Source organism: Rattus norvegicus, chromosome 3 (assembly GCF_036323735.1).
Source record: "Rattus norvegicus strain BN/NHsdMcwi chromosome 3, GRCr8, whole genome shotgun sequence".
NCBI classification, from domain to species: domain Eukaryota; kingdom Metazoa; phylum Chordata; class Mammalia; order Rodentia; family Muridae; genus Rattus; species Rattus norvegicus.
Genome location: NC_086021.1, coordinates 100,022,539 through 100,308,869, shown reverse-complemented (window position 1 = coordinate 100,308,869; position 286,331 = coordinate 100,022,539). Strand labels below are relative to the sequence as shown.

The 286,331-nt window shown below is 47.9% G+C and overlaps 4 protein-coding genes and 1 long non-coding RNA gene across 12 annotated transcripts; 3 read left to right on the top strand and 2 right to left on the bottom strand.

Moving 5' to 3' along the window:
• Positions 1-12,355: 12,355 nt before the first annotated feature.
• On the top strand, positions 12,356-27,053 carry Accsl (1-aminocyclopropane-1-carboxylate synthase-like). 2 transcript variants are annotated; one of them, NM_001109594.1, is made up of 15 exons: positions 12,356-12,416; positions 15,499-16,052; positions 17,237-17,296; positions 17,709-17,779; positions 18,527-18,596; positions 18,831-18,897; positions 19,820-19,917; positions 20,146-20,223; positions 20,575-20,675; positions 22,106-22,195; positions 23,268-23,313; positions 23,408-23,549; positions 25,327-25,469; positions 25,557-25,710; positions 26,622-27,053. In NM_001109594.1, exons 1-15 carry the CDS (start codon positions 12,395-12,397, stop codon positions 26,777-26,779), a joined length of 1,854 nt encoding a protein of 617 aa, NP_001103064.1. In that variant the 5' UTR covers positions 12,356-12,394; the 3' UTR covers positions 26,780-27,053. The 2 variants fall into 2 exon arrangements, with proteins under 2 accessions (NP_001103064.1, XP_063140655.1); XM_063284585.1 differs by lacking the exon at positions 12,356-12,416 and having other exon boundaries at positions 15,103-16,052; positions 26,622-27,034.
• Positions 27,054-32,469: 5,416 nt separating this feature from the next.
• On the top strand, positions 32,470-46,930 carry Accs (1-aminocyclopropane-1-carboxylate synthase). Of its 6 annotated transcripts, none has more exons than XM_008762028.4 (15): positions 32,470-32,927; positions 34,574-34,864; positions 36,990-37,049; positions 38,357-38,427; positions 39,400-39,469; positions 39,769-39,835; positions 40,420-40,517; positions 40,992-41,069; positions 42,193-42,293; positions 43,035-43,124; positions 43,961-44,006; positions 44,095-44,236; positions 46,011-46,153; positions 46,258-46,411; positions 46,511-46,930. In XM_008762028.4, the coding sequence occupies exons 2-15, from the start codon at positions 34,643-34,645 to the stop codon at positions 46,594-46,596; spliced, it is 1,428 nt and encodes a 475-aa protein (XP_008760250.2). In that variant the 5' UTR covers positions 32,470-32,927; positions 34,574-34,642; the 3' UTR covers positions 46,597-46,930. The 6 variants fall into 6 exon arrangements, with proteins under 6 accessions (XP_008760250.2, XP_063139746.1, XP_006234639.2 ...); XM_006234577.4 differs by having other exon boundaries at positions 32,881-32,967; NM_001267534.1 differs by lacking the exon at positions 32,470-32,927 and adding an exon at positions 33,031-33,107.
• Positions 46,931-55,445: 8,515 nt separating this feature from the next.
• Ext2 (exostosin glycosyltransferase 2) lies at positions 55,446-188,094 on the top strand. 2 transcript variants are annotated; one of them, NM_001399506.1, is made up of 14 exons: positions 55,446-55,628; positions 64,505-65,070; positions 66,557-66,646; positions 73,743-73,859; positions 82,638-82,833; positions 84,940-85,079; positions 90,115-90,208; positions 121,782-121,913; positions 144,346-144,535; positions 152,381-152,547; positions 175,749-175,892; positions 179,081-179,209; positions 180,461-180,543; positions 187,439-188,094. In NM_001399506.1, exons 2-14 carry the CDS (start codon positions 64,535-64,537, stop codon positions 187,575-187,577), a joined length of 2,157 nt encoding a protein of 718 aa, NP_001386435.1. In that variant the 5' UTR covers positions 55,446-55,628; positions 64,505-64,534; the 3' UTR covers positions 187,578-188,094. The 2 variants fall into 2 exon arrangements, with proteins under 2 accessions (NP_001386435.1, NP_001101221.1); NM_001107751.2 differs by lacking the exon at positions 175,749-175,892.
• Positions 111,784-123,827, bottom strand: LOC120101603 (uncharacterized). The gene is made up of 3 exons (XR_005502293.2): positions 123,491-123,827; positions 112,537-112,701; positions 111,784-112,346 (listed from the first exon to the last, which is right to left on the bottom strand). It is a non-coding gene; the product is annotated as an uncharacterized LOC120101603 (long non-coding RNA).
• Positions 188,095-205,245: 17,151 nt separating the features above from the next.
• Positions 205,246-241,818, bottom strand: Alx4 (ALX homeobox 4). Its single transcript, NM_001106553.2, has 4 exons — positions 241,216-241,818; positions 214,587-214,897; positions 207,778-207,906; positions 205,246-205,949 (listed from the first exon to the last, which is right to left on the bottom strand). Exons 1-4 carry the CDS (start codon positions 241,643-241,645, stop codon positions 205,620-205,622), a joined length of 1,200 nt encoding a protein of 399 aa, NP_001100023.1. The 5' UTR covers positions 241,646-241,818; the 3' UTR covers positions 205,246-205,619.
• Between the last annotated feature and the right edge of the window lie 44,513 nt (positions 241,819-286,331).

The window sequence follows — 286,331 nt, the reverse complement described above, 5'->3', positions numbered from 1 at the left end:
CAGGCAACTAGACAGATGTGACCAATGGTGCCACCGGGAGCCACTCAACTCTTCAGGTTCAAAGAGCTAGGGTAGAACTTGACCTGGACCTTGCACTCCAGGTGAGATTCACAGATTAGGGGAGCTCTTGTGAGGCCCAATGAGGAGTCAGAGGTCATGCATGTCATGTGCAAGTTTGCACTGTACAACCTCAGGGGACACCAGTCACATGTGGGGACGTGTGGGGCAGTTGATATAACACCCCGTGCCTCAGTTTTCTCCCTGAATCATGAACGTTCCTGTCCCGTTGTGCGGGGAAAGAGCTGAAAGCTGATGTGGAGAGAGGGCTTAGCTCCTGCCCGGGTAAATGACGCATGTTGTGATGGCTGACGAGATGGATGGAGGAGTTCCTGGAATATTCTCTGTTCTAGGACAGTACAGCACGTGGACAGTCTTGGGATTAGCCACTGTCAGATGGTAATGATTTTCCCGTAAACTGTATGGTGAGGTAGTTCTGGCACACCAGCAGGGTCTCCTGGGATAACTGTTTTAGAAAAATATTTTGACACTGGAACAAGAGCCCCAGGAGACCAGAGTAGTCTTTCTCACCCGGCAGGGATCTTGGACCGTTCCCTGTATGTGGTGTGTCTATTCTCTGTACTTCCTACACCCCCGTCCCAGGTCCCCACTGGGGAACGAGCTTCACAGTGGCTGGGCCCCTTGGCTCCACCCAGGAGGTTGAAGGTGTGGTGTTCAGGAGAGGTTTGACTTCTCAGGGAACAGTATGACCCCAGGCAGGCAGCTCAGCCACAATGGGATGGGTGTGGGATAGGGGGTCTGACCAGTCTTAAGCTCCCCACGCCCAGTCTAGCTGTGCCAATATTGAGCTGACCAGCAGGGGCCTCTACTTACCACCCACTGCTAACGCTACTCACTGGTGTGGGACATCTCAGCCTGAGCGACCTGGCTGCAGCCAACATTCGGGGCTTGAATCAGCCAGGGTTCTTCTACTTCCTCCTCCTTTGGCATGTGCAACCAGAAGCTGAGGGCCCTTTGCCTTGGGCCTAGACCCAGCATCCTTAGTGTCAATGTTACAAGGGTTGTTAAAGAAACATGGGAGTCTTGCTATGTAGCTCAGTTGGCCTCAGACTTGAAATCCTCCTGCCTCAGTCTCTGGAGTAGCTGGAATTACAAGCACAGCCCTCAAGACCAGCTTGTCTATCACTTCCATTCCAGCTGTCCCAGCTGAGTGAAATGCTGTCTCTGGTGGCTTTGTGAGGGTTTTTGTCTGTTTGGGTTTTGTTTTGTTTTGTTTTGTTTTTTACCTTAAAAACATTTGTTTTGTTTGTGGGTAGAGTGGAACACATATAGTTATGGTTCGCCTGTAGAGATCAGAGGACAACGTGCATCGAGGGAGTCACTTTGTTCTACTATACAGGGATCAGGGATCAAACCAAGGCCCCCTGACTTTAGCAGGAAACTCCTTTGTCCATTGAGCCATTTCACTCACCTGTGTGGTTTTGATTTGCATTTCCTAAGTAGTGTTTAGCTTTTGTTTTGTTTTTTGGGTTTTTTTTTTTTCATCTTTGCCGGTGTATTCCAGTTATAAAGAAATGCTTATTCAAGTCAACTGCCCATTTTAAAAGATTGAGCTGTCGTTTTATTGTTGGGTCCTTTATATGTTCTTAGTGCTAGCTCTTCATCAGTTGTGTGACTTGCAAACTCTTTTCTTCTCTTCGGAGGTTCTTTATACCTTTTTGACAATGTCCTCTGTGGTACTGAAGTTGATGGTTATACCAAAGTGCATTTTAGATGTCTTTTTAACACCTGGCCTTTTGTCACTATGTCTGAGAATCTGTTTCCAAACCTTAACTCCTGGAGGCTGGCCAGTGCCCAACTATACACGATTTCTGTGTGTGTCATTGAGGCTGCCTCTAGGTGAGACCAGCATTTGAGTCAATGGACACAGTAAAGTCCCAGGCAGAAGGAGGAATCTACCTGTTGGCCCATCATCTTTTTGAACTGGGGCATCTGTATTTTCCTGGTCTGATGTGGGCCTCTTCACCACAGTATGGAACCAGCCTCTGTCTCTCCTGTATCTCAGGCTGCAGATCACGGACTCCTCAGCCTGTGAACTATGTCAGCCAGTGTCATTCCCTCACAGAAATCCCCTTCATACAAACAGACAATATCCTTTCTCACAAATGCTGTTAGTTCTGCTGCTCTGTAGAGGATCGATGCATTTCTACACTGATTCCTTTGTGGGCAGAGGCAATTCTTTATGATTCCAGTGTTTTTAAACCTTCCAAGCCTGGACTCCATCCATATGTGCTTGTGAAGAATGTGCACTGGGGAGCTGAGTGATGGCTTGTGATTAAGAACATTTTTGTTCTTGCAGAGGACCTGAGTTTGGTCCATGCGCCCACTCTGGGCAGTTCATGACTGCTGTAACTCTGTCTCCAGGGGATCCAATGCCCTCTTCTGGCCCCTGCAGGCACAGACACGGCACATAAGCTTAAAGAGAATGTGTTACTCTGCTGCCGTTGAGTGGAAAGTTCGGTCAATGTCCACTAGACCTAGTTGGCTTTTGATTTGTTCAAGTCTTCTGTCCCAGGGCTGCTGGTCAGCCACCTATATTTATCCATTAGTTTAAAAAAAAGTCTACAATCATTACAGCTGAATTTATTTCTGTCCTCTAACACTGCTTCTTGCTGTCTCTTAACATGCTAAGCTCAGGGGCTGGGCCTTTGCTAGTCTGACAACCTGTACCGCCTTTTTGTCTGTGCGTGCATGTGTGTGTGTGTGTGTGTGTGTGTGTGTGTGTGTGTGTGTGATATGTCCACATATGTTTACCTATATGTTTTCCTGTGTGTGTGTGTGTGTGTGTGTGTGTGTGTGTGTGTGCTGGGGAGGATGCTAGAAGACATCTTTGGGTGTCATTTGTTGACTTCTTCCCTGGTTTTTAAAGTTTTTGGTTTTTGGTAGCATATACTTTCAATCCCAGCACTCAGGAGAGAGGAGAACAGGTAAATTACTATGAATTCAAGGCTAACCTGATCTACATGCCAAATTCCAAGCCAGCCATGACTATATAATAAGATGCTGTCTGAAAAGGATTTAGTGTGTGTGTGTGTGTGCATGTGTGTGTGTGTGTGTGTGTGTGTGTGTGTGTGCGTACTCCTGCCTGTGCCGTGACACATGTAGAGTGGTCAGAGGACAGCTCATTTGGTATGAGGGTTGCTTATCTTCTTCCACCATGGGGATTCAATCCATCATAAGATCTGGTGGCAAAGCAACTGTACCTGCTGAGTCATCGTGCCTGCCCCACCCCCTTTAATCTAAAAGACTGTCTCTCATCAGCCAGAGCTTGCCCAGTAGACTGGACGGACTGCTTGCCTGACCAACGGTCCCCATGGATCCGTTTGTTTCTGCCTCCTCCGCACGGTCTGCCATCACGGTCTACTTTTTAACAAAGAATCTGGGGGATTGAACTTGGATCTTCATATTACATGGCAAGTACTTCATAGACACCATCTCTCTGACCTGCCAGGATTCACGGCTCACCCTCCATTGCCTTCAGACCTCTGCTTACATGTTGCCTCCTCACCTGAGAGTTTTCTCTGTACGCCCAACATGACATACACACCCATACACCTCAACCTCGCCCAGCAGAAATGTGTGCACAGCAGGTGTGTATGCGTGGCCATCACTGATGAACCAGAAAGACCCTGGCTAGACTCATTGGCAGCGTCCCTGGCTGGGGGTCCAGAACCCTTGCTATGAAACCTGGACTCAGTTCTCCCTCTTTGGTCCTAGATGCTTCACCTGCACATAGGCCTTGGAGGGGACAGGACAATCTTGAAGGTTCCTTTTCACTTTAGATCCCAGACCCCAAGTTCCTTAGATGTCCTGATTTTGCTAGTATAATTGTCCAAGCTCAGGTAGCCCTCCAGATGAGCAATTTGATCTTGAAGCTGGCCAGGAGATCACTTAGGAAAGAGAAGGGTGAAGGTTAAACTGGATCTCCTGGACAGCAGGACAGTCCCCATAAAAGAAAGGCTTCCTAGAAATGACTGCTTTGGCTTCAATTCATTTCAGCAGTCAGACTACTGTTCCCTGGCCCTGTCTCTTGTCTTCAAGCTTCTTTCCTTTCTGGTCACAACGAGAACATTAACAGTATTTTCTCTGATTCATTGAATGTGAACAATCCTAACCTTAATTTTTTTATTTTATTTTTTTTTTGAGACAGGGTCTTACTACATTGTCCTGGCTAGCCTGGAACTTACATGTACACCAGGCTGGACTCAAACCTTCTTAGTGTTGAGATTAAAGCAGTGTGCTACCACGCCCAGCTGCACCAAGCTCTGAGCTTTCATTTATTCATCTTTTGAGGCAGGGTTTGAGACGACCTAGGCTAGTCTCAAGTGTGGCCAACGATAGCCTTGAACTTTTGATCCTTCTGTTCCTCTGCCTGAGTGTGTGCACAAACACACACGGTTTAGTGAGTGCTGGGGCTTGAACCCAACACCTCCTGCATGCTAGGCAAGTACTCCTCAGCCATATCCTTAGTACATTTCTCTCTTCTCTCTGGGATGGCCTCTACCCTCTCAGGAGACAGACACTCTCAGACACTAGGATATGAACCCTGCTCTGGTTCCTGTTTCTCAGAGACAGAGCTATGGAGAGAGCCAAGGCCCCCTCCCCTCACTTCTCCCAGCCCCAGAAGGGCCGCCTGCTGCCTGGCTATTTTTATCCCAGGAGCTTTCTCAAGGAGCAGGCACATGAGTCCCAGCCAAGGCTGGTCCCTGTGGAAAACCTCCCCTCATGGGGAAGGAATCTGGGGGATTTTTTTTTTTTGGGTCCTGGATTAGAGCCTTCAGTTTTTGTTTCTCGCTGATTTGTGAGGGTTTTAGTTGTTGACATGTTTTGTTGGAATAAAGGCAGTATGGAATTATGGATCTGCTCTGCTTATCGTGGTCAGCCTAGGCTCTGGTATATCTGTAGTGGGATGGAAACAACTCCATGTGGGGATAGAGGTCAGGGCTACTGTGGATCGAGCTGGGTAGAGGGCTCAGACCCTCGTGCCTGTTGTGAGCACAAGGATGAGAACCTGAGTTCAGATTCCTAGCACATGCATGAAAAGCCGAGTGTAGTAGCAGTGTGTGCACACACATCCCAGTGCTGGGAGGCAGAGATAAGAGGATCCCAGGGCTCCTAAGAGATGGGGGCGATGGAGAGGGAGAAAGAGAACTACCATGAATTCAGTGGCTCCTCACAAGGTCTTTACTCACTCTTGCAAGGTCCCTAGAAGGCGACAGAGTAAGGGTCCCAGTTTTACATGTGGCAAAATTAAGACTGAGGGGCTACCCAGGCATGTAACCAGGGTCTCCAAGGGAACCATGTTTTGCAAGAATTTTCTCCCTATGTGTGTGTGGAGGTGGGGACCCACGCAACATCTATACCCTTCTCACAAGGTTTCAGTGACAAACTAGAGCTTGATCCTTCCAGAGTTCACCCTGGGGAACCAATGACTTTATTGGGGTTACTTAAAGAGCATGGGCAAGGGGTTATGGGCAGGAGTGTGGGTGAAAGCAGACATACTAGAAAGTCTACACTGAGCCTGGATGATGGCATTCCTGTGGGGAGAGCCCTCCCCAGCCGCTACAGTAGCCCAAAGCTGTGGGTAATTAGGATAGGATTGCAAGCGCATGGTTGGGAGGAGTGGCTTGGATACTCAAGTGAGGGTTCCATGACCCTTCCTCCACCCTTCCTCTACAAGGGACCAATAGCCCTGTGTGATGGTCTCTGGTTTCATGAAGATGGCAAGCATTTTGCTAAGGGGGCAGTGCTATGTAACACGGTGAAGGGCAGGCATCTACACCCAGGGTTCAGAACACCCCACTGGCTGGCCCATTCCCCTTTGAGGTTAAGTCTCAGCTCTGCCGCATAGCCATGGCACAGAGCCAGCTGCTTCCCTGCACTAAGACTGGATCCCTGACATGAGATTGTAGTCCTTGGCTCCCTGGGTAGGAGAGGATCCTGTGAATGGTGTGTGCGTGGTCTGGAGTCAGCCATGGCTTCCTTGGCTCTCTTGGATGGCATCCATTCCTGAGAGCCAGGTGTCCTGTGCAGTCCCTGCCCCCTCTCACCTCCACAAGTCTGTGAGGTCCAGGACCTGATTTTCTTGAGCTGAGAGCTTTCCTTTTTGTTTGTCTGCCTAAGGACAAGGTCTAAGGGGAGAGATAATGTCTGAAGATGTCAATTCTTCCTGAAAGGAAAAACTGAAGAGAACTGCAGGCCTGGCCCAGCCTTTCCTGCCTGCCATGGTGTTAGAAATGAAAGATCTTTATTGGAGGAACCAGCTGTGGAGGAAGAAGGCGGTGGGGCAGAGGAGATGGTGAGCTGAGCGTCATTATACTGGGGTTCTTGAAGAGAAGAGAAGCTTGGGCAGCTGAGGCTTCCACCTCCACACACTACCCCCGGTTCAGTCCAGCTGGGGAGTCCAGACTTTGCTGTTCATGAACCAAAGCTGGTCGTTGTGGCAGGGTCACACAGAAGTATGGGGGCAGCAATGGTGAACCTGGGACAGTAACTGGGCTGTGAGTCAGTCAACCTGTCTGTCACAGGAAGTCTGTAGCTACCACATGGGCCTACTGGGCAACCTTGGGACATGTACCCCAGCTCTTTGAACCTCAGTCTTAACGTCTGAGAATGGAGGTGATGAAAATAATACTGTGTCTAGGTTGAGGAGCTTGTTTCCGTGTCTACAGCTGCGCGGCAGAGCACCCCCAGGCATGGTTCAGTTCTGTGGGCTGATGAGTCTCAGCAGGCTGGCTCTTCTCCTTCTTTGGGTACTGCCAGGATTACCCGTGATGTGGCCAAGAGGGGCTCCCTCAGGGCTAGTATCTGACAGATGCCTCTACCCTCTCAGTAGAGTCATGTGTGTTGTCACACTCTATAGGATGTCACTTCTCCAAGGCTGAGCCTTCTTCCACCCAACGAGAGCCAACATTCAAGAAGGCATTCCTGCACTGTGCGGCTTCTCCTTCTATGTTTTCTAATGTGCTATTGTCCATGGCAGGACCCTTGGCCAAGTCCAGAGCCATTGTACAAGGGCACAAATTTAGCATATTCATTGTGGGTCGTTGGTGTTACAGGCTAAGAGGATGAAACTGCTACATAGGTAGTTAGGTGTCTGACAAGGCTGTCCAGAAAGTGCTTCATGACCAGGGCTCTGGGGATTGAAGGAGTGCCCTCCATCTGGCTCTGAAAAGCTGGAGAAAGGAGCAGGGACACCGGGGCCCAGAAAGAAGGGGTAAATGGAGACAGTTTCAGAGTCTGAGTCTGAGGCAGATCCTGGTCAACAGAAGCCATCAGCCAGAGGAGGTGTCTCTGGGGAAAGAGCAGACTTTCTGCCAGGAAAGCACTGGGAAGCCACTCACAGGCATAGGGGCAGAAAAGGCCCCATGGAAAGTCACAAGTCCTTTACAGAAAGAGGCCCCTTGGGGGAGAGGGGAGGTGGTGGCTTCTCTGCAGAGATGGAGGTGGGGGGTGGGATGTGACAGTAAGAGCAGTCAGCAGGGTTCCCTCTGGAACATTTCTTGTAACAGCTTCAATCTCTGGAGAGGGCAAGCCCGGCAGTTAAGTAGCAGCTCAAAGAGAAATGACAAAAGCAACAGAAGCTTAAGCTATCCGGTGGGGGATGAGTGGCTGGGGGATGGGCAGGTGGCAGGGCACACTGTGGCAGGTCAAAGGTCAACTCACACTTCTCTCAGCCCCTCCTCCTGACCTGCCTTTGTAATTGAGAAGATACTGGGCAGGGATGTCTAGCCACACAGTATCTGTGTGAAAGTCTGTGCTGAGAATTGAACATAGATCTTGCCAATTCCCTATTAGACCTCAGCACTCCATACCATACCCCATAGACAAGTAACTCCAGAAGCCCTGACTAGGAGCCTGAGAGGGCCTAGACAATTACCCAGTTTCAGTGTCTGCTACAGCCAGACATCCTCCTGACCTCCCCTCCCAGGGAACCAGGGCACAGAGTCTCCCACAGTCTGCTGCTGGCTCCTGTCCCCTCTAGCACACTCCCAAGGGCTGAGGGTCACTTGACCTCCCAGGGGAAGAGGCTTGGCTTTGAGGGGTGGGCTCCCAGTAGATAGATAATATCTATGAAAACTAGAACATCTCTGTGCCCAAGCAGGGTGCCCAGTCCCAGGGGTTGGGGGTGGGGGAATTTGCTAGCCAGGCTAGCTAGGGTAGAAGACCTTGGGGAAGCAAATGGAAAGAGCCCAGGGAAGACCTATCACAGCTCGGCGGCGGAGAACAGCCTTATTCATATTTGAAGAGGAACTGGATACCAGGTCATGCTAAGAGCTGGGAGAGAGAGGGGCCTGCTATCAGAACCACTCTCAGAAAAAGCTCCAGAGAAAAGCCAGGGGGTGGGGGAGGGAGCAGAGGAGGGAGGAGAGGCAGGAAGCACTCAGAGGCTCCCCTGTACCTGTTGGCAGAAAACCCCCTGAGTATACCTTGGAATATGATTCTCAGCCTCTGGGCCGTCTGAGGAAAGGATGGCTTCTCACACACCATGAAGATAAGGGTAGGGGTGGGGTGAGAGGCCACTGAGACCCATCCATTATTTCTCTAGCCAAGGGCCTACCAGGGGTTGGGGCATTAAGCCTGGATGAGGCATGGCATTGTTTAGCAGGACCCTGCCTGCTACGCTGTGGCTCACAGAAACCCAGGTGATAACCTCACAGTAAAGACATTTCCTAAGAGGTTCCAAGCAGAGGTATAGCTCACATGTCCACAGGCTGCCTGCCCCATCCCCTCTGCACTGAGTAAGCCATGACTGTTGGGTCCAGAAAAATCTGAGTCCCCACTCCCCCCATTTAGAATACAAAAGTCCTCGCTTGGCTTATAAATTCAGAAATCCATTTTTCATATATAGCAGCCGTGGGGCCATTCCTACCCCAGGGACTTTGCAGTCGCTGCTCTGCCTGTAGGACCACTCCACGGAGACGCATGCTCCTTAGGTCCTGCAGGTCTTTGTCCAGCTCCCTACTGAATAGCATCCTCTCTAGCTTTCAGTCCGTTCTGGGGTGCGTGTGGTCCACTGGCTGCTTGGCAGTCACTAATGAGTGTGTCTATGACTGAGCAAGGCTAATTTGCTCCTGCTGCTCTCCAACAGGGCCAGATGTCGTTGTTTGCAAATTGGGTTTTCAGAATTCTCTGGAAAGACAGAACAGCTTTTTTGGGTCTGACTTCCCATGCAAATACTAGACAATAAACAAAAACGGTGACTTGGTACCGACTGTGTGCTTGGTTCCTACTGTGTTCATGGTCCCCACTGGTTAAGGGGAGGGACATGCAATATGACGGAACCAGTGGGGGGGGGGGGTCTGAGTGCTCTGAGAACCATGGAGGAAGAGCTGAAGTCTGGGGGCACAGGGAGGCTGCAGGCAGCAGGGACTTTCTGGAGAGAAGGGGTCATTCTGAAGGACAGGCCCTGTAGGGTAAGTGGTTTGAAGAAGCTGGATGGAGCCACTTGGCACCCAACTGGCCAAGACCCTTTCTAGCCTATGTCCTCTTCAGCCTCTCACTCTGGGTCATTTCTGACAGCCCAAAGACAAGCATGCTACAGGAGGATTCTTCAGGGACAGTCTCTGTGGCCCAGGAAGAGGCTAGATTTCACTCAACCTAATGCAAGTAGCTTGATCTTGGATGAGGTTGAAGAACCTTGCTGGGGACAGTGTGGTCACCCATAGATTAGACCCTTTGTTTATCAAACGGTCAGGAAGTCTCTTATGCGAGACTCTAGCCCTGGGACACAAAGCAGAGTCATGGTATAGACTCCAGGTAGCAGCCACAGCTCGGGTAAGCCGGTCCTTTTAGGGAGGCCCCCTGTTTCTCTCTGGGCTTCTGATCATCAAGACCAACCTTTCTTCGAGATGTTCCTGGCAGGCTTTAGCCCGAACCTCTGTCTCCAGACCTACCATGTTGCTCTCTGAAGGATGCTGGGAGTGGGAGCAGCTGGGAGGAGGAGTCTCCCCTCCTCAGCTACTGTAGCCTACCTCTGCTGTCCCCACCTTCAAATGCAGGGCCTTCTAAAGCTAGCCAAGTCAGATGCTGCTCATGGAATCTTGTTTGGTTTTGGAGCAGAACTCTGAGGAAAGGGGTGGGGTACGCAGTGGTTGGTGAGTCTGGTTTCTAATCGCACTAGGGATGTGTTCTATGTATAAGACTAGCCAAGGTACTGTGTTCCACCTTGAAAATCCAGACTCTGAGCCATCAGGGGATGCAGGAAGTTAGAAGCTGGGGTGGCCTGGCAGCACCTCTAAATTCTAGCCCTTCTGCTGTCACCTACCATACACTGGGGGCTGAAGGGTGATGGCTTGCACCTGGCCTTTCTTCATTCCTACTGCAGCCTTTTGGGACCTACACTGACTGCCACAAATTCCATGAATAGCAAAAAAATAAGGATTTAGCGCCCCCTGTTGGCAAATTCGGGTTATGTCTGAATGGCTGGAAATGATGTCCCAAAGAGGCAGCTCCAAGACAGCCATTTGTGGCAGGTTATAAACAAGGGATTTTTCTCTAGGAAACTCTTCCTTCTGCTGCCAACATTCACCAAGGGCATACAATCGTTTAATTTTAAAGTTATCATCTTCACATATTAATCAATATAATGTGGGCTGGAGAGATGGCTCAATGGTTAATAGCACTGGCTGCTCTTCCAGAGGTCCTGAGTTCAATTCCCAGCAACCATGGGTGGTTCATGACCTATAGAAGGATCTGATGCCCTTTTCTGCCATGCAGGTATACATACAGCAGAGCATTCATACATAAAATAAATAAATAAACAAAAAAATTAAAACTCAATATACTGTAGTATAAACAAGTGATAATCAAGATCCCTCTCTGTTTGTCTTGGAACCAGAGAGCAGAGAAGCCTACATACAGCCAGACCTTAGTTGATGCCTTAGGGTATCCACTCACCCACCCACCCACCCACCCAGCCGGCCATTCACCCACCCACCCAGCCAGCTACTCACCCACTCACCCACCCAGCCATTCACCCACCCACCCAGCCATTCACCCACCCACCTACCCACCCAGCTACTCACCCACTCATCCACCCACCTACCCACTCATCCATTTACTTACAAGGTATTAACATCCATTAATATTTTGAAACTTTAGGCAAACAACTTTGGAAAGACAGAAGGTTTATCTCCATGCATGGTTTTGAAGGCTTTATTTAATTCACAGTTGCTTGGCTCTGTTTTAAAAATGAAAGGCCTGGGGTTGGGGATTTAGCTCAGTGGTAGAGCGCTTGCCTAGCAAGCGCAAGGCCCTGGGTTCGGTCCTCAGCTCTGAAAAAAAGAAAAAAAAAAAAAGGAAGGCCTAATGAGGGGGGAAAGCTGTCATGTGGTGAAAGGAGGAGTGGGCGGTAGCAGCCCAGAGTCCTGGGGCCCCCTAGACCTACTACACCAGCACCTGGCTGTGGGCCAGACATATTTTTTGAGACAGGGTCTCACTATGTAAACCAGGCTGTACTTGAACTCAGGGAGGCCCTCCTGTCTCTGCTTCCCAAGTTCTGGGATTAAATGCATGTGCCACCTCCTCACCTGGATCACTTTTCTTTTAAAGTCTGAGAACAGGGCGTGGGTATTCTGGAAGGATAGGCTACTTTGGGTCCTCATCTGTTCCTGAACAGTCACAGAAAGCTCAGGCACAGTTGAGACGTTTCACATAACCCCACCTGCCCATCATATCAGCACATGCCCATCCCCCATTTAGTCTTCGCACCACCTGGGGTATGGATTTACTGGCCTCTGTCTTTAGTAAGGAGAAAGGGGACACTTGCCAAAACCTCACAGGCAGGAGGCCCTAAGTCCTGGGCTCTAGGGGATGGTGCCTGGGATCCTGGAGCTCTGCCCCAGGTCTCTTTATGCAGTAGTCCCTCCTGTCCTGATTAAACCCCACTTCAGCCTACTTTCAAACATGGCCTCCTCAGAAATGGGGAGGCACCAAAGGCTTTGAGCAGGCCCCTCTCCCTCTGGTGGCTCTCCATTGTCGGTGAGGACTTGCCTGTGCACACAGGCCCTGGCTTTAGGCTCCTTCGAAGAGCAGGGGCCCTCACAGCTCGTGAACACTTCAGCTGATGCCAATACACTTCAGATTTGCTTCAGCAGGAAACGCCATGGAGCCAGCTCTCTGTAATGATGCCAAGGCCATTTTAGGTAACAGGGAGCTGCTGGGCAGATGGCTCCAGAAGGGAGAAAGATGGAACTCATTACCCTGAGAGCCACCTTGTGCTTAAAAGGGAGAGGAGGGGGGCGGTGGAACAAGCTTCTGCTCTCTGAATGATGAGGACACTCCAGGGGGGCATAAGGATTTAGACTTTATAGACATGAGTGAAAATGGAAAAGAAGGTGAGCTTGGTGGGGTGACACAAGGTGAGGATGGAGGGAGGTAGGAACTTTGGACCACAGCGTCCTGGAGCTTAAAGCAAAGTGGAGGTTTATTGTCAACTGGCTTAGACCTAACGTTGTAATACAACATTCTCTATAAAGTTGGTGCTTGAGAACTGGGCAATGGAGTTACGGAAGGAAAGCAACAGGAACCTCGATGTTTTACGTTTTGACTTTGTGTTGGGTTGAATCATGTCTGTGCTGGGGCACATTAGGCACAGCAACTATAGGCTGATGTGCCCGGAACCTTCCCTGATAAACACTTCCTATGTCTGTGTCTAGTAGACTTGATTCATTCCTTTGGGCCTCTGGTTTCTCGTCCATCAAGCAAGACTTGTGGAGCTAAGTGGAAAGATAGACCAGGTGAAGCTGAGAGGAACCTGACACTAGCCGTGAGCTGAGCCCTGCCTGGCTCCATCCCCCTTCCACAGCTCATGGCAGCAGCCACTTCTCTCATCCTGACACTGATTTTAACCAACATGGAGGATGAGTAGACATTGGAAGGTAGATGAGGGCCGGCTTGGGGACACTAAAGTCAAGGTATAGCTGAGGGGTTTGAAGGATAGGATTGATGAACCCCAATTCTAACAGTTAGGGCTCAGATTTAGGGGAAACGTTTCTTTGTGCTACAACATCATTTATGATAGACATTTCCTATATAAGAAGTCTTGGCAGAGTCCCCAATTTCTAAGTTCCCTAATGACCTTAACCCATGTTCACTTCCTTCTTAAAGTCTTCCAGGAGAATGCGTTGCTGTGTGCATGCATATAGAGAGGGGAGAGGTCCATGTTGAGTGTCTTGATCAGTCTCTCCACCTTGTGTTTTAGATAAAAATCTTACAGATGCTCTCTTAGCTAGATTGGCTGGCCACCGAACCTCCTAGATGTTGCAGAGTGTGTTTAATACTTTGCAGTGTGGATACTATACATGTGCAGAAGAAGCAATGCGGCTTTAGACATGTGTGTGGTGTTGCTGTTGTTGCTTGGAAGAAGCTGGGGATCACAGCATATGGTGGAAAAGGCATAAGCCTAGTTTTTGGGGTGGAGGTTGTCTTAAAGAATGAGAGGCAGTTGCCAGCCCCATCACCTAGAGTTTGCTTCTTGGTTTGTTTTGCTGGTTCACTGAGGCATTAAGAAGGTACTTCTTGGTCGTCTCTGGTATTCCTACCTGATTTTAGAAACATTGGTAGCACGTTCATTGAGTACAGTCTGGGAGCTTGAAATATTAGAAAGAAATATTTTTGGCTCTTACCCCAACCCTTATCCAACCAAAGTCCAGGGACTTGGCTTCACTATCTGAGGCTTATGTCACACTGCTAGGTGATTCAGATGGACCAAACCTGAGGCTGCACCCTGAGCTAGAGAGACTAGAAGTGAAAGCCCATAACAGCTGTCATGGCATAATAGGAATCGTGTGAGGTCAGGATGGGAGGGGCTAGGTATCTGGTATTGACAATCTTGGTGGAGGATGGGGAAACAAACAAAAAGAAAGGTTTATATTCTAAAACGGATTTGGCAACCCTTTTCAATAAGGTCCAGATAATAACTAGCTGAAGCTTTGGGGGCTGAAGGACTGGCTCAGCAGTTGTGCTTGCTGCTCTTCTAGCGGACCAGGTGTGATTTTTACCACTTGCACGTGTGCTCAACAATCTGTAGCTTCAGTTCTAGCATATCTAGCACTCCCTCTGATCTCCATGGACACTGCATGCATGTGGTGTACAAACATAGTACAGGTCAAATACACACACACATACACACACAAGCATACACACACAAGCATACACACACAAGCATACACACACAAGCATACACACACATGCATACACACACATGCATACACACATGCATACACACACATGCATACACACACACGCATACACACACACACGCTCACAGACACACGCGCTCACACATTCTCACACTCACACACTCTCACACACTCTCACACACTCTCTCACACTCTCTCACTCTCACACTCACTCTCACTCACTCTCACACTCACTCTCACACTCACTCTCACACTCACTCTCACACACACTCACTCACACACACTCACACACACTCACTCACACACACTCACTCACACACACTCACTCACACACACTCACACACACTCACTCACACACACTCACTCACACACACTCACTCACACACACTCTCACACACACACACTCACACACACACACTCACACACACACGCATGCACGTACCCCTCCTCCAGCTTGGTTTTTCTAGACAGGATTTCTCAGTATAGCCTTGGCTCTCCTGAAACTCGTTCTGTAGACCAAGTCAGCCTCAAACTCATAGTTGTGCCTGCTTCTGTCCCCACCAAGTGTTGAGATGAAAGATGTACACCACCACCACCCAGCATAAATAAATATTTTTCAAAAGCACTTGACTAGTTGAAGCTCCAAGGGCCACATGGCCTCCATCACAACTGTTCAACTCTATCTCATCTTGCCTCTGCCTCCCAAGTGCTAGAATGACCCATACCTGCTGCCTCATCCAGCTTTTTAACATGGGTGCTGGCGAGTGAGCTCAGGTCCTCCTATTTGTGCAGCAAGCATTTTACCAACTGAGCCATCTTCCCAGTCCCTGATTGCCTGTTACCCATAAAAACGGGTGAGAGGCCAAATGCGACCCTCCAGGCAATCATATACTGACCTGTTTCAGTAGGATGGTTTGCTTTGTACTGGGATTGGACAACAAAAGCCCCGCCCTTCTCATTTAGAACCTGATGAAGCTGGCTCTGGTTAGAGCACAGGAAGAACCTAGAAAAGGCCAGCTCCCTCTTTTCCCTTAGAGGGCCTTACTGTTTGTTCCCAGGCCACATTCTAACAGCATCTTGGTAGAATGCACCAGAAACTGAGCCAGGGATGCTTACCCCTGCTCTTGAGCTTTCTGAGTCATTTAGAGCCTAAGCCCAGACCATAGAGGTGGGAGAAACCGGTGATGGGTCTGAGAATCCGTGCTGTTCACACCAATGCCAGCATCCTCAGGGAAAGCGGTCTTGTGTTTCCTGTACTCAATCTCTTTCTCTGTAGTCTCCAGCCAGGCTGCCAAGACTGAAAGCAGCACTCAGACTCCAAGTCACTGGGAAAGCATCCACTCCAAACCCCGGGATCAGCTAAAGAAGAGGTCCTCCAGAAAGAAGGCCTTCAAAATACTGCAGGAGAAGATGTTGAAATTGCAGTGTGTCTTCATGGACCACTTCTTGCAGCGGACAAGCCAGCAGATGCAGTGCCTCCCACCAGGAGATCAGCAATGCACACGAGCCTCCAGGAAGCAGGAAAAGAAGATGGGCTTCTTACTGTCTCAGATCATCAACCACATATGGTCTAACACTGTAAAGAAACTGAAGTTCAAAGTGCCTCCTCTCCCTTGCTCGGACTCTAGATGTGGCATCAAAGCTGGGCACCAGGCCTTGTCATCTTGGCAGACTGGCCAACCCAGGCCTAGGCTGGGTGACTTTGAGGATGCCTTTGCCGACCGCACCCTATCCAAGCGTGGGACTGGCATCTATGAGTTTTACCACTTAAGCTTTCAGGGCTATGAGGCCTATCAGACAGACAAATACCACCAAGATAAGAACCCTTCGGTAAGATGGGATGTCTTTGAAAGCCCCGACCACTAGGATGTACTGAGTCCTGTACCACGCACCTCTCTTATGCTTACCTCTCCTTATGATGCTCTGACATGATTCTCTTAGAATAGTGATATAATTATAGACAATACACTGACAATGTCCCAGAAGATGGAGACCTGAGGGAGGGGAATGTCTTGAGTCCCTTCATTCCTACCACCTTTTCTTTAGCTTCAGCAGTCAGGCACTGTGCTCACGTTGGGAAATGAGTGTGCCTTCATAAAATAAAGCACAGTGCGGGTGTAGGAAGCCGTGAGAGAAACAGAGTTTATACTGTTTTCCAGAGCACCAAAGGGATCTGAACCAGTCAGCCTATGTGATGGTGGCTGTGATGTCCCTAGAGGGGTGAGAGCCGTGCATGGAAGGTGGAAGAGCTGGTCTGATCAGGAGGAAGACCCGTGTGCCAGAGTCGAGACAATGAGTGACGTGATTAGGGTACAGGCGGACAGGTGTTCAAATGTCCCCCAAGGGCAGCAAGCAGCCAACAATGGGTTTTTAGCCGAGGAGATAAACAGAGCTCTCCAGTCAAAGGGTAGAGTCATCTGTGGCTGTGGTCATGCCTTCCCCTTCTGTTCCTCGCCTAAGCGGTGTACAGGCATCACGTGGCTTTTCTAGGAACTGAATCTGTTACCTCTATTGTACGCAAGGGCTGCATCTCCTCCAGTAACTTGGAGGCCCCTTCCATGAGATAGCAGGATGGGTACAGGCATCCCATTGCTGTTGATAAGGCTTCAGGATCTGGCTAGAGCTAGAGAGGTTCTGCCTGCCACCCAGTGTGTTTTTCTGGTAGATTTCCAACTTTCCTTCTCCTCCTCCTTTTGACCAAATGGAATGCTTTTCTTGAGACCTAAGGTCACTCACAGGAAACAGTGAGTCTAAGGCCTGCCACCAAGGAGTTCAGTGGCTAGAACAGACCAACTACTCTGATATGTCTGTTGGACTGGGGAGGGGACTTGATAGCTGCAAAACTTTAGGTTCCTGAGATGTTTTCTATCACTTAACATCGCTAGACACCCGTTGAACTATGCTGTGGCGTGGTAAAATCTTCCCTTGACTAATCTACAATGGCGGTTTCTTGCATGCCCAAAGGTCTCCTAGGATGGACTGAGAGGGCTAATCTAGATTCCTTTTACTTCCAGGGCTACATCAACCTTAGTACCAGCGAGAACAAGCTTTGCCTTGACCTGATAACAGCAAGGGTAAACAACACTCTAGGCTTAGTTGAGACTTATCTCCTCTGGGCTCAGTTCCCTGGCCTATTCCTCAGCGTGTGGGAGGTCCAGGGGGAAAACATAAGACAGCATGGGGAGAGCTAAGACATCGCTTCTAGAATATCATACCCTAAGCTCCTGGCCTGGCCTGACCTGTCCAAGGGTATTCTGCCGATTATGCAGTGAGCAGTCCAAAAGCCTTGGCCTAAGAAGACTGTCCGATACTTCTGTTAAAGCATATGTGTGTCTGACAAGGCTAGCCTCCATTCATGAAGGAGCACATGTCCTTGTTCCCCTCCTGGGAGACTTGTAACTTCCAAGGGCAGAGACTTATGCATGAACATGGAACAAAATAAGGCCCGCTTGACCTTCCTGTCTTCATGCTCTTATTTGCCAACAGTTGACTCAGTGCGACATGAACTTCCTTGATGAGGCCCAGCTGCAGTACTCCGACTGGAAAGGAGAACCGTCGTAAGTGCCTTTCAGACCTAGGGTCTCTTGTCCACAGGCACCTTTCATCATCCATTGGCTGTATAAAAAATCAGCAACAGAATCTTGTGTAGCACAGGCTGGCCTCATCCTCCCTATCTAGTTGAGGATAACCTTGAATTTCTGGCCCTCCCAGCCTTACCTCCTGAGTGTGGCATTGCAGGTGGATACCATCATGCTTGCTTTTGTCGTGGTGCTGAAGATGGAACCCAGGGTTCTGTTCATGCATTCTAGGGAAGTATCTATCCCTGCCCGAGCCATGTCCCCTTCCCCCAAATGCACCGTATTTAAGACTGACTGCCTTCCTGGATCTTTGACTAATAACTTCCAGGAAGTGCCTAACAGACATGTCCGGCTAGAGGCATGATGGTTAATGAATGCAGCCCAACACAAATCCGTTAACTTCTTTAAAACATTGAGAACTGTTGGCTGAGTTTTAAATATGAACTGTGTAGGTGACAATGTTGCATTCAGTATCAAAAGAGAATAAAACCTCTCAGGAGGCAGACTAATCTGGCAGAAACATCTGTCTATAATTCTCCCACCTCAATAGCCACATGACCCTGGAGAGGTAACTTTCGTCTATTGTTCTTTATGATGAGGTTGGCTTAGATAGCAAAGATCTCCTTAAGGTTGGATACTATGTTTTAAAAAAAAAAGTGTGTCCTCTAGATTCTGGATGAGGAAGGGCGCCTGGGATCTATAGGGTTTCTCTGGGTCTGTCCGCAGCCTTCGGGAAGAGCTGGCTAGTTTCTTGACCCACTACTGCAAGGCACCTACACCCCTTGATCCAGAAAATGTGAGTGAGTGCAATGGAGAGTTGTCATGGGTTCCTTCTGCATCATCTATAGACCACAGGGAGAAACCTCTCAGAGGGGCAGGACACAGAAAAAGTCAGCTCCAGAGGTCCCTGGAGGAAGTCCAACTGAGGCGGGCCCTGGACCTGCCCTTTGGGAGGAGGGGGGGATGACCTGTGCATACCCTCGTTACACAGATACTGATTTTGACTCTCTCTCTTGGACCTTGTCCTCAGGTGGTAGTTCTAAATGGCTGCTCCTCGGTCTTTTCTTCGCTGGTCATGGTTCTGTGTGACCCAGGTGGTAAGTTAGCAGGCTGTGCTTGCCTGTTTTGGCATGTGGGCAGGGACACCTAGGCACTGAACTTTGGAAGAGAAGACCGTTGAGGTCTTTTCCTATTCTGTCCTGCCAGTCCTATCATTTCTGGGAACTCAAGGGAGTTAGAGTCTTCATTAAACATGGAAGAAGCATGTGGCAGTTCTCAAAGAGGTGATTTAAATGATGAGGCCCAGAAGACCAAGAGAATGGGAAAGAAAAGAGAAAAATGAAATCCACCAGGTCCACCACTAGGAAACTTTACCTTAGGCACGACCTATGACCTTTAGTGTCAAGCCTGGTACGGACAAGAATTTTTAGTTTGCTGGTAAGGACAACTGCCCAGTAAGGAAAGTGCTTGTCACCCAAGCACAGGACCTGAATTAGATTCCTGAAGCCCAGGTTAAAAGGCTGGGCATGGTAGCATGTGCATGTGGTGCATGTGTTTCCAAGGCCATGGAAGCTGAGACAGGCAGATCCCTAAAGATTGCTCGCCAGTCAGCCTAGATACACCAATAAAGAGATACTATCTTAATAAACAAGGTGTATTGCTCCAAAGTAAGGAGTCAGGAGTTGACCTCTGATCTTCACATGTGCATGCATATGGGTGCCCATGTAGCCACACAGACACTGGCGTATCGACACAAAGACTTTTCTAATGGGAATGGCCCCCTTTGTTTCATACCTTGGACTCTGAGCTGCTCCCTGTGACCACCCCTCTATGCCCCCTTAAGTGTGCTTGCAAACTGGGAACTAGAGTTTTCTTCCCAAATAAATATGTGTAAAAATGTACCATTTTTTAATGAAATGGACTCAAGGACTGGAAAGAGATTGCTACACAGGGCTCTTGTGTTGGGAGCCTTGCTGCTTATGATGACTGGAAGACAGCTTTGTTTCCTTGTGTTCCTAGATGCCCTTCTGATCCCCACACCGTGCTATAGTGGCTTCACCTTCAGCTCCTACCTCTATTCGAAAGTCGAGCTTATTCCTGTCTACTTGGAGAGCCAGGTCAGAATGTGGCCCCTTCCCTGCTCACCCATCCGGTGATTGTTCTAGGGGCCCCAAAGGTACAGAAGAGCCTTGTTCTTTAACTGATGGTGGGAGTGGGGCAGATACCAGGGTGAAGAAGCCATGTAGGACCAACATACTGACATGAAAGCCAAGGACTGTATGGTGTTTGGGAGCTGAGAAACCAGGCTCAGGTACAAGCCTCTCTCAGCAGCATGTGTCTCCCAGGTCACCGAGACCAACAAGTATTCTTTCCAACTCACTGTGGACAAGCTCAAGCTTACCCTGACCCAGGCTAAGAAGAAGGTAAGGGCGGTGAATGGGGGGAGCCTCAATTTCAGGGTTGCCATTGTTGGCCTTGACAAGGCTGAATAACAAGACTTAAATACAAGATGTGGGGGCTTTCTCTAGATAGGAAAGACAGCAAGTAGTTCTAAGTACCTGACTTCACTGTAGAGGTGAGTTCCATCTATGGAAACTTCCAGAACACTTCCTCTTCTCCTTTGCTCACAGCATGGAGTTGCATCCATGAGATCCTACCTAGGCTTTATCAAGGTGTCCTAAGTTAGATGTCTCGAGCTGTAAAGGATGCTTGGTGGGATTTGGGGGGAGATGCAAAGGACTTATATTCACTCTTGTGTTTGGGTTTCTTCTCAGGGAAAAAAGGTCAAAGGCCTTGTGCTTATCAACCCCCAGAATCCTCTGGGTGATGTCTACACTCAAGGGTCACTGCAAGAGTACCTGGTCTTTGCCAAGAAGTATGTGTTCCACCCTGTGTAGTCATGTGTAGGCAAGAAGTTAGAAACAGAAGTAACTTACCCAAGATTACCCATCCTGCTTTGCAGGGCTCTAGAAAGGCTACTGACTGGAGGGAAAGGGCCACCATTCTCACAATTTCTGTCTTTCCATTTCCTGTCCAGCTTCTTCCCACACAGACACTGACCCTAGGCATCAGAGCATGGTTCCGTTGCTTTCCCACTCGTGGTTGCAGAAATGCTTTATCCCAGTGTCTGTTTCCAGACCACCTGGGCTGTAGAGCCAAGGATGACAAATGGTCAGAAGCTCTCACAGCTCCCTGCTAGGAACAGGTTAGCAACAGTTGCCTCTGGAGTCCTGCCGTGAGCCCTTCTAGGACAGACTATTTGTTTTCTAGAAACAGCACTCAAACTTTATGACTAAACCAGATTGACCAGCAATACAAACAAACAAGGAATGCCATCAAGAACCCAGTGTAAATTCTGGCTGCCTGGGTTGCTTTCCTGTTGCTCTCATAATACCCTGCAAAAGGAAGGATTGCCTGGCCTTGTGACTCATGGGTACAGCTCATCATGACAGGAGAGGAGACTCAGGGTAATAAGAGATTTAAGCAGCTGGTCACGCTGGGGTCCATGGGAAAGAGAACAAGACTATTCTACTCAGTTAGCTTCTGTGTTAACCTAAATGGGGTAATTCCTCCCAAGTGTGTCCAGAGGCTGCTCTCCTAGGTGATTCTAGATCCTGTGACATTCACAGTTGGTGTTAGCCATCACCTGAGTTCTGGGACCTTACTAGGTTGAATGAACTGTCTCAGGACCTTACTTTGCATCTGTGACATGGGGTGATGGTGCTGTGTCCGAGGGTTGTGGGGAACTGAGGACACCAGTGTGTTCAAAGCCCACCTGATGCTGTGACTCAGTTTAGACCCTGAGTGGCAGCTGCTGCCTGTCACTGACTTAAACACTCTGGGAAGCTTTGCCTCCTCTTCTTTGTACTGGTGTTTAAAGGGTATCTCATGGGTATCTTTTGGGTTTGTACCGCCAGTCAGAGCAAAGTTTCCTTCTTATGTGCCTCCCCCTTGAATATTATAATGCCTCTTAGGGAGGTGTAGAGTGAGCTCCTGGGATGATAGGCATCCATGACCTGTATCCAAGAGCAGGAAAGAGAGTGAGTGAAGATTATGAAGACAGCTGGCCAGATGGCTGAGTGAGTGAAGGTGCCTGCCACCAAGCCTGACAAACTGAGCGACATGATTCTAACAAATTGTTCTTTGCCTTCCAACCATAGTACATGCTGAGAGTGCAAGCATAGGGTTGGGCTCACACACACACACACACACACACACACACACACACACACACACACTAAAATGTAATAATTTTTAAAATTGTTGATAGAAACTAGATGTGTTTTTTTCCTTTCCCGACTGCAGGCACAAGCTGCATGTGATCATGGACGAGATTTACATGCTGTCCGTGTTTGAGCCAACTGTCACATTTCACAGCATCCTGAGCATAGAAAAGTAAGTTTGTCCGCACTGGTGTTGGGAGCAAGAACTATGAGCCTCCTGCTTTGTAGGTGCTTTCATGAAGCAGGAACTTCTATGTGCCTGTGGGGATGTGAATATGAACCAAGTGTCCACTGCCCTCATGAGCGTCAAGTCCTAATGCCATTCTGTGCATCAGTGAATGCTGAGCAAGGCAGCAAGTGTGGTCAAGGGGTGGCGGGCCAGTCAGGAAAGCGTGAGGATCTGAGTTTGAGTTCCCAGAACCTATGTGAAAATAGCATGGCAACAAGTGAACCTAGAGGTAGGGGAGGAGCTAAGCAAAGCAGATCCCTGGAGTTCATTGGCCACACAACCTGGCTGAATTGAAGAACTTCAGGTTCATTGAGAGACCTTGTCTGAGGTAGTGGCACTGGGGAGGTAGAAAGTGATCTAAAAAGACAACCAGTTTTAACCTGGGTCTTTCACACCTATATGTAGACACACACACACACACACACACACACACACACACACACACACACACACACGTATGTATCAAGGAAAGATAGGGACTTCTTCACAAAGCATCCTGAGTGCTGCACAGTATGTTCTACTATGCCCAACTCAGACTTTTGGGAGATGTAGAATTTGTCTGAGGGAGATAAGACTTCATCAAAGTAAGACACAGCATGCCTGCAGAAGGGACAGATTCAATAAAGGTGGGGCAGTAAGAGACGGGTATATTCTAGAATGGATAGGTGAGCAGGCGAGCATGTTCTAGAAATGGTAGGCAGCTGACTCCTGAAAGGACAGCTGCTAAGGAGGGATTTTTGGACCAGATCTACAGTCAGACCCACAGTAGCAGAGTCAGTCAGGCTGACGGCCCTGGACTTCCCTCAGTGGGCACATGTTTACTGTTCCGTGTGTGCTGTTCAGGGACACCTTGTGTTGACTTCTAGCTTAGCTGCCACCATTATCTTGAGCCTGGGCATGTTAGACCCTGTCTAGGAAGAACCTAATATCCATTTTCTCCTTTCCATCAGAGAGGCCATGTATCCATCTTTCAATCACTCCCCCTAACTTTGAATTTTTTATATTTCCTTTCCAGCTTGCCTGATCCTAACATGATCCACATGATCTGGGGCACAAGTAAGGTAAACCCCAGCACCTGTCTTTGGGTCTGGAAGGAAGGGGATCGAGGAACCAAAGGCAAGAAAAACTACATGTTCCTCTTTCGACTTCCTCCAGGATTTCGGCATGTCTGGCATCCGCTTTGGTGTTCTCTATACACACAACAAGGAGGTAGCCTCTGCCATGAAAGCTTTCGGCTACCACCATAGTGTCTCTGGCATCATTCAATACAAGCTACGCCAACTGCTCCAGGACAAAGGTACTAAGCGGGACCTTAGGATAGCATCTTGACGACTTTATGGCTATGGGGGATTGCTGGGTTTTCTTTACCTTCAGGGTTAAGCTCAGTGAGTGCATGGGTGTGGCTAGAAGATGGAGGGCCTGTTGGAACCAGGCTGGGTTTTAATTCTGAAAGCCTAATAGTTTCTGCTCTGCTTAGAAAACTGCTTATGAATGGTTCCCTAAGACGTGAAGGTAAGATTCTCAAACACCAGTCAATCTTCCTTTTTTATCTTTGAGACAGGGTCTCAATGTGTGGCCCTGGCCTGGAACTCAACATGTAGATCTGCCTCTCTTGCCTCTGCTTCCCTAGTGATTAAAGCATGTGCCATCACACCTAGCAGAGATCAGTGAGTGTCTCTTTCTCCTGGACATACTTGACCCAGGCAGTTTCTTTTGCCAACAATGGGTCATTTTCATTGACTTTTCCAATGTGGATTAAAATAAATTTCCAGGGGGTAAAAAGGAGAAAGATGTTTTGGGGGAGAGTTGGCATGGCTAGATCTATGGCCCCTAGATTCTTCAGGAACCTCAAAAGAATGCTGGGCCTGAGAGGAGACTTTCCTCTTTAATGCTATGGCTAAAACATAGAGAGTCTTTCCCTTTAATTTCTTGTAATTGATGCCAGACTGGAAGGTTCAAACCAATAGATGGGACTATATCGAGACAAACCATGGTATTTAAAGAAACAAACTAATGTAGCTAGATAGCTTGCTTTTAGTTTTGGGTGGGGAAAGAAGTAGGAAGGAGAAATCTGACTGGCTACCAACCTCCATGGTGCCAGCTTCCTTTATATGTGGCAGAAACTGGACCTCAGCCCCTTCAATACTGGTTCTCAACCTTAGATGTACTTAAGATTTACCTAGAAACTGCATCCTCAAGAGATTTTTGTTTAGATGCTCTGGGAATATAACATAGCCATGGGACTGGAGAAGTGGCTCAGTGGTTAAAAGTATGTGCTGCTCTTCCAGGGGACCTTAGTTCTGTTCCCAGCACCCACAGCAGTCAACTTACAACCTCCTATAACTCCCATTTCCAGGAGATCCAACTCCCCAACCACCTACGTATACATGCACAGACTGGCCCATACACACATAATTAAAGCCTTGTTTGTTTAGGGTTTTGTTGATGTTGTTGAGATAAGAGTTTCTCCATGTAGCCCTGGCTGTCCTAGAACTTGCTATGTAGACCAGGATGGCTTTGAACTCAGATCTGACTCTGCTTTCCACATGCTGGGATTAAATGCCTATACCACCACCATCCAGCATAATTAAAATTTTTAACAGTATAAGGTAGGTTTCTACAGCCTCCTTGTGTCACTCTTTCCCTGTTATTAGCTCTGAGAACAGTGGTGCTGAATTCATCCCAGAGAGTAGACAGGCTCTCCGAATCCAGTGTGTGGGGTTCAAGAGCCCAAGCGAAAGCTTTGAAAATCTACTAACTCACTCAGTTGACAACAGTGGCATCGGTCCTCTTTGTGGGCTGCCTTGGCTACAGGCCTTGATTACTACTCAAAGGGAACTTCTAGTAGAGCATTAAGATGCTCACTGTCCCCTCTACAGTCTTATAAAAGAGATGTGTGCCAGGATATTATCAGTTCAGATGCAACAAGACAGACTCCATCTTGTATTGAAGTGGCTCATGGCTCACAGGAAGCCCAGCTAAGGTACACGTTGGAAGAACCCCTCTCCTTAACCTCCCCTCCACCCCCAGATGTCTTCTGTAAGATCCGTGGTACTCTTTCTCTACCCATCCAGAGTGGATCAATAAGGTGTACCTGCCTAAAAACCACAGCCGGCTCCGGGAGGCTTACAGCTATGTCACTAAGATGCTGGAGGACTTGAAGATTCCCTTTTGCAACTGTGGCTCTGGCCTCTTTGTCTGGATCAACTTGAAAGCCGTAAGTTCTGGAAATGGCAGGTACTGGGCTTACCAGTCAGCTGGTCTTGCACTCAGCTCTGCCCCCTTTCCCTGTCCCCTTTCCTAGTATCTGAATCCATGCACGTTTGACCAAGAGCAGATCCTTCACCAGCGCTTCCAGGACAAAAAGCTGCTGTTATCCAGTGGCAAATCCTTCATGTGCATAGAACCTGGCTGGTTCCGCCTCGTCTTTGCAGAAAAACACCCTCAACTACAAGTGGGTGAGTGCTGCTGGTGTCCCCACCCCAAGTCTTTACCCCAGTAAAGATGCCCCATCAACTCCCCCCTAATATATTCTGTCTTCAATAGCCTATAGCTTCAGCTTCCCCGAGTCACCTTTTTCTGTTCTATTATGCTCCTTCATAAACAGGAAGTAATCCATTCTCTAAGTACTCATCTTTCCCTACATCCCACCTTCTGAGTATCCTTGTTCTGTGTCCATGAGATATCTGTGTCCATGAGACTATCTTCTGGACCAGAGGCTTCTAAGAAGCCCCATGTGGGGCTGGAATCCAGTGGATGTGGTGGACGAACGATCATGGCAGCCGTCGTATGTTCTATCAACATTCGCACACTCCTCTGGCAACATGGAGAACACAACATTTATTTGAATAATTGGTTATAGCATCGCATGAGTCACCAGACATTTTCCTACCTGCTGACATGAGCAATGAGCCACTTAGCCTTGTAAAAATCTGTCTTACAGAAATATCTTTTAGTCTAGAGTGGAAAGTAGGCTGAGGGAAGCTGGGCTTGGGCATTCACGCTTGCAGTCCTGACACTTGGAAGGAGACGGGAGGTCAGAGGTCAAGGCTAGCCTGGGCCACATACAGAGACCCTGTATCAAAAGTAAATGATCAAACCCAGGAAAAGGTTAAGAAGCAAATAAGCCAGAGGACAGACTTTGACACAGACCTTCTTTCTGGCAGGCTCATGATTTGTCTTCAGGTTCAAATAGAGCCAGGAGAGATAGAACAGGTTGTCTCCAGTTTCATCCCAAAGAAGGGAGGGCTGATTTCAGCACCATAAACAGAGGCTCTGATGGTCTGCCGCCACCCAGGGTCCATCTGGGCTCCATGTGCACACCTTTAATTCATTCGTTCTCTCCTTCTGTCTCCTTTGCACCTTCTAGCCATGGGTCAGTTCTGCCAGGTGCTTGCTGAGCATAAAAAAGGCGAGACAACAGAACAGCAGGAGAAGCCAACTGGGACGGATGACGTAGATGGCTGCCTCCACCCAGTGGCTCCAGACAGCCCGCTGTCTCTTGCTCAGGCCCCCCCACAAAAGTAGCCTCGTGGGCAGGAGACAGTAGGAGGAATTGGAGCCACTGTGCTGTCTGACCTCGCTCATCAAGCCCCCTAAGCTGAGTTTCTGGCATTTTTAGAAGCCTTGTTTCTTTTAGCCTTTGCTACCTGTCCTATGCTCACACATGGCGTTTTTATTGTGGTAGGAGGGGTAAGGCCTAAGGAACCCCAGAGCGGTGAATGCAGTCCCCTGGATTCCTTTTTAGATGGCTTTGTTTTATACTCACCATTTAATAAAAGTCTTGGCTCTGTTTTCTCCAGTTCCCGGCCTGCTGTTTCTGGTTCGCATTCCTTTTTAGAGGGAGATGAGTTTTTGTTTTGTTCTAAGTCCTTTGGAAAGCAAGCTTGCATGTGAAGAATATGGTCTGAGAGAAATCTGGGGTGATAGCCCAGAGGTTTAGAGTGCTTTGCTCTGCAAGCATGAGGACCTGAGTTCAAATACCAGGCACCCCATGTAAAAACCTAGGCATGGATTTAAGTACCTATATCCTCAGCGCTGGAGGAATGGGGCACACACCGGTGTGCTATAACATCTCACTATCAATCAAGTCTAGCCCAAAAGGCAAGAAGTCCCATCTCGGTGCAACAAGATTGAACATCTTAGAGGAAGATGTTGAGGTGCTGTTCTGACTTCCCCATGTACACATGTGGACATGCACACACTCATGCATGGTCACATATACACTCACATGCACACACTAACATACTCATATAGTCGTACACACTCACACTTACTGGCACACACATTCACATTCACTTCCTGACACACTCACTCCCCAACACACTCACAATCACTCACACTCAGTCAATCATACTCAATCACATACACTTACACTCAATCACACCTACACTCACTCACATACACACACACTGACACAAACTTTCTCTCCTGTCTTGGCAGGCCTATAAGAAAGGGAAGAAATGACTCCTAGTCAGATGCTCAAGGAGCACTAAGAGTCGTGCCATCTTTATAAACTCACAATCTTCTACTCTTATGAGTGGCTGAAGGACTGGATGGAGTATTATGGGTATTCAAATGCCAGAGATCTTCCAAAAGGTTTTAGGACAAATCTTAGAATATTAGTTTGTTCAGACAGCTATAATAAAATACCAGAAACTTATAAAGAATGAAAATCTGTTTTAACAGTTCTAGAAGCTGTCAAGTCCAAGAACCCAATAGATAAGTGTCTGGTGAGGCCCATCTTCTTTCTTCCCATAATATCACATGATTGGAGGGCTGGGGGCTCCCTCTGCCTTTATGATTCGATCACTTCCCAAAGAGTTCTACCTGATAGCAGTCATGTTAGGGGTAAAGATTTCACATATGAATTGCAGGCTTGGGGATCATAGACCCCAGTGCCCAGAATTGGGATTTTCAATTTCCTGTCCCTTGACCTTCCTGCTGTTAAAATTGCACCCACCTGAGTTTCTGGGAAGCCCTTGCCTACTGGAGGCTGTGAAATACACAGAACCGAGAGCCATAACCTTTTGTGGACGATGGAAAAGCTTCTAGTACTCACTGATAGCCCTGTTTGTCACGTGGGTTGTGTCCAAACACCTTCCTCTGGGAACAGGTTTTCCCCACCTCTTTTTGTCTTTCTATATAACCCAGGCTGGCCTTGAACACACAGCATCTTCCTCAGCTTCCCCTGTGTTAGGATTACAGGTTTATGTCACTAGCCCTGGTAGGTCCTCTCCCTCCTCTTTCCTTCCTCTTCCTCCTTTTCTGTTTTCAATCAACAAAAGGAAGTACATTGCTTTTCAAGCGGCTTAAGGAAGGGTTTATTTTGGTTCACGGTTTGAGGTTTCAGTGCACCACGGTGGAGTAACAAAGCTGTGATGTGGAGTGAGCCTTTAGCTGTGGCAACAGAACATGGGGCAGTTAGGCACATTGCATCCATATCCAGGAAGTAGAAATGGATGCTGCTGCTCCTCCTCTCTCATTCAGTCTGGGGCTCCAGCCTGTGGGATGGTGCTACACACACTGAGGGTTACTCTTCCTAAGTTAAACCTCTCTGGAAATAAACTCAGACACACCCAGAGTTGTGTACTCTAGATAGTACTAAGTCGTTCTAAATCCGGTCAAGTTGATTACAGAAATTAAATGTCACAGGAAGTAGTTTAATAAACCCTGATTCTTCAAAGTTTGTTGTGCTAGATAATGTTCTTTAGAGACTGGGTTTGAACCAGGCATGGTAGTATATACCTATAATCCTAGTAGTCAAGAGGCTGCGGCAGAAGAATTGTGGGTTTAAGGCTAGCCTGGGCTATAGTGAGACCTTATCTCAGGCTGCAAGGGAATTCACTGGAAGAGCCCAGGAGCCCGGGAACACTCTCAGGCCTTTATAAAGGAGGTTAGCAGTCTCACTAGCATGGGATGGAAGGAGTCATGGCCTCTGTGGAAGCGTTAGTCTGTTTCTGAGTCTGTTTCAACTCCGTATTCAGATGGGAGGCTGGCTAGATGGCTCAGTGAATAAAGGCGTCTGTCACCAAGCCTGATGTCTGGAGCCCCACACATTGGAAGGGGTGAAGTGACTTTCATAAGTTGTCCTCTGACCTCTACACGCATAAAATGACACATGCCTGAAGTAAATAAATGTAATAAAAAAGTTGTCTTGTAAAGTTCTGGACATTTCACTTTCTTGCTAACATTTGCTGTTTGTATTAGTTATTTTTTTTTCAGTGCTATGACAATTACCTGAAAAAAAGCAATTTGAGAGCAGAAAGGGGAGGCATAGTGGCCCGTAGTGGCATCTGCCTGTGAGTCCCCAGACTAAGGGGGCAGAGGCAGAATGGACACTACAAGTCTGAGGCCAGTCTGCGTTATCTAGGAGATTCCAGGCCAGCAAGGCTGCCTAGTGACACAGCATGATTTTGTCTTCTGGCTTTGGTGGTTAATTTTGGTTGTCAACTTGATCAGATCTGAAATCCACTAGGGGGCAAGTGAGTTTTTCTTGATTGGGTTAATCAAGTGGGAAGATCCACCCTAAGTGTGGGTGACACACTGTGGTGCTGGGCAGAGCGAAAAGCTCTTGCCCTTTTGCCTGCTTGCTTCTGTGTGTCACTGGCGGATTTACTCAGTTTCCAAGCCATCTACTCTGCTGCTGCCTCTGCTGCCGTATTGCAACCATCCTTCACTAACGTCAGAGAACACCCTCTGATGCCTCTTCAGTCTTCTAATGTGGACTGAAGAGCAGAGGCTCTCCCAGAATCCTCCAGGCCTTCAGTATTAGGGTTCTGTAGAGGAAAAGAACTATTGGAGTATATATTGATATAACTTCATATATATTCATATATAATATGCTTTATTAGAGTGCATTATGACAGGGATCCACCCAATCCGACAATAGCAATCTCTTGATGGAAAGTCCAAGAATCCAATAGTTGTTCAATCCACGAGGCTGATGTCTCAGCTGGTCTTCAGTGTACCTCAGAATCCCCCCAAAGTAGACTCTAGTGCCAGGGAGGGAGGGCCTCAGCAGAAGGATAGATATATGAACTTGCCAGCAAGAATGGAGCAAGCCAGAAAAAGCAGACGTTTCTACCGTGTCCTTTATAGAGGCTGTGACAAGGTGTGGCTCAGATTTAAGGTGGGTCTTCTGTCCTCAAATGATCCAGTCAACTAAAACTTCCTTCCAGATGTGCCCAGATGCTTCAGTTTTTAGTTAATTCCAGGTGTAGTCAGGTTGACAGCCAAGAATACCCATTACAAGTTCACCCCTTGTCTTCTTGACACCCAATCATCTCTTAGACCATGCTTAATTTCCAAGTGAAAAAAAAAGGGGTCATGACTATGCCTAGCATGATGTAACTATCTCATGTACAACCATAAACACATCATGTATTTTAGAGCAAGTGACAATGTTCCCTTAAGGGACATTCTTTTAGTATCTCATAACTTAAATATGATAACCATTGATATCTTAATTGATGTTAACATTCAATGATAAGGAAATTGACAAAAGAAAACAAATATCAGTGCAAACACATTCTTTTTTTGTTTGTTTGTTTTTTTTTGTTTTTTGTTTTTTTTTTTTTTTTGAGCTGGGGACGGAACCCAGGGCCTTGCGCTTGCTAGGCAAGCGCTCTACCACTGAGCTAAATCCCCAACCCCGTGCAAACACATTCTTAACACAGTAGGACAGAAGCATTCACATCACTCATGATCCTCACTTCAGCAATTAGTCTTAGCTGGTACTTAGAACTACCTTTCTTATTACCCTTCTGTGGTTCCTCTACCCTCAGTGAGCATCTCAGTAGGTCTTGGTGCTTTTCCTGGAAGACTAACTCATGTCATCGTTTTTGAAGGGTCTGTGCCCTTTGCCATATTTACAGATATTTACATTATGATTCAGAACAGTAGCAAAATTCCAGTTATGAAGTTGCAACAAAATATTTAATGGTCTGGGATCGCTACAACCTGAGGAACTGTATTAAGGGCTTTTAGCATTAGGAAGGTTGAGGATCACTGTCCTAAAGGATCTCCTGCATTCCAGATACAGTCTTTCTTATTCCACTATAAAGAAGCAATCTGGAACAATCGCCCCTCCTAACACTGTTATTCCTTTCTTAGCCTGTTGACTTAAGGGCCCCAGACAGTCAAAGTGGCCATGGGGAAGCCCTAGCTTCCAGTTCAACACAGTGTTTGTTGTGTCTCCAGGCAGCAGCGCTCCCCTATCTGAACCCAAAACTTTTAGGCCAGGGAAACTCTGGGTTTCCCAAAGACAGGAGATAACAACAGTTTTCCTAGTGGGTCACTAGGGCAATAGTGAGTGAAACCATTCCTTTTTCAACTTCTTGATTCCTGTGAATCCTGGCGATGGGAGAAACCAGAGTACTGGAAGATGATTACTTCTGTCTTACTGTTCTCTTGCTATGATGAAAGAGTATGGCCAAGGAAACATAAAAAGAAGCATTTACTGGGGGGCTTGCTTGACTTAGTTCACTGCCATCATGGTGGGGAGCGTGGCCACAGGCAGGCTTGGTGCTGGAGCAGTAGCTAAGATGATTCTCAGGCAGAAGACAGAGAAAGAGACTGAGCTTGGCTTTTGAAACCTCAAAGGCCACCCCCAGTGATACACATTTGCTGACAAAGGCACACTTTCTAATCCTTAAGCAGTCTACCAACTGGGGACCGAAAATTCAAAACCATAAGCCTATGGGGGCCGTTCTCATCCAAACCAACACACCTTCAGAGACAGACTGGAACTACTGAGGCATGCTATCTTGTCAACTTAGCAGTCACTCGTCCTCAGCGTCTCCTGTGTGAGTGTAGCCATTGTTGAACTACCTAGATCATGCTCCTGATCTAGTTTGAGAAGCTTGTAGGTGACAGTATTATATTTGCATACATACATTATTTATCAGTCTCAGCCTCACAGTTTGTGTTTGACAGGCGGTTGCTTCCTTGCATAACTATAAAAGGTGGAGTTAGTTATTCGATTTGGTATTTGCACTCAATTTAGCATACCTCGGGAGGCACACAGTGAAAACTACTTCAAACTTCTTGTTGCCTACTTGCTTTGGTTTTCTGGTACCCAGGACTGAACTTTTCCTTTGTCTCCCTCACACTTCTAAAAATCTATTTAGTATAGACTGGAATTCAATGTCCCCATGGCCATATGAACGTATACATACATGTCTATACATTTCTGTTTTTCTTTTGTAAATCTTTTTTTTTCCTCCAATTAAGAATTTCTGGGGTTTGAGAGTAGCTCTTACAGATGGATGGCAGGGAAATCTCATGAGCAGATGATGCTCAGGAGAAATGGTATTTCCAGAGGACGCCTATCTTAACTGGGGAAGAAACTTCCAATCTTCAAAAGGCTCTGACCAAGGGTGTCCGAAATTCAAGAGGAATCTAAGCTCAGCCAATGAGAGAAGAGATAGGGGTGGGCGTGTTCTTGTCTTCACCAAGATCCTCCATCTCTCTGTTTCTTTCCACTTTCTGAATTCTGTCTACAGTTTCTGGCAGGCAGGGAAGTGTTGAAGACCCGGAGCTTCCTCCTCTGCGACCAAGAGGCAGAGTACGGACTCCTTCCCTGTGTCCCCGCCAGGTCGCTAGGGGGCAGGCTACTCCAGTGTCCCGGAAGTACAGCCCCAAGAATACCGCGCGAGAAAACCCAAGGTCCAAAGTAGGTGCTGCTATTCGCCACTGTACACCAAAGAGGCCAGGTTCGCAGCCCGGTTCTCTTAATCGCTTCCTGCCCTTAGGTCTGGAAATCCTGAGTGCAGTTACACTACAGACTCTGTGGTTCCGGAAAACCCGGGCGGGCCCTGCAGACCATTCTGTCTTGGTTGCCAGTTTTGGGCTGGTGAGATTTGGGATAGACCGGATTGACTGCAGTGCCTTACACTCCTGCCGGGTTCTGTGTGAGCTCTGGTCTATGCCACGTTGCCTACTCCGTGGTGTTTTTCCTCGGATCGAGGCTGTCTGTGGAGCAGGCGTGTGCTCTGCCAAAGTACCGCCACCTTGGGGAGGACCCAGGATTTGCAGCAAAAGTAAACTGCGGGCGGTGGGTGTGGGGCTGGGGGTGGGGTGGGGGGAGTGATTTTCTGTGCTCCCCCCGCCCCCCATCAGCCATCTACCAAGTAAGACTTGTACCTTAAGACAAGGAAATCAGAGAGTATTTGCGGTAGAATGACTCATATTTCAGACTTTTGGCCACCAGCCAGGATTTGGTTTTTGGTTATGAGTGCTTTATCCCCCTCTGAGCCTCGCTGTTACTCTTTGAAGTGATTATTGGTCCCATCAGAGCTTAGGTGTGGCTTGAAAGAGGGATGCTTAGGAAGCTCCTACAGAGCAGGAGGAGGGCAGGAGTCCCTCCTCTGGGGCCCTTGTCTCTTTTGTGAGTAGAGACAGGATCCTGGAGTGCCTGCACTTGTGATCCCTACTCCCCCTTCACACACACACACACACACACACACACACACACACACACACACACACACACACGTTCTCACCACTCTCCTGACCATTCATCACACAAGAGGTCCAGAACTACAGGAGTGATCTGCTTAGGAAATAGCCAGGTGTTTTGAGATTGAGGTGAGCAAGGATGGGGAAAGATTGTTGGTGACCAGGAGGCTGCGGGATGAGAAACAAATGTAGACATTGAGCGAGCTAAAGCTATAGGAGATTAGCTTTGTTTATATGGAGCAAGCATGGTGCGGTGCTCATAGGTCCTCAACAGATTGTGTTTGCTGAAGTGTTTAACCAGATAAGGACACAGGGGGCGATACACAGCTTGCAAGAAGAGGGAGATATCATAGTTCCAGCTACTAGGGAGGCACTTGAGCCCAAGAGTTCAAGGCCAGCATTGGGCAGTCTCAGGAGGAAAAAAAAAAGGAAAAACCAAGAAAGAAAGAGAGAGAGGGAAAAAAGGGGAGGGGCAAACCAGCCTAGGCAGTAAAGTGTTTGGTCAGTCAAATGCTTTTCTTGCCTGGCAGTCATGAGGACCTGAGTTTTATCCCCCAGAAACCAAATAAAAACAGCTGGATGTGTGCTCCTCATGATTTCAGAGCTGGGGAGATGGAGACAGGCAGCCTTTGGGCCTTACTGGCTAACAAGTCTAACCTAATCTGCAAACATTAGGGCCTAGTGAGAGACCCTCTCAAAAACCAATGTGGACAGCTCCCAGAACACCACCAGAGGAGGATGTTCTTGAGCCTATAACAGACAGACAGACACAGACACAGACACAGACACAGACACACACACACACACACACACACACACACACACACCCTTCAGCAGGCCTGTGCATTTGTGTTTTGGCAGATATTCTGTCTTCCTCAGAAGGACTCCACGGTACCTACTACCTGCACAGGCTCAGCCTCCACTCAGGACATGGAAAGTGGCTATGGTGATGATCTGCAAGGAGAATGCCTCAGAAAACCAGACCAGAAACAGCCCAAACTCTATGGAGTGGGTGACCCCACGGCCACATTCTCCTCTGACAGCTTCTGCCTGTCCTCTAGAGGAAGAGTCATCAAATGGTTCTGGGACTCGGCTGAGGAGGGCTATAGGACCTACCACATGGATGAGTATGATGAGGACAAGAACCCCAGTGTGAGTAAAGACCCCTCCCCACGGGGACCCAAGAACAAACTAACTGCAGGGCAGTCAGCACCTAGCTTGCTGGGTTGGAGTTGTGGTCCTCTGGCTCCAAAACAGCTGTTAATGTCTGCTGTATGCACAGTTTGTCTCTGAGATGGGCTGGTAATGTCTGCTCTGTAAGAGTCAACATTAAGTGGGACCAGGGATGTGAAATTAACAGTCCTTGTCATGTAGTATACTTGGTGAATAGTAGCTGATGTTATTATTCATATCATCTGCCTTGATTGTCATTCTCTATTATACATAATAGTGTAGCAGGACAAAGAGCTGCACAATAAACCCTTTTTAATGGTTTTGATCTATTGGGCATCCATCCATCAGGTATCAGAGACTGTTCTAGGCACTGGTGTCATAGCTGTGATCAAAACTTAAATCCCGCCCTGTGTATTTAATTTCAGTTGAGATAGGCAGGACAAACATAATATAACATTTACTGATAGGTACTGCAGAAAAGATGGAGATAGGGTAAGGGGGCAGAGGAAGATGGTGGGCTGGAAAATGTTGCTATTTGACGTAGGGTGTCAGAAGGCAACTTTACTCAGGTGACATTAGAACAAACGCTTGGGGAAAGAGCAAGAGAGATTGTGTTAGTTATCCATTGCTGTAACAAGTCACCCCAAATCTCAGCAGCTTAAGTAACAAACATTTCCTAATTGCTGGGGCTCAGCACTCCTGGTGGGTGTCTTAGGGTCAGGGGTTTCCGTCACGGTACCCTGCAGTTGATGTTGTAATCGCATCTGAAAGCTTGCCTGGGTGGTGGGACATGAACAGGTAAGATCTCCACGTTCACCTATGTGGCTCTTGGTGGACATCTGTTGCTGTCAACATGGACCTTTCCCCAGGACGGCCTCGGATACGACAGCTGGCTCCCTCCAGGGCAGATGATCTAAGACAGAATAGGGGACTCTGAGTACCCAAGACAGAAGCCTCATGCGTTTATGACCTAACCTTAGAAGTGACATCCCATCAGTTCTGCATGTTCTTTCCATCAGACGCAGCTGGCAGATTCAGTCTCTGTGCAGGGTGCCATGGTAGAGGCTACCCGCCACCAGGAGCCCTGCCGCTGCGAGAACAAAGGGCTGGATCAGATCAGCAGACAGCAAAGGGACCAAGCGGGCTGCAGTAAAGCCAGAGTGGGGGAGATGAGTTCAGAAAGGCTTTGGGTTTTGCAGGGATTCATGAGACGTGGTGAACGGGGAAGGGTATGAAGTGCTCAGGAGAGGAGCAGTGTGTATGATGCAGTGTCAGTAAGACAATTTAGACCGTAGGGTCTCCACATGGAGTCCACCTGATGACAGGCGAGGGGGTGGAGAGGAGGTGGGGGCTGTGGCAGTGATCTGGACAGCAGTCCTGGTGGCTCTATACTAGGGTCTCAGTCGTGGGGCATGACGAGTGGCTGGCTGAGTACGCTGTGAGGACTTGTCTGCCTGTGGCGGAAACAGTGCTTGCCTTCCACACATTTGTCTAGCTCCCAGCTCATTCAAGTTTAATTTTTTTTTTTATTTCTTTCCTGCTTCCTTCACTGTTCACAGAAGGCAGGGGTCAGGAGTCGGTGCCCTCCATTAGGATTAACACCTATGGAGAGGCAGCCAGATGTTGCGTCCTGTTAGCTGGGTCCCCTAGGGAACCATTTACACTTGCATGGGGGTTGTCCACTGAACCCCTACTCTTGTTTTATTCCTAGCCGACTGTGATTTATGATGTTTTTGGAGAGACACTGTGGTGTCTTGGGCATAAATCTGCCTTTAGGGAGCTAGCTATTAGCAGGGAGCAGTACCCTGATCCCTGGGGCATGGGACAGACATTGAGTGGTTTTCTCTAAGGGCAGGCTGGAAAGAGATGTGGGACTCCAAGAAGCGAAGGGCCCGGAAGGTGGGGAGGCTTCTCACCAGAGACAGTGTTTGGACAGTGTTGGAAATGGGGGATGGGAGTTTGAAACCTAGTGCCCAGCTTGAGCAAAGACAAGGAGGGATGGTGAGAGGGTGGGTGGTACCCACTCTGCTGTCTGTGGGTTCCTCTGGCTCCTTGCTGGTAGTGTTTTTGTCATGCTCACCCTGTCTCTACCCTTTGTCTGCAGGGCATCATTAACTTGGGCACCAGTGAGAACAAACTCTGCTTTGACCTTCTGTCCTGGCGGGTGAGTACAGGGGCTGGCATCACCAGCTCCAGGGGGTTCTGAATCCTTTGCCACTGAAGCTTGCTGCACACATCAGTGGCCCTGACTTAAGAGCTGGGGACATGGATTCCAGATCTGCTTTGGGAACAACTCTACTCTCCTCTCTCTCCCTTCCCTCCCCCTCCCTCATCTCCCCACCCAGTCTTCCAATAGAACTATATCCATCCCTGGTCTTTAGTTTTATTTTTGTTTGCTGGAGATTGAACCTAGCATTTACACAGTCCAGGCAAGTCAAACCTCACTCTCTGCCTTCTTCACTTGTTATTTTGTGACAAGGTCTAAGTCGCAGAGGCTGACCTTGACCTTATTCCACAGTCTGGGCAGGTCTTAGATTTGCCAGGCCTCCTATTTCAGCCTCCAGTGTAACTGGGTGCACTGCCAGGCTTGGCTTCTATGGCTGCTTCTAATCCAGCTTGCAAAATTCCTTAATATTTCATCAGATTTCTTAAAATTTCATCAGATGTCCCAACTCTCCAAAACTCAAAATTAGTTCCAGTAATATTTCATTTACCTAATAGATCTAAAATATGATCATTGTAGCTGGTAATGAATGTACAATTATTGATATTTATTAAAACTTGTTTTTAGGAAGTCTTTACAGTTCAGATTAGCCACCTAGTAAATGCTCAGTTGCTACAGAATACCAGTGGCTTCCATGTGGGACCAGCTCTAAGGAGTGACAGAAGGGAGGGGAATGGCTGGGCCCAGGCATGGAGAAGTACATGATTCCAATTCTTCTGGGCCCCTGTCCAAGAACCCTATGTTATTGTCTGTCTTTGACCTTGTAGCCATGATGCTCTACTGCTACTAATTCAGTACCTGGTTATACAAGGGATGGTCTACAAGGGATGGACCACTGTATGCAAAGGGTGAGATTGAGTTGAGCCTGCAGAAGACAGTGCCTTGAGTCCCTACTATAGTTGGATCCAAGGACAACCCTGGAACCTCCTCCGACCTCTGGGAAGGCTGAGCGTCACGACTTCCCACCGCTACTTCTGCACCCACCCCTCTCATTTTTGTTGTATAGAGAGCTTGAGTCAAAAGTTCTGGATATCATTTCAGTGCTGCCGCTTGCTAGCCCGGGGGCCCTGCCTTCACTTTGTGAGCCTTGCCTTGCTTATCTGTGAAATGGGCCTGGGGATGCTGCCTTGTACTCTTTGCACAGTTTCTCTGAGAAGCAGGAGAAACCCTAGATAGGCCAAGGTGCTGTGTGGATGTAGGCGACAGTGTTGGCCGTCAACCTTGCTCTCTCTCCTGTGTGTCCCCAGCTGACACAGAATGACATGCTTCATGTGGAGCCATCTCTGCTGCAGTACCCTGACTGGAGAGGGCATCGGTTGTAAGTAGTCACCCCAGGCCAGTGGGTCCCAACATGGGACGTGTTGGCCTCCAGGGAGGTAGAGTAGAGCTGAGACACATTTCTGGTTGGTGTAACAGGAAGAAGGGTCAACTGGCCAGTGGTGTGCTCTTCACCCTGTAACGTACCTCAACAGGGGAGCACCTCAACAAAGTGTTGTTCTGTCTACAACATCAGGAGAGACTGAGTGGAGAAGCTGGCCATAGGCTGAGAACATAGTTATGGAGACCTGGTGACCATGGGCTGGCCTGTCAGCCTCAGCTCCATCCCCAGAGCTCCCAGCTGGTTCCCATGACCCTAAGTCTGTGACAAGTGAGGAGACTGTCCTTGGTTTTCTAGAAGCTTTAGAGATGACAAGGGGGCTGACTGGGGCCCACTCTCAATGGTTTGATGGGCCAGGGGATGGTCCTGACTGTGCTGTGCACTGATAATTTACTGAGGGTCAGACACTATTCTAAGGGATCCATGGTCCAGATGGTGAGCTCTGGGGCAGGCCACTGGGCATGAGTAAGGCCTCTGCCACTTACTAGCAAGGGAGACAATTCCTTCAAATTCTCTCGGTTTCTTTATTTGTAAAATGGGAATGATAGTAATGACAGCCACCATGAAACAGTCTCTGAATAATGTTTGTGTGATGTTGGAGCTCAGCAAGAGCCATGGTTAACAGTCCCTGTTATAATAGTGTTTACTGTTATCATTATCAGCTAGATGTATGTGGTGTTTGTTTCTTCCCCTGGAGTCTCCTGATTAGGTGGGGGTGGGTGTCCTAGACCCAGAATGCTTTGTGGCTGGATGAGGGAGGGTATGCTGGAATGGAGATAAATGTCTGCCACCTTGGGAAGGGAGGATGGGGCAGTGGCCGCCAGCCACCTGCCGGTTCCCAGAGGGGCTCTGGAGTATACTAGGCTGAGTATGCTCTGACAAGTGTCATATTTTGTTGGTCTGTTCTTCTAGCCTCCGGAAAGAAGTGGCAAGGTTCTTGTCTTTCTATTGTAAGAGCCCGGCACCCCTCAAACCAGAAAATGTGAGTTACGCCTTCCCTAGGAGTGGAGGTTGTCAGGGAGGGCGCTTTGGGTCTGCCTCTCACTTAGTTTGCCTCCCAACCCCATTGTACTTTGGTCCTCTTGACTTTCCCACCTTTGGGAGAGATCCTCAGAGTGATCAGTTCCATCTCTCATTCACTTGATCAAGAGCAAGGTACCCTGAAATCAGCTTGGCTGGGAGCCAATGGAGACCTCTGTCAGGATGGACCTCCAGGGCACTTTCCATGGCCTTTCTTCTCTGTCACCTGACAGAGGCATTCTTGTCTCCCATCACTCCCAGGTGGTTGTTCTGAATGGCTGTGCCTCTCTCTTTTCTGCTCTGGCCACAGTGCTGTGCGAGCCAGGAGGTAAGTGGACTCCATGTCCTACTCCCTCAGCTTTTGTCCAGGGCTGTGCTGGGCTGTGACCACAGTTGTCTGGGTGAGGTGCTGGGGGTGGAGCCCAGGGCTTTGTGTGTGCAATGCAAGCCCTCTACCTACTAGGCTACATGCCTGGTCTTAGGAAGTTTGAACTATGGCAGGTTCTCTGGCTAGTGCCGTGTGGTGGGGTATTTTCTCACAATGCTGTGCAGGGGCAATGAGCTCCCCGACTCTACCTGCAGGCAGTCATGAGATTTTTGAGTCAACACCAATACTCTGCCCTGTTATACGTTGCTAGGATATTCAGGAGATTAGGCGGGTCAAATACATTTCTATATATTTTTCCCTTATAGTGGATTAATCTGGATGTGAACTCATCATAAGTGAAGGAGCATCTATATCAGAAGAAACCTGATCTTGGGGGATCCAAGCTTTAAGGTTTTGGGAGTTGAGAGCAAGGATTTGCCCCAAATGTTTCCCAGAGATGGTGGAGGCTAGGAAGGACAGTGGCACACATGACAGGGTCTGAAGTATCCAGGTCAGAGGCTAATGGGCTCTACTCCTGCTCCTAGAAGTCCTCTTGATCCCCACCCCTTACTACGGAGCCATCACCCAGCACATCTATCTCTATGGCAACATCCGACTAGCCTATGTCTACCTGGACAGCAAGGTAAGATGCCTGCAGCCCAGTTCTTGCATCTGCGTTTTCCTGGTTCTGAGGCTGTGGGTGGATGTGAAGGGAGCCTGTGTTAGGGGCTTTGGAGCTGCTATAAAATGGGAGTGGAGCCTTCTGTTGTCACATGGATGTCTCTGCCTGGGTTCCTTGGAAGCTCCAAGCCACAGATTCTAAGATCCTGGATCCATGGAGAAGCCAAGGACTAGCCTCATAAATGAGAGGGTGGAAAGGGGCAAGCTTAGGCCTTGGGAGTCCTGAGAACCAGTCAGAGAAGCCTTGCTGCCTCTGCCAGAAATCTAAGAGATAAGATGGGGTGGAAGGCAGGAAGGGGAAGCAGTCCTTCCTGTTTTTCAGAGGCTGTACCCAAGAGGCTGGGGACGATAGGGAAAGAGAGTCCCAAGAGTTCAAGTTTGGGGTTGGGGCCATGTCACTGAATTTGGCTTCTGACTTTGGTGGGTCTTTTCCCAGGTAACTGGACTGAATACACGTCCCTTCCAGCTCACCGTAGAGAAGCTGGAGATGGCCCTGCAAGGAGTTAACTCTGAGGTTGGAGATTCAGTCAAATCCAGGACTGGGAGTGGGTGGATTTCAGCAGGGGCTAGACCTTTCATCTCCTGGGCTTGTTACATTGATAGGGACATCTGGGGGGGTGGATTATGGAGCCATCCTGGGAATGCGGTCAGACAGAATCCTGTATCTATGGAGGGCTTTTTCATTAGAAAAAGACTTTGAAACCACAGTATATAGAGGACCAGGGAAGTTCATCAGAAATCCCCCCCACCCGAAAAAAAGGATAGCAGATGATGGTGGGATAGGATCATAATTCGTTTTATATATGCACGAAAATGTCAAAAGGGAAGCCCATTATTGTTTTTAATGAGTGTATGTGCCTTAGTTACTGTTCTATTGCTGTGAAGAGATACCATGACCAGGGTAACTCATAAAATAAAGCAGGAAGGAGAGAGGCATGGCACTGGAGAAGTAGCTGAGTGCTTTTCATTCTGGTCTGCAGTAACACACTACCTCCAACAAGGCCACACCTCCCTCATCCTTCCCAAACAGTTCCACTAAAGACCAAGTATTCAAACGTGAACCTTTGTGTATGGGGGGGTAGGGGGCAGATTCTAATTCAAACTACTACAGTATGCTAATTAAAAAGGACACTCCTTGTACTCTAGTGCTTTTGTTTCTGCTTCAGGGTCAAATGTGGGTCACAGGAGTCTATAGTTTAGTGAGTCTTTCTGGCAAATTGAGGGGTGATCCTGCTCGTTTTGAGGGGCTTCTTAAGAAAGGCAGAGACCTGAGTTCCTGCACTTGCTTTCCGCCCATGTTCAGCATCTGTGCACTTCCCTGCATTTACTGTTGCCATTCAAGCTGTCAAGTGCTCAGTGCAGGAACCGTGAAAGTTCTCACCTCCCACTTACAATTCCTCTGACACAAGCAGCCTCTGTGCCAGCAGCTGACGCGTTTCCCTGCTCCCTGCCTGCTTTCTTTCCATAGTAGGGACTGCACGGCAGATGTAATTCTCGTCCTACTCATCTGCTTCTCGTTGGGTCAGGATCGTGTTCTTGCCATGCTTCCCTGGGCAGCTACCAGCTTCATCCAGTGAGACTGTAAGGCTCTGGAGTTGGGGGGGGCATGTACTGACATACCCCCTGGATGGTTTCAGGGTGTCAAGGTTAAAGGCCTCATCCTCATCAACCCCCAAAACCCTCTGGGTGATATCTACTCCCCTGAAGAGCTGCAGGACTTCCTGGGATTTGCCATGAGGTGAGTTCTGCTTGCCCCACAAAGTGGGAAGAGAGAGTTCTGATGTGGCCTTAGACCTCTGTGGGCAACTACCTGCCGTGGTGTTTCCCTATGTTTCTCAAACACCATCTGTAATGCTCTAGGACCAGGCACCATGCTGAACACTTGATTATTTATGCATTTATGTATTTATTTATATGTTTATCTGTGTCCACATGTGTGTAAATGTGGGAGATAGCAGTCATTCCTCAGATGCTTTGCTTTTGGGAAAGGGTTTCACTGGTCTCGAGCTTGTCAAGTATGAGAAGCTATCTGACTAGTGAACCCCAGGGCTCTGGGTATCAAACTTGGGCCTTCATATTTGCAGCGCTTTACTGACCAGCTGATCTTCCCAGCTGACCACTTTCTGTGGTTCTCCTCACGGCAGCCCCATAAAAAATGAACACTTGTCATCCCTGCTTGACAGAGCCTCAGAGTGGTCCAATCAGGAGTGGGAACAGACATGAGTATGAGTTTGTCTCCAGCCCATCATGGAGGACCCCAAGGGTGCCTCCTCTCTATTGCAGTGCTTCAAAAGCTCCAGAATCCACTGCTTTATATGTGCAGTCCCCCTTTGTAAAAATATAGACCAACGTGGTTATTCCTGGGCAAATGGTTTGGTAGCCCTGGGCTACACTGTGGTCCCCTGCATTTCTGATGTACTGCTATTCAACAGTGAGTGACATCTTTGGCTCTCTCCTTCCTACTACCTACCCACTCCAGGCACAAGCTGCATGTGATCATGGATGAGGTTTACATGCTGTCTGTTTTTGAAGAGTCTCTTGGGTACCGCAGTGTCCTCAGCCTGGAAAGGTGAGACTCCCACTGTAGCTGGTCCTACCAGTCCCTGAACTGTCTCAGTTTCTCCAGCTTCTATCTAGGTCAATACACACGGCCTGCCTGGCCTGCTGCCCCAAGGTAGTTCTATTAATATCTGTCTGATCTCACTGGTCCTCAGGCTAGGGGCAATTAGGTAGACCCTGTCTTCAGATTATTCTATGTCATTCCCAAGAACTCCAAGGCTTGGCATCCTTTGAAGGCATATTTGGTATATGGGAAACTGGACTCTGGCTGTTTAATTTGTATTTAGAGTAGCCTCATTTTTATCTACCCATCAGTCTTTCTGTCTGTCCGTCCATCTACTCATCCATTCATCTGTCCCCTCATCCCTTTGTCCATCTATCCCTTCATCTACCCATTCATCTGCCCACCTATCCATCCATCCTCTTATCTATATTTCTAGATAGGCAAAGGTCTCAGAAGCTAAAGACATAGCTAGCAATTTCAATGATAGTGGCAAGTATGCTGAAACAGAGGTAGCAAGGAGCTGTGGGAAGGTCTGTCTGAGGCACCTGCTTGGCCTGGACTCCTGGGGTTGGTTAGGGAAACCTTTTGAGGAAATGGTGCTTGAGCTAAATTCCAGCTCAGATGTCAGGTCTATAGATCCAGTGAGCTTGGTTGTATTCTCATATAATGTTATTTACAGACACAGGCAGCAGGCCATCTGCTGGCCTGTTCTGAGAGAAGCATGAGAATCGGTGGTTCAAAGACACGAGACCCAGTTTCATCCATCCATCTACTCATCCATCCACAGATCTGCGATCTGCTGGGTCTAGGTTGCTTACGTCTCCATGCTTTCTTCTCTGTAGGCTGCCCGACCCCCAGAGAACACATGTGATGTGGGCCACCAGCAAGGTGAGCTCCTGGCTAGCCTGGGGTGGTGGGAATAGAATTGGTTTCTTCTGTGAGGGTCAGCCATGGCCTAGCATGTGTCTTCTTGTAGGACTTTGGGATGTCTGGGCTTCGCTTTGGTGTCCTGTACACAGAAAACCAGCACGTGGCTACTGCCGTGGCCTCCCTCTGCCGCTATCATGGCCTCAGTGGTCTGGTCCAACACCAGATGGCACAGCTGCTCCAGGACCATGGTGACTGTCTGGGTCTAGGGGCTTGAAAGAGAGGAGTGGGGTTGGCATGCACGTAGGACTTGCTGGGGCTCATGAGTGCCTCTCCTGTGGGGGAACTTGGGTGATGTCTGAGAGTGTCATTTCTGGGTCCAGACTGTACTCAGTTGCTTGCTTCCTACTTATGTAGTACATGTCTTCACCTCTCTGAGCCTCAGGTCCATCATCTGTAGAATGGGGCTGATAACAGTGCTAGCCTTGTAGACTGAGCATGATCTGTAATCTGGTTAGAACCTTCCATGGCATACAATGGGTGCTTGGCTAACGTGAGCTCACAGGCTGGGTGCAGTGCTGTGCATCTGTACTCTTAACTACTTGGGAGGCTGGAGCAGGAGGATGCTTTATGGTCAGGAGATCTGGGATAGCCTGGGCAATCTAGTGGGACTACACCTAAAAAAAATTGAACTTATGATTATTATCTTTGGACACTTTCAAAAGAGATCAGGAGTTACTGAGAAAATTCTGTGATGGAGAGCTCTCTGTCTCTGAGTCCTGTGCTCTGTCCCTGCTTCCCGCCATGGGTTTAGATGGTGAAGCTCTCGTGGAATTGTTGTTCACTCAGCCTTTCAGATGCTCTCTCTTTGTCTACCTCACTCCCTCCTAGGACCCTGAGAAGAATTTCTATACAGTTCCCCCATGGTTTTACAGATGAGAAGGAGGACAAGATGCTAAATACCCAATCTAATAGCATAAAGTTTTGTAGAAACAGTGACAGGCCCTCACACCGGTAAGGGAGGCGAGCCAGGTCACTTGCTCCTACACTGATGTGGCCAGATGTTTCAGCCACAGTGACAAACAATTCAATACTTATCAAAGGACCCCGCAGCCAGAGCTCCAAACGTGGAACCTTTGCGTGAATAAACTACTTCTTTCTTAATCACTCACATCTGCAGACAGTATCCTCCCCCTCAGACAGACGAATTGACACCCGGTATCCTCTCCACATGGATGGAATAAAATCCAGGGCAGTGTGGATTTCCCCCCAAGACGCTGTACTGATAAGAGAAGCTACAAGCAAGACATTTCAGGCCACATGAGGCTAGTTCCGGTGTCATTTGGGAATAAACAAAACTGTCTCAATAGATACCATCAATCCTGGGAAGGGGCCATAAGTCTAACTAGCATGAGGATAATCTTTTGGGGTCACTCAGGATCCTGACTGTGGTGATGTGCTTTCATAAGTGTACGATTGTATCATAAATCATTCAGCTGTGCACCCCCATCCCTCATGCCCCAAGCTCCCTCCCACCAAATTGGTCAGTAAATTGATAAAGATCAGGGAGGGGTTGAAGCTGCAGAGGTCTGCCTTTCCCCTGACTTGCCAGAGGCCCCGCTGGGAGCAGGACCTTGGTCTGTGTGGTTCTAAGTATTACTTTATAACTGCAGGCACCTTTGGCTTGGTTCCAGGCCTGAGGGACTTTATTCTCTGGGCTCCTGAATGTGGTCCGGGACCTGGAGCTCCAGCGCATACCTGGATCAAAAGCACTTTATACTGAACACTGAACTCCCAGCCCTTCTGAGCTCATGAGCCCATGACTCAGTAAGCCATGGGAGAAAAAAAAAGCACTCTTGTGGTACTGGCTGCTACACCCTTTCATCGTTTAGCATTTAGATGAATCCAATGGTGTGACAATGCATGGGGTGGGGGTTGGGGTGGAGTGGTGGTGGTGGTGGTGGTGGTGGTGGTGGTGGTGGTGGTGGTGGTGGTGAAGGTGTATTCTTACTTCCCTTCCTTTAGACTGGATCAGCCAGGTGTACCTGCCAGAAAACCATGCCCGGCTCAAGGCTGCCCACACCTATGTCTCAGAGGAGCTCAGGGCCCTGGGGATCCCCTTTGTGAGTCGTGGGGCAGGTTTCTTCATCTGGGTTGACTTGAGAAAGGTAAATCAGCTTGAGGCGTGGGTACCAAAAAATGCCAAGCCTTCACCTGGTAGATGAAGGCATTGGAGGGTCTCCTTTGATCTGAACTTCTTCCATTCTCCCAGTACCTGCGCGAAGGCACCTTTGAGGAGGAGGCGATGCTCTGGCGCCGATTTTTGGACAACAAGGTGCTGCTGTCCTCTGGTAAGACCTTTGAGTGCAAAGAACCCGGCTGGTTCCGCGTGGTCTTCTCGGACAAGGAGAACCGGCTCCGCCTGGGTGAGCAGTCTCCTCCTCCAGCCTCCCTTCCGTGTCCTTTGGAGACCCTGCTTCTGACCTCAGCGTCCCCCATGCTGACAACTTCTCGCTTCTTCTCAGGAATGCAAAGGATGCGGCAGGTGCTTAAAGGGCAATCTCAAATGGTAGAAGATGCCTCTCGCTGTCACACCCAGGAGCTACAATAGCCAGTCCAGATGAGCTGGCCATTGCCTCTCAAGTAGCCACTGTCCCTGTGACCTGGCCATGTAGGGCTACGGGAGACTTGAGTGTGGATGCCCCATTTGTCAGTGGGATTCACCACTTGGCTTTGGCCTCGAAGGACTGTTTCCTGCCCCCTGCTGGCAGTGGGAGTCTGTTTAAACTGATATTCATTTTGGGCTGTTGCTGACTCATATTCAACAGGATTAGGATCAGCCGGATGACTGTTGTGAATAGTGTACAGTATGGAGAGTCGTGACTTCTCCTTATCACAGCTCCTTTCTAGGACACAAGAGTAAAAAAGCAACGTTCATTCTTTGAGATGGTGCCGTCCTGCCTTTTCTTTTTCTTTTTGCCAGGGAAACAAGCCAGAGGATCAGCACACACCACACACACACACACACAAACACACACACACACACACACACACACACACACACACACACACACACACACGGAGAGTGATAACATTCCGAGGATGATGTTTTAAAGCATGATCCAATGATTGGAATGAATTCTGTTTATTCGGGTCTTTGGAGCCCAGGAGAGGCCTCGACTTGGGATGCAGAGAGAAATATTTCATGGTGGGTGTTAGGAGGAACTCCTCAGTGGAGATGAAATGTCCCCTCAAATTCAGGACTCACTTCTTACCTAGGAAGGAGATGCCTTCATTGCTGCCCCCAAAGACATGGCCTAGCAATGGCTAGGGAAGGGGAGGGACTGGAGGCTGTATTTCTCAACCAAGGCTCTCTGGGTTGTGCTAAGAAAACCGACAAAGGGGGCTGCCTGTTCCATTTGAGGGGTGCTTTAGTGAAGATTCCAAATAAATGTCTGATTGGTGGCCTGCAGTACAGTACCTATAGTCACACCTGCAGGAGCAGCTGAGGCAGGAGGATTCCTTGCACTTGTGAGTTTGAGATCAGCTAGGACAGGAGTGGCGGGTGCAACTTAAACAGTGAAATCAGAAAATTACTACAGACCCAGAATGAGCTCATTACGGGTGTGTCAGTAAATCATCATAGCTCAGGCTGGCCTAGACGGTCAGTTGTGCCTTGCAGGCGTCCATCACTGTGCTCAGGATACCTTCTCACAGATGAGGAAACCGAGTCTTAGATGGAATAATATTCCGAACCTCATGGCTACAAACTCTCAGGGTCAGGACCCAAGTAAGAGTGGTTTGCTTTAGTTCTGAATCTGAATGTGGTGGGTTGGAGAGATGGCTCGGTGCTTAAGAACATTTGCTTTTCTTCTGAGGACTCTAGTTCCCACAGCGGGCAGCTCATAACCATCTGTGACTCCAGTTCCAGGGATCTAATTCCCCTGTGGCCCTGTGGCACTGCGCGCGCGTGTGCGCACGCGCGCGCGCGCACACACACACACACACACACACACACACACAATCATAAAGTGGAATTTCATCACGTGTACTGTTTTAATTGTGTATTCTTTCTGCTGTTTTCTTGGTTGGTCTGTAGATTGACTACTTTTCTGTTTTGTGGGTTTTCTCTGTCATTAGTTTACTTTTCTTTCCTTTCCTTGGATTTTTCTGGATTTCCCCTCTTCATCTTCTACTCACTTGTACCGTATACACTGTATTTTCCTGCTCGCTGTTACCCTAGAATATAACACCTCCAAACAACTTGTTAATAGGAAAGTATGCCTCGACTTCCCCTATAGTAACAGGAGGCCTCGTATCCCTGGTGATCCCTGGCTGGGTTTGTGGTCTATGTCCCTTTTTGCCTTTTAGTTTTGACCCTGCAAAGGCTTGTTTCACATGGGTGACATTTGCTTCAGTTGATCAGAGTCATCCCGAGCTTCTGAAGCTTCCACTGGGAGTCACAGATGTCTCTGTCTGTTGTGTGGCTCCTGGGGTGGATGGTTGGGGGTGAGGAGTCTGCTAGCAACAGACTTTGAATCCTTGCTTGTCTTTGGATGCTGGTTCTGCTCCCTTTTTGGAACATAATCTTACTGGGTATAGAACTCTGGGGTCAGTGGTTATTTTCTGATTTCCTCTGCTCCTATTGCACCTGTGACTCCTTCCAAGACAACCCATCACCCCACTCCCGTCCCACTTTCTCCATGCCTTTAAAGGACATTATCAGGCTGGCAAGATGGCTCAGTGGTTAAGAGCACCAGATGCTCCAACAGAGGTGCTGAGTTCAGTCCCCGGCAACCACATGGTGGCTCAAAACCATCTATAATGGGATCTGATGCCCTCTTTTGACAGTCACCACATAAACCCACAAAACGCTTATCTATAAATAATAATAAAAAAGTCACAATCATTGGTGACATATAGTGTCATCGCTCTGTGTGAAGATACGGAATTGTCTTATTATTTCATTTTATGTACACATGATTCTTGGATCTGTGGATTTCTTCACCAGTTCTGGAATGTCTTCAGCCTTTACTATCAACTGTTGCCTTTCCCTCATTCTCCCTCTCTCTTGGTTACTTTCCTATTTCTGAGACGAAACGTGACAACCAAAGCAACTCATAAGAGAGCGTTTGATTGGCCTCTCAGTTACAGAGTGATGCAGTCCATGATGAAGGGGCCAAGGCATGGGAGCAGGAGCAGCTGAGAGCTCACATCTTGATTCATAAGAAGGAGGCAGAGAGAGCACCAACTGGGAGAGCCCTCCTGAGTGACACACCTCCTCTGCAAAGACCAAGTCCTTCCCAAACAGTTCCACTCACTGGGGACCAAGTATCAACTACATGAGCCATGGGGGCTGTTCTCGTTTAACACAATCGCATGGTCTGGAGTCCTATTTGACCCCGTGATAGACTGGCTGCCTCTGAGACTCTTACTGTCTTTTTCATATTTACCTTCCCTTTTGCTCCCTCCAAGTAATTTGCTTTGCACTTTATGCAATTTAATAATCCATTCTCTAGCTAGATATAACCTGTCTTAATCTTTGAATTTTATATTTTAGAAAAATGTAGTTTTTCCCCCCAAAGTGGTAAAAGTTATTGTTTATAATATTTTTAATTACTGAAACATGGTTGTTTTGTGTGCTGTATACAGTCATCTCTGTATCCAAGGAAGATTGGGCCACGGCCACTTTGGGGATACTAAAATCTGCAGATGCCTAAGTCCTGTATAAAAATAGCTTCATCAGCAATCCCACTAAAATCAGGGACTAGACAAGGCTGCCCACTCTCTCCCTACTTATTCAATATAGTTCTTGAAGTTCTAGCCAGAGCAATCAGACAACAAAAGGAGATCAAGGGGATACAGATCGGAAAAGAAGAGGTCAAAATATCACTATTTGCAGACGACATGATAGTATATTTAAGTGATCCCAAAAGTTCCACCAGAGAACTACTAAAGCTGATAAACAACTTCAGCAAAGTGGCTGGGTATAAAATTAACTCAAATAAATCAGTTGCCTTCCTCTATACAAAAGAGAAACAAGCCGAGAAAGAAATTAGGGAAACGACACCCTTCATAATAGACCCAAATAATATAAAGTACCTCGGTGTGACTTTAACCAAGCAAGTAAAAGATCTGTACAATAAGAACTTCAAGACACTGAGGAAAGAAATTGAAGAAGACCTCAGAAGATGGAAAGATCTCCCATGCTCATGGATTGGCAGGATTAATATAGTAAAAATGGCCATTTTACCAAAAGCAATCTACAGATTCAATGCAATCCCCATCAAAATACCAATCCAATTCTTCAAAGAGTTAGACAGAACAATTTGCAAATTCATCTGGAATAACAAAAAACCCAGGATAGCTAAAGCTATCCTCAACAATAAGAGGACTTCAGGGGGAATCACTATCCCTGAACTCAAGCAGTATTACAGAGCAATAGTGATAAAAACTGCATGGTATTGGTACAGAGACAGACAGATAGACCAATGGAATAGAATTGAAGACCCAGAAATGAACCCACACACCTATGGTCACTTGATTTTTGACAAAGGAGCCAAAACCATCCAATGGAAAAAAGATAGCATTTTCAGCAAATGGTGCTGGTTCAACTGGAGGGCAACATGCAGAAGAATGCAGATCGATCCATGCTTATCACCCTGTACAAAGCTTAAGTCCAAGTGGATCAAGGACCTCCACATCAAACCAGACACACTCAAACTAATAGAAGAAAAACTAGGGAAGCATCTGGAACACATGGGCACTGGAAAAAATTTCCTGAACAAAACACCAATGGCTTATGCTCTAAGATCAAGAATCGACAAATGGGATCTCATAAAACCGCAAAGCTTCTGTAAGGCAAAGGACACTGTGGTTAGGACAAAACGACAACCAACAGATTGGGAAAAGATCTTTACCAATCCTATAACAGATAGAGGCCTTATATCCAAAATATACAAAGAACTCAAGAAGTTAGACCGCAGGGAAACAAATAACCCTATTAAAAAATGGGGTTCAGAGCTGAACAAAGAATTCACAGCTGAGGAATGCCGAATGGCTGAGAAACACCTAAAGAAATGTTCAACATCTTTAGTCATAAGGGAAATGCAAATCAAAACAACCCTGAGATTTCACCTCACACCAGTGAGAATGGCTAAGATCAAAAACTCAGGTGACAGCAGATGCTGGCGAGGATGTGGAGAAAGAGGAACACTCCTCCATTGTTGGTGGGATTGCAGACTGGTAAAACCATTCTGGAAATCAGTCTGGAGGTTCCTCAGAAAATTGGACATTGAACTGCCTGAGGATCCAGCCATACCTCTCTTGGGCATATACCCAAAAGATGCCTCAACGTATAAAAGAGACACGTGCTCCACTATGTTCATCGCAGCCTTATTTATAATAGCCAGAAAATGGAAAGAACCCAGATGCCCTTCAACAGAGGAATGGATACAGAAAATGTGGTACATCTACACAATGGAATATTACTCAGCTATCAAAAACAACGAGTTTATGAAATTCGTAGGCAAATGGTTGGAACTGGAAAATATCATCCTGAGTGAGCTAACCCACTCACAGAAAGACATACATGGTATGCACTCATTGATAAGTGGCTATTAGCCCAAATGCTTGAATTACCCTAGATCCCTAGAACAAAGGAAACTCAAGACGGATGATCAAAATGTGAATGCTTCACTCCTTCTTTAAATGAGGAAAAAGAATACCCTTGGCAGGGAAGGGAGAGGCAAAGATTAAAACAGAGACGGAAGGAACACCCATTCAGAGCCTGCCCCACAGGTGGCCCATACATATACAGCCACCCAATTAGACAAGATGGATGAAGCAAAGAAGTGCAGACCGACAGGAGCCGGATGTAGATCGCTCCTGAGAGACACAGCCAGAATACAGCAAATACAGAGGCGAATGCCAGCAGCAAACCACTGAACTGAGAATAGGTCCCCCGTTGAAGGAATCAGAGAAAGAACTGGAAGAGCTTGAAGGTGCTCGAGACCCCAAAAGTACAACAATGTCAAGCAACCAGAGCTTCCAGGGACTAAGCCACTACCTAAAGACTATACATGGACTGACCCTGGACTCTGTCCCCATAGGTAGCAATGAATATCCTAGTAAGAGCACCAGTGGAAGGGGAAGCCCTGGGTCCTGCTAAGACTGAACCCCCAGTGAACTAGACTATGCGGGGAGGGTGGCAATGGGGGGAGGTTTGGGAGGGGAACACCCACAAGGAAGGGGAGGGGGGAGGGTGATGTCTGTCCGGAAACCGGGAAAGGGAATAACACTTGAAATGTATATAAGAAATACTCAAGATAATAAAAAAAATAAAAAAAAAAAAGAGGTAAGTTTTCAGCTGTTTCTGATGCCAGGTCTTTACTATGCCATCATGGAGTCTAGCCCTCTGAAACTAAATCCGATGAAATATTTTTCTTTCTAAGTTGCCTCGGCCTTGGTGTTTAGTTACAGCAATAGAAAAGTAACTAAGACAGCTGTTATCTCACTTATATCCTATGCATGAAAATCCACCGTGAATACACACCAGATTTTCTTTATGCAAGCATTAGTTGATGGACATGTAGGCTGGCTTCATTCCCTGGCTATTGTGATATGTGTGTATCTGTGTGGTGTGCTGGGTCACTCTCTGAGTGTGTACTCAGGAGAATCTTTCCGTTTTCCGGTGCCCTTTAAATTCTCTTCTGTACTGCCTTGCAGCTTTTGCTTAGATATCTTCTTGCCTAGACTCATTTCTAAGTGTATTTTTAAGCCATTGAGAATGGAATTTTCCTTTATTTCTCTTGGGCAGAAAGCCCATTGTATGTAGAAAAACTATTAAATTCTGTACATTGAAAAAAAATAGCTTCATCTTTGTGTATAACTTAGGGGCATCCCTCTATAGACTATTTTATTCATTTAGCTTTTGAGATAAGAGTCTTGCTATGGAGTCCTCCCACCTCCAGTTTCTCGATATTAAAAAAAAAGACATTATTTATCTCTGATAATCTGTAGAGTCCCCACTGCATGTCAAGGCAGTTCATTTATTTATTTCAGCTTTATATACAACGAATACCCAGGCTACTTCCAACTCAAGGGCCACCTTCCCCAGCTCCCCTGTAGATGCGAATCATCTCTAGATTGCATGCAATATAAGAATAATAAAAAAGTAGTATGTGAGCAGCTGCAGGTATCAGAACTATAAACTCTAGTGAGTCATGTAGCTATGTTTAGGGAATGGACATTACAAGAGATGTTCAGAGTGTCCATGCATTTGCAAAGCTTCTAATAGCACAGATTCTATTCTTCCTTGCTTCTCATCACCTGTGTGGTTTATGTACCTAGAAGTGTAGCTGCACCATTCTAACTGCTGGCTTGGTAGATAGAGTGGTTGCTTTTTCCACTCCTGCTTCTTTATCCAGGCTTTTGATACAGACAGGTTTTTCTTTCCTCTTTCTGAGTTCCCATCAGGTGTCAGGATCCTAAAGATTCTCCAAGACAACAAGAGAACCCCCCGCCCCACCCCTGGTAAACAAGAGTTTTACTATATTGCCCAAGCTGTCTGCAAACTCACCATCCTTCTGCCTCAGCCTCCCAAATGCTAGGACTACAGGAGTGAGCCCCTACACCTGGCTTGAGATATTAACTTTTGCCTGAACTTAGGTCTTTTCAATTGCATGTGGCCTCTTTCCTCTTGAGCCTGAAACATTGTATTTACACCGTTTGCTGCCTCTCACTCTCTGCTTTATGTAACTTCACTTGGACATTTTTCTTATTCCTAGTTAGCGCTTTCACTTTCCTGAACCTGCCCCCCTTTAGTCACTCAACACTGAGCACCTGCCAAGTTCCAGGCACTGTGCAAGCCTAGGGCTATAAAATGTGATCAAGATAGGTAAAGACTCCCAAAGTCTATGCTTTACACAGTTCTGCAACACAGTAAAATTCCACTTAATGCTAGCATGTATTAAAAACATGTTTAAAAATACACAAAGATACAAAGGAAACAGGTAAGAAAGATGACATGCTTTTAAGAAAAAAAAACCTTGGGTTGGAGTTGTGGCTCAGAAGTTTAGCTGCTGCTCTTTTAGAGGACTAGTATTTGATTCCTAGCACCATCAGGCAGTTTACAACGCCCTGTACCTCCAGGAGACCCAATGCCATCTTCTGGCATGCACTTCATGCAATTCTGTCACACAGAGAAACAAATATGCAATGATAATAATAATTATAACAACAACAACAACAATAATAATACCTTAAAAGTTTTCTTTCTAAAAAGGATACAAGCCAGTGTTCTGTGTAATTACAGGAATTTGGTTGTGGTACCATTGGCTGATGGTCCTGACATCACCCATTCAGTTCTCAAATGTGTGTATATAGTGAGTTCAGTAGTATTCATGTGTGTGTGTGTGTGTGTGTGTGTGTGTGTGTGTGTGTGTGAAGGATAGAGTCACATTCTATTAGATGTGGGGAAGAAGAATGTGCACAGAATCTTATGTCCCTATGTTTTTTCCAATCTCTCTATGTCTAAAACAAGGAGATATTAATCCCAAAATACTGGAATCTTTGCTGCTTCCATAGGCCTCCAGACAATAATCTCTGAGGATATTTAGGCTATAAGTAACAATGTCCACTAGGTGGCGGTAAAATAAATCTGTCCCGTGGACAGAAGAACTACAGCCAGGAAAGGCAAGCTGGGTAAGGTGCGCCTTCAGTTACGTCACTTTTTGCTACCTTTTGACAGATGGCACTATGCATGCGATAACTTTTGTCGCTCCAGTTACTTCCAAAATTTTATAACTGCTTGTTGTCTTTTGCAGAAAAATATTTTACTTATGCCTGGACACAGCATCTGCTCAACACATTTTCTCTCTTCTGTTTTTGCACAAGCACATTTTTACTTAAAAGTGACCGTGCTTGCCCATTTTTGGAAACCCTGATTTCTCATTAGCCTGTCTTGGAGATATTACCTTGGTGACTGGTATGACTCCTCCTCTTGTTGTTCCCTAATTCTATCTATAGTTTACTCTCGTTGCTCCGAGTGTTGTGCTATTATTAAAAACAGCGTGGTGAATGTTTCAATAAGTGATGAGACTTTCTTCAGGGTAAACTACGAAGCAGGTTGGATGGAATTGCAGGTCCAGGGCGTTATTTTTACACCTTGATGGACACTGCAAATTGCCCTGTGGGCATAAGAATGCTTTGCAGAGTTGGAGATAGTTCATTATGTAGCCTAGGCTAGCCTGGAACTAGTGAGTGATCCTTCTGCTGTGCTGAGATTACAGGTATGAGCCACCACGCCTAATATAGACAGATGCTTGCGTTTTTGACAGTTTTATCCCGGAGCTTGGTGCGCCCTGGCAGTTCCTCCGCCTTTGCACCGGGGCGGGGTTGCTCACGTGTGCTGACTCCTCCTGTCCAGCAGGGGGCGCAGCGTTACCGCTCCGCATGCGCAGTGCGCGCCGTGTCAGACGTGGGGAACTGGAGGCCGGCGCAGCGTTCCCCGGCTGGCTCTGGCTTACCTGGTGCTGGCGGCGGCCTCCCGTCACCGCGCGATCCGACACGGCCGTGGCTCGCGCCCCGCGCCCAAAGCCGGTGGCGGAGCGCGGGGCCGAGCGGGAGGCGGCCGGTTCCGAGGTGAGCGCGGCGCGCGGGCGACCGGGTGGGCCTCGGGGCTGGGCCTCTGGGAGCCCGGGGGCTGCAAGAGCACCGCAGCTCTGCCCCGCTGCCCCATCTGTACCTATGCCCTGTTCCCCGGGCCCGCCAGCCTGTCCAGGACATCTGTTTCTGCTGCAACTGGAGGTTGCGGGACCCGAGTCCTCCCTGGGAGGCCTAGCACCTTGGCTATCCCGGACCAGTGGCGTCCAGTGCAGGTCCTGGGTGGAACGCGGTGGGGTGTGTGGCTCAGAGTGTGGCTCTGAGCGTTGGGAGATGCGTTCCTGATGGTGGCAACAGTGTCCAGTTTTGAAAGTCAAACACTGGTTTGGTGTCACATATTAAGTGCCACTCTAGAAGGGCCCTTTCACTTGGGCCTGTGGATGTTGTCTTGAGTCTGGGGCATGTCCATTTCAATTGTTTAAAGTCAGCTATAAGTTCTAAGTACTTTAACTGAACTTTGTGTACTCTGGTGCTCAAGGCAATTCACGGTAATAATCAACACGGTCGAGTTTGTATTGCAATCACTTTCCCTGACTTCAGCCTCTTAGTTCCTCTAGCCTGTGCGCTTGGATAGTCATCTGAGGAACCAGGCTGCTGTGCGCTGGAGCCCAGCCGTGGAGTTCTGTTGTGGAACCCTGAAAGTTCCTTAGCCTTGCTGTTGACCTTTCTGCACCACAGTGAGGTTCAGAAGATTGTCACACAGCGCTGTCAGGAGGATGAAATAAGACATAGTAAACCCACAAGTGTAGAGTAAAATGCTCAGTTCGGTACTTAATGTATTCACTTAATGTGATGTAACTGCCACAGTCAAACAGTGTCTTTATACTGGAAACCCTTTTGGGGGGTAGTGAGCCACCCTGGAACTTTAATTCTAACCCTGTCAAGTATCATGACTTTGTGTCTGTTTGCCTACATTGTTTTCAGAAGAGATCCTGTGTAGCAAAGGCAGTTCAGCAGGCAGGACCGCTCGGAAAAGGCTGAGGTAATAGGAAATTGTGACCTGGAACGTTTGGCTGAGTGGATTGACTATAACCTGGAGCTTGGAAGAAAGGTGTTTCAGGCCAGTGTTAGGAAGGAGCAATTCCAGGAACGTCAAGTGCGTCTCACCGTGCCCGTAGATGGGTGTTAGAGTCGTTCCAGTGGCTCAGTGCTCTGAAGCTGGATGAATGGTTCTAGACTTTTTTTTTTTAATTGAGAGGGAGGGTGTTTGATAGGCTTGAAGGATGATAATTTGTAGGGTCTGAGATGTAGGCTATGGTATGAAACTGGGCAGTCAGGAAAACTAGGATTCGTATGAAACTGGGCAGTCAGGAAAACTAGGATTCGGTCTCCAGGATTCAGCACAAGTTTATCAGGGATGGGTGCTTCTGTATCTCAGGTGGCAGAGCACACATGGGGCCTTGGATTGGATCTCCAGTGCCCTATAAACTGAGGCAGGGATGCATGCCCACAATCCCAGTACTCAGGAGGTGAGAGCAGGGAGACAAGGGTGATCATCTAGTTCCTGACCAGCCTGGGCTGGAGGAGGCTGTCCCAACACAAATGGAAAACCAAACCAAACCATCGTAGCCAGTGGTTCTTTCGGGTGTAGCTGTTTGTGATGGGTGCAGGGAGAGGAGGTGTTCAGAGGAGGGCACAGAAAACCTAGAGCCAGTGGAAACCTACAGCCATCATTTCCCTTTTGGAAATTCCAGTTCAGGAAGGATGACGGTCAGAAGCCCCTCCCCTGAGTGTAGAGTGGTGAGTGTCCCAGTGCAACTGGGAAGGAAAGATGTTCGTTCGTTCATTCATTCATTCATTTATTCATTCATTCACTCACTCACTCACTCAGCCAGCATTCAGGTTGAGATCCAGTATGTTCTACCCTTGATACTGGATGTTGAGAATACTGACTAGACTGTGAGAGGGACACCGGCAGAGCAGACAGGCCACTCTAAGTGAGGCAGGTGCTGTAAAGAACTGTCGTAGTAAAAGGTGGTGCTCACAGGGAAGGCCTCCCTCATCTTCATTGCTTTATTACTTGTTTTTATTTTGTATGTGTTTTGCTTGCTTGCATGCATGCATGCTCGTGTACCATGTGTGTGCAGCGCCTGCAGAGGCAAGAAGAGGGCATCAGATTCCCAGGAACTGAAGTTGCACATGGTCGTGAGCCTCCATGTGGGTGCTGGGAACCTAACCTATGGAAGAGCGAGTGCTTGTGACCACTGGACCATCTCTCCAGTCCCCTCTCCAATAATGATAATAATCATCATCACCACCACCACCACCACCATCATCATCATCATCAGTATTTGCTCTTAACTGCTGACCTATTTCTTTAGCTCTTCTCCAATGATGATGATGATGATGATGATGATGATGATGATGATGATAATAATAATAATAATAATAATAAAGCAGTATTTGCTCTGAGCCATCTCTTCAGCCCCCTCTCCAACAACACCAACATCAACAACTGTATTCCTGGGTTTAACGAGGACTTAGTCTGTTCCCAACCAGTACTCTGCTACTGGACTGTAGTCCTGTTGCCGTTTGTTTTATTATGAGCTTTTGCGCTGGCCCGAGCGCTTGCCACCCTCTCAGCATTATTCCTCAGAGTTTGGTGTAGACGTTTGGGGTAGATGTTGGATATTGAGCCCATGTCTGGGTGGCTTTGGGCTGTTGTGCCTCAGCTCCCTACCTGTCAGGTGGTTCTGAGGTGGGTTCTGAATGACTCTTCCGGGGCTCTTAGCAGAATCAAGTGCTTTTCCCTGCTCAGTGCTAGCCAGCTTCATCTTCACCATTCTGCTTTCCGGTTCCTCTCTCTGGTTTTCCAGAGCCCCCCTCCTACCAAACACTTCCGCTCATGCTCTTAGTTTGGAAGAGCACAGACCATGTTGGCGCATCCAGAAGGGGCTTGCAAGCACCACGGGAACATGTCCTGGATTGACTTGCTCACCCTCAGATGGCAGCAGGGACCCCTTCGGCAGGGTAAAGCAAGGAGTCAGCATCCTCTGTACTCTAGTGTAACAGTTGTAGGACTCCTACTGTATCTGCTTGGAGAGAGATCCAGGTAGGAGGGAGATAGCCCAGCATGGTGGCTGTAGCTCTTGATCGGGTATGGCCTATGGTGATAGAAGGGTAGCGGTTACCTCCTGGTGTCTTCCTTAGAAGCCTTCATATCAGAGAATGCTAGGCATTCTGTTTTGGGCAGCCCAGATGCCCACTCATAGCACACCGTGAAACATGTGAGGTTCCATGGCAGGGTGTCCTGCAGCTGGGGGCAGATGTGATGATCTACTGGGGTCCGATCCTCATCATGGGGGAAATGCAAAGTAGGTGAATGAATGAACAGCCACACAGCCTTGGCATCTGTGGTCAAGGCTACCGGTGGGAAGAAATCCTGGGAGATGGGGCCTCTGAGAACTCTGCATTCTTGGGACTCCCAGATCCTCGGGACTGGCAGCAGGTCTTTAAGGCAGAGGCAAGCTGCCCTCCCTGGGTCAGCTGTTTCGATGGGCACTCAGGATCTACCTGCACCTCCCTCTGCTCTCAGCTTCCCTCAAGTGATGTCTTCAGATGTCTGTGACTGCAGGACCTGGCTGTGTGTGGACTAACAGCAGCTGGGGGTGGGGCTGGGGATATGAAATGTTGGGATATAAAACAGGGTGCGGAAATGGGTGTGTTCTCGTGACCCAGGGTTAATGACCCAGGTAGGACAGTGGGAGCTGGTCCTATGGTGCTGCCAGACAGGCTTGAAGCTTGGATGGAGCCATGACCTAAATGACTGGTTTCCACCCAGGGGTGATTTCATTGGCCCCCAGGGGTGTTTAACACTCTTGGTGATTATAACTACAGGTCTGTCTTTTTACCAGGGAGAGGCTGAGGATGGTACTGAGACAGTTATGATCCAGATAATGGTTTCCCACATGAGTTAGATACAGTTAGAATGTTAGTAGAAGCCACAGCCAGAAACCAAGGGTGGCAGGCAGGGGGTGCATCAGGACTGCTGTGGCAGTGTTGAAGGAAGCAACTTGAAGCTCAGGGAGGCAGATAGCTTATTCTTTGAGTTTATTCTTTGGGTTTATTCTTTGAGGCCGGAGCTAACCCACTTGCTCCGCCTCTGGGGGGAGTCCACCCTCTCCGCTCTGGCAATATAGAATGGCCAGTGCGGTGCTGACACCTTTGAGAAGCGAGCTCAACATTGGTCCGCTGTCAGGTATTGGCCTTCATGCTACCAAGGAACTGGTTCCCACATTCTGAGAAAGGCCGAGTTCTGAAGTGGCCAGGTAGTGTCCTTAACTACGGGGCAGTGGAAGTGGGCAGCCAGCTCAGACACTGCCTGATTTGTTGAGCTAGGGAAAATGTTAAGAACTGACAAGGTTGGCACCTGTTGAATAGAAAAGATTTTCAGATAAGCCAGTTTTTAAACCCATATCTTGCAGATCGAGGGTGATGCTGGATCTCTCTCTGTGTTTGTGTGTGTGCATGTGTGTGTGTGTGTGTGTGTGTGTGTGTGTGCATGTATGTATGTGTGTGGTGTGTGATATGTATGTATGGAGGTTGCACATATGAATTTGTAGGTGGAGGCCAGAGGAGGATGCACCTTACTCTCTGCCTTGTTTCCTGGAGATAGGGTCTCTCACTGAATGCTGACCTGGACTGACAGCCAGCAAGCCCCGATAACTCTCTCATCCTCTGCCCCACCCCACCAGTCCTGGGTGTGTGGGTAGCCACCCTTGGCCTTTTCTGTTGGGTTGTTGAGGGTTTTGAACTCAGGTCCTCATGCTTGCACAGAAGCCCTCTTACCCACTGAACCACCTTGCTTAGGCCCCGTATCTCTTCAGCCTTGCCTGGCTATGAAAGATGACTAGTTCAGACTCTATATCCTCCATTCCTAGGAGTTGTCACTAGGGTCACAGATTCCATGAAGTTTCCGCTGCACTCGGTTTCCACTCTGTCCCCCCAAGTGTCCCCTACCCCCAGGTCCAGCTGTCTCTCCCTGAACTCTTTCCCTTCATCTCCCCTCCACTTGATCCTTCCCATTCTCATCCCTCCCCTCCCACAGTCCACCCAAAACCTACTCTGTTTCCTCCAGGAAGGCCCATGCTTTCCCCCTTGAACTCTCTTGACCTCTCTGGGTATGTGCTTCTGTGGATTGTAGCTTGATTAATACTTATTAATAGCTAATGCCCACTTGTAAACGAATATATACATTTATCTTTCTGGGTTACCTTAGAATGATTTCATCTAGTTCTATCCATTTGCTCTACATTTCATGATGCTGTTTTTTAAAGCAGTTGAGTAATACTCCATTGTGTAAATATACCACGTTTTCTTTATCTGTTCTTTACTCGAGGGGCATCTAGGTTGTTTCCGGTTTCTGGATATTGTGAATAAAGCTGCAATGGACATAGTTGAGCAAACGTCCTGTAGTAGGATGGAGTGTCCTTTGGGAATATGTCCAAGAGTGCTATAGCTGGGTCTTAAGGTCAGTTGATTCCCTGTTCTCTGAGGAGCCACCATATTGATATCCGTAGTAGCTGCACAAGTTTGCCTTCCCACCAGCAGTGGAGGAGCGTTCTCCTTACTGTGCATCCTTGCCAGCGTGCGCTGTCACTTGTGTTATTAATCTTAGCCATTCTGACAGGCGTAAGATAGAATCCCAAAGTAGTTTTGATTTGCATTTTCCTGATGGCTAAGGATGTTGAGCATTTCTTTAAATAAATGTTTCTTAGCCATTTAAGATTCCGCTATTGAGAATTCTCTGTTTGATCTATACCTCATTTTTAATTGGATGTTTTTATATCTCGGGGTTTTTGTTTTTTGGTTTTTTTTTATTTTTATTTTTTATTTTGGATATTAGACCTCTATTGGATGTGGAGTTTGTAAAAATCTTTTTGCCATTCTTTGGCTGCTGCTTTGTCTGAATGACAATGTCCTTTACCTTGCAGAAGCTTTTCCGTTTTATGAGGTGTCATTTAGTAATTGTTGATCCTAGTGCCTACACTAATGCTATTTATTCCATTTGGAAAGTTGTCGCCTGTGCCTCTGTGTTCAAGGCCGTTTCCCACTTTCTTTTCTATCAGGTTCAGTGGGTCTGCTTTTATGCGGAGGTCTTTGGCCCCCTTGGACTTGTTGTGCAGGGTGATAAGTCTGAATCTATATGCATTCTTCTACACTCAGACAACCCATTTGCCCAGCACCATTTGTTGAAGATACTGTCTTTTTTTCCAGTATGCATTTCTGGCTTCTTTATATAAAATTAGGTGTCTATAGGCGTATGAATTTATGTCTTGGTCTTCACTCAGTTCTATTAATCAACAGGTCTATTTTTATGCCAACACCATGCAATTTTTGTACAGCTTGTACTAAATTTGTAGCACAGCTTAAAGTCAGGGATGGTGAGACCTTTAGCATATTGTCTTACCTATAGGATTCTTTTACCTATCTTGTTTGGGGTTTTGTTTTTCCACACTGAGCTGAGAGTTGTCCTTTCAAGGTCTGTAAAGAATTGTGCTGGGCTTGATGGGAATTGCACTGAATCTGTAGATTGCTTTCAGCAAGATGGCCATTTTCACTATGTTAATCCTACCAATCCATGAGCATGGGAGGTGTTTCCACGTTCTGAAACCTTCTTCAATTTCTTTCTTCAAAGACTTTATCAAAGTTTTTGATCATACAAATCTTTTACTTTTTTTTGGTCAGTTACCCCAAGATATCTTATATTATTTGAGGATCTTGTGGAGGGTGTTGTTGCCCTGATTTCTCTCTCAGTTCATTTGTCACTTGTATGTAGGAGGGCTACTGATCATTTTGAGTTAATCTTGCATTCAGCCACTTTGCTGAAAGTGTTTATCAACTATAGGAGTTCCTTAGTGGAATTTTCTGGGTCACTTATGTATACTATCATATCATCTGCAAATGAAAATACTTTGACTTCTTCCTTTCCAATTTGTGTCTCCTTCATTGTCTATTGCTGTAGCTAAACCTTCAAGTACTATATTGAATAGACAAGGAGAGAGTGGGCAACCTTATCTTGTTTCTGATTTTATGGCATTGCTTTGAGTTTCTCTCCATTTCATTTGATATTGGCTATTGGATTGCTTTATATTGTCTTTATTATGTTTGGGTTACAAGGCACACAAGGTATGTGCCTTGTATCCTTAATCCCTCCAAGATTTTTATCACGAAGGGCTATTAGATTTCGTCAAATACCTTTTCAGCATCTAATGAGATGACAAGCTTTTTTTCTTTTAGTTTATTTATATGTTGGGTTACATTTACTGTTGTTGTATATTGAATTATCTCTGCATCTCTGGCATGAAGCCTATGGTAATGCTAGGTGTTCTTTTTGATGTGTTCTTGCATTCAGCTGGCAAGCATTTTTATTGAGTATTTTTGCATGTATGTTTATAAGAGAAATTGGAATTTAATTTTCTCTCTTTGTTGAGTCTTTATGTGGATTGAATATCAGGGTAACTGTGTACTCATTTAAATAATTGGTCAGTGTTTCTTCTGTTTCTGTTTTGTGGAACAATTTGAGGAGTATTGGTATTAACTCTTCTTTCAAAGTCTCATAGAATTCTACACTAAAACCATCTGGCTCTGGGCCTTTTTTGGCTGGTAGACTTTTTAATGACCTTTATAGGTATCTCCTTCTTTAGGTTAGGAAATACTTTTTCTATGACTTTGTTGAAAGCATTTTCTGGGCTTTTGAACTGGGAACCCTCTCCTTCTTCTATTCCTATTATTTGGAGTCTTTTTGTAGTGTCCCGGATTTCCTAGATGTTTTATGTCAGGAAGTTTATTTTAGATTTAATAGTGTCTTTGACTGATGTAACCATTTCTTCTACTATATCTTTAGGGCCTGAGTTTCTCTCTTGCATCTCCTGTGTCCTGTTGGTGAAGCTCACCTCTGTCTGTAGTCCTGTTGGTGAAGCTCACCTCTGTCTGTAGTCCTGTTGGTGAAGCTCACCTCTGTCTGTAGTCCTGTTGGTGAAGCTCACCTCTGTCTGTAGTCCTGTTGGTGAAGCTCACCTCTGTCTGTAGTCCTGTTGGTGAGGCTCACCTCTGTCTGTAGTCCTGTTGGTGAGGCTCACCTCTGTCTGTAGTCCTGTTGGTGAGGCTCACCTCTGTCTGTAGTCCTGTTGGTGAGGCTCACCTCTGTAGTCCTGTTGGCATTCCTGAATTTTCTTTTCCAGAATTCCCTCAGTTTGTTTTCTTAATTGCTTCTACTTTCATATCTTGAACAGTTCGTCTGTTTCTTGGCTTTCCTTGAGGGACTTACTTGTTTCCTCTATTGTTTCTTTGTGTTTCCCTGGCTTTTTTTTTTTTTCCTCTTTAAGGATCCCTATCATCTTCATTTAGTTGACTTTAAGGCCTTTTCCTTGGGCTTCAGTTATAACTGAAGATTCAGGACCTGCTGGGGAGGATGACTGGGCCCTTGCAGAGACATATTGCCTTGGCTGTTACTGATTGTGTTCCTTGGGTTTTGTTGTTGTTGGGTTTTTGTTTGTTCGTTTGCTTGTTTTTTTTTTTTTTTTTTTTTTTTTTTTTTGAGACAGGGTTTCTGTGTGGGCGCCTGGCTTTCCAGGAACTCACTCTGTAGACTAGACTATAGCTTGTATTTTGATGAGATTTTTGTCTTGAAACAAGAAAGCAAAAACAAATAAACGTATTGGGGTTGGGGATTTAGCTCAATAGAGCGCTTGCCTAGCAAGCGCAAGGCCCTGGGTTCGGTCCCCAGCTCCAAAAAAAAGAAAAGAGGAAAAAAAAAAAAAAGAAGTTGAACAACCCAATCCTGTCAGGGTACTGACTGCCATCCTAACTCACCACCACCACCACCACCACCAATTTTTGTCTTTGGTGACTAGGTGTGTGAGGACGAGGACATCTGTGTCATTATGTGTGCGTCCGTCAAGTCCAACATCCGGGGTCCTGCCCTCATCCCAAGGATGAAGACCAAGCACCGGATCTACTACGTCACCCTGTTCTCCATCGTCCTCCTGGGCCTCATCGCCACTGGCATGTTTCAGTTCTGGCCTCACTCCATCGAGTCCTCCAGCGATGGGGGTGTGGAGAAACGCAGCATCCGGGAAGTGCCAGTGGTCAGGCTGACAGCTGACAGCCCTATCCCAGAGCGGGGGGATCTCAGCTGTAGAATGCACACGTGTTTCGATGTCTACCGCTGCGGCTTCAACCCAAAGAACAAAATCAAGGTGTACATCTACCCCCTAAAGAAGTACGTGGATGACGCCGGTGTTCCGGTGAGCAGCGCCATCTCCCGGGAGTACAATGAACTGCTCACAGCCATCTCAGACAGTGACTACTACACAGATGACATCAGCCGAGCCTGTCTGTTCGTCCCCTCCATTGATGTGCTGAACCAGAACCCCCTTCGAATCAAGGAGACAGCGCAAGCCCTGGCCCAGCTTCCCAGGTACCTGACACCTAGCAACCAGAGCCCAGGGGATGACCTGAAGGGAATGGAGTGGCAGGAATGTGTCTCCTGTTAACCTGGTCTCCAGATACTTCGTCTACCTCACAAGTATGTGAGTGACTGATGTAGCTGGAGGTCTGAGCTTTGAGCAGCTGGGGTCTGCCATCCTGTGCTGCTGTGTCAGCCTGGGGCTTCATGGAGTTTGGAGCTAAGGAAGGCTCTTCTCCTATACATCTTTTTTATACCTAATTAAAATGTATAACCTCCACCCCAGGCACTAGGTCATTCCTGTTTACTGTAAAAAGCTTAGAAAGGCAGCTTAGCAAAAGAAATGTAAGACTTGTTCCATACTTGATCTCTAAGAGGTAACAACATTTATTGTTTAAATGGGCTTATTAGGTCCTTTTTTTTGTATAAAATTTCTATGTGTGTATAGTTATAAAACATTTTTTTGGGCCAGGAATGACATTATGTGATCATAACTTATAAACGCTTCATTTCTCATAATGCACTGTGAATATCTTTCCAAATAATTTCATGGTATCTGTGGGTTTGTGTGTGTATGCACAAGCACAAGGACATGCACACACACATACACACACACATACACACACACACACACACACACACACACACACACACACACACACACACAGAGACAATGTCTATGCAAAACCCAGAGGTTGATGTTGGGTATCTTTATCACTTGCTACCTCTAAATTATTAATTAATTTCAGAGGCAGATCCCTCACTGAATTTGTGGGATCCTGCCTCCTGTCTGTGTCTCCCCAACAGAGGAGTTACAGGCATATGCCGCTCTACCTGGCTTTTGTATCAGGTCCTGACACTTCTACAGCAAATACTTTACTGACCAAGTCATCTCTCTAGACTTTCATTTTTTTTAATACTATTCTGAACATTGTGTAGAATTCCATTTATAGATATTCCGTAATATATTTAATGAGCCTTCTATAGCTTATTTACTTGTTTTTTTAGAATTTTAATTTATTTAAAGGTATGGATGTTCTGCCTTTATGTATGTGTGTGTACTACATGTGTGCCTGGTGTCCTCACAGGCCGGAAGAGAGCATTGGGTTCCCTGAAACTGGAGTTACAGATGGTTGTGAGCCACCATTGGGGTGCTGGGGTTAGAACCTGGGTCTTCTGGAAGAGCAGCCAGTGCTCCTAACCATTGAGCCACCTCTCCAGCCCTACTTTTGTTTCTTGAGCATTTAGGTAGGTTTCAGGGTTGTTTTGTTTTATGATCAGAAATGGCTATGTAGCAGACAAGCTGGAAGTATACATGTTTCTAATTTTTTATTTGTCCCTTTGGACAAATAAACAGACCTTCCTGTTGTGGCTATTTATGCTTGTGACCAGCAGGTGGCGCTGTTTTGAGCTGGGTCCATTTGCATAAGTGATGTAATGTTACATGCTCACTGCTTCATGGTTATGGTTTTTTCTCATTTATTTACTTTCTCAATAGGTGGGATCGAGGGACAAATCACCTGCTGTTCAACATGTTGCCTGGAGGTCCTCCAGATTACAACACTGCCCTGGATGTCCCCAGAGACAGGTGAGCATTTGGGAGGCTGTCCCACAATGGATTTCTGAGGATTGGGTAAGCTGAATAGGAACCATTTGTTCCCACTAAGTTGGATTCCTAGACGGGTATGGGGTGCACGCATACCTTTAATCCAATACTCAGGAGGCAGAGTCAGGCAGATCTCCGAGGTTGAGGGTAGCCTGGGCTATACAAAGTGAGTTCCAGGAGAGCTAGGACTATACAGAGAAACTCTGTCTTAAAAAAAATAAATAAAATAAATAAATTAGGTTCCTGAACCTGCTGGGATATATTTTATGATGGGAATTGTTTATTAAAGTAGAAAACCCTCTTAGGCATTTCCCTTCTTAAGACAGAAATGCTGAACTGAAAGAGCGTACCCCTAAACGGGGAGCCGCGTCTCTCACTCCGATCGCGGGGTGGGGTGCCCCCAGGAATCACGAGTAGCCGGCCTTGATGTAACAGCAGGAGGTAGCTTTTATTAACGAGATCCCGGGTCTTAGCGGGATCCCGGGTCGACACGTATCCCACACAGGAGACAGAGGAATCGACCCCGAGCTTTCAAACTCGGGGGTTTATATAGGGGCATTCGTGCGGTTACACATGATTGGTCAATTCAAATGGTGCACAGTTACTTTCGGCGCGAAATTACATCAGCAAGGTGTACGTGCTCTCTAGCAGCTCAGCAGGCAGGTAGGGTGGCTCATCTCACTCAGGGGGTGAAGGAAGGGGAGGGGGTGGCTACAGATGGTCAATGTCCTTGGGGCTGATAGCTGGTTTGGCAAGTCCTATCTCTGGCTCTCCCTCAGGCACGTCCGGCCCTGCACATTCGGACTCTGACAATGAGTAACCTTTTTAAAACTCTAGTTCTACAGAACCTGTGTAAACCCATGGAAACAGTTGGAGCTGGGGGCCTGGGACAGCTCTAAGAACTATCTTGTTTTCCTAGACTGGGCTAGTGTTCGTTTCCAGTGTAGCAGCTGAGTTTCCAAGCCAGTTAGGTTCAGGATTAATGGTTCCCATGCTTTCTGAATGTGGGCTCATTTGCCAAAAGTTCTGCAGCTTCTGAGGAGAGCGGTGTGGCTGTAGTGTGAATATTTAAAGTCTGTGTGGCTGTAGTGTGAATATTTAAAGTCTGCTCTACTCTTCTCTTGCTCCCTGCTCCCTGCTCTTCCCCTTTGTTCCTTCTCTCCCCACTCCCCTCCCCCTTCCCTCCACGTGCTCATGGGGGGCCCTTACTCCTCTCCTCTTCTACTCTGTTTATCTCATTAAACCTTTCCACGTGGAAAAAAAAAATAAAGTCTGCTCTATGCTGCCTGTGGGTACGTGCCTGAGCTCTGGATTCGTGAATGAAGGACACGCACATGCAATCTTTATATTTAGTATGCCTTAACTAGCTCGATGGTTGGGCATTTCCAATCCTCCCCGCAGCTAGCACACACTTCCCTCCAGTATTCCTGAGTTAACAATTTCCAGATCTATATTTTATCTTTGCTGTCCTGTTTCCTCCCATGGGGCTGCTTTCACTTTGCACCTACTCCTGCACCCCTGTTAGGGCCGACTCCCTTCCCCCTCACTTGCATTTCTTGTCCAGGAATCCTAAAAGTCCCTCCTCTGTCTCCCTGCTTCAGCCATTGGCCGTTGGCAATTTATTTCCCAATCAGAACCAACTGGGGGCGGGCTTCTTTAGCCTGTGTGTGGAATTCTGTGAACAGGTTTTTGGGTAGCATAATTAGCTATGAGAACACAGCCACTTCAGGCGGATGTGTAAAGGCACTGGAGCCTGTGCCAGCGTGCCGGCATTTCCTGTTCCTTCTCTCCCGTTTTCCTCACCTGAACTTCTCCCCCACTCCTCCCTCCCTTGTTTCGTTCTCCCTGGTAAAGCCCACCCAACATGCAGAGTGGGGAAAGCTGGCCACTGGTCATGCCCCTGACCCCAAGCCGCTCATTCCTGCCCTCTCATGCATCTGCTTACTCATTTTAGCTGCTGACTCCCGGAAAGTTCCAGAATGAGGTGCTGGGCATGCTACTTAGTTTAGTGTTTGGCTGACAGTGTTGAGGAAAGCAGAAAGTTTGGCTCCAGCTCAGGACAGTGTTCAGGTTACAGGAGTGTTATAAGTGTGTGAGCAGATTCATTTTTTCCACAGTCTTGTTAGATAATGCTGAACTTTGAATCAGCGTTACTAACAGAGGTCACATCCCGAGACCAGCTGTGTTCAGCTCGTCAGAGGCTAATGTTATCACCTGTGGAAATGTACAGTGTCATGTGTCTGCCCAGATGGCTAGTCTGACCCTTCTGTGTTACTAGTGGCTATCGTAAGTCAGTTTTGAGTTTCAGTCTGGTAATAGGATGATTATTAGAAGACACATGAGAGGTCCATGGACGTCAGAGCTGTGTGTCTACACAGGGATGGAGAGCTCTGTGGCCAACAGAGGGCAGTGTGACCACACACATCTGCAGCAGCTCTTAGCCCAGGTGATCCCTGACTGGCCTGCTCACCGAGCTGCTTTTATAGACACCTAGACAAAAGCAGAGATTTATAAGGTATATGGGCAAAGGGAGAATCATCAAATTCCAACGTTGTAGAACTGAAAAAATAACATTAAGGGCATGATGGCTCCCACTGGCTTTAAAATGAAACAGGTTACGTGTATGTGGACCCAGGACTCCAGTGAGGCCAAACAGTTGCCGATGTTCTCCTGAGGAGGGAGATGCTTCTGAGAACAGACAAGGTCAGGAAAGAGCGGGTGGGGTGCAGGGTCTACCCCTCCCGTTGGTGTGTGCTTTCAGAAGGCTTTCTGTATTTGGGTGTGCTTTCTGTTTGCTCTGTTTGGGATATTTCACTTAAAAAATTCATAGTTTCATTGTGTAGACCCACCTGGCTAGGAACTCACTATGTGAACCAAGCTGACCTTGAATTCACAAGATCCAGCGTCTGCCTGTCTCCTGAGTGTAGAAGTGTGGGGTGGCAGATGTGTGTCACCATGCCTGACAGGACACTTCACTTTTGCCAGGATCTTGCTGTATACTCTGTGAAAGACTTTTTTTTTTAACCTTTAATGAAGCATTAAATGTGGGAAGGTGCCAAGCGGGGTGGGGGTAGGGAGAGCGTTGGAGTTCTTGGTAGTTAGGTGGTGGAACCAGAAGGTGAAACTGTTGGGATAGGCACGTAGTTGATCTATGCCTTGTCCATGTCACTGGTGGACATGCCTATGGTGGAGTCATAGGTTTGTTTTTCGAGGCTTTATCCCTTGCTTGTGTGTTTGGAGAAGCATAGGATAGGGTCAGCTGGAGCCGGGTGTCTGATGTGCTGGAATCAGGAGGTGTGCTAGGTCAGATCCCTGAAGTCTGACTCCTGGATGTGCATGCTTATAGAGGAATGCAAGGATCTGCACCTTCTGTGTGCTAAGTCCTTGCTCTGCCACTGAGCTACAGTCCAAAGTCCAAGTGTATCTTTCATGCAGCGTAAATGTGTTTCTGTTTTTCTTCCAATTTTTAGGAACAGTATATGTAACACATAGGTACTGTGCACAAGAGTTGAAATGAGCGCAAGTGTGTAACGAGTCAAACTAAACAGCTTGTTCTTTTGATTTCATGAGAGGGAGAGAGAAGGAGAGGGAGAGGGAGAGGAGAGATCCTCGCTGTTAGAAGAGGTCTGAGTTTCATTCCCTATTTCTGAGGTGAACACCCCGACGGGAGCAGCTTTAGGGGAGATAGTGTTTATTTAGCTTGCAGTCCGTCACTGGAGGGATATCAGGAGGAGTAGGAAGCAGCTATTCACATCCACAGTGGAGAGCAGAGAGAGAGAGATGTGCGTGATTTCGCCTCTTGCTTGCTCTCTTGTACAGTCCACACCCAGACCCTGCTTGGAGGCTGGGTCTTCCCATAATTAATAGCATAATTAAGCTAACCTCTCTCCTCTCCCCGAGAGGCATCACAGGCTAACCTAATCTAGAAAAGTCCTTACTAAAAGTCCTTTCCTAGGTGAGTCTATATTGTGCCAAGTTAACAATTAAAACTGTCACAACTATAGTCCCCCCCTCCCCCACATGCACCTTAAGTTTAACTTTAGTGAGAGCATTTTAGACTTCTTTAATGCTCACCTGATACTGATTTTCTCAGACATGATTTGGAATATTACTACCTTGAATTTTCATTAGCTTTTCTTTGACTGTGTCTTGTACATATTTCTGCATTGGTGTGGGTGTGTAGTCATTGATTTGAACTTGCTGGGGAAACTTGAACCCTATTCAGGAGAAGAGGGGGTTGGCACAGTGAGTTCCTTACCCCCCACCATCAGACTTACTGGCACCAACTCCAGGCAGTCTTGGTCCAGCTGGTGCTTCCCAATTATCTAGAAGCGAATCCCAGACCTTATATCATTCCATATGCAGACACTCCTGTGTGGATCTCTGCATTAACTGTAATGATTATCACACCTAAAACATCAACAGCACCTAGGAAACGATTGCTTTAAAGTGTGTATGTGTGCCTGGATGTGTTCGTGTGCACTTCATGTGAGCAGGTGCCCTTGGAGACCAGAGGCACTTCTCCTGGAAGTGGAGGCAGTTACAGACAGTTGTGTGTGTCGGGACCTGAACCCCGCCTACTGTGAGGACAGTGAGAACTCCTAACTGCCTGCCATCTCTCCGGACATAGAGTAGGTGTTGTTTTGAGATACCTTCTCTCTGCAGTCCAGATGAGCCTGAAACACACAATCTGCAACCTCAGCTTTCTGAGCTGAGATCATAGGTGTGCACCACCAAGCTCTGTTCAACAATACTTCTTATTTATTTATTTAGAGACGGAGTCTCGTTTTGGAGACCAGGCTGGTCTTGAACTCAGAGATCTGCCAGGCTGCCTCCCAAGTGCTGGGATTAAAGGTGTGGGATTAAAGGCTCAGCATTGGCGACAGGGGAACTGTTCTAGAATCAGGAAGCCCTGGCTAGCACCGTGCTGGAGACCTTCTTGATTGGCCCTTTGGCCGGCCATCAGCAGGATCATCAACTCAGGGTTCCTGGCAAGTTTTCCATTCCATCTCTTCTGGAACTGAGCTCCAGTTTGGGGATCGGTGGTAGGAAAACAGAATGTCCTGCTCAGAAATCCACTCTGCAGGCAATGTGAAACATGTGTCTGAGAAGAGGCGCTGGCACTCTGCACTGCAGTACCATGGGAAGCTCGCTCTGCTGAAGAAGCTGAGGCTTACAGTGCAGGCGCCTCGGAGCAGGCCTCGCCAGGGGCCAGTATGACACACTATCAGGCTCCTTTCTGAGATCACAAGGATGGCCTGTGTATGTTTGCGTGGGTATGGGTGTGTGACACAGGCTGGCTTCGGACATGCTTCCCTGCCTCCCCCACAATATAATACTGTGTTTGGGGCCACAAGGACATAACGGACAACAGTGAATGTTGATGTGAGAAAGGAAACTCTCCACATCCCCCTTCCCTGTGGGGCTGAGGGTAATAGCCTTTCACCCACAGAACCGGCTCAGCTGTGTTGCCTGGTGCCTGTCTACGATGTGCCTGTCTGCTTCTCTGTACAGTGGCCCTGAGCCTCACGGCCACAGAGCCGCCCAAGACCATGTTGGACGGATTCAGTGTTGCATGTTAGTCAGGAAACGGCAGAGCGTGTGCTGGTACTGAGGATCTTAGAAGTAGACAGGCAGCTGGAGAGGTTCTGAGCCTGCTCCTTACCCACTTGCCTGTTCTCGGTTTCAGAGTGCTTAAGCAAACAGTGAGATTTTCAGGGGTGGTTTAAAATCTCTAAACCTAAAACTGGCTACACTGGAGTGTAAGTTGTCATCAGGGTGTGGAGAGGGTTGGTAGTGATCAACATTGAAACAATAATGCGGTTTCTCAGTTCAGACATTTTGCTTACTCAGACTCTGAGGTGTGTGCAGCTAGTAAAATCACCCCAGAAAGTGCTTTCGATGGGTTGGGGCCCTGGGACAGAAGAATAGCTAAAGGTGGTTGTGACCCACACCTGCTTCCTTTGTCTGATGAAGTGTCATCGTCATAGTTGCTGGATCCAGTTAAAACATGTGGTAGGTGTTTTCTAATTAAGGAGAAAGAATGCTGGAGCCCACAAACTCCAAGAGAGGTTCTGCGGGTGCAGCTGGGGAATGGATTAATAAGACCCAGGCTGGGCCGGGCAGTGGGAGCTGGTGGAGGCTGTGCGAGGGACACAGCTCGAGGATGGCGGAGGGCGAGCTGCTTGGGCTAGGCCTGGAGAGTCTGGGCTGACGTAGTGTGACATGTTATACCTGCTGGCCCAGTCTGCTTTCCGTGTCTGTAGTTTGTGGGGTTCCAGGAGAGTGAGGAATGACTGCCTAGTCTTCCTCTAGACCTGCTCTTACTCCTGTTGCGCACCACAGCAGTGGGTGTGTTGAGAATGAAGTATGGAGGCTGGAGAGAGGATTCAGTGTTTTAGAGTACTAGCTGCTCTTCCAGAGGATCTGCGTTTGATTCCTTGCATCCTCATGGCTGCTCACAACCATCTATAACTCTAATTCCAGGCAATCGAATGCCCTCTTCTGGCCTCTGTAGGTACTGCACACAAGTGGTGTGTGGACCTACATGCAGGCAAAACATAACACATAAAAATAATAAAAGTTTTAAAAAGGATACAGTTTGCTTTCAGGGAGTCAAGTGGAGTCTGAAGGATGTAACACAGAAACTGACAAGGTAGATCAGTGAGTAAGGGGGCTTGCCACCCAGCCTGATGACCTGAGCTCTATCACCGGGACCCACATAGTGAATGGAGAGAACCAAATCTCACAACTCGTTCTCTGACTCTACACATGTGCTACAGCTCAGACACGCGCGTGTGCGCGCGCGCACACACACACACACACACACACACACACACACACACACACGCTGGGAAGTAAGGAAAGATCGTAGGCAGTGGAGGAAGGCTGGTTGTTTGATGGAAGCAGCTAAGCCTGGGCAGTGTGCTGGAAGTTAGGGTTGTATAGTGTTTCTTAAGCACAGGGGCTCCCACATTATCTGCTGTATTTATTGAGACGCAGCCATTGCCATTCCTTCCCCTGGCACTTTTCATGACGACCTTTCTTTCTCAGTGTTTAACCAAGTCTTTTCCTACAGGGCACTGCTGGCTGGTGGCGGCTTTTCTACCTGGACTTACCGGCAGGGCTACGATGTCAGCATTCCTGTTTTCAGCCCACTGTCAGCCGAAGTGGCTCTCCCAGAGAAAGCACCAGGGTAAGGTTGCTCAGCATGACCAGTGTGCAGTTACAGAGTGTGGGTGCTGGCGACACTCAGTGTGGGGTACCCCAGCAAGCCAGGCGTCTACTCTGGATGCTGGCCTGCTCCACCCATCTTGCCTTTCTTATGGCTCTCGGTATTTTAGGGAGCTCCAGGGCTGTCTACTAATTTCACAAAATAGAAATTTGTAGTATCTTGGACTCCTCAATCTCTGCCTTAGACAGCGAATTAGCAAGTCTGTGCATGTCAGAAGTATGCCTTGGATCTGTCCGCTCCCTCTCCTTTGGGTCTGCCTGCATTGGCCCACTGCCATCTTTGGGTGCTAAGTGATATCCTGTTTTGTGTCCCTGATTCTAGTATTCCTGCCGTCTAGCTTGTCCCTGCCTTTCCAATGCCTTCTAGATAAAACTGTACTCCCCTGCATGTCTGTCAAAGTTGTCTGAGGTCTGACCACTGTCTCCCTGTGAGTCTGCTCTCCAGAGACTTTTCCCTTCAGTTTTGAAAATAGGCTTTGCTCTCCCTATTTTTCTATAAACTTACTCTTCATCTCTTAGAAGTGTGTGTGTGTGTGTGTGTGTGTGTGTGTGTGTGTGTGTGTGTGTGTATGTGTTTGAATGTTTTGTGAGTGGACTTGTATGGGTTGTGTATGTGCATGTGTGTTGTGTGTGTGTATTCGTGGTGGATGAGTGTGTTTGTGTGTATGTGAGTGCATGTATATAGTCAAAAGTGGCCCTCTGTGCTCGGTTGCTCTCCAGTTTTTGTTTTTCTGAGACAGAACCAGAAGCTCACTGACATAGCTGTGCTGTCTAACCAATGAACTTCAGAGATTCGCTTGTCTGGACCCCTCAGTCCCTCTGATCTCCTCACCCACAGACTGGGCCCTAGACATATGCTGCTGTGCCTGGCTTTCTACCGTGTCTCTGGGGATCTGGACCAGGTCCTCAGGCTTGTGTTGCAGGCATTTTACCAACCAAGCCAGGCGACACTGGTGCAGTGGCACCTTGACTCATGGGAAGCCTGTCCTCTTTGGTCTTTGGAATTTGTCGATGCGATGGGGCATGGACCAGGTCTGCTCTTTAACCACAGAAGTGGGTTTGACACCTCGTCAGCTCATGTTTTCATCTGTGGAGTAAGGAGAAAGGTCTGCTTGCATGGATGTGGTGGGCCTTCTGTCTAACCCTTTCTTTGCTGGAGACTGTTTAGAAATAGTTTCATGGTGGGAGCTAGTGAGTTGGTGATTGGAATCCTTTACTTGCACAAGACACGCCCAGATGGGTACTTCTCTCCTCATTGGCTGCTTCCTTATATGTCTGCACCACGTTTGATTCACCTGGTCATCAGTCGGTTGTGATTAGTTCTAATGTTTAGCTGTGTGAACGTACGGCCATGGACTTTCCAATGCAGACTTTTGAGGAAGCCTGCATTTTGTGGGTCCCCTGGTTTTATAGTGAGAGTGGCATTGCTGGGCCGTGTGGCAATTCTCTTGTAACTCACAGAGGAAACACTGGAGCAGAGTTCCCAAAGGCTACGGCACTGCACGCCAGCCCTGTCTAAGGTCTCCAATCCTCCCGGTCTCTGCAGCTCTGCCATTGTCTGTGCTTTTGATTCAGGCCTCCCCAGGGGATGTGGTGGGCCCTGTCTCACTGCGGCTGCACTTTGTGCTGCCCTAGTGACTGGGCTGCTGCATGTCTCTTCTTATGCTTATGGGCATTTGTGTGACTTCTTTGGAAAAGTGCCTGCTCATATTATTCGCTCATTTGAAATTGAATTTTGTCCTCTTATTGCAGAATTGTAAGAGGTTTTACATAGTCCAGGCATGGCTGCCTTGATGAGTGTGCGATTCGCAAATATTCTTTCCTGTTCTGTAGACTGCTTATTACTTTCGTGATAGTGAGTGACCTTTGAGGTACAAAAGGTTCTACTTTTCCCTTCCTCTCCCTTTTTGTCTGTCTGTCTGTCTTGCTCTCTGTGTTCCTTTCTGTCTGTCTCCTTCTCACTATTAGGAGTTAGGCATGACATTTGTACTTGTGTTTGGAGACCTGAGGCTGAACTCAGATGTCTTCTCACTTGTTCTCCTTATGCTTGCAAACCTTGTTTGAGACAGGGTCTCACTGAGTCTGGAGTTACTAGTTCATGGAGTCCGGCTGGCCAGGGAGCTCTGGAATCCCCTTGCCCGTCTGTCTCCTCAGCACCAGGGTTGAAGGCACATGCCACCACACAGCTTTTTCACATGAGTGAGGACTGGGTATTGAACCCAGGTCCTCGTGCTTTTACAGCAAACTCTTTCCTCTGAATCTCTCACAGGCCCCCATTTATCAGAGTTTCGCTTAGGTTATTGTACTTTTGGTGTAAATATCAATTAAAAAGAGAAACCATGACTGTATCAAGGTTCTAGAAGATTTGCAGATGTTTCTTTAAGAGTTTCTGTGGTTTTAGGTTTGGGATGTGTTTGGAGTGTGCTGTGTGAGGTAAGGTGCAGGGCCATTCTCCTGCGTGTGCATGTATGTGTGCGTGTCCAGTGCTCTCAGCACCATGCATGTACTGAGATTCACCTGGCCATAGAAGGCCTCATTAGATGGTCTGCTCTCGTCCGTGAGTCAGTCCTGAAGAAGCACCTCGCTCACTTGGCTACTGGAGCTTTGTACTAGATTTTGACGTAGGTAAACTGAGTTTTCCAACTTTGTGACTTCTTTTTTAAACTCAAAAACCTTTACATTTTAGTTATTTTTGATACACCACAATATAGTTTTAAAACATTGACTCTGGAGAGATGGTTCGCTGGTGAAAATTATGTTCTGTTCTTTCAGAGGATACAAGTTCACTTCCCAGCACTTACTTTGGGCAGCTCACTGTCACTCCAGCCTATCACTCCAACTCCAGGAGTCTGACACCATCTTCTGGCCTCCATGGGCACTGCACTCATGCACATATATCACTGTCCTATACACATAATTAAAAAAAAAAAAAAACTATTTTAAAAGACCAATCTAAACTGTGGTTGCTTATATATCTGTAAAACCTAATTGTTTTTGCAAGTTAAGTACTACCAATTGACCAAACTAATAGCATTTCTATCTCTGTAATTTAGCATGATAGAAGACAGGTTTTCTTTGATGCGTATTCTGTCCTTTCAGCTGGACATGGACTTATCCAGGGATCAGTGAGTTTGGCAAGCCAGTAGGGTTGCATGTTGAGTGATAATGGGCCTCACTTTAGTGTGCTTTTTGTTTGAACCACCAGGAAGCTTTTCTTCACAGAGCGTGTCTGTATTCATTTCATACGAACGCATGATTCCTAGTTTCCCCAACACTTAGGGAAATTTCCAAGCAGGTAGTAAGGATTAAAAATCCCCCCACTGGGGATTTAGCTCAGTGGTAGAGTGCTTGCCTAGCAAGCACAAGGCCCTGGGTTCAATCCCCAGCTCCAAAAAAAAAAAAAAAAAAAAAATCCCCCCACTGTACCTGTTGATGTCGCTTTGCCTGGCACCTGCACAGCTCTGGGGCTGGTCCACAGCCCTCATTATTGTCTGCTGCTCTGAGTACCTACCGCAGACTGAGTGATTTGTAAAGCATAAAGGCTTTTCATTTCTTCTTTTATTTAAGAGCTGTGGTGTCAGGACAAGCAGCTGTGTTTGGCAAGGCCTTGTCAGCGCATCTGTGTACCTGGGCATCACACAGTTAGACTGCCTCTCCTATCTGGGCCTCTTCCTCTTCCTCTTCTCTTTTAGAGCTGCAGACCCACTGGGTTAGGGCCCCACCCTGATGGCCTCATTTAACTGTAAGCTCCTTCCTGGGGTCTCACCTCCATAGACTGCAGTTGAACAATGTCTCCACCTTCTTCACGCTTCATAGAGAGAGTTAGATTTCAGCATGAGTCAGGCGGTGGTGGCTTTAACCCCAGCACTCAGGAGGCTGAAGCAGGCAGATCTCTATGAGTTAGTGGCCAGCCTGGTCTAAAGTGAGTTTTAGGGCATCCAGGGATACACAGAGAAACCCTGTCAATGAAAATAAAAACAAAAACAAACAAAAAATCAGCATAAATATTATTAGGAGTGTTTAACCATGCAGGTATTAAATTTTTAAATTAATGTCTGTCATTAAATATGAAAAAATAAAATTATTTCTATACTATTTATTATCAAAATGAAAATATCAAAGAAATTATTTTCCTTTTTTTTTTTAACAGGGTTTGGGATTGAACCCAAGGCCTTTTGCGTATCAGACAAGTTCTACATATTCATGGACCTTGCTTTTTTGAGAGAGTTTCACTATGTAGTCCAGGCTGGCCTCAACTTTATAATCTTTCTTTTTGACCTGCTAGGATTATAGGTGTGGGCCTCTATGCATACTTTACAGATAATTCTTTTAAGAGAGGCTGGAATTCACTTTACAGACCAGGCTGGCCTTGAACTTGTGACAGTTCTCCCAACTCTGCCTTCCATGTGCTAGGATTACAGGCATGTGCTAAAATCTCCAACTCTTCACAAACAATTCTCATGGAGAATTCAGAGGCTAGGGTTGCTTCGGCACCCTGTTCCAAGGCTGGATCTGTTTACATTCCGAATGGGTGGTCCTGTAGGGCAAGCAAGTTTTTGTCATGTACCCAGGATCTTCAGTTTGGCATGTTAGTGTAGCATGGGATAGGCTGGCCCTGCCTGGCACAGGCAGTCTTGTTTATATGTTTTGGGCACAGTGAACCTCTCTTACCAGTTCTGTGGGTGATGGGAACCATCCCCAATCCAAGTTCCCAGACACCAGTCAAGAAGCCAAACTAACAAAACTTCCACAGGACAGCAGCAGGCCTGCCATGCTAACTCATCTGCACAGGGTCCCACTACCACAAGGAGAAAATGACCCCAAACATCCTCAGGGCTGTGGCTGAGAAATGAGAGACACTGGGCCAAGCTGTGAGCCTGTGAGGACTAGTCTGGAAGACTAGTCTGCTGTGTGAGCCTGTGAGGACTAGTCTGTGAGGACTAGTCTGCTGTGTGAGCCTGTGAGGACTAGTCTGTGAGGACTAGTCTGCTGTGTGAGCCTGTGAGGACTAGTCTGTGAGGACTAGTCTGCTGTGTGAGCCTGTGAGGACTAGTCTGGAAGACTAGTCTGCTGTGTGAGCCTGTGAGGACTAGTCTGTGAGGACTAGTCTGCTGTGTGAGCCTGTGAGGACTAGTCTGTGAGGACTAGTCTGCTGTGTGAGCCTGTGAGGACTAGTCTGTGAGGACTAGTGTGCTGTGTGAGCCTGTGAGGACTAGTCTGTGAGGACTAGTGTGCTGTGTGAGCCTGTGAGGACTAGTCTGTGAGGACTAGTGTGCTGTGTGAGCCTGTGAGGACTAGTCTGTGAGGACTAGTGTGCTGTGTGAGCCTGTGAGGACTAGTCTGTGAGGACTAGTGTGCTGTGTGAGCCTGTGAGGACTAGTCTGTGAGGACTAGTCTGCTGTGTGCCCTTTCCTTAACTCACTGTGATCCTCCCCGTGTCTTCATCCAGCTGCTGTCCTGGTGGCTCAGGACTCCATCGCTCACTCTAGATTTAACCCAGGGATGGAAACACTGAAGCCCAGAGATGGGCCAGCACTGAAATGCCAGAGACCACTTTAAGATGATTAATTTTAGAGATTTAAACTGTCATTAGATATGGTATTTTCTAGTAATTTGACCTTTTAGATTTTTATATATGACTACATGGGATTTGGGCTCACTGGACAAGGCCTTTTCCCCCCTGGCTACCTCAGAGCTGCCTTACAGTGCAATGTTGCTTTTATAAAGGACACCCTTCTTCAGCCCTCCAAAGACTAAAAGTGAAGACAGTCTTTGGCCTCATCATCCTCTTCCCTGGGGAAGGCAGGGAGGATGCCCTGGCCGCAGCATGCTGAGGTCCTGCCCTCTGTGAGAGGTGTTTCTCAGGGAATTCCCACGACTCCTGGGGGGCTGTCCAGCAGAGCAACTCTGTTTTCGTTTTTATTTTAAAGCTCTCCCAGTGCTTCTTCAATGGGAAACTGAGACTTGTTGCTATTGATAGCTGCTTCTCACAACCGTGTGGAACAAGCTGGAGTTCTTGTCATTTTCCTTCCAGAAGGAGCTAAATCAGGACTTTACAGCCCTTGTTTTTGAGGGAGACATTGCGTTCTCAGCATGATTTGACTTTTACTGAGATCAGTGGAGCTGAGGGGAAACATGATAGTCACAGCTAACTTTAGTCCTCAGAAGGAAAACAAATCTACCTGAAATTTTTACATAGTTAAACTAAAGTGGGCATAGTCCCTGTGGGTCAGAGAGAGGCCGAGCACAGGCAGGGGAACCTGTTTAGAGTCCTGCACACACCTACATATTTGTACTGGGCAGGGTTGTGGGCATTGAGTAACCTGGAGTAATTAATTATGCTAGACTGGCTGGCCGGCAAGCTGCAGAGATCCTCCTGTCTTCACATCCACAGCTCCAGTAGCACAGGCGTGTTCTGTAGGCATGTAGTCCCCACTAGTGATGCTGGGGATTAACCAAGGCCTCAAGGCCTTTGTGGAGAGCACTTTACTGCCTGAGCCCCCTACGCTCCAGCCCTAGGTTTATAGATTTTTGAGAGAAGGTTCTAACATGTAGTTCAGGCTGCCCTTGAACAGGCCACCCATCTCCCTCAGCTCCTCTGTGTTGGGATTACTGGTGTGTACTACCACACTTGGCTCTGTCTCCGTCCAGCACTGCAGGGCCGTTCTGGTCTGGCCTTTCATAGTTGTAGCTCCCTTCTGGCTCCCATGATCCTCTGTATCTAACCATTTTGATTCTCTGTTCTGTATGCCTTCCCTTACCGACGTGAATTTTGAGCCCAAAGTGTTGTGCTTTGGGAGGGTGATCTCAGTTGCAGTGAATGTTCATTGGCTGTGGGTATGTGTAAGGCTCTCTGCAGTTAGAAAAGACACAGTCAGTACTGTGTGGACTTTATTAGCCTGTGTGCAAAACACACAATTTTTCCTGACTTATACCAGTTTGAACAGGATGCATGTGGCACTGCATTGCTTTTCAGGGTAAGCAGGGGTGGGGGTGTCCATTTTCTCAGAACCTACTTTATATGTATTTTCTCATCAGTGGTGATCTCCTGGCCACAGAGCCCCTCCCTGTATCCTGCCTGCTCTGTACTTCTGTACTGTAGGTGGCTAACCTAGGGAAGCGCTCGCCATCCATTCTCCCACATCCCTTTGATAGTAGCCTTATCGACTCTCTAGACTTGTTTACTTGGGGGAAGGGGTTAGCTTTTGGTTCCAGGGGCTTCAGTCCATGCTTGGTCCACTTCCTTTGGGACCTCTGCTGAAGCAGGACACCATGAGGCTGTGACTGTGGTAGAACAAAGCTGCTATCGCAGAGCGGCCAGGAAAGCTGAGAACGAGGAAGTGCCAGTGACAGAACACATACTTCAAGCACTCCCCAGCCACACGCATCATCCAGTGAAACCCTCTCCTAACATTTCTACGACCTCCCAGGAACCGATCAAATTACTAAGTGCTTTATGTTTATTTGTATGCGCGCATGTCCGTGTGTGTGCACATGCATGTGTGTGTGTGCACATGCGTGTGTGTGTGCACATGCATGTGTGTGTGTGCACATGTGTGTGTGTGTGCAGGTGCGCGAGTGCGCGGGCGCGCGCGTGTATGTGTGTGTGTGTGTGTGTGCAGGTGCGCGAGTGCGTGTGCCACAGTGCACATGTGGCAATAAGAGGATACTTAATGAGAGTTAGTTCTCTGGTTCCAGGGGTTCAGCCCAGGTCATTGGGCTTGGTAGCAAACACCTTTACCCGATAAGTAACTCACTATATAATTCATGAATTGTAAATCCACACATGAACTAATCTGTTTATGAGCTTGAAGGCCAATGATCAGTCACCTCCTGCCTCAGCCTCCTGAGTATCTGGGATATCTAACGTGTGTCACACGCTCACATTTCTGTGTCTTTGGAGACCTGCAAAGGCCTGGACCTTTGGTGTCTTTCTTCATCCTGGTTTCTCTCTGCATCCTTCCTCCCTAAATGTGGAGATAGGTTTTGTGGGGAGAAAAGGGAGGTTTCTGTCTTATTGTTTGCTTGTTTTCCATTTCTGGTTTTTAGCTTCCTCTCCAACCCTTGTGGCTTTGGGAATAAAGACTTGTTGGAGAGTCCCTACACAGCATAGGTGTGCTGTTGCTGCTGTTGTGTGACGTGCTGTGTGACACTGCCACACATCAAGGGGACTTCCTCTCCCTGTTTGAAGAGTGCACCTAGCCTTCAGTTTCTCCTCAGACCCCAGACTCAGGTTTAATAAAGGATAACTTTTCATTGTTCTGTCCAAGTTCAGCCTGCTTTCTCTCTGTGTGTGCATACCTGTGTTTACAGCACATGCTGTAGGCTTGGCATGCCGTGAGCTTTTCCCACAGTACTGAGACTGTTTCTGCTGGGCATGGTTGCACATGGCTTTAATCCTAACACTGAGGAGGCAGAGGCAGGCAGATATCTGTGGTCAAGGTCACCTGGTTTACAGAGCAAGTTCCAGACCAGTCAGGACCACATAGAGAGACCCTGTCAAAACAAAAGGACAAAAAGAAAAAAGTAGAAAAAGAGAGCTTTTGCATAAATAACAATTTCTGTTATTTCATATTTCAGAATTGAAGTAAGCCATACCTTACTTTTATATAGTATACAATGTTTTAAATATCCAGTAGTATAACACGGTATAATACCTGTTGCTGGAAGTCCAGAGTTAAACTTTGTCTGACCTGACCAACTGACTGATCCCAAGTGACCTTTTTCTTTTCCCCTCTAGTTCCCGGCGATACTTCCTGCTGTCCTCTCAGATGGCCATCCACCCTGAGTACAGAGAGGAACTAGAAGCCCTCCAGGCCAAACACAGAGAGTCCGTGTTAGTCCTAGACAAATGCACCAATCTCTCAGAGGGCGTCCTTTCCATCCGAAAGCGCTGCCACCAGCACCAGGTCTTTGATTACCCCCAAGTACTGCAGGTGAGTGCCACTCGAGATCTCACTAGCCCAGGGTGCACCGCTGCTGCGGAGTGACACTGACTCCAGTCCCAGGAGCCATGTCCCATAAGTGGCTGGGGTATTACCCCAGGGGAGAAGATGGGGCTCCTCACTGGAGGGGTAGACCACAGGGTACCTGAGTGGATGGTATGTTTATGTTGTATGGGGCTGCTTGGTCTGTAAAGGTTAAATATCCTTCAGATACTCACTGTACTTCAAAAATTCAAATCCTCTAGATTTCCAAGAAGCTGTAGAGGCCAAAGGCACAAATGTTTCTTGCTTTTACCTCGTATTGATGAGCTGGTACAGAGAAGTGACCTTCTGTAAGGTGGCCAGTTACCTCTCTAGACCACGACAGCCCACAGGAATGCTTGGCTTTCCCTGGGCAATACTGTTCTGATTGCTCTTGTTCTGAGGCATTTTGTCACCCAACAGCATGCTTCACTTAGACAAAGCCCTGGGGGACTGTTTATGGGCAGAATATTTGACATTCTAGGGCATGGTGCTAGGAAAGGAGAGTCATAGGCTTGCTCACTTAAATGTTTAAAATCAAGACAGGTTAGTTCAAGAAGAACTATCAAGGAGATGATGTAATTTTTATATATTTATGTTTTTACTAATTTTTCAAATCTCCAGAGAGCTGGCCCATCCTGAAATTGTTAAAATACCCTCTCAGTCTCCCTCTGGAGTTTCTGGCTGGTAGGGGTGGAGATGCAGCCGGTGTTTATAGTAACCTTTGTCTGGACAGGAAGAGCAATCTGCATGTGTCCACATCTGGCTGCAACTCCTCGGGCAGGCAAGCTGCCCAGCTGCAGCCCAGGCACCGCATGTCTCATCCCTCAGCGCTGGAGGCTGACTTTCTCCTGTTTTGTTTTGTTTTGTTTTTTCTGACCTTTCCCTTTTCTGACCTGTTACTTATTTTTAAATAAAATTTTTGTTAAGCCGTTTAGTGTGAACAGGTATGTACATATGTGTTGTTAAGCCGTTTAGTGTGAACAGGTATGTACATATGTGTTACAAGTATACATGTACACGGCACGGTGCAGTATGTGGAGGTCAAAGGACAATGTGCTGAGTCGCTTTGCTCCTTGTACCCGTGGGTGCCGGGGTCAGACTTAGGTCATCAGGAGGTGTCCTTATTGGCTGAGGCATCTTACCAGCCCCAGTGGTACAGTCACATGGCTCAGTAATCAGTTTTCAGATAGAATTTTCTTTTTTAAAATTACACTTACTTTGTGTTGGTGGAAAGGGAGAAACAGGATATTTAAAAACAAACAAACAAAAACAGTTTTACTATGTAGCCCAGGTTGTCTCTAAACTCACTATCCCCCTGCCTCATCTTCCCAACCACTTTGCCTGGCTTTTTCTCCTGACTTTAAAGATGAAGTTGTGTTTTCATTTTTAATCTTTTCATTTCCCCCTGAAGAGACAGAAAGTGGGGAAACTGCGAGTAGGAGACATAGGGTCTCATTCTGGGGTACAGTGCCCATGGCACCTGTGCTTTCTCTGTACAGCTTCTGTTTTCCCAGCATTCCCCACATTGAGAGTAAGGTGAATGGGCAAGGAAGGTTGGTAGTGGTTTTGTTGTTCATTTTGAGACAGGGTTTCTCTGTGTAGCCCTGGCTGTCCTGGAACTCACTCTGTAGACCAGCCTGGCCTCGAACTCAGAGACCTATTAGCCTCTGGAATTAAAGTTTAGGGTCACCTCTGCCTGGCTAACTCAGAGGAGGGCAGAGATTTTAGACATTCCTGCCCCATTGCAGGCTGGGCTGAAGTTGGCCTTGGGCAGTTTTGAGACCACAGGCCAAGCGTGTATACACAGTTCATTGGCACTAGTAGAAGCCAGTCTTCAGGATCTCCTGAGGAAGACTGATGCTGGCACTGAAGCCTGGTGGCACTGGGGTGGCACTGAAGAATTAAGGTGGGGAACTCTGCAGCCAGCTGAGTGTTTCCTGTTTCACAGGTAGGAGCTCTTCTGGCCATTCCTAGATACCTCGGCACTGCTTAGCTTTAACCCTTGGGAACGTCAGAATGTTCAAGGATCCAGCAGTCGCTCAGTAACTCTCCACCTCTCTTGTGTTGCTGCAGGAGGCTACTTTTTGTACGGTTCTTCGAGGAGCTCGGCTGGGCCAGGCAGTGCTGAGCGATGTCTTACAGGCTGGCTGTGTCCCAGTTGTCATTGCAGACTCTTACATTCTGCCTTTCTCTGAAGTTCTGGACTGGAAGAGGTAGGTATACTGTCTAGTGAATTGGAGCTGGTGGCTTGGCCAATATTGGAAAGAAAGGCCTCTCAGACCATTGTGATGCACTCCCGGGTTTGAGAACTACCTTCAGGTTGAACTTGTGAGTCAGATCATTCCAAAGCCTGAAGCTTTTGACCTCTGTGGCTGTGGTTTTATGTAAGATCTCATAGTCAAAACACTGCTGTACAGAGGTGCAGAAGAGAATGGGGGTGGTAGATAAGATCGAAGTACCTGGAACATAAGCATGAGAGTGACATAATGAAGTCCTTTGTCTAAGAAAAGCACGTGACCTTGAGAATGACCACAGCCATGTGAGCGCTGCACACACTGCTGGGCGGTTGTTGTTGTTACTACTCTTCTTCCTCATCCTCCTCCTCTCCCTCCTCCTCCTCCTCCTTCTCCTCCTCCTCTCCCTCCTCCTCCTCTCCCTCTTCCTCCTCTTCCTCCTTCTCCTCTCCTTCCTCCTCCTCTTCCTCCTCCTTCTCATCCTCTTCCTCCTCTCCCTCTTCCTCCTCCTCTCCCTCCTCCTCCTCTTCCTCCTCCTCCTCCTCTCCCTCTTCCTCCTCTTCCTCCTCCTTCTCCTCCTCCTCCTCTCCCTCTTCCTCCTCTTCCTCCTCCTCTCCCTCCTCCTCCTCTTCCTCCTTCTCCTCCTCCTCCTCTCCCTCCTCTTCCTCTTCTTCCTCCTCTTCCTCCTCGTCCTCCCAGACTTACTTCGTTTTGTTTTTCTTGTATAAAAACCCTTATGTGGTAGCCCCAGCTGGAGCCTGGGTTCCCTGGAAGACTCTGGTGTGGGTTTTCACAAGATGGTCAGTGAATTCCTCATAAGGAGACTTGGTGAATATGGTCTCTTTCCAGATGTTGGGGGTCAGGTAGCTGTAGGTCTTGGAGATGGCATCAAAGGTGGAGGCAGTGCAGCCTCTGGCTGTAGCAGTCATCAATACTGGACATCATCAGTAGCTTCTTGGGCACAGGAGCAGAGACAATGTCAGTGTCTCTAGGGGCACGGATGAGATGCACCAACACAGAGCCCCAGGGACCTGCCACCTTCCATGGAACAGTGTGGGGCTTGACAGTCTTGTTCCCCAGTAGCCTCTCCCCACAGGGACGATGGAAAGCTTGGCTAGGATGATGGCCTCGGATGGCAGTGGCAACCTCCTTGGAGCACTTAACACTAAGACCAACTGACCACTGTAGTCCTCTGTAGCAACAACGGCCTTGAGCCTGGTCTGCTGGCTTGGCACAGTTCTTCGGAGCATTACTTGCAGCCCCTGACTGGCCAAGAGGATTCAGTCACCAGCACTGAGCTCATGTGCTAGGACAGCCCTACAGTCCCCCAGGGAGCAGCTGTTCGTTGCCTTGCAAATCATCAGTGCATTTAAAGTACATTAAAGTTTGAACATTTTGAAGCCACCGAAGTTTAGTAAGAGTGGACGATCAGAGGGTACTGGTGTACTGTACATTCAGTTTGCATGGGTAACAAATGGACAGAACATAAACAAACCTTCATATCTAGACTGGAATCCCAAGTTATGTTCATGCAAGTATTCCTAAATGGAAGGCACCTTGGGGCTAGGCCTAGGCTGAGCGGTCCCCAGCTGCCATTACTCTAGCCTCATTGCTGTGTCTTCCATCAGACTTAGTACAAGGGCTTAGAGCAGTTCACAGAGTCTAGTGGGCTGTTTTTGTAAATACAGTTGTACCGAGTCATTGCTGTGCTCCGAGTCTACATGTTACCTGTGCAGTGCTGAGTGACTGCAGAGACTGGCTGGCTTACAAAGCCTAAGGTGCTCACACCTGACTCTTCATGAAGCAGCTGCTACCCCTGGGCTGGCGCAGCTGGACACAGCTGGACACAGCTGGACACAGCTGGACACAGCTGGACACAGCTGGAGAGTCTCTGACCTTACTTATTCCGGGGACTCTAATCCAAGCCCCCAGGCATCCAGACTCATACGTGCGGATGGGTCCAGCTGCTGTGGAACCGCAGTGTACTGGCTGTTAGGGAGATGCTCTCCCTCCTCCAAAGCTTGGAAATTCCAGGACAGGTGGACAGATTCTGCTTGGAGGTCTTCACAGGAGTTGCCCTCTTGTCCCATGTGTCATTTCCACAAGATACATGCTAGAAGACTATTGAAATTTCATGTCTTTGCCACAAATATTTAATTGCTTTCTTCTCTACCAACTCTTTATGATAATTTATCCACGTATAATAGCAAAGACATTTGAACAGCTTAAATAGCATCAATTGGCTAACTTTTACATTTTATATTTATTAGAAAGCTACTGTTACTATGATAGCATTTTATAATCTAATAATAGGATAGTTTCTCTTTCTGAGGAGGCTGGAATCTAGTGGTGCAGACAAGCAGGATTCAGGTTCTGCATCCTTTACCTGAAATGCTGGGGCCAGAGTGTTTTGACTGTGGATTGTTATGGATTCTGGAATATCTACATACATAGAATGATGCATCTTGTGGAGGGATCCAAATCTAAACATGAAATTCATATTCTGTAGACTGCTCATGCAGGTGGCCTCCAAGCAAATCACATGATAGTTTTACATCACATTAATAATTCTATGCATGAATTCTTATGGTGTGAATTTCCCACATGTGGTGTCATGTTGGTGATCAACAAACCAGCTTTGGAAGCATTTTGGATCTTGGAGTTTTGGATTGGAATGGCCAACCCATGTAACCTTTGCAGATGCATGTGTAGAGGGCTGTGCGATCCCAGAAAAGAAGCAGGAGCCTGGCTACTCGAAAGAGAAGCATATGAAGTCCTTCTTTATATTTTAGGGAAGTGAGGAGTACTTCCAGCATTTATCCATGCAGGAAAGCATTTATTGAGCTCCTGATGTTTGCCAGTGCTGTATTCGTTTTCTGTTCCTGTGATAAGATACCCTGACCCAAAGCAACTTTCGGAAGAAAGGCTTTGTTTAGGCTTATAGTTCTTAACCTTCCTAATGCAATTAATACTTCCTTAATACAGTTCCTCGTGTTTGGTGATCCCAAACATAAAATTATTTTTGTTGCTATTTCATAACTGTAATTTTGCTACCAAAGCTATCAAAATATACAATTGTAATGTAAATATCTGATATGCAACCCTTGTTGAAAGGGTTGTTCAACCCCCTAAAGGGTTGTGACCCACAGGTTCAAGACTGCTGTTCTAGAGGATAAGAGTCCATTAATGGTGGGTGGGCATGGCAGTAAGATCAGGGTGCTGAGAGATCATATCTTCCGTCAAAGGCACAGAGCAGAGTAGGGTTGGGAGCAGGCAGGGCTGTGGACTCCCCACCTCCAGTGCATACTCCCCTCAGCAGGGCTGCACTTCCCCCTTAACCACCTCAAACAGCACCATCAACTGTAAACCCAGTGTTCAAATATCTGAGCCTACAGGACATTTCTTTTAAATCTTCACTGTCACAGTCAGCCACAGGTTCTCCAAGAGGAGTGAGGTCAGGCCTTTGTCAAGGACACTCTCTTCTTCCTGATGGGAGAGCAGTGAAACCATGGTTCCCAGATGCTGTGATGTAACTGGTCAGCCTCTGGCTGGGCAGTGCTAGGACGGTGAGACATTGGTGAGAGCCTTGTAGATGTAGCAGCTGTGAAAGGATTTCTTCAGATCAAGGTCAGTTTCAGTGTTGAGTTATGGGTGAGCAGCAGGAGGACTCAGGCGTCAGGGGTCTGATGTCAGATAACCAGCTATTAGTGTCTGGCTTTGAAATGATGGCAGATTAATTCATCCTTTTTGGTCCTCTGTCCCATCTCTGTAGCAAAAATCGTTTACTCATTTATTCACTTAAAATCACTTATCACGGGGCTGGAGAGATGGCTCAGTGGTTAGGAGCACTGACTGCTCTTCCCTAGGTCCTGAGTTCAAATCCCAGCAACCACATGGTGGCTCACAACCATCTGTAATGATATCCGATGACCTCATCTGGTGTGTCTGAAGAAGGCGACAGTGTACTCACATACATAAAATAAATAAATCTTTAAAAAAAAAACAAAAAAACAAAAAAACAAAAAAAATCACTTATCATGAAGTTCTGTCTGTGTGCAGGCCATGCGTGCACTGAGTGCTCTGAGTACAGCAGTGGGTGGACTAACCTAGTGGGCGGGAACGGGAGCTAGGTCTTAACAGCTGTGTTTTGCAAGTGCAGTTACACCCTCTGCACAGCACACTGCACGTCTGGAAGTCCATGCCAGTCTCCCTCTCTCTCTCCTTATTCCCAGTCTGTGAGTGAATCCTATGTGGCACGGGGCAGAGGAAGGCCCAGCCTCTCTGCAGCTTCGCCTCCATGGAGCTCCGCCACCTCCGCAGGGGCTCAGTTCTTCTTCCTGCGCCTGCTTCCTGTCACTTACCAACCCCATAGACAGCATGGGCCTGTCAGAGCTTAATCGGCTTCTCAGGACTGTGCTTCCACCTCCTAGTGGTTTCCCAGCTCAGCACTGAGGCCTCTGTGGCCTCCAAGGTCCCCTGTGTGCCTCACTACAACCCACCCTCCCCCTTTCTGCTTGGCTCACTCTTCTCCATCCTGTTTACTCTGTGGCAGCCACAGGGGCCTCCTTGCTAGCTGTTCCTGGACCATGCCCAACCCCATGCTTCCTTGGCCTTTCACTCATTAGCCTGGTGCCTAGAGCTCTCTTCCCACAGGCCTTCTCATGCCCTGCTCACCCCTCACTTTCTTCTGACATTCTCTGTTGAATTGCCAGTTCCCAGTGCATAGTAGGTCTGTCATAAGCAAATGCTGAATCAACAGATGGTTTTGTGTAGAAGCTAATTGGGGGAAGTAATTGTTAATTCCGTAAGCACTAAGAAGGGTAAGGAAGGTGGACCAGGAGGTAGCATTTCACATACAAAGGCCCTGTGGAAGAACGTGGTTGCTGACAGTGATGCCAGGGAGGACAGAGCACAGAGCAGACAGAGAAAGAGCATGGCTGATGGAAATAGGACAGCATACAGTGTTGCTTTCTGAAAAGGGCTGTGCACATGTAAACAGTGCTATTGTCTCCAGGGCATCTGTGGTCATTCCAGAGGAGAAGATGTCAGATGTGTACAGCATCCTGCAGAACATCCCACAGAGGCAGATTGAAGAGATGCAGAGACAGGTAAGAGGCCGAAGCTGAGACACCTGGTTGGGGAGGGGAAGTGGGTACCGGAGCAGTGGCTTGGACACAGAGGGCCTTTGACCAAGTGCATGGTTGTATCAGCTCTCAGAAAGGGATCATTAGGCCAGTCACTTCAAGTAACGTTGAGGTCAGTGGTTCTCAACCTGCAGGGGATAGCCCCCTTGGGGGTCACATATCAGATATCAGATATTTACGTTACTATTCATGACAGTAGCAAAATTAGTTATGAAGTAGCAACAAAATTTTATGGTTGGTGGTCACCATAACAAGGAACTGTATTAAGGGTCACAGTGTTAGATAGGTTGAGAACCACTAGTTTAGATTAATGATGGATTTCAGGCTGTGCTGGGGACCCCTGCTGTGACTTCAGAGTGCCAAGTGATAACAGGTGACAGTGACCAAGACAGCCAGGGAAGCAGGGCCGCTTGTTTGTTTGACTGTGTCCTAAGGAAGACAGCATTTGTGACAAGCGGTCTTATTCCCTGTTCACAGTGGGTCTGCCTCCCTCTGTAGACCTCTTTATCCTTTGACCCTTCCCTGAGCAGTTCTCTGGCTGCCTGGATAGCGCCACCGTCCTGTTCATGGGTTCCCATTCATGGTTCCCATTTGGTCTCATGACTCTCTCCTAAAGGAGCCTAACCAGGCTTCACTGTCAAACAAATTACATTTAAACGGGGGCCCTGATCTCAGGGCTGTTATTGTCTTTCTTTGTGTGAATTTTTACTGCTTTAATCTTTCTCAGAATTATCTACATGGGACAGAGGGAGAGCTCAGTCAGTGAAATGTTTGTCGTGCAAGCATGAGGACCTGAGTTTGTATTCTTAGGACTTGTGTAATAAGCCAGGCTTGGTGACACATACCTGTAACCCTAGTGCTGGTGATGTGGGCACAGGCACATCCCTGAGACTCATTCTAGTGGCAGGCTTAAGGTAAGGGAGACCTCGTATCAAATAAAGAAATATATAAAGGTAGGGAGGGATCAAGGAAAAACCTGATGTAGACCTCTAGCTTCCACACACATAACACACACATAAACACACACACACATACACATACACACACAAACATACACATACATACACAGACACACACATACACATACACTCATACAGACACACACTGACACACACACTCATACACAAACACACATACATACATACATACACACACACATAACACACATACATACACACAGACACACACACTTGCATACACATACATATACACTCATACACATAAACACACACATACATATCTGGGCGAGGGAGATGAGTGAGAAGAGAACTGGAGGCCCTCTGCTTGCAGCCCACACTTTCAGCCTGGCTTCTTATTCTTGGCCAAGTGGCCAGAGAGCAGACTCTCTGGATGAAGGCAAACAGTCCACCCAGCTGTGGGATAAGTAGGAGAGCTACCTGCTTCCTAAGTGTATTCTCAGACTGCCCAGATGTTCGTCTACCTTTTCTCTGCTCAGCTCCTCCTGGTACCCTGCCTCCCTCTGCTTTACAGTGTTCAGGGATTTAGGAGAGGGAAAATGGCTGTGCCTGGTCCCACCCTTTGTACTTTGGTGCTGTTTTAGTAATTTTTCATTCACTGACAAATATTGGAGATGATTACATTACAAGGAGGAAAGGGTTGAATGGACTTGATATTCAGCAGATTCTGGGCTATGACTGGGTGGACTTGTTGCTGGGTAGAGGGACAGCAGGCCACAGCGGAATATAGAGCTGAGCAGAGCATTTCACTTCTTGTACAGCGTGAAGAGAGGAAAGGGCTAGAGCCCCATGATGTCCTTCAAGGGTGCATCCCCATGACCTGAGCCACCTCCCTCCCTCCCTTTCTAGAAGCTTTACTCCCCTCCTCCATACTGCCAGTCAGGGATCAGGCCTTTAACACAGGCAGGCGAAAGCGACACTAAGCATCTTTTCACACAGTGATTGGCCTGCATCTTCTGGGTGAAATGGCAGCCTGCACTTAGATCAGGCTCTGCCCTGGAAAGCCTTTTGGAAGAGCTTTGTGCCATTCTAGGAGAGAAGAGACTGCAGGATGCTGGTAGCATCCCCACTGGCTTCTCATAGCCCACTTGTGCTTGCTGGGAGGTTCTGGACTTCCTGCTATTACTCGCTGTTGACCTCATCTGAGCTTTGTGAATCTGAGACTCTGTCTAGAGCTTGTCAGATCTTCACCATGAACCTATAGCATTGGAGAGTGCCCCTGAAGAGCCTGGGTGTTTGGTTCTTTTTGTCTCTTTTAATAATTATTTAAGTTTTAGATAGAAGCTCACTCTGTAGACCAGACTGACCTGGGACTCATAGAGATCCACCCACCTCTGCCTCCAGTGTGCTGGAATGGAAGGCATTTGCCTCCACACCCAGCCCATGGTATCTTCGTTTACTAGATTAATTATAGAATAGCCTTGAAATGAGATTGCACCTCACATAAGATTCTGCTGTGGGAATGTTAGGAAGAAGCTTGGCCTGGGGAATAAGCGGGTTTTGTCTAGCTTCCTTTCTGCCCTACCAGCCCCATGCTGAGATCACTTACATTGTGGAACAGAGCGCCCCCTGACAGTCCACAGAATGGCATGGTTTCTCAGCAGGATCAGGGTGGGAGCTGTCAGTCTGGGACAAGCCTGGCTTCCAGTCAGTTGTCAGTGGCAGGAGTGGTGTCACTGGGTCAGCTGAGACGGAATGAAGCAAGGGCACGTAAAGCATGCTGTTCCTTGTTACTGAGTTTGAAGATTGCACTGAGCATCCATACTAAGATTGCTCCATCCATACTAATTGTGTGACCATCTCAGGCACTGAGTGGTCTGGGCTTTCATTTTATCATCTATGGAATGAAGGGCTTAGCTGACTCACCCGGCATGCTCTAAACAGCCATTTAATAACTCCATGAAGTCTTGTCTCTGGCAGGAACATACCCTCCCAGCCAGCTCTGATATTTAAGGAGTCATCTCTTCTCTTCCTGAGTAGCTCAGGTCACAGGGTCCCCGCCCTCTGCTGGTGGCACCTCCCATCACAGCAGCTCTGGGGCATCTCTGCCTCCCTCTCAGTCCCCTCTTCCCAGTGTTCATTTAGTTGGGGCTGCTCCCCAGCTGTCCAAGGTGCTCTAGGATAACCGTCAGTCTGCCTGCCTTTCTTGGGGTTTGTGTTCCCCAAGTGGCCTCTTTTGTCCCCTAACTCCACATTTCTGAACTGGATTGGTCCCAAGTAAACACGCTTGAATTAATTTCCATGTAAAGGCTGACAAAATTGAACTCTGACTAGAAACCAGAGCTACCAGCATCTGTCATTGCCATAAGGTCTCTTTGGGTGAGAGCCTTTGATAATATGTCACCTCTCAGTCACCTCTCGCTAAATGGCACTATAAAGAAGTACTGGAGCTTACAAAGAAAAGAATCTGGAGGCCCACATGTGATGTCTGTCAGCTCACTGGTTTGGCCTGCCATGTTAATGGAAGGGACATGTGATGGTGAGTGATCATGAGAGAGCAAGATGGGAACTGTCAAGCCCCCAGCATCCTTCGAGGGCACGCCCACCCTGAGTACCCCCCATACCTCACCCCTTAAAGTCCAGGGTGCTCTCTACCGCCACCATCTGAGGACAGAGCCTTTACGTATGGGTCTTTGGGAGACCCACCAAGGTGTGCACTGCTCTGTAACTGCACACGCTGCCTTTGCCTTCTGTTTACATCCCTCAGTTGAGCTTCACCCTGGCTGGAGTGTTGAAACTACTCACACACCTCAGTGAACCTTCCCCGGGAGCTCAGAGTCAGGTTGTTTTGTAATCTAGGCATATGCTTTTTGAAGAAAACCAGTTGCAATCACTGGTCCTTCTACCTCCCTGCCAGGTGAGGGGTCAGTATGAACTGACACCAGGGCCTGACATCATCCTAAGAGAATTAGAGCAAGAGCTTAACAAGGTGCAGGAACAGTTGTCGCCAGCAGGGGTCTCCATCTACTTTGAAGTGACTAATTTTCCTGCCATGGATTAAATCTGTGAGAAATCCCCAGTGCCAGGAACTGCTTGCTTCTCAAGGGACACAGTCCTCACTGCTGTTCTCTGGAGACCATTTTGTTCAAGTGACAATGCAGGCATTTGCTCTACCAGCATGGGACAGCACCCAAGGCACGCACACACTCACTGAGGTGGGGGGGCATTAAAACTAACTAAATATAAATATAAAAGAAAGGCTGCCATCTGAATGTTATGCACTCATTATCATTCTCACTGTTACTGTTGGCCTAAAGGAGAGGGTTATGGAGGGAGTTATACATACAGATAGGGCTAGAACCTTAACTGAGCCAAAGCGTTGAGGAAGTCAGGAGTTATGAAGAAGACCATAACAAAGAAAAGTGTCTCCAATAGATAATTCTGAAAACTCCCTGAGAGCAGTGTGAACAGCACAGCATTGGAAGTCTCGCTGTGCCTTGCACAGCTTTCGGGAGCCATCTCCTCAGTTAGTGGATGTGAGCTGGTTCTCATTTAGACTCTATTGTACCCTATGCTGATTAACTAGTTAATTTATTGAAGCCCTAATTATTTTCAGGGAGAGATTATGGGCCCCAGAAAGGATTTGTGACTCTTGCTACAATGGCAAAGTTATCTTGGGATACAGTGTTTCCCCGCAGAGCTGTTTAGGAAGATGGCGTTCTAGAGTATACTAAGCTCAGATGGACGGATGGTCGGTGCTCAGGAGCAGTTGCCCAGGCAGCCTGGCTGGCAGACAGCCTCTGAGTGGGGCTTAGGGATGAGCTTTGTTTTGTTCAAGGGCAGGAGGAAATTTGCAGGTAAATGTTTTTCTACAGTCAAATGGCACATTCATCCCGAGCCTCCCTTGAATCACAAGAGAAAGCATGCAGTCTCCTGTCTCAGAAGGCTGGGAGATGCTGGACTGGCTAGTTAGAAATTTTATGTGAAGGGGGGAAAGGTGTAAGTAGACCCCTGGTTTATCTGTTGAGCAGAGTTTCCTAACACCGTTTTATTGGTCAGTGGCTCCACCACAGTGACCTCTAACCCTAGCAACACTAGGAGGTGGAAGTGGGGAGCCTGCCTCGCCTTTGAACTCTCCTTTGTACTCAGTTGACCAGAGGCCTTTGAGGTGCCTTGAACATCTTGTCCTCTCTCTGGTCGCCAGCACTCAGGAAAACCGAAGCTGCGAGTTTCTGCTCTGATGCATCTCAGGGTAGTGTGCGGCAGCCTAGTAGATGTGGCTGCACATGGATGTGCTACAGAGATGCCTTGGGGATGTCGGGATCTGACTAGAGAAAAGACAGACCACTGCTTAGCAAGTGAGCCCAGGGGTGCAGCATCTCTACCTATCTAACAAGGGGTCCAGATTGAGCCAGAGAGGCCACAGGGCAGAGGAGCTGTGCCCATCCGGACTCACAGCCACCTGCTTCTTGTGTGGGCGAGCCACCTCGAGGGCACTCTTGTTTGTATAGAATGCACTGTATTCCAGGATTTGGTTTCCATAGCCACAGCTGTTCTGAGGCCACAGCATTGAAGGGAGGACAATGACACACAAGCTATTTGAGTCTGAGATGGGTCAGAACTCTCAGCAGAGCAGACAGAGCCCAGAAGAGGTGTAGGCTTCCTTCCCTACAGCGGGTCTGTACAGATGGTGCAGTTCTTCAGGACTCAGTGCCTTTGTTTTGTTCTTCATGGCCTGCGTTCCCAGTCTTAGTATCAGTGCATATACCATTCCCCCAAAGCTGTTATTAGTGGGAACCTCAAGTCTTTAAAGTTTAATGTAGTAAGCATATATAATTTTAAAAAAATATTGGTTCATCTATGTCTTACAAGATTTTCTGGACTGTTTTCCTTTTTCGTTTGTTTTTTTTATTTTATGCACGGAAGGGTTTGCTTGCATATTATGTCAGCCACCTGAATGCCTGGTGCCAGATCCCCTAGAAATGGAGTTACCGACAGTTGTGAGCCGCCATGTGGGTGCAGGGAATTAACTGCTGAACCATTGTTCCAGCCCCATAAGCTTTCTGTTTTGAAAGTGTTCTGCAGTTCCTTCATGTGTCTAGACACCTCAGTCACCCAGACTGTGTTATCCGAGGATCTCTTGTGCTGCCAACCTAACTGTCTTGTCCCTAAGGTTATATGGCAGTCTGCCCATCACCCCCACCCCAGCAACCCCAGTTTACAAAGCAGATTCTTTCCACGGGAGGGAGATAGGCTATTAGAAGAGTCAGCTCTTTACATTCAGTAATCTTCCAAAGACCACGCAGCCCAAGGCCGGCAGGGCACACAGTGTTCTGCCACAAATGCGCTCAGACACCAGGGCCATTTGGCCTGGGCTGTGGGTGAGATCGGGTCAAATCCCAGCCAGTCAGGCTGACTTCCCATCACCTCACCTTGCTTCCTTCCCAAAGAGGTTGTTTGAGACAGTTCAAGCTGGACCCTCCTGGAAATACATTAGGAAGAAAGGGTGTCACGACCGATTTCTGGGGTCAGTGCTGTAATTCATGTGATTCCTCCCCCTCTCCCCAAATGTGAAATGAAGACTATTTTATTTACGAAGTCGAGGGCCTGAGATGGCACAGATAGCTTGTGTGACCTTTGCACAAGCCTGACCTAGGGATTGAACCTTAGTTCACATAGAATCTATGTGGTGGAGGAGGGCACCAATTCCTACATGCTGTCCTCTGACCTCCAAACAGCAGCAATGTCACATACCTGCATGTACACATTCACACATGCACACACAATTAACAGGTAAATTACAGTCTTAGAACTTTACACACACTCAACACACACGTACACATAAATAAATTGGTAAATTATACTTTTGGGATTATACATACTCGCACACAAATATACATATAAGAAATAAATTAGATTATACTTTTGGAACTATGTACACACTTGCACATGTTCACATGTATACTCTTAGAAATCCACACACATACACGGACTAAATAAATTAGAGGACTATACTCAGAATTATACTAAACACACTAACATTCTCACATGCACACGCATCCATGTAGTAAGTTAATATATTATATTCTCGGAAGCCCACACACACGCAAACACACACAAAATGATTTTTCTTTAATTCTGATAAGCTACTCTGCTGTCTTCTTCTTCAACTTGGCTTTCAAGCTTGCTCTTAGAAAGTATGGGGCTGGCAGAGCACCTCAGTGGTAGAACCCTTATCCCACATGCAGGAGTCCTGATTTTAGACCCTAGCACCACCAGAGAAGAAAAATGCTACTGTGCTGCTTCCCCTCAGAGGGAACACTTTCTGGGCTGGAATTCTTCCTTTGAAAGGAGAAGTGAGTTCTGATACCCAGAGGCCCTGTGGCTGGTAGGAGAGCCTGGCTGAGGGTTACCACTTGGGGGAGATTTTCAATGCATGTTTTTGCAGTAGTACTGTGTATTCTGTGTTTGAGTTTTCCGTGTATATAACCCCACACTGTGAGGGACCAGTCCACGAAGTTGTTTAAACAGGGTAAATAAGGACTGCTTTAATCGGCATCTTAAGGGAGAACATTGCTCTGTGTGTATGTTAAAACTTTTTTTTTTTTTGAAACTTTGGTATTAGGAACTTTGTTGGAAAAAGACTTTTACCAAGTATCTGATGGGAAGCCAAGAAAAGCATTTTAATAGAACTGTCTCAGATTTATAGTTCACTGGGGCCTGTAAATAAATTTTCCTGTCTTTAAGATTTGGACTGATTTGCAGTTGTTTGGTATAGCTTCTGAGATTTAAATCCTCGAGGTCCAGATGGAGAGACCATAAAGCCGTGTTCTCTGGCAGCCTTGGTATGTCTTGTCCGTGTGCAAGCATAACTGGGTCGTGGCACAGCTCTCTTAGTCTTGTCTTCTGTGACACCAGCATCTGTTCAGTGCTTGGATTTTCTACAGAAATTTACTCAACTGTCCAGTGAATTCATACATAGCGTGTGCGTGTGTATGTATGTGTGTGTGTACATGCATGTGCACACGTGTAGTGTGTGTTTTGTGTTTGTATGAGCATGTGTCTGCACATATGTGTGCAGGCCAGAAGTTGACATTTCTTATATCACTTCCCCGATTACATTTCTGAAACAGGGTCTCTCATGAACTCGGTGCTCACTAATTAGCTCCACTGGCCAGCAAGTCCCAGAGATCTCTTGATGTTGCCCCTCACTCCTCCCCCAGCCCCCAGCACTGGTTCCAGGTCTGTACTACCATACATTACCTCTTACATGGGTGCTGGAGATCTGAACTCAGGTCTTTATGTCTGCAGCAGTTGCTTTACTGACTTATCCTAAGCACAGACCTTGTTCCTAGCATGTGTTGGCCTGTTAAAGGTGATTAGAAGGAGGCACTGTGCAGGAATGCAGCCTGTTCTTTCACAGGGGACCTCAAGTTACTGGCGCAAATGTCAGTAGTAATGAGAAATCATATGTCAGGAGTGTTACATACCCAGTTTCACTGAAGGCCGCCAGAAGTGTCTCCCAGAGGAGAGTGGGTCAGGAGAAAGGAGACTTCAACTCTGGGTACTCTGCCAGAGAAGAGGGAATGGGCTGGGACATTGTTGTCTTCTACTGAGATCTGGATGGTAAGTGGGAGTCCAAAGAAGCATCCCTGGCTGGGAGGAGACCAGCAGCAGGGCGCTTCCTGGTGAATTAGGAGGAAGGGGTAAATACTTGGAGAGGAATGATGTGTGTGAGGAAGAGGAGGCTAGCTAGTTAAAGGTTTGTAAAAGTCAAAACTTAGACATTATCAGGCATTCCTCAGACTTTACCAATGACTGTAAGGCCTGTGGCCCCTCTAACCTTGAGGATACATCTATAGCCAGAGCATTGGCACCCAGTCTCATGGTGTCTAGTCGGGTATTTGATTTTTGTTTTTATGTGATATACAGCAGTGTTCTCCAGCCTGTGGTGAGCTGGGGTCAATTCAGTGGGTCACAACTGGATCTTTCTTTCTCTTTTTAAAAAGAGAATAGGAAACTATTAGAGTGTTATATGGTGAAAGTAATTATTTCCGGAAACATTGGCTTCCGTCTTGAGTTGTTGGGCTGGTGTATAGCTCAGCGGTAGAGTCTAACACACACAAGGCCCTGTGCTCAATCCTTAGGGCAAAAAGTTAAAAATCTGTCTTAACTTCCCATAGAAAGCATATTTGTATGTTTTGACTATGTCCTAGTCAAAAAAGTTTTTTAAATGTGGTAGTGGGAACCTCAGGCTTTGTGAGTGGGAGAGACCTGAATTTAGATGCTCGAGTCTGTGATCCTGTGGATGAGCTCTGTAACGGGCCAGTTAACTCCCCAGGATTCAGTTTTCCCGTGTAAACCTGGCTGGGTAAGACTGCCTAGAGGTCTCATGTGCTGCTGAGTGAGATCATGTATTTAAAGCATGTGGTTCTGGCCCAGCTCCGTGCTGGTGGTCAGTCAGGAACTCCCTGGGGTCTGCATCTGAATTTGGGAAAGCGCCTCCTGGGAAGGAGCATGGTCTCCGGGAACCACAGTGAGTTAGTGCACTGCGGATGGATTATGCATTTGCTTCTGGGCTTGGAAACTTGAAACAGAATGGAGTCCTGTGGGCTCGGGTGAACTCCCTCCGTCTTGGCGTGGAGGCGTTCACCTCTGTTCTTCTCTCAGGATCCACAGGGCTCACAGGGAGGTGAACACTGATTCCCTGCTCAGCCTTTTTGCTTTAATTCCCTGTTATAACTTTCCCCCTTGCCAGTGAAATGATTTTTTTTTTCTTACTGAATTTTCCCTTCATCTTCTCATCTCTTCTCTGCCAAGTCATAAGTTTTATTCATTCTTTTGGTGGGGTGCTAAGACATTAAAAACAAAGTAAACCATCAGAGGAAGATTAAAATCTAGATTACCATCTAGGTAGTGGACAGTTGTGAAGACCTAGATGGAGTGGGTGTGAGCCCAGCAGGCAGGGGACTTTGGGCACATCAGCTGTAGAGAGTGTGCTTTAGAGCAGGATTTTTTTTCTGCTTTCTGCTTTCCCTTCTCTCCCTCAGCCGCCTTTCCCGGCCCCTTCTCTCTCACAGTTGAAGTCCCACTGGAGAGCAGAGACGAGTCTCAGCCCCCAGATGCTTCAGGCCAGGGGCTAAAACACTCCTATAAATCTGAGGCTCATTTTAGTGCCATGGCGAAGCCGTGTGAGGGGCTGCTCTCCGTGGCCCCTGCCCTCTTGCTTTATGGGCTGCTTTGGCTCTTCTCTATAAAGAGGCCCAATGGAGTCATTTGGAAATTCTTATCAGTTTGCTGACAGCTATATGGGCCTTTCTGCCGAGTCCGGGAGCTCAAGCAGGCGTGTGAAATTTTTGATATTAAAACTGAAGAAAACTGCCAGGCAGAAGAGATTGGCAGTGCAGTGGCGATTTGGGGGAGCCTAGGCTAGCCAGGTCATTAACCCTTGTGGATCTAACCTCACTATTGCTGTTGGTAGGGAGAGACTCAGGATGAAGCCGGGATGGAAAGGTCCTTCCATCTTTAACCCCATGCTGACTAACACTGTTCCCTGGCAACCTGCCTTCCTAGCGGAAGTGGCAAGCCTGGGGGTGGGGGTGGGGATGGGGTGGGGGAGTGAGGGTGGGTGGGGTGGGGTGGGGTGGGATGGCCAGACTGGCAGTGGTTTCTTTCCTAAAAGCGGCATCTGGCCAGCTCCAGCTTGCATCTGTGTGTCCACAGCTCTGCTGTTACTGAAGCTGAAGGGACTTTGTTAAGTCTGCTTCCCTGCCCTTTAGACCCCCTCCTCAGAATCCTCCCAGAGTGCTTTGTGGAGCCCCAGGCCCATCAGTGCTGAGCCTCTGCCCTTCCCTGCACAGAGAAGAGACTGGAAGTCTCCCCTTCCTTACCTTTCCACTTTCCCTTTCTTTCTTTGCTGGAAAACTCTTCGGCCAGTAACTGAAGGGAAGGAAAAGCCATTACCTGGACTGAGGCCAGTGGCTTGATGGGAGCTTCAAAATCTTTGGCATCTCCCACCCAGAATGCTTTTCCAGGCATTTTGAGCCTCCTCCTCCTCCTCCCCCTCAGTTTCCCAGCCTTGCCATGGGTGTGTGTGGGTGTAGGGGTTGTCCTCTGTCCCCCTGCTCTGCTGATAGCTTTAGGATGGACGTGGTGGTGATAAGCAAAGTCAGGGGACATACATATACACATACACATATACATGTTCTGTACCCCTTTCTGTCATAGACATTATTTTTCCTTTTTCTAGTAGTTTTGCAAGCATGTTCAGTTTCTTTTTTTCGGAGCTGGGGACCGAACCCAGGGCCTTGCGCTTCCTAGGTAAGCGCTCTACCACTGAGCTAAATCCCCAGCCCCAAGCATGTTCAGTTTAAAACAGCCATTTAGCTTGAGGTTGAGACAAAAAGCAAGGAGCGTTTGTGGTGTGGTAGTTGGGCTGAGACATGCAGCTGTGTTGTAGGGTTGAGCAACAGTGTAAACGCTGGTCCCATTACTATTCCTACACCTTCTAAAGGGAGTGTAGTGATAGGCAAACACTGAAGGACAACGAAGCCAGACTGTCTCAGACTCCAAAATGGTGGAATTACCTTCTCACTATTTCCATTTGACACGTTGATATTCTAACTGTAATTTAAGATAACGAAGTGGATATAATATCTTGTGCCATGCTTTTAAAATTTTCTGTGTATAAAATTTGCCTGCATGTCTGTTTGCGTACTGTGTGAGTGCCTGGTGCCTTGGACCAGGGAAGGCATTGGATTCCCTAGAAACAGAGTCACAGACAGTCGTGAGCTGCTGCCATGTGGGCGCTAAGAACAAACTCAGGTCCTCTGCAAGTGCATCAAGTGCCATTCAACACTGTGTATTCTCGCCAGCCCCCTCTTATACTATAATTTTGACCACACTGGATAATGTAAGTGTGAAGTTGTAAATATGGGGTTGAGCCTTCCTTCTAGGAGTTCAGGGAGGAACAAGTGGCTGCTGATTCCTTCTTAGGCATCAGCAGAAAGCCTTGTCTAAAGCTAACCACAGGTTAATCCCTCATAATGGGTCCCCAACATGAGGCCTGGCTTCAGGATGTGGCCTCTTTAACGAAGGTATTAAACATTAATTTGTAGCCCGCATAAGAATTGTCTTAGTCTTTGAGCTGGTGTCCCACAGGGTGAGACTATTTATTTATTAAATCTCTGAGAACTCCTTATAGGACAATGTCATTGTAGGCTTTATGACTTCATTATACAGTGTTTTCAACTCTTCAGTAAGAGTTAAACTGATTCATAAAATAAGCTGTTTTGTTTATTTATACAACATGGTGCATGATTAATATGCTACCGTCTTTGACAACAGTTGGAATAAAGGATTTCTGTCTGTTGTTACAAATGCTAAGACCGAGCTTTACATCTGGATATAAATTGCCTCCCTAAGCATTTCAGGAGCTTAGAGAATTTGAAGTTGCATAATTTTTTGGGGCTGATGTGATTTATAATTTTATACTAGTACGATTCATCTTATGATGCTGGGTTGTGGGTCTTTGGAGCATAAGGCAGTGATTACATGCATTTATTTCTTTATTGTCATTTAAAGTCTGCTAATACTGAATGACTTCAGGAGTGGTGATAGTGTGGCTCTCTGTACACCATTGCTGGCAACGTAGTGTTCTTTCTTATGGACACTTGAGGGCTAGTTTGTTACATTTAAACGTGGACCTCCAGGTTGGCATGCCGCTTAGGGGAGTGCGTTTACCTAGAATGTGCAGGGTCATGGGTTCAGTTCCCCAGCACCATAAACTAGCTGTGCTTACTGTTCATGTCAGTAAGGACAGTGAGAAAGGACACAGGATGACTTGGTTTGCTGGTCACCTCTCAGGCCCAGTGCTTTTACTGGAAGGAACAGTATTTTCTTCTTAAGAGTTTAAAGTTCATATTTGTATTGAGGCAAATGTGAATTTTAGCCTAATTGGATTAGGCCTGGATGCTTGCACGGTATTACTTTAGAAATTCCTTGACTTTGCTCGTGGCTCTGAGCTGCAGGTGAGGGCTATGTGGCTGTGTGGCATTCCGAGAAAGAGCAAGAAGCCCCAGCGCTGCCGAGAGATGGAAGACTGGTGCAGAGTGTGGGCCACAGGCCAGACTGCAAATTCTTCTGTTCTCTGCAGCTCAGACTAACCAGTCAGTCAGACAGTATTCCCCCAGATCTGCTTCTCTAGCAAGCTCTGGGCAGACTGACATGGCCACAAGTATCATCTTTAGAGTCTTAAGAAATTTCAGAGAAGGCCTTTGGTTTCTTAGACACTCAGCTGCTGAAGTGATTTTTAAGGATAAGGTGCGGGAGGGCTCAGAATTCCCACTGTGTAGAGCTTTCTGGGCCATGTTTTAGGCACATGGAACTCTTGAGAGGTTCCTCTAGAATGTACCACACGCCTCAGTGTAATGGGCTATAGTCACCCTAGCTCATAGCTCACTCAGGTGACAATGACAGGGGCAAAAAGAGAGCCACCAACACAATGCTGCTCAGAGTCCTGTTCTGGAGCAAGGACCAAGGGCTTTTCCTTTGGGATCCCCAGACTTCATCAGAAAGAGAGCAGGGGTTGGCTCTCCAGCAGCCAGCAGCAGTTCATAGAGGATTGGGGCTCTACTCAGGTAAACCAATCTCTCTCTCTCTCTCTCTCTCTCTCTCTCTCTCTCTCTCTCTCTCTCTTCATTGGAATGCATGTACAGTAGAAAGGGCAGGAAGAGCATCTGACTCCTGAGTTCACGTCCATATCAATAAAAGAACCTGCCTAAGAGCACCCCCTACCACTGTCTGGGATGTCCCCTAACGGAAGGGCCCTGTGCCAGTGCGGTAGTTTTGGGGGTGAGTGAGCCTTTGGTTGTGCCATGTCTTCAGACTCAGTTCACTTGGCGGTGGCGGCGGTGGTGGTGGTGGCGGTGGTGGTGTGTGGTGTTTTAATTAATAGGAGCAGGCCTTTCAAGTGGGCCTGGTTGGAATAAGTCTTGTTTTATATTTACCTTCTCTAGTCAAACAAACGCATGCTTTCTTTCTCCTGGTTTTAGCATAGCAAACACACGAAATCTCGCCCCAGGCAGATTCCTTTATAGCTGGTTGACCCAAGTTGTAGTCTTATTTGTTTATTTTTGATGACAGACCTTGATTAAAGGTTTCCAATGCACCTTTCAGTTCTTTCAAGATGCCAGCCGGGAGAGAAGGTTGGTCAGCTGCTGGGCCCTGAAGAAGCTCCTTATCTGGCCTGGATAACAGTGGGATTTGGAGGCAGAATGACTCCGAAATCTTAGCAGGCAGAATGCAGTCTCTAGTCTCTTTGTTGAGAGAGTTGGGCAAACATAATTTTATTGGTCAGTGGCTCCTGCTTTAGTAACCTTTCACCCCTGTGGCTCTTGAAGGTGCAGGCCACTGGCCGGCCTTGCCTTTGAACTCCTCAAGGCTCCTGCCTCCTCAAAGGCTCCCAGTCAGGCCTTGTGTTTTGCTTAGGACCTCACCTCACAGCAGGGCCTCAGCAGTTGGGAAAACTGATCCACCCTAAGAACGTTGACATATTTGAAGGTGATACCCCCAAGACTGGAAACCTATGGCTTTCTATTTCAGGACCTGTCTGTCACATGTCAAGAAACATGACTCAGGCTTCCCCCTTTCCTCCTCTACCCCTTCTTGTTTCCCACAGGACGGGAGGTCATTACCCTGGGGTATTTCCTAAGAGTGATCACAGAGCCCTCTCTTACTCCATTTTCTCCCAACTTTGCCCAAGGCATTTATTTTGAGAGAATAGTGAAGACCACAGAAACAGGCAATTTCCTAAGCCACCCTCACTGTCCAGGAGTGTCACTGATGTTAAAAAGATCACGGGACTCTAATGCTTTGTCCTGACGCCTCATATCCAACAAGCCAGAGTCATAAGATAGCCCAGTGCCCCCCAATCCCTAACTTTCAGGGACAACTCCATCTTGCAAGAGGACAAAGAACAGAGGTTGCCTTCCCACCTCTCCCTCCCACCCCTGTATGACTCCTGCCCAAGGAACAGGAGTCAAAACTTTGCTATTTAGAGGCAACTCTGGGGACACATAGGCATTAGAGGATTTCAGCCTACAATCTTTGGCAAAGAACCAAACTTGTCATCCCAAAAATATTCAGTAGAAAATCCATCTTCTGCTGGTGATATCTTTAGCCTAGGTGAAGTCCTGGATGGAGGGACCTTGGTAAGGCCCTTCGTTTTCCCAGAATCCAAACTGTTGATAATTACATCGTCATCTAGAAAGAAGAGGACAGTGTGGCAGGGTCTGTGTTCAGGACGAAGGCTACAGTGTGTTTGCCTTTGACCCTTGGCCGTCCTGTGGTCATGAGAAGTGTTTTGGGTATGGTTCTGAGCTCACACTTCTCACTCAGGGAAGGGTGGGGTGGTATTTCTGTCAGTTCTGAACTGGTCACTCCTCAGTGAGGTAGCTGCCATCCTCTGCTACAGAGAAAGCAAGCAGGCCAGAGAAGCTGAGTAAGTGGCCTAAGCATTGGAAGAATTGGAAGCCTGTGATTTAAAAATGGGAGGTTTTATTTATGAAACACTATGATTCTTTTTTTAAATCACCTTTTGAACTGTGAAAATCATCCTAATAATTTTTAAATACCTAGTTTAAGGAAGCTTCTGAACTGTGAGTTGTACAGTTCTCAGGGTGGCGTGGGGGTGTGGTGTCTATCAGTGTGTGTGCTCGCTCTCCGCTCATATCTGAGTTAGTCATCTAGGGCTGCCACAGCAAAGTAGTGGAAGCCAGATGACTTGGACACCAGCAAGGTGTTTTTCACAGCCTGGCAGCTCAAGTACACGATGAAGCGGCAGTGTTGGATTCTCCGAGGCTGCTTGCTCACTGATGGCCTCCTCCCTGTGCCTCTTCACACACTGTCCCATGAGGTCATGCATCACTCTGTCCAAATTCTCTCTAGTAAGGATAGATTGGAGCAACACCCCCTGCCCAGCTCATTTTGACCCATTCACTTCTCCAAGGGCTCTTTCTCCATAGTCATATCCCCTAGGGTTATGGAATAGACACAGTTCAGCTTGGACAGTGTCAGGTACAAGAGCCAAACAAAGCCCATAGTTGTGGGTTAGCAGCTCCATTGAGAAGGACCTCACTGTGAGGTCTACCCTGACGTGGTTTTCCTAACACATTCCTGCTATCTCCTAAGGAGAGGCAGTAGGGATCGAGACAGGAAGGATAATGCTTCACAAGGGAAAATTTACCAGGAAAAAGTAGTAAGGTGCACCTCATTGCCCTGTGCAGAAAATGTAGACAGGCTACTGTAAAATTCAAGAGGTGACTCAGCCCAGCTGTCCTCAGTGTTTTCTAGTGGGGTCTTCTAACATGGTTCCTGATCACAGGGAAGAAACAGAGGTAGCTGGGTAGATGGACAAATACATAATATACCTTGAACAAGACTTGAACCTACTGCAATCCTATCACAGCTTCCCAAGAGAGCTGGGATTCCAGGCGTGCACCAACACAGCATGTGGCAAAAAGTATATACATCTTCCTCCTCTTCCTCTTCCTCCTCCTTCTCCTCTTCCTCTTCTTCCTCCTCTTCTTCCTCTTCCTTCCCTCTTCCTCCTCCCACCTTCCTCCCCTCCTCCTCCCCCTCCTCCTCCCCTCCACCCCCTCTTCCTCCCCTCCTCCTCCCCTCCTCTTCCCCCTCTTCCTCCCCTCCTCCTTTTGCTTTGTGATTGTTTGAGATAGGATCTCACTGTAGCTCAGGCTCACTGTGGCCACCAGCCTGGACCTTTCCTGGGGTCCCAGTGTGTCACCCTGCACAAGTCCTGTGCCTTCAGATGCCTCCGGATTCCTTCTGCTTTTATATACTAGTGAGAGCTGGCTCCTCACTGTATTAGAATGAGCAGAACAGTTCTACAAGAATCAAAGAGAATACTATGTTTCTGAAGGCCCCAGTCTCTGAGTTTTGAAACCTCTTGGTTGGGGTCATTTCAGGAAGATCTTTCATCCTTGCTCCTAGACTTATAGCAGCCCGTGTCCTCTGCTGGGCCAGATCATAAATGGCCTCCTCATTTGGGAAAAGGAGGCTTCTCAAGGACTTGGACTTTGTAGACTGTAGAATTTTCAGCTGCTGTTTGATCCCTCTAGTGAGCTCAGTGGGAGCCTAGCTCAGTACACACTTCAGTGTTCCTTGGGTTAAATCTTAAGTCAGGGAAAAGCTGGACCAGTAACCCCCATGAACTTGTCAGTGCCTCAATTTTCTCATCATAAAACAGGGGTAATTCCTTGAGCTGTGAGGATTAAATGAATGAATACAGGTAAAGCACTTAAAATGGTGCCTTCTGCATAACAAGTGCCTCATTAACCGACAGGTGTTTCCTGACCCCCCACCCGCTACCCCATTCCAGTCCCAGAACACTTCTGAGTGCTGGGCATGAGCCAAGGAGCAGAGCAGGCAAACAGCCACGCGCTCGGGCAGCCTGGTCTGCAGCAGGGCCTGTGTGGGGTGGGGATGCTGATGGATGCTGGGTGCTGCCAGCCTCACCCAGAGCAGAGCAGAGCTTGCTTGTCACACTCCACGGGGACCACGTGCCTCTGGGACATGGAGCACTGCTGTGCCTGGAGGCTGCTGGCCTGCACCAGGTTTTTCTGTTTTCTCTCTAATCGTTAATTTACTTCTTTTCTGAATTCTATTTTATGATGTAGCGAAAGGTGTGAGGCATCCCATTCCGCATTTACCTCCATTTGCCTATGTTCTAGCTCTTTTTCTGAAAACTAGGCTTGCCGTTCCTTTCTGGGAGTCAGCCGTGTAATCCAAAGCCATGTGAACTTGTAAAGAGCTTGTAAACATATATTGACCCCTGAAAACACCCTAATTGAAAACTCGTGAACTCACCAAGGCACTCGTGCAGTACCAGTGACTGCTCCTGTGGGTGTTACTGTTCAGACTTTCACACTTGTTTGTGATGTCTAAGGAGGGTGTACTGGAGTGTTTTCTCTGAAGGAGTTACTGTATATTAATTCATTTTTATTAGCTATATTTAATTTTTTTAGAACTTCATACATAGTACTGTATGAAGTTTTTTCATTTACCTAAGTTCTTTCCCCTCCAGCACCTCCGTGTCCTCTTCCCAACTCCCTTTCAAATTCATGACCTCTTTATTTTTAATTATTTTTATAACTCTCCCTCCCTCCCTCCCTCCCTCCCTCCCTCCCTCCCTCCCTCCTTCTTTCTCTCTCCCAGTTGTAAACACATATAAGCAACATTAAATGAACTATGTAGGTTGAATGTTAATTCTTTAATCACCCACCATAAATATAATTCCTGAGACTGGAGATAAAAGAAAGGGACACTTTGCTTCTGAATGGATGACATGTATCTATATATGAGCCTTTGGGGATTTCGCAGCCAATCGTTTGAGGGCAGAATTTGAATACCAATCCATGTTCTTCCTGCCTTCTGACCTCAGGGTGACCCAGAGCTTTGGGTTAAAGGATAAGATCTTAGGGGTTGGGGATTTAGCTCAGTGGTAGAGTGCTTGCCTAGCAAGCACAAGGCCCTGGGTTCGGTCCCCAGCTCCGAAAAAAAGAACTAAAAAACCAAACAAACAAAAAAAAAGGGATAAGATCTTGAACTTCTAGAAAATTCAGTGACACAAAGGGAAGCTGTGTGGTATGTCATATGAGGTGGGGTGTGCTGGCACTGAGACACTTTAGGAACTCTCTGGACTGTGCTAGGGAGACATGGGCTGACAGTGATGTTCATTCAGCACCAGGAACATGGATTCAAGGAGGGGTGGGGTTCAGAGACAGCTAACAGAAGGGCTGGGGCTGGAGAAACAGAGTTAAAGCAACATGCTCTGGCACCTGAGAGGAAGGTATGGACAAACATGATTCCCAGGAAGGGTGGGAAGGAGAAAAGGGGGGATTATTTAATAGGCCGTGTGATTCGTAACTGTGTTGGTTTAATATTTTTTCACTACCTGTGTGCCAACTTGGTAGACTATTAATAATGTTGAACGGCAGGATGGTTTGCATCGATGGTTCAATGGCTCTGGTATAAAGTGAGCATGAGAACCTGCGTTTGGACCCCAGTGCCCACGTAAAAGCCATGCATGCAGCTTTGCTCACTGCTCAGGGTATGGATCCAAGAGGAAACTCGGGCTTGCTGTCCAGCTGACCTAGCCAAAACGACGAGCTGTAGCTTCAGTAAGAAACCCTGTCTGAAAGGGTCAGATAGAGAGGTGCCTGAAGACGACATGCTAAGGTCATGGCCTGGAATGCACACGTGTGGATGAGTTCTCACATGCATGTGCACAAATACCCACAAAACAAGAAAAAAGAAAGAGAAGGAGAGAGGGGCAGCACAGTCGCAGCAGATGCCCAGAAAGGATTCTAAACTCTAACGTACGTTCAGGGTTATAGAAATGCAAGGTAAGAAATGTGAGATCAAATCCTAAGAGAAACTGATTCATAGCAAGAATTATTGGCTGCATGTGGTGCTTACCTACCTATATTCCAGAACTTGATTGGCTGAGGTAGGAGGTTGCTAAGTTCAAAGCTAGCCTGGCCATCAGAGCAAAGGCTCCATGTTGTATGTCAGCTCCTAGGAGAGCAAAGTATTTGGTTAGCAAGGTGTGGTCCCTTGAGTCCTGCCCTCAGCTGCGCCTGCATTAAAATGGTTCTCAGCTGTTCTCTGGAGCAACAGGGTCTCTTAAAATAGTCATTGCCGTGGGGCCTGGTTCGTCCTCTGCTGTTGCCGGGGAGAGATGGTTGTAGTGTTAAGGTTAAAATTCTATCTCCTGCTTCTGTTCCAGTTTCCTGGAACTTGGGGCTTTGCTCCAGGGGAAGTTTGGGGCTCCAGCGTGCAGAAGCTTTGAGAACCAAGGGAATCCCCCACCTTAAAAGCATGGCCCTTTCTCAGAAGCCTGCTTCTGTGCAGGGCTGGCAAAGTTTATTTGCACTGTGCGCCTGCTGCCAGTATCAGTCCCTACAGCTTATCTTGTTCTCCCCTGAGGTCACAGGGGACAGAGCAGGTGCTGAGGTTTGCAGACAATGAAGTGTCTGAGAGCCTCCGGATGCTTTCAGGGAAGATGTGAACCTCAAAGTATGGATAGCTTTTTCTCTTTAAATTATGTTTCTTTTAGAGCAGTTTTAGGTTCATAACACAGTTGAGTAGAATATATAGAGTTCCCATATAGCCTTTCCTTATTAACAGCCTCTCCCACTCCAGCACCCCAATCCCAGCAGGCACTCCTCACCCACACAGCATACTCTAGGAAAGCACCCTCTCGAAGAGTCTGAAGTTTAGCCAGGCCTCAGCCTTGACTGCCCATCATATGGGTTTGAATAACCATTGCCAAATCATTATCATTACCAAATCACCAAGCTAAAATCATCTGTCCTCGACTGCTGTGGTGGTGCACACCTTTAATCCCAGTACTGGGGAAGCATAGGCAGGTAGATCTCTGTGAGTGCTAGTCAGCCTATTCTGCATAGCAGGTTCTAGGCCAGCCATGGCTGGCTATACAGTGAGACCCTGCCTCAAATCAATCAATCAGTTAATTGATCGATTGATGGATTGATCAATCAATAAAACTTGTAAAAAATGTAATAAAAGAGAATTAACCCTCCCTCTCTGAGCAACCGCCAACTCTCAGTATTGCCTTAGCTGGGGGTCATGGTCATGCACTCCTCCTGCCCCATGTTGACTTGTGTGGGCCAGCACGGGCGCTGGTGAGCGCCATAGAGCAGAGCCTCTTCCTTGTCCTGCCTACACCGGTTGGGAGAGATGGCTGACTGTGCTTCGTTCTGTTTTGTTCCTGTTGTTATTGTTTCATTTCTTTTCCTCATATACATTTTATTAAAGTTGCAACTTAATAAACTAAATTCACTCCCATAAAATATGAATCGCCATAAGTCTTGATAAATAGTGTTGTGCCATCATAACAAAGATAATAGAATATTTTCACTATCCCCAGAAATTCCCTTATGCCTTTTTCCTGTCAATTAACACACACACACACACACACACACACACACACACACACACACACCATCACTCCTCCCCCACAGCTTTGTTCACAGTCTCTGATAGCCAGTGACAACCATCAGTATTTTTATTTGTCTTTCCAGGTCTCATGTTAATAGAATTATAGAGTTCAGTACTACATGACTCCAACCATGTGACATTTTCTCTAGAAACTAAAGACCATAGATGTCTGTTCTGTTTCTGGGTTTGTTTGATATCATTTTTATTTTCCTTCTTCTCTTTTGCCTTTGGAGTTTTATTTAAACACACACAGGTACCAAGGATTCCCTGTGCTGGTCTTACATGCATCTGTGAGCTGACCAGTGTGAATGCTGAGAACCAAGTGCTGGGGCCTGCAGCAGCCCAGGCCCTCAGCCACAGCCCCACCTTTTCTTTTGGGGTTTCAGTGTAACTTTTTATGCTGTCACATGAGCTGTGATTTGCTTGTTTGTTGTTCTTAATTCTGGTTTGCTCTTCAGGGTGTGTTTTTAACTAACCCTGCACCATAACACACAGAGCACAGATCCTTAAAGAACAAGCACTCCACATCCCCTCCCTGATGCCATTTTTAAAATTAGCTTATACATCAGGATATCCATATGCGTGTATAACCAGATGCATCACCGGGTTCTCTGCCTCCAACAGGCTGGCCAGAGCAGAGAGCAGGAAATGACCACTCGCTCGCTTGTTCGCTTGCCTCTGCCCAGCTCAACCTCTCCACTCACGTGTGCAGAAGCCCGGTCTTAGGGAACTAAGATGTGCCTGGAGGCTCAGAGAACACTCCCCTGCCCCACGTCTTGTTACCACAGGCCTATCCCGAGTTCTTCTCCCTCAGGTCACCATGCCTGGACCACAACAAGTGTGTAAGGCCTTCACAAGACAAAAACGGTGGAAGAGACTGAAAAACATTCATGACAGAATTGGGCACGGGAGGGATGATGGAAGTATCAGAACTGAAATTTAAAATAATATTCAATGATACGGCAAAGTCCCTAATGGCCAAAGTAGACAGCACAGTAGAAGTAATGGAGGGCGGGAAGATGTCTCAGTCAGCAGTGCTCACTATGCAAGCATGAGGACCTCGTCAGAGTCCCAGAACCCAGGTGTGACAGCAAGACGTGGCATTCCTGGGATTTACTAGGTAGCCTTCTCAGCCAGCTCCAGGTCTGTAAGAGACTCAAAAACAAAATGTTAGTGCAAATAACCTTTTCCTCCCCTGCATTGCTTCTGTCAAGTTATTCTATCAGGCAACAGAAATGAAGCTAGGACACGCTCCCTGCTCCTGCCCAGAAGCCCCAAGGGGTGTCTGATGTTCACTCTGAGACTCAGCAGACTACAGAGATTAGTAAGACTCACAAGTGCAGAACTCTGTAGCTGTGTTTCTGCAGATAACTGTCTCTCAGCTCAGGTCTCCCACTTGGCACTGAACTGCAGAAGGCTCTTTACAGCACACTGGGGCTCTGTTTCCATATATTGTTGTCTTCAGTTTGGGGGAGGTGGCTGTCCTGCCACCTCATTTGCCTGGAGGATAGAAAAAAACGTTGATTTTTTTTTTTTAAAGTTTGTTCAAGATTTTACTTGTGTGAGGACAGAGTAGAGGTGTCTAAGCTCCTTAAATGCTGGTTTGGAAGCTGGTAGTCCCTCAGAGAGGATTTGGGAAGATGAAAGAGAAAGCAGACAATATTTAAAAGGAAGAAGGACTCCCAAAGAAAGTAATTATCTTGAGTCCGTGGGACAGAATGTGTGCATGCATGTGACTGTGTGTCTGTGATATGACTTAGGGCCATATTTGGGCAGACAGATAGTAGGGATTTTGAATGCCAGGTAAGTCTTTTTTTAAAAAATTTTTTATAGATATATTTCTTTACTTACATTTCAAATGTTATTCCCCTTCCCAGTTTCTTGTTCATAAGCCTCCATACCCTCCCCACACCCTCCCCTTCCCCCATACGGGTATTCCCCCCCCCATACATCCCCCTTACTGCCCCCCCATAGTCCTCTGCCCTGGGGGTCAAACCTTGGCAGGACCAAGGGCTTCCTCTTCCATTGGCGCCTCAACAAGGCTATTCTCTGCTACATATGCAGCTGGAGCAATGGGTCAGTCCATGTATAGTCTTTCTGTAGTGGTTTAGTCCCTGGAAGCTCTGGTTGGTTGGCATTTCTTATGGGGTTGCAAGCTCCTTCAGTTCTTTCAATCCTTCCTCTAATTCCCTCCAAGGGGGGTCCTGTTCTCAGATCAGTGCTTTGCTGCTAGCATTGACCTCTGTATTGGACAGGCTCTGGATGTGTCTCTCAGGTGAGATCTATATCCGGTCCCTTTCAGCATGCATTTTCTAGCTTCATCAATCTTATCTAGTTTTGGTGGCTGTATATATATATATGGGCCACATGTGGGGCAGGCTCTGAATGGCCGTTCCTTGAATTGCTGCTCTAAACTTTGCTTCCATATCCCCTCCTATGGATATTTTTTTTCCCTTTTAAGAAGGAGTGGGAGCATCTGCATTTTGGTCATCCTTCTTCTTGAGCTTCCTGTGGTCTGTGGATTGCATTTTGGGTAATTTGAGTTTTTTGGCTAATATCCACTTATCAATGAGTGCATACCAAGTGTGTTTTTCTGTGATTGAGTAACCTCACTCAGGATATTTTCTAGTTCACTCCATTTGCCTATGAATTTCATGAAGTCATTGTTTTTGATAGCTAAGAAGTATTCCATTGTGTAGATGTACCACATTTTCTGTACCCGTTCCTCTGTTGAAGGGCATCTGGGTTCTTTCCAGCTTCTGGCTATTATAAATGGGTTGCTATGAACATAGTGGAACATGTGTCTTTGTTGTGCATTGGGGCATCTTTTGGGTATATGCCCAGGAGAGGTATAGCTGAGTCCTCGGTTAGTGCAATGTTCAATTTTCTGAGGAACCTCCAGACTGATTTCCAGAGTGGTTGTACCAGTTTGCAATCCCACCAACAATGGAGGAGTGTTCTTCTTTCTCTACATCCTCACCAGCATCTGCTGTCACCTGAGTTTTTTAGCTTAGCCATTCTGACTGATATAAGGTAGAATTTCAGGGTTGTTTTGATTTGCATTTCCCTGATGACTAAGAATGTTGAACATTTTTCTTTAGGTGCTTTTTGGCCATTCAATAATCCTCAGCTGAGAATGTTTTGTTTAGCTCTGTACCCTATTTTTTAATAGGGTTATTTGTCTCCCTGTGGTCTAACTTCTTGAGTTCTTTGTGTATTTTGGTTATTAGCCCTCTATCAGATGCAGGATTGGTAAAGATCTTTTCCCAATCTGTTGATTGCTGTTTTGTCCTAATGACAGTGTCTTTTGCCTTACAGAAGCTTTGCAGTTTTATGAGGTCCCTTTTGTCGATTCTTGATCTTAGAGCATAAGCCATTGGTGTTTTGTTCAGGAAATTTTCCCCAGTGCCCATGTGTTCGAGACTCTTCCCCACTTTTTCTTCTATTAGTTTGAGTGTATCTGGTTTGATGTGGAGGTCCTTGATCCACTTGGACTTAAGCTTTGTACAGGGTGATAAGAATGGATCGATTTGCATTCTTCTACGTGCTGACCTCCAGTTGAACCAGCACCATTTGTTGAAAATGCTATCTTTTTTCCATTGGATGGTTTTAGCTCCTTTGTCAAAAATCAAGTGACCATAGGTGTGTGGGTTCATTTCTGGGTCTTCAATTCTGTTCCACTAATCTATCTGCCTGTCTCTGTACCAATACCATGCAGTTTTTATCACTATTGCTCTGTAATACTGCTTGAAGTCAGGGGTGGTGATTCCCCCAGAAGTTCTTTTACTGTTGAGTATAGTTTTTGTTATCTTGGGTTTTTTGTTATTCCAAATGAATTTGGAAATTGCTTTTTCTATCTCTATAAAGAATTGAGTAGGAATTTTGATTGCTTTTGGCAAAATGACCATCTTTACTATATTAATCTTGCCAATCCATGAGCATCGGAGATCTTTCCATCTTCTGAGCTCTTCCTCAATTTCTTTCTTCAGAGACTTGAAGTTCTTGTCATACAGATCTTTCACTTGCTTGGTTAAACTCACACCAAGATATTTTATATTATTTGAGACTATTCTGAAGGGTGTCATTTCCCTAATTTCTTTCTCAGCCTGTTTATCCTTTGAGTAGAGGAAGATGACTGATTTGTTTGAGTTAATTTTATACCCCGGCACTTTGCTGAAGTTGTTTATCAGGTTAAGTAGTTCTCTGGTGGAACTTTTGGGGTCACTTAAGTACACTATCATATCATCTGCAAGTGGTGATATTTTGATTTCTTCCCTTCCAATTTGTATCCCTTTAACCTCCTTTTGCTGTATGATTGCTCTGGCTAGGACTTCGAGTACTATATTGAATAAGTAGGGAGAGAGTGGGCAGTCTTGTCTAGTCCCTGATTTTAGTGGGATTGCTTCAAGTTTCTTTCCATTTAGTTTAATATTAGCTACTGGTTTGCTGTATATGGCTTTTACTATGTTTAGGTATGGACCTTGAATTCCTGTTCTTTCCAGGACTTTTATCATGAAGGGGTGTTAAATTTTGTCAAATGCTTTCTCAGTATCTAATGAAATGATCATGTGGTTCTTATCTTTGAGCTTGTTTATATAGTGGATTACATTGATGGATTTTCATATATTAAACCATCCCTGCATCCCTGGGATGAAGCCTACTTGATCATGATGGATGATCGTTTTGATGTGTTCTTGGATTCAGTTTGCAAGAATTTTATTGAATATTTTTGCGTCAATATTCATAAGGGAAATTGGTCTGAAATTCTCTTTCTTTGTTGTGTCTTTCTGTGGTTTGGTATAAGAGTAATTGTGGCTTCATAGAAGGAATTGGGTAGCACTCCGTCTGTTTCTATTTTGTGGAATAGTTTGGACAGTATTGGTATAAGGTCTTCTATGAAGGTCTGGTAGAATTCTTCACTAAACCTATGTGGTCCTGGGCTCTTTTTGGTTGGGAGACTTTTAATAACTGCTTCTATTTCTTTAGGAGTTATGGGGTTGTTTAGATGGTTTATTTGTTCCTGATTTAACTTTGGTACCTGGTATCTGTCTAGAAAATTGTCCATTTCCTCCAGATTTTCTAGTTTTGTTGAATATAGGCTTTTGTGGTAGGATCTAATGATTTTTTAAATTTCTTCAGATTCTGTTGTTATGTCTCCCTTTTCATTTCTGTTTTTCTTAATTTGGATATACTCTCTGTGACCTCTGGTTAGTCTAGCTAAGAGTTTATCTATCTTGTTGATTTTCTCAAAGAACTAGCTCCTGATTTTGTTGATTCTTTGTATAGTCCTTTTCGTTTCTACTTGGTTGATTTCAGCCCCGAGTTTGATTATTTCCTGCCTTCTACTCCTCTTGGGTTTATTTATTTCTTTTTGTTCTAGATCTTTTAGGTGTTCGGTCAAGCTGCTGACATATGCTGTCTCCTGTTTCTTTTTGCAGGCACTCAGAGCCATGAGTTTTCTTCTTAGCACAGCTTTCATTGTGTCCCATAAGTTTGGGAATGTTGTTTCTTCATTTTCACTAAATTCTAAGAAGTCTGTAATTTCTTTCTTTATTTCTTCCTTGACCAAGTTGTCATTGAGTGCCAGGTAAGTCTTAGGGTACAGAGAGAGAGAGACACTCAACAATGAAGAGCAGAGGAAACAGGAAATTTGGGTGTAGTGTCAGGTGTGGGAAGATCTTCAAGGATTACGTGGTTCTAGCTCCATTTAAAGATACCGCACTGAGACCCAGGAAGTCAAGCAGCTCATCAGTGTTCTGGGAAGAATTTAATGGCAGAGCTCAAGTTAGATGTCTCACACTGTTTCCATTACCTTCGTCAAGTTGATGACGCAACAGGAATCTAAACTGTGATTGCTCTTGATAAAATCTCAATCTCACACGATCTACCTCATTGATTATGAGTTTCTTGGGACCCTCTGTGTTTGACACACTGGACTCATTTACTCACTCTTGAATGCGTGGGGTCTTTGCACTCAGTTTGGACACTGTGACTTTGTTAATGATACTGTCCTGGTGAGGTGTTTAAGAAACATGTTCTGTTTCCTTAATGACCTTCAGAGTTGTATGTCCTGGTGAAAACTTATGATGTTAAAGGCAACCTAAATTATGGGAAGCCTGACTGTGGTTTTGTTTCCCCTTCCCGTAGGCTCGTTAGCCTGACAGTGATGAACAGAAATGAGTTGGTGGACAGGAGCAGGTGACTGCTGCCTTCCCAGGCCTGTCTGGAAGCCAAACAAGAAGACATTCTACTTAATAGATTCCAAGCCCCATATTTTTCTACATCTAACCATCATTGTCTCTGGGGGGTGCAGAAATGGCTCAGTTCTTAAGAGCACAGACTGCTGGCTCTGGCAGAAGACCCAGGTTTGATTACATCAGGCCACTCACAAATGCCTGAAATTCCAGGTTCAGGGAGATCTGATGCCCTCTTCTGGTCTATGTAGTACGTACACTCTTCCCTATACTTAATTAAAAATAACATCACTGACATCAAGAGTATGTTGTTATAATTTTAGCTCTATTTCATAATTTAATTGAAGATCTTTTTTGTCCCTGGTGTTATATAAAATAACAGTGCATATTAAAATCAGTGATTTGTTCTATGTGAACACAGGAGTCCTAAAAATACTACTACCAAGCAAACTGAGCAGTAGAGGGAACAGGTTGGTAGGTCATGACAAAATGAAGGCAGGAAGGTAAGATTAGTTAACATTGAGTGAGTTGAGTCAGTACAAACTACTGAATTAACACAGTAAAGGAGGCCCTCATAAGATCACCTTATAAAGCAAGGGAAATCATTGGACAAAAATCCGGCAATTCAGACTGAGAGAAATAGCTCAGTTGTTAAGATCACAGTCCACTGTTGCAGGAGATCCATGTTCAGTCACCCACATGGCAGCTCACAACCTCTGTAACTCCAGTGCCAGGAGATCCTGAACCCTCTTCTGGCTGTTACACACACCTGGCATACACGTAGTGCACAGACATACCTGCAGATAAAGCACTCACACATATACATTTGAAAAATAACTGATGTTCCCTTTTGATAAAATCTCAATCAAAACAGGGCACCTCTGCAGTTTGCTAAAAATACAGCTCTTCTTGTCTCACATGGCCTTGCAATCTGCAGCAAAGCCATCAGGGAGTCCACCCTCCCTTCCTATACCTTGTCCCTGTCACTTTCAGCATGTTGGCCTCTTCTGCTTAGTTGTCATACCTGCAGTGTCATCTGCAGTCAGCCATGTCTGCATTCTAGCCAGGCATGAGCAAGAAGATCAAGGGCAAAAAATAGAAAGACGACTCACTATAAAGGACTTTGTCCTTCTATGTAGGATTGCACGCACAGCAGAAGACATGGACTAGTGCTGCCTCACACTGTCAGCCATTGCAGAAATAGAACATCACGGTGACCGAGTGTGGAGGAGGAAGCTTTTCACCTCATAGTAGACAAGAAGAAAGTAAGGAGGGGACTAGCGACTCAGAATAGCTTTCAAAGGCATGCCTCTAGTGATATGTTTCCTCCAACCAGGCTCTCCCTCTTAGGTTTCTAGAACCTTCTGAAATAGAACCCCCACTGGAAGCCAACAAGTTTGACACATGAACTTGTAGGGGGTGCTTTATATTTCAAACCATAGCATATGTTTTGGGGAGAACAGCCATGCTCAGCTTACAGCATCCCTGGGGATGGTTTCTGTAAACCTCAGCTTCTAGAATCTTCTCAGCTCCACAGGATAGACACTGTGACCCTTCACCTTACAGATTTAGGAAGCACATAGGTTTAACAGCTGCGAAACACATCAGCTGCCTGTCACTGCCTCCCTCCCAGCACTGGTTCTTATGCAAACCAGTTATTGCTGGTCCTATGGGCATGCATTACTAAAGAACAAAAACATTCCTGCTATTTAATTGATACATAAATGGAAATAACAAGTTCAATTGAGTTCCTGTTTACTTATGATAGTTTTTCATGTATGTTGTACATATATGCATGTTTACATGTATGTTAGCAAATGTGTTCATGCACCCGTGTGTGCAGCTAGAAGGTGGCATCCAGTGTCTTCCTCAGTCAGTCAACACATTATTTATTGAGACAGCCTTTTGCCGAAACCAGAATTCCTGATTCTACTCAGTCTATTCAGCCAGCTCACCCAGGGATCCTCTGTTCACCTCCTGAGAGCTGGGAGTATAGCTGGCCATCACTCCTGCCTGGCTTTCACCTGGGTGCTGGGGCTCCAAATCCAGTCCTTAGGGCTGCACAGCAACTGCTTTGACTCGTGTCCCCAGGCTCCTGGTTGGGTCGTTTATAGTCTTGTCCCTCTCAGAGTTTCGAGTGTGTAAGTGTCTGGAATGTGGTGATCTTATACTGTGAAGTCTGAATGCTCTACTCGCTTAGTATTATCTGGTTAAATGTCTAATCGTGATCTTATTGATCTGATCTATTCCCGCATGACTAACTTCCCCCGTACAGCCACCAGGAGCATTTACGTGGCTGCTAAAGTCTCCCTCCCTCAAACTTCTAGGATAGCTAGAAAGGTAGTTCATATATTTCTTGGAGACGAGGTGACATAGTATTTGTGTTTGCTCTTGGGAAGAGAACATTGTCCACGTGATTGAAACCTCCCTGTCTCTGTGGACAGGTAGCTGACAGAGAGGCCTGGTGGGGCTGTAACTTATGCCTTCTCAGCTCTTACCATCAAGGTCCTGCAGAAGCAATTAAGCCTAAGAAGCTCACTTATTCTCAGGCTGAGACACTTGAGTTGTGATTATTGGCAGAGCTTGCTTCCTCTCTAAGTGAATTGCTGTTTGTGAGCTGGGGGAATGACTGGAGGCATCGTGAGTTAGAGGCTGTGTTCCACAGTTGGCCGTTGGCCAGCATTCAGGTGCACATATGCATATGTGCACAGGTATAGAGACAGGCAGACACTTGACGTCTTCCTCTGGCCTCTGCCTGGCACATGTACTTTCTTTCCCATAGCACATTCACATGCACATCACACACACAAAATGATAAACAACTGTTTTAAAAAGAAATAAAAACCATAGAAAATATGATGGAGAAAAAGAAAAAAATAACAAAAATATTCATTCTAAAATGAATCTTCAAATTGACTACATGTCAGAAAGACAAGCACCCAGAGAGAATGCACTGACAGGTTAAGGATGGGATAAGGGGCTTCATTCCACAGTTTTATCTCAGGAAATCTAACAATCTAAATGGGATAAGATCTTCCTTGGAAAATGGTCCTTTTTAAAGCTCACACATCCAGATTCTCATTGTTCTATGTCTGCATAGAGAAATCAGTAACTTTAAGACATGCAGCCTGGGACCTGAGAATGCTGAAAAAGGAGAATTGCAAGTTTGGGCTGCAGAATGAGATGCTGTCTCAAGTATTATAAAATAATGCCAGGCACAGGGACACATGCCCATAACCCTAGCATTAGGTAGGCTAAAAAGGAGGTTTGGGAGTTGAAGGCTAATTTGGACTATATCGTGAGACACTGACTCAAATGAAGAAGGAAAAGTAACAAATAAAACGTGGCACACATACTCCCAAGAAACCTCCCCCAGCTGTGTCTTCCAAACCCTTTAAGGAAGAAAAGCAATGACAAATTTGCATTAAATTCAGAGAGACAGAGACAGAGACAGAGAGAGAGTTTCAGTTCATTTTGTGAGGCCAGCCATACCTTCATTCCAGAATACAATTTAGGTGTTTCAAGTAACAGCAAATAAGTGACAAGAGAATATTTGTCATCATTTGATGCCAATTGAATGTATTCAAGAGTGAATTTGAGGGAAATCTGAGTCATGGGTGCCTTTAAAGGAGTGAGATGCTGGCTAGACATGGCGTAGGGTATCTGGGGTGCTAGAATGCTCCTTGCCTTGCCAGGGCTGTCCTTAGAAGTTGCATAGACATAAACGTTCATTTACCCATGCACACAAGACTTCTAACATACTCTCTATATGTTATATCTAAGGGATTTTATCCATTTTCATGTGCGCAGTATGCATGTTTATCTGTGTGTGTGAGTGCTTGCATGTGTACATATGAATGCACAAGGTTGAGATGAGGAATCATTCTTCATTGCTTTTCTACTGTATTCTTTTGAGTCAGGGTCTCTCAGTCAAACCTAGAGCTCACTGATATGACCAGTCTTGTTAGCCATCTTGCTCCAGGGATCTCCTTTCTCCAGTTTCTGATCCTGGGATTATGTGTAGGCTCCATGCCCACCTCGCATTTATATATATGCTTATTTGGCAAGGGCATTAACCATAGACAGGGCTATCTCAGCCTTGTAAAAAACCTTTTAAAAAAGACTCTGAACATGGCCAGACATAACACATAGTACTTTCATCATCACAGGCCCCTCTTCTATTACAACAACTCTGTGTACTTCCCTGGTTTCTATTCTATTCTGACTGCCATCAATAAAGACACACCTCTGACAGAGCTGGTGTGGTAGCAGGGAGCACCCTTCACCCCAGAATAAAGGAATCACCTAGCCCTAGAGTGATTATGACAGGGCATCTGGTCCCCTACATCCCACTGGCTCACCTGCATCTTGTTGTTTTCTTTGTAGGCACGATGGTTCTGGGAGGCATACTTTCGGTCCATTAAAGCCATCGCCCTGGCCACCCTACAGATCATCAATGACAGGATCTATCCATATGCAGCCATTTCCTATGAAGAGTGGAATGACCCTCCTGCTGTGGTAAGTGAGTTCCTGTGCTAGCCACATGATCCATTGGAATGGGAGAAAGGAATGTGTATAACCCAGGAAGAGGATATTTGAATGCTACTGTCTCAGAAGAACATTGGGGGCTCCCAACTTATAAACACTAAATGTCATGAAAGGTCAGCTAAGTCCTGATATGGTAATACTAGGGATTTCGGGACACCATTCTTTTCTTTTTTTTTTTTTTTCCATTCTTTTCTTTAAACAGGTCTTTCAATCTAAATGCAGAGGAACAGTAGAGCTAACCCATACCACTGGATTAACAGACAGCTACAGACTATGCCATCCAACAGATAACAGAGTACACATCTCAGCAGCCCATAGAACCTTCTCTACTGTCACATTAGGTGTCACTGAGCAAGCAAGCCTTGGCAGATGCAGAAAGCTGAAGCAATTCTACCCTCTTAGACAACAGAACAGAACTAGAAATCAACAAGAGAAACTACAGAGAGTACACAAACACTTGCCAGTTGAACAGTGTACTCCCTAGTTAACAGTGAGTTATTGAGGGGGTGAGGGAGGCAGATGAACGTTCTTACACTCGGATGAAAAGGTGGCATAGCCTACCAAGCTTCTGGGAAAGAGAGGGAGCCAGTCACAGCAGTTCATGGTCAAATTATGAAAAAGAAATAAATGGTCTAGTATGACAGCTCAGCAGTTAAGAGCGCTTCCAGAGGCACCAGTTCAATTCCCGAACCTAAACAGTAGCTCACAACCTTTGTAACTCCGGGCCCGGGGGATCTGACGCTCTCTTCTGGCCTCTACAGGCACCAGCGACCAGTAATACACCTAATAATTAGGAATACACCAGTTACACTTATTAATACACACACATGCACACAGGCAGAATATGTATACATCTAAAGTAAAGTAAAATTTTTAAAAATCAGAGCAATCTTAAATAAATTACCTAATGGTGTCTAAAGGTTCTAGAAATACAAGAAGCAAACCTAAATGCACTGTGGCCGGATATCACAAAGATCAGGTTGGAAGGTAATTAACTAGAAAGTGGAAGAACAACTTCCAGAGTTGAAGAGCTGATTCTTCGAACAGATGAACAAGGTTGACAAAGCTCTGACCGAACTAGCAGAGGAAAGAACAGAGCAGCACCGACAGGTTAGAGACGAAGGGAGTTGTTACAGCAGAGTCCGTTGAAATCCGGAGAATCACTAGAGAATATTGTGGAAACTTTTCAAAAAGCGAAAAATCTGCACATAGTGGATAGATCCCTAAGTATATATCACCCACTGAAATGAAATAGTCTAAGAATACAAAGACAAATTAAACAGACCTGTAAGAAGCAGCACAATTGAGTAGCAATGAAGTCTTCCCAAGGGAAAGGCCAGGATGGGGCAGGTTCACTCCTGCGTGCGAGCAACCCTTTAAGGAAGAGCTTACACGGAACTCACACTGTGCTATAAAATTGAAAATGAAGGAACACTGCCAAACATTCTGTGAAGCCAGTATTATCCTGATACCATACCCGATAAGCACCCAAAACTACAGACCGACTTCCATGGCTGGATAAAAAAAATTTTCAACAAAATACTTACAAACCAAATTCAAGAGGACATTAATATCATACATCACAACAAACTTGGTTCCATCCCAGGGATACAAGGTTAGTTCAGCATTCACGAACAAACAAGTGTTACACATCAGATGAATAGACTTCAAGACAGAAACCACATGATCTTCTCAGTGAATAAGGGACAGGCATTTGACAAAGTTCAGATGGCTTCATGATAAAAGTCCTGAAGGAGATAGGACCAGAAAGAAGTTACCTCAGTATAGTAAAGGCAGAAGTAAAGTCAAGGCAAGTATAGTTTGGAGGCGAACAGCCAGCCAGCATTATGCCGAGCAGGCAGTATTTCCCCAGACCCTGAATGAGACCGGTGCCCACTCTTCACTCCTCCGCACTAGAGCTAAAGCAATAAGGCAAGACAGAGAAGTGAAAGGGACACAGTAGGAAACTGTCCCCATTTGCTGACACTGTGGTCCTACTTAAAAGAGTCTGTGGACACCAGAAAGCTCTTAGGTCACATAAATATTTTCAGCAAAGTGACAGGGCTCAAAATCAACCTAGAGAAATGAAAAGCTTTTCTGTCTCAGTGACTAACTTCTCAAGGCGAAACCAGGAGAAAAGTTTCTTTCATGATAGCTCCAGTCAGTCCCCTAACCAAGGAGGAGAAAGATCTCTATAGTACACTCTGAGGATACTGATGGAAGAAGAGGACAGTAGGCAAGGGAACCATGTTGATACTCGTAGACTGAAGCATTACTTAGAGTAATCCAAAGACAATACAGTCCCACAGAAGTTCCAGTGTCAGGCTCCATACAACTAGAAAAAGGAAATAAGCCCTGAAATTCTCATGGAAGCACAAAAACACAGAGAGCCAAGAAAATCCTAAACACAAAAGCTGGTGCCAGACCTGTTACATACATGTAGAACTTGATTTGCGATTACACTGCCAAGCCAATGGTGGAAAGACAATGTGGTACTGGCACAAAGGGAGACGCACACACTAGTGCAATAGAATACATGACCACTTACTTTTTTGATAACAGTGTCAAGACCACACAGCACATGAAAGACAGCCACAGAGAGACATGGGAACAGGGGACTTGGGAGCCTCAAGGGCACTGTAGCAGGAAGAGGAAGCATTTGAGAGGAAGGAGATGAAGCCTGAGGACTGGGTCACAAAACACCCATAACTTAACTGAGGTGTCAGTGCTCTGTATAGATGATAAGAAACCACCACAGCATTAACAGAGCAAGAAAACATTTGGGATCAAAAAATAAGTGTGGAGGACTGGTGTGCATAATGATGGGACAGCATCGGAGACAACTTGAGGAACCCAGGAGAGGGTTAGTCCAGGTGGATTGGAGCCATGTCTGGGGAGATTGATTGTTCTCTCTGGAGAGCCAGAGACATTGTTTACTCTGAGGGGCTATCTCAGTCTGGCTTCAGTCTGCCTTCCTAGCCTTCTCTCCTGATTGTTTTGAGGAGTTCAGTGTGCCTTTCTTTGCCATCAGCCCCTCTTCCTAGGGACCACCATACATCCTTCCTCTACAAGGCCTTGCAGATCCCCACACAGGAAGCACAACCTCTGAAAGTGTGGAATCTGTTTCTTCCCATTACCTAACACACATGGACGCATAATTTCCTCTGAGGTTTTAAGCAGTTGCAGGACTCACATGCCAGTATGATAGCCATTATTTTGGTCATCCCCCACATACCACCTGCTAAGAATGTAGGGAAGTGATAGATGTCCTCTGTAGTCTCACGGTGCATACATAACGCCTGTGGCCTGTGCTGGTCACATAATTGACAGGTTGTGTAAACAGGTGAGGATGTGGGCTTCACACTGCCGGTAAAGTCCCATGGGAGCCACGAGCCCCTCAGTGTGGAACCTAACTCCTGAACTAGCATATGGTGCAGGTTTGAGCAGAAGATTCTCACGTGTGTGCTCGTCTGTAGAATGCAAGCAAGTGCTACTCAGCAAACTGTCTGGGAATTAGGGACTTCACCCTGTGTGTTTATCTAGAGCTCTAAGAATAAATGATTGGAGTTTCAGTTCTCTTTTTGCATGTATAGACTAAGGGAAAATGTGGAAGTGTTTTTAGAATGGGTATGCTTGGAGTTTAAGGCAGAATGGTCAGAGAGGAACCCAGAGCTTGGTGAAGAACATGAGTGCATAAATCTAGGTGCATATCCAGAAATGCATTTGATAGTTTTCATTTGGTTCTTTCTTTTTTTTTTTTTTTTTTTTTTTTTTTTTGGTTCTTTTTTTCGGAGCTGGGGACCGAACCCAGGGCCTTGCGCTTCCTAGGTAAGCGCTCTACCACTGAGCTAAGTCCCCAGCCCCCATTTGGTTCTTTCTTAAGTACCTGTTCAGGACACTTTGGTGTTCATCACCTCTGTAGTCAGACAGGTGATGAGTTCCTGATTTACAGCCCAGGGCTGCTCACTTCTGAGTCTTCGGTGGAAGCCGTAGGTGGGAGGCTGGGTAGCAATGATTCATGTGGAGTTGACTTCTCCCTCCCCTCAGGAATATTTAACTGACTCTAGATGAGATTACTCTGAGCCCGGCCTGCAGGGGAGTGTCTCCTCTAGATTCCAGCAAATTTACAATGTCAGACACCCGAGGTGGGAGTAGGTGTGGATTGTGGTCAGTAAATCAAGGATGCTCTGGGATACTCAAAGGTGTGCTGCTGGCCTCCCGCCTGCTCTGTGCATGCTCAGACAGGGGAATGAGAGGTGAAAGCCGTATTTTGGATAGATACAGCTGTCTCCATTCAATATAGAAATGGCTGTGGCTCGTGGGTGACAGACATTGAGGGGTGGCCTCCTGGAGCATTCATCACCAGGTGCCTCACTGTTCTAATCAATAGGGTGAGGCCAGTCTCACTGTGTTCCTCTCTCAGGGCCTTCGAGGGTTTGCCACAGACAGCTTTGAGCACTATTGGAAGTAGCATGTCTGCCTACATTAGAGACTATACCTGGGAGAGGACTTCTCACTGAACTCAAGCTGGTTAAGAGGCAAATAGGAATGGAGAGGGGCGGGGGGGAGCACTCAGCCAGTAAGGTGAGGACCAGGGATCAATCCCCTAAACCCCTGGCCTCCACACAAATGTGTGTGCAGGTATACTCCTGAACATTTCCTAGTGTTATTACTGATTAAAAGTTGAAAAAAATATGTCTAACCAAAAAAAAAAAAAGTCTAACACACACACACACACACACACACACAGACACTTACACACAGGCACATCAAAAGTTGTTTTTAAAAAGAAAAAATACAGATGTGGTGGGACCGGAAAGATGGCTTAGCATTTTAAGACCACTGACTATTCTTCTAGAGGTCCCGATTTCAATTTTCAGCAACCACATGTGGCACCATTTATGACTAAAGCCCCATGGGATCTGATGCCGCCTTCTAGTGTGCAGGTGTACATACAAAGTACTCAAATATAAAAAATAGATATACAGATATATGTGTGTATAATATATGCATATGTTTATACATCATGAATTAATAAATAAGAGAAAGAAAGAGTGTATGTTTTATCCTGACTTTTCTTAGCTCACCCCAGAGCTCCCTGTTTCTTTTACCTTTCCTATTTGTTTACCCATGATCTGTTTCTGTCTTTGTACTTGCCAGTCAAATGTTATCATCATTTCCCCAAACCCCCTGCCTCGCTTGCTCGATATCCCTGCAACCATTTCTGGTATGGCCAGGCAGCCAGGTTTTTCCCAGACACCATTCTGGGTGCCTGCTCTCAGATATATGAGATGCAGAAGGACAGAGATGGAGACTGAGACAAGGACAGGGTATTATGCTGCATTTGGATTTCTAGCACGTGCTAACGAAACTGAATTGTGTCAATAACATTCTTTTTAAACATTAAAAGTAATATCCTCTTAAAATTGTGAATTTCTTCATTATTTGTCTATAATATGATTTTTATTCCATCTTACCAGTGTTGTGATTTTATTCACTCATTGATTAGATATTTTTTCAAGTTTTAATCAGCAACAACACTAGGAAAGTTTGCCTTCTCTTTTCCTTTCTGCATTTACTATGTCAGATATGCTGGCTAGTTTTATGTCAACCATTTTAGAAAAGAAAATACCCCATCTTGGCCTGTAGGCAAGCCTATTACATTTTCTTGATTAATGATTGATATGGGAGGGTCCAGCTCACCGTGGGTGGTGTCACCCCCTAGGCTGATGGTCCTGGGTGCAGGCTGAGCAGGCCGTGAGGAGCAAGCCAGTGGGCAGCATTTCAGGGCCTCTGCCTTAGTTCCTGCCTTTAGTTCTTTCTCTGCCTTCCCTTCATGATAGACTACAACTATAAGCTGAAATAGACCTTTTCTTCTCTAAGTTGTTTTGATCATGATGTTTTATCACAGCAGTGGATACCTTAAGACATTAGACCTGTAACACAGAAGAAAAATAGGCATTCTCATCACAGCTATTGAAAATGAGGAGTTTGCGAGGGTAATGGTGGGGTGGTGGGGTGTGCTTAAGTGTGTAACTGGATAAGGGTAAGATGGTAAAACAAAAGCTTGTTCCAATGAAATCAGCTAGAGTGATGACTTACCTGCAGATAAACCAGGATTATTTAAGCATGGGTACTTCCTGTCAGCCTCTGGCCAAACCCAGAATTTGGATATAGAAAGTGCCAGGGACTGTCTACACTCAGAAATGTTTCATGAGATCTCCTGGCTGGTAGGTGCCAGCCGTGGGCTCAGTTGGGCAAATGTGGGGTACTTTAATACAGAGTCCTGCCCATCCGTCCTGAGATCCAGCTTGGCTAGGGTGGGTGAATAGAACTCACATTTCTAACAGGTTCCCAGGCCTTAGGTCTAATGTATGATGCTGCTGACCTAAGGACCATGTTTCCATGTGGAGTTTGACTCCACACCCCAGTTCGCTGACTAGAGGAGGCTTATCTCTCCTCACCTCGACCCTCCATTTGACCTTCAGGATTTAGGTTAGAAATATCCAGAGGCTGTTCATGCTATGTCTGTCACCGCTTTGCCTACAGCTGAAGGCAGCATACCTCAGCTGTCCAGATGGCTTTTGTTCACAGTGGCTGTAGTCGTTCTGGAAAGATCACTTAACCGTAGATGTGAACAGGCAGTAATTACTCGGAAGCCCAGGAAGGAGGGTCAGATGCATGAAGTAGGACTCTCAAGTGGGAAAGACACCAGTTTAACAAATTGCCTAGTTCAACTCAGCACCACCCTTTAGCTTCTGGATTGTGTACAGCACAACCTCTGGAATTCGAGGCCTGTTCTTTCCCTGAAGAGGCCTTCCAAGGTTGATTCTAGGATCCTTTGCCTCCTACTACCTATATAAGACAAAATTACGTATTGAATTCAGAAACTTAGTTTGGATTTTAAGTAAATTCCTATATTGTTTTTAGAAGTATATCATGAATTAGGTAACCTTTGCATAAGTGGTCTAGTAGACTGCATTAAATTCTAGACTTTTCTGTGAGGAGCTGCAGGGAAAAGCCAAAAGTCTGGGCTTTGGTCTATGGACAGGAAGATGCAAAAACTAAGGAGCTTGACTGGTTCTGGTCAGACGGAGGATAGGAAGGCTCAGGCCCGAAGCCAGATTTAAATGGGGAAAATATATAAGAAATGTGAAAGGCAAACTTGGTGTGTGTCTGAGGTCATAACTGTGTCAATCAAATCTTCTGCAGTGGAGGAGCTCTTCCACTGTATAACAGACATCTGTGTGGCACCCCGACAGGGACACATCACCATGTGGGGTAGCACACAGAGTGGGACACATTCCCCACTCCCTGCCTCTGTCCTTCCGTGGGCCCCAGCATTCATGAATCAGACCCTGCTGCCTCTTGACAGTGCACAGCATGTGTGAAGGGAGCAGGTGGAGTGATGTTTTGGAGTGTGTGGAGGATTGGCCTGCAGCAGATGAGCAGGGGATGGGCTGGCTGCCCCAGCAATGCTGCCCTGCACGAGTTAGCAGGCATGAGCACAGCAGGCCCTTGGCCTTTGGGAGCCATGGCCAGGCTCCCTCCAGGTTGCCTCAGCAATCCCAGACCATAGTTTTAAGACTCTCCAAAGTAATATTTGAGATTGTCTCATAATCAGGTCATTATAGTTGTAGACTAGAAAAAGAAAATGGCCACATTGCAGAGTTTGATTGACACTTGATTTTTAACCCAGCCCCCTCCCTTCTCTCTCTGCAATATTTAATCATTTAAAAAACAATGCTGTTTCTCAGGTGCATGTACGTAGTCACATAAGAAGCGGAGCCTGCTGTGGGGCAGCTGCTTTCAACTCTTCCCACTCCCTCTGCTCGTCTCCTGCTCCCATACAAAATGCTCTGGGCAGAATTTTAAAGTTTCTCCCAAAGAGACATCTTTTCCGTTTTGTCCAAATTGGTGCTTTTTCTCCCATTTTCTCGTTTCCCTGTGTTTGTGTGTGTGTGTGTGTGTGTGTGTGTGTGTGTGTGTATGACCAGTGCTAACATGTCACCACTTTTCATTAAAATGGCATTTACCTAGTGTGTAATTGGAGCTATGAGTAGTACTTAAGATCCTCTTTTTCTGGGAGTTGATGGCTATATCTTTGCGTTACTTTGTTTGGTTCTATTTCAAGTGGTTTTCACTAACCACTCTAGTTGAGACAGTAAACGGTCAGCTCAGGTAAGGCCAGGCTTCTTTCTCTGGCTTCCGAGCTCTGTCTCCTGCAATGTGATGCGTCCCTTTGGTCTCTGTATAACTGTTGCCTGATCCCCTGCCTTTCTGGATTTCTCTTTCCTCTCTGCTTTGTGCTGTTTACCGTTCCAGGGCCTAGTATCTTTCCTTTTCAGGTTTCTTTCTTCCAAAGAGCTGCCTAGGGCAGTGCACAGGAGAGGGAGATAATGCTCAGTCACCTTGGGTGTCTGGAAATGCACTTACTTCCCATGTGGTGAGCACTTGGACGCAGAATTGTGGTGGAGGCACATTTACTCAGAAGTTTGAAATGGTTGCTCTGTTGTCTCTCCTGGGCTTCCATGTAATCTCAGAAAGAGAAACATTTTGGTTCTTGGCTTTTAATATTAACTTTCCCCCATTCTTGGCAGCTTCTGTGTTCTAAAAATTTCAGGGTAATACGTCCTCACATGAGCGTTTTTGCTGACAATGCTGTTCCGAGCTCTTTCAAGCTAGAAATCCATGCCTTTCAGCGCAGAAGCGTTTTCTTCTTGAATATCGTTTGTTGTTTTCTTCTTCTGTCCTGTTTCTCTCTGTGGCATCTGTCACCTGAATGGTGAATGTGTGGCGTAACTCTGCTGCTTTTCTTTCCTGGTCTCATCTTTCTGTTCTCATTTCTGTGACATTTCCTTCCTTTGTATTTTAACTTTTCTTTTGATTAAAAACCAACAAATTTTTTATTTCAAACTAATCTTTCATATTAGTTCTCATTTTAAGGATGCATATTTTCCATCTTTGAAAATATTGTTTGTGATTGTATTTATTTATTCTTTCCTTTTTATTTCTTTTCTAAGATTTTGTTTGCTCTTTTGTAGTGAAAGCTTTCTTTAAGCCCCTGGTCAGTGGTGGCATCGCTCTTGCGAGTGAGGCAAGGAAAGCTGATTGGAAGGTCTGGGCTTGGACGAGCTTTGCCAGTGATGGGCTGCACTGAATGCGGAAGGTGGGGACCCTGGCATTTGTCCAAATGTTGTGTTAATGGTTATCTCTCTTAGACTGGTTTATTGCTCTGGGGAATAATCTTTGTGCCCCAGGGTGAGGGTCAGAGAAGGGATGAGTAAGTGTGGGCCCCAAGCATTGGAAAGCTGAGTAAGGGAGGGAGACCGTCCTTTCCCTTCATTTTGTAGATGGTATCTTGCCCTGTGTATTAGTCAAGGTTCTCTAGAGTCTTAGAACTAATGGAATAAATCCCACCCCCACTCTCTCATCCAAGAATTAAGTAGTTGCTTTGTCCCACAAGGCTGGAGGCCTCAGCCAGTCTTCTTTATGTGCTAGAATCCAGAAAATGTAGGCTCCATTCATCGAGAAGTGGGTATGTTAGCTAGGCAAGGTCAAAGCCAAAGCTTCCTTCTTTATGTCCTCATACAGACTCCCAGAGAGGTATAGCCTACCCTATCAAAGGTGTAGCTTCCTGCCCTGAGATTTGAATTTAAGGCCTGTGTCTTCCTGCCTCAAATGTCTGGACTGGACTAGAGTAGGTTCACCCACCTCAGACTAAGTAAGAAGTCTCTCACAGGTATGCCCTCCATTTCTGTATTGTAGTTCTTTACAGATATAGTCAACTTGACAACCAGGAACAGCCATCACACCCTGCCTCTTGTTCTGGGGAACTTTGAGTCTGGACTCTCTCAGACTCATCTGCCCTATAGAATAAACTTATCTCCCTAAAGCCTGGGGATTGACCTGCCTGTGCAGCCTTAGTTAGAGGGATCTTTGGCTACCTGTTCTTACCGAGTGCCTCCACGTAGCTCTCACATCTGAGTCTTCTTGCTATCACTCTTGGGAAGCAAAGAATTGATCGATTGATTTTGCTTTGCTATGTCCTTCATTATTAGTCGAACTTTGGTTTGCTCATTATTTCTTTTTGAGACTCACTATTGCTTAGGTTGGTCTTGGGCTCTTGGACATAAACGTTCCTTTTCTCAGACCCATGAGCCCTGGGATTGTGGGTGTTTGCCTCCTTGTCTGTCTAAAAATTCCATTTCTTTCTTTCTTTTTTTGAGGCTAGGGGTTGAACCCAGGCCTTGTATGTCCTAGATCAATGTTATGCCCCTGAGCTGTATCCCCAGCATGTTTTTTTTTTTATTCTGACACAGTTCAGAATTGAAGTTTTTCAAAGTAGAAAGTTTTATATACTCCTTACCTATATTCCTCCAGTGTTATCATTTTATCACAGTTGCATTTTCCCCGTGTGTATGCACAGGTGTATTCCTGAACTTTCCATTGTGGTTCTCACCCTAGAAAGCTCTTTAATACAGTTCCTCATGTTGTGGTGACTCCAACCATGAAATTATTTTTATTTCTATCTCATTACTGTAATTTTGCTACTGTTATGAATTATACTATATCTGATATGCAGGATATCTGATATGTGACCCCTGTGAAAGAAAAGGTAGTTCCACCCATGGAGGTGTTTCAACCCACAGTTTGTCCTGGTGTTGTGGTGCTGGTGTGGCTCACAGGCTTCTTCCGGGTGTTTCCAGTGCCTCATTACGGTTTCCTCTCCTTCTGTGTCATGTGAGGGAAGTTGTGGCTCTCCCAACTGTAAATACCTTTACTGTCCAAGTCTGCACCCTTCGTTTTGAGCTCCGTGTGGGCTCCATCTGAGTAGGCTGGCAGTGCTTCCTGACTTTGGAGACTGTTTTCTCCTTTAACCCAAACCTCTCATCGTCAGTTATTTTGGAAGTTTTCTATTCACCTATTCTATAAGTGGTATGCATTTATATTTCTCACTAGTTATCCCTTCTGGAGTCCTGGTAAATTCATGTGCAACTCTTTTTCTTCTGCCTTACCTTCTGTTCTTGTTTTTTGTTTCCTGGATTTCCCACATTTCACATCTCTGTGAATATTTTCTGCCATTTTATCTATCCATTGTGATTTAAACTTCAGTGGTTATTTGTAGAAGTTCATTTTGGTTACTTTAACCAAATCTGTCTGCTTGGCCCTTATGTTAAGACAGTGTCTCACTATATAGGTTAACCTTAAACTCCGAACTCACCTGACTCCCTTTAGTGGAATCTAAGACAGTTATTGTCTGCTTCTCCAGTTTTCCTGACTCCTTATGAGGACTCATTGTCTCATGGGTCAATGTCTGTTGCTTTGGTTATATTATTTCCTTGAAGGCTTTGTAATTTTGGAGCAGGAGTTCATCTTTGATGATGATGATGATGATGATGATGATGATGATGATGATGATGATGATGATGGTGTGTGTGTGTGTGTGTGTGTGTGTAAATTGTGACAACTTGGGCAGGGAGAGTATTTTCTAGGGTTTTCCTTGTTCACTCTACTTCATTTCATTCATTTCTTTACGGTTAATGACTATTTAAGGAGTTAATGCTTCTTCAGGTCCTCTAGACACAACATAGAGATACATCACACTCCTACTTCAGCCCCTCAGGTGGAGTGTCTGTACCTTCACATGGACTGTCACATCCAAACCTGCGTGAAAGACTGCTTTCTCTAAACTTTCCGAGCAGACCTCTGACAGCACCCAAGCTCAGGCCCCGACAGAGGAGTGTGTTATGCTGCTTGTGTCTCTTTGTAGGTGGCCTTTCCTGCTCCTCTTCCTTCCTTGATCACACAGGCTTTGTGTCCAAGACTCCTCCCCCTCTCCCTCCCTGGCCAGTTCAAAGGCACTGGCACTGAGCATCACTGGGCCCCGCCATAGCCTCTGCCCTTCTGGTGCCACTGTGCCCAGCCAATGCCTTCCAGCCCTGGGTCTCCACTTTGTTCCTGGCCTCTGGGCTTTCCTTTTTCCTGTGACCTCAGCTATAGGTTGAAAGGGAGTTTGACTGTGTTTTATCTTACATTTCTATGTGTTTTGCAGCAAGAGGATTTTTGAAAAGAAATACCACCATGTGTTCAGCTTCGAAAAATTTGTCAGACCCAGATCCATCGTTGTCTCCTTCGATGTTCCTTTTGCTTTGTGGGTCCATGCCTTCCTTCTTCCCCCAAGAAGAAACAGAGGGAAGCACAGCAGACAAAACACATGCCTTAGTGAAATTCCAGAGAATTAAGAAATGGCTGTGTTGTGGATGCTGTCCCTTCTACCTTACCAGCTCTCCCGGAGGGCTGCGTTCCTGTCCTCCCACAGCCATACAAAGACTCTGGTTTTCTTGGTTAAAACTGTGGTGGCCCTCTGAGCTCAAATGCCTGAGCTGTAATCTAATCGTTCCCAAGAGTGCCTGTGAAACCTTCCCACCTCACAGCCGACCTTGCTGATAGGGCAATGGGCTGCTAGCACACAAGTCTACACGTGTGTTCTTTCAAACTGCTAGAATTTTTCAAGCATGAGATAGTTAGGTGGATTGCAAATTTGATTACCCTCTCATATGAGAAGTAGTGGTTTAATAGTCTCAATTGCTGTCTTTGGACTATAGGTGAGCCTTGGTTCTTGGAATCAAGTGAGGCATGAGTACTTTCACGGAGGTTTTTCTTTCAGATATTGTCCGCATCCTCATGAACTTGAGGGTGATGATAGTGTGTTTAGTCTAAAAATAATCTCAATCCTTTGTGCTACCCGTCGAACAGTGGAATTGCTATTTTTAATATATCAAATTGTAAACCAGTAAAATCAATGGTTGTGATTTTTGCCAATATCTCAAGCAGTCATATCATAGATATATTTAGTGAAATTTATTGCTTACAGACTGTTATAACTCATGAATTATTGAAAGTATCAACATCTGGAATCTTCTCTTTGCTCATTCCAAATTCTTTTAATATGGCTTATGTTGAGCTGTTCACTGGCTTGTGTCCATCCCACTGATGGAGGCCACAGCCAGATGAGGTTCTTATAAATGATCGCCTTCCTTTCCAAGCACTAAGAAGACGAAATGTCAACTTTTTCCTCTACTACCTGAAAGGCAATCAGTGGCCACCCTTCCAGCTCTTCCTGACAGGAGTTTGGCACTGTAAACGGAGGGAGGGCATCTGGCCAAATGTAAAAGATTGAAGTGGCCAAGCCTCAGCTAATAGCAGCATTTCCAAGAGGTAGTCAGGTGGGTTTAACCCTGAGCCTTCAGTAAGCTAAGTGCTACCCAGACATTTCTGAACTGTGTGTGTGTTAACCCCCTACTGCTCGTGATCTGAGTGGCTCGGGGCAACTGAGGGACTCTCCCTCTGCAGCAGTTTGATATCTGTAGGGCTGGGCTTACGGGTGCTACAGAGGAGTGTTTCACAGTTAATTCCTGATTATTATTGGTGTCTGGACCTTCAATGAAAAGGGCATTTTGGACTCAAACCTGAGTTCAAGAACATTCACTAGTTTGACCCAGTGTAGATTTCTTACGTCTTTGAAATTTACTGTCTTTATTTGTAAAGTGGGAATAGTGTAGGGTAATTCTTAAGTAGTATGATTATGAAAAATTGGAGGTATAATTTACAAGGAAGATTTTTGTAAATGGCACAGTGCTTAAGCAGTTGCTACTGTTCTGGCCCCTGATGCGGCTGACCCTCAGCATGTGTGTGGAGGGCCCAGGATTCCCGTGGATACCAAGCCCACTGATGCTGAAGCCCCTAGTGTACAGTGGTGTGAGTGCACAGAATCTGTGCTCGTTCTCTTATAGACAGATCATCTCCAGATTGCTCCTAATACCTGAGTCTCTGTATGTGCTTTGTGAACATCAGTTTTACTTTATTGCTCAGGGAATAAGAGAAAGAAAGGAAAGTCTCTACACGTTCCTTACAGAATTAGCATTTCTCTCAAGTGTTTTCAATCCACACTTGGTTGAATCTTTGTATGCAAGAACCACAGATATAGATGTCAGGGTGTATAGTGCCTTATCATATGGAAACAGGAATCTACAATGGGATGGGACTCTGTGTAGAGCGGGACATTACGTTACCCAGGTGACTGTCTTAACTATTACTGTTGTGCGATCCTTTCACCCAACAGCAGTGCTCTGCTAACTGGGTTCTGACTGGTGAAGGGAGTGAGGCTTTCAGGACCTTCCTCTGGGCTAGGGTGCAGTTCAGTAGCAGAACCCCTGCCTAGAGTGCAGAAGCCCTGGGTGTGATCGCAGCACCACAGAATCACCAGCATCTTAATGATGGACCACCTCACCTTTTTTGGTGACAAAACAGGGGTCTGAAGAACTGTAGCCTGTCCTGTGTAGAAATTCTCTGTTTCCATCATTTCAACTGTTATAAAATTACTGCCAAATTTTCATAGAGAATTATTTTCAGTAAACTTACACACAGAGTTGGCCCTCAAATTAAACAAGGCACATGGTAGTGCATGACTAACTTGACCGTGTGAATGTAGAAAGATTTCTCCCAACTGAGTAATAAACTACCAGAAGTACCGTGGGCCAGTTTTAAGTAGTTGTTGAGCTGGCATGAAAGGAAGCTGAGCCCCGAAACAGATTGGCCCTTGCTGCCCTGGAAGGATGGGGGCATAGCAAGCGTCACTGTGGAAATCCAGAATCGTTAGTGATGCAAAGATTCATCATGACCAAAATGTGAAGTGGGGGCATCAGGAGCAGGATTTGTCACCTGTGACCCATCCAGACCAAGACATGGAGAGCCGTGTCTGTGACATGAAACCTCCCTAGATTGGCTCAGTGCTGAGACCTGTGCTCACAAACCACCCCTCCCCAAGTAGGCTGTGGGCCAGCTTCACACCACAGGGCTGGTCCAGATACGCTTTGAGAGGGAACTGGATACAGCATGCTCTGAAGCTCAGTCCTTGCCTTGAGGAATTTATCTTCAGTCCAGGTCTCAGGCCTTTCAATAAAGTGCTAAGCGAAGTTAGAGCCCCCTCAGAAACCACAAAATCATGAAACCTGGGTAAGAGCAGCAGAAACGAGCTATTGAGACCCCCATTTAGACTAGAGGGTGAGGTCAGCCCAAAGAGACGGCGGTGGAAACTGAAGTGGTGTGGAGAGCAGAGTAAGCAGCCAACACATCCGCTTAGAGCTGCAGGAGGAGAGAAGTAGAAGAGAAAGAGGCTTTTTTGGAAACAAAGATGGCTGAGAATTTGGAGAACTGTTCCACAGTGCCAGGCCTCAGACCCAGGAAGACCAATAAACCACAGGCAAATTGGTACAAATAAATGTGAGATAGGACACCATAGTAGGCTGGGCCTCCAGAGAAGGCCCCATTATCTGGAGGACAGAGAAATGCTTGAATTTACCCTCATCACGGTGGCTCTCGGTGTCCTCAGACATGGCAAGGGAGGCCATGTGATCATGTGATCATATGTGATCCGATCTATTCCCTGCACCACATCAGAAAGAAGCTCGAAGTGCATGGAGGCAGGCGGCAGAGCTCCCGACTGGCTGGCAGCTGACTGTCCCTATAGTTGACAGTTGTCTTTGTCTTCTGGCCTTTGATCTCTGTCACCCCTATGTCTGTTTCACGTGTCATCAGTGAAGTTGACCTCTGGCATTACTCTTGTTTTTCAGAGCAACCAGTTATTATCTGGAAGGCAGGAGGTTGACTCCAGATTTGTCTTCAATTCTTTCCTCTGTGAACTAAGAAATCTTGCTTGGAGACACATGGGCCCGTCAGCACACTCTAGAAGAAAGCTGTGGGTAGTCAGGGCTGTAGAGGTTTAATGGTTAAGGCAGCATGGACCACATTACTGATTGCCCCTTTCATATCTCCCAGTAACCATTAACATAAATATCATCTCACCATTTTGGACAGGGGACACCACCCTTGTGCGAGTGAGTAACATGATGTGAACTCTTAACCCTCTCATGGCTTCCTTTGCTTCAGAGCCCGTGGCCCACATCCACCCGTAGTCTCTTTGAACCTGGGTGAGGAAGGAAGGGGTTAACTCCTGTCGGTGTTGCCCTTTGACCATTGCAGGATAAGAGGCATGATGAAATACTTTTCAAAGTCTTCTGTGGAAACACATCATGCATAATTGGAGCAAAAAAGAATAAATCAAAGCTTTCTCCCCCAGCCCCCTCTAGTCTGGTAATTCATAATTGAAACCACATTGAAGTAAGGGTTGATAACTTCAAAACAACAAGACTGCCCTTTCTATCAAGGTAAGAATAGGTAGGGCTGCTCATTACAGGGGCTCCAGGCTTCTGTGTAATAGCCGGTTTTCTCTTCCTCTCTTCTCTGACGTCTCGTTTTTCCGCTCAGGAAAGTGCCTCTGTTTACATCAAATATAGGCCGACCTAATGTCTGTCCTAGTCTCTTGTTTCTGCATGAAGTTATACAGAGGGACGTGAGGTGTCTCTGACATGGTGAGCCAAGGGAATTAGGTTTCCATTGGTCCTTGGCTTCTTCTGTGCTGGTATTGGGACTACTCAGGTTGACAAGGCCTGGGATTAGTCATGAAAAGCAGCCTTTCCCTCCTGATTCTTACAGTCCCCAAGTCAACCCAGCAAGACCTTTTCAGAATGGCTGGCAAGGGCCATTTTGTTTCTGCACAGTAACCATGGCCAGGAAGGCTTCAGGCTACCATAATCTCTGATACTGAATACTCCAGGATAGGGCTGCAGACATACAGGAACACCTTCCTCCATGTACAGCCCGAGTCTGAGTCTTTTGAAGGAGAAACCATTTGATTACCTTTGACTTTAAGGTTGGTCTCCCCAGGCTGCACTTGTAAGGCATCCTGAAACATGAGTCTTCTAGAAAGGAACCCACAAGCCTTCCACCAAAATGAAGGCAAGCACTTCCCTGTGGCTGACATTGAGACTGGGCGGTTGCCATGGTTGTTATTATTATCATTTACTTTTGTGTGACTGCAGTTTAGCAATGAAAGGTTTCCTCGTGGGATTTCCACAGCAAATATCCATTGTCGGGTGAGGTAAACAGGGTGGGAGGATGGGTGAGAAAAGAGCTGGGCAGTGTGGCCCAGGCCAGTGCTTTGGTAAGATAATTTTCACCCATCTCCTAATGCCTGTGAATGAGTAGATTCCTGAGACGTGATAGGTTTGGAAACCCTATCATCCTAACTCATGGATGGCTTTGCCTTCTTTCCTGTCCCCACCTTCCTATAGTGGAGACTTAATCAGGCACTAGGGTTAATTGACAGCATTGTTTGCTTTTTCCTGGCAGAAGCCAGAGCCTTGAGTAAATTATGGAGGTTTAAACTTGCCTGATTTCCTGCAGAAAGTGGGGTCAAGAGGTCCCAGACTGTAGACACTCTCTGTGACCAGCCAGCAGGGGTCAGTCCTGAAAGGTATTTCAGAGGTGACTAAATGCCTTTTTTTTTTTTTTTTTAAATGCCCCTCTCCAGTGGAATATTTCTCTGGACTTGGTTTGTTGACCTTACTCCAGTAGCACAGAACTTCTCTGAAGGCATGCGCCCCAATTAAAAGCTGCCTTTGCTCTACCCTGCTGCTGAGCTCTGCGGCCAAATGGGATTATGTTCAAGGAGGGGGTGGTGCTTGGTGCAGAAGCCCATTGCTCACCAAGGCTTCCTACCTGTGAGCTTTAAAGGTAGACATATTTACTCATCAGTAAAGCACTACTCAGGAGAAGAGAAAAGAACAAAGAAGGTAGTCCTAGACCTGAAAAGGCCCATTGGATGGGGCCTCGTATGCCTTGGCTTCAGCCTTTCTGATCTCCCCTGTCTTCTGAGCTCTCAGCTCAGCTGGCAGCCCTCTCCTGCCTATGTCTTCTGCAGCTGGCCTCCCCAGGGTAGGGGGTGTTGGTGGATTTCTGCTCGCTGGTATGGAGTCCGGTTTAGCCCTGTTGTATACTGCCTGCTGTTCGGCATTCTAACTTATCATTCTGCCCTGTTCCCTTCCCCAGCCAATCCCCTGTTGCGAGTGAGGAATGTGTTCATCTTTGCATCTGAACACTGATCTAGACTTGGAAATGTAGACACACACATGTGTTCTTGGAGCGTTACTGGTGCCAGTGATTTCTGCGTGGCCAGTGTATTGTGGCAGACAAAAGCACAGAGTGGGAGGAGAGGGTAAACTGATAGCCATGTGTTCTATCCTCAGTGTTGCATACACAGTCTCATTTAAATTAAACATCAGCCCACAAAGAAACAGGTACTGCCACGGTCCCATTCTCAAAGAAGAGGAAACAACGCTGACAACTATGTTTTCATGTCATAAAGTAATCAGTGGCAAGACCTCTGCATCAGTTAAATATTGCAGTAAAATTCTACAGTTCGAAACATGGTGAGATTCTTGGGATAAATTAACCAAGTTGGAAACTATTTCAAAACTCATGCTTCCTGTCTCTACAGAGGACAATTGCAGTAGGGCCTAAGTTGTCAGATAGAAGTCTTCTGGTCTCCATGTTGTTTTGAATGACACCAGGCACTGTTGCAGGCACTGGATGTTATGTCCCCTTCCCTCACAGAGCCTTTGGTGTGGTTGAAACAGAGGCTCAGAAGGGGAAGAATAAATCATAGAAATAAAAATAGTATATTTGGTTGAGTAGCAGAGGTAGAATTCAGGTAAACCAGGAAACCGAGGAAGCTGGAGAAGAGCCATGATTTCACAGAGTCAGTATCCTGAGACCCTAGATTGCTAGACAGCCCCACTTCTGAGAGAGTCACTGGCTCCCCTCCTCCGGTGTCGTGGGTGCCCAGGACTGTACCTTCCCCTCTTTCGTGCCAAGTAGCACTATCTGGAAAGGTAGCAGCAGTGTCACAAGGATTTTAAGAGAGAAACTGAGGCATAGGTGGCATGAAGTACTTTGCCCAAGTTACATAGCTGTTAAGGAGAGACTGGACTCAGGCTGAGGCCTCCTGGTTCCCGAGCTTTATCCAGTCACGCTGACTCATTCTGGCAGTGTGTCCGACTCTGATGGATCTGTAGCTCATATGTGCCTCCTGTACTCATCTTGGTCGCTGGAGTTCCAGGAAGCGGCTGGCCAGATTTCAGGCTGGTGAGCGCTTTTCCATCTGCCCCCCATGTGCTGCCTTCCCCAGGGCTCCAGCCCTGTTTCAGATGCAGGCGGGCAGTGTGGGAAATGACAATTCTCCCCAGCAAACTGTCCCTTTCCTTCTTCCCTGCCCTGACCACTCACTTCCTAAAGTCACAGGGAGAAGATCAGTCCTGACAGCACCTTAAAATCAGAGCCCAGTGCCCTCAGGGTGCCCATCCCCTGAGGCTGGCTTTGCATATCCACACTGCACAGGCATCCAAGTACGTTGGCATTCTCCCCCTCTTCCCACAGCACAGACCTTGTTTTGTTGTTTTAATTGTTTTTCCTTCTGCATCTGTGGGGTATTTACCTTTGCGAATTTATGTGCCCACTTTATCCTGGAGTTGTGTGTGTGGTGCGTTTTGTCCATATTTTCTACAGTTACAGTTCCTCAGGGTAGATTCCTGCACAGAATTGGCACAGCATTGATAGTAAGGATCAGGAATGTTTAGGACTTTTGTTTTAGTGAAGAGTTAGATATACTGAATGCTGGCATCCCTTTCCCTTCCTCTTCCTGAAGTCCCACCCGTGTGTGTGTGTGTGTGTGTGTGTGTGTGTGTGTAGGAAGGGCTGGAGTCAATCTGCCTGGGCTTCCTTGAACACAATTTGTGATCACTAGCCCCAAACTTCCATCACTTGTGATGAGAACAACCCTTCTAGGGGGTTGAGTTTCAGATGAGCTAATGGATGTGAGACCCTGTGCATGGCACTTAGGAGCTGCTCACTGAGCCTCGTTCCACACATTAGGTGATCTTAAATATTCATTTCAAATGGTGTTTTTAGGTGCACTGTAAGTCTCATAATTTCTGGGCATGTCGGTTGGGCTGGTAACAGCAGAGGGCACCTAAGCAGTCCTGGAAGAGTGCTTGTGACTTACGAATAAGACTTCCTGCTGACTTAGCAGTTCCACAAAAGTCACGACCAGATGAAGGAGGAGGCTAGACGCGGGAAACCAAATGGTTCCTAGGAAGGTAGCGAGATTCTTGGTATGGATACTAGCATCCAGCCACTGTCTGTAGGCTTTAATCTCCCGGTCATATCAGGGCTACAGGAATCCCAGTCGGACTCCCCGGGTCCCCACCCATGTGTATTCCATGTGTTTGTGTACATTTCCTGGCCCGCACTGTCACATCTGGCACACAGCTGTTGCCACATGTGTGGTGATGGGTGTCCATCAGTGGCATAGATGAGGTTGATAGGGAATCCAGAGACTCAAGGGTTATAGGGAACTCAGGCAGCCAGAATGACAGCCGGGACTTTCCACATTCTCCTCCTTGTGAAAGCTGCAGTTCTAGCTGTTAAATTGCTAACATACAGTTGTAGGTCAGTTAATGACACCCATTGTGTACTTACAAGCCATTTAGATGGGACATGGTACATATATTTTATTGTAGTTTTTTTTTTAATGTAAAATACCAGAACCATTGTGTTCTGTGTATGTATAATATATGTGCACATGTAGTTGGGAGTGGAGCCTGTTTACATACAGACGAAGCCAGAGGAGGATATCAAGTTTGAGTTTTTATCTCTACTTGGTTTTACTGCCTTGAGTCAAGGTGTCATCTCACTGAGCCTGGGCTCTCCTGTTGAGCTATCCTGGGTAGCTAGCAAGTCTCAGGTTCCCACAGCACTGGGGTTATAGATGCCTGTGACCATACCCGGCCTTTTTATATAGGTGTCTTTGTGCTTGCTAAGCAAGCATTCTTACCTACTGAACCATTCCCCAGGCCCTCTTTAAATGGGTGGGTTGTAGAGAACATGGATTCTATTCAAAGGAAGTTCTTAAAATGTGTAAGATTATTTTAATAAAGTTTCCTACCTGTCATCAGCACAGAAGAGTTTTCACTTACATTGTTATATTTAAATCGTGTAAGATTCTAATGGTAAGTAAAAGGTCATATTACTTTTTTCTCTTACTTTCAAAGCTTTATTTTGATCAAATTTCTAATTTATGGAGAGATTTTGAGACTTGTTCAGGAAATTCATGTTCATACCCAGATTCACCTTTGCAGAGAGTGTCCCCGGCTGCACTGTGAAGAAGTGGCGGGTAGTTTCACCGGTTTATCTTTCTGGTTTCTTTATTTCTCTGTTTTAAATGCCCTGTGTTTGTTCTTTCTTGGTCCCTTGCAGTCTGAAGCTTTGCTGTCCCATGGTACACTGAGAGCGTGCTTCATTTCTGTGACAGATTCACTTGTCATATTCTGTGGTTTGGGGGCGGCTGCTGCTGCTGCTGAGTCGTTTCTGGGACCGCCTGTTAAACGGATGCTGAACTAACTGCCCTGGTTTCTGTCCTGTTTTTTCTTCTGTTTTATTCTTTACTGGCTTGGAATATTTTACTATCTCTTAGCCTAGAAACCTCACCCTTAAAACACACACACACACACACACACACACACACACACACACACACACACACACACACACACACCCCTTTCATGGCTTTTAACATCCAAGAGTTCTTTCCAGTCTTGACAGATATTTTAAAATAAAAATAACTTTTTCATGGCTGAAAAACCTTTTCTCCCTGGGGACATCGCTTATTGTTTTAACTTGGTTCTGTGTGTCCATTGTCTGTCTGCTCTGAGCTTTGTCTGTTCCTTTGGTTTGCCACTTCTGCTAAAGACGCTCTTGAACTGTCTGTGATTCTAGAATCTGTTCATGATTAGGAGAGGAGACACTAAAAGCTGACCAGTAGGTCCTTGTGGACCCAAGTCCAGCCTGGGGGCTTCCCTGGGATCTAGAGGTGCCAAGACAGCCACATGGCCGGGACAGGAGTAGGAAGGCAGCCGCAGGCTCCTCACTCAGCATCCAAGTTTTATCCTGAGTTTGCCTCCTGCGCCTGTGTTCCTGTCTGGAGATTCCGTTTCCACAGAGAAGCAACCTGGCTGAGTGGGAGAAAAGAGGGTTGCGAGCTGGAGTCTCACATCCTGCCTGACACAGCCTTTTCAGCAGAGTTAGATTTCTGAGCTCTGGCTCCCCTCCTGGCAGGGTCAAGGACATGCCCTCTCCAGCCTGTGGCCTCTCCAACCCTCCCAGCCTTTCAGCTCTTCCTCCATCTCGCTATCATGGACCCCATTCTTTTACAGCCATCAGCTGCCATCTCAGTGGTCTGGGAAGGAAACAAAGGTAGATGTGTGTTTTAAATCCACCACGTGGAAACATCTTCTCAACTCAGGTGTTCTTTCTGTGTCCTTCTCAGTGGTGTCAGACAGTGAGGAGGGGACACTTGTAAGGATGGCTGAGCTCTTGCTAGTGTTAGGCAAAGCCAACCTGCTACAGCTCCTTCTCTGACCCTTGTCTTCTTGTCCTCTTGCAGAAGTGGGCTAGTGTGAGCAACCCGCTCTTCCTCCCACTGATCCCACCACAGTCGCAAGGCTTCACTGCCATTGTCCTCACCTATGACCGTGTGGAGAGCCTCTTCCGGGTCATCACCGAGGTGTCCAAGGTGCCCAGTCTGTCCAAGCTGCTGGTGGTCTGGAATAATCAGAATAAAAACCCTCCAGAAGGTAAGAAGAATGAAGAGCTCTAGTCAGAAGGAGGCATTTGGGGCTTTTCTGAACCCCTAAGTTGCACTGACTTGGGGTGGACCCATGCTCCCATCCTCTACCAACAATACTACCAGGCTAAGGCAAGGTGACCCTGGTGTTTGGAGTCCTCTCACCATGAGTGTTCTAGGTGGCCCGGTGAACTCTGAGCCCTGGCATAGTTGGAGCTTAAGAGTCGAGGGGATCAAAGGCGACCTGATCTGCCGTGGGAAACAGGTCTCCGCTCCCTCTGCCTCCCAGCCAGTTTGTTTACGTGAAAACTCGGTTTACAGGGCATTAGTTTTCTGCTCCCTTATCTCTCTTCTGATATTGAGCCCTCCTTCGAGGAAACAAAAAAATGATAGCCCCTGTTCTGATTAGGTCAGCTCCGCAGCCCCTGAAGCCTTGAAGCCTAAAATGGGTTCTCATAGGAACGGGCTGGATGCTCTAGCACTTGCCCCCTGCCTTGGCCACCCCTGTCATCTCCTGCAGCGACTAGGGTGAGGCTTGTTTGATTAATTGAATTTGTTTTTAATTCGTGATGCACAAGAGTTTGTCCCACCTGCATTTAGCTTCTCGTTCAGCCTGTCTATTACTGACCCTAATCCCAGGGACTTCAAAGCTCCTGCCATTTAGAGCCCATTAAAGCCAGGAAGTTTCTGATGGATTAGAGCAAGGAATGAGTTTGAAGTTTGTAATGTGCACTGCTGTCACCGATAAGGTCTAGTTTATTGCCTGACAGTAGTATCTGCTTTTGATGACTGGTCCCCTTTAACTGGTTACACTGAAGTCAGGATGGCCAGCCCTGGCAGCCACAGTGGTGGGTTAGAGCCCAAGCTATGAGAGAGCATCATTTCTCTCTCTGTGAGGCCACTCAGAATTTGCCGAAGAAAATTCTTTAGTGTTTTCCAACACCAACACATGCTTTAAAAAAAGTATTTCATGCCTTGTTTATTTTCTGAAAGAGTCACATGTTCTCTTTTAGATTTAAGGAGCCATCATTTGAGTAAATAATAGATTTTTAATTTCTTAAATGTTATTTACGGTATGTGTTAGGATGAGGTATATATGTACACATACATGTATGTGTGTCACAGCATGGATGTAGAGGTCTGAACACAACTTTATTATTTATTTGTGCACATGTGCATGCCTGTGCATTATGTGTGTGCAAGTAGTGTGTGTGTGTGTGCATGCCTGTGGGGTGTGTGTGTGTGTGTGTGTGTCAGAGTACAACTGATAAGACTGTATCCTTATACCACGTGGGTCTGGAAGATCAAGCTCAAGTGCTTATAGGCTCGGTGGCAGCCCCTCCACTGACTGACCTTCCCACCACCTCACACCATCTTCACAAGAGTGTCTGGGATCGAACCTAGGTGGGTGTGTTGTTCAAAGGGGCCCTTTACTTGCTGAGCCGTCTCCCAGGCCTTAACTACCTCTTTTAAATAAAAGCCCTATCTGTGTTATGCCCCCAAGCATAGCTGATTTTTTATTTGCTAGATATTTATGCCAGTTTTTTCCTTGTTATTATAATGTGACCAGTTTTCAGAATTTCTGTTTGATTGTCTGATTCTTAACAAGAAAGGAAAGCTGGGTATGGTGGAACACACCTAAAACCCCATCCTCAGTGATGATGTAGGTGGTGCTGACCGTGGTGATGATGGTGGTGCTGGAGAAGGAAAGTGGGAGGGGAAAAGGGATGCTTATGGAAGGAAACCATAAAGGAAAATTTAAATGATCCATGGAGGGCAGGAGTCGGAGATCATCTATGAGACTCCTGGCTTCATGAGTTACAGCTGCCCTTTCCAAAAGAAGTGAACTGGAGCTCCGAGTCCTGCACTGCTAACTGGCTCCTTCACTCACAGAGGATGAGCATACTTTACTCTGTTCTCACTCACATGGATTTGCTCCTGTCTCTATGGCCACCATCTTAGAGGATAACCACCCAGCCGATGCTCAGTCCTGGCCACGAGGCCAAGTGCAGGCTCTGCGAGGGGGTGATAGAGATGCCGGTGCCTGATTGGATCTTTCCCCTGGCCAAGTCTGTACTGAGCTACCACTCCACGTCCCATAAACACACATGGCTTCATATGTCAAGTCAAGAAACAAAATAGAACATAAAGCCTGCCAAAAAGGCTTCTCCTGGTAGCCACTTGAAGGAGCGTGGGTCTGAGTCACTTCTATGGGAACAGGTATGAAGGGAGAGGCTGTTTGTTTCCAGCTCTGCACTGGGGGATGAAAGGCAGAGCAAAGCCCTGCATTTGGAACAGGGTAGCCCTGTTAATTTTCAGTAGACCTTCCTAAAATATAGTGGTTAATATTACGACCATAAGTTTAGTTTAGCTTTCTGAACACTTTGGTTCTAAGGAGGAAAGCGCCTGATGAGGCCTCGGTTGTGGTGTGTCAGCTGGTCTGGCTGGTTGTTCAGGGAGACTGTGGCCTGTCCAACCATTGGGGCGCTTGTTCATGCGGGGCTGTCTGTCAGCTGTGGACTTGGTGTCAGTGAAGGCATCGGGTTTTTCATCTATATATTAAAAGGAAGACGAAGCAGACAAGCATAGGCTTTGAGTGTTAGAGGTGAAAGTGATGTTTTTCTCTACATTTGCTAGGATAATATTGTGGTTAGCATGTCTGCTGCCGGGTAGATTAGTGAAGGCGGCAATCTACTCCTTCCCAGTCCCCAACCCCTTTTCCAACCCAACCAAATACTTTCAACTTTGGGTTACAGTTCAGTCTAACTTGATGAGTTTAAAATTTAAGTAACTCTGTAAGCTAGGCAATGGAAGTCAGGGGAGTTTCCCTCACAATGTTTTCAAGGTATATCAGGAAGAAAAGGACCACCTTCCTCCCTCTTCTCCAGCTCTTCAGCTCTAAGCTTGAGGGATATGGAGGGTATTGCCTTGCCATGTGTACTTTGGCCAGGTGTAATTAGTAAATACACAGCAGCAACAATACAAGAAACCCACCTGCCAACAAAAGCAGAGGTCAATTAAAAAGCAAAAGGCCAATTAGACAAAAATGCCCAAACAAAATAAAATAGAGCATAAGGTCTACAACAATACCACTGAGTTCGTATGGTGTTGGCCAGCAGCTCCTAGGCATGGGGCCTGCCCTGAGTATAGCTGATATACACAGTGGGACTCCACTGGAGAAAGCTGGGGTTTTTTTTGTTTTGTTTTGTTTTTTCCCTTTGCCAGGAGGTATCAGCAGTGCTGGGATCCCGTCTGGCTTGAACCTGTGCAGGCCCTGTGAGAGCTGCCATAGACTCTGTGGTTGATGTATGCATCAGTCCTGTTGTACCTGAAAGGTACTTTGCTTGCAGTCACTTGTCCCCTCCAGCTCCTACAGTCTGCCTGCCTCCTCTTCCACACAGATCCCGGAGCCTTGAGGGGAGGGCTCTGATGAAGACATCCCACTGGGGACCGGGTGCTCCAGAGCCTTTCACTCTCTGCACACTGTCCTGTTGTTGGTCTCTGCATTAGTTCCATCTGCTACAAGAAGCTTCTCTGATGGGGGCCAGGCGAGGCACTGACCTATCAGTATAGTAGAATGCCATTGGGAGTCATCTTATTGCTTTGTTGCTTCAGCAGAATAGTAGCATGCGGCTTTCTCCCCGGCCTGTGAGTACCTCAGGGGTTCTTAGCCACCTCAGCAGTGTCAGACATGGATCTCATGGGTGGGCCTTAAATCCAACCAGACAGTGGTTGGCTGCTCCCATGACATTTGTGCCACTGCCGCACTAGTATATTTTGCAGGCAGGGTGATGATGATGATGATGACCTTTCTCCTAGCAGGCAAGGGACCTGCCAGTACCATGAACTCAGTAAGGGGTGAGTGAGGCTTTTAGATAGACGCCAGCTTGAAAATACCAGGGTAACTAACTAAGCAAGTGGGAAACATCTAAAACAAACACTTAAAGATATCTGAGGAAGAATTTGAAGACGACACTAGAAGATGGAAAGATTCCCACACTCATAGATTAATAGGATTAATGTGAAAAAAGCCATCTCTCGATGCTTAGTGTGGGTGAAACCCTCAACATCCTTACAGGACCCATGACTCTAGGGCTCTCTCTCTCTGGGCTGGAGTAGCTCATTCTGTGGACTTACCAGGGCACCTGGCTCCACTTTTTGTTTTTCATAAGTTTGGGGGGTTTCCCTATAAATAACTCATGTTCTTCCTGTTAGCATCATATTAATAGGTGGCATTTCTGTTCTGCCTGCTACAGTCATGAGATTAGCCACAACACACAAGGTATGCTGTTCTGTTTCAACTTTAAGGGACTAAGGAAGGAGCCCCTGTGCAGACTTAGCCATGGATTAGACCTGGGAACTCTTCACTCCAGTGCTGTGTCCTACTGCCTCAGCGGGAGCATCCCCATGTCTGTCTCTCTGACCTTCCAGTTATCCACAGGGGGTCAGAGTCCAAGAACCCTTCTGTGCAGATGATGGTGCCACGTGCTCTTGAGTCCTGTTACCCAATCCACTCATGTCCTAAAATGGGGACTGTGTCACTCATATCTAGAATGGGGACCATCACTCAATCCACTCATGGTCTACAATGGAGACCGTCACCCAGTCTACTCATGTCTAGGTTGGGGACTTGCGAAGTGGTCACTCGTGTCTTCTCCAGTCTCTCTCACAAGCCCATGAGGAAGCTGCTCTCATCATCATCTTACAAAAATAAGAAAGTGAAGCTCAGATTGGTCATTCGCCCAAATCACAAAGTTGCATATGGCAGAGGTAGCAGGTGTGGGTCATTGGATCTGAAGCCTGCGTTTATGTAGAAGAGCTAAATCTGAGTCAGACTGAGAGAAAGACAGAAAAGGGAGCTGCTTTGGAAGCACTGTTTTCTCTCCCGTGTGCCCCAAGGCTCTGCCCTGCCTCAACTACCTGCCCTAATGCCTTTTGAACACAGTCTTTCTAGGGTTAAACCATAGCAGGTTGCTTATTCGTGTTCAGGGCTCTGCTCCTGGCCTCCAGCCTATCTGCCCTGCAGGAGGACCAAAGCCTGAGGCTAGGACTGCCTTCTCCAGAACAAGTGAAGAGAAGGCAGAATTCTCTGCAGCCTGGCCTGGGGTAGCACTGGCCCAACACCATTTAAGCAGAGAATCCTTTGGTCAAAGCTGCATCGGCTCCCCAGGTTCCACGTGGGGCAGGGGGAGGTAATCGTGTATGTGAGGAGCCGCGGCTTGCTCTGGGCTTCCACATGTGCTCCATATCATCCTCCTTGGCTTTCAGCACTCTCTAAAACTCCCCTATCAAAGACTTTACAGGGGCAGTTAGCTCTTTATGGACATCGTCTCCAGTGACTCTTTGGATATATATAGGTAAAGAATGTGGAAACGCCTGTGGGGTGAACAAGCTGTACACACTCCCCAAGTGAAAGTCCAGATTCCACACAGCGCGGAGGCGTGTTTCCACTTAACCGTGGCAGCGAGCCGCTTTCCTGTTCAGGGGGAAACCGAGCTGTTTGTTGCCTTGTGGAATTAGCAGGGCCAAAGCACCACATCTTCAGTTTCAGTGGTCTGAGGTGCTTTCTGCTCTGTGGAGGGTTCTCCCTACCCACAGCTGGGCACAGTGAGCCAGGCGCATACTCCTAGCTCTCAGGCTGCTGAGGCAGGAGCATCACAAGTTTGATTTGGTTTTGGTTCCATGGAGACCCAGTCATTCTCCATGTGTGAGTCAGGCACCCTGAGCATCCACAGGGTCTTTGAGGAGTTAAGAGGGTGAGGTCACTCTCCGTAATGTTGAGTCATCCTTGCCATCTCTCCTTTCTCACAGTGGCCGACATAAGATGGCATCTCCACTCTGCCAGCTGATGGCATGTGTACATATGTTCTACAGTTTCCCGGTTTAATTGATAACGTTGAGCATAGTGTGTTTGTAAGTCTGTGTTTGTATAAATATATTCATACTTATGTAGATCCATATGACTTAAAAGCCTTGGAGATTCTTGGTAGTTTTAAGGATTTAAGGCAGTTCTGAGGCCAGATGTTTGAGCGCCTTTGATCTCGTAGCTGAGGCTAACCCCCTTTGCTGTAGGCGTTTGCTCAGGTTCTGAGGATCTGGGACTTGGTAGCTACATGACAGGAGTTTTACTTGTCTTAAGTAGGAATCTGATGCAAACAAGAGTCAGGATGGGTTTTGGACCTTCAGAAATGTGCCCCAGGTTTAGAGAAACCGAATTCTCACACTGCAGAGGATTATAGCCAGGGTCATAGTTGGTCTTTGTTACTCAGTAGACTTGACTTAAATACTAGCCTTTGTTTCTTACTCAATGCTACAGGACAAACTCTTCACCTCTCAGAGTTGTGTAGGTACTGCTTTGACAGTAGTTCCTGACACATAGAAGGTCGTCGGATATATCGGATAATGCTACATCTCTGACGGATCTAGAGTATTCCTACTGAGCAATCAAGTGCCCACTGTGACTCCTGAGAAGAAGGGGTCCCTCTAACAGCTCACAGAGGGCTGGCAGGATGGCTCAGTGGGGAGAAGCATGTGAACACACACCAGACAACCAGTTCAGTTCTTGAATCCTATGAGTTCAGTGTGATGTGCACACATGCATATGCGTACACATACACCAGATACAAAAGAAAAGCAAGAGGCTTTTTAAAGTCTCCTAGAAAAGGCAGAGCTCCCATTTACATGGCTGTACATTTACCCTACATGGCTACTGATAATGTGCCAGACATAAAAATAAACTGTTGCCATCCTTTAAAAGACAGTAGTCCAGAGGGTCACTTTTTTTTGGTGGGGGGGTCCAGTCCTTTTGTAAACTCCAGCTTATTTTGGAGTTGGATACTTCATGCTCTGTGACACAAACACATTTAAAGTTGGAAGTGCCTCCCTTCACTATAGCCTTCTCTACTACACAGGGCCCTCCTGAGGCCCTGCGAGCACCCTAGCAGTGTTGCATGTTCGTATTGAGTTCTGCAGAGGTTAGATACTCAGCCTCTGGTCAGACCAGCTTTCCCTTTGGCTATCTACCCTTTCATCTTGTATCTTCAGTTTGGTGGCTTAGGAGTGACTGAGACTAGATCTTCTCGTTTCCTCCAACTATGTGGAGGAAACTGGTGGGAGCAGCAAGCTTAGCTTTCCTGGTCTCACCTAACAAATGCTGTGTGAAGAATCCGGTGTCTGTAGACATAGGTACCATACTGACCAACAGAGCATTGGTTTGTGCTTTGCTAAATGCAGTATAAAAAATAGTGAGTCTATGGTTGAGTGCCTCCAGTCATTTCACAGCAGAGTGGGGTTGGAACAAGGAGAGTGAGTTGTTGTTTTCAGTGGACTAGAAAAGCCCACACAATCAGACCTAGAAATCTGACGCTTCCTCATGCTGAAAAACCAAACCTGGTGAGTGAGGGAACGGAGGGGGAAGTGTTAAGTTAGGAAGGCAACATTCAGTCCAGGACATGTGGTGAGCTCCACTGGGTAAGGTGCACCCACCACTGGCTGGCTATGGTGGTACAGGAATGCCAGGCATCCTCAGGCCAGTTTGAGCTGGTGGGAAAGCACTTTGCAGAATATCCGCCAGGAGAGGTAAAGTTCAGGTAGGAGATCCGAGGCCCTGAGACTGTGGCAATCTGAACCTTTGTCCTGTGTCCTCATTGGGAGGTGGAAATGGTTGAGAATTGGCAATGCCATAAAGGTTTGTAGAGGATAGTGCATTGGTGAGAGCCTCCCCTCCTACAGCTGGCACCTCTGTATATAAGAGTCCCTGGTGGAAGCTTCCTCTTCTGGCTGTGATAGGACAAGGTGCTCTGACTCCTCACAGAACTAGGTGAGTAGTAAAGATCTCTTTTCATTCTTCTTCCAGAATCTCTGTGGCCCAAAATCCGTGTTCCCCTGAAGGTTGTGAGGACTGCAGAAAACAAGCTAAGTAATCGTTTCTTCCCTTACGATGAAATCGAGACAGAGGCCGTGCTGGCCATCGATGATGATATCATCATGCTGACCTCTGATGAGCTGCAGTTTGGTTATGAGGTGAGGCTCTTTTCAGCAGTTCACTGGAAAGCCGAGTATTTCAGTCTCGACAGCTGTGATTGCCAAACTGTCCATCATGTGCCTAGGGTGGGCTGTAAAGCTATCTTGTAAGTCCTGGGGACCCCAGTTCTCCAATGGCAGTTGTACCCAGTCTTGGGAACTCCCAATGAGAGTCCCAGAGGATATTTTCTGAAGTCTGTCTATAGCATTGAACAATCTAGTGGATGTTTCCAAGCATCAGATTCCTCTGCCCTGACCAGCTGGCTCCATAGTAGAAAAGCATGGATAAGTCCAGAAATGGCAGTGCTGGCAAGCGTTTGAAAGGCACCCTCTGATGGCCTGCGCTCTGAGCTCTGCGCAGATGGACTGGCTGCCTGTCTCTGTCACTGCTCCTTTGGGGCAGCTGATGGATTAGGCTGAGTTCAGGGGTTAAGCATGGAGCAGGCAAGGTCTCCCTGGGGGAAAGTGCCAGAGTCGAAGCCTGTTGTGCAGCAGTGGGAGCTGACGAGGCCTGTCAGGGAGGATGTGAGAGAGATGATGCTGGCGACAGCAAGGCCCACGTCTGACAGAGCCCCGTGGAGAACTCAGCTCCTGCCTCCAGCTGGCACAGGGGACAGTGCTGAGATCCATCCTATGGTCACACTGCCTTTGGGGGACAGGAGACATTTTCTTTTCTTTTCTCAGGATGTATTGAATTTGGGGTTCTTAAAAAAATGAAAATTAAGCCAGCCATGGTAGTACACATCTTTAATTCTGGTGGCGGAAGAGTCAGGGAGGCAAAGGCAGGAGGACCTCTCAATTTGAAACCAGCTTGATCTACATAGCACATTAGGGACATTCAAAGCCACTCAGAGAGAACCTGTTTCAAAGAAAGAAAGAAGGAAAGAAAAGGAAGGAAGGAAGGAAGGAAGGAAGGAAGGAAGGAAGGAAGGAAGGAAGGAGGGAAGGACAGCCTATCCAGTGCAGCCATAATTTTTGCATATATGTTTATTATATAAATTTCTTTTGGAGTTCTTAAAGATTGATTTAAGGGGGAAGAAAGAGGAACCTAAACAAATATACTACCAAAATTAAAGGCTGAAATTTCCCCATTTTGTGTTGCTTTTAAATCTAGTCTCATTTGATAATAAGGCATTGTAACATAGATTAACATGTGACACTCTGGTCAGGTGTTCAGCCAGGGAGGAATGTGGGCTATCTGGCAGAGCCTGCTTTTTTTCTTTTTTCATCTTTCAGGTTTACCTTCAGTCATAGGAAGAGGCTTAGGTCGTTATACCTAGTAGAATATGAGTGACATTTGCTATATTATGTCTGCTGGCCACTTTTATGTCACCTTGACACAAGCTAGAGTCATGCTGAGCAAGCCATGGGGAACAAGCCCATAAGCAGCACGGCGCTATGGCTTGCTCCTCCTGCATCAGTTCCTGCTTCCAGGTTCCTTTCCCTGCTTCCATGGATGGTGGAGAACAAGCTATAAAGTGAAATAAATGGTCCTCCCTCCCACTTGCCTTTGATCATGGTGTTCACCCGGCAGCAGGAACTCTAAGACACATTTTCCCACTTTTGTAGAAAGATTATAAAGTGTTCTCTAGGCAAGCCAGAGGGGAAGAGGAATCTCTCTCTATTAGTAAACAATTCCAAGCTGCACCTTTTACAAAGATTTACAAAGGTTTTGGTTGGTTGGATGGATGGATGGATGGATGGATGGATGGATGGATGGATGGATGGATGGTTGGATGGCTGGCTGTGGTGGTTGGTTGGCTGCTGGCTGGCTGACTGGCGGGTGGTGGGTGGGTGGGTGGGTGGGTGGGTGGGTGAGTGGTAAAAGTGCAGTGGAAACAGGAATACTCGATGATGTTGCCCAGGTGGGTGCCTTCCTGGTCATTGTCTCTGGACAGTGAAGGAAATCTAGTCAAGAAGGCTGAGCTAAGTGAAACCTGGGTCTTAGCTTATGCCTCCATACAGTGGCAGTGACAGTCTCCCTTCCCAACCTTCCTTGGTCCTGCGATACAGACAGCTCAGGAAGTGCCACACTGTTCTTGTAGCTTCAGTCCTCATGGCTCAGCTCTGCTCTCCTGTGGTCTCCGAGGCTGGTGCCTATTGGCTTCTCTGTTTGGAGTGTTTTTCTGGTGAGGGTGCTCTGCTGAATGAGTGAAGGGACGACTGCTGCTTCTAAGTCCTGTCTTCCACTTCAAAGCCTAAAGTTAATTTTCCTGCAGCAATTAGGACATCAACTAAGTAAGTAAATAAATCAGTTAATAAAAATAGGCATCCTAGGGAATTGTGTCAGAGCCCAGAACCATTTTTGGCACTGAGCCGAGCTGTTGGGATTATAGTTTTGTCAGTTTCCTCTTCCCAGATATCTCAGGTGTGGGGATCTCAGAGAAGCTTCCGATCCTATCTAGGCAAAGTTCAGGGGACTTACTACCTCTTTTAAAAAAACAAGGAAGTCATTACCTCAGAGCTTTGCTCTTTAGTGCTCAGTTTTTTCTTCTAGAATGTGAGCACCAGGGTAGGAACCATTGCTATCCTGTTCACTGGCATAGTCTCCAGTGTGAAGTCCTAATGCAGTTCATTGAGTTCCACAGCAGTGGATGGCTGACCTCCATGACTAGGGTGCATGGGCTCAGTAGGTCACAGACCCTTCAGGTTCTGCTCCGTGGTGACTTGTCATCCAGATGCAATGTTGTGGTGAAGCACAGGCTAAAAGGCTAAACATAGGTGTGTGCTTTAAACACATGTGTTATATATTTTTGTTATAACAAAATACCTAAGGCAAACTGGCTTTACATTATCTATTTAGTGGTTTCTTGGTTTGGTTTTGTTTTGTTTTGATATATATATATATATATATATATACATATATATATATACATACATACACATACACACACACACACACACACACACACACACACACATATATATATATATATATATATTTTTTTTTTTCTCATGTACCCCAGGCTGGCCTCAAACTCACTATGTGGTCTTCCTTCCTCCACCCCCCAAATGCTGGGCAGACATGTATGCACCACCACACCTGGCCGAAAGGCTTTTAAAAGATCAGAAATACAGCTCCTAGCTCTAGAGACTCCAAGGCAAGTGCCAGAATTGGCTTGCCTCTAGCAAGGACCTTATGATTGATGTTGCAGTGGGAGGAGCATATGTGAGAGAAGAGATCACATGTCAAAACAGGAAGTCAAAGAGCAGTGCAGGGGTCAGGTCTTAAAACAGCTCATCTCCACAGAGCACTGGGACCCACCAGAGTTCCTTTAATTCCTTCTGATGACTGTGCCCCATTGACCCCAGGACCTCCCACCAGGCCCTGTCTCTTAAAGTTCCCATATCACCTCTGTGTTGTGAAACTGAGGGCCAGGACTCTGCCATGTGAACCAATATGAGACAGACCATACCCAAGCCATAGCAGCACCTGCCATGTCACCTACCATTCTTCCCACAGCAGATAAGGTCTAGGGTAGTAAGAACATGAGTTTATGCAAATGCCTGTACACCGATTGATATTCATAGATGCTTTATTCAGTATAGCCAGAACCTGAAGAGAAACAAAACCAGTGTCTGCCAGCCAGTTCAATGGAGAAGCAAACAATAGCATATCCTGCAATAGGAATTGACTAAACAGTAAGTAAATAGGATTTGTTGGAGGAGGAGCTGGGAGGCATCCAGAGCCAGCTCAACACTGTACCACTAACTATACCCCAGCCTTCAATACATAAGGAAGAACTACTAATACATGCAACAATGTGGATATTTTTCAGAATAATTATGCAGAGTCATGAAATAAGATGAAGAAGAGGACAGAGTTTGAGTTCACATGTATAGACTTCTAGAAAATGCAGCATGGTGACAGATCAATGGTTGCCTGACTCTGGTCCCCAGTGCCACGGTGGCAGGCATGTGCAACCATGCCTGGCTGCTGTTGCTGTTGTTGATGTCTTCATTGTCATTGTGTCATCATTGTGTCGTTTTTATCTAAGTGTTTAGGATCATACAGAGTTCTAAAATTTAAATAAGAATAGAATAGCCTTGCAAAATCCAAACCCTTTGGGAAAATAACATTGTAGCATTTAAAACCTAAGACTTAATGTAAAGTTGTAACAACACACTGGTGCCATTCAAACTTAGACATACAGGTCAATGAAATAAGAGTTGAGAAATGGACCACTGTTGTGTGAACAGCTGTGGGGAGAGGAGAAACATCTGATTACCCCAGATATGGCTGACAGACCAAAGCAAGCATTCCACTCAAGTCTATCTTGCAGATCCAATGAATTTATTTATGATTACTTACAGTAGCCTGGGCAGCTTAACAGTACTACACTACTGAAGAATTTGTCATTGCTCTGGCAACCATTAACTGCCTGCCTATTGCTGGGGGAGAGGACAGACCGGATGAGCCTCTCTCTCCCTTTATGATGGAACACTAGTCTTGTGCAGGTCTTGTGTGGGGTAGTCACAGCTACTGTAAGCTGAAGAAGATACAGCCAGAGGTCATTGTTCACAGAACTTAAACATATGGCTAGATAATTGTCAACCAAAGAGCCAAGCTGGTTCAGTACAGATGATAAGGATAAGGTCCTTTTACTCAATGGTATTGGAACATATTCTTTTTCTTTTCTTTTCTTTCTTTTTTTTTTTTTTTTTTTTTTTTTTTTGAGCTGGGGACCGAACCCAGGGCCTTGTGCTTGCTAGGCAAGCGCCCTACCACTGAGCTAAATCCCCAACCCATTGGAATATATTCTTATAAATATGTTTTAAACATCTTTGATTCTGTAGGTAGGTAACATCTAACTCAAATCCAGCTATACAGCATACGACTGTAATCACAGCATTTGACGGAGGCATGGCGAATACAAGTTTGAAGCCAGCAGGGACTACATAGTGAGTTCCAGGCCAATCTGGATTAGAATGAATGAATGAATGAATGAATGGGATTATAAGCTTGTAAGTTCCAAGCTTAGAAAACAAATATTACAGAATGCACCTAAAGCAGTACTTAGAAAAAAAACCATAGCCATAAATTACTGGATTAGAAAAGAATAAAAGTTTAAAACTAGTGACTGAAAAGAAAACCATGAGGCAAATGTGAAAAGGGACAGAATACAAGCAAGCAAACATTAAACTCAGTGAAGTAGAAAACTGGCCAACCAAAGAATTAACATGGCCAAACCTGGCTCTTTGGAAAGATTAACAAAATGGGTAAACTCCCAAGTTTGGCCACTCAAAAAGAAAAAACCCCTATCGTCACTCTCAGGAATTCCAATACTTTCATTTTCAAATGTTCCCCTTCTCTCCTCCTTCCTCCTCATTCTCCCCTCTTTGCTTCTCCCCTCCTTTTCTTCCCTCCCCTCTTTTCCTCTCTTTCCTCCCACTTCCTCTACTCCCCCCATCTCTCTTCCCTCCATCTCTCCTCCCTCTCCCTTCTCCCCATCCTTTTCCTCTTGTACTCATCCCCTCCCTGTCATGAAGAACATGAAGCTCCTCCACCACACACTCCCTGACCATGATGTCTTGTCCAGTTCCTGGAGCCAAGCAACTGTGGATTGAAATCTGGGAAACCATGAACCAAATAAACCCTTCCTAGCATAGATTGTTTCGGTCAGGCCTACAAGGAGTGGGGTTACAGCTTAACTGAACCTGGCCATTTGACTAATGGGCCTTTGGAGCTGGTTTGCATGAAGATTTGCAGTAATTTGGAGAGCTAGAGAAGCTCTGGGATGGTGTGGGCAGAGCTTTATGGGCCATTCAAGTAGATGCCCAGAAGAGTAGAACACTGGCAGAAAGGTAGACAAGAGCTGCTGAGTTCGTGAAGTTTCAGAGGAATAGTCTCTGTCTAGAATTAGACCAAAGCCATTTATGTTACATTCTTGCAAAGAATTTCTCTACATCTTTGTCTGTGCCCTAAAACTTGGTAGAGAAAATTTCAAGACCTTGGTAGCATTCAGACTATGAAATGGCTGTTGGTAGCTGCTTTCAGCCACATTTATAGCCATAATCAGTCATAAAAGGCAGAGTAAAAGGATCCAAAAACACTGTGCAGTCTGGCCAGAAAAGAACAGTTTGAAAGTTGCAAACAAATTTGGTGTGGTTGTTAAAGAGATTAGTATCATTAGGAAGAAGCCAAGCTTTGTGTTTAGATAATAAAAAGACACCCCGAGGGTACCTAGGGAATTGGCCAGGCCTTCCCCACCACATACTTCTAAGATAAAGAATTGTAGACTCATTTATAAGACTTCTTTTCCTTGACAAGAGCATCTCTACAGGGCTACATAGACCCGTGTTGTAGTGGAAGACCTTGATGTTGTCCACCTGACGCTGGTTTTGCAGGGATGCAGAGTACAAGGGTGAAGAGAGGGGGGCTCCCACAAACCCACCATTCCAAGGAATGCCAAGGGACTAATATGTGGAAGATTTGCTATTCCAGCTGGAAGCCACTAAGAGGGCAAGGAAAGTCACTGTGTGATACTGAAATATAGTTACAAGAGACATAGGACATCTGCCTAGGGAAGCCATAGGCAATAAGTGAGACGTACTGCACAGGACAGGGCCGTGAGGGGTGCAAAAACAGCAAGGTGGTAGAGGTAGAAAGCCTATTGAAGCACACATCCTGCTGCCACATAGCCAGGGTAGCAGATAAGGAACTGCCCAAACTAGCGTTTGCCTTTTTGCATCTTGCTTTGATCATTCCATGCCACTTCCTATATTTCTGGGCTGGGAATGTTTATTCTGTGTCATTGTAACTTGCTGTTTGCTTTACAGCTCACGGCTAAGCATTTGCCTTGAGTTGCAAAGGAGACTTCGAACTTCTAAATAGTGTTAGAACTGTTTACACTTCAGGGACTCATGCAGATGGACTAAATAAGCTTTGCATTATAAGATGGTCATGAGCCTTCAGGGCCCTGGGGCAGAATATTATGGCTTGGCTATGAAATGGGCCCACAGGCTGTAGTGTGCACATTGGTTCCTGGCTGGAGGTGCTGTTTGGGAGGTTGTGGGCTCTGTAGAGAGGTGGAGTCTAGGTTGAGGAAGTGGGTCACTAGCATGTTCCCAAGGAACTCCTTTTCCTCCTGCCTCTTTATACTCCTTGTTTCTGTGGCTGTGACATTTGACCTCTGCTCGTGGGGTCACAAAGCCGTAGCTTGAAACCCCAGAAACTGTGAACCAAAAATAAATCCTTCCCCCCTTACACTGTACTCTCAGGCATTTTTAGGTAAGATAAGAGAATGAAAGACAGCTAAGCTTTGAAGAGTTTTGAGTGCAGATGCTAGTCATTAACTTTTAAGAAAACCTTATGAAATTTATATGAAAATTCATATACAATTATAATTCATAGATTATGTTAAATTAAAGGTGTGTGTATGTGTGTGTACACGTGCACATATTTTGGGATATGTGCAAATGTATGTGTGGATATGGGTATATGAGTGCACATAGTTATAGAGGTCAGAGGTCAACCTTGTATGTCATCCTCACCTACACTCATCTTGTTTATAGATAGGCTCTCCTAGTAAGCCAAGAACCCAGGTCTTTGTGTGGGTTGCTGGCTAGTAAGCTCCAGGGATCCCTCGTGTGCACATATTAATTCCCTGCTTTCTGCTCTTGACTATGGATGTAATGTGATAATCCAGTTCTCTCACATTCTTGCCGTGTGACTCCCCAACATGGCAGACTGTAACCTGGAATTGTAAGCCAAATGAGCCCTTTTCCCCTTAAGTTGCTTTTATCACAGTAACAGGAAAAAGAAACAAAGAAATGAAATACTGAGAGCGTTTCTAAAACGTTTTATCATGCAGGCAGACAGTTGAGAGGCGTCAACACCCAGGGGAGGAAGTGGCTACTGCTGAGAGTGTTCTGATGAGCAGCATGTGCAGACCAGACAACAGGGAAAACAGGGAGTGCAGCACCAAAGAAGACAGGAGATCAAAGTAGACACGACAGCACTAAAGCTATGCGCCCCTGAGCTCAATACTGTAAGGACTTCGTAGGACAATGGCCAATGGGCAAGAGCCAGGGCCTAAGAGTCATCACCAGCAATTACTCAGTCATTCAGAATAAAAACAAACAAACAGACAAAGAGTAGCCCTTTATTTAACAGTGCCATTCACTGGAGTTTCAGGGGGAGAAAAGTGGGGGGAAAAGGAGCTGAAGAAATAGAGCTGACGGAGGCCCAGCAGGCTGCAGCAGGAGCTATAGATCTGTACAGTTTATATCCATGTGTATAAATTACACAGGTTGCACATATCCTAGCAGTACTCCTGGGTTCAAGTGATTCTCAGAAAACAGCATCCTAAAAATGAGTGTTTTCGTCTGCACAAGTGCATATACCAAGGAAGGAGCACTCAGATTCGCCTCGCTGGACCCTGCGTCTGTAGCTTGGGCAGAGGCCTCATTGGCAATGGTGGCTCTTCCTCCCTTCCTGTCTCACTCACTTCATCCCCAAGCAGGGCCTCACCGCCTCACTTTTGCTTTCCCTAGTGTGTCCAGAACCAGTCAGACTTGCTCAGCTGTCTTGTGTTTGTTTTGATAAATTATGTAAATGTACAGTAGCTTCTAGAATATGGGATAGTGCATCCCTTTTATTCTTGATATTAGTCATTTCTTTCCTTTTCTCTTCAACACCCCTCTCCTCTTCCCACAGGGGCTTGAACTGTAACCTAAGCTGTCCTCAAACTCATGATCCTGCAGCCTCTGCCTCCGACTGCTGGTCTGCAAGTGTGCTCTAGGGTCAGGTTAGATCAGTTGTCATGGTGCTTTCAGAGAATTGGCTTGGCTTTGTTGGGCTTTCTTATGTTTTGTTTTGTGCTAATCACCACTCTGCATTAGTAAATTTGAATCAGTGGGGTTTTTTTCTAGTTTTTTTACTTGATAGCATAGATCATTGGTTTTAATATTAATATATATGCATTTATATGCATGCACTGACATTCCCTCTTTGCTACATCAGGTATATGGTTTTTTTTTTTTATGGTGTGTTTCTCTCTCTCTCTCTCTCTCTCTCTCTCTCTCTCTCTCTCTCTGTGTGTGTGTGTGTGTGTGTGTTGTGTGTGTGTAGAGTAACATCTAGAGCAACCAGCACATTAACTAGATATTGAGGGAAGGTCCCAGTTATGTCATTAGAACCTTCAGACTGAGTCTGCTTAGTTCAGTCTGACAGTGCCTCTGCTCAGGTGTGGCATGCAGGCCCAGGCCAGAGTTGTACTGTCTCCACACATGATTGGGTACACTAAGGCAATGCATGACAAAGAGCTAGAAAGCTTGATTGACGTAGACCACTGTGAAGTAACCTTCACACCATGCTTATGGGTTATAGGGCAGAGACTACAGGCCAGCTCATAGAACACACATGTCCCAAAGACAAGAAAGATTCACAGGAGGCGAGTGACAGAGGAAGTTGCCCTGTATTATTAGCTTGGGAACCAAGTATGACCTGCAGTTTGTTTCCAAGAGGAAGTTTGTAGAGCCCTGTGGTGCTCATCCTGGCCTTGGCTGAATCTTAGCAGAACTAGGTGACACAAAACACAGATGAGGCTGCTCACTCCAGGTGTGACCCAGCCCTGGCCTCATTGATGATCAGGTGACCGGCTCAGATCTCTGTATGTCATGTGTTAGCTTTTCTAGTTGTGCTCAGAAGAAACATAGTGAGAATGTGCCGGGACCTCAGAGATCACTCTATTCCTCTTTGCTTTGCTGCCAAGGACCTGGAGAGCTGCAGAGAGGTCAGTTTACGTCTTTAAGAACGACCGTGTAACACTGTGGTACAGAGGAATAAAGTCTAGAGCGAGAGGCTGGGCCAGTGTTCCTTCCAGTCCTGTGACCTGAGTGCACAGACATTTGGATCCAGCACTAGAAATAATCATTTCCTTGGAAGAAAGCATGGGTTATTTGCCTGTCTCAGTGGGGTTACTTTCCCTCTTGGAAGGCAAAGGACCCTGGGAAACTTTCCCTTCTTCTCCAGCCCTGCAGTCAGGAGCTAGGAATGATCATCTCTGGCCCTGCATGTTTCTGACTTGTTTGACAAGCTCTAGTGAGCTACCAGATGGGAGATTCTTTTCAGCCTGGGATAATTTATTTATCTGTTTATGTATTTTACCAGGAAAGTATCTATTCAGTTCTTGATACTCATTTGCGAGTGACTCCTTAGGGAACAGTAGCAGGGTATAATGTTACTTGGATGTTTGATATTTTTCCCCCATAGTCCGTCTGCTTTTATTTCAGACACTAAAGAGCAGGGAAATAAAAAGCAACTTCTTCCTACTCCCCTCCCCGTCTCTAAGAGACAGTTTAAAACATGTGGTTGAAAATGAGCCGTGGAGACTTGGCTGAGTGTACAGACCTGTGGATTTATTTTCCCTTTCATACTTTGATCCACATTTCCAACCATAAAAAATTATTAGTGGCACTTAAGTGTTGGACGTTTTTCACCTGAGAGGTGAAGTGCTCCTGACTAATGATGTTGGCTATAAATATAGACTTAGGGCTCCATGCAGGAGTGGGAAGGAACAGAGCGGCTGTGTGCTGTCAGGCACGGGCCAACCGACGCTCAGCATCCAGAGATGGCAGAGGCTGTTCAAGCCTCTCGGTGCTAATAAATTGTGAGAACTTATTTACATTATTTTTTTCACAGCTGCCCAAGGTAATGGCAACTATATATTTTCAAAAGATCATGGAAGACAGCAAACGGGCTTGTCCCATTTTGTTCTCATAGCTCCTTCCCCCACTGGTCTTCCTGATGCAAGAGTCATCTAGAGGAAGGCTCCGAAGTGAGAGTGAGTGTGGGCTGTGGGGTGGGGTGGACATTAGGTAGCTAGGCAGCTAGAGGGGCAGCTGAGAGGGAGGGAAGGAGGGAGGGATGGACAGACTCTAAGGCTAACTGAAGTCTCTCCTGGGAGGTGTGTGTTAAAAGAAGTTGATCCCAGGATAAATTTGTGGTGACAGAGACTGGAGACAGGAAAACAAGTGAGACCCAGGTGGTGAAAGTCTGGAGACTGAGTGTTGGAATGATCGGAGAGCCCAGGAGAACAGGGCCTGCTTGCCCAGAGCATGGATTTAATGAATGATGGGGGGACTTGGCTAATTGAATTCATCAGAGGTGGTATGACAATGACATTTATATTTTAAACAAAATTAGTAAAATACAGCCAGCTATATGTGCATCCAGGGACAGCAGAGGAGAGGGTACAATCTGCAATTCTAAATAGTTGGGTTTCTTCGTCTCTTTACAATGGCTACAGAAGAAAACAGGCCACCTAAAAGTAGGCTTGTCAGTACCTTCAAAGGTGAAGCAATAATGTAAGAGACATGTGAGCTCCCTATACTGCTTTGGGCTGTCAGGGAAGGTCTGGAAGCAAGAGAGTGCAAAGGGAGTCTCTGTGTGGTCCTCTGCCTCCTGATTGGAAGTAACTGCTTACCTTCCCAGGATCCCAATTCTAGCCTGGAGCCGTGTCCAACCAGGCTTGTTGGAGATCCACGGCACTCTATAAAGACTTTTCTTTATGGCACACCCTACTGTGGGCTGTGGGCTTGTGGCCAGGCTCAGCCTTTGAGTTATCTAGGATCCTGCAAAACTGAGCTTTTATACAGCTGAGACAAATGCGGAGGGATCCATGAAAGAATTGAAATAGAGGTTGTTTCTCCTCAGCTGGATATAACAGTCACCATCAGGAAACAGAGAGGCTGTGGTGACCCACAGATACCTTGTCCCATGCTCATAGCAGCAAGTTAAACAGAACAACAAAGCTGCTCGCAGACTGTGGAGATGAAGAGGCTGCTAACACTCCGTAGGGAGGAGTAGGAAGTCACAAGACACTCCCCTGAGATGGAGGTCACCACTCCCTGTCCCTGCTTCCATGGCCTTGGGTACTAGAATATGCAGGAGGTAGGAGGTTGACTGGGTGGGTGGGGCTTTTCAGACCTGCAGCTCTTAGTGAGTTGTCTGTGCTCCAGTAAGTAACCCCAGACAACTTCCCAAGACAACCTTGACAGAAGGTTTCTTTGGTCTGTCAGCCAAATAGGCGAGCTAGAACATTTGGGTGAATAGACCTTTCTTTTCTGTCTCCCCAAGGAACTCACACAACAAGGCACACAGAACGGTGCTTGAGTAATCTGGGTACTGGAGACATCACAGGCTTTGGTAAGAATCAGCACCTCAGATTTCCAGGCCTTGGTACTTGGTTACCTCAGATTCCTGGACTTTTTCTAGGTCTAGCTAGTAGTGACTGGTTGGATTGAGAACTGTCTCCAGTTATCTTCTTGTTGGTGGTAGACCATTACAAGAGCCCACGTGCCTGAGCCTGGACATAGCATCAATATTATATTGTAAAGGACATCTGTCTGCCTGTCTGAATATCTTGTCTGTCGCCTCTGATTGTTACTTTTTTTAAATGCCCTAAGAGTTGCTGTGAACCATACTCTTGTCTTTAGCAGACAGAATGGCCAAGTAGTACCCCCTGAAGGATCTCACTTCCCCAGGCAGACATGGGAAGACAGTAGTCAGAGGCAGGATCTGTCCTGTTCATAGTGTCTCCAGCTCCTGGGGTGCAGCCTGCAGACCTGTTCACCCTGTCCAGCTTGCACTGATTTATACCTGCATGAGACAGGAGGGAAAATAGCTCGTGTGTGCTACCAGGGCTGTGAGCGCTGCTGAAAGGACATCCAGAGACAAGGCAGAAGGTGAGGAGGTGAAGTAGAGATGCTGTGGTATGGCCTGATCTTGCCAGGCCCTTCTGAAGCACCCAAGCCCCACTGGAGAAAAAGTCAAACAAAAAATGGAATATATATATATATATATATATATATATATGTATATATGTGTATATATATACACACACACACACACACACACACACACACACACACATATATGCTGAACATTGAAATAACAGCCAACCATTTGGAAAAGCACCCAGATGGGAATTATAGTGAAGTGACACTGTCTTCCCACTGAGCAGATGAAAGCAAGTTCAGGATGTGTTTACATAACCATTAATGAGACAGCACTGGAGGGCTGTCCCTGTCGCAAGGAGGAGGGTCATGCTTGCACTGCAGGTCTCCCTGTCCAAGGTGTCTCCTCCCCACACACTCATAGGGAGGCAGGTTAGTGAATGCTTGACAGGGCTGGGGTGGTAGCTCTGGCTCTTTCCTGAGCAGCCCTAGGCCTCAGCAACTCATGCTTACAGTATGGGAAGGCCATTTTTAGGTAGAGCCAGTGTGATGCTTGAACAAACACCCCTACCGCCCCCCGCACCCCATTGAGCTGGAGCCATCTGCAGTGATATACAACCCTGAGCAGATTCTTGTGTCTGAGGGTTATTGTCTCCAATCTCCCTGTTGTCTCGTTGAGATTGATCACAGGGAACTCTGGCACTTCTGGAATTCAGAGTTTCAGACTCTGGCTATAGTTATCGGGTGGGAGGGACTTCTCTTCCAGGACCGCTTGCCTGCCTTCATTGCTAGAGATGCTAGACCCAGGTGCTCAGGCAGGATGTGCTGTAGGCACAGGGGAAGTAAAAACCACAGCACTAGGACCTGAGCCGCCCAGCTCCCCATGAGGGCAGTGTCTGGAGCTCCCCAGAAAATTACAGAAGGCTTCCCAAACATGGGACCACGCCTTTCATTGTCAGAGCACACAACTGTAGCCTGCCAAGTTCTGGATCTAAGACAGGCTTGTGATCCCTCTCACACCTGGTACTGTATGAAAGGAGGGAGAAAATGCTGAAAGGCTCAAGGTGGCCTCTGCCCTTAAAGATGCCCAAACTATGGGATGAATCTCTAGAAAGCAAGATGACCTCTTCAGCCTGAAATGTACTGCTTGCTTCTCAGATCATATTTATTTCTTGCTGCCTGGAAATGGGTGCCTAGGGTTCTCATTAATCATGGCTGCTGTGTATTTGCTACTGTCTGCTGGCTGGTTTAGATCAAAACTTGGCAACCTTTAAAAGTAATACTTCTTGGTTCCCCAGTAGCCTTTGAGTTGGGCTGAAGATATGAGGGTTTGGGTGGAGGTCATAATCACACGTTGACACTCATTTCTTGGAAGGGAAAGAAGAGGCCGCTTCTCACAACTAGAGCACTGACCACGTGTGCAACAGAGATGCCGGGCTTGGTGATAAACAAACCTTGGCGGTCGTGTGGTCCTTTCAGCAGGGATTGTGGTGCCTCTTTCAGCCCTTCTCTGCCTAGACTCTTGGCTCATAGTGGTTATACAGTAAATACTTGCAGACTGACTGGAGTTAAGGTTTGGACATTGAATTGACTCCCTATGAGTAGAATTATAAAGAACTGTTGGAGTATGTCCCCATAATGCTGTGCAGTGGAGTGTTGGTCTTCTACCTACCAGCCAGTAAACAAATGGCAGAGAGGAATTTTATGCTGTTCTTGCTGTGAGCAATGGGGATCCATCCTAACTTTGTAATTAAACTTTACTCCTATAGAATGAAACCTTCGAAGCTTCTTCTTGTCTCTGCTTCTCTGTCCCCAATCCACAAGTCCTCTTTCTACCCTCAGCCCTTTCCCCAAATGCTCACTTCCTAGTGAGCGTACCACTTGCTTTCCCCGGAAGGTGAAAACCTCATGTCAACAAGACACGTGCCTCTCCCTGAAGTGTGGGACACTCCGAGGTGCACCAGGACAGGCTGGCTTTTGACAGAAGGTACTAGCGCAGTTCCAGGAAGAGGCAGGGTCTTTCGGAAACAGTTCTGGAAAGTTTTACTTAAACTTTACACCCTCTACAAAATTAGCCAAAAGCAAATCACATACTTAAATGTAAAGCACAAAACTGGGTTTGGGGTAGGGTGGGGGTTCAGTTTCAAGGAGTTTGAGAAGAGTTCTAAGCTTGACAACAAAAGGTTAGTTCATAAAAGGACAAATTGGTAAATTGGTCTTTTCAAAATAAAAATATTTTGCTCCTTAAAAGACACTGTAAAGAAGATGAAAAAACAAGCTACAGACAGAGAAAATATTTGTAAACCACATGTCCAACCAAGAAGTAAACACGTCAGGCATACAAAGACTCTTCAGAAGTCAGCAGTAAAATCCCAGCCATCCAGACAGAAAGAGGAGGGCACACACAGACTCCCCACCAGGAAGGAGTCGCTGCAGCAGCAAGCAGAAGAGACGTAACACTTAGCCGCAGGACCATGCACCGGAAATGTGAGGGCACACAGCACACCCTCCCAAAGCTCTAACAGCACAAAGCAGCAACAATGGGCTGGGCTCCGTGGGTAAAGTGCGCACTGTAAAATGTGAAGACCTCACATCGATCCCAGCACCCATACAAAAGCTGGGTTTGCACTTTTAATCCCAGAGCTGGAGAGGCAGAAACAGGAAGGTCCCTGAAGCTCAGCAGTTTGCAAGTATCATTTCTTCCTCTGCATGCAAAAAACGGAGGCACTCATCAGCTTTGCTCTTGGCATCGTCCCTGATGCAAAGTGATGAGAGCCACCCCAGCAGCTGCTGGAGGCAGCAAAACTCACTTCTGCACAGCGCTCAGGCCTCCCTGATCTGCAGTCACTGAGACAGCTTCACCAAAGCCAGTGCAGAAACCTGAAGCCTCAGTAACAGTCCCCTGAGTAAAAGCAGTCTGCCTGTCCTCTCTGCAGGATTTAAGGAAACTGCCATTTGCCTGCTCATCGTGCTTTTAATGTCATTGAATAGCCTCCTACGACCAGGCCACGAAGTAGTGTAACTACACCTGAGACTCCGGAAATAAAGAAAAAAAATTGGGAGTGGGTGGGGATGGGGTAGTGGTCTTGGGCACAGAACTAGCTTCAGCACACCCCAGTCCTGACCTCCCAGCCCCTCACCTGCACCCTCCTCTCCTCCTCTATCATCTCTCAGAAAAGATCCATTGCCTCATGAAGAAGAGCAGTCAGGTTGAATCTTTCATTTGGCTTCTTTGGTCTTGTGCTTCTTCCTCTGCCCTAGAATCTGAGGTTCCAGGAGGCACTCAGATGTGTTGTGGAAACACACTGGCTTGCACACAGCTGATGGGGCTTCTCTTCATGCCACGAGTATGGAGCTGCTGATTCTAAATGGAAACACTCACAATAAAGCTTCTGCTTTAGAAAGATCAGTACTGATGGGAGCAGAAGACCAGCCATGTCCCTCTACCCCCACCGTCCCCAGTCATATTCCCCCACCCTCACCGCCCCCAGTCATGTCTCCTTGCTGTTCCCAACCTTGCTCTGCTGTCCACCTGAATGATCAGTGAGCTCTGTAGCTCTCACAGTACCCGTCACAACACAGGCTGAAGAATACTGGCACTGAGTGATGTAGACTAGCCTCAGTCTGGTTTCACAGGTGAGGGACTGAGCTCAAGGTGGTGGTGTACTTCTGAGGATGCTGGGAAGCCATAGGTCCTGATACACACACAGGCTGCTTTAGCACTTTGGACCCACATAGGCGCAGCCTAACCATGAAGCCTTGAAGGCACTTCCTCCGCAGGTCAGGTTTTTCATCTTGGGAGGAACCTTTGAGTAACTGGAGGAATGGCTTCTCCCTTCCAGATGATCTTGAAGGCTGCAGATCCCGGGAACAATCTGAATAGGGCCTCATAGTTCTGATCACCCAGTCTGAGTCTTCTCGAACCCGTAGGTGATCAGATATGGATTCAAGGATAGGGCAAGTTTCTCAGAGCCACCATTTTCAGAAATGCTTTCCCAGTAGTGACCAGCAGTGAAAGATGGGACACCACACAATCCCATGTTCTCTGTAGCTAAGCACAGCCCATCCCTGGGCCTGAAGAAGCCACTCAAAAGAAGCGCACATCATGTACCCATACCAAAGCCCTACCCTTCAGGCAGACTGGGACAGACGAGAATGCTGCCAAAATTCCCTGTGCTTTTAGTTTTCCTGCTTGGTTGATTTTAAACAACTCTGCTATGGCTTGAAAGGGTTCCTCAGGCAGACTGAGGTGATCTCAGGTTGGTTGTGGAATACACTGTGTTTGTGCAAGTATCTATCAATGCTAGTCAGCATTAGGAAGCTCCTAGGTGACAATGTCTGAGCTTCCCTACTTAGTCAGCATTCTCTTGTGCCCTTGGTATGAGCCAAGGCTTTCCAAAGAGCCATCTTCTGACAAACTGCCATCTACTGGTGCAATGCAGAGCCTGAGCTAAGAGAGAAACCACTTGCCTTGCCCCTTAGCACTTCAACTCAGGAAGTTGTAAGTGTAAAAGATGCGTTTGGGGCCTAGAGAGAAAGCCGGGTATGGAAGCACACTAGCCAAACTTGCCATGCCATTATGAGGAGCCAGGTTGGTTCCCAGCACCCACATAACAAGCAGTGTGGGGCCACACATGTCCATAATCCTAACTCTGGTGAAGGAGAAGAAACAGGGTTGTTGGGTCTTACTGGCCACCAGCCTAGCTCTAGGTTCAGTGAGGAACCTTGTCTCAGGAATACACCCAATATTCTGTCTTCCATATGTGCATTCAGGAATGGACACACACACACACACACACACACACACACACACACACACACACACAGAGAGAGAGAGAGAGAGAGAGAGAGAGAGAGAGAGAATATGAATCCTGTAATTGTCTTCTTAATGGAGGCCAGCCAGCTACCATCTCCACATCTGGGCAGCATATAAGACAGAGCCTGAAGAGAAGAGACCACTCATTAAAGGTCTTTGCATGTTGCTGACTGTTTTCAGCTCTTCCTTGGCTCACCCAAGCATGGGACCACAGGGTTTGAGCTAGTTCATAGGGTTCTGTGCCACTATGATTCTTAGCAGTTGACACAACTCAGAAGAAGTTGTAGGCAAGGAAAAACCTGAAACCATAGCCCAGTGGGACACCCTTGGAACCGTGTTCATACACATGCACATTTGCCTCTTACCTGTGCCATTTCTGCTAGGGTTACAGGCATGCACCATCTGTGGCTTCCCTTAGCTCTTCTCCCTGTACTTTGGTCTCAGTCATCCTGGAGCTTGTGTCATCCCTATAGTCCAGTGGCAGTGTGGAACTGAGAAGGGAGGACTGTAACAGCCACTTTGCAGCGTGCCTATTTTGCTTTTGGTGTCAGGATTGCACCTCCAGATGCACACCACATGTGGCCACATCTTTCCTCTCCTTTCTCTGATTCCTGAGGTTAACTGTACACCCCAGGCTGGCTCAGAAGGTAGCACACATCTCCTCTTCAGGAACATTTATGGGCTGGTCTAATGTATATGTCACTTAACAAAGTTCACTGGTGGGAGCCAGTCTGTTCGGAAATGTACAGCCTGAAACAGATCACACTGGATAGGTTCATTCCTAGAACCAGTCTGTGAAGAGCAGGGAACATAGCAGATTGTTGCCCGAAAAGGACATTAATGCTCACCTAATCCAGATGGCAGACAGAAACCAACCATGGTGACTGGCCCAGTGGGGCAGCAATCTAAGTGGTCATATGCCCCTGTGCAGTGTCTGTGGGTGCAAGGGTCTAGTTAGGCTGCCTATTGAGACTAAAACAAAGGTAGAACTGCTTCGACTTATCCTGTGAGAAGCCAAAGAAGAACTCGTGGCTTTCTGGTTTGGGGAGTTGTTTGTTTTGTCTTAAAGAAAGTAGAAAGTAGCCCAGGTAATTGCATCTATGAGTGCTGAAAACAGAAAACCTCTCTGGTGAGAAGTGTTTGGGGGTGATGATCACAGAAGGAGCAGCTGTGTGAATACTGTGAATCTGTAATGTGTGTTCAGATAGAAAATCCAGATTATTACAGACTTTGATCCTCAGGACTATGCCAGTAAATGTCCACCGGGGTGCTATTTAGAAGGCCTGTGGCTGGATCAAAGTAGGAACTAACGCAAGATAGGTGGGTCTCAGAGACAAATGTAAAGCTCTCATCCTGGAGGAGAGGAGTGGGATTAGAGCAGGGTGCTCAGCGAGAAAAGGGCGTGGAGTGGGCACTGTTGCTCTGACTGGGGAAATGTTTTACCATGTGCATAATCAGATTGCTTCTACACCCTACACCGCTGGTTAGTGAGGGCCTTCCCGTCTGCTTCCCTGTGTTTTGATCCTGTAGTCAGCTGCCGAGTTATAGATGAAGTGACAAGGATGGCATCTTGATTGGATCCAGCTGCCTAGAGTAAGTCAAAGACAGAGGGGCTCAGAAAGGACAGAGCTCAGGAAAGGAACCCAAGACTCAGGACACCTCCTGTGCCTTTCAGCACACTGTAGGTTGCTAGTCTGTGACTCGGTGTCATGGATTAAGTCTGGGCCAAGAAGGTTAGTTAGTAAGTGACTTCAGCCAACTGGGAGAATCCCATACTGAAATCTTAACAGTGTTTGGCCCTAAACCTGAGCAGATAATAGCAACAATAATAATAAAAGGAGATATAATACGGATGGATGGTGGCTGCAGGTGGGGGAAGGCCTTTCTTTGATTTCAGTGTACAGCAGTGTTAGTTCCAAGTCAACAGGAAGGCAGCTGCCCCCCCCGAAGCCATGCAGGCGAGTTGGACACATCCCTGCATCTTGCCATTGCAGCTGCTTAGCTCTGTGTGCTGGAGCTAAAGATGCACTCGTGTCCACAGAGGCAGATTAGCCTGCAAGGTGCTGACTCACTAATGCTGAGGGAAAGAGGGCTGCCCTGGCTCACAGACCGAAGTTACAGCTTACACAACTCTTCCTGCCCTCCCTCTCTAAACCTATAATAGCATCACAGTGTTTTAATCTGCTGAAACACACACCTCATAGGAGAGAGCACATGAGTAGCAGCTCACATGGCCTGGGAACTATCTGCCCAAGACTCACTTGTCTGCAGCTATCGTGTTGTCTGTAGCCCATTAGCTCTGTTGGTGACAACATGGTGTTAATGAGGGCAAGACTGTGAGTGCCCTGTTAGGTGCACCAATGCCATACAACAGTAAGCTCTTTATGACTCCCATGCTCACAGTGCAGGTTAGGTGTTCCATAAAACTAGAGATGATGGAAGAAACAGTGTCCCTCCCCAGCTTCTGGAAAAGCAGTTTGCAACATGTGACTTGGGATGGGAGACTGCTCCTGTGCCTGTCACACTTGGGATGCTCAAGTTTGTCACTGACACTAACCAGTGGAATGTGCTATGCATGCCTCTTTCAGAGTGGTTGTGTGCACTCTTACGGCTATGATGAAAATGTAGGACTCCCCTCTGGTCTCAGCCCCTTTGTGCCTTAGCAGTGAGTGTAGAGTACTATGGTGTGCATGGTGCTGGTCTTTAGGCCTGGATACCACAGTGAGTAAGAGTCTCTGTCTCAGTCCACTGGAGCGCTCCTAGAGAGACGTAAATAATAACTGAGGTGATAGCACAAGTGAGATGTTGACAAAGAGAAGCAGGGGCTGCAGGTGGCATTTGTGATGGGGCGCCGGCTGCAGGTGGCATTTGTGTGAAGCTAAGAGTGTCTTTTGAGGGAGCTGCTGCTTAAGCTAGGAAAATGTGCCGGAAGACACAGCACGTGCTTCTAGTCGCCTGCAGTTAAGTAGTTTCTTTTCTTTCTTTCTTTTTTTCTTTTTCTTTCTTTCTTTCTTTTTCTTTTTCTTTTTTTTTTTTTTTTGAGTATTCAGCTCAATTTATTATTATTCTGTCCAGGACCAGAACCCATGGGAAAATGGCAACCATATTCAGGGTGGGTAATTTTACACAATTAAAATATCCTCCTAGAAAGTGAGCAAACCTAAATCCCATCAAATGTCCACTGAAGATCAACCATTGCAATTTATTTATTTATTTATTTATTTATTTATTTATTTATGGGATGTACCACAATTTTAATAAAATATAAATACTGTGTTAGGCTTCTCATAACAATATTATTCCCATATTTCCCTTACTTGAGTAGTTTCTGATCCAAGCCCCCAGTGTGTGGTTCCCTTATGAGAGCCCCAGGTGGTCCCAAAGGAGAGAAGCAGCTGCCAGCACCCTGGCTGCGCCTAGAGAAGGGCACCTACATGTCCTCCTTAGATTCAGTGTTGTTGCTTGGGTGGGATCTGCTTGCTGCTCTGAAATATGATCGTATATTGCTTCTATAGATAAGCACATAATAAAAATCTTCATGAAACAATAGGACAGAGCATACTGGCTGAGTTACTCAGAAGACTTGTAGGACTTATAGGACTTCTAGACTGGTCCAGTTAGAGAAGCTGGGCAAGTCACAGTTTGAAGGGACAGGAGGTGCAGCATGGGGATGAAGAGGTGGCCGTCATGGGATCTGGTTGGAGATCCAGGGAATGGCAGGAGTAGCAGTTAGAGGTGGCCTGAAGTAGAGCCAGCAGGACTTTGTAATGAATCCAGAAAGGAGAACAAAGGCTGCCTGGGTGTGGGCTACTAAGGTAGAGAAGCTTAAGGGATCTTTCTGGGCTAGGAATCGAGTTCTATTCTGGCCACTGTTAGAGTTGCTAACTTTTCCTGTAAACAGCGTCCTAGATGGACTATACCAGTGGTCAAACTGACGGAGCCCTTCTACCCAAGTCTTGCTGAACTGATTTTATTGGGCTTACAGGAGTGTGAGTGACCCCAAAAACCTGCATTGCAGAAAAGTCCCAACCCTGCACACTTGACCATTTACAAAAAGCAGTATTAAGGTGAAGTCCCTGTCAGCCAACCTTCTGTGTCCCATATGCAGCAGCACCTCCTGCCACCACAGGCAGCCCGGAAAGGATTGTATACAGCTGGGCGGGGCTTACAGGAGATAGGAAGTGGCTGGAATCTCAGGGGAAGAGCTGCTGACCTTCCCAGTCCTTCTCTCTATGAAGGAACTTCAACTTGAAGGCCTGATCTGGTAAGGGGCTGGTGCAGGCAACCACAGCTGTTCGGATCACAAAGTAGTGGCCATGTCTTGCTCAGAGTACAGTACTGCACAGCATGTTAGGAGAGAGACTTTTTGATCCAGGTGGGAGTAGCCCAAAAGATGTTGGGCATCTGAGCGGCTAGGATGATGTGAGATTCCCTAAAGAGAGTGAGGAAATAAGTGGGGCCTTTGAGGGTGCTGTCCTTTAGACTTCTGCTGAAGGTTGAGCCAGCAGAGGAGATAGGAGCATCATGGTGGGGCAAGCAGCAAAATCGTCCCTGCTTATTGAGCCTTTTATTATATCTGGGGTGGGAATTGGGGAAGTGGTGTATGCTTAGTTTAAAAAAAAAAAAAGACTTTCATTACATTTTAATGTATTCATTGTGGGTGTGGTGTGAGTGTGCCATGCTGCGCATGTGGAGGTCAGAAAAACCTGCAAGAGCCATGTCTCTCCTACCACATGAGTCTTCAGGATGAATGCAGGTCACCAGGCTTGGTGAAAGGCACCTTTAGTCACTGAGCCATCTTACGTGGTCCCATGTGTACTCATTAGTGTGGCTGTGTGCACGTGGGTGTGCAGGTGTAGTGTCCACAGTCAACATTGGTGTCTTCCCTTGATCCATTTCCACCTTAATTTTTTGAGAAAAGCTTTCTCACTGAGCCTGAAACTCAGTGATTTACCCAGCCCGGCTGGCCAAATGGCTACAGAGGTCTGCCTGTCACTGCCTCCTCTTCTGTGGCTAGAGGGGCCGCTGTGTTCCTGCCTTTTCCCTATATAGGTTTTAGGGATCTCAAGAACCCTCAAGATCCTGGTGTGTTCATGGCAGGTACTTAAGCAACTTAGCCACCCCTCAGCTCCCTCCTTGCTTCTAAAGGTCAAACTAAGTTACAGGGAACACATGGAAGAAAGTACCAGACATGCCTCTTGGATGTCTGTCTAGTGTACTGTCTTCTGTCCATCCAAAGTATCAACTCTGAGGACCCTTCCTAAATATAGAAATCAGTTGTTCCCAGAATGCTCCAGGGCATGGACTCATGAAGTGTTGATTCTCAGAATACACAGAGCTGCCACCCTGTCAGACCCCACTCACACTCTGAGTGTGATGTATTCATGGGAGTAGCTTCATTTTATTTATCCAACAGCTAAGTTTAATTTTCTAAATGTAAGTTATGCAAAGGAGGACAGGGCCGCCAGTTTCATGTCTAGCTAGCATAGGCACTACTCAGCAAGCCCTTCTTCTACATGACTTGAAACGGCCAAGCATGCACATGACATTCTAGAAGAAATCAAAATCCCTGTCTCTGAACACTGGTGGATCACTAGCGCCTGCCAGCAGAATCCTCAGAAGACTGTCCTGACCCCAGGAGTCTGCCAAGGCCAGTCTGGGGACCCCAGCGAGGGGTGGCTCACTGATGTGCTTCTCTCCTTAGGTCTGGCGGGAATTTCCTGACCGGCTGGTGGGCTACCCTGGCCGCCTGCATCTCTGGGACCACGAGATGAACAAGTGGAAGTATGAGTCTGAGTGGACCAATGAGGTATCCATGGTGCTCACGGGTGCAGCCTTCTATCACAAGGTAGGGTGTGGGCGCAGTGTGCATGGGTGCAGCCTTCTATCACAGGGTGAGGGTGTGGGCGCAGTGTGCATGGGTGCAGCCTTCTATCACAGGGTGAGGGTGTGGGCGCAGTGTGCATGGGTGCAGCCTTCTATCACAGGGTGAGGGTGTGGGCGCAGTGTGCATGGGTGCAGCCTTCTATCACAGGGTGAGGGTGTGGGCGCAGTGTGCATGGGTGCAGCCTTCTATCACAGGGTGAGGGTGTGGGCACAGTGTGCATGGGTGCAGCCTTCTATCACAGGGTGAGGGTGTGGGCACAGTGTGCATGGGTGCAGCCTTCTATCACAGGGTGAGGGTGTGGGCGCAGTGTGCATGGGTGCAGCCTTCTATCACAGGGTGAGGGTGTGGGCACAGTGTGCATGGGTGCAGCCTTCTATCACAGGGTGAGGGTGTGGGCGCAGTGTGCATGGGTGCAGCCTTCTATCACAGGGTGAGGGTGTGGGCACAGTGTGCATGGGTGCAGCCTTCTATCACAGGGTGAGGGTGTGGGCGCAGTGTGCATGGGTGCAGCCTTCTATCACAGGGTGAGGGTGTGGGCACAGTGTGCATGGGTGCAGCCTTCTATCACAGGGTGAGGGTGTGGGCGCAGTGTGCATGGGTGCAGCCTTCTATCACAGGGTGAGGGTGTGGGCACAGTGTGCATGGGTGCAGCCTTCTATCATAGGGTGAGGGTGTGGGCGCAGTGTGCATGGGTGCAGCCTTCTATCACAGGGTGAGGGTGTGGGCGCAGTGTGCATGGGTGCAGCCTTCTATCACAGGGTGAGGGTGTGGGCGCAGTGTGCATGGGTGCAGCCTTCTATCACAGGGTGAGGGTGTGGGCACAGTGTGCATGGGTGCAGCCTTCTATCACAGGGTGAGGGTGTGGGCGCAGTGTGCATGGGTGCAGCCTTCTATCACAGGGTGAGGGTGTGGGCGCAGTGTGCATGGGTGCAGCCTTCTATCACAGGGTGAAGGTGTGGGCGCAGTGTGCATGGGTGCAGCACCCGTTTAATTCACTTGTTTAATTTCTGGGGCCTTCACTGGGCTTAGGAAAAATGTGTTACCTAAAAGGCTTAGAAAAGCCATGTTGTATGGTACTCCTTGTCAATATGGAAGCACCAAAGGTCCCTATCAACAAGGTAAGGAAGAGCTGCTGACTGTGTCACTTGGAGCGTGGTTGTGAGATGCTTTTCTGGCCTTCTGTTTCCTCTGCACACACACACACACACACCTAGATGGTTGTACACATTCTCTTCTGCCTATTCGCTCATTATTAAAGTGCTTCCTCATACCATTCATCTTTATTCAAAAACAGTTACTTAGTAGCATAATTGGTTTAATGTTCCTTAAATTATATGTATGTATGTATATATACATATATATATATATGTATTTCTCTACCTTGGTTATTTAATTTTTGTTATTTCAGAGAATGCTAATATCCAATGCTTAAGTAGCAGTTTATATCCTTTTTATAACTATTGTGCTTGTGGCCATTATGATAGGTTCCTAAAGGCAAAATCACAACAGAGAGAGCAATTTCCGGGTTTTTTTTTTTTAGATTCCTATATTGTCAGTGCCAACAAGACACAAAATTGGCTGCCTTGCCTTCCTTTGCATAACAGTGCCCTTAGAAAATTAAACTTAGCTATTTTGATTAACAGAATGAATCTTACTATGTAAACGCTGACCAGTTTCTGATAAGGTGACAGTTGCCATGTGTGTTCTGAGACTCAGTACTTCATAGGTTTGACTTATTTAAGATTTTTCCTCTTTGAGGTCAAGGCCTCTACAGAGCTAGTTCCAGAACAGCCAGGGCTATATAGAAAAAAACAAAAACAAACAAACAAACAAACAAAAAAGCCCTATTCAAAAAATAACAAACAAACAAAACGGTGTACTTTTATTACTTTTAGCGATGTAGATATGGGGGAAGAGGGCATATGCATTTGAGTGCAGAGCCCAGGCATACTGGATCCCCTGAGCTGGATCACACAGGCCATTGTGAGTCACACAATGTGAATGCTGGGAACTGAACCCAGGTCCTCTGCAAAAGCAGTGGCTGCTCTTAACTCTCATCCCTTGACTGTTCTTTAGGGTAAGCTTGGGGCTGTGCTTTTGGTTTTAGAATATTCAGCCCAGCTCTGGCATTCTCCCTGGAAGCATAGGGATTCATTAAAAAGAATGACCCATGCATCGTCAGCAGTAGGGGAGCAAACGTGCGGAGCTCTGTAGTGCGGTTCCTGCAGTGTGGAGCCTGTCAGCTCCTTGCTGCTCTGTTGTGGGGTCAGGTATCACTGCTGCTCCCTCTTTTTTGAAATTCTAGGTCAAGAAATGGGTTTTGGTCTTAATAAAACAAACCAAATAGACTACTGCTTGTAACTTCGGGAGTTTATCTCAGTAGTGTAAGTACTTATTCAAGTGTCTGTTCACACATTTATTTTTGGAGGCAGGATCTAGCTAGGTCCCCAGGCTGGCTTTGAACTCACAATCTTCCTGGCTCAGGCTCCCAGGGCTGGAACTGGAGGAGCACACCACCACACAAGCTAATTATTTTTGACCCATTCATTTCTAGTTCACTTTGGGTAATTTCAAGTTTGCCTCGCTCTTGTCTGTGGCTGTTCTTGTTCACAAGCCTTCCTTCTCAGCTCAGGACGTGGCCCACAGAAAGCCCTGCTGGAGCATCCTTACTGTTTGGCTTGGCTCACACTTTACATTAATGGGAAGACAGTGGAAGTATTTATTTTACAATACACCTATGATCTATTATATGTAATATTCATAAACTGTCTGCCTTGTATTTATTTGCATGTTTTTACTTTAAAGGGGAATTCAGCACATGTGTGCAGTCCATCTGCTCTTGTCACTTACCCAAGAATCTCATTAAAGTAGATCTTAATGAAAAAAAGCACATTCCTATTGTTTAATACCCTTCCCCCTCTGTGTGTGTGTGTGTGTGTGTGTGTGTGTGTGTGTGTGTGTGTGTGCAACACATGTGTGCCTTAGTGCACAGCAGGCTTACCTGTGAACCATCTTACTGGCCCATTTTAAAGGCACTGGGCTCCTTAATTTTTTTTGCCCTCCCTACCAGTAAAGTCTTGTGTTTAATCTTGTCCCTATACCACTGAGTTGCCTTTTGTATGTTTCTTCATTTTTGTCTCATGCAACAGTATTTTAATTACCTGTATACCTACAAAATGCCTGGGGACATCAAGAACTGGGTAGATGCTCACATGAACTGTGAAGATATTGCCATGAATTTCCTAGTGGCCAATGTCACAGGGAAAGCTGTCATCAAGGTAAGAGCCCATGCCACCCTTACTTGGCTCTCTGGGACCCAGTGTTGTTCCCTGACCCAGAGAAGCTGTAGGAACTGTAAATGGGTGCTGACTCTGCACAGAGAATAGAATGGTTGTACAGTTGTCCTGATCCTTAGTTATAAAGATCCAAGTGTCATGATTTTGAAGTACCTTTGCCACAGCATACGAAAAGCTGAAAAAACAAAAAGTCTTTGGGCCTGAAAAGATACCATTTTTTATTCCTGAAACTCTGTGTTTGCTATAATCAAACCCCAAGTTACAGGTCAGTTGTAGAAGTCCACTCACATGGACAGAACCGTCTTTATCTCCTGGATTAGAAACCCATGTGAAATTGGGCAGTGAGAAATTGACTTTTGCAGCCAGGAAGGGTCACCATCTTCAAAGTTTAGACTGATAACATGGGTGACATCTTACTGACTCCCCCTCATGTCCCTGAGTGACTCAGAAGGCAAGGAACTGCAAGAAAAGTGGAAGATTATAAGATGTGAGGGCTGCCCTTCAGGGACCCCAGATGTTAAGCTTCTTTTTTCAACATGTGCTTAGCTGTGGCTACTTCCTGAGGATGTGAGTCTATGTGGATGGAGATATGAGTCCTGACCTGGTCAGTGTGCTCATCCTCCTGTCCTTCCCAGTTACCCCCATTTTGAGCAGCCTCTCCTGAGTTTGCTAGAACGATCGATCACCAAGAGTCTCAGGTTTGTGGATGGGGTTAAGAGGAGTTAGGGCAGAGGAGTCTCAGGGTGAGGGCTGGTTAGTTACCCCCACCCCCACCAAGGGAATTGGGAGTGAGCCGGCAACACCAGGAGAGGTGCTACTCCAGCCCTGGGCCTTAGCAAGAGAAGGCAAAAGGCTGCCTGTTGGAACTAAGGTTTGGCTGTAAGTTGTGGGAGGCTGTATTTCATCGCCCTCATGACTGCAAGAACAAATGGTGTTTATACAAGGACCTTGGCAGTGAGAAAACAGTCATTAAACAGGAATTAAGGAGCTTGTCATCACGACTTCTTCCCAGTTACAGAAGGCAAAAGCCCTCCAAGGGCTGTTATTGGGCCCTTGGGAGTTCTGTCCTTGGCTGAGGCAGCCCAGATTGAATGGAGGAAGGCTGAGGTGTGTGCGTGTGTGTGCATATGCGTATGCACGAACAAGCTGCCCCTGCTCACAGCACAGTGGCATCATGATATGGCTTTATAGTCCTGGCACTGACAGCAAGGTGTATCTCATTTTCCTCATCAGGTAACCCCAAGAAAGAAGTTCAAGTGTCCTGAGTGCACAGCCATCGACGGACTCTCACTAGACCAGACTCACATGGTAGAGAGGTGAGCATACCTTGGAGAGAAGCCCGCCCTAGCCTACATCCATGTTCCCTGCCTGAGCCTGTTTATGGGTCTATGTTGGAGATAGAAGGACAGCTGCTAGAAGCCAGCACCTCCTTTTGCACTGTGGGAATTGAGTTAGTTCAAACCCAGGTCACCCAGCGAATTAATTTGGGATGCTACTCACTCAATTTGTAATGGCTGGAAGGGTCTGAAAAATATAGCTGGCCTTAAGCTCTAGAAGCTGATCCTGTGTGTAGACAGAGTGGTCAACTGTCTGCAGTCACTTGAATGGAGTGAGCTGTCTCCAAGGCAACACAGGCTTGCTTCTCTGGGTAATAGCTCGGTGCTACAGTAATGCTTGATTAGAAAGAATTAAAGCCAACCCAGCAGAGACCAACTGCTTCCGCTGACCCCACTATGGCACCTGCCAAGGGCAGGATTGACAGCCAGGCTTAGAAGGTTGGAACAGCAGGGTGACTGAACCATCCTGTCAGTTCCTCTGCAATCACACTTGGTGAGGCATGTCACCTGGGCTAAGAATCCTAAGAACCATGTCATGCCTGTCTTTCTTCCAGACCCCTAGAATCTGTACTAGACCCTCACCGTCCCCAGCCTTCACAGCTCCTGAGTCTGCTCACTCTTTTAGATGCCCCTCTACCTTGGGGCCGAAAGCATGGTTGTCAAGGGACCCAAGTGTACTCCAAGAATGCGGCAGTAGCCTTTCCGAGGAGGCCTCCAGTGCAGGTCCCCACCAGTCAGCATGTGTATTTGCTGACAGTTCACTTCTGAAGTTCATAGCCACAAGAAAACACTCCAGACACTTTCCACTTGGTATTCGCTTCTGTGATATTTTCTTTCTAACTCCAAATAACCTCCTTAGCTCCCACATAGAGATATCTTACTCAGAGCTATGGCCTTTACCAACAGTTGATGTGAAATCATATATGAGTGTTCCCTGTAACTCTGTAAATGTTGTAAGGATGGCAGAGTTACTTATCTACCATAACTCATTGGGAAGAGGCTCCAGTTGTAATTCTATCAGAGTAGGCAAAATGCTTATTAAAACCTACCTTACTCCCTGTGTTGGAGAGAATTCACAGCATTAGGACAAGTGGTTGTCAGTGCAGTTAACATGGAGGTTACAGTACGGCAAAGGGAGAAAAGTTGACCTGCTGGCAGCCTTGGAGTTCATGCTGAGGTTAGCAACTCTTCTGTAGCATGAGAGCATAGCAGATTAAAGCTGTGTCAAGGGCAGGGGTAGAGCACTTAGGAAGATGTTACGTGCTCTGAGCAGGGAGCCATGGAGGCTGATTCAGAAGAGAACTGTGGAAACAGGCCTGTGTTGAATCAATACGTTCTGAGAGTTACAGTCACTTTGTACAACTTAGTGATTTATATTTACCAACAACGGCTTACACAGCAGCCATTATATGTATATAAAACCTAATCTGCGTCCCCCCAAGGGAAGTGCAGTTTATAATAAGGGGAGGCAAGACAGGATTGTTGTTACCAGGTGGGTTATTCAGAACAATTTTGTCAAAAGTGACAAATGTGAAGGGAGGCTTCAGAAATCACCAGGGGGTTGGACAGATGGCTTAGCAGTTAAGACCACTTTCTGCTCTTCCCCAGGACCCCAGTTCAATTCCCCACACCCAACTCCAGCTTCAGGGAATCTAGTAACCTCTGAGGTACCTGCACTCATATAGCACACAGACACACAGACACACAGACACACACACACACACACACACACACACACACACAGACACACACACACAGACACACACACAGAGACACACACACAGAGACACACACACAGACACACAAACACACACACAGACACACACAGACACACACACACAGGACCTCAATCCTCTGAGTAAGATAATCAAGTCGGTGGGAGGGGAACTGTTAGAGGCCAGGTCAACATGTTCAAGGTTGGTTTGGCAGCACAAAGAGATTCGCTCTGAACCGGGCTGCAAAGACTGAACTTCCAATTAAAGGGCTTTAGTTTTTCCTTCAGACTCTGAGAAGCCACCAAGGATTTGACTAGGGGACTAACTTACTCAAGGAATTGCTCTGAGATTAATTTTAAGTGGCTTATAAGAGAGAAAGATTACTGAAGAGACAAGTGGACTACCAATTTGAATCACAAATGAAAGTGCCCACCATTTTCCTAAGGAAGACAAGCCAGAGTTTTGTTGCCACATATGTAGGTGTGGGAAGGTAGTGACTGAAGTAACTTGGGTTTTGGAGTCAAGAAGAATGACAGGATCTTTCACTGCAGATAATACAAGAGGAGGGTGAGGAGTTGGTGAATGCTGTCTCCTGAACAGGGCAATGGATGCAGCAGGAGACTTAACCATGGGAGACCTCAGTGGGATGGGTGGCTGTGAGGGCTTGTCCTCTGTGCAGGGCAGCAGAAATGAAGACGGATGGAAGTTACCTGCCCAGACACAGCAGTCGACTTAGGAAAGTCAAAGAGAGCATAGAGGAAAGAAAGACAGGGTATGTAGAGCCCGAAACAAGAAAGCTGCAAGGGACATACACACAGGGACAGGTTCTGTGAACTTAATTATTTACTGGAGACCTAAAGCAGAGAGTAACTCAGCCAGCAGGTCACAGAACAAAGGGAGACAGACAGATTTCAAACGCATTGTCAACTGTGAGCAAAGCTCTGTAGGTAGAGGTCAGTCCCAGGTTAGGAAGTCAGGTACTTAGGCTGGAAGAAGGAAGATGGTTTGGGCCATCTGGAGCCCAGGAGCCAGTTCACAGAAGAGCCTTCCACGTGCTCTGCTCGGCATCGGCTCCCGCTGCACAGCGCACGGTCACCAGCCAGGGCCCTAGAAACTGCTTCACCATCCATTGACTTCATGTCGGGGCCTGGGGTTCGGTCTGCTTCTTCAGTCCAAGGCTTGGAGGACTACCCACTAAGTAGAAAAGTAGCTTTTACTCCTCCAAGTCTATTTCCAGGGGCTTCTAGATCCTAAAGGAGGAGACGTTTTAGCTGTTCTCTTTGACCAGAATCCTTGCCAAGGGTGCCATGGCACACAGTGTTGTTTTAAAGCAGTTTTATGTCCAGTCTTTCCCAGTTATGAGTCTGACCTAAGGAAGTTGGCTTGTTTTACCTGAACTTCAGCTTTTCCATTATATATCAAATTATGGTGTCCAGCCAAAAGCCTATAAACAGATATGGTCATCTTTGTACTAAGCACTGTGTTACATACTAGGGACTAAAGTAAATACATGCTTGAAAACCTGTGATCTGGGTTGGGCCCTGCAGTATCCTTTACACTCATTGCCCTGACAGTGTCTAAAAGGCTCTGTGTATGACAGGAAAATAAAGCCCATAATCCTCTCTTCCCTAGACACGTGCAGCAGGTAGACATAGACCTGGCAGTTTAGTGTGCAGCCCTTGGTTGGAAAAGAACACTAGGAGAGGAATTCTCGTGGGCTGGCTGGACATTTGACAGTGTGACTCTTGTGAGCCATCCACAGCCAGTCACACTCTCAGCCTACCTCAGTCTGCTTGTTTCCCAGCCAGATGCCCTGTGGGAGAAGAAAGTAGACAGCCAAGGGTCTTTACTGTCAAGAATGACCCAGTGTCGATTGCCCAGCACAGACTACAGGGAGGAAAGAGACAGTTGCCCAAGCAGCTGGGCAGTGACTGCAACCAGGCTGTCCTGAACCCCAGTGGCAGCTCGCCAGTTGGGCAACTGGCAGATCTGGTTACAGAGATGTCATCAATACTCCTCAAAGTGCTGTGAGTCACTCCCACCCAGCAAGAGCTGCAGTCCTTTTATGCAGACAGAGCTGCTGCACTGGCCTCGGGGAGGAAGAGTAATGAGCTGCTGCTGTGTGCAAACACCGCAGAGAGACTCAGGCTAGCCTGTGCTGCTTTGGCCTTGTGATTAAAGATCAGGAAGCTCCTTGGCATGGTCAGCTTATCCTCTTGTCTTTCATTCTCTTTAAACCCCTTTTATTCTCAAGGATTGTATGCTGCATTCAATGAAATATGATCAAATCTATCACCTCTTTCCCTCCAAATCCCTGCCCATTCCCCTCAACAGATTGCCCCCCCCCCCAAGTATAGGTCTTTTTTTATAACCCCTAAGTTCAGTTAGTGCTGCCCATGCCATGGGTGTGAGACTGTCCAGTGGACATAGGAAATCTACCAGTGCTTGCATCTTCAATAAAGAATGAGTCTTCCTACCCCACCCAGCAACTGTCCATTGCCAGCACCTCCCAGTAAAGGGTAGGGCCTGGAGTTCACATACCCCATCAATCCTGGGGGGTTGGCTGGTTTCCTCTTGATCAGGTCCTGTGCAAGGAACCCTACCTACTTGAGTTCATATTTGCAATAACTACGTCATGTGCAGAAGACAAGGCCCCACTGCTTGTCTGCCCATCCCTTGGCTCTTACACTCTGTCTGCCTCCCTGAGCCTTGCCAGAGGCAGGGGCTTGATACAGGTGCTCTGCTTAGACCTGAGCACTCAGCACTTTATTGACTTCTGCCCACGGCATAAAGAAGCTTCTCTGACCAAGGAAGAGAGCAGCCCAGGTTTTTAATAAGTGAAAATATTTAGAAGGTAGTTTGATAGCATGACCATTTATCAGAATAATAATCATTTTACACTGGCCAGGTTCTACCTAGGCTTTTGACCAGGATTGTATGAGGTACGAAGTTCCCTCCTATGAAGCAGGCCTCAAGTCCAGTTAGAGAGCCACAGGTTAGTTTACTCTATAACAGTCATGACACTATTGCACGAGTGGACATGTCTGACATTGGAGCCCACATAGCACTCCCAACACTACGAAAGCCAGTGGACAGGGAGACAGTGTCCCTGTCCGTTTGAGATTAACTTTTCTGTCCTACATCCACAGTGAATAGTGCCTTCAGCAATAAGGTCTTACCATGTGGTTTTATGGTGGGTCATCAAGGGCAGTGGCCTGTGTTGTTAGAGAGACCTTACTGACTGTTAACTTATAGGAAGACATCCCATACCTTGTGTGGCAGTTTTCACTGAATGACCCATATCTTCTGGGAGTAATATTGTCCATCCTGGGATGGTAATTCCATAGAATGCACGTAAAATGAAAGAAGTGGGGGGAAACTGGGGATTAAAGGGTTAAAGCAAGGATGAGAGAGGAGAGAAGGGGGTAGTGGGGAATTCAGCCAAAACTAAGGATGTATGAAAGCCTTAGGGGAGCCCATTAGTTAGTAAGGTAATTTCAAAAACTTTCTTTTAGAGAGAGAGAAAGATGTCACCCTTCCTCTAGCCTCCCTGAGGCATTCCCCATGCCAGCCTCTGAGACCCAGCTGCCCAGAATTGAGGAGAGCAGAATGCTGGCCTGAATTTGAATCCTGGTTCCACTACTTGCTAGCCCATCATTCTCCAGCAACTTAGTTAACCTCTCAGAATCTTATTTTCCTCACCTAAGACATGAGGCTAATATAAACTCAGGCCTTGGGCAAGAGAGTCAAAATGGGACTGGAGTGCTTTAAGAAATCAGTAAGATGTAAGGTAAATTATCTGGCACAGAGCAGAGGTTCTGGAGTTGTGGCCTTTTACCCCTCCTATTGGGCCATACAGGTTAATAAGTAAATTTGGGTCTTGTCACTCAGTCTTTAGTCTCAAGAGCTAGAACCTTGGGTTTGGCTGTGGCCCATTTAATGTTATTTTATTTTACTTTTAGCTTTTGCACATTAACCTCTTAGTGTCTCAGCCTCGCCATTAGAGTTTGGGACAGAGGAGGCACCTGAGCCCTGGGGCTGTCCCTCGCTCTGAGTGAAGGCTGTAATGAACATTACCTCTTGGTGGTGTTGGTGATCTGTTGACACTGGTGGCCATAAGTCCATGATTCCATGGCATAAGCTTTTCAGAAGTGTAAGAAAGCAGGGAAGAGCTGATGACCCCAACAAAGGCCACCTTCCCAAGCCCAGAGCTCCTCTCTGTTTACATACTGTGGAAGCAGCTTATGGCACCTCCAGAAAGAGGTGGTGGTGAGTGTCCTGTGAGCTCCTGCCCTGTGACCGTGCTCTCTTCAGCCTTTCCTGCCATCACTCTCAGGGCCAGCTGCCTAAGCCAGCACTGACCCTCTGAAATCCATCCCTCTGGGCCCCAGCTTCAAAAGAGCTTTCCCAGGCTGCTTCCCCCTCTACACTCTGTTGGCCTGACTGATCCTCTCCTCAGCTTTGAGGGCCTGGGGAGAGCAGAGGAAGACCTGCTTTGCTGTGTCCAGCTCTTGTCACCAAATTGCTCTTGGTCCTGGTTCTAGTGTGGGAGTGATAAAAATCACACCAGTTATACAGGAAACCTTCTGAGAGCTTGGGCTGTAAGAAAGGCATGCTTTCGGCTGGGTATTTACAGGCCGTCCGTGAGTGCTGGGGAGCTAGGTACTCATTGCTTGAACTCCATCCATGAGTACTGGGGAGCTAGGTGCTTATTGCTTGAAATTCTGAGTCACCAATCCCTTTGTTCCTTTGCCTTACATGGATGAGACCCTTTCTCCCACCTCCTCAACTTTACAAGCTCTTTCCTTTTCATCACCCTCCTTCCCTATAGCTGGCAGACATGGGGTTAAGGATTGTTGGAGCTAATCCACCTGGGTTTGAGGCCTGCAGTGTTGGAAAAATGACTGGAATTTGAGGGGGATGGGCAGATGTCTTGACCCGCCAGCCTGCAGACAGCATCCCCTATTCACTTTCTCCCTCTGACCCACCAGGAGCCTGGGGTCACCTTGCTTTCCATCACAGCCCTTTGCAGAGCCCAGGATGGGCCGGACACCCTTCCAGCACCTTCGGTCTCTTGTGGACAGTGGCTCCCTTGAGCTTTGCTGTCTCTACTGCTAACTGCTTCCATTCTGCTCATCCCAGTCTGGTTCACCCCACAGGTCTGAGTGCATCAATAAGTTTGCTTCCGTCTTCGGAACGATGCCCCTCAAGGTGGTGGAGCACCGAGCAGACCCTGTACTCTACAAAGATGACTTCCCTGAGAAACTGAAGAGTTTCCCCAACATCGGCAGCTTGTGAGCTCACCGGTTCCCAGGGCTGTGGAGGAGCCCTACAACATTCACGGTGGGGGTGAGGAGGCCAGCCTGGCTCAGACTTCCCCAAACACACTGGAGCCTCTTGAGCTATGAGCCCTGCTTTGTCCTCTCATCTCCGTGGACTCTGAAAATGCCAAAGGAAGGGAGCCTCAGGGACAAGCTGCAGCTTGGAGCCCAGCCTATCGCTCTTGGGTTGCCAACCCAGCTCACCATCTCACTGACCCTGCAGCTGCCTCAGAGGGTCAGCTGTCCAGCTCCAGATCCCAGGAGTCACAGCAGAGGCATGCGATTGTTTCACATCTGCAGACTCTGGGGAAATGGCAAACCTCAAACGTGCTACAGATCCCAGTACCTCTGAGGGTTAGAACTGTGCTTGGGACCCGAGTCATGAGCCCAAGTACACAGCAGAGCACACGCTGCCAAGATGTGTCCTGACAGTCCCTGAACAAGTCTTTGTTTTGGCTTTTTGATATGGTTAAAATTATTTTTTACTCCTTTTTCTTCTGTCTAGAATGCTGGTTCTTGGTTATCCAAGGACCCTTCCTTGGTTTGTGCATATAACCCTACCCTCTGTGCTAGCAACCATCCAGAAAGATGAGGCCAGGAGGACCCAGCTCCATTTGCATCAAGAAGGACCCAGGAGCCTCATGAGAGTGATGAGTCCAGCAGTGGTGTCCTTCTCCCTCAGCCTGGGCATTTCATAGGTGTGCTCTGGGAAGTAGGGGCCTCTGATTGCCCTCCTGGAGTCACTCTAGCTCCTACCATGTTTAAGAACTGAGGGCATTGAATTGGGATCCCCTGCCCCACCCAAGGGGGTGCCCAGGATCCCTTATTCTTTTGCCATAGCTGTAGCAGTGACCAGGGTTCTGGCTAATGTTAAATACTGCGGCAGTAACCATGTCTCAGCAGTTGCCAGTGTATTTAAATCATTACATTTCAGCATTTCCTAATGCTGCACATGTGTGAATTATACCTCTTTAAGCCCAGTTGATGAACAAATCTACTCTGGCAAATGTTAAATGTTAGAGATTTGAAACAGATTTATCTGGGTCTAATATTAAGATTAGCCACAGTTTGGGCTTTAGCCATAACATATGTCCCCAGAATACAAAATACATAACAATTTGCTTAGAGTATGGATATAATTACAGAAACCTAGTTGTATGCCAGTCATCGCTGCTCACACACCACCCATTGTTCTGTGGAGCGGCGTGGTGAACGCTGACTTACACAGTGGTCCTGAGTCACTCCAGAGCTAGCAAGATAAAAACATTTACCACACCAGCCTGATAGCCTGAGTTCCATCTCCAGAACCCAGACACAGTGGAGGGAGGAGAGGAAACCCACCCCAGAGGTTTCCTCTGATCTTCACAGCATAGCACACCATGGCATTTGTGTGCATGCACACACGCATGCGCAGTGTGCTACACCATCTCACTGGACCTACAACTGCCTTAGAGGAGTCAGCTGTCCAGTTTAGATCCCACTTGGCACACCAAGTACTGTCCTTTGCTGACCACCGTAAGCACCTGCAGTTGAAGGACCAAGGCACAGCTGGAGTGTTTGCATCAGCAGCATGTGCCCTCGCCCCTCCCTCGGTACTCCGGACTTCACCCTCTGTTAGCATCAAATCCTTTAGATTTCTACCTCCAATTGTGCTGCTTCAGAAACTTTCCTCTGGCCTCTCCATTGTTGGTGATGCATGAGGGGACTACCTGATTTACTTTGCGCGCGTGTATGTGTGTGTGTGTGTGTGTGTGTGTGTGTGTGTGTGTGTGTGTGTCTATGTCTACATTTTAAGGGGTCACCAGCCTGTCTCCAGGATGAGGGATATGGAATGGAGAGAGCAGGGAGACACATGGAAATCCCTGAAGAGAGCCAGGGACTGTACTCATGGTGAGCTTAAGTGACATCACCCTCAGCCTGGCTATTTCAGGGAAAGACTCATAAAAGTTGTCTCCTGACCACACACGCACCAAGGCACACATTCGCCTGAACCATCTCACACAGACCCACATGCATTTTTTTCTAATTGAGGAGGCTAAGGACTTGGAAAAGTGCAGCAGAAGCACGCAGAGCCTAGTTCATCCACAAAACCCTTGTAGAAAGACCAGGAATGGCAGTACACACTTGAAATCCCTTTGCTCTGGAGGTGGAGACAGGAGAATCTGTCTGGCCAGTCATCCAAGCCAAATCACATTCCAGATGAAAACTCTAGGCCATGACTCAAAAGACAAGGAGAGTGAGGGCACCACCAGAGGCTGACCTACGGACTCCATGTGCACATGTGACCTGCGTGTTCATATCAGAGCACGTACACAAAAAAGTACAGCACAGAAATACTTTAAAGAAAAAGAGAACTTTGGTTTTGAAGAGGAACTGTAATCTGAGATGTTGGAAGCCCCCAGGATCATACGACTCTCCGCTGGACAGTAGCACTCCACAAAATACCCCCATAGCTTCCAGAAAGGGTGAGTTAGGTTTTACAGCATGGAACTGTACCTTAGACTCGACCCAAACCTCAAAGGCTCTGTCTGCAGGGACAGCTGGTTCTCTCAATAGAAACATAGGACAGAAAACATATCGAGTAGTGGGGTCTTAGAAGGGCAAGGACTGTAACCCTCCCCTGTGTCCTCAAACTTAGCCAGCAAGCCTTGCCTAAGCTTGGGTCAGGACCATCTGCCCTTGGGACGCCACAGAGCCTGATTTCAGAAGCAGAACAATAATGCTAATTAAAACGCCATGTTCTGGCCTACAGCAGACAACAGCTGGTTCCAAAATAAGACATCTTTTTAAAGGAACTGCAGCTCGCTGGCCTATAGAGAAGAAAACCAAACTGGCCCTGGATCTGGCCCAACTGTATGCACTGATCCACTGCCCTCCCCAGGACCAGCTGAGATGTGCCTGCTGAGAATGACGGGGTTGCAAAGACATTTTTTTTTCTGATTAATTTTACTTAGTTGTTCATCATTTGTTTGGTTAGTTGTGTTTTGTTTTGTTTTGTTTTTTGGTTTGTTCTGTTTTGTTCTTGCTTTTCTTACTCATTTTACCATGTCTTGCACAGACAGGCTTAGGCCAAAACCCTTTTCTGGAAAGATTGAATGAAAATGTCATTCTCTTCCTTGACTTTTCGGCCCAATGATGCTCTGCTGGCCTCTCTAGACCCTGACTGCTTTGGCTTCCAGCCTTGCCAAGCTTACAGTCCTTCGAGCTGACGGTTTTAGGTATGAGATGCTGAGTTCTCTTCTGTCTGTGGGGAAGGGAGTATCTCCTGGGATATGCTGGGCAGCACCAGCAGAGGCAGACTCCTGCCCACATCAGCTGAGAGACTGACTTAGAATCCTTGGATCCCAGCATCTTTAGGGATGATCTGACCACAAATGGCAAGGAAACAGGAACCATCGATGGCTTCGACCAAGGCAAACTTAAGATGCAGAGGTCATGTCAAGGACGGGGTTGGGTTTGACCAAGGTTTCTGTTGGGTTCACAACCTGTGGTCCTACTAGGAGAAGAACACCTTTAGCTGCTGAGTCCCATCAGCACCAATGTATGGTTTTTGTCAGGGGTGGGGGACATGTGTTATTTTGTTTTCTAGACTGGGTCTCGTCCTAGTCTAGCCTCCAACTCAGTAGGTACTTGGAGGGTGACCTTGAATTTCTGATCCTTCCAGGCAAGCCTGAAGCAATTGAGCCATGCCTCCAACCCCTATCCACACTGCAGCGCCATGAGTCTCCTTTGCTTTGCTTTGCTTTGCTTTGCTTTGCTTTGCTTTGCTTTGCTTTGCTTTGCTTTGCTTTGCTTTGCTTTGCTTTGCTTTGCTTTGCTTTGCTGAGAGATTCTGGCAGGAATGCACACGATTCTCACAGGCGACTCCTATCTAGGGAGACTCTGAACTTAACTTGAGCAGCCACCCACCACAGAGCTCTGTCCAAGTCCAGGGGCTCCCAGCCCAGGCCAGCGCTTACCGTTCATCCTTTCTCTACTTCTGAGAAAACGCAGAGGCTACCTTCCATACCTCGTGTACCAACCATGATGGGATGAAGGTCTGCAAACAATCTCCCCCCGCCCCTCAACTCACGACGCCTCATTCTCTACCATGCTGTTCACCACAGGGCAGTGGCAGGCAAGCCCCCCTGTAGACTGTAAGCCTTGTCCCTTCTCTTGAGAGTTCATCTGAAGACGTAGATGCAGAGAGCCTCACGTTCCCTGGGAAAAGTGTGGAGTCATAGGTATCCTGCTGCCGTGGGCTTTAATGTCAGGCTCACCAATGCTGGAGACTGAGAGGAAATGGCTGGAGTGAGACTGCCTCCACAACTCCCAACTTCCAGGCTTCTCTCTCATAACCAGCATCTGTTTTCCTCAAGACTGCAGCCTTCCCATGGCCTTTTCCTGTCTTCTGGCTTGGCTGGACCTCTAATTGAGGTTTCCTTACTCTCCCAAAGACAGCCGTCTGCTACAGGCTTGCTCAGCAAACGCCAGCTCTTAGACCGCCTCTCAGGAGGTGCACATGAGTGAGAGTTGCCACAGAGTGGAACTTAGTGTCACTTAGACCAGAGCCACCCACCAGGCCTTGCCGCCACGGAGCCTTGCTGGAAAAACTTCTCACAAGTGCAAACTGATGTCACTGCCTCCAAAGATGAATTCAGGAGTCATGGTGTTCTGAGAGTGCAGATGAAATCAGTCAGTTCTGACCCAGGGATTTCAGAAGAGCATCATCCACACGGGCTCACCACAACCAGCATACTGTCCTTTACACTGTCACTTGCAGCTGACACAGAGCCTGTCCTGCTTGCATGTATCCCGAGCCCATCGCTGGCCAAAGCTCTGAGGATTTGTGTTCTAGTCCTACCCTTATTCTGGTACTTAGTATACACCCCAACTATATGCACAAGACTCCCCCATACATCCTACTGTACTAGGTATGCTAGGTTCTAGTATAGGGTACCCAACTATACTAGGGTATCCAGTGTATGTCTCAACTGTATGTTGGGACTCCAGTGTCTGTCCCAGATGAATGTTGGGAACCAGTGAATGCCTCAGCTATGAGCAGAGACTCTGGTGTATGTCTGAGCTGTATATGAGGACCTGTACATGCCCCAGTTTTGATGACCCCACTTACAAGGATTCTGGAAGGTTCTTTTATTTCCTGGCTTATCCACCTTCCCTTGAGTGCCCGAAGGTTATCTACTCACAGGCTGTCCTTCCTTCAGCCAAAGCACAGACAGCAGGATGTCATTGACCTCTTCTCTGTCTTACCTGGGTCTTTCCCAGATTGTACCTGGTGATGCTGGCTGCCAACCCTCCTCTGGCCCCTTTCCCAGCTTACTCTGTTACTAGAGAGCCTGGGGGTCTGGATCCTGTCTGCCCTATCAGGGTGGATTACCAAATGAGCAGTCTTTTGCCCCAGTCCCTTTCCTGTGCTATAAATAAGGCTCGTGTTTATTTTCTCATGTTATTGAAATGAGCACTTGTGATTTGGGCCCCTTTTGACGAGTCCACAGAGCGTCCATCCGGTGCCTGGTAAGGGCCCTGCCTGGCTGGCTGCTGTCTGAAGCTATTTGGAGCCCTTTCCCTGTGTTTTGGATGTGGCTTAATTTCACTAGAAAAGGCTGTATGCAGCCCTGTATCTGCTGATTTTCAGGTTTCAGCTTTCTGCCAGCCTCACTGCCTGCTTAGAAGTGAAGTTGTGTTTCTCATTACGGGGATAACAGCCACAATTGAGGAAATTAAGGAAAATTGTGCATTGGTGGCAGAGCCCCTCTAGGATTTCCAATAGTCTTTCTCTGGTAGATCCTGTGGGACTCACCTTCATCTCCCTTCTGCCTACTCAGCGCCAAGTACCCTGTCCTGGCTTTCTGGATACAGGCCCAGCAATTTCCCTCCTAACAGCCTTGATCTTGTCACCAGTTTGGTTTGATATCTTGACAACATGGCTAAGCATGGATTTCATTAACTCCATCTTCCCCAGTGCATGGGAGATCCAAGAGCCAGTGCCTTTCCCCCTTCCCTGGCCCCTCCTTGGCAGTTATAAGGATGGGTATCTGTTTTACACATAAGGATGTGTGTGCCTCTTGGCCTCATGCTATCTGTATGAACCTGGCAGCCATGTAATGGGGCACCTGGTATATGGATGCCTGGGTGAGAGGAGTGTCCTGAAAGAGGATCTCTCGAGAGGGCTTTGGTTTCTTTAGCTTTGGACAATGGACCAAAATTATTCAAGAGACCATGGCTAGGACCCAGCCTTGTCCATTTGAAGTTAAGTTTATAACCACATCCTACCACTTCTGAGGCACTGGGCCACCAAGCATCAGACCACCATCCTCATCTCAGGACACATCAGTCTGCACTCAGTGGAGATGTCTTTTCCAACCAGACCCCAAAGTCTATTAAGAGAATTGTAAGACTTAATTCACTTTTAGTGAAAGGACCAGGAGAAAGTAAATATTCACTCCTACGTTTTTATTCCATTAACTATTAATAATTCTCTTGATTAGGAAGAAAGAATAAATGGAAGGAAGGAAGGAAGGAGGGAGGGAGGAAGGAAGGAAGGAGGAAGGAAGGAAGGAAGAAGGAAGGAGGAAGGAGGAAGGAAGGAAGAAGGAAGGAAGAAGGAAGGAGGAAGGAGAAAGGAGGAAGGAAGGAAGGAGGAAGGAAGGAAGAAGGAAGGAGGAAGGAGAAAGGAGGAAGGAAGGAAGGAGAAAGGAGGAAGGAAGGAAGAAAAGAAGGAGGAAAAGCCTACTGTGATGGATTCGTTGAGTTGATAAATCTTTACTGAGTTATTATGTGTAAGATTCCATTCATGCTGGGAGGGCACTCCATTGAGCAAAACCACATGCTTGCTAGCAGCAGGCCAAGAATCTGAGATAATAGACAACCATGGCAAGTACAAGAAAGGGTAATTTCAGATATCCATAGATACTATGACAACTAGAAGGCAGAACGCTGGAGACAGGTAGCGACTGGGGCACAGAAAAGTACTGTGTGGAGGGTGGCTAGAGAGCACGTTTAAACAAATCTTTAAGTCTTGAAAAGCACCAAGCCATGAAGAGACAAGACTTGAGAGAAGAGCTAGCCTAAGAACCTGTGTGTGGTCACTACTTATGCACAAAGGGAGAGATGGGAGCATGAATGGTAAGAACTTAAACTGCCTAGAATGTCTACTAAATGTATTGAGAAATCAAAGGTAGGAGGCGAAAGAAATCAAGGCTTACAGATAACTCCAAGATTTTTGTCTCAAATCAACTAAGTAAAACTATTAGTGAAAAAATGATAGACTGATGGAGTATTGAGAGGGAATGTCAAGAGTGTGTCTCTGGGGTTGGGAAGACAGCTCCTCAGTTAACAGCACTTACTGTGCAACCCTGACAACCAGAGCCAGGATATCTGCCACCAAATAACAAGTCAGGTGCCCTGCAAATACCTGTAACTCCAATTTTACGGATTCATGCCTTTATATATTCTTCTGGCCTCTGCATGTGCACAGCCCCCTACACACACACACACACACACACACACACACACACACACACACACTAATAAATAAATCTTTTAATTTGTGCTACCTGTGTACAAATACATAAACTATAGGACAAACAGTTAAAATATTTTTAAGAGCACAGTTGCTAAAGCAACATTGGAAATGAAATACCAAAAAAGTACTCAATTTAAGGACAGAGGAAAAAGAAAAGATAAATAAACAAACTAGTTAGAAACAAAAAGAAATACTTTTTACTTAAATGCAAACATACCAATAATTACATTAAATATAAATGGCCCAATCGCTGTGAATAAACTACAGAGATCATCAGCTAGTGCTGTGGCTTTACTAGGTTCTCTGGTCCATGTGTGAAATCTTACCTCTGATGTACCAGTGTTGAAGTGGGTGAGTTCTCACTCTCTGGAGTTGCAAATTCATCTTCCTTGGCCATGTCTCCTGCCATGTTATGGCATGTTATAAGAAGGCCTTCACCAGAAGCCAAAAAGATGCCAATCTCCAGAACCATAAAAAGTACACCTCTACTCTTTATAAATGATACCATCTGTGGTAGGTTCTTATAGCAACCAAAACAGCAAGGGCAATTAATTATACACTCTTCTCAGGAAAGTACGGTGCATTTAAGTCTAAATGGGAGTGGTTCTATTTCTAGAGAGAAAGAGAAACGTTCAGTATTGATAATGATAAAGGGTCAAGTCATCAATATATCAATGTATGTAACAAACAGCTGCTTCAAATATATAAAGCAAAACCAACTAGAAGAAAACAGAACGTGGGGTTGTGTGATATGTCTCACCAACCTTAGTGACTAGTGAAACAAGCTGATAGGAAGATAGAGATGACCCGAGCAACACTGTCAAACACTGTGGTTTAATGCACATCTGCTGCATCCTACTGCAGCTGAGATACAATTCTCAAAACTGCATGCGTGCACTCCCTAATTGTGTTACATCAAAAGTAAGCCTCAATAACGTTACAAAAATTGAGAATATTAGAAATACATACTTTGGGCCAATGAGATGGTTCCGTGGATAACAGCACTTGCTGCCAAATCTGATGACCTGAGTATGAGACACATAATGGAAGAAGAGAACTAATTCCCACAGATTGTCCTTTGTCCTTGTCCATACCCATTCTGTGACTTGCATGTATGTGTATACACACACACACACACACACACACACACACACAAATAATGAAATGCAATTTTTATTTAAAAAAAGAACTACATCTTCTGAACCCAGTATAATTAAGTCAGAAATTGGTAACAAATATCTGAGAAGATCCCTAGTAGCTGGGTTTAACACATTTCTAAATAGTTGCTGGGTTGATACACACATACACACACACACACACACACACACACACACATGCACACACACATACATACATGCACACGTACACGCACACGCACACGCACATACATACACACACACACACACACACACACACACACACACACACACACACACACACCAAAAAATCTGAACTTAGTTAAGATCAAAAGTACCAAATGTGTGAGTGGCATCCTACGAGGCAGACCTGACTTGAATTACTTAAACTAGAAAGGAAAGGTTTAAAATGATCATGAGCTAGGAAATGGGAACCTTTGAAAACAAAGATGGTTCTTTGTTAGAGTAAGCAAGGGCCTGGCTCTTCAGGGAAAGCAGAGGCATGATACAGGTGATGGGTATCAGAAAGCAAACCGTATTGATCCATGTTCTAGACTACTAAAGGGTCTCCAGTGCTATCAGGCAGACGGGAGATCAATAGGATTTAGTGCTTTTATAAAAGAGACCTAAGAGAGGCATGTTTGTCCATCCTACCACTTAAGGAAGAAGGTACCACAGCAGCCCATAACTGCTGACACCTTGAGCTTGGCCTCCCAGCCCCTATTATTGTGAGAAGTCAATTGCTTTTGGTTAGAAATTGCCTCATCTAAAGCATTTTGTGTTGGTGACATGGGCAAACTAAAAAAGAAATAGAGATAACTTCTGCCTTCCAGGGTCATTTCATTTAGTGAAAAGACTTGGTTTCTAGAGTCCCACCAGTCGCATGAGGCAGTAAATGACAAGGAGTGATTTCAGTCTCTTTTTCTATATCAGACCCCAGGCCATGGCATGGATGACACCCATGCTGGGAGCAAACCCTCTCTATTGTCTTCCTGACATACACACCAGATTCCTTTGAAAGCCCTCCCACCCACAAGAGACAATGTAGGTGTTCACTAAGCCAATGAGGCTGACACCTACAGTTTACACGTGAGAGTTGCAGCCCCAGCCTGTAGCAGAATGAAGCTTCTCACTTAGGGTTCTCACTACGGACAGCTGGACAGAACTGCATGTTAGTCTGAGTTCTGATGACATGGACCAGGGAGGGAGTAGGAAGAAAGTGACAGGGCTCTAAACTAGAGGTTGCCATGCCACCGGGACCCCTGAGATCCTCTAGGAAGGATCAACCACTTGTTCATATGCATCCCCATTACTCCTTACCTACATGACACACACAAGCCACACTGCTTGTTAATGACTGAATTCTGCCCCACCTCACCCCTGCTCATTCACAGAAGCCCTGACACACAACCACCCTGTGCCACTGTGTTTGGAGACAGCATCTATAAGGAGGCCATGAGAGAGGGTTCTTCTGTCAGCAAGAAAGAGAAGGGACAGCTAAGCCATTTTACTTCACATGGCTACACAGAGGACACACGAGGACACTGAGACAAAGTAGCTATCTGCAAGAAGCCACAGGGAGACCACTCCAGCTCCAGGACCAGGCTCTGGGGATGTGAGGAACTGAATGTCTGCTGTTTAAGCTGCCTCACGTGTGGGACTTAGTTTTGGCATCCTGTGGAGATCGAGTGCTACACTGCTCACCTTTATTCATCCCAGAAATGTAGGATCATAGTCAGATGGCACACTTGGTGACCGTCCCCCAGGTTTGGTGTCCTGCCCTTAGCCACTTGAGTGGCAGTAAGCTCTTGCTTGCATTGTGTCCCTGTGTCTACGACTTTTCACTGTGTCAAACCTTTTAACTCTTGGCCCCTGTAGGAGTGGAGAACCATTTCTCTGCTTTATGGATTGGCCAGGGAGGTGCAGCAAAAAGCATTTCAGTATTGAGCCTGCAGCAGCAGAGCAAAAGCCATCTTTAAGACCAACTCTGATCTTGGTTGAAAGTGACTTCCTGGCTTTCCCCCTCTGTCCTCAGGACAGAATTCTCTGTGTAAATCTATGTGAGAGGGGAGATACGGGCTGCTTCTGCACCCCATCCTTATCCAATCCTCTCCACTGCCTCGATATGTACGTATGTGTGTATATGTATGCATTATGCATGTATGCATGTATGTATGTGTATGTATGTATGTAATGTATGTATGTGTGTGTATGTATACATGTATACCTTTCTATCTCTATCTCAATCCTTACATCTATCTCTCCATTTTTCTTTCATTCCATGGTATAGGTGGGGCTATAGCTTTCCCCCGAGAACTTGGGAGTAATAGAGATACAGCTGAGAAGAGAGGGGGAGGGGACTTGTGAAAAACTGAAAGAGATATCCCAGAAGCCACAGCAAGAGCACTGCAGTGCCACACACACACACACACACACACACACACACACACACACACACACACACACACACACACGCCAATCCTGGAACATGTAAGAGCCATGTCCTGAAGGGGCTGCAGGGGGACCCCACGAAGGACCACAGAGGGTTTGCTCCCCACCAGCCAAGGCAACACCTTAACACATGGTACGCACATGGCCATAAACCCGACGCTCTGTGTGCACGCTTGTCTTTCCTCAAGCCTGTTGGTCTATGTTGAGCTAAAAAGAAAAAAAAATCTGTTTGGAATCACACGGAATTCCTGGGAAAAATTCAACTCTTACACCCCATTGTCTTCTGGCGCCGGCTCACGTCTTCTCGCCATGAACATGTAGAGGATCTGTAGTCAGCCCTATTTTAGGGAGCTGGCTATTTGTGCTATTTGTGGAGGGTCCATTGTTCCATAGCTGCTGAGCATGCAAATCTGGGCCATGGGAGGATGAGCCCTGCCCCAGCCCCCTCTTCACTCTCAGCACAGCAAGCATTCGGCTGTCTGGGGACCAAGCCACTCATGGTGGCCAGGGTTGGCAGGGTTTCTTCTAGCAAGGCAGGGGGCACAGGGGCAAAGCAGTTTGGCTGGGCTTGGCACCAAGACAGGAAAAAGTCTCTGCAGAGTGCAGGGTGTGAGGCACAAGGGTTATCTAAGGGAGACTGAAACATGGGACTTGAGTTCAGGACTGAGTGGAGAGGTTCCAAGAGGAACACTATTGTGCTGGAATTTGTTGCACTATCGTGAGGAGCCAGCCTTGGGATGGCTTGACCCCAGGATGAAGAGATAGTGAGATCAGATCCCCTGTCATGCTGTGGTTCCTCACAGATGTGCAGGAGTCGGGAGGGACACCGCAGGGTTCACTGTCAAGATGAGGCTCCGAGTTCATCACAAGCTGCTCTCCAGAGGCCTGACTCAGCCTCTGGTGTTGTCTGTCTGTCTGTCAGTCTCTCTCTCTCCTGCCTTCTTCCCCTCCCCTCACCACCCATCTCTCCAGGGTCTCATGAGGCCCAGGCTGGCCTTAAAGTTGCTTTATAGTTGAGGATGACCTTGAACTTGTAATCCTCCTGCCTCTGCCACCCAAATGCCACACATATGTCATCATGCCTGTTTTATGCAGTGCTGGAGATGAACCCCAGGGCTTCTACATGCCAGGAAGCACGCCACCAACTGAGCTACACCACCAGTCCATGCTGGCTCTCTCCGACCTCCCTCCCAACCCTGAACCATAGTTCCAAGTCCCGTCTGAAAGCTTCAGAACCTGCTCTCCAGTGTGAGCACATCCTGGGTCCTGAAACCCTTTAGTGTGAGGATGTGCACAGATAAGGGTCGTTGTCACAGGGCTGTCTGTCTGCAAGGTGCTGCACTCTCCCAAGAAGCAGATGCCCTGCAGTGGATACTGAGTGGACTTCCACAGAGGCCTCGGCTGGAGGAAATGCACAGGATCAGCGGGAGACTGCCTAGAGAGAGAGATCCAGGAGGTGACAGGCATTCTAGGCAGATGAATGGCAAGCCTAAAGACAGTGACAATGAAAGGTCTGATAGTTTGGGGGACCATGAGCTGTGTGTGTTTGGTGGCCAGACAGGGGGTTGGAGCCATACTCAATGACAGTTTCTCCCTCCCCTGAAAGCAGAGTCAGTCCCCTCATGATGTCAGGTGCCTTGTCAGCAGATTCAACACAGAGACAAACATTAAAGAAGGTGTGCCTCCCTACTGAACATGCGATAACCTCATCCTATCCTTACATCACAGACAGTACAGTTTAACTCTGTGTATGTACCTGGCGTTCCTGCTGTAGTAATATTGCTAAGGATAGAGAGGCAATCAAAGGAAATTGGGAGGGGATACACCATTGTGTAGGAGGGACTTGAGCATCTTTGATCTGGGTGTCTAGAGGTCCTGAAGGCATCCCCCGTGCCTACTGGGGAATGGTTGTCCTTAGAAGCACAAGTCTCTGGAAAGGACTTCCTCTAGAGATGCATGACCCAGCCAACTTCTCCCACAGCCGGACTTCTTGGAGAAACAGCACTTGTCTGGACTCTGAGATTCAGAAGTGTTTAACTCCCAAGGAGGAAGCAGAAGTGGGTGGTAGAGCCAGTACCCCACTGTTTCCATGCACAGGTGGCTTTTCCTGCCCTGCCTCAGTTCCTGCCCTATGATTTGGGGTAAGAGTCCAAATGTTATTGCAACCCCGAGCCCTATGTGTGCCAGCTGTCATTTTCTAAAGTATGTTTACAGATCTATCTGGAATGCATCTGTGCTACACAGAATTTCCTCCTCCTGGGTAGCAAGTCTGAGGTGTCTCTGAGAGAGTGTTCAGATGGTTGAACTGAGAGGATGAGAAGGTGAACAGTCACCATCGTTCATGACCCCCTGCACATATATAACCCATCCGTGTATCTCATGCATGTATAATCCAGTAATGCATCTCATGCATGTATAACCATGCATGCATCTCATGCATGTATAGTCATGTGTGCATCTCACGCATGTACAACCCATGCTTGTATCTCATGCATGTATAGCCCATGCATGTATAGCCCATGCATGCATCCTATGCATATATAATCCATGCTTGTATATCATGCTTGTATAACCCATGAATGCATCTCATGTGAGTATAACCTATGCTTGTATCTAATCATTAAACCCTCCCCACACTTGGGGACTGGGACAAGGTATCTTCCTATGCCTTGGGACTCTATTTCTCCACTAGCTACTCCAAGACCCAGTGCCTCTTTTTGAGGCATCTCCTGCAGCCCCTGTCTGCTTCGTCCTTTGTCCTCATAGCCTGGCTTTCAGATTCATTTACCCATTTTTTTTTCCTGATGGGAAAATTCCTTCTACCAACCAGTACTCTACCAGAGCCAGGCGGGGCCTTTCGTCTCCCTCCTAGAGGCCCGTCCTGTACTCTCAGCACACTTGCACTGTTTTTGGGGACAGTGAGGTCATGGAAGCTGGCTGCTGCGGAGCCATTCGGCACAGCGTAGGCTCAGAAGTGTGGTTCACAGTCTGTCCCCCTGCCCAAGAGGCAAGCCTAGGCATCTCTGCTCCCTGCAGCTTGTCTGCTGCTCCCAGTGGAAGAGGGGGCGTGTCCCAGACCCTGTCAGACCATGCACCCCTCTTTGTGCTGGAGGGCTGGCTGGCCACCTGTTGTTAATCTAGCCTGATAACCCATCCTGCGCTGTGTCAGCAGTTCAAAAGGGCACTGTTAGTATTTTTTTGCCGACTTCAATTAACATGAGATTTCAGAGGCCTCTCTGATCACATTTCATCTGTCATAAGTCGGGAACAAAACAGACAGACTCCAGTTGAGAGGAGGAAGGAGTTTATTGCAAACAACAACAACCAAACAGACAGTCTGGGCTGTCCCCGACAAAAGGGGAGTGTCAGGTGCCTCTGCCTTGCCTTTCGCCCACCTCAGCCCCTCAGCTCCTGGGGGGGGGGCTTCTTCCCACCTTCCTCCCCTCTCCAAAAGATGTAAGTGCAATAACTTACTTTAAAAGAAAAGAATGTTTCTCTTTAATATTTTGCTATAACGTAGTTACATGGTGGTATAGGCAGTAAAACTTTATGGAACGGACCTCAATTTTTTTTTACATTTTTCTGAAATTTTAATGTATTTTAATATATATATTTATATATTTGAATGTTCCACCCCAGGCCATTAAGCTAAAAGAAAAGTTGCATTTGTACAGGGTTAAACTATCTTACAAGAACAGCCAGTATTTGTTGAGGTTCATGTTCCATCACACTCAGCTTTTCTCTCTCGCTCTCTCTCTCTTTTTTCTGACCACGACACACCCAAACAGATTATTAGACATTGAAAACGGTCCTCCAAAATCAGTAGTATACAGGCCTAGCTCTATGTGTGAGTGAAAGGGGAGCAAAGGAAGGGGAAGGGTGGGAGATACTGTCCAGTGGGAACTCCTCCCTATGGCATCCTTGCAGCAAAATGGAGCTGAGGGACAGAAATAGAAGCTTGCCCCGGTTTGAAATTGTAAGGTTATGAATTAGCATCCTGGGGGCCAGATTGCCTGCCTCACTCCCTCTGCTGGGTCTGTGTCTCTATAACTGACAGTCAGGGTCATTCCTATTGACCTTTAACCTTGGGATCCTCTGAGTCCCCAGAGATGTTCTGCCCAAGGATAGCCCAGAGGGTAATTGACTGAATAAAGGGGACATGGTGGTTTCCATAGAATCCTTCCTGTCTGCTCAGGGAGATGGGCATCCGAGCTGTGTCCAACATGATCCTGGCAGTGTGTGCTGGAGAACTTATAGATCTTGCTGCCTCTTTGCCTAAATCCCCACTCATCCTGCTCCTCAAAGGTGGAGATGTGGTTGTGAGAACTGAGGATCAGGAAGAAACAACTCAAAGAAAACCTTGGAGGCCTGCCTGTCTGCCCCAGAACCTGGGCCCGGTACTGTGAAGGGGCCCCTGAATAGCTGAGCTGTGGTGGGCAGGACTGCTCTCTGTGGCACAGCCAGGCAGGCGGGACTAAGCATGGCCCCTAACTATGCTGTTAGGCAAGGCTGGCCTCAGCTCAGTCAGCTTCCTCATCTAGCAGTGACCACCCAGCAGGAAGTCCTCTCTCTTCATCTGCGCTTCTGTCTCTTTAGGAAGCCAGGTTGCCATGACCGTCTAAGATACGAAGGAGGCCCAGTGGGAACTCAGGCATCAACTGAGACCAAGGCCTGCCTTCCAGAGCAGCCTAGGTGAAAATGTCTACATCTGGAGCGATGGTAGAAGGCATGTCAATGCTTGGCTGTCTGGAAACGAAGGGGGATTTATTTCTATAAACTATTTTCATTCTGAAGCTTCCAGGTTGGAGTTTTCCTGACTTTGTGTTTAGCCTGGCCAAAAATAGAACTTGAAGTTAAACGTCACTCCCTCTCAGAAGAATCTACCAAAAGCCCTCTCTCTGTCCTTCCTTCTTGCTGGGTTGCCCAGGCTCTCACTCTCTACATAACAGCCATGAAAGAAGGTCCCCAAGGTGTTGCTTCTGACCTGATGTCCTTCCTTCTCTTGATAGATTCTGAGACCATGTAAGACAGACCTAGATCCCCAAAGATCTGAAGCATTAAAGCCAAGCCACCAAGAACCCTGAATTCAGTACCGCAAACCTTCTTTGCCTTCCTAAGATCTTTCTAAGAACTAGGAGTGGCCGACCCAACCCAGAGTCTGCATTCTACTGAGGGCTTAGTCTGTCTACAATCCAGAGCAGATGAGGACACACAGCAGGAAGGCATGCTTCCCTCTCACCCACTGAGACCTAGAACAGATCGAAGGCAGGGGTCCTCGTCCTCAGCCCAACCTAAGAGGCCATTCGGAGAGCTGAACCCTGGGCCTAGTGAGCCAATAGTCAAGGCAGAAGGTAGAAAAGGCAAGTGTGTCTCCTCAGGAAAAGGCCACCTGCTTGAGGGACCTACCTCAAGGGTGGTTCTGTGCTCCAGCTCAGGTGAGGGCTGGACCCACTTCAAATCCTAGTTCCTAGCTCCAGGTCAAGTCAGGTAGACAGAGAGCCCCTTCCTTCAAATAGGGGATTGGTTTCAGGAGGACTTCCTGCCATGGGGAGTGGACCTGGTGGGGCTTGATGAGAGCCTTTCCTGAGGCAGAGGCAGAGCCTTTCCTGAGGCCAGCTGAGGCAGAGATCATGGCCCCTGGGGAAGAAGGAAGGATAGGATCTCTGAGAGGGTGTGTAGGGTAACTGAAAAGCGGCTCTCCTTTTATCCTAGAGGGGCACCAATCTCCACCTACCCTGTATGGGGAGCTCCGGCAGATGTGACGCTGTGGCAGGGTGGTGGGTGGGCATAGTTAGTCTGAGCATGGTAAGGCCGTCCTGGCTGGAGGCTGCTGAGCTGGTCACGTGTCCTCTGCTCCTGATCCCTTCAGCCATGGCCCTGTGCTCTAGCTTATGTCTTCCAAGGTGTAACTTCTTCCAGCCCAAGACACTGCCCAACAGCCCCAACGAATGACCAGGAGGGAGAGGACAAATATCTCAACTCCTCCCAGAGGGGCCCTGAGGAGGCACTAGGGCTGACCAAGGGACTTCTCCACCATAGAAGACACCGGGTGGTACCCAGATTCAGCCCACTGGATCATCATTCTGGGATCTTCTCTGCTTCCGATGGCCATGTGTGATGGTAGCGGTGGGGGAAAAATCTGTGTCCTTGCCTCTCTTCACACCTGGCAACCACCTTCACAGTGTCAACCAAAGCCAGCTGAGGAGCAAAGGCTGGCCCACATCTCCATGAGGGCTATGGGTGGACTTCAACAGCGTCCTTCAGCTCTGTCCCCTCCTCTCACCTCCTACTTCTTCCAGGCACATCTGTCACAGGGGACAGTAAAGACACAGTCACCAGGGCCCATTGGGTGGGTGGATGAGCAGATTCCTTAGATACAGAACGTGGGATTCTATGTGTTTTCAGGGAGCAAAGGAAGTGAGGAGCCGGCCCTGCGTGGCAGCTTGTTACTTAAGACACGCAGCCATAGACCCGGAGACCAGGAGACCCCACAGGAAAAAGGAAGGTGAGACGAGGCTGGACTGTTGAAGCTGCTAGGTCTGGAAGGGAGCCTAACTTTGACTCAAGTCAAATGGAAGGGGCAAAAGAACAGGAAGAGAGACAGGGCCTCAGCTTACGTGATGCAAAGCTACACACAGGGCCACCTGGCTTTCTCCACTGCCTTTGGCAGGGAGCAGGGGTCATGACCTCAGAGCCAGGGAGGGGCAAGAGCCTACCCTCGCCCCCTCCCTCCCAGCAGTCCCTGGGGTCTCAGACTTGGGGTGGCTGAAAGTGCTGAGGGCCAGGCCCCTGGGCCAGGCCAGGTTCCTAAGAGGAAAGTCAAGTGGGAAGCTGGGGCCTGGAAAACAGGGGCATGGCCAGGGCCCCAGGGAAGGGGATGACATCAGGAGTGGCAGGAGGGGCTCTGTCATGTGGCCCAAGAGATGGCTGCACTGTGCTCCTTGGCCTTCATGCGCAGGGCAGCAATACTCGAGGTCTTGCGGTCTGGCTCGCCATTCATCTCGTAGCCGTTGAGGCCCGGACTGATGCCAGCTGCTCCAAACAGGCTGCCCATGTGTGTCTGGCCCACGTGACTGCCAGCTCCAGAGACACTCAAGAAGTCGGAGACGCTGCTGGCTCCAGAGCCAGGAGGGTGAGCGTGAGGGGACATGCAGGCAGGCACTGGGTCACAGGGGACCACACAGGCTGGCACTGGCGAGGCAGCCCCATTGTTGCCAATCCAGGACGGGTTCTGAATCTGGGGACAGTGAAAGAAGAGATGTCACAGGCTAGCTGGGAGGGCAGTGGTACAGAAGGGCTCAGCTGTCCATCATTGCAATGAAACCATTCTTAGGTGTCCAACATTAAAGATGCCCAGGGAACCCCTGGTGGTGAATTTATGTTTTAGAATTTCAATTTCCAGGGTAGGTCAGTAGCAAGGATTGTGTTTCAAACTGCCTTAGGGTCCAGGCAAAGCATTGCTCTGGATTCACCTGAAAGCATCTCTGAGGCCTGGGGCAGGGGGCGGACAACACAGACTGCAGGCTTGCAGGTCGGGGCGATGTAGGGATCACTGTGGGGAGCATCTGAGTGCTCCCATAGGCCTAGGTCAATGCCTAAGGCTCCAAGACAGAACCCTTGAAGGTTCCCAACTAGTCCAGCAGTGAAAAAGTGGCCCCAGCTCTGAGGTGAGGTTCAACTACACATCTTCTCTTCTACTGACATCCTTTTTCTCTCCCCAGCTCCCACATCTAGCCTCAGTGTCTCTGCTCTCTAAGTATCTCCAAGGGGGTGAATGTGGGGTGCCTAGGTTCCCTTTGAAGAAAGGACTAGCTCCTTTCAACTGTACATTCTAGGCTCTCAGTTGTTTCAGACAGGACTCTCCTAGCATGCACATCCTTAAGGTGGCAAGAATTCAAGGAGGCCTTTAGAACCACCAGGTGGGCAGTGGGTCCTAAAGCGCCACAGGAACTTCTAATGCTCTCAAGAACTGTCTGTAGACTGACCACACACTGATCCTGGCCCCAGCATGCCTCAGAGTGGGACAATGTGATCACCACCCCCTCCTGGAAATGATCTAGGATCTGAGTCTGTGGGGCAGGTGAAAGAGACGGGCAAATGTCTCTTGTTGGCTCCCTCCCTCTAGCTCTGAGCTCAGATGGCAGCCATCAAGGGCAAAGAGCGAGAGCCAGAGGTTGGCCCTGGGAAGACAGAGGGAGAGGGAAGACAAGCATTAAAGAATGTGACCAGAGGTGAAGCTGATGTACCAGACACCCCTCATTCCTCAGCCTCACAGTGAGGTCTGCCCTCTGACCCTCAAATCCTGAGGGAGGTGGAGGAGGTACAGAACTGGCCCAGGTCAGGGGTGGAATGGGCGGGGGCTGTTTGATAGCATCGAAGCTGTGCACACTCAGGAGCACTGATGTGACTGGCAGCTGGAAAGTCTCAGGACTTAGAGGAGGCTTAGGCAGAGGTAGGTCATGAGAGAGGTGCCAGGGATGCACGCTCAGACAAGAGGACATCTGTCCAGATGCCCCAGTGCCTGGCATCACCCACAATGCTCCTTGTTCTCGCTGATGGACAGGAGGGAAGTTTCTGGAAAAGGGAAGGGAGACAGCAGGCAGATGCCTGAGTGTCAAGCCCATGCAGCTATCTTCCAGAAACAATGACCCTAGACCCTACAATAGTGTTATAGAAGAGCTGAAGCAGACACTTACATCGTGTCCAACTTATACACAAAGAAGCTGGGCCTCAGAGAGCTGCAGATACACATGAAGAGAGCAAGGCTCTAAGACTCCGTGGAACCTTTGTCTTGGGCCCGTGTGCATTTCAACCTGACCACAAGTCCTTGCTATCTCAGCACATCGTTACTTGGAGTGCCCTGAGGGACAGCCAACACCCTGGAAAGCTCCTGGTTTTCTGTCTGCCAGATGCTTACCACAGCAGAGGACAGCACTGTCCCAGCATTCTAGGTCTCCCAGTCAGGGTCAAACATGCATACACCTGACGTCCCTGAGCCTAGTCTTCCTCCTCTGCTTCATCCCAGGTCTAGGGCCAGAGGGAACATAACAGGCAGGGGGATGTACCTGGGCATAGTTCTCGGCTCGGGTGAGGAGGGGCAACTCATAGGCCGTGGAGAAGTGGGTTCGGACCTGCTGCATCTGCCCAAAGCGCTCCCTCTTTCGCCACTTGGCCCTCCGGTTCTGGAACCAAACCTACAGGACAAAGCAGCGGGTAGTCACAGGGGTTAGGCCTTGCTCTCAGGCAGTGTGTGTGTGTGTGTGTGTGTGTGTGTGTGTGTGTGTGTGTGTGTGTGTTAGGGGCACAAAGAGTCAATCTGCACCTTTCCCTCTTTGGTATGAGAACTATGTAGAATTGTCAGAGTTGGGAAGGATGCCATTATTCCAGTAACCATCAGTGTGATTTGGGGCCTAACTGTGAAGCTTCAGATACTAGAACAGGCAAATATTGCGCGCGCGCGCGCGCACACACACACACACACACACACACACACACACACAAGGAGACATAGAGAATGAGTACAAGCCATTGGTCATTGGTCTTCCTGGCACTGTATGCAAAATGTAGAGGGTCCCAGACTCCAGGAAGAGTCCCATCGAGCTATGAAGACCTTTTCTAGAAGTTTCTTCCCTTAGCCAATTCCTTCGTGTTATGGTGAGTGAAGCCCTCTGAAACAGGAAAGATGTGTGGAAACAGGAGCTAGACTATGGAATTTGCCCTTAGTGAGGTATCGGTAGGGTGGCTGTTGAAAAATCTTATACAGACTGACTGGTGCTGGACAGGTGCTACCTGTCACTGAGGTATATAGGTGCTACACCATTGGCTTGACCAAACTCTGAGCCAGGAGAGATGTAAATGTGGAGTCTCTGATGGGGTGGCTGAGAACCTTCCTAAGATACGAGGAGAAGGGCAAGAGCAGGCTGCTACCCCAGGGAACTTGGCTGGTTATGGACAGAAAGGAGGATGCAGTCGGAGAGGTGGGAGAGAAAAACAATGGGAAGAGGACAGAGCAGGCTCTCCCTAGAGGACAATGCCGACAGCTTTCTCTCTATCTTCTAGTGGGCTCAGTAGATTCAGATGTACACAGGCTCAGCAATGTGTACTCAGTCTGTCACCTGCAGGCTGCATGCACCACAGGATAGCTGCAAACACAGCCCAACACAAAAGTGTAAACTTGCTTAAAACACTTTTAAAAAACCTATTGGTTTCGTAACTCATTTGCGTGGTCCACAATTGTGAGCTTTGTTGATGAGCCATTAGAGTGGCAAAAGCTGGACAGGTTTGTGCCCCTGCGGTCTGCACCCAGGCTGCTATTTGGGGTCTAGACTCTGAGAAAGACATTAACAGGGCAGGGCAGGGCAGGGCATCCCTAGCTGTGGCAATCCACCACACTTCTGAGATGGAGACCAGAGTAGCCTCTCTGCCATCCTGCCTGAGAACACCCAGACTCCTCAAGAACCATGGCAGAGAAAGATGAGGAACAGTAAGTATGGGCCTTCCTGAGGCTCTGGCATGGGAGGCTTCCAGGGCATCTTTTAAAAATGGGCCTGTGGCAGTGCCTGAACTGCTAAAAGCCTCAAGTTCCACATCCTTAGGATGGGGCTGAGGTCTGGGCTGATGTCAGAGTAGAAGTGGAGACAGCAGATGGGAACACAGCATGAAGTTTCTAGAACAGTTGAGCTGTTTGTTTATGACTCCTGACCTCATTCTCTTGCTGAAGAAAAGTGGTCAAAGTCTGCAGGAAGTGTGTCTCATTAGAGTCGGGTAGGGAAAGTAGGTGTATTCCTTTCCTTTCCTAATCTGACTTATATACACATTTACACACAAAGGTACTATCTGGTCATGTGCATGTGTGTGCGCGCGCGCGTACACACACACACACACACACACACACACACACACACACACACACACACACACAGAGTGTCCTTCCTATGACCTCCCTAGAGAACAGCTCTCTTTAAGGCTCAGGGTCTCGGCCCCTGCCCCAGAGCCTGGGGAAGGGTACTTTTACTTTGACTAGGCCTGGGGTGAAGGCCCAGGATGCCCACTGGGAGAATGGAAGACATGGGGGCTCTTCTGCATGGTGAAATGGGATCCCCCTTTATCAGCGGCTGCAGTGGGGGCTGGGGTGGGCTGGAGGAATCAATCAGAGGAGCTTGTTTTCATTTCATGTTTAATTTCCTGCAGACTGAGCTCAGTCTTCCGCTCCATCCTCCGCCTCCCAGGGTTTTCTGGAGGGGGGCACTAGAAGCACCAAAATATATAGCCTCACTCCTTCCTCTCTTGGGGAGGCAGAGGCAAGAGAAGCTGCTGCTGCTCCTGCTAAGGTTTTGTGCCTGAGGGTTCCAGTGTCTGTGGTGGAGAGGAGGTTGAGGTGTACAATATCACTGAGGACAGAAACTGGGACCCAGGGCTGCCTGAGAAGGGTCCAGAGCATAAGTCGGTGTCAGGCAAAGGGATTAGGGATGAGAGGAGTGGGGGCGAGGGATGGGATATGGTACTTGAGGGAGGTGTGAGTCCCATTATCTGGGAAGGGGTAGCCAAGAGCATTGTTTGGGGGAGGGTGGGGAGAAGGATCATTTGATGAAGATTCATTTGATGAAGGTGGTTGGAGATGGGGCAGAGCAGAGTAGATAAACCCAGATGGGGGGGGGGGGCTGGCCTACCAGGGACCTCCTTCTCCAGGTGGTCCTTAGTCCCTATCTTTTTACTCTGTGCCTGAGGCCCGAGACTAAATTCTGCCTTTTTCTGTCCCCCAGTTGGCAGAAGCTATTAGCCTGGCTGCCTTCAATATCCTCCCAGCCTCTAGAAGTACCATGGTACCTGGTGCCTCCCTCTGCACTCCAGTATGTGTTTCTGTGCAGAGAATTGGTGTGTCCTCCCATCTCTGACCCCCAACTGTGCCTCTGTGCCTCGGGGCTCGTGCAACCACAGGCTCGTCTCTATAAGCCCCCAGGAGGAGAGCTCACCAAGGTCCCTGCCGTGCCTCCATTCTGGATGTTGTGGCCAGGACCACCCCGTTCCCAGCCCACCCGGGCCTGGCCCACTCAGCACAGGCCTCTCTGGAGGACTAGACCATTCAAGGAACCAACTGTCTTGGAGGAGGCCTCTCTAACCGCAGCCCATCTGGGGCCAGGGTGGGGTGGCCCAGGGCGGGGAGGCTTCAGTCTCATTGTCTTCAGACACCAGCTGTGGAGATTGGAATCCCAGACAGCAGAGAGAGGCCTCGAAGCCCCCTGGAGCAGGGCCAGACCCCAGGCTGTTTCCCATGAAGGACCATCTTGGGACCACCCATTGGCCCCTCCCTGTTCCTGCCATCACGGTACACCAGGCACCTGGCTTGCCACCAGCAAGCAGTGTGTGGGTCCTGAGCAAACTCCACAGAGGCAAGCAAGGCGGTTCTAGTACACCCCTGCACTCCCCACCCCCCGCCGGCCCCAGGGCACTGCCAGGCTCAGAGCTCAACCCAGAGGTTTGACGCACATAGAGATCCCACCCACCCTGCTGCCTTTGTACAGAGAAAAGTCTAAGAACAATCTGGCATGTGCCCGAGAACAGCAAGCTAGTCAGAAAGCACTGTTCCCGAGCTGGGGCGTCCTGGATCCCAGGCTCAGAACTGCTTCTGCATCAGTGGTTAACTCTGAGCAATCACTTCCAACATCTGGGTCTTCCTTCCTCATCAAAATAAGACGTGGTCTTTTCTGAACTACCATTCAGTAATTCCATAACCTTCCTGTTTGATAGGAAGATAGATGATATATTAGGGTTTCCCTTTCTACCTTGGCTGTCAGGAAGTATAAGGCTGAATTTAAACAACAAGGAGTCTAACCCTGGTGGGGTTTTTTTTTTTTCTGGGGCTGGGGACGGAACCCAGGACCTTGCGCTTCCTAGGCAAGCGCTCTACCACTGAGCCAAATCCCCAACCCCGGGTTTTATTTTTTTTTAACATAGTCACCCCATTTCTTGAAATGGTTTCTGACCTTAAACTAAAACAAATTTCTAGCTGTAAATTTTCTCAGCGTTTCAGAAGTAGGCCTGGGTATGTCCCTGTGTGTCAACAAAGCACTCACCTGGTTATATAGCAGTGACTCAGAATACTTGGTCTGTATTGTTCTCTGTCTCCTGCTGAGTGTTCCCTAAACTCTGCTCTAGACACACACATTCATTTCAGAAGTGTGCGTGTAACACACACACACACACACAAGTGCACACATACAAGCAGAAAGCAAACGGGTTTACCCCCACCTGAACATGCTACCTGTCTACTGGTACAGTGGACTTGCATCCAGCTGCCCCCTCTCTACCCCTTCTGTCTACCCCCAATCCTGAGCTGAAGCTGGGGCTCCTCTGGGAGCTGGAATCTCAGGAGGTGAGGTCTCGTGGGACACGAGAGGGCTCGGGCATGACAGTAAAGCCCAGCTGCTCTGCCGTTCTTCATCACACCACAGACTGCAGCACGCTCCAGCAACTGCGGCGTCTAGGGGCTGCAGGTTTCCTGGTAGTTTCTATGTGCCCAAGCTAAATGGCAGATGCCTCCATGTGTTAAACAGGACTTGCTGAAGCTGATGGTCCTTCAGCTGGTCTCGGAACCGCCAGGAGAACAGAAGCTACAATGTCATGAGACTGCCCAGGACGGTGGAGCTCTTTGTTCTGACTCCCTGCGGCCCAGGCCACAGTGCCCTGCCCATTAAAAAGGAAGATTGCCTAGGGACTGTGGAGATGGTTCAGTCTGTAAAGTACTCACCATGGAAGCAAGAGGACCTGAATTCAGATCCCTAGAACCCACTGGAAAGAGTCAAGCATGGGGTTGCACACCTGTAACTCCAATGCTGGCCAGGGGGGCAGAGCAGAGGCTCGGTGGTCACATAGTCTAGCTAAGTTGGCAAGCTTGGGGTTCAGGGAAAGAGTTTGTCTAAAAAAATAAGAGCAACTGAGAAAGACATCTAATGTTAACTTCTGGCCTTCACACACATGCGCATGTGCGTGTGTACACACACACACACACACACACACACACACACACACACACGCACGCATACTTGTGCATGCGTCTTCCCTCACTTGTAAACATACATGAACATGCACACAGACACATGCACATACACACATACACACACATATACTTGTGCATGCATCTTCCCTCACTTGTAAACACACATGAATGTAACATGCATGAACACATAATACATATACATGCATATATGTTAGAAAAAGAAAAAGAAAAGAAGCCCTCTGTGTTCACATGTGTCAGGCTCCTGCTTGCACAGAACCCACAGGTGTCATTCTTGTCATGCTTTGGGCTGAAAAGCCATCTGACTATGGAGTTGATATCGTATTAAACTGAAGCTTGAACTCTTGCTTGTGGGCTTGGTCATACCTACTTTGGCATTTGGGCTTTCTCTTTTGTTTCTATGATTTCTTACAGGGGGCCACCCTCTGGAAAAGCAGGGCCACTGAGTTGCACATATTTGCTGCCTTTGTTGTGTGTGCTAGGTGGGACCCAAACCTGTAATCCCAGGGCATGAAAGGCAAGACAAGAGGGTCAGTAGTTCAAGGCCAGCTGTGGTTACATAGCAAGACAGAGGCCAGTCTGAGCTACGTGTGACCCTGTCTCAAACAACAAGGTGAGTAATAACGGGTTTCTCATTTTAGGGGCAAGAGAATGTGACCAGTCACAGAGTCTATCGGAAAGAGGAAGCAGAACAAGTGGAAGAAAGTGACCTGCTTTGGTCCTGTTGATTTTATAATAGGCTACGTGGTGTTGTGTAGCTGAGTCGAACTGTGCTGAATAGAGCTGTGTGTGGTGAACTGTGTTGAGTTTGCAGTCTGGCACTGTTGTGTTGGGTTCAGTTTGGGTTGCACTGGGTTGGACTGGGATGAGTGTGTTGAGTTCGGGTTGCACTGGGTTGGACTGGGATGAGTGTGTAGAGTTTGTTTGGCACTGGGTTGGACTGGGATGAGTGTGTTGAGTTCGGGTTGCACTGGGTTGGACTGGGATGAGTGTGTAGAGTTTGTTTGGCACTGGGTTGGACTGGGATGAGTGTGTTGAGTTTGGGTTGCACTGGGTTGGACTGGGATGAGTGTGTTGAGTTTGGGTCGCACTGGGTTGTGCTGTATTGAACTGGGTTGAGCTGTATATGGTATGTTGTACTATAGAGAGGCGGGTTGAGCTATGTATGGTATGTTGTACTATGGAGAGGTGGGTTGCATTGCATTGGTTTGGCTAATATTGGATTCGATAGAGTTGGGTTGTACAGGGTTGCACTGAGCTGTGTACTGTGGGTCACACCATTGACTTGTGTTGTTCTAGATTGTGTTAGGTCTGCTGGGCTATGTTGGGCTCTATTATATTGGCTTGGGCCATGTTGTACTGGGTTGAGCTGAGTTATACATCATGTCCTGGGTTGTCTTTTTACTGTGTTGTATTGTGCTGTGTTATATTGGGTTTGTTTGTACTGAGTTTAATTGAGCTGTGTGTGTGGTAAATTATGCTGACTTGATTGTTCTCGGCTATTATAATGTTGTGCTGGGTCTTGTTGGGTTGTACTGGGTTCTATTGTGCTGTTGGATTGGGTTGTACTGGGTGAGTTAAACTGTGTGTGCTGAGGTACGAAACTGTGTGTAGCGAGTTGTACCGTTTTGGGGTAGGTTGTATTGGTCTGAGCTGCATTGCACTGGATCGTGCTATACAGTAAGTGGGTCATGCTGCATTGAGCTGTGCTGGCCTGGGGCTGAACCGACCTGTGTATGGTGGGTTGCACTGTGCTCAGCTGGCTGTAAGGGACTGTGTTGGGTTGTGCTGAGTGGGGTTAAACTGGGTTTGGATAGTGATGGTGAGGGCATTCATTGTATTGGCCCTGTCATGGCTGACCTGCACGCGGGCCTCGGTGAGGTCGGTCCTCATAGCCAGCTGCTCCCGGGCATACACATCAGGGTAGTGTGTCTTCTGGAAGACTTTCTCCAGCTCCTCCAGCTGGTAGCTCGTGAAGGTGGTTCTGTTCCGCCGCTTCTTGCCTTTGCTACTCTCAGAGTCGGTTTTTTCCAGGGGGCTTGGTATTTCAGCGCCAGCCCGGTCTTGGGGCCCCTTGGCCCCTGTCTCCTTCACACTGAGGTAGCTGTTGTCCATGCCCACGGGCTCAGAGTCAGGGGGCAGCTCTGGCTCACCCAGGTTGCTCTCTTTGGCTGAGGAAGAGAAAGGAAGTTTAGAAACTCGAATCTGGGAAGCGAGAGGGGAGGACACTTGATCCTCCCAGAGGCACACTGAGTACCAGGCCAAGAGATTCAAGCTCCATACTCTAGTTTTTCCTCAACCTGCTGGGTGACTTTGGGCAAGTCTGTCCCCCTCCTTCACCCTCTGTGGCATCATCGTAGAATGGCCCTTCTGGCACCAGTGTTATGTAGCTCTAGGTTGGTCAGTCTGACCTTGGTGGCCTTCTCTCCACTTTATGGCTGTAAGACTCCTCCCCTAGAAGGGTTCAAAGGAGCCAAAATCTCTTTGGAAATGGGCCCAATGGCTATCTGACACAATACGGAGGCTTCTTTGGGTAGAATTCCTCTAGCCACAGTGGACTTGGTGGGAAAGAGAAAGGACAACATTGATACCCATAGTTGGTATCATGGCGTTCCATAGCGAAGCCTTGGAGACTGTCTCAGACTTTAGCGCTGAGACCCCCCTCAAATCCCCCCCACTCCACCTATAACACTGTCTGCAGAGGAGCCTTTAGCAGGTGGGGTTCACTGAAATGTGGGTGCATGCTGGGGTCCCATTCATAGCAGCTGCCACTGTCTACCACAACTGGGAGGCATCCTTCACTCCTGGGGATGCCCCCTTAGGGGCCACAGAGAATCATTGTAAACACAGCTCACAGCCCAGGCCCTGACTGCCGATTGCTGACACAATGAGGCTCCCATAATAGATTCCTGGAAACTTAGAGCCTCAAGGAACCAAGCCAAGCCACACAGGTCAAGAGTGGGGAGGTGGAGACCAGGGTAGGAGGGTAGGAGCTCCTGGCCTACCCATCCATCTGAGCATACACACTTGCCTCACGGTAGCAGGGGCCTCAGAGTCTGGACTCCAGGGCCAGGCACCAAAGTTTCTGTTCCACACCTTTGACTTTACAGCTCCACTTTCCTAATGAACCCTTTGTGGCTCACTTTCCCCTTTATAATTTTGGGGTGAATGAAGAGACCCATGGGATATTTCTTATGGACTGTGAGAAAAGGAGAGGCACTCAGCCAGCTGACTATGTAACCTTCCACCATTACTGATGCCTGCTTCTGGTCTGGCCTTGAGGCTTCCAGGCCCTGCCAGCATAAGAGGATTGTGACCCAAGACAAGTCCTCCACGAGAGGGGTCCCTGGGGTGCACATATGTATCCAAGCACCATGGGGTGGGATGGGAATCAAGGCATGTCTCCAGATGTGGGAAGCCCCTTTCTGGCCATATGCTTAGTACATATGCTGCCAGAGCAAGCACCTGGACATACCTTTATTTGAGACTTGGGAAGAAAGAGATAGGTTCAGTGGGAGAACCATTAATAGATGTGGAGGGAGATCGTGGGAAATCCTTAAATGCGCACAAGTCCCATCCATTCACAACAAGCGTGTGTGGTGAATATAAGTGTCATCCGGTCTGACTCTCTGTTTCTTCTGGAAACAGGTTCCTGCCACCATTTGCATTTTGGATCAGGATGATGCCTCTAACCTTGACCTCCTGATGCCATTCAGATCAGGGGTTGGGGGATTGATGCTTCAAGTTTACCACACTCCCTGTGAGCATTAGGAAGGGTGAGGGAGACTTTCTGCCCCTGTCAGTCTCCTTCCAACTCTGACACTGAAGAAAGGGAGGAGAGGGTGCCCAGAGCAGGCCTGGAAGCATCTATGGGGGTGGCTGACCAAACCAGTGGCGTTACAAATGGCAGCCATGTGAAGCCAACTTACACAGCCAGCGAGCAAGCGCAGCTTCGGTGACAGCTTTGTGTGAATTGCAGCTGCCAGCAGAACCAAGAGCTTCCAGCAAAGATATTTATCTTCCTGGCAGACAAATAAGTTTTATGCTTTTTTTTCTTTTTCATTTTTTTTTAAGAAAAGAAATCCCACCCAGCTCACCCAAAATAAACACTCCTCTTGTGCAACTTCCTGGCAGCCCGGCCAGGGAAGGCAGCCGCCACCCCTCCTGGCCTAGCCGTGTCCCCCAGGCTCACCCTTGCCCCATGAACCCCATGGGAATGAGGGCCAGTTGAGGGCAGCTACACAGAAACCAGGGGTGGAAGGACTAACCCTAGCCTCCCATTTAAACTGAGGGGAAAAAAGCTAGAGAGAGAAAAGATATGCCCTGATTATCCACAGACACCGCTCCTGCTCTGGGACTACACTACCAGGGCATAGGACTTATTTCCAGGGCCTCTCAGCACCCGTAAGTCCTGCCCCTGAGCACAGGTGACAAAGATGAAGTTCTAGGCACCCTTACTACAGAGCTAGATCCCGGCCCCACAGGAGAGGATGGCAGTGTTCACAGTCTTCTGATGAGAAAGAAGTAAGGGTGTATCCCTGCCTAGATCTAGTCACCCACTGGAACAAGTGAATGGGAAATGGGGACACAGCAAAGTGTGTACTGAGATCAAAGCCCCAGAAGGACTGTGCATGTGTGCGTGCATGAGTGCGTCTGTGTGTCTGTGTGTGCGTGTGCGTGCATGTGTGTACACGTTCACACGTGCACACGGGTGCTTATGCACATAGTCAGGAGCCATCTATCAAGTTCTTGGACCCAGGGTGTCCATTGGTGTGGGGCTTGCTGTTCCACTCAACTGGCTGGGCAGAGAGCGCTGCAGATCCACCTGGCTTCACCTCCTCAGTGCTGGGTACAAGCACATCCCACCACACCCAGCTGCTTTAAGTGTGCTCTTGGGTACCCTCATGCCTGTGTGGCAGGCGCTTTACCAACTCAGCCATCTCCCCAAGCCTCAATGCCAACGTCCTAAATATTCATTGCTTATGTACGAATGTGCACCACATGAGTACTTGGGAGTTATGGATGGTTGTGAGCTACCGTGGGAGCCGAGAATCGAACCCAGGTCCTCTGCAAGAGCAGCAAGGAGTCTCAACCACTGAGCTATCCCTCCAGCTTGCCAGCCCTTTTTTTTTCCACTTTTTAGTTATTTAAAACATTTTTTAACTTCAAGTATATTTTGATCATATTCCATCCCTCCCCCAAGCCCTCCCAGATCCTCTCATCGTCTACAACCAAGGAAACGAAATTCAACCTTCTCAAAAAACCCACCAAACTGTAACCAAATTAAAGCTTGAGCACACACACGCACACACACTCACACACACGAAGGAGAAGGCGTCTGTTATATGTTCGTCACCTACAACACAACATGAGGTCTACCCTGGAGGAGTTGATATACTTAGTGTCACTCCACTGGAGAAAACTGATTTTCCCGTCTCCCAGCAGGTATGAATTGTCATTCAGTTGTTAACCTTTACCCTAGTCAGCATGCTAATTTTGATTATTAATTTTCTTCCTTTAAATGCTGAAGCTGGGCTCCTACTCTAGACAATAAAGGAGAAATCTCCCAAGGTCTGTAACCATACTTACCTATCTCAGAACGACAAGCTAAGGCCGGAGACCCTGGCTTTGTATCTATAAGGCCCCTCCTCCTGGGACCCCTGAAGCCAGGCCATGCACCTTGAGCCAGCCCGTGTTTGTCCTCCGGGAATCTGGTTTATTGTTCCTGGTCCAGCTCTCCAAGGTCCTTCCCCAACCCAGCTACAGGGACTTGGGACACAGTTCCTCTGACTGAAGTATGCCATCTAGCTACCTTAAAGCCTATGGCTCCTGCCATGACTCCTATGTGATCCCCAGCAGACAGGGTCTGTTTGGATTAGATAGGGTCCAGGGATGAGGGAAGCATGGAGGACCTTGTGTGAAGCCAGCCAAAAGATCCAGAGGGGCTGGCTAGGGCAGTAACCTGGGCAAGGCCTTGTGTAACTCAGAATCTGGCTCATGCTGGCACTCCTTATCAATAGGATGGGTCTGAAATCCCTGGCTGCACAATGTGAGTCTGATTACTCCTGTCTAGAGGAGGCCATTGTCCTGCCCGGTTCCCTGCAACCCTCACCTCTTACCGCCTGCCCAGAAAATCCTGCCTTCCAGGTGCCTGCAACAGCTCTCCCAGGGAGCAGAAGTCAACCCTCTGTCCTCCACTCAGCCCTCACAGCCTGGGGGGTTCTGACTAGTTGTGAACAAAGCCCTCGGTGTCCGGCTCTCCAACTGCCAAGGGGAGCTTCTTGTCACTCGTCTTGCCTCAGCTCATAGCATAGGGAGGGACAGGCTCTAATATGTGGGGAGAGGCTATGGAAGAAAAGATGTGCCATGGCCAAGAGACACTACAGTGATCCCTCCTCGTGCAGCCGCTCAGCACGGCCCCATTGCAGACTTGCAGATGGCTGGTGTTGAGCAGGAGAGGGGACCAGGTATGTATAGGTACACGAGGGGAACTGAGCACACTCATGTCACTTTCCAAGACTGGAGGAGACTGAGGGAAAGTGGGTGGGGAAAAAGTCAGGGTGGACCTTAAAGGACATTTCTCTTTACACAGCAAGCAGAACCAGCAGGGAGGGGCCAGCATCTAAACCAGTGGTTTTCACTTTCCTAATGTTGTGTGGCCCTTTAATACAGTTCTTCATGTTGTGGTGACCCCCAAACCATAAAATTATTTCCCTTGCTACTTCATAACTGTAATTTTGCTAGTGTCATGAATCATAACGTAAATATCTGATATGCAGGATATCTGATATGTGACCCCTGTGAAAGGCTCATTTGACCCTCAAAGGAGTCTTGACCCATAGGTTAAGATCTGCTGATCTAAACCAGCATCCATCACCTACCAGAGAGTAGTCGTCTCTGTGTCAGGCCACTGCATTGCACAAGAGAAGTGGCCTCCAGAAGTGCCAGTTTGCCCAGCTGTGGCATCCTTCGACACTGTGGCCCCAGTACTGGAGTCAGTTGAGCAGCAACAGAGGCCGGCTTGAATCCAGGCCATCAGCAGCAAGCCTGCCTTTCCCTCAGCCTTCAGGGACACTGCATATATTTTATTCTGGCTGAATGTTTTCCTTCCCAAATCATGCAAGGAGCCTTTTGTGGGTGTGTCCCAAGTCAAGACAGCGAGTAGAGCCTGGCTTATCCTGACCTAAAGTTTCCCCTTTTCCATATTTCCTCCCCTGATGGCTTAGAACTCACTGTGTAGATCAAGCTGGCTTCAAACTCACAGAGATCCACCTTCATTTGAACACAGCACCAGGCCCAGCAATCAGATCAAGACTACCCAGAGAAGGGAGACAAGGGGTGACTGTTCAAAGTAATGCCTGCTCCAGAAAGGTCTTCCCTCAGAGTGCCAAAGGCTCTAGAACAATCTGAAGCCAGTGTTATTCCCGTGGAGTAACGCTTCCAGGTGGGGAATGAGAAGCAAGAGCTTCTGGGTAGGCTACAGACCACGTCTGGGAACCAACCATCACAAACTGATCCCACTCAGTGTTGGCCATTGGGGCTCAGCTCGTGAAAGGAAGAAAATAGGAAATCCACCTTCCTTCCCTTAACTTCTACCCACCATGCCTTCCCATCTAGGGTCATCTAAAGCTCTCGAGAAATTTCCAAGGTATTCTTTCCTCCCTCCCTCCCTCCCTCCCTTCCTTCCTTCCTTCCTTCCTTCCTTCCTTCCTTCCTTCCTTCCTTCCAGCCATCCATTCTTTCCTGTGAATGTTTCCAGAGGGCACCAAGAGCCCCTTTATGCATCCATCTATTCAGAGGATGTGAGCCCCTAGGGTATAGGCACCAGCCTGCAGCTGGGGATGGGTGTGGGAGAAACATGTTTCCAGTTGCCTGGGGCAAGGGTCATGAGTGTGCAGACATGTGTAGAGTTGTGTGTCAGTGTGGATGGGTGAGTGTGGACCTGGGTAGAGTGTGTGTACGTGTGTGGCTGGGTATAGGCAGTGCTCACGGCATGTATGGCTACAGGGTCTGAGTAATTTTATCCTCCATGGTTTTGATTACATCTATTTTCCCTCCAAACATCTGCTTTGTGGGGGACATGCGGCTCTCTCTGTTCCCCGGGTGAGCCGGCCCCACACACCCTGTGGCGAAGTGCACAGCACCGATGTAATCTCCTTAAACAAAACAGGCCAGCACGGGGCCCTTTCATGCTATTTAAAGGGCACTGACTAAACCCACCGCTGTCCAAACAGTCCTGGGGGCCTGGGGTGGAGGCTAAAGGTTAGCCATTGATCACATAAATCCTCAACCCACCTCATCTGCCCCTGGGCTCTGTCCAGAGGTCTTTAGCTTAGCAGGCAGCTTGGTAAATAATGCTGCAAAGGAAGAAGTACCCAGGCAGCATGACAGCAAGAACACAGGGAGCACATGTGTGTCCTCACTCAAGAGGCAGTGAGCCGGGACGGGAAAGAGTGTGACAACCAGTGCTCAAGCTAGTCGGGGATGAAAGGCATCTTATTCTGAGCACCCATCAGCCAGAGAGCCCTAATGAAGAAATGAGGAGGCACAGACCAGAGGAGGTGGTGGGGACAGAAGAAGTGGATCGAGGGTCCCAATAGTGGGAAATAGTGAAATCTGAATTAGATGTGGAGTTTAGTTCACAATAATGAATTTTTTAAGGTGGCAGTTTATGTGAACAGGCAGCTCAGCAAAGACACATGGGTGGCCAATGAACCTGGGGACAGGCAGGTCATCATTCCTACCGCTAAGCACAAAGGAAAACTGGGGTGAGACCGCAGAGCACCCCCTCACAGAGATACAGAGACAGGAACTCAGGGTGCAGGTCACAATTGTCAGCAGCTTCTAATGTGATTAGACTAACCTAGTCCTGGCTCCAGCAAAGCCCTCAGCTCGGCAAATGCTCTAAGAAATGAAGACCCATCTGTGAGGGGGCAGAGACCCAAACCAGAGAGAAAACACTGCTGTGCTTGGCTCTGAACGTCCCGAAGGCTTGCTTGTGCCATGTGGTTTGGTCCTCAGCAACTGACAATGCTGGAAGGTGAGGGAAGCTTTAGGAGCTGGGGTTTATAGGGAAGTGTGGGTGGGTCTTAGATCGTTGGGGATGTGCCCTTGAAAAGGATTATAGGGCACTAATATCTCTCCCCTCCCCCTTCCCACATGCAGTTTCCTCTGCATCTTGTTCCTGCCACGATGGGCTACATCATCACAGACCCAAAGCAACACACCCAACCGAGATCCAATCCCATGCTACAGAGTAACATCAGCACAGAAAGGTGCTCGTCTCTGGCAAGCAAATCTCATTTTGACTAGAGATAGGTGTTGGGATTCAACCTCCAAAGCAGCTAGAACCCTCTTTACTTTTAAATTGATTGTCACGAGCATCTGGTCACAGTCTCCAAAAGCTGAGCAATGCAACAAAGGTCCTTTAATAGGCAACTGGTGGGGTTGGGGATTTAGCTCAGTGGTAGAGCGCTTGCCTAGGAAGCACAAGACCCTGGGTTTGGTCCCCAGCTCTGAAAAAAAGAACCAAAAAAAAAAAATAGGCAAGTGGTGAGCAGACTGAGGAGCTCACGGTGGAATAACAGTAAAGAAACAAACCACCGTCTGGACAATATGGGGGAGTCTCGGAAGCACACTGCACGTGTAAAGGAACCAGCCTGAGAGTGCACACACTGTGTGACCCATTCAGTTATCACGTGAGCCTGGGAAGGTAGGAATGGAGGTACAGAGGGCAGAGGGTTGGCTGCAGGGGGCCAGGAGATGGGGGAGGGGGCGAGGTTTGTTCGAAATATATGATCGTGCCTTTGTGATGGTGTCAATGGGTACAGAAATCTGTATGGGGATGCGTTAGAGACTACAGATTCACACTGAGCTTCATCTCTCACGGTGTTATTTTGTGGGGTGAAAAACGTAATTAATGAGAAGATACAAAATGGCGTTGAACATCATTCAACGTTCAAAGGCCTTCACCCCAAAGTCCCACTTCTAGGCCTTATCCTAGAGAAGTAATTGACAATGGACCTAAGGAATGAATGAGAGACCAAGTCCAATGGTCTACTGTGTAGAAAGCTGAGGTTAATGGAAATAGCCAGGGTAAAGGGTATCCTTCCCATACACAGATTCCGTGCATTCTACTCTGTGCAGCGTCTTTGTTGGGATTAAACATGAATTATTGTGCATCTATCGGTTTGCTTGCTTTCCCCCCTCCCTGTTAGAAAGCAGGGACCGTTCATCACCCCTTGTGTCCAGCGTTTAGTATTGCACTGGGAACATATAGTTGCTCAGTAAACACCTGATGAATGAAGGACTGAACCCTGTTACAGAACGGGGCTTTGGCAAGTGGAAAGAAGACACTCATTTCTAGGAAAGTAAGCAGGGAGTGATTATCCTTGGAAAATACTGGAAGTTTTCCAGAAGTAGAAAGTTGAGTATGTGGGCTAACTTTTCCCTTTTGTTGGCCTGTTTTGTCCTGGCTGGCTTTCTCTGAGATGAGGATAAGCTCTTATCTGAATCAGAGACTGGAAATCCCAGGGAAGCCTGTGCTGACAGGGAGCTGACACTGTGCTGTGGGGTTATGGGAAGCGAGAGGCCTGGATGGAGTGGGGTGGGAGAGGGCAGCTTCAGAAAAAAGCTCCTGCTACAATGGGGTGGCATTATCGTGGTGGGGTGGTACTGACCTCCCTCCCATCTGGGTCACAATGGACTCCAAGTCAAGGCCTCTATGACCGCTGGATGACTGCCCATGCTCAAGTCCAGTCCAGATTTCCTCCTAAGATTCTTGGTCTGTAGGCTTATATCCTTGAGTACAGCCAGTAGGTGTCTAAGATGCGGGCGCCCATCATGCCACAACCCACAGCAGAAGTTCCTTCCAGCTCCCAGAGGCCTCATTCAGATGCCAAATACACGACAGGATACTCCTTGAAACAGCACACAGCAACAGTGAACACTGTTGATGGAAGAGTCCCCTGAATTCGGTCCCCAGCACTCACATAAAGAGCCAGCTGCACTGGCACAGGCCTATGATCTCAGCTCTGGGAAGGTGGAGACAGGAGGATCTCTGGGGTTTGCTGGCCTGCCAGCCTAGCCAATGATTGAGTGAACTCCAGGTTCAGTGAGAGACACCATCTCAAGAAATAAGGTAGAGAACAATTAAAGAACACACTCACCTGATTGACAACCTCTGCTTTCCATGTGGCTGTGTGAATGTGTGCGCATGCACACGTGCACACACACATAAACACACACAGGCACAGACACACACCCACATACACACAGACACACACACACACATACACACAAACACACAGAGACACACAAACGTGTGCATGCACACACACTTTAAAAACTCCGGAAGTTGAGCATGGTGGCTCACACCTTAATCCCAGCACCGGGGAGGCAGAGGCAGGTGGATCTCTGAGTTCCAGGCCAGCCTGGTCTACAGAGCAAGGTTCAGGACAGCCAGTGCTATGTATAGAAACCCTGTCTCAAAAACAAACAGTAAAACACCCCAAATATTGATGAGAAATACACAGAATGACTCCTTCAGTATTTGACAGTCAAATGCAACAAAACTGTGGTCTGTTGTATTCTGCTACCTTGGTCACCCCCACTGTGGCTTTCAGGGCCCTGTGAGCTAGATCACCCCTTCTTGCTTAACTGAGTTTGACCTGTTCACCCCCACCCCCAATAGCACTCCTGCCCCCCCCCACCATGTGCTGCATGGTGGCCTTGTGTTTCTTACCTCTGAGGCTGCCCTTCCTGTGCTGTCTCTTGCACTTCTCTCTCTGTCTCTGTCTCTGTCTCTGTCTCTGATTCTGTGTGTGTGTGTGTGTGTATGAGAAAGAGAGAGAGAGAGAGAGAGAGAGAGAGAGAGAGAGAGAGAGAGAGAGGGAGAGAGAGAGAGTTCTGTGGATTTCTGTCCTTACCACACTATCCTGGGTTCTCTATCACTGGTCTCCCTACCTCAGCACATGCTGTCTGTGTGGACTGGTTACCTCATGGATGGAAAAGAGACCTTTCGAGAAGGAGCTCAAAGAAATCAGCCATGAAGCAGGCATGAAGGTGGCCCTGTGACTATTTCAGCCTGAACAAACCTCTGGGCTAACAATGGATGTTTCCTCAGATCTACAACTCTGAGTGAATCCGTGCCACTAGGAGTGCAAAAGGCACTGTGGAGGGGCCAGTCCTGTGGGTGGCCAACCCCTGGGAGGAGTCTCAGGCAGCTGCTCACCCTCAGTGCTGGTTCTGTGTCAAGACTGTAGGTCCAACTCCCAGAGGCCAAAAGCAAGGCTGCAGTTTCCCACACTTACCACTAAGAGGCACTGTAGTTCCAATAAAGTATTTCTGGGCCTGAGGCAAAGAGGAGGGGGTGTGGGGTTGGGGTGATCTGAAGAAGGTTCCTAGGAGGATCTACCAGTTCCGCAGGTATCCATCCCTACTGCTTACCTGCCACAGAGATCTTGCTGCCCTTGTCATAGCTCATCGAACCAGTGGGCAAAATGAGGCACCAGACAGAGACCTTGAATGAGAGCATTTGAATGAAAGGCCTGAGGTCTGGGCTTTTATTTTTATTTTTTCCTGGAGGTCGTCTCCCTCCCTGCAAAACCCTAAGTATCTCTTGAGTTCCAGCTATATTGGCACACAGTAGGTATGCAGGAAACATCTGACTCACTTGTGAATGACTGTCTTATGGCAAAACTACTCAGTTTACCACCTTGTCTTGCTGGTGGATCGTCTTATGGCTAGGAGCGGTCACCCCTGGCCTGTGATCTCCTGGGGGTTCTTAATAGAGGCAGGCCCCACAGCCCCACCTTACACAGATGTTCTCTGGGCTCTTCTGGTGGGAGGGTCTTTCCTGGTTTAGAGGCGTGGGCTGTCAGAGTCAAGGAAGGAAGAGGAAGTAACAAGAGCACCATGGAGAACAGTGGAAAACAGCGAATGTACTTTGTAGTCTGCATGGTCCTTGGGACCTGCAGTGGTGACTCCCTCTTTACACCCCATTTCACAACTTCAGAAATGAGACAGAGAGGGCGATGGCTTATTTAGAAAGTGGCCTGACTCTGACAGTTCCACTGCATCCTGCAGGGCAGGTACCTTAGTGGGACAGATGCCTGGTGGGACCAGCTAGACATCCAGAGACCAGGCCCAGGGAGAAGGGAAACAGAGCAGGAAGTGCAGGAGGCCAGCCCCTCTCTGCTGCTTCTTCATACCCATTATACACACCTCCATGCTGACACCAAGTAGGCTGCCCCCTGCATGAGACCAGTGTCGCCAACTGTCAGGGACCTTAAGAATAGACTTGTGTCTTCTTCCTTAACTGTGCACCAAAGTACTTAGAAGTAAAGAGGCAGACAGGCAGCTTAGTCAGTTCACAGAAAAATAATAGCTGTGTTCCTGCTGGCCAATCAGCATTTGCCTGTTGACTCATGTGAGACCCAGAAGATCAATGATGACTTAGCTGGCATGGCAAAACATCCAAGTGTGGGGCCTCTGGGCTTCCCCACTGCACTTCTTCCTAAGTCTGAACCCTTTGCAAAATGTAGAGGTTTTATGGAGAAATTATACATAAGAGCCAGTAGGAATCTGTTCTTATCCAGGATCCCTCTACAGAGCACACTCTGTACCGCTTAGCACAGGGCCTGGGTGGAGTGGAGTGAGTGCTCCATGACCCAGCATCCTCGGGCTTAAATGTCTGGTCCCCACGTCCTAAGCAGAGCCATGATGCCAGTTCCAGAGCATACCTCACACACCTCTTTGTGAATCCATCTCGCCCAGCCCTTCAGGGGCCCCAGGTAAAACCTGCACTTCCTTCAGTAGTGACTTTTAGGCCTGTAGCAAAGTCTGTGAGCAAAGGGCCATAAGCTGCTTTTATTGCAGCTGAGAATTTGAAAATAAAATCTCTCTGAATCTATCAGACTTTCCATTTTTTGAGCTAGCAAGATGGCATAGTGGGTACAGGTGCTTGCTGCCAAGGCTAAAGACTCGGGTTCAATTCTCTGGTCCTGTACAGTTACAGGAGAGAAAAACAACTCCCAAACATTGTCCTGACTCCCACGCAAATACCATGGCATGCACGCACACACACACACACACACACACACACACACACACACACACACACACACACACTAAATAGAGGAGGAGTTGGAGACAGGAGGATTCCTGGGCTCTTTGGACATCCAGTCTAGTCAAACACGTCCTCGACCTATTGAGAGACCTCATCTCAAAAGCAAGGGGGACCTCTGGCCTCCGCACACATGAGCACACATGCATTTACATACAGGGCCATAACCTGATGGAAGGCACAGATAGGTAACAAGTACCATCTAGTTGTCACAGGAGATTCTGCTAAGTGAACACTGCATTGTGCCTTGACACCAAAGTCCACAAAATGAAGGGCTGGCTGCTGCAGGTTGAAAAGGTCAAGGAGCTACTTGATCTAAGGACTGAAAACCAACAAGAATTCAAACTAGCCTATTAACTGCTCCTCTGAGGAGACTGGAAATTTCCCAGCTTCTGCTAATGAGGGCCTAGCCCAGGCCTTAAAACCCAAGCTCTGTGTGCCAGCTTGAGTGGCAGAGTACAGTGAAAGGTGGGACCTGAACTCATGTCTTCCTGCTTCTAAACCCGTGGTCAGACTGCTCACTGCTTCTTTTGACTCCTTTAAACCATGTGGCTTTGAGTATGTCCCCAAATACCAGTAACTTGATAACCCAGATCCTGTCTTTCTTCTCACAACAAAAGAAAGCCTGCATCCCTGATGTCCCCTCCAGCATACCGTGGCAAGATGGAGAAGCTTAAATCCTGCTCAATATGAAGGAATGAGAAGGATCTGGGGTGGAACAGGCACAGGTTTACCCTTATTCTGCCATTCTTTTTTTTTTTTTTTTTTTTTTTTTTTTTGGTTCTTTTTTTTCGGAGCTGGGGACCGAACCCAGGGCCTTGCGCTTCCTAGGTAAGCGCTCTACCACTGAGCTAAATCCCCAGCCCCTTATTCTGCCATTCTTTATCCCCCAATCCCACTCATTCACTCATCTAGAGTTTCTGGGGTACTTTAACAAGCTGACAAAATGGAAAGTATCAAATGTTTATCTCAAGAGGGAAGGCTGCTGGGAGGTACAGACTCATAGAACGAGAAGGTGAGTCACCTTACCTAGGTGACAGACGGGTTGCCAGGGCAACCTTGGTCTGTGCTGAAGCTGCCATGTGCTGAGGTGGCCAGCTTGAAGCTCTGTCTAGCCAGCCTCATTGTACTAGGGATGTTGACTGTCCTCACCAGAGAGATGGCAGAGGAGAGAAGGATGCTCCCAGGTTACCCCTCCACTCAGCCTCCCGGGGCATCTCTAGGGGAGCAACAGTTATGCACCTTCGTTTCCTCACCTAGGAGGCAAGGCTGAGCAATGTACACCCCAGATGGTTGGGAAATGGTAACGAGGCAGAAAGCATGGATCCCTTTGCACCACAAATCCCCCAGGGCACATAATAGAGTCTAACTATGGGGTCCACACAGCTGCAAGAAGGAAGGGAAAATCCCTCAGGGGCAGGAGCACCCTCACTTCCCAGTCCTTTCCAGGTGCCTGTCCAAGTCTCTCAGCTTCAGCTGCCTGGACGTGTATGGACTGGACCATAAACCCTGTGCAGTGTGGCTCCCAGGGTCTCCTTCAATCCGAGCTCATTTCATATCTGCGTAGCAGGTCCTGTAATAGGTGAAACACTTGTAACTGCTGTACATTTTCAGAACATGTGAAACTGCCATAAAAGCCAGGCCTTGAACTCCATTCCTTTTGTTCTCCACACTTGGCTATGTATATTGTTGGCAGCTTCCGCCTCAGATGGAGCCCTTGCTGTGGGCAAGGAAGATGTCTCGCCAGCCTCCGTGGCCCTTCCTTGCTTTGTACCTAACTATAAATACCCGTGAGGCTCTGGTGTAGCTGGGTTTCCAGCCTTTGGACAAGTCATGTACATCTCGGAGGAGACTGCTTCCTTCACCAGTGACCAGCTTCCTTTCTGAAAGGCAGTTGTTGTAAGGCATAGAATCACTGACAGACGGAGAGTGGGAAGAGCTTTTCTCTCTTAGATAGGAGGAAAGAAGTCATGGCCAAATCCATCGCAAAGCCGCTATTTAATTTTCTAAGGGCTAGAAAAAGCCATTTGATATTTGCTTCCAAAGAAATCTCACACGGAAGGTATCTAAGTGGATAAATATCTTGCTTCTCAAGCATAAGGACCTGAGTTCTAATCCCCAGGACCCGTGTAAAAGCTGGGTAGCCATGGCTGCCATCTATGATAGCAGATTTCCAGGGCAAGCAGAGTTGCACTAGCCAAAACCTGGGAGCCCCAGGTTCTGCAAGACAGAACAATTGAGAAGACACCTGATATCAATTTTGGGCAACACACGTGTATGCACCTGTACACAGACGTCTACACACATGGCAACACATATCACACACGTATGTATGCAAAGATCTGACTTCCACAACATGCTGTGGCATACACACTCTCACATACACATCATACACAAACACATGTGTACATGTATGTGTACACACACACACACAAGTAAAATAAGGTTTTAGAAATTGTGCATGCTACCTGCCTGCAGACAGCCCCAGAAGACTGTGGTTGATCATTTGGTCTGATACTTAGGACATGGAGCCTCTTCCCCTGGGCCCAGTGCCTGGAACTCAAGGCCTGGTGGACTCATTGATGACTGGGCAGAGGACAATGCAAATGTCTTTTTTCTGGGAATAAATGCTACACAAGAGAACTGACAGCATGAAGCCTGCAGCAGACAGGTCATGGGCTTCCTCCCAGGGGATCCTCTCAGCACACAGGGAGAAGGTTCTTGAGCCATGTTAATAATATGAGGTTACTCTCACTAGAATTAACTGGAGAAACCCAGGTCTCCCAAATAGCCAAGAGCTTAGGGGCCATCTCTGAAGCCCTGGCCTGCAGCTCTGCCCTCCCTTATCAGCTCTGGTTCCTGGAGAACAAATGTCCCTGACTTGAATCTCCGTGACTGGCCAATCACTAACCTGGAGGCAAGAAGAGAGACAGAGTGGCCTATGTGTTTCCCTGTGCATTCTGCAATTCCAGACCTCACATGCGAGAGCCCTGCTGAGGACAGACAGATGGAGTGGACAAGAGGATGGAGATACCCGAGGGAAGCTCTCAGGTTCCCCGGGTGAGCAGTTCTCATCCAGCATCTCAAGATGCTCCCTGGAGAGGCGGCAGCCTTTTCTGCTGAGGTGCTGGGGTGGAAAGTCCACTCACATGGAGCTAATGCCCATCTCATGCTGTACCCAAAGACCGACACAAAACAGACCAAAGACCTGCTCTAAGGGTCTCAATAGTAATAGAAGTAAATGGAAATCCAGGACGTGGGTGCCATCAATGTAGATGTGACACCAAAAATAGGTGACAAAGAGGGAAAATGGTAAACTAGATTTGTCAAAATGAAAACCTTTCATTTATTGAAAGACAGCATCCACTTGAGAGGCAAAGGCAGCCCACAGGAAGGGAGGCTTTGTGATCCTTATAAACCATCTGTGTGATAAGAGATTATTATCCAAATGCCTAAAGATTCTTCTAAGGGCTTTGAGTATGGACCAATGGCAGGGCACAGGCCTGGGACACCAGGTTCAATCCCTGCCAGCACAAATAATAAATCCTTCCACTTACCAACAAAACATTCAAACAAATGGATTCAAAACTTGGAGAAGGATCTGGAATAGGTATTTCTCCTGAAAAGTTACACAGATGGCCAAGAACGGATTCGAACAAATTGAAATGAAATTAGGGAAATGTATAGAGACAGAAAGCGGAGGGAAGCAGCCTGGGGAGAGATGATGTAAGCTTTTGTTGAACAGGTAGAGACTCTATTTAAAATGGTGGGAAAGTTCTGGAAACAGAGGAGATGGTTATACAACATTTTGGGTATATTTAATGTCACTGAATGGTACACTTAAAGATGGTTAAAATAATTAACTTTTCTGCTATGTATAATTTGGTGTGCTACATGTAATAAAGCTATATATTATATGTGCGTGCATGCACACATATGTGGAAGTGTCTTTTGCTGTAGCTCAGGCTGTCCTGGAACTCACCAGGTAGCCCAGGTTGTCCTAGAACTTACTCGCACAGGATCTATAAAGTGGGGACAGGTTTCCTACCACATGGTCGTTTGATGGAACTCAGGAAGGTCCTTGATGTAGTCCAGGCTAGCCTCATTCTCACAGCAAGCCTCATGCCGCACCCCATCGCGTGCTGGGTTTACAGGCCTGAGGCCACACTCAGACTTATGTCATGTCTGTACATTTTACTCCCATGAAGAAAACAAACACTGTCTCCCCCTCAGTTAAAGTTTACGAAATTGTTTTTGGAGCTCACACCAAGCAGCACAACACTCATCAAGGGGCTGGCCTTTACAGGCCCCTCAGCAACCTCCAGGGGTCCCCTAAGCCCCAAGCCTTTGTGGAAATGAAAGTCCTCACAGCTGGCCCCTGCCAGTCCTCGGGCTCCAACTCCCTACAACCATCATGCTGCATTCAGACCTTTGCTCACCCAAACCCTTGATTCAGGCAGCTTCCTGATGACAGAGGCCCATTTCCTGCCCCTTCTGCTGACTGACAGGGTCAGCCTCTGAGGACTGGTTCAGGTGTCCTTGGGAATCCCAGACCACTGCCACCTCTCTTGGGATTTCCCATGTAGCTCATCCAAGTGAGGCTGGACTATGAGTTGGGAAACCTCTCACTCACAGTCAGACCCTGGGATATGCCTGGCTGGGGTGTTGTACACAGGATCTGCTGATAGAAGAACCTTCCCAGGGCAGTGCCCACAGCCTCGTGCAAGTCTATTCCCTCTTTAGTGAGGGAGAAGGGAGCTCTGCTCTGTTTCTATCTGCATTCTCCCCCAAGTGCCTGGCAGTCTGGAGTAGTGGAAGCCACCCTTGAGTGCTGACATTACCAGGCGAGAGGTATGAGTCTGTGAGTGTATAAGTGTGTGTGTGTGTGTGTGTGTGTGTGTGTGTGTGTGTGTGTGTGTGCGTGTATGCCTGTTCATCTAGGACATACCCATGAAGATGCTGTGGCCACACAAGGAACAGAAGGAATGGTGCTGGGAGAAAGCCTAGGCCTTAGTAGGTACCCAAGTAGGAACCAGGAACAACAGAGTGGGTGGGAACAGAGTATTGCCCCTTGCTTGGGAGTCTCAGGATCCCGGGGAGGAGAGATGGATGGACAGGTTCGACTGGCTCTGAGTGGACCTACAGACAGGCAGTAGGAAGGAACAAAAGTCCCGGGATGTGGCTGGAGGCAGAAGCTAGAGCTAACTGCAGGCAAGGTCTGAGGAGATTCAGGAGGGGCAAGCAACCACCTGATTAGAGCCAGGCCTGGCAGGCACAGCAGCTGGACACCAGGCCTGTGGCCTTGGAGATGAACTTAAAGGGGAACAGTTGGGGATAGATGGATCTCCTCCAAACTGCTGCAATTCTGCAAAACAAATGGTGGTCTACCCACGACCTCCCTGCTCCTGAGCCACAGGCTCCTTGCAGAGTGAAATCCTTTTCCAGAAGGGTGAAAGAGGTCCGTACTGTGGGCTGCCACCCATCTCCACAGAGGAAGGAAAGAGGAGCCAACAGGAAGGAGAAGAAATGGAAATGTTCACTCCCGTTTTCCTATCAGGCATCCAACTGCAAACACCAATTGTGCACCTACTGTGTATCCCAAGCCTTGTTTTAGGGTCTAGAGACATGATCTGGAGCAACACAGACAGAGCCTCACACAGCCCTCCTCTGTCTCTCAGAGGAAGAAAGACGCTTTGGTCAGTTCTTCTGACTGTTCCCATCTTGCCCAGCGCTTCAGAACATAATCCCCACTCCAGCTCCTAGGTACCTGGGCCATGCTGTTCGCTCCAGGCATGGGTGAAGAAGCATGCCTGAGGTCCAAGTCAGGCCTGGAACACTACCCTACCCAAGTGCCAAAACCCAGTCTTGATCAGGTACCCCAGACATGATAGAAAGACCTCTCTGGGAGCCATGTTTGAAATAGACCCTGTCCTTTGTCTCTATGCCATCTGGAATAGCCTTGGAAAGATTTTAAAGTATATGGGGTTCATCCTAGAAAAGAATGCTTTGTCTTGGGGCTGTCAAGAACTTCTTTGTCCCTTCCTAGCTGCCCCAGCCTGTACATGTTCCTTACTGTCTACCGGGCCTCTGGCAGGTGTACCACTCTCATGGCATCACAAAGGGGTTGCAATGAAATAGAACACAAGAAGCCTTCAGTACTTCCTGTAGAAGGAAAAATTAGGGCAAACACCAGGGAAGGCCTGCTAAACTCTCCCCTGCAGCAGGTGGTCCAACCTTCTCCTTCTGTAAGTACAATGCAGTGGACAGAGAGGAAGGCTCTTGAAGTCTTTAAAGGTTGCTTGGCTCCAAGACCTGGACCAAGGCTTCCATTGCAAAACCATCGGATTCCATGAAAGAGTTTCAGACATGGCGGCTTGTGTCACAGAGATGTGCATACACTTGTCCTGTATGTCATGGGGCCAAGACCAATGACTCACTGAGCCGTGCTGTGAGTAGGGGCGTCTGAATGGCGGGGCCACAGACAGGACCAGGGAAACTTCTAGATGTCAGGGAGGCTCACATATCCTGGGGGGACCTCAAAGTTCCCATTCCTCTCCTAAAATCCGTTCAGAGTCTGCAGTGGTGTAGTTAGTGCTTCCCTAGCATGTGTGAGACTGAGTTTGATCTCCAACACAGCAATAATAATAAGCAAATGACACCCCATTAACACTTTGCCACTATCGCCACCTGTAATACTCTAGCTCCCTCAAAGATGTGAGTGTGTGGGGGGTGGGGACTCAGGACTTACTCTCCATTCTCCCAAGTCTTCCTCCTCCTCCTCCTCCCCTCCCTCTTAGTCAGCAAGTCCTAAATAGCCACATCCAACAAATGAAGTCCCTAAGTGCCACTAGAGAGTGTGTGCTAAAGGTCAGGGTCAATTCCACTGCAATGTCAGCACCTGCACCCAGATCTCTTGCTCTGCAATGAGGGGGAAGAGGAGAGTTGGCAAAGGTCTTCAAACTCCTTAGTTCCCGTCCCTTACTGGAGAAGGGAGCCCAGGTAGGCTAGGGCGGTGGCTTCAGACTACTGTACACCCGGGCACTAGGGTGGTGGCTTCAGACTAGCTGTCCACCCAGGCGCATCTTTGCCCTTGCAGTTTGTGAGCCAGCCTGGGGGAGGCTTTGCCCGCCCAGCACTGGTGCCAGGGAAGAGGAACTGGAGGTTGCTCCTCTCCCTCTGGACCTGAAAGCAGAGGCAGGGTCTAGCACATCTCGGGCCTCCCAGGGCCTGGCTCAGTGACAGACAGTTTGAGGAGTCATAAGTAAGTGGAATCAGGCATCCTAGGCCTGATGATCCTAGTCTGTGAAACAGGACATTGGCACAGGAGAAGACTGCTATTTCTTCCAAAATCGAGCAGGACCCAATAGGGATACCAGGATCGGCTTAAGTCTGTATTCGGAAACAATGGTTCCTGGGGTCACCAAGGTCCCCAGCACTGGGAGGCAGTCACTGTGAGAGAGGCAGAGGTGGGTCATTGGCCTCAGGGTACTCATGCAATGTGGTTCCCATAGCTCCATATATGAAGAGAAGGCAATCCAACCAGATTGTTCCCAAATCCCAGTGCCTCTCCACCTACCAGTAAGAGGTATTCTTGCCCTCCCTATAACCTGCGCTTGGGGGCCCCTTATCTCCTGGTTCCCTGCTCATCTACTAAAAGGAGTCTGAAAAATACATCAGGATGTTGCTAGGATAGCTTGTCTTAAAGTGAGCCATGCAAGGCAAAATGAACATCCAAGTATCCAGCGAATGGGATATAAGTCTCACGACACTGCAGGTGGGCTGGACGGACCCAATCTGGGACTCCAGGGCTTGCTGGAGACCTGCCACCTGGAGACTGCTAGTCTGTGAGTCAGCCTCAGGGAAGCTGCAATAGACAGCCAGAAGGAGGGCGGCTTGGAGCCAGAGACACACAGCCAGCCACTTAGCCTGCCTTAGGCACAAACCTCTGAAGGGGAAGCTTAGTTGTACATGGGTTAGGAGGGGCTTTTAGAGCCACACACAGGCACTCATCCTTGCACACACCCAAGTACACAAGTTCCCTTGCAGGGGTGACAACATGGTTGGGGTCACATACAGTTTTCACACAGGAGTGCACAGACATTAATACACACAGTTATAGCCCAACTCACTCAACAGTAGGAGGAGGACCCAGTAACTATGGGTAGGAGGCATGCTAGCTAACATTCACACACACACACACACACACACACACACACACACACACACACAGGCGGGTGGAGGGGGGAAAGCTACGGGTTGTGGCAGACTTTCAAATGCACCCAACCTTCTGAATGAAACACCAATTCTTCATTCAGCCTTAGAGTCAATCTCCAGGACATATACCAGAAGGGATTAGGCTCTCGCCACAGAAGGCCCACATTCCCTTGGTTCACCAAGCCCTTATTGCCTTGGTAGGCAACTGCTAAGTACAGGGATGGGGAACATAAATGGAACATTAGATTAGGGAGGGCTGTGCTGGGAGCCTCCAGAATTCTTGCGTCCTTGGCTTGAGCCTGGTGCCATGTGAGCACCAAAGAACAGTGATTTACCTTTATATTTAAACCCCAACGAGGAGCCCAGACCCTTCATCCAGCCCTACCTTCTAGGGCTGTCGGGACTGCTGATCTCATTCAAGACAGGTTTCTGCTTCCAGGAAAGACTTTTCTGCCCTCTCTATCTATCTGGACTCCTCCGAGAAAAAAACACGTGGGGGTAGGAAAGTAAAGGAGGGAGTCCCCCGCAGATCCCCTCAGACAATCTTTGCATAGTCTACAGATCTCTTTTTCTGTGTTAAATTGGAAGCCAGGAGCAGAGAGGACTTTCTCTAAGGCCATGCAGGAGAACAGTTTGCACACGTACTCAAACCCTCCTTGGACTCCAGGCCCTTCTGGATCACGATCTTGATCTCGGTAGCACAGAGTCCCAGCCCCACCTTCTAAAAAGTGCACGGTCTCCTCATTCAGGAAGAGCTTCTTCCCCCACCAAGAGAATCGGCTTTGCGGAACCAATGTGCGGCGGGCGCGCAGCGGATTCCCTCTTTATTCCCGGACCTTCGCTAGAAACCTGGGTTCCCTAGCACAAGCACTGCCTCAAGGACAGGTAGGTACCTTGTCAGGCAGTGCAATCCTCACCCTTAAGGCTCCTACTTCTCCAGAAGTACTTTGGGTGCGACCCGACGGCTTGCCTCTTAAAGAGAAACTAAAGCGAAGGCTGTCCCGGTGGCTATACCACCCCTGCGCTTCCTTGCTCCTCTGATCAACCTTTTGCAAACATCTGAGCCGCCGGGTTTAACTAATTTCCCTTCCCTCTCTCTTACTTGGTACTGAAGGTTGGGAGTGAGTGTGAGGAAGAAAAGTTACAGAATGTGCTGGGAACAGAGTGGAAGAGTTCAATGCGATTGGGAGCACCGTCCTGAAGGCTCAGAAGGCATCTGAACCCGTCTTAATTTTTGTAGCCTTTCTGGGAAGACTGGCTTCCTAGGTCCCAGTGGCTCAAAGGTTGCCCGCCTCAGGCTACTCCACACCTCTAAAAGATTAACCAACACAAGCACCTTTAATGGAGATGGGGGTGTCACTCATTCACACAATTATAGCAGAGAAGTGCGATCCCTGGGGCCATTGGTAACCGGTATCAGAGAAGAAACCCTGGTTAAGGGCTGCTGGATCTCCTCGCTGACTCTCACTTGTCAAATGGTGCCGAGCTGGTGGCTCTTAGCGCTTAAACAAGGGGTCACCGTTGATTTCCACTCTGACTTCGTTAGAGAGAATCATCACCTAGTTGTAGCCAGGATCCAAGCACTGGTATGGTTTCCTAATCAGATGACCATCCCAGACTCCTTGGTGAGGGGACTGCACAATCTCAAGCTATACCTAGAGTGGTCCGCGAGTTGTCAGTGAGCGCGCAAGTGGCACCTAGAAGCCAACACCAGACCGGAGGTTCCCCACAAGCCTGTGACAAGCGCTTAAGTTCTTAGGCTTCCTGAGCAAGAAGGATTCCAGACTAAGGACTCAGGAGTACCAGTACCTACCTTCCTACTCACCCAATCTGTTTATTAGTGCTCGCCACTGTTAGCGCAACCAACTCGTGCCTTAATCCCAGGCCGGCGGGAGGTTCGGGAAATTAGCGCTTCCATACTGTCCCTGCCTCCTGCCTCGGGCACTAAGGTTGCGGGAGCATCCGCAGACAACAGACAACCCGGTTCAAACGCACCGGCCGCCAACCTCTCCTCCCTCCCAGCTGCTACGGAGGTTTTCCATTTCAGCCACTAAAACAACGCCACTTGCGCGCAGCGCTCCCAGAAAAAACCCGCCCTCGAACCGAATCAAGGCACTCTCCAGAAAAGTCGTCTTTCTGTCGCTGGAAACCAAAGCCCTATGGGACCTTAGCAAGATTTAATGCAGAGTGTCAGAATTTGTTTTCCTCCGCGTCTGGAACCTCAAGGGCAACTGAAGGCTTTGATGGCTCCCGGATAGATAGCCCAGGAAGGTTCTAGACTTAGCTGGTTATAGCCTCGTTTTATGGTCAGTGCTATGCAAACGCTAGAGAATTAAAAGGTCACCCTTGACATACTGCTATGAGAAACGTGATGGGGTCCCCCGGTGCTTCTAATTTTTTCTTGAAAATTTCTTTATTCACACACACACACACACACACACACACACACACACACACACACACACACACAAAAGGCTTTTTCCCCTCGAAAGTTTTCGTGAGCATATTCAACACCTAGAGGGCCATGGTTGAGCAAGTTCCTATCCGTTTTCCAGACTTTTCCACTTAAGACTTTGAACCTCACTAAGTGTGAATTAAAGAAAAATGTATGCCGAATCCATTGATTTCAAAATAACATTAGACTTTTAATACAAGCCTTCTGTTTTTCTAGTTAAGAACGTGTCTTTAGGCCTGGGTTGTTGGAGCAGGCTGGGGGCTATGGAAATTAACAAGTAAAAAATTAAAAGCTATTCTTTTCTTGCATTCCCTCTAAAACTGGCGGGGAATCTCGGCCTTCATGAAGAGACTTAATCCTCTCTCAAAGGCCGGGAGGATTGATTTAGGCCGCTCTCCTTGTCCTCCTACGCCCCCGTTCTCCATCTTTAGGGGTAGGAGGATTTACAAAAGATCCTTATTTCTTGACTAAATCAAATAAGAGTCATCGTTTGTGAGTAGTGTCTGTTCTGGGTAGTTGGTGGGGGAAGAGAAATACCTCTAGAGTTTAACATTTCGTTTAATTCGGAAAATCAGAACATCCCCCTCTGCGGCGCCATGCGGGCTCGAGTCAGGCCCTAGCGCTCTGAGACCGGGGCGCCCAGAGCGCTGCATTCCGGATGAGCTGTTGGAGGTCCCAAATTGCGCTCAACGAAAACCTGCGTGCATCGAATCGAAAGCGAAAGGGGAGGTGGTAGGGCTGTGCCCAGCTGAGCCGCAACCTCAGAGGTACCCGTAAGACTGCAAGAGGAGGATTGCGGAGCCTAAAGCCCTGAGCCCTGGTTTTTCCTAGCACCGCCGGTCTTTACCCAGTGAGCAGTTCCCGAGGCGCTCACCCGCCGCGTTGAGAGCAGACCAGAAATTCAGAAAGCTGAAAAACCGTAGGGAGCCTGGCGGGGTCTAGATCGCAGTGGGTGAGGGCTTCTCCGTTGAGCCCTTTCATAAAAACGCATTATGGCTCTACGTTCGCTTTGCTCTTTGACTAAATAAAGGTGGGGCACCTGAGGTTCGGGATCCTATAAGGATGCCTGAAGCCAGGAGAAACCCTCCCTTACCTCCAATTCAGGAGTCTCCAAAAACTCTGGCCTGGCCTGCACTCTCTCAGCTGAGCCTTAGGGCAGCCCCCAGGCCTGCACTTTCCTCCCAAGGGACCTCAGAGTTTTTCTGGGGCTGAGGTTTCCGAGGCTCCCCACCACTTGGAACTGCTTTGGGGTCCGGACTCAGAGCCGGCAGAAGATCCAGAGCCGCCGAGGCCAGGCCTATCCCTACGTCCATCTCTACCTCAGGGCTTTGCCAAGCTCCTGGGAACATCTCAGGATTTTTGCTGGAGCCCGTGTTCTCCCGGCTTTGAGTAGCCACCCTTATAACGGTGCCCGAGAATTGTCAATTCTCAACTGCCCTGCTTGTTTCCCAGCCTGCTTGTAGGTTAGTGCTCTCACTCCATAGACCTCCCTGCTACTTCCTAACGGGCCAGACTCTTGACTCTGCTTCTCTTGGACTCAGTGTGCCTCATCCTAGAGGATGTGATCTCTCCTTCAGTACAGAGACAGCCATCTCAGAGAGGGGACAGGAACAGGGATTTGGCCTTGGTTGGCTGTTTCCTGTAGCACTGACTCTACTCCAGGCAGCATCCAGCTTCATTTTTGGTAGGTTCCAGGCTGACTTTCCTCCCAACCTGCCCTCTAGGACTCTGGCCCCGCCAGGGCAGGAGCTGGCCTCGTCTTCAGAATTGGAGGTTCCCAGCAACGTGAGATCGAAGAAGTGGGTAGGAGGACGCTGCATGGGGGAGGGGGCCGGCATTTACGACGTCTCCTTTACTAGCCTGGTATCAATGAGGAAATAGGAATTTAGTAGAGTTACTCATACCGGGGTCACTCTGTGGGTTAGGGGCAGTTCCAGGTCAAGGAGCTGCTCCTTTCCTTGGCCTTGTATCCTGAATGTTCCCATAGGTCAGTCACAGGCCTAGCCTTCTTTCTGACTCCAGGGAGACCCTAAGACATTTTTCTCACCAAGGTCTTGCGAGTAGTTTGACTGTTTTGTTTTGTTTTTTGTTATTGTTTTTTGACTAGTATCGCAGCCTCCTCTGAGGTCATGCTAATGGATTTTTTTTAACTATGAAAATACAGTGCAGGGGGAAGAAATCAACTGACCACCCTGACCCCTCCACATGGCATACTTCTGTAGGTCTTGGAGCCTGCCATCTGCTCTCACCTGGTAGTCACAAGTGACAAGGCCTGGGTTCCGGAGCTGGGCCTGGAAGGAGTGCCTGTGTAGAGTGATCCCATTCCAGCCAGAGGTGGAGAGGAAGGGTCACCAGATCTTTCTAGATCTGCTTTTAGCTCTGTCCTGTCAGTTTGAGGGCTTATACTTTCTAAAGCCACATGAATGTATGCATTTGGTACGTGACCATGCTAGCCAATAAAGGTGTGTGTGTGTGTGTGTGTGTGTGTGTGTAGAATTCAAGTTTAGGTTAAAGGCAGATTATGTCTACAGTCCTGCAAACGTGTTCCAGCCCCATCTGTGATTAAGTTCAATATGAAGGAGTGTATATAAGCGCGCACACTAAACCTGGGTTGTGTCCCCGGGGTTATTCTAGCCATCAAGGTCTCTACCACGTCTCACCTGTGTCCCCAGGCTTAGTGTCTCTATATCCCACCTGGAGTGGGACAACCAGAGTCATTGCTCTGTCAAGAACTGGCCCACCTCACTAGGGCCCAGCCTAAAGACAAAGGCCTTGGGGAGAAGGTCTTTCTCCCTTCTTGGAGTTTTGGCTTGTTCCTTAACTCTGATGCTACAGGAAGAAAGAAAGTTTAGGCGCTAGAATGGCTTTGGTTTCCTAACTCATTTGATCAGCTGTCGCATCCACTATGGTAGCTGAGCACTGAGGACTCAGGCCTGAACCCTGCAGCTACATCAAGGGGGCTTGGAGGTCATTTAGGCCATCTCGATCAGGTTCCTTGTGGGCCCGAACCAGGAGCCAGTTTTTTCCTTCTGCTCACAGTCCTGTGCTGACTGTATCTCAGAATCACTGCTTTCCCACCCGTTGAGTACTAAACCGTGCTTTCCCGATGCCAGCTACTTCTAGACATCGCAGAAGGACTGGCCACGGTCGCCTATGCAGTCCGCGCTCCTGGCCAGGACTCGGGTTTTCTGAGGTGCCTGGTTCTCCCGGACACAGACCGGCAAGAGCTTCGCGACACGCTGCGTTGTCGGCGATTCTAGTGCAGAGCCCGGAGATTGCGCTCAGGACTCCCCGACGCGCTCCGCACCTGCAGCTTCTTACCTGCGGTGCACGGAGCCTGCCAGGCCGGAGAGCGAAACCTTGGCGGCCCCGGAGCCGCGCGCCGCGTGCCGCGGGAGAAGCTTCTAGTACCCGCCCGCCGGGAACCCGGACGAAGCATCCGCTTCAAGTCCGGCCCCGCGGGGTAGCGCAAAGCGAGAAGTTTGGATGAACGGAGGAAAAACCCGGGAAGTCACGGTGTTCTGTGCCCGGGCCGGGGCTGGGGAAGCAGCAGGACGCAGGGACGCCCTCGAATCGCTCGGTCCTCTCGGCAGACCCGGAGTTCCCCCAGCCTCCCGCCAGCCCAGAGGGTTTTGGGGTTAGCGAAGCCGCGAACCGCGGAGTCCCCGGGCCCGGTGTCCCGCACGTGCACTCACCGTAGCAGGGGACCTGCAAGGCCGCGTTGTGGCCGCCGCTGCCCTCCTGGAGCTTGAGGCTGCCGTCCGGGGGCGTTTTGCAGGCGCCCCTCTGCAAGTAGAGATGCGCAGGCGGCGCGGGCGGAGCGGGCGGCGGCTGCGGGGTGGGCGGCTGCGGCTGGAACTTGTTAAAGGATCCCCGCGCCCCAGCGTTGCTTTCCAGCGGTGCCGCCAGGTCCTGCTGCCCCGCGCCGTAGCGGGCCCGGCCCTTGGCGTCCCCGAATCCCTGTCCTTTGGCCGCGGCCGACAGAAAAGTTGTACCGAACTTGTCGCCTCCTGGGAATCCCCTAAAAGGCGACGAACCTTCCCGGCTCTGCGACACCGGGCTGTAGTAGGCGTCCATGGCAGTGGCCGGCGACTCGCAGTAAGAGACGCAAGTCTCAGCGTTCATGCCTGGCCTGCGCGGGTGACGGGGCGGGGGCGCCGGCGAGGGCGCGAGGACGCCACCGCGCGCCTTGGCTGGGAGTTGGGGAGCCAAGGAGGCGGTGGCAGTGCTCTGCGCCCGGCCTGCCTGTTCTCTCTCTCTCTCTCTCTCTCTCTCTCTCTCTCTCTCTCTCTCTCTCTCTCTCTCTCTCTCTCTCTCTCTCTCTCTCTCTCTCTCAGAGAAAAACTCTCTTCCCTTTCTCTGTTTCCTTTGCTTGCCTCTTCTCTTTCTCCTCCCCCTTCACTCCCCACAGCTGGCCCAGAGAAAACCAAGAGCTTCGTAAAATGATTCGGATGCTTCGGAAAGTTCACCAGATCTCCCAAACCCTCTTAAGGTTTTGAAGCAGAAAAAAAAAGTGATTTTTTTTCTTGACTTGCTCCTTCCTGCTCCCCCTTCTCCCTCCCCTCCTCTTCCAGCGCTCCTTCCTCCCTCCCCGGCCCCTCCTTTCCTCTCACTAGAGATGCCACTCACAGGCTAGAGGCGATTCGACCCGGAGAAGCCTCGGGGCCTTTTGGATTTTAGGCTAGACTGCAGCCATCCCTTGGCTTCTGAAGCTGGGCTGCAAATTGACGCACGGTTTCAGCTAGGGTCTAGGGTATGAGAGAATGTAAATTTTATGGACAGGTTAAAGAACTGTAAGAGGTTTTGACTTTCGGAGTCAGATGGGCCGCTGGCCTAGCGAATCCTTTGAATGCTTCTTGGTGAACTTGGCAGAGCAGCCCGGGGCCTGTCTGCCAGGACCTTTGCTGGGGTTTTCAATCCCGCCTCTCCGTTCCCGATTCTTCCCAGTAATTCACACACAACAGATTTCAAAATGATCCGGACTCACCACTTAGGCGCCTTAACTATTTCCTCACCCTGTAAGGACTCTGGGCTCGGGTGCAGTGAGATATGCTGTGGTTTAGTCACTGGAGGGACCTAGACTGGCCTGGTTTCAAGTTCTGGAGCCATGCAGGTAGGAGGCTCCCTTACTCAGGCCAAGATCTCTGGCCTCTGGCATGGCTGCCCCGCCCCTCAAAGTTAGGTTGAGAACCGAGCCTTTAGAGACATCCTTCCTGCCCATCCTGGCTGGACAACTAGCTCTGTCACCTGCTGAGGAAGTCAGGCTCTCTGTCTTCACCAAGCCCACCCACTCATGCCCCATTGTAAAAATAAAAGGCTCAAATTTTGTTGATTTTGAAATAAGGTCTCACTGGTTAGCTCAGGCTAGCCTGGAACTCAGGATCCTGTTTCTGCCCCCAGGAGTGCTGGGATGACAGGCGTACATTACCACGCCCACGGTGTGGATTTATGTGGACATCTGGATCTTCACATAGCAAGGGGAACGACCTTTCACAGCCTGTCAGAAGCCCCTGCACTAGACTAAGCATTGGTGGCATCTCAAGACTAACACAGAGAGGTTGGACTCTCCCTTTTCCTGTGAGCAAACTGGGGCTCCAAGAGGCGAAGACACATGGTCAAAAATCACACAGCAAGAAGAAACACTGGAAAGTCAACCGTTCCTCCTTGGAGCCCATGTAGAAGGTAGTCCCTCTATGTGGACTTGGTGTGTTGAAGCAAAGGTCAACAGTGGAGACCTCGAGGCTAACTCACCGGCTTCCAGCTGCAGAAAAGCTCAGGTGGGAGATTCTTTAGAGCATCCCGCCGTAAAATTCTGGGAAATCCGGAGTGGGGAGGCAGGAGCAGAATGGAGGTAGGGAATCTCTGGATGTTCTAAAGGATGGGATTCCCAGTCTCTGCACTCAGAAGCACCCAGAGCAAACAGAAGAGACTTGCATCTACCTCCAACCTCACCTATCTCTGTTCCCACACCACTCCACCCCTTGTTATCTCCGATCCTTACTCAAAGCAGACTGCGAGATCCCACATCTGGTTTTCATCGCTGGCTTACCTTGAAGTGCTCGTTAATAAAGATATTCCTCAGAGCCAGTGGCGGGGGGGCCACTATGGCACCCATCCCCCCATGGCTGGTCAGAAACCTGTGTCTGTCTCTCTGGCCAACAGACCTCAACCACGGAGAGTCTCCTGCTTATTGAGTGTCTATTGTGCCAGAAGCCGCATCAATTTGACCTCACGTGCTTGTCTTAGCAATATCTACTTTGCTACATGAGTAGACTGAGTCCCTCAAACCGAATCATTGCTCAGTTTCAGATAGCAAAAGGGCAGATAAATCTGCTGTCACCCCGAATGTTTCTGTCTGGTTAAAGTTTCCTTCAGTCCTAGAGCCTGTGGAGTACTCCCACCTGGGCATCTCATAGGTGGTTTATCTTCTATCGCTCTTGTGGTTTTGTCTGTCTCATGATCTGGAGCTCAGCCCTTAACCCCATGGCCTGTCAGCCAGGGTTTATACACCCACCTACCTCCTCAGCATTCCGGGCCTCAGGGGTACTTAGCCACTATGTGCTCATAGCTCTACTAGTTGGTGCTTTCTGGAGAGCAGTCTCTTGGTTATAGCACCCCACAAGCATTTGTAGAATAAAGCATTAGAGTCGGGCAGAAGAATGTTCATTCTGCCCAGCCTTCCAGCACAGCGGTGTTCCAGGAACCCATGGTTTTCTTGAGCGAGGACAACCAGTCGCCTGCTCAGCCCCTCTTTCCAAAATCAAGTGTCAAAACTTAATAGCAGGACAGCCTTTTCTGGGCTGGACTCCCCTCTACTCCAGCCCCAGAACAGTAAGTTCTCTTAAAACAGGGACCAGGCCTGTCTTGTGCACCACAGGTCTTGGCACAGCACAAATACTCATAAACACTCGTGTGTTGAACGAATGAATGAAAACGTCATGCAGTTTCCAGAGGCGTAAAGAAGGGTTTTTGTCCAGGAGTTTCAAGCAAGTAGGAGTGACAGCAGTCCCTGGAGGCAGAAGCTGCCCTCAGGCATCCAGATGCTGACTGCCATCTTCCCACTCCTCCTATCCACTTCCTGGCTTAGGAAGGGAGGGATGTGAACAAGGAATTTCAACAGTGGGGTGGGGGCCAGTTATAATTGCACAATGTCACTGTCTCCCTTGGACCCTGGGGTAGTCAGCATGCATCCCACGGAGCTGATTCCCATGAGCTTTGGGCCACCTGCTTAATTACTGCCTCCTTCAACCTTTCAGTGTCTGCCTAGGAATTTGAACCCTGAGCACTCCGTGGCATTTGATTGGAATCTCACCCTATGCAACCACAGATAGATATGGAAGGAGGCAGAGATCGTGTCACGGTGGGGAAAGTGCCTGTGCATTAGTCTGCGTGTTTGCAATGCTGTCTTGGGCAAGTTTTTTGATGGTGCCACCAGGAACCTTTCTGCAAATCTCTGTGGATCCCCTCTTCTGGAATTCTCACTCCCAGTGAAGCTGACGGTTCCTCTCTCTCTGCTCCCTCACTTTTTCACCCATCTATGTGTCTAGCCATCTCGACTGTCCCATTGGAAAGCCTAAGCCCATTGGAGCCTTCTGGTGGTCATGTGGAAGCCATAGAGGCTGGCTCTCACCCACTCTGCTCCTTGATGGAGTATTTCTCTCACAGATAGGAGCCCACCACCCTGGGTTGCTCTAGAGTTCTCCCGAGGTTCCTTAACATGCTAGGTTATGTCTTTTCAGCATGGCCCCCCTTCTGCAGCAGGAACTGTGCAGAGCAGTGCATGAGGCTCTCTCCTCCCCAGCACATTCTGTAAATACCCATCTCTTCTAAGTAGCGGCTGGTCTTGCCTGGGGCAGGGCACACTATGCATGAGAAGGGAGAGACAATCTTTCTCCCTCTAGCATGAGGTTCCCTTCCTGGAAAGTTCCTGGCATGCTTTCCTATATGCATGGGCTATTTGTTGTCTGTCTTTCCACTAGGATGGGAGTCTGGGACCACTGACTCCTCTGTGCTGAGTGTGGTACCTGTCACACGTGATGCTATTGAACAGACCACTGGGCAATCATCGATTGAACAGATGCAGAGAGGAGCTGGAGGATGACCATTGGGTTATTACTCAGACTTGGAACTGGTGGGGCAGAACTGTGGGTGTGAGAGAGAACTGAGTTGGTTAGAGGCTCCCTGATCTAGAGAAAGCAGTCCCTCCCATCTTTCAAAGGGAAGGGCAGATTCTGGGTCATTTTGGGTGTAGATGCCCCCCTCCCATCTTCAATTTTCCACTGGACTATTGCTTGGCTAATCAATGGAACCATGGGAGGGACTCTGCAGCCCCAGCTTGGGGGCCACTGTCTAGCCAGGTGAAGTCACCTGACTGTCTCAGGCCTCAGCTTCCCTCTGAGTCAAAGGAGGCTTCCCAACTTGGTAGAAGCTGCTGTTCTGTGAACTTCGAGGAAGTCTGTAAAGTTTCTCAGAATTTGGACCGGTGGGAGGACATTGTGGACACTTGGACAGTAGTGGACATTAAGATACACAACCCAGAGGCTAAGGGACTTAAATCTTGGAGAATGTTTTTGTGCTTAAACCTCTGATAGTCAGACTAACCACAGCTAACCTAGGTCCTAAGTTCTCTCCCTTACCAACATCGCTGCAGTTCTCACAGAGCAGAGGAGCAACATGTTCCCAATTCGAGGATTTTGAAATTGAACTTGGGATTCCAGCGGCTCACTGGTTTCTGGAGATGAGCCTTGTGAAGGTGGGTCAGGGGGAAAGGCCCGGGGCCTTCTAGACTTGCCAGACTCTAGGAAATGCTCCTAGCACCCAGAGTCAGAATCAGTGTCAGTGCAGCGTGTAGGAAGTGACAACCGGGAATGTACCCCCACCCCCAATCCGTCAGGACTGCCTGTCAATCGAGGTCCGAGTTCGCTGACCCAGCTGACTCAGCGAGTCCCCCACTGAGAGTGGATGGAGATTCGGAACAAATTTCGCTTGCCATCGTCACAGTGTCGTCGGAACACGGAGGAGGCCACCTCACCTCTTCAGTTCTGCCCCTTCGCTGGCAGCCATCCCCGGAGCCTGCAGCAATCCCCACCCCCAGCCCCTAGCCAGGTGGGCCACAGCCTAGCTATGCCTGGAAGAGGCAGGGCACCACCTAAGTAAGTTGTCCTCCCGGGACAGAGCATCAGGCTTCCGCACTGGAGCTGAGGAGTGGCGAGATCGCCCAGGGGCGACCTGTAAGACCGAGCTTTGGACAGGATGGCAGCTTCCTGGCTTAGTTAAAGGCCCAGGAACGAGGCACTGCTTGCCCACTACCCTTGGAACCCTCACTGGAGCTGAGATGCTTAACCATTCCAGATCTGTAGCTCTAAACTCCCTCAAAGAAACCTTGGCATCCCTCTCCCCAGTGCCCTGTACTGCTTAACATTGTAGGTCACTCAGGAGAGCCAAGGGCTTATTTCACAGCACAAGTTCAGATGCCGCAGCTCACAAGCTCTCCTCATGTTGAAGAAGTTCAAATCTGCAGCAGTAGAGGCTTAAACCAAGGCAGCTCCAAATACAAACACTGCCCATTAGTATTGTTCTCTGCCACGTTCTGTTCTGGGTGCTCTGGGTATCAGGAACTTTTCCAGGAGGTGGGATTCCCTTTAAGATGTAGCTCAGATGCACAGTGAAGCCCTATTCCTACCCTCTGGCTGGCAGAGCTGGGCTAAGACTTTATGGTCTGGACTAGCTCAAAGAATCTCTCAGAAAGCACACAGCTTGTAAAAAATGGGTTTCTACACTGCCACAGGATCACTAACTTAAATCTTGATGACCTCAGAGGCAAGTTGTTGGAACCAGAACCATAGGGCTGTGGAGTGGAAGCCTGCTCATGTTATAAACTTTATGTCAGTTGGAGCCTCCCTCTGAGAATGTGATTAAACCCACAAATAATTTCCCAATGTGTGTTAGTGAACCACTGGCCTAGAGGTGTTCAGACTGCAGCCTCCCAGTGCTTTTCTCTCCCCATGGAGGATGCAGGGCACACATCTCCGAGGCACCCAGGGACCAACATGAGGTTTCATATGATTTCCCAGGGACAACGGGGTTTTGGGCAATGGGTGGATCAACAGGGTTTTGGGCAATGGGTGGATCTGTTGTTGCTGCACAGCTTGGCTTTGGGAAAGCAGATGGAAACCTGGAGATATGGAGGCCTCGGAAAGGAAGGAGAAGGTTATTCACAGCCAGGGAGATCTGAGAGACCTACATCCTTACAAACTCTGGTCTCAGAGCTCACTGGGGGTTCCAAGAAAAATCTTTGTTCCTTGAAGGTTGAGGTCTCCAGTCAGGGCAGAGCTGGCCTCTTGGGACAAAGCAGAGCTCTTTCTAAACTCCAGGGTCCTCTGTTTCCTCAAAAAGGACTTCACGCTTCCCCTTCACTCTGCAGAGTGGCCTACCCATGCAGCTGACTGCTAGAACGTGTATCTGGGGATGGGTGGGTATTCTCTTTCAAGGTCAAGGGCACTTCATTCTGGCACAGCGTGTGTTTTATCAGCCTCTCTATCCAGAAAGCAAACTACATGGGAGGAGAGGCAATGGGGGCAGGTTTCCATGAAAACCAGAGAAAGGTGGCTGTGACTCGGGGTCCTAGCAGGGATCCCAAACCATTTGTTTCCCTTCCTCTCCCCAAACTCTTCTCTCAGCCAATCACCAGAAAGGAGGGTTGTGAAATCTTCCTGGGCTCTCCTCCAGGGATGGAGCGGACCTGCAGCTCTCCTCGATGGCCCCTTCTGCATCACCCTGGCCTCTCAGGGCTTCTCTTCTAAGGTCTCATTTGTATGTCCACCTGCCCCCTCCCCCTGAGCTGAGTTGGTGAGCAGCCAGTGGCAGCTGTGCTGACTCCAGTTCCAAGCCTCTCTGGGTCCCAGTTGTTGTCTTCATGTATGTAGGGAGGGGGCTTCTAGGCAGTACTGGACTGAAGGGTGTGTTTGTGACAGTGGGGAGGCCCATGGGAAAGGCAGAAAACAGCCTTTCCATTCACACCAAGGTCACCACCCCAGCTTTCTACCCAGGGCTATTCACACCCCAGGTCTATTGCTGATTGGCTGTGATACATAAAGTCAGCTAAGTGACCACCTCTGCAGGCCTTGGTTTCCCCTCCTGTGCAGTTCAGACGAAACTATACCCACCTCAGAGCAGCTGAAGGATTAAATGGGGAAAAAAATCTCACTTGGTAACGCTCCCAACAGCAGCACCTACTTTATACACCAGGGCCTGGATATCGTAGATCTTAGAACCCTGAAGTGATCTGCTGGGGTTCCTGTCCCTTAGATACTTGGGGAACAATAGGTACTTCTCTTCCTCCTCTTCTATCCAGAGCTCCATCCTGGGTAAGGATTTCAAAGCAAAGAGGAGGATAGGGGCCTGAGGAATTCAAGCTCTCAGATCTGGCCCTTCCTGCCAGTTGGTTCAGGGTGGGAGTAAGTTATGTGTCTTGGTGTCTGTCCTTGGTGTCTGGGAGGAAGAGGGTCTCGAAAGTCCACCAGCTCCTCATGCCACCCTAGTTTGTACTTGAGGCAGTCTCTTGATTCTCCCCAAGTACTACTACCTAGAGGTGTAGAGCCAGAGTCCAGAGAGACCATCCCCTTGGTCCAAAGTCACCCTGCGAGCCATACATAAGGCTGGCCCTTAACTTAGGGCTCCTGGCTCTCAGGCTTGATACCTTTGTCCTAGCAGGGACCCCATAGCCTGGGGAGGGGCTTGTGAGTTCTCAGCTCACTCTTCCCCAAATTCCCCTTCTTACACTTCCACTTGCCTGCCCTGGAAGACAAGAGGTCCCTACTCTAGCACCTATCCTAGGAGGCAGAGGGTGCACATTCTGATCTAAAAAACCCCTAGGATTGTGATAGAAAAGAACTGGAGTTGGGATGGGAAGGGACAGGCTGTAGAGAATGCTGGGAGAAATTCTTGGTTATCTGTAGGCGTTGGAAACAGGAAAGCAGCAACTGCAAGCAGCCTTTAGCACGGTGTTTGGTGCTTGGCTCATAGCAGATACTCAGTAGCTGTCAGGGGGTGGCATCTTCACTGCCTTCTGCTCTCATTACCTGCCCACAGTACCTCCCATCTCCTCCCAGCTGGCATGATATCTGAGGACTCCAGTGGCCTGACTACCCCATCCTGCCACACCATATGAGGTCTCTCCTTCCACAGGACCCGTGGGCACACAGTTGGCTGCTCCATACCATCCTGGTAGCCAAAACTGAGCTGAAGGTGGCCTTGTAGCTAGTGGACTAAGGTCACTTTACCAACCCTTTGTCCAGAGCAGGATCAAAAAAGTCCTAACAGCAACTCTAAGTGGAAATGGTCAGAGGTCACTGACTTCTACCTAGTCCTTGAGGAAAAGTACGAGATCGTAGGTCCTCGGAACCACAGAGAACACACTTGCAAAACCAAAAAGTAGTTGAGGAGATGAAAAGAAATAGTCAAACCTATAGCACCAAGCTTCATCCGGGCTGAAGACAGAGCGGGGGAGGAGCTGAGCGCTAGGTTCCCAGGAGGTGGCGCTTTCTCTGCCTTCTCTGAGCTTCTCAGGTGTCTCAAAGAGCTGTCTGGGAGCTGAGAGAACCTCCTTGGAAACACCTGGGCAGACATTTTACAACCCTTCAGAATAACCCAACTGATCTGGGGTATGAGGGGTTGCTTGGGACCTCACTTCCTCTCCAACTGAAGAACCCTAATCCTAAAATTGTTTCTAGGAGACAGAAACTATGCTCCCATTTCCCTGAAGTTGAAGCAAAGAGAAGCTTCTTGTCCAGGCTTACACACTCTCTTCAATGGAGGGTCACCCACCAACACTCCCAGCTCTAAGGTAGGGGCAAGATTACTCCCAGCTCCAGGGTAGGAAATTTTTTTCAACCATCACTTTAAAAACTTCACCAAAATGAATTCGGTTTAGACAAAGTATGGAGGGATTTCCCTTCTGTGGGTGGCTCTGAATCTGGGAAGGGCAGCAACCCAGGACCTTCTCTCCTTTTAAAGGGCTGCTTGTCCTCAGAACTAAGGGGTCCTGCAGGCAGACACTTCAGAAGCTGAGCTTCATATCCTCTGAGCAGATTTTCAGTGCCTATAAGCACAGCAGCCCAAACGAGCCACAAAATTGATCCCACAGGTCATGTGAGCCAGAGTCAGACCAAACCTAGGAGGAAAATCAAAACCTACCAAGACCCCACAGAGTAAATGTGACGTGGCAGGACAGCGTGTGTGTGTGTGTGTGTGTGTGTGTGTGTGTGTGTGTGTGTGTGTGTGTGTGTGTCTGTGTCTGTGTGTCTCTGTGTGTGTGTGTGTGTGTGTGTGTGTGTGTGTGTGTGTGTGTGACAGGACAGTGTATGTATGTTGGGAAGGTAGGACTATGTGGGTGGGAGCAGGACAGTGTGTGGGGAGGGCAAGACAACGTGTGCATGTGGGGGACAGGACAGTATGTGTGAGGTAGGCAGGACAGTGTGTGTGTGTGTGTGTGTGTGTGTGTGTGTGTGTGTCTGTGTGTGAGGGGACAGGACAGTGTGTGTGAGGGAGCAGGACAGTGTGTATATGGTTAGGACAAATGGGCAGGACAGTGTGTGTATGGGCAGGATAGTGTGTATGGGCAAGACAGTGTGTGTGAGGGGGCAGGACTATATTTGGAGAGGCAGGACAGTGTGTGGGAGGGCAGAACAGTATGGAGGGGCAGAATATAAGGTAGAGGACTGGGGTCTTTGGTGACCTTTTGTTGGGGTTATAGGGACAGTTGCCCTGCTGTAGGAGGGGTGATTCTACAAATCCATCTGTTTTCACACAGATAGGTTGCATCTGAGACTTGCTGAAGACCTCATGAAAACCATGGCTCTCCCTTCAAAGAGGCATGGCAGTGTTGTGTTGATTTCTAAAGTTTTCTTAGCAAACACCCACACCCAGAGGCTTTGCAAGGACCAGAGTTTATCTCTTAGCTCTCTGCACACCAGAAGGGTGGCCCCTCAGGAAGGCCTCAGAAAATCATTTTGCCCTTTCCAGTCATTATTGGCTCCGGGCTTTCCCTGTGAGTTCCTTACTCTAGTGTCTGGCTTTGACTTGCAGAAGTAGGGCTCACCAGCCCACTTCATCCTGAGACTCTTCATTTGATTCAGATGCTAACAGCCTTTTCCAAATAAGATTACACCCACAGGTACTGGGGGTTAGGACAGGACACACCTTTTGGGGTATCTTTCTCCCATCCATTCAACCCCTAACAGGTATACAATATACCACTGTAGGGAGTCCTCAGAATAATAGATATAAATTTTTGTTTGATCTGACAACCTCTGACCAGCACTCTCCTTTCTGTCTCCCTTTCTTTCTCCCTTCCCTCCTTCCCTCCTTCCTTCCTTTTCATTTCTTCCTGGAGATTAACACAAAACTTTGAGCATTCAAGGCAAATGCTTTGCCACCAAGCTACATCCTTAGCCCTTGAACATCATGGTTTTGAAGCCACTGAAGGATCTTTCAGATCACCCTTTGAACTGTGGAAAGAAAAGCAAATGCCCTTGTGTGTTCCTTCAATGCCTTACAGATTCCCCTTTTAAGAAGAGGCTCGGGCTTTGTAACATGGCTCAGCAGTAGAGCAGTTCCCTGGCGCGCAGTAGGTCTCAGGTTCCATGCTTAGTGTTGGAGGGACAACACGGGTTGGGGAAGAACCCAGATATCCATGGTCAAAGGGAGAAAAGGAATGAAGCCACCATTCTGCCCCCGTGATATCATACACTATTTTGAGGAACAGCATTCCACAACAGAAGGCTAGAGACAAACCGGTTGCCTTTTTCACAAAGAAGCCCTTGAAAAACGCAGCATCAGCCAGAATCTAAAATTGTGAGAGCAGACCCACAGGAAATTTCACCCCACGGCAGACAAACTTCATAAGGGCACCGGGGGGCTCCACCACTCAGAGAGGGCTTTTAAGAAAATTGCAACTTTTCCACAGACCCCGAGGGTATGGGGAAGTGACACAAAGATTGTCACGCCCTCTGTGGCTTCTCTTCTGGGATGGTGAAGGAAAAGAAGAAATATTTTTTTCCTTCAGGGAAGGAGAGCCAGTGTGGAGGAGGAGAGAGACTGGCTGGGGAGAGGCAACTTTCAGAGCCAAAGGGACAGGATGGCTCCAAAGATAGAACTGACAGCTTCCTCAGCTGTGTCCCTGGGCCTCCACCTGTGTCCTTCCTGCAGATCGGATTTATAGAGTGTAACATTTTAATAAAAAACACACACACCTTCCCATTTGGGTGCATTAAGAGATTTTTAACAAAACACTGTAATGTTGCTATAAATTTCCCCCCCCCACCAGAGCCCTCACAAGTAATAACTCAGCTTTGGCATTCTGCATTTAATGTTTATTTTGATGGTTATGTTCCAGCCAGAGTAGGAGCTCAGGGCGGGGAGGAGTGGGGAGAGAGGGGGCCAAAGTGCTTCTCCTCCTTGCCTAGCCATTCCCTGTGTGTTTTTAATAAAGGCCCCACAAACTGGGGAGCCAACACTTGGAAAGGGAGGGGGGATGGTGACACATTGTCAGGATGCTATTGTAACCTTAGCTCTCGGAAGTGGCTGTTGTGAGGTGCTGGCTGGGCCCTGCCAATATGGATCCCCAGAGGGTTTCTGGAATGTCCCGTTAGCCCATGTCCTGTGTTCTGTTTGAAATGTCCCTTTCCATTCTTCCCACCAGCTTCTGGGGAGCTCTGGCCTCATCTTCTGGATTTTTCCATGGACTTTCTCTACTGGAATTATGAGGCCCTACCCTAGATGGGATTCCTCCCCTAACTGTAACCTGCAAAAACGTTGAGTGCTATTCTATTGTGCACCCTAGCACACAGAATGAATGAATGAACGAACAAACGAACGAACGAATGAACGAACGAACGAATGGAAAGATGGATGAAATAGAACGACCAGAAAGTTCCATCTCACCATCTCTGGTTATGGTCCCGATGGTGGCTATTTTGGTTAATTATTTTCTCCTTCCTGAGGAGAAAAGGACCATCTCCAGGACCAGGAGGCGATTCAGTGGCTAAAGTGCTTCCCAAGAAAGCAAGAGGACTGGAGGACTGAAGTTTGGGTCTCCAGAAGCCATGTAAATGCGGTTAGCATGCCGGCTCGTCTGTGATTCTACCCTTGGAAGGTGGACTTAGGGCATCCTTAGAGCAAGCTAGCTATCAAGACAACCGTCTGCAGCCTCTGGGTTTGACTGAGAGACCCTGCGTCAATGAGTAATGTGGAAGAGGAGGACTTCAGACATTAGTTTCAAGCCTCCTCATGTACAGAGAGGCAACACACACACACACACACACACACACACACACACACACACACACCACAGAGGAGCTGTGCTTTGATTAGTTCAAAATCAGATGGAGTGCAGTTCACAGGTCACTCCCAGGTGCCATTACCTGGTCTTGCATGGAAGACACTGACAAGACACTTGTCCTCCTGCCGTTTGGGTAATTTGGTTCATTTCTTTGATTCCTGGTAGAAAGAGAATAAGGGCTCCTGGTTTTAAAGACAGTGAGAACTGATGGGGTTAAGGGTCCGTCCATTGCATGACAATGGGGAAAGCTTGGCTTCCCCACCCTTCAGTAGGGATCTCCCTAGAACCCACCTGCCTTCCACCTCACAGCCCCTCCTGAGAGTCTTCCGTGGGGCCTTGAATCCAGGCCCAGGCCTGAAAAAGTCTTTTGCAAACTGCAGAAGGCCTCTGACAGAGAAGTAGGCATTTGATTCATCAATTGTGGAGCACCAGGGCAGAGAGTGGGCAGGGCTCTGGAGCAGATATGGCTGTGCGTGCTGCTTTAGCAGAGCGCAAAGTCTCTTCTCTGGTAATGGTTCAGGATGAAGGCTTATGTAAGAAAGTTCATGGGCATGTTTGGTGCAGGAGGAGCCCTGATCACATAGCTCTACACTTATCCCTGGGCATGGTGAGCAGCTTGGTGGGTGGTGGGGAGGCTTCCTTTAAAATCTCCACTGTATGACTTTCCCAGAAGAGGGAACTGGCCTCCCTCAAGCTGGTCTACTCTGCCTTCTCCATGAATAAGAGCCATTCTTCCTTTACACTTTCAGATCTTCTGTTTTCACATCTGACAACAACGGAGGAGGAGGAGGGAGAGGAGGAGGACGAGGAGGAGGAGGAGGGAGAGGAGGAGGAGGAAGAGGAGGAGGAGGAGGAGGGGGAGGAGGAGGAGGCTGGCCTTGGTGAGTTGCCATGAGGCTGAAGGAAGTGATGAGAAGTTCTGATTCATGGAGGGTACTTGGTACTTGAGAATGATTCTTCTGTACTCCGTATTCCATATTTTATACTCAGCCTCTGCCTAAGGTGTTCAGTGGCCTCCCCATAGGATCTGCACACAAATAGTGCCTAATAGTGGCTCTAGATGAATGGGCTGGTGGGAAACTGCATTGCTCATTCCAGAGCTTCCAGGGAAACCCTCCACGCTTCCTCAATGAGGGGATGCTCTGTGTTTCCCCTTTTACAAGCTTTCAGCCCGGCCCATGGCATTTTAAAGCCGAGATAAATAGTTCCAGGGCAAAGCCAGGATCAGGGCTGGCCTTGGCTCTTTCTGAAGTGTTTCTGAGCCTTTTAGGCAGGATCTCAGTCTCCACCCCACAAGCCCCTCTTTCTTTAATGGGTGCCGAGCACTTTACACCCCGTGAAACCCTCAGCAAATGGTCCCAATCTCTGATGTGCGGTCCAGGCCGGCAGCAGGGTGCTGGCGCTCAGCCTCCACGAGAAGGAAATGAAAGCCTGATGCGGCTGGGGGAGGAGAGAGCTCAGGAGCTTCCAGCAACGGCATGGCTGCCCAGGAAGACAGGCCTTTGCCCCAGTTGCGCCAGCCCCGGGGCAGCTGGCTCTCCCTTCCGAGTGCTTCAAGGTCAAATAATCTCCCACCCTTCCACAAATCGCCTTCTGATTCAGCCTTGCATCGTCACAGTTGCAATAATCAGTAGTTAGTAACCATAAATGAACATCTACAACCAGCTCTGAGCCTGCTCCACAGAGTCCCTCTTTGGGGCAACCCGTTTCAGGGATTTACTGATGCCACTTCACTTCCGAACCGTTATCAGCTGCCAGCCTTGGGAATCTAGGTCATCTGCATGCAGCACGTCAGCCACCCCATCCCCTATGATGATGCAGGGAACCCTGCATGCATTTGGGCTCCATCTCTAGGGCCTATGAAGGAACCTGGCTTTTGGCGGAACTGTGGATAATATTCATAGATGAGGCAGCTGAGGCAGGCCAGAGGCCAAGAACCTTGACAAAGGATCACAGTCAAAATGGGCAGAGCTAGGTGGGGTTCTAGTGGGCTACCATCCCCTGCCTGCTCCACAAAGCCTCATCTCTTCACTTATCTTTCTTAGGGTGAATGCCCTGTCGTAAAGTGGTGCCCTTCTGGGGTTTAAAGAAACAATTCCCAGATATAGGCAGACTCTACCATATCTTCTAGAATCTTCTTCTTCTTCTTCTTCTTCTTCTTCTTCTTCTTCTTCTTCTTCTTCTTCTTCTTCTTCTTCTTCTTCTTCTTCTTCTTCTCTTTGCTCCTTCTCCTCTTCTTTCTTCTTCCTTCTCCTCTTCCGTCTCCATAGCGAGTAGGGTTTTGCCATTGTATATCATTTTACACTGAAGAGATCTAGGCTGAGAAACATTGAACACTTGCCTAAGGCAGGCATTCAAGTCTGGATCTGGCTGGATGGGCTGTGCCCATCTGGCCTTACAGGCACACAGCATTCCAGGGAATCTGAGTGAACGTCTGGGCTCCAGTAGCCAGGGACATGATGCCCTTACTGGGGACTCTATCCTCAACAGACCTTGAAGTCTAGAGGTCCAAAGGAGGGTAGAAGACGTGATTGCCTTGAAGGTCAGAAGTTCGCAAGATGGGGTTCAAGCCGAACTATCAGAAAATGCAAGATTCTTTTATGGGTATGTGTGATGTGTGGTGTGTGTGTGTGTGTGTGTGTGTGTGTGTGTAACATACCAAGGCCCAGTATCATATCACCTCATCACTTCCCATAACCACCTGCCATAGGGCAGAGTCATCATGGAAGGAGGGCAAAGGCAGAGAAGCTACTTAGAGGGAAGCATCCCTGTAGGACCTGCTACAGAGCCTGCAGGAAGGACATGACAGTGCAGGAGAGAGGCGTTCAGGCCACACCACAGGGTGCATTAGTCATTTCTCATTGCTGTGAGGAAAGATGGGACAAAGCAGCTTCAGGAAGGGTTTTGCTTGCTCACGGGTTGAGGACACAGCATCCTGCCATCCTGTGGGGAAGGCAGAAGGAGCCTGAGGCAGCTGGTCCCATTGCACCCACAGTCAGGAAGCAGAGAGGAGGAATGCGGGGCTCAGTGGCCCACATTCTTTTTATTCAGCCTTGGACCACGGCCCATGGATACTGACGCCTACATTCGGCATAGATCTCGGCCCCTCAAGGAACCTGGTTTAGAAACTTCTTCACAGACACACCAGATGTTCATTTCATGTTGACTCCAAGTCGTGTCATTTAGCTAATGGTTAACTCACTCTTAGGGTACAAGTCTAACACGGTGAGGGCTGGGAGGGAGGTACCATCATAGAGCTAGGGAGGGAGGATGGAGCTCAGAGGTGTCCAGCTGTTCTAGAAGTTGCTCTTGAGACTACAACAAACTCTCATAACTTCAGCCTGTTGTGGATGCTGGGTTGATGCTTCCTTCCTAGGTTGTAGCTGTCTGCAAGGCTTTGGGCTGGCATGGCTTTCAGGGGTTAACTTACATGCATGCCTCTTACTACACGCATGCTAACTTACATAGATGTCTCTGAACATCTATCTGCCAATGATTGCAAGGTGCTCATGTAGGAAGCCATTAGAGAGAATGTGATGTTGGAACCATTGCCCAAGTAGAACACTTTTTCTCTCAGGAGCTGGGTTGGGGTGGCACTAAGGGACCTTAAAGGGTTTACTCAAGAGACACAACCCTAACCACACTTTGGGTCGAGCAGGATTTGTGTGGCTCCCATAGGGAAAGTACACAAATTAGCCTCAGGGGACATTTGGCTTGTAAAGGGACAGGAAGCAGAAGGAAACAAGGGAAGGGGTAGAAAGTCTTACAGAAAGTATAGAAAGCTCTGGAAATATGTCCAGTGGGGGCAGTGCTGGATTGTTCACTGTCTTCCCCATATGTGTGTAATGGCTGGTTTCAGTTGTCTACTTGACACAACCTAGAATCACTTGAGAAGAGAGTCTCAGTGAGTGTTTGCCTAGATGATGTTGGCTTGTGGGCAGATCTGTGGGGGAGGGTTGTCTTAATGTATTTGATATCAGAAGACCCAGCCTGAAAGTGGGTGGCACTGTCCCCTAGTTATGAGTCCTGCACTATGTAAAAGTAAAGCTGACTGAGTACTATGTAAGTATCCGTGCTCTCGGCTCTTCACCATGGTATGATGTGACCGGCTGTCTCAAGTTCCTGCCCCTCCCTGTGCCGTCCCAAAGTGATGGCCTGGCGCCTGCAATTGTGAGCTAAAATAAATCTTTCGACCCATACGTTGTCCTATATCGGTGTTCGATCACAGCAACAGACTAAAGCTGGAACCCTGATTCCCAGAACAGGAAGCTCTGAGGCCCTCAGAGAAAGACAGCCGTGCACAGGGTCCCTTGGTCGAGGCGCTAGACACAGAGAAAGGCCAGCAAGCCTGCTGTGAGAAAGGCTTCCCACACTGCTCTGCTCGTACTGACCAGCTGTGCTTCCCATGGTCCCGAGCTGTGAGTGAGGCTGAGGATGCTGACAGAGTATTCTGTGAGTACCAGCCTGCTGTCAGCCTTGGGTCTCCTTCATGGTAACTATCATTCCTGTGGCCCAGCTGAGTTGCCAGGTCTGATGCTTCAAACTGTAGATCCACCAGTTAGCAGGAAGGTTGTCACCAACGTCATCTCCAGCTCTGGTCTCCCTTGAACTTCATCTTCCTAAATTGGGCAAACTTCTTTCAGGAAGTCATTTGGGTTCCAGTCCAGGTGGTCACTCTGTGGTGTTTTCAGTGTCCTGAGGTGATTGTTCACTATTTCTGCTGCTTCTGTTCTTTTGGCATCGTATTAAATGGCTACCCTTGGGATCCTCTCAGGCCCTGGGCATTTCTGTGTCTCAAGGAGCAGATGGGAGGGCGTGGCCGATGTCCTCAGACAGGAAGTGACTCTTGGCCTGGTCATCACAGGTAAGGAATGAGGAACTCAGAGGGGAAAGCAGGAAGTTGTCCAGCTAGGAGACTGACTCCATTGCTCTCCCTCTCACCTTGCTGCGAATCATCACCCAACACTACTGCTGCCGGTCCTCAGTCACCTTAACCTTGGCAAGTAAGGACCACAAACAGCTTCTACCACAGAATAAGCTTGAATACCTTTGCTTTGCTTTTGCCAGTAGACAAAACCTTCCAGAAACTATCATAAGAGGGTCACAGGTAGGAGGAGCCTCTGGGGCCTCCAAGTGGGCAAAGCCCACTGCCGCTGGCCAGGAGTATAGAATTCTTCCCATCTTTCCACAGGTTTCTGGTTTCTTACGGCCTTTCCCTCTGACCCTCCTCCTCCCACGTTCCCTCCCCTACCCCCCTCCACCTGGCTGACTCTTCTCCTCCCTCTCCCCCAGGATGCCTCAGGAGCCAGAGCCTGGGCCAGGATGAAAGCACTAGCCGGACTCATAAATCAGCCGGCCTGTGGCCCTTAACCTTCCTATTAACCTCTCACACGGGCAGGCACTAGGTGCTACACAGGGATGCCATAAATTACTCGCCAATGAATTTATGAGCGCCGGCCCCTTGGAGGCCCACTTCCTCTCCTCCCCCATGTCCCACAGCTCCTTCCGGAGACCAAGTCCAGTCCCAGGGCCTTGAGTCACCGGAGCAGAAAGGGTTGCTGCTAGAGGAGTGGAGGGAGAAAGCACTTCTTAAGTTCCTAGCCAGAGCTCACACTCCCTGGTCATCTCCCTCCTAAGGTGAACAGGAACCAACCCTTAGTGATCACTGTGGGGAATCAACTCCCTTCCCATTTCACAGATGAGTAAATGGAGGCCCCAGCAAGAAGCATGATAGTGACAGATAACAACAGAGCCACTTTCTCTTTCCCTCTGCACCATAGCCTGCGGAAGGATGAGCCCATTCTGTTGATGGGAAAGTGAAGGTCTGAAGTCAGCTGCATGCCCAGGTCACATAGATTACACATGGTAGTGTTAAGGTCCATGGACTGAATTATGTCCTGATCTGAAAACTGGTTCTTCATGTCCAAGCCCACCACCAGGTAACCATGACCACTCTGAACAGGACTGTGTCTCAGATCCTAGCCTGCCTGCAGGTCGGGGCCCAGGGATAAAGGGCCCAGTGAGGAGGACTTGGGCATGGGGGAGTCACCATGTCCTGATGCAGGCGGACACCTGCAGAAACCTGGTTGCTTTTTTTCACCGTATGATCGAGTGTTGATGCCTTGGCCTGCTTTACAGAGGAGGGGAACCAGAGGTGAGATGGGGTTGGAGAGCATCCAGTGAGTACCAGACCCAGGGGTCAGCTCTAGAGTATCCGACTACAAGGTTAGAGTCGTGATAGCAAGAACACGTGATGAGCACAGACATTACAGGGAGGTAGCCCAGGGACAGATGGCTCCCCTAAGTGGCCAGTAGCTGTCCAATTATTCACTCCTTTGAAGGGAGAAAGAGCCCTACTTTAACTCTCTAGGCCATGATGTCTGCTCCCCTCCCCACCTTGTGCTTTCCTAAGTGCCAGTAGTGGTGGGAGCCACCAGTATTCCCCAAAAGTATGCAAGCTGCCTGTCTGTATGATCACTCAGGTCTGATGCCCTGACTCTAAAAACTCTAAGGACCCTCTGCAGCTCCCCAAATATGGTCCTGAGCAGAGAGGAGTGGGAAAAGGAAATATGCTGGCTGGCAAGTAGGGCTTCCAGGACCTGAAAACCAGTAGCTCAAGAGGGAGAAGTCTCGGCAGAGACATCGGTGTCCGCTCACTTCATGTGCTCTCTCCCTGTTCCCAGCTGGAGCTCTGACACACATAAGCACCAGCCCCACCCCCACCCGCAACCCCTGCTACACCCCCATGCCCTGCAGCCTGTAGTGGGGCAGGGGAATCTGTGGCTTGTACTCTACACACAGAGAGAGACAGCTCAAGGGCACACATTGATCCCCATGCCTTACAAATGGGGACTCGGGTCTTGACTCTACTAGATGGGGAGAAGTTGGAGTCCTAAGGACCTGGTTTATTCAGCCCAGCTAAACCGGATTAAGCAGTGCTCTTCTAAAATTCACATCTACCCTGCAACTTGAGACCATGAGCTCATTTGGAGAGAGTCCTTGATGACGTGACTTATTAACGTGAGCTCAGGCTCCAACATAGAGAGAAGAGCCAGAGAAGATGGACGCAGAGGCTGGAGGGACGAGGGACAAGGGATGCAGCCACAGGTTAACAAGTAGTTAACATCAGAAGCCACCAAGGGCAGAGAAGGCCTCAATCTTCAGCAAGAGAACATGATCATTTTGACTGAGGATTCCTGGTCTCCAGGACCATGTGACAAACACTGCTTTTGTTCAAACCCCTAGGCTGGGCAGTACAGTATGACTGCTGTTGGGAGCCGCAGAAGGCTCTCTGATACTCATGAACAGGTTGCTGGGCAGGCCACTGCCACCCCTCCCCGAGCCCCAGCATCGACTTGCACACTCAGGTCACAGGATGTTTTAGGGTCACTTGAAATGATGCGTCTAACACGATCACTTCTGTAAACGGCAGCAGGATTTGGCCGGAGTCTTCCAATACTTGAATTTTCTGGGAATGGTGGCACTTGGGAGACAAAGGCAGGCAAACCTCTCAGTTAGAGGCCAGCCTGGTTTACAGAGTGAGCTCCAGGACAGGCAGGGCTACACAGAGAAACCCTGTCTCCACCCTTTCTCCCCCAAAAGCAGACACATAAAAACACTGCTGCTGCCTCCAAAAATTAACACCCAAACAATTCCCCGAAGTTGGGAGCCTGACAGATCCATGCTATGTTTTTTAATGATGAACTCTGGAAATTCTAAGTTAACTACGTTGACAGCAGGTCAGATTTATATAATCTCTCTGTTTTCCCTTTGAATGAGAGTTGTCCTGCGTACCCAGCTGGCCTCAAACCCACTTCGTAGAATCTCTGGTTCGTGCCTCCACCTCCTGTGTGCTGGGGTGCAGGTGTGTACCCCTGTGCTCAGTTCATGCTGTGTCAGAGATAGAATCTAGTGAGTACTAGGCCAAGCCTCTACCCACCGGGCCTCGGGTTCAGAGCCCTACTCTCTAATAAAAGTGCCTGCCATGAGCTGTATTTTCAACATTTTAAAGAAACGGAGAAAGAAAATTCCAATTTTATTTTTCACAAGGCACAAACGCAGATGATATACTTCTACTAGTTGAAGGAGGTTACTTCACACCAGATGCCAGCCGCCTGCCTGATGCCAACTGGAAATAAAGTTATGTGTGTATACATACTCCCATAAACTGATCCCTGACCTTTTGTATAAAACCATATGCATCTTTCTCTCTCCACATATCAAATGCTCATATATCCATAACAGATGGGGGCACATGCACGTGCACACACTCACGTGCATGCACACACACACGTTCAAATTCACACGTACTTGCACACACGCGCGCGCGCACACACACATACACACACACACACACACACACACACACACACACACACTGACACATATTTACTTCTTCAACTTCATCCTGTAAATGTTTACACAGTCTGCACCATCTCCAGGACAGGTGTCCAAGTGCATATTTATCTGTGCAGGTATAGGGGCAACATGGTTGTGCTTAAATTTCTGCATGGATTGCAGAATGCATTGGATTGTAATGCAATGATTCGTTTGCATTACAAGTCACTGGAAGCCTATAGGAGCATATACTTTGCTGCTGGGAGCTGCATATTGCCTGGCTAGACCAAAGCTAAAGCTAAAGCTAAAGCCAAAGCTAGCAGGTAACACTAACACCCAAATAGAGCAGGGGAGAAGTGGGGAAGGCAGAAAGGGACAGACTTCAGGATGTGTGGGGCCTGCGGGTGCCCTCCTATGCAAACAGGATCAGGATCAGGTTCAGGGCTAGCCCAGACTCCTATTGTCTCTGCCATCTCAGCTCTGTTGCTGTGACTGAGTACCACAGGCCTGGGGAATTTAGAAAGTAGAGATTGCTCTCCAGCTCATAATCTGGAGGCTGTTGTGTTCATGACATAGCACTTGTGTCCCAGGAGGGCTTTCTGGTTGCACTGTATCATGAGGACATCCGTGACAAGACAGAGCAGACTCTAGCTGAAATGAATTTGCTCATTCTTGCAGAGTTCCTAATACCCTCATGGGTGAGTACCCTCACAGTCTCATCTAACCCTAACCATCCCTGGAAGGCCCACGGAACATGGGTTTTGAGGGTGTGTCTTCCAACCACCTCAGGAGACACACAAAATGGACCAGTTTTCAAGACTGGCACCTGAGGTCTAAGACTCCTATACTCAAAACCAATCTCTCTCTCTCTCTCTCTCTCTCTCTCTCTCTCTCTCTCTCTCTCTCTCCCCAACCCCCAACATCTCTTGAAAGGAATAGACAGAATGTCTAGGAAATGCCAGCATGTCCCATGAGCACCTAGCCTCTCATGGGTGACACTTCTCTCCAGCAGAAGCCTAGGTCACCACAGGTTCAGCCCTTCTCTTCACAATCAAAGCCATGTCCTTGGCATCTCTAGGGCCACTTTACTTCCAGACCAGAGACTGGAGAACTGGAGCCTTAGAGAAGCAATGGGATTTGTCTAAGGCCCACCGGGCAGTGAGGCGGGCTTGCTCAAATGCCCATAGAGTGCCCAGGTCCACTAAGGAAACTGTCAGTCCCGTCCACCTTGCCACCCAGGCTTCTCCAGAACATGCTTCCTTGCCTCATCCACACATGGCTTCCCAGCATCTGCCCAGTAACGAGCACGCAGCAGCAGGCTCTCAGCAAGTGTCTGCTGACAGAATTGACCATGTGGGGACCTCAGGACAGACCCCTTTGTGGGAACAGTGGGCAGGGAATTTCCCACTAGGGTAACAAAGCCAAAGCCAGGTCTTAGCAGACAGGGTCTGCAAGCAGCAAGAAGCAGGAGATGACCCGGATTATCCAAAAGTGCATGCGGTTTACATTAATTAATTATGAAGTCACTCAATAGGAGGCAGTTAAGGAATGGGGGGGGGGGTTGGACAGGGTTTTTTTTTTAATTTTTTTTGAGGACTGACCAGATCTGAGCATACTTTATTTCATCAGAGGTGGCTGGTATTGTCTCTTTAACAGACGAATGAACAAATCAGAGAGAAGAAACAACCTGTTCAAGCTCACACAGGATGTGGTGATATGGGCTGTAGGGGAAACCACTGCTGGGCTTGCTCCTGAATCGAGCATAGAAATTGCTGCTAAGTCTGCCCTCCCTTCTTTTCTTGTGAAGATTTAATTATTATCCAAAGCAAAAGGGATCAATTTAGGGCATTCAAATTTTGTTTTTGTTTTTGCATTGTGCTTGGCATTCTGTCCAGGATGGAGTTGGTCATGGGCTCTTTCAAGGGTACTGGCAATGTGGATTCTGGCAATGCACATGGTCAACACAATCCCATCCCTCTATCCCTCCAAAGACAGTCTTCAGGTGCCACGTGACTGAGACAGATGATTTGCAGGGGAGCCTCTGGCCCCTGATACGTGACAGAGTTGTGGAATGGTTGCAGGCTTGGTATTAGCTGGAAAAGTGCACAAACTCACGTGGGTTCCTCATCCGAGTCTCATCACAACATAGTTCAGGCCTGAAGCAGTTGGGGCATTTAAGCAGGCCAGCCTGTAACACTGGGGTGAGCTGAGACTCTCTCAAAGAGCTCGTCGATTGGTATCCCTTGACAGGTTAGTAGCTTAGTGACCTTGCTTGTGAGTAGCTTACTTTCAGGCAGATTGTTTTGACTCTCTGCCTCAGTTTCCTCTAAATGCAGTTAGTAGCAGCACCCGATGTCATTATGCTCTGACCAAGTACAGAGCCTGGGCATCCCAGGACATCAAATCCTTATCAACTGCTATTAGTATGCTGTGCCCTTAGAGGGCATCTGCCAGGGTATAGCATGTGATCTAAGTTTATACTTTGGGGAGATCAGGGGGTTGGAGACTGAGGGCAGGCAGAGTGTGGGCAGGGTATCTGGTCCTATAACAGTGCCCTGCTTTTGTGCCTGGCCTGGGAGCTTCTCCTCTGGGCCAGCTGCCTTCCTCCCACCTCTATCCCTGCCCACACTGGCTGGGGCAGAGGAGGCCCTGTGAGAGGGCCCTGGCCTCATGCCGCAATGCTGCCCCAACAGGCCAAGAACTCCCTGTCCTGGGAGGGACTGGCCTTGGTGGCAGCTGCTCCTTCTGGGAGGGACAGGCTAAGCTCTCATTGCCTTCTCACCCAAGGGTTAGCACTCCAGGAAAGCACAGCCCCCCAAGACCCTCACCATCCTTGGGGGTTGCTTCCTCTTCCTGGGCATCAAAAACCTGAAAAACTGAGCTGAGTCCTGAGGCTGGGCCAGTGGCTGGTCCCTTGACCCTAGAAACTTAGGCTGGGGGTGGGATAGTCGCTCTCTGCCCTCTTAAAAATCTTCTCCCTCCTCCCTTCCAGATTCTTCCCTTTCCCACACTCTTCCCTAGTGCACGAACGCACGCACGCACACACACACACACACACACACACACACACACACACACACACACACACATGGCTCTTCTTAAAGGGACTCAGAAAAGAAGACGTTTGCTAGTTGCAGAATAGTCCCCTATTAATCTGACTTGGGGTTTGAACTTGGCAATGTTTTTGCTTTTTGATTTAAATATCACTTTGGGAACGGAAGAATATGAAGAAGGTTTTCAGGGTGGGGGGAGGACGCTCCAATGTTGCTAATGCACGAGAAGATTTGAATAGAAAATTAAACCCTCGCTACCTCTTTCTTGTCGGCTCGGTTCGGTGTTTCTCCCTCTCTCCCCCTCCCTATTCCACACACCCAAAAGCTCACTTCCCACATACTTCATGGGGATATTTCAAGTTAAGGTTTTGTTTACCTTATAGAAAAGTTAATTAGTTCCTTTTGATCTCAGAGGGAAACCACACAGGAAAATTTTCTTCAGAAAGTATACACACGAAGGCGTGTGTTACCCTCATAACCAGAGATATTCATTAAAACAATTCGTCTCGATTTTTAATTTAAAGAAAACATTTTACGTTTTCCCTATTTATTATTAAGAGAGTAATTGTCCCTGGGGCAGAGAAGGAAGGAGGTCACCGTGGTGTGTGTGCTGTGCTAGCAGCCAGCACTGGGAGGCTTAGAATCCATCCATCCGTCCGTCTTTTGTTTTTCTAGTTTGGATAACGAGAGACTTCTGCGGGAAGGCAAAGCTTCAAACGTGCCAGATCTCAGTCGCCAAAATATTAAAAATCCAGGGTTTCGGAGAATGATGCTGTATGGTTTAAATAAAGATATTTAAGTTCTGAAATATAAATATCGGTGATCCCGAAAAAAAAAACCCATATCATCGCATTAAAATTTGAAACAGGCAGTGGGTGAGCAGAGGGGAGAGAATGTTTACTTTTTGAGGTTTACCTAATGAAATATAATAAATGGTACATCATACTCTTTTTCAAAAAATTACTCTATCATTTTTTAAACCCCTAGAGATGATTCAGCAATACCTGGATTTGTTTAGTAAGCCGATTAGCCAAAGTCTAGAAAGAGAGACGCTTGGATTTTCAAAACGCGATTTTCAATCCTAAGCACATTTTGCACATCTTGTGTTGTTATGGGATAGGACACGCCGGGGCTCTCAAGTTGTGGGATTCATTTCCAGCGCAGATCAACCGAAGAAAAAGGATAGTGTGTTTCTGCAGAGGTTGAAAGAACAAATTAAAGAATACTGCCGACAGAGAAGCAAAAGAAAGGATGCCCACTACTACAAGAAAGAAGTGATCCTATAGATGTGCCTGGACACACACACACACACACACACACACACACACACACACACACACACACACACCACACACGCCATGGAAGAAATGTTTTCACAAAAGAGAAACCACAAAAACATAACAGTTCTTATGTTGGTGTTGACATCAGTATGTAATCTTGAGAGTATTTTTGGGCATGTATCCCTTTCCTGCCCCTGGCACAAATATTTGGAGATTGTGACTGTCATTGTTGATAAAAAATGAAACTGAAGCTTCATAGGAAAGATATAGAGAAAGCCTGTTAACATAGGGGCGGCTTTGATGGCTCTCTGGATGGAGGAGCCCCAGAGTCTGATGACATCGGATTGTCACCAACTTGTATCTTAATCTTTTCCAACCTCTGCTTTTAAACAGCTCTTAATAGAGACGTCTTTACTAAAAGTTTTCACCTAAAGACAGATTTAAAAAAAAAAAAAAGCTCTATCCTCCCTACTTTTAAAATAAGCGGTGATGGCACGTGACCACCCATCCCGCAAGCTAGAAAGAGGGCAGATATTTTGAAGAGGTTTAAAAATGCTGACGGGGGAATCAGAGTCCTGCAGCCCTAGGGAGGCTGGTTATTAGTCTAACTTTCCAAAGTCTAGAAAGTTTGAATGCAGGGTCCAGCTCCCCCTTTAAAACGGTGTTTAAGACAGAATTGCCTTCATCGTCGTCCCAAGATACCTTTGATATTTTCTTCTAAAAATCATATTTATGCTTTCTCAGAAATGGAAATATTCTGTCTCTCTCTCTCTCTCTTTCTCTCTCTCTCTCTTCCTCCCACCCTCCCTCTTTTTCCCTTCCCTTGAGGGAAATGGTTAAAGCTCAGGATTTGCAGGAGAGAAACTCCTTTTAAAAAGTCAGGAGGTCCTCCCTCCCTCTCTAGATCTACAAAAGAGCAACCCTAAACTGAACACTTCACCAGAGACCGTTGATTCGATTTTTCCCAAGTAAATATAAATCTGTTCATTGAAAAATTCCAGGATGTTTGGAGATTGGGGTTCTTGCCTCAGTAGGTTTTTTTGGGGGGCGGGTAGGGGAAACTCCAAATTCTGTTATAAACGTACATAAACCTACATATTGTCCTTTCCCTGAAGGAGAAATGAGAACGTTCCTACAAAACCGTCACTTTCCCCGCCTGGAGGAGTGGTGGCTACTGCAGTGAGGGGTCCTGTAGAAACACGTTGGCTCAAAGGCAAAAAGAGAGGAGAAAATGATTGAAAAAAAAAAGGAAAGAAAGCCACAGCCCAAGGTAGAAGACGCTGGCAGAGGGATGAAAAGAAGGAGGCCCATGAGTATTTCTCTCACACACTTTCTCATGGAGGCCTTGAGTTCCCAAGTCAGAGAGGAACAAAATCCCGTCCCTACCTTTGTCAGTTGAAAGGGAGCAAGGGGCTCATTTCCAAAGTGGTTATGACTTGCGCAGCCTACACAGAGCCTCTTACCTCAAATCTATACATTTTGAATGAAAACAGCTTGGAGCAATTCTCCCCAAACAACCCCGAACGTTAACCATTCCGTCGGAAGATCAGGTTTCGGCTGCAGCCTGGGCAGCCTTATCACTTCAACTTTCCTTTCTTCTTCCCCAGCCCAGCCTTTAAAAATACATATTCTTATGCTTTCAATCCTCAGACATACTTTTCCCATCTTCCTTAATGCCCCTTCTGGCTGGTAGACGGGATGGGAGTCGTCCTCGTCAGGATGATTAGCCCTCAACTTGATCATTTTAAGATGCGATGATTTGTCGTGGTCACTGAGTGGGGGCTGTCTCCCGCTCACCTTCAATATTGTCGCAGATACGTAAAGTTTACGGCATGCTGTAAATATGTCAACTTTGGCCAGGGAGTTTGCTAATAAAGAACTTACAGGTAATATTGATGGAAAAGATAATGTTTTCAATAAGACTCAAAGGGGCTGGAGTTGGAGACAGGGCACTCAGCGAGGCTCGGGGGTTGAAAATGCTGACCTCTTGGCTGGCAGGCTGTGTTGGGCCCGCCCTGTCACAAGGCAGGCTGCCGCCTGCTGCCATCACTGGTCACTGTGGCTCTGCCTCTCAGTATTGCTTGAAGCACCCAGCTGCTTTAGTTTTTTCCTTTTCAAACCAGCTCTCCTGACCAGAGCCACAGCTGGGCTTATCAGAGAATCACAAAACACCACGTTCCCGGCTTGACCCCTCTTGTGTTTATGGGCTTATTGGCCCTTGTGGACTGTGCTAAGGAGATTCTTACTCTTTATTAGCCTCTTGTTCTGGCAAATGTGTATTCCTCTTTGCTTTCTTATTCATGAAGGAAGAAATAATAGACAGGACCCAGGAGGCAGACGACCAGATTGTCAAACTGTCACACAAGCACCAGGACCCAATCATGGATTCCAAACATCCATGTACAAAGTTTGAAGCATCAGTAAAGTGTCCTTATGATTCCAGCACTGGGAAGGCAGAGAGACACTGGGGCTCACTGGCCAATCAGACCAGCTGACTCGCTAAGCTCCAGGGTCACTGAGAGACTCTGCCTCAAAAACAAGGTGAAGAGAGATTGAGGAAGACACTAAACAAATGTCAACATCTGTTCTCTGCATGCAACACACACACACACACACACACACACACACACACAATTGTTGAAAGGTTGCTTTCAGTCTTCTATGCTGCCTGTGGCTAGCTGCACAGACAGACACAGACACCGTCACTCGGCTCCTGTTTTTTGTTTTTTGTCCCACCACCCTGCATGACAATTTCATCTGGTGTTAATGTGGCCGTCACATGGGCTGGCCCTCCAAATTCCATGCTCATTCACCATTAATCAAATGCATCATTATGAATTGTGTATGCATCTTAGAGCAGACCCAAGCCCCCACTGCACAGCCAAGTGCTTTTCCATTCATGTTCAGCAAGGAACCACACACATCTGCTGTGACGGTCGACAGTCAGCCTGCAGCCCCTTTCCTTGCATCTCCCTAGACCTGACCTTGACTTTCCTCAGTTCCAAAAAAAAAAAAAGGCAGTAAATAGGCAGCATTAAAAATTATTTTGGATAATTTCTAATAGTACTTACATTCACTAATACGAGAGACGGGTGAAAGCCAGCGGATGGCTGACTGCTCTCTCACCAGCCGGGAGTAGAAGCAGTGAGATGGGTCTTACGTAGCATTTTATCTGAAACAGGGACCGAACATTTCAACTCAGAAGAATGTGAAATATTCACAGGCTGAGCGGGGTGCCTAGGGAGGAGGCTGAGGGAAGTGTTATTGTAAGAACCTTCAGGACCTGTGCTACTCTTCCGAGAGACTCATTCACCCAGCAAGGCTCTGTGGGAGCATTCTGAGTCCTGGAACCTTCCTTGGAGGACTCTGTGGCCACTAAAGGGGAGTCTCCAAGGTACATGATAAGATGTTGCTGATGTCAAAGTCTTCCCCAAGAATGGGATGTATTTCAGGAAGACGTCCCTTTCCTGATTCCAATAGTCACAGGACATGGAAACTTGGTGCCTGAGACAGGTGGGCTGTGGTCCTGACCGATGTCTCCCATTGACACACAGGACCTATCTTACTCAAATGCACCAGCCCAAGGAGTGACAAAGGCTGCTATACTGGCGTGTGTTGTCCAGCAGACAGCTGGGCTTGGTTTAGAGGTCAGGAGAGTGAGAGCGAGAGTGAGAGCGAGAGAGACAGAGACAGAGACAGAGACAGAGACAGAGAGACAGAGAGAGTCAGAGTCTCACCTTTAAAGAAGTCACCTTCCAGCTTTCTTCCTCTGCCTGCAAGTGGGGACTCCCAAAGAGACTGAGTGAGAGAGGCTGCCCTGTGGGGTTAGAGCTGCGTTTGGGGTCTTCCTCTGTGTGTGTGTGTCTCTCTCTCTCTCTCTCTCTCTCTGTGTGTGTGTGTGTGTGTGTGTGTGTGATCACACATCAGTGAGATAAGCTGCCAGCAGCTGCCCATAGTCCAAGACCCTCTGCTCCTGTGACACTTGAATGGGAAGCTGCCCATCACCCACCCAGCCAAATATTAGGCTTCATGTCTACTGCACTAGGCCCTCTTTCCTAGGGGACATGGCTTAGTGTCTGTAGGCCCAGCATTGTGTTGGCAATGGAATACTTGAGGCAGGCATGTCCTAAGTGGACAGACAGGATGGACAGGTGCTAGCAATATTTTCTTCCTGCCCCTAGGGGTTTGGAGCCCAGGTTAAGCCAATGATATACAGACTCTGATCCCAGGATTCTAGAGGGATCTGGAAGGACAGGTTGTCCACTGACGCCTTAGTCACTCTCTAGCCACAGCTTCCCAAAGATTCTGCTTTTAGGGTTAGCAACACTAGAGCAGCCCTGGGAAGCAGGATCCCAGGATTCAGAGTAAATCTATAATGAATTTAAAGTCCCCAAGAAACCTACTTTTCATGGACCTCACTGACAAGATGCAGGGACCCATTTGAGTGATAAGAAAAGCCATCTTCTCATTTCGCTTGAGGTGGGCTCACCAGAGACAGAGCTATGGTTCCCTAGCAAATTTTATTTCCTGTTACAGGTTTTCACTCATTTTAGTTTGCACAAGTCCATGGGGCCCATGTAGCTCCTGCAGCCTCCTGCCTGTTACCTGATTTGGCTCAAGGACAGGGAGGAGTCTCGCTTCTAAAGTTCCTGCAGACCCGGCCACCCATGTGACACAACCATACCTCTTTTGCGCCTTTCCAAAGGAGCAGATAATCCAATGATACCTAGCTGGAAGTCATCCTTTAAATAAGCGTGGTCCAGGAGACTGCAGGAAGGAGCACTCCGTCATTTGGAAAAGCGACCTGCAAAGAGATATTACTGGTCTTGAACTGATGCTTACTGCATGTATAGGTTTTAAAGACAGTATATTTATTTATTTATTTATTATTGTTATTGTTTTGCTTTGTGGGTGATACAGATGGAGCACATGCTAAGCCTATGGTTGTCTATTGAGGTAACTTCCTGTCCCTAAGTGTCATGGACGCCTGGTAAGAGACTCACACTCTGGAGGAGTTTTCATTCCTAGTGGCTATATGCCACTGTTGCTCTCATTAAGAACCATCTGCAACTAGCCCCATCCAGCGACTTCGGGACCCCGGTGGGGTCCCTGAATTGCTGGTGCACCCAGGGTAAATCTTTCACAGTGGTTCTGCCTTCTCTTTAGAGTGTCTTGGACATGTGACAGGTCAGCCAGCTCTGGCTTTCTGGCCCTCTGGTCTTCCCAAGGTGGCTTAAGAGGCCAGCTGATCATTCCTAACTCTGAACGCCCCTTGGGAGTCAAACAGACTGTGAGCTAGCTGTGGGACCTAGACTAGGGTAGGGCGTGTTTCTGAGACTCAGTTTTTTTATCTCGAAAATGGGGCCACAAGGTGATAACGAAAGTTATCCTCAATTTATTCCTTCAATACAGACTTTCCCAAGGACTTCTGGCAATTCAAACTCTCAAGTGTATTTTCAGAAAATTCCATTCCTTTATAGGACAGGGCACCAGATAGAGAAGGACTTAACAGGGAGGAAGAACAGGGAAGTCACAGCTTCTGGGAAGCAACAACAGGATAATTGTCCCTCAGAGGATGAGTAGAATGGGCTTACAGTTAGGAAGAGAAGCTTGCTTACAGTTAGGAAGAGAAGCTTAGATGACAGTGTAGCTTGGGCACAGGTTTGATGGATCTCACGGTAACTGTAGGATGTTGCATTAGTGAGGGGGAGTGGCGGTGAAATTTTCCAGCTAGGTCAGGTTGGGTAGCACAATATAAGAATGAACCTAGGCTTCTACATCCCCTCTGCTGCCACCAAGGGGAACCGGCTACCCTTTCAGCTTAAATAGGGAGCTAAACTTCTCTGTTGAAGTTTGAGAGTCAGGCAAGCTTGAGATATTCAGACCCACCGCCTCCAAATGTGAACCACCACACTCGAGCTGACCTCAGGCAAACCTCAGTTTCCTCATTAACAACACGAGGACCATGACAATGCCATGGCCATGTCTACCTTTTTGAGACGGAAGACTCCAGATGGCCCGGAGTGCTCACTTAATGCCTAGCACATGCCAGGAAGTCTGGGGATGGGTTGGGTTCTCCACCAGCCAGCCAGACCCTGTGCCTGGACTAGAGACATCACTGTCTGTCCGTCCCTCCTCCCAGCCACACAGCCAGGTCCCAGCTCATCTGGAACCCACACGAACCCAATAGCTCCAGAGAAACCTCATCTATTTGAATTTTGTCTTCCTGGCTGATGCTCACCACTGCACCTGCCTCTGGATCTGCTAACCCCACCAGGCAGAGGAATGTATGGTCCCCCAAAACTGAGAGAGGAGAGAGAGAGAGAGAGAGAGAGGGAGGGAGAGAGAGAGAGAGAGAGAGAGAGAGAGAGAGAGAGAGAGAGAGAAGAGGAGATAGCTGTAAAGTATAGAGATAATGAGGAAGAGGACCCCGGGCACTGTTCCCAGCAGTTCGGCCATAACTGCACAGTCAGGCCTGTCCTCACACCTGCCGAGGAGTCTCCTCCCCAGCATCCCCAAGACAAGGAAGCACAGGCGGCCCTGGCTCTCCTCTTTCCCTCCTCTCGTCTGTAAAATTGAGACATTACAACTCCAGAATGGGCTTTGAGCCTGTGCAAATTAATCGGGTCTGTCAGGAGGTCTGAAATAAACATATTGTTTCGATTGGTGTTGACATTTGGATTGTGGAAGCTTTGAAAGTGGAACTGTCGTGGGACTCTATAGTCCATGCGAGTTTTTCCAGGGAAGAGGCTCCACCAGCAGAGAGTGGTCACCAGAAGATGTACCCTAACAGTGGGAGCTACAGTGTGTCTTCAGAGTTCAGCGTGCTGTGTACTTCTAAGTAGTATGGGGCTGCTAGCTGCTCCAGTAAGGATGCAAATTATTCAGAACGTCCACCGCAAATGGGCTCCATTCAGCCTGCTGCACAGACAGACACACTGAGACCCGAGAAATTAAGCCATGTGCCAAGAGCCACAGAAGGATAGTGAGGACTTTACTTTGGCCCACTCTGGATCTCAGCAGCCTGCTCTGTGCTGTTTGCTCTATGCCAGAAGCTTTCTGTAAGGTTTTCTCACTGAGAGAATGGTTCATTGTCCCAGGAAAGGTTGAGCCTGGACTGAGAAGACCTAAGCTGGCTGGTGCTTGGGTATGGGTTGCCAGCCCCATTACCTTATGGAGTCCTGATGGAGCTAAGTCTCCATTATCTTCTCTCCATCACAGAAGCCTAGAAGGTGGGTTTGTGCCTCACTGTGGCTCCTCCAATCCCTAGTGCCTGCTCCTCCCATTTAGCTCCAGCCCCTGACTTGGCCTCAAAGGAAGGGAAAGGCCCTGACCAATCTCCTTCCTCAGTAGCTGGGGCACACACAGCTTTCATCCAGGAGCTCAAGGGTAGGCAAATGAGGCAGATGCCTTATTTCTGGAAAGCTCAGTGAATCCTGCAGTCTGACATTTCCACACACCAGGGTGCATCTGTGAGGTCTTTAGCTCCTGGGACAGTAAGGGCTGTATCCAGTGGCTTTGGTTTCTGCTCCGTTTCTCTCATCTCCTCTCCAAGCACAGCTCAGTGTGACTGGCAGACAGACTCATTCCCTTGCTGACTGCATACTCTCAAGTCGCCATCCATTGGGAACCTCAGATGCGTCTGTGGTCCTGGCTGGACCGCTCCCACTGCAGGCATCCATGACCCATCCTGACTCCCAGACCACTGCAGAAGTCTATCAGACAGAGAGACTTCACACTGCCCCAGGGAGGCTCCCAACACTGCACTTCCCATCTACCCACAGGGGAAAAGCCTTGGCTGCAGGAAGACAGGAAATAGGGCCTGGGGATGGTGGCCCAGGCTCCATCTCACCCACTGAGCCTCTTGGATGCTGACACCAGGCCTGGCAGGGAAGGTAGTTCTTCAGTTCCAGTGCTCCTTGGCAGAAACTCAGCCCCCAGTTTCCACTCAGAGTCTATCGCAGGATCCTAAGCTGCAAGAGGTCTTATTCCTGCTCCATATGTCATGTTACAAAGGTCTAAACCATGGTAGGAGCTTGGAGGCCAAAGCGGAGTCTGGCCCCACACTGCCCTGGGAGCAAATGTTTGGATGTGGACCCTGGGATATTTTTCTGCCTGGGGTTCCCTCTAAGTAACCAGGCCTGTATGCACATTAGATTTCTGAACATCACTGTGGTTTGGTGTCAAAGTTGGGTTTGATTTGAGTGTTAATGGTAACAGTAGCCAGGTGACTCTGAGCTAAGCCTATGCTTGGTCCCTGTGGGCTAAATGGGTGAGGGACAGTCAGGGACCAGCACACACCAGCCTTTTCATGTGTGGCTGGTCCCCAGCCAAGGCCTTTGAATGAGTGGCTGAGGCCTGAGAGTTGGACATTCAGCTGTTTGGGGAGTGGGTACTGTTCCCTTAAACATTTTATCATAGGGTATGCCCACATTCTACCTTCACAGATGTCATGGAGGTGATGTGGGGGTTGACTGATGGGAGAGCCAGAGCTATGGCTTGAAGGTCTGTGCCTGTCATACACCCACTGTGCAACCTGGGGCAGAGCATAGAGCCTCTGCTTCTCTGGGCCCTTTTCTGGGCTCTCTCTAAGGCTACTCTGAGTCTGAAAGCAGCCATGGTGCCACAGAACCACAAGGAGGTCAGAATTCATCAGTGTCCTTGAACAGAACAGACAGGGCTGCACCCGTGCATGCCGCTCTCCCATAGTTTGAACAGGGCCTGGCTCCGACGCTCACAATTTTCACCAGAGAACAGTCTCATTACATGACTCTGCTCCCCACATCTGGGCTCTGAGATGGAGGCTTGCCTTGCCCTGAATTGCCCCAGAAGGAGTCCTTCCCTTTGGGTTCAGTTGTCCTTCAAGGAATGCCTTTGGTCCCCTTCCCAGGGTGTTCCCTGGCCTGCTGTGCCTGTCACCTCCTGACCAAGTCCATTTCCATCCTTCCAGAGTGAGAGCGGTCTGGCCTTCCTGTCACGAGGCATCCCCACAGACTCTGGGGTTTAATTGTGGACCAGCATGTTGGAACTGGAGGCCTTGGTAGAGCGCCCACATGCTCTGGACTTCCAGTCACAGTTTAAATCCCTCCGTGACACCCTCCCTCTGGTGTCAGCCTAGAGGCTTTGAGTTTGAGTCTGTAAATAATCTTGGCCTTGACCCAGTTTTCTGTTCTGACCACTTAATCTTCACTGTCACTCTGGGAGGTGGCAATATTACCATTAGCAGAACAGTGTCCATTTTATAGATGAGGAGACCGAGGCTAAGAAAAGTCATTTAACACGCTCAAGATCACACTGAGCTGGGGCAAAATGCCAGATCTCAGGCTCTGTGGAAAACCATCTCTTCTGCTGCTAAATATGGACATAGATGAGCATAGAGATGACTGGTGTTCTCTAGCTTCCATGATACTCAATGACCCTGAATCTCTGTGTGTGGATGGGTGTGTTTGTGTGTGTGAGTGTGTGTATATGTGAGTGTGTGAGTGTGTCTGTAAGTATGTATATGAGTGTGAGTGTGTGAGAGAATATGAGTGTCTTGTATGAGTGTGCCTGTTTGTGTGAATGTATGTATGTGAGTGAGTGTGAGTGTGAGTATGTGTGTATGTGAATGTGTGTGAGTGTGAGTATGTGTGTGTGTATGTGTGAGTGTGAGTATGTGTGTATGTGTGAGTGTGTGTGTGAGAGTGTGTGTGTGTTTGGGGCAGTTTCAGAGGTCATTGGAGTGTCATTCCTCAGGATGCTGCCCATCTTGTTTTTTGAGACAAGATCTCTCATTGGGCTAGAACTCAACAGTAGGCTAGGCTGATTGGCTGGTGAACCCCAGGGACTGTCCTGTATCTGTGTGGATGACAACCACAGATGCTACCACACCTAGATTTTCCCCCAGGTGGATACCAGGGTTCGAACATAAGTTCCCCACGCATGGAGGGCAAGTTTCCTGCTGAGCCATCTCCTCAGGATGTGACCTTGAATCTCCTGGGAACCATTCCTCACCTGGAACAGGGACAGTAGAAATCCCTGACGTAGCCCTGTCAGTCCTCAGCTCCATCACAGCCTGGATCTGCTTGTGCCTCCATGTGACAACTTTCCCCCGTTATCTCTGTGTCTTGTTGTCAATGGATGTAAATCCTAAGAGAGGCACTGTATTGTGTTTGTTTTTTAAATTTTTATCCTCAGAGTCCATGAGTATGATTGTATACAGCAGGAGCTTGATTAATGCTGCTGCAAGTCTGTGTTTACACCTGTTGAGGTCTTAACATTTCTTTCTTTTTTTTTTTTTTAAGATTTATTCTGTGTGTATGAGTACACTGTCACTGTCTTCAGACACACCAGAAGAGGGCATCAGATCCCATTACAGATGGCTGTGAGTCACCATGTGGTTGCTGGGAATTGAACTCAGGGTCTCTGGTAGAGCAGTCAGTGCTCTTAACTCCTGAGCCATCTCTCCAGCCCTTTACATTTCTTTAAATCACCCTCAGAGGCCACTTGGTCACCTGAGCCCCAGGCTAATGTCCCCTCCTCACCTTGCCACCCCACTCTCTTCACCTCTCTCAATTGTCCCTTATATTTGCTTCTACACAACCTGACCTTTCTGCTCTCAAAGGTGCAAGCTTCAGGCACAGGGCCTATGCACATGCTGTATCTTCTCTCCCCTCAAGGTTTCTTCCTCAAGCTTCCTCACCCATTAGGTGTTTGGCTAAATGCTTCTGGCTTGCTTAGTTCAAGCCAGCCATGGAAAGGGGTTCTGGGAAAACTCCACCAAAATCACAGGTCATCTGAGCCATGGTTGCCTTATTGTTCTTCCCCCTAGAACCATGAGCTCACAGGCCAGGGTGTGCTGGCCACAGGCACATTGTGCCCTGGGTACAATATTTAGGTTTTCACACAGGCTGGTAAGTAATGGGCAAGATAAAGGGCAATCCTGGGAAGCCTGCATTCCTATCACTCCGTTTAGTGGGCACTGTCTCCAGGGTCAGGAAGAACAATGAGGGCTTTGGAGCTGGTCAGACTGCAGAAATGCTTGCCCCAGAGTCTTTGCAGTGTTCTATGCTAGCTGTGTTGCACATCATTTGTGTGCGTGCGTGCGTGCGCATGCGCACACGTGTGTGTGTGTGTGTGTGTGTGTGTGTGTGTGTGTGTGCATGAATGCAAGTGTCAAAGAAGAGATCATGGAGACCAAAGCCCACGGAGAGAAACCTGCAGGTGTGCCAACACTGCTGTCTTGGACATATCTGCCCTCAACTCCCTTCCTTTCCCGAATTCCTTGCCTTCTTCTTTCCCACCTCCCTTCTCTTCTTTCCTTTCCTTCCTTTTCTTCATAGCATTCTTCTTTGTTGCTAGAGATGGAACCCAGGACCTTAAGCATGCAGGGCAAGAGCTCCACTGCTGAGCTACAAGTTCACCCCCTCACTCTTCAGTACACAGAGAAATCAAGGTCCAGAGAGCAGAGGAACTCGCGCAAGAACACAGAGCAAGAGTGTGGCATTTGTGTGTGACTCAGTTAGTAAGGAAGCATGAGGACCTGAGTTCAGTGTCCAATATCTACACAATAGCCAGACATGGTGGCTCATGTCTGTCACCCCAGCACTGGCATGGGGAAAGCAGAGACAGTCAAATCTCTGGAGCTTCAGTTCAGTGAGAGATACTGTCTCAAAGAATAAGGCAGAGATTAATCAGGGAAGGCAGCTGCTGTTCACATCTGGCCTCCGCCCACATGTACACGGGTGCACAAAAGACCAAGTGGGAGCGCATGTTTTCACATGTGCATGCGTGTGTGTGTGTGTGTGTGTGTGTGTGTGTGTGTGTGTGCGCGCGCACTTCAGAACAAAGAGCACGTGAGCTCACCCAGTGCTGGCCCTTTGCCATCTAGCCTAAACACCTGCACATCCTGGCACCCCCAGAAGCTCCAGAGATTACCCAGTTTCCCTTCATCATAAAGTGATTTGGGAATTGTTTTAGTCACTGAAGACACAACTTCCTGTCCACACACAGAAAACTCACGTCAGGTGCTCCAGCCTCCGGAAAATCCCCAGTCAGGAAGCTAACCTCCTTTTGAGTCTTTCTAGAAGTCTGTGCTCACTGACTACTTCATGGTACAGTCTGAAGGAGGTCCTGCAGAGATACAACACTGCAGCCTCCTGGAAAATTCCTAGGAACAGAACTTAGGGGAGAAGAAGGACTCTGTCCACTTAATGAATTCATTTCCCCTCCCTTTTCCTCTATATACAGAATGCCACAGGGGTCTTTCTCATATAGCATTATTTTTCATTCTTTAAAAATAAGCCATTAGTTTTTTTCACTTCCTAAAGAATCAGGCACCTCTGAAAGAGAAGAGCATTAGAAAAAAAACTTATGGTATCCACTCTCCCCAGGCTCCTGCAGTATCGACCAACTTTGCACCCTGAGTGTCAGAGCCTGTTTTAGGTGCAGTGGTGAACTAATGCAGACTCTCCTGAGCTCACAGGGAATAGATACAGACTCTTTGCAAGACAAAGCAAAAATGAGAACGACAAAGGCACACAGCCGGGCCAAAAGGCCTTGGTGAGGAGGTCTGGGAGAGTGTTGCAGAAGAGGTGAAGGTGGAGACGGGAGAAAAGCGTGTTTAAACAGGAGGACTTGGCCTGTGCAAAGGGCCTGCAGCACAAGGGGCACATCAAGCTTCGGAAGCTGCAGGATCATCTGGAGTTAGGGCTGTGAGGACCGCTCACATTTTTGAATCTTAAGAACAAAGAAAGTGCTTCAAAGCTCTTTTCAATGGGATGGGCGTAATTGAATTTGGGCTTGAATTTTGGTGTGTATACATGTGCCCATCCATTACTTCTGTAACATAGCGGCCCGAGGAAAGGATTTCATTGGCTCCGAGGCTCCATCTGTTTTGAGGATCTCCAGCGGTCTCTGGGACTCAGCTCCTCCTCATCCTCTTGCCTTGGTGACTGCCCACTCTTCCCAATTTCCAATTGGGTATTCCCGCTTCATACTCTACCCATGGCACAGGAACAAGGCATGACTGCTGTCACAGCCAGTACTGTGGCTCTGCTTGGGCACAGGCCAACCCTGTGTCAGTCTAGGAGATCAGGGGAATGTGATGCTCTGATTGGTCAGGCCCATGTCACATGTTCTGGAGCGCTTGTTCTGACTGGTAGTAGATGGGTGGGTTGGAAGTCATTACAGTGGTTCCCTCTAGAAAAGGGTAGGTGGGATGCTCCACTGGGAAAGGGCCCAAGGGTCCTCAGAGAGCATTGCAAATGATCCCCGTATAAGTTGGGGTTGTCTGGAAGACCAGAAGCCATAGAATGTGTATGCATTATAAGGGGAAGTGACCCGCGTGGCATATAGCCAACAGGGGCTGGCTAGTCACCTGCATACCGGAGGGGCCGAGAACCTAGTAGCTGGCCAGTTTATGAAGCTAGATGTCCCAGAAGTCCCCCACTGAGCACTGCAGGCCTGGCGGTCCCTGGAAAGCCACTAATATGATGACCACACAGAAGGTAGGAGGAGCCAGGAAGCAACATTGACAGACCCACGTGATGGGAAGGAGGTGAAGACTGGAGCACATTGCTTTCTCCTTGGACCTCTTTACATGGGAGCTGACCATGGGATGGCATTGCTATCAGCTGGGAATGTCACAATCCCGTTACTGAGAGAGGAGTGATTGGGTAGGTGCCCATCCTGGCCACCCCTCAGTGCCTGTATGGGTCCCTAACCCTTTTGCTTGTTTATTTGTTTGAGAGGGGGCTCTCCTGTAGTCGAGACTGGCCTTGAACTCCTGATCCTCCTGCTCCAACCTTTCCGGTGCTGGGATCCCGGATGTGCTCTACATCTGACTTGTCTATATTCTCTTTTAATAAGAACACCGATGACATCAACTGTGTCTTTAAATATAGTCTTTAAATATATTTGTCTCAAAATATAGTCTCATCTGTCATGCTGGGATTAGGCCTTTAGCAAACTCCAGCGCATCATCAGAGTCTGAGCCATATCAACTCTCTTCTGTCCACCCTGCCCCAGAGGCTTGGTTTCCTTGCTTTGGGGCCTCAAAGAGCTTTGAACTTCTACAGTTGCCTTTCTAGTCTGACTTGTCACTATGCACCGTCTCCTCCTGTTGGAAGCAGCTTAGCTGCAGTCACAGGGATGGGCCCAGGATAGTCAAGGACCCAGGAGGACTGCTCCTCTGTGACTGAGCGTTACAGCCACCTTCCATGTCATAGTGGCCCCTGGGCCGAGCCATTCCCATAGGGGATCAAACCTGATTCCTACACATTTGTTTCTGTAGACAGGTCTCATTCCTGCCTCCCTAGGCTGACAGCCTCCCAAATCCCGTTCATGGGGTGGCGATGGGGCGACTGGGAAGAGGTTGTTTTGGTGAGACAGGCAGGCTAGCAGATGTCCTGTGTTGCCGGGTGGGAGGGCAGTAGACGAAGGCCAGTCATGTTAACAGCCACATCCTGTGCCTTCCCAGGCTCCTTCCCACCCGTCTTGCCCACAGCACAGCGCTCACACTCAGGCAGATGGCTGACATGGCTTGAGTAAGGCCAAGGCCTGCTCCCTCAGCTGTGGAGCACAGATGTGCTCCATGATCTGTGGCTTCATCTGCATTCTGTGAGCTGGGCCACACGATGGGACCTGTGACGAAGAAGATGTACAAGTCTTTAGGTGAGGCCTCGGGCAGGTACAGGCAATGGAGCACACGGCGCTCGCTTCCTGAGAGAGGAGCTGAGGGGTGAGTGTTGGGGCCAGGTGGAGACACTTCTGGGTCATTAGAATATTCCACAGCAGAGAACACAGACCGTGTTTGAAGCAGAGAAGGTGGGAAGAGAAAAGGCTCTTCCCAGGGGGATTTGTGGCTCAAATGTGGGCAGCAACTTAAATATGTAGGAATTTTCCAGGTCAGGGTTCATCACAGAATTTTGCAAAATCTACCTTGAAGCGCACATGTATCGAAATCTTGCTTTGAATCAGCTCTTGGGTGAGAGAGAACAGAGGCGCTCATCTGAACACCAGACAAGAGTGGAACCACCTGCTGCTTTTCTTCTCCCCTTGGCCACCAGGGAGCTCTGCAGTAGACCTGGAGTTCAGTTACTCTGCCTTCCGCACCTCTGATTTCTGACAGATGTCCCTCGGTCCTTCCTTAAATCATGGTAACTCATCTGTTATGGAATCTAGGATATGATAAGAGGTGTGGTGGAGGAGGGGGTAGGCATTCTTCCTGACTCTATACACATGCCAAATGTCACGAGATATAATCTTAAATATTTATTAAACAGCCTGAAATCTGCTACATGCTGGGGAAATGCATTGCTGATACTGATTTGTTTAATCTTCTTAACAACTCTTAGAGAGCATGCGTTATCATTGCCCCTATTTTGCAGATGGAGAAACTGAGGCAGATGAAAAGTGGGGAGCTTTCCCAGAATCACAAGGCTTAGATAACCGGGTTGGAGATTCAGTATTTTAGCCAGTGCTTGAAGACCGCCTAATCTGTGTTGTTTAGTCACAGAACCACAAGCCACACTGACTACTTGGAGCAATCAAAATTTAAATTTCACTCAATTTCTTAAAAAATATTTATTCTTATTATTTTTAATTACTTGTCTCTGTGTGGGTTTGGCAGGAGCTAGAAGCATCACGGGATCCCCTGGAGCTAGAGTTACAGGTGTTTGTGAACCATGGTGTTGGTGCTGGGGACTGAGCAAAGACTGCAGAAGCTCTTAACCTCTGAACCATCTCTGCAGCTTGTCAACTGTTTTGTTTTTAACATTTGTTCATCATGTTTAGTGTTCTGCTTGCATGCCAGAAGAGGGCGCCAGATCCCATTACTGATGGTTGTGAACCACCATGTGGTTGCTGAGAATTGAACTGAGGACCTCTGGAAGAGCAGTCCATGTTCTCAACCTCTGAGCCATCTCTCCAGCCCCAGTTAACTGGGTTTTAATTGAAGCAGCTAATGCGGCTTGTGACTTGGTGTTGGACATCATCTATGGCACCAGATGAGCTTCCTCTTACACTGGGAAGAACCCTGTGGGCGCTGATGGCCATCCACACCAAGTGTCAAGAGAATGAAAGATTCCTGTTCTAACTGGTACTTCATTCTAAGCCTTACTGCACATGAGGGATTGTGTAGCAGTTCATATACCCATTATTTCTAACTCACGTTATCAAGAAGAAGGCTGTGAGTCTTTTAAGCATGAGCTCTGTGTGTCAAATGCTTGCATTGTAAGCAGGAAGACCTGACTTTGAATCCACAGTACCCACACAAAGCTGGGTGTGGTAGTGCAGATTTGTTAACCCAACTCTCCTATGCTGAGATTCTCCTAAGACATGAAAATCCCCAAAAACCCAAGGGCCAGTGAGCCTGGCATATAGAGCAAGGAATAACAAGAAACACTGTCTTGAATAAGGCAGAAGTTAAGGACCAACACCAGCACTGTCCTCCTGGTTCTATATGTGTGCCATACCATAATTATGCCCATAACCTCTCTCTCTCTCTCTCTCTCTCTCTCTCTCTCTCTCTCTCTCTCTCTCTCACACACACACACACACACACACACACGCTTGCACGCATACACCCCTCCTCTCCCTTCTCACTGTGGCAAGCCTTCACTAAGCAATCCCAACTTCCAATCCTCCCCAAATCCTTGGCCACAAGCACTTTCCTTAATAGCCAGCCCTTTTTGCAGGAAGAGGATGCCAACACGTAGAGAAAGGACCTGTGGAGGGCTGCATAGCCAGCAAGCATCAGAGCCAGAACCTGAACTAAGATGTGAACAGCTGGAAAGCCAAGTTAGCCCCATTTTCTAATCACATGTGTTTCCCTGTAACTCTTTGGGTCACAGGCTTGTCAGTTTCCTCCAGAGTGAGGCTTCCCCTGTGGCTCATGTCAGCACTTTTAAGGGACAGAATGGAGAAGATAGAGGGGAGGCAGAGGCGGGAGAAATGCTGGGTCAGCACAGCTGGAGGAGCTTGTGAGGAAGACAGGAGACAGGAAGGCTCTGGAGCCTCTGGACCAGCAGCTGTCCCCTCTGCACTCAGGGGAGAAGGAGCCAAGTGTGTCCCTCGGTTTCCCCATCTATCAGATGGGGATGAGGACACATCTCAGAGTGACTCTGGCAAATACAAGGGCAGCTTTTCCCAGGTTGGAGCTTATCCTGGGATAAAGGCCTCAGGAGGACCATGCTGGTCCACTGTGGGCGTAAGGAAGGCAGGGAGCTTGACGGGAGGGTCGGGTGGGTGGCGGGCTGTTGTGCATGGCTGTCGGCTGAGATCACTGCCTCCCCCTTCCAGCTGCCTGGGGATATTATAAGGTTGCAGAGACAGCAAGAGGAAGCAGAAGCTTGAGGGCCTCTTTGGGGGGCTGGTAGGGGAGCAGAGGAGTCGGACGCTAATGAAAAAAACATTTGGCGTTCAAGGTGACTGCAAGGGTTGGGGGCTTGTTGGGTCAGGGTCTGGCTTTGGCTGGAAACAAGTCCCTAGATGCGCAGGGGCCAGGCTAGGGACAGCTGCTGTGGAGGGGCCTAATCCAGACCTTGTTGACCCAGACTTCTTGGGAGTGGCAACCCTCAAGACCTCAACTCTGGGAATATGCCCCATGGGGCAGCTGTGGTCTTGAAGTTTTGGGGCCCAAACATCCTGCTGTCCTCCAACTTCCACAGGGCTTCCCAGTTTATCTAGAGATGATATTTGCTGGATATCTGGAACATAAGAACCCACCAAGCTGGCCAGGTTGGGATGAACTTGGGGAAAATGTCTATCTTATCTCTACAGATGCAGACTAAGTATCCTGAGTAGTTTGCCTCCTGATTAGAGGCAGTGAGAACCAAAGCTTGCCTTCCAAGCACCCCTGCTAAGGACACACCTCTAGTTCTCAGCTGGGGAATCCAGGCTCAGAAGGGCTGAGGCCTTAAGAGGCTCCCCTTCTGATGGTAAGAGGAGACTTCCTTTGTGACAGAGGCCAGTCTTCCCTACTTCCTGCTAGATGCCTAGAAACTCAAAATCCGGTCATTGTGAGAGAAGTACAGAGTAGAGAGCGGAGTGGAGGCACCGGGCAGAGAACCCTGGAGCAGGACATAGTCTTCAGGTTGTGTTTGTGGAAAGTGACATCCTGTTTCTTGGAAAAAAGGCCTCTGAGACGCTGTAGTAACAGTGACTAAGGATAGGCCCAGATGGCATGGGGGTGCTCATTCTGTCATTGAACAAGAGGCCACCAGGAGCAGCCTCCATCTTTCCGAAGAGAAAAGGATCCTTGGAGAGTGCTCCAGTAAAAGTAGGGTGCCCTTCATTCTTATGGGACCCTGGCTTTCTCCTAGGGATGCAGTTACATCTGGTCACACCAATGCCTCAGGCATAAGCTCCCCGAGCAAGGTTTATGCACTGTCTCTTTCCCCATCAAGGGTCGCTTCGTACCTGGCTATTCTGGAGAGCTCTGAAGATGTCTGCAGGCTGTAGGTTGCCTGGGGGCCGCACATGGGAAGCCCTGCCTCTGGATGTTTCTTTCTGGGTGTCCTTGTCAGGCCAGAGGCAGTCTTGGCCTTTCACAGACTGGAGAACCACCCAGTCTGAAAGGGGTTTTATGGTCAACTTTCTTAAGAGAAGGTAAAGCAAACCAATTTCCAGAATGGAGAAATCATTACTGAAATAGGAACTGGAGGACTTTCCAGAAATGTCCTGCCAGGGCTTTCTGGAGAAGCATACTGGAGAGGACAGCAGTTGGACAGCCAGGAGCCTGCACTTTAGGGTTATGGGAAGAGTCAAGCCCTCGAATACTGGGATAAGGTTTCCTGCTTTGGGCACCTCCAGAGCCAGGAAGGCCATCTTCCTCTAAGCCTGCTTCTGCTCAGCTTGGACTCAAGTAGAGGGTCAAGCATCTGGATGAGAAACTAGAAAATGGCTCCCTACCAACCCAACAGTGAGTGTTCCATGAAGAAGGTCATCCGCTGAAGGATGCTATCATTGAGGGTGCTAGAGCACTCTGGACTGAGTATCCCCTAGGTAACAATCTCTCAGGCAACAAGGCCACCACATTCAGACAGAGCACAGAGGATTTCTCAGGTCCTCCCAGGGCCTAAGACGGTGTTTCAGGAGCCCTTGGGTGCACAGAACCTGGGAATGGAAGCCAGTGTCAGGAAAGGCTGGAGAGACAAATCAGTCTTCCTGTTCACACCTCCTGCTCCTTTGAAAAATGGTTAGCATGTGATAACTGCTTTAAAAGCGCAATTGGTCATTTCACAATCAAAAATCGATATCTGTTCCCTTTAGCCCTCCTTCCTTTCCCTGTTTTACAGGGAAGTTGCAAACGCTCAGCAGCCCCCTCCCCAAGAAAACCCTAAATACAAAACAAAAAGCCTTCCAAGTCTAGGGAGATATGACAGGCCTGGCTGCCGGCTCCCCATGTCTTACAGTGCACAAGGCTTCCCGTATTCCTGCTCAGAAGCAGAACGGCTGTTCTTGCCTAAGACAATGTGGTTCTAATATATATCAACAGAGCCACAGAAAAGCTCCCCCTCCCTACTCTTTTTTTTTTTAAGAAGTTAACTTCATTTCTAGAACTTGCGTGTTTCTCATTAGTAACGCTGTCTTTTGAAATGCAGCCGAGGGAGGCGATTCCAGTTGAAATCAAAACTGATATGTGAGCGTTTGACTTAACTGCTGCTCTGTGTGTGCCGGCCCGCCGTCTCACTGGGGCTGATGCCCACAGAGATGGGACGGGCAGGGTAGGGGAGTGTCCCCTGTACTCTGTGTAGTAAGGAAGCCTCTTAGGTGGGGAGTAATTCACCTCTTGTCTTTCATACCAGGCTGTGATGAGGGGT

Coding starts and splice junctions, on each gene's coding strand:
- Accsl (XM_063284585.1), top strand. CDS start 15,438: ATGCCAGCATCCTCAGGGAAAGCGGTCTTGTGTTTCCTGTACTCAATC. Junction 17,297..17,708: donor TTGACCTGATAACAGCAAGG/GTAAACAACACT, acceptor ATTTGCCAACAG/TTGACTCAGTGCGACATGAA. Junction 20,224..20,574: donor TGACCCAGGCTAAGAAGAAG/GTAAGGGCGGTG, acceptor GTTTCTTCTCAG/GGAAAAAAGGTCAAAGGCCT.
- Accs (XM_008762028.4), top strand. CDS start 34,643: ATGGAAAGTGGCTATGGTGATGATCTGCAAGGAGAATGCCTCAGAAAA. Junction 39,470..39,768: donor CACCCCTCAAACCAGAAAAT/GTGAGTTACGCC, acceptor CATCACTCCCAG/GTGGTTGTTCTGAATGGCTG. Junction 43,125..43,960: donor AGTGTCCTCAGCCTGGAAAG/GTGAGACTCCCA, acceptor TCTTCTCTGTAG/GCTGCCCGACCCCCAGAGAA.
- Ext2 (NM_001399506.1), top strand. CDS start 64,535: ATGTGTGCGTCCGTCAAGTCCAACATCCGGGGTCCTGCCCTCATCCCA. Junction 73,860..82,637: donor CTCCCAGAGAAAGCACCAGG/GTAAGGTTGCTC, acceptor TTTCCCCTCTAG/TTCCCGGCGATACTTCCTGC. Junction 85,080..90,114: donor GAAGTTCTGGACTGGAAGAG/GTAGGTATACTG, acceptor TATTGTCTCCAG/GGCATCTGTGGTCATTCCAG.
- Alx4 (NM_001106553.2), bottom strand. CDS start 241,645: ATGAACGCTGAGACTTGCGTCTCTTACTGCGAGTCGCCGGCCACTGCC. Junction 207,907..214,586: donor TCACCGAGGCCCGCGTGCAG/GTCAGCCATGAC, acceptor TTTGTCCTGTAG/GTTTGGTTCCAGAACCGGAG. Junction 205,950..207,777: donor GAGCCGAGAACTATGCCCAG/GTACATCCCCCT, acceptor CACTGTCCCCAG/ATTCAGAACCCGTCCTGGAT.